This window comes from Ctenopharyngodon idella, chromosome 17 (genome assembly GCF_019924925.1).
Source record: "Ctenopharyngodon idella isolate HZGC_01 chromosome 17, HZGC01, whole genome shotgun sequence".
In the NCBI taxonomy this organism is placed as follows: domain Eukaryota; kingdom Metazoa; phylum Chordata; class Actinopteri; order Cypriniformes; family Xenocyprididae; genus Ctenopharyngodon; species Ctenopharyngodon idella.
Genome location: NC_067236.1, coordinates 17270570 through 17558927, shown reverse-complemented (window position 1 = coordinate 17558927; position 288358 = coordinate 17270570). Strand labels below are relative to the sequence as shown.

Sequence of the window (288358 nt, the reverse complement as noted above, 5' to 3'; positions counted from 1 at the left end):
GGGACTCCAGCCAAAACGTTCTCCGTGGAGCATTCTCCTCTCACTTGTACTTAGGACCCCGCTCTCAAAGGTCCTGCCTCAGCACGCGGCACAAAACCCCACTGTAGTACCTAGAGATAAGGATGCCCAGCATGGTCTGCAGTCTCTCTCCCCAGAGGCGCCAGACATATCTCCTCCATCTCCTCTCCACCACTACCAGCATTGACTGAGACACCAGCTCTGAGAACATAAAGATCTATGACATAGTAACTTAATATGCACACACACATATCTCCCCCGTGCCTGCCCTGTCTCAGCATGGATTAGCGCTGGTTTGTCTTCTGTGAGTGAGAGGCTGTTTAAAGTGGAGACAGTGTTCTGCCTCTGCTGCTCTCTTCTCATGCGTGACCCTCATAAGCTGAGTGAGGGTCAAATGGCAGCTGAGCTTTAAGTACAATATCTGCTGGAGGAGGGAAGACGAATACTGATGGAAGTGAAAGCAAGAGGTCAGTTTCTAAAAGCACATATATGCATGTACACTGACCTAGAAATGTGTTTCGATACTTAAGTCATACTTAAAATTTATGAATGGCATTGAATTAGCTAATAAATTATCACCAAGTAGCAAGGGTTCAGGAGGAGGACGTGGAGCTGAAGAGGGATGTAACCTAGCAGGGGCAGGTTGAACAGTCCATGGGGGAGTGGAGGGTGGGAGGAGCCAGGCGGGAGCCAGGAGTGGCCAGGTGGGGAACCAGAGCGCAGCCAGGATGAAAGCCTACAGCGGAGTGAATAGAGGGAGGAGCCATGGTGGAGACTTCCGACATCCGGGAGATGACTGACGGAGACAAAGTCGATGGTAATGGAGCCTTGGGCGCAGATCAGACCAGGCAACACAGATGGTTTTGGAGGCTAAAGTGGAGCCAGGGTACCTGAGGACTGAGGTGAAGCCGGAGGGAAGGCAGAGCCAGACAGAGTCGAAGGGGTAGAGAGATGGATCACAGCAGACGGCTCGTAAGTCCGTGGCGTAGGCAGGGCGAAGTCTGACCAAGGTTGAGCCGGAGGGACGTGGGAGCCCGGTGGAGCCGTAAGGACGATGGTATCTGGTGGAGCCGAGGGAGGGAGGAGCCAGGACGAAGCCGACAGGTCGACGGAGGTGGAGCCAGGGGATCCACTTGCCTGGGCAATGATGGAGAAGAGAAGACACAAGGCGCATCCACACAGTGGAGTTGTGTCAGATGGGGTGCCAAGGGGCTGAAGTGAACCAGTGGAGGCAGGGCTAACGGACTGGCTGAGTTTGGAAGAGGAAGTGGGAGAGGAAGGCTGGGCGGAAACTCAAGAGACACAGTAGACTTTGTGCTGGACGGGACCAGTGGGGATGGGAGAAGCAAGAAATTATCCTCTTCCAAATCATTATAATTTCCAGAGGCCAAGCATAACCACATCGGTGGGGGTGTGGGCAGGGCTTACCTCCATGCCCTTGAACTCTAGAAGCAACCCCACAGGGACGGACGATGTAGCCGGCTCACGCACCTGGTCAGACGTTTGACGAGGCTCGGGCTCCGGGGCAATAGTTGGATCGGTCCTCCTTTCAGGCTCTGGCTCGTACATCGTGGCAGGCTTGGTCTAACTGTTTACAGTGGGATCTAGCATCATCTCCATGCAGCTCATGAGAGTTGGTTGGCTGGGCTCTGGATGCGGAGCGTGGCTGGTAACGTCCACAGGGCTGATGGTAAATGGTGATTCATTACCCACCAGCACCCACTCTGCAAACGCTGCGAAATTTTCCTGTGGACTGTCCACTGGGAGGCGTGCTTTGGACCACTTGCTAAGGCTGGTGTAGTAGAAAACACCACCATATTGGAAAAAAAAGGGGGTGGGCACTATTAATCTTTTTTGAGGTTCGATATTCTGTAATGCATTGTATAGCACGCACGATTAAAAGGTAAATCAAGAGTCTTAAGAAAGTAGAAAAAGCAGGAGTATCACCAAAAAACTACACATTATCATAAACAATACCAGATGAAGAACTGAGGCTTATAAACATGAGGAAACATAATCAGGATGAAACAGGTGTGTGGGACTAATTAACAAATGAGGAAACTAACTAGGAAATCAGGTAAACAGGAACAGATCAAACAGGGTGAAATTGAAACAGATATTGAACATAATCGTTACAATAATGATTATTATAATTATTAGTAGTATTAGTAGCCTATAGTAGTAGTATTGCTATTATTGCTATTATTATTCATGTTTGTATTAATGTTGGAATGTTTTTCATAAATAGGCAATCATTAAGTTTTTGCGCAGTCGAGTCAAACTACATGATGTTTACAACCTGAACTAACCTTGCCTTGTTAAAGTTAACTGATATTTTAAGAGACTAAATGACCCGAGGGTCCTCTCTATGAAATCCTTTCCTGTTGAATATTTTTATTATTATTATTCTGCATGTTCAATGAATCGATGTACCTCATATTTTTAATCTGGTGGACATTTTTTTTTTGTTAGAGTTTTTGATTTTTAATAAATTAATATATGCAAATGAAAAGTCATTGACCTTTACATATCAAGCACAACATCAATTTATTCTACTGACCTGTAGCTATGCATGTTTCATAACACTTCATAACACATTTGCATGACACTGGCATGAATTTATGTGTTTATTCATGCCTTGTTTTTCACGCCTTTCTATTTTTCATTTACTGTTATGCATATCGTTTTTTTTCTTTTGGTAGTTTCTTGAAATATTTTTAATCCTTTGCCCTTCCATCTCAAGAAACTATCAGCCTCTTGGCAGGTCGTCTGTGTGAAAACAAATTTGGATGGAAATGCTATGTACTATATTCAATTTACATGCCCTCAGTTAATAGTTTATGCATTTGTAAATATGTAAGAAGATGTGTTACTGACAATCGTTCTGGTCTATTCATATACATCCTGTGACACCTCAAAGCAGGCTTCTGGAAAGTGGTAGTAAATCACACTTGCAAGAGTACCATCAGGTCTTTGTGTAAAAGACAGGAGGTCATGGACGCTTTAAAATGAAGGATTTTTATATTTCAGTCAGCATGAAACTGTAGAGGAAGCCTGCAAACCTGACTGAAGATGTTGAGAGACACTCAGCACATGGCACACTTCAACTCAAGATGTTGGGAGCTGTCAAAGCACCACTATCTTTAGCATGACAATCTCACCCTTCTGCACAGAGTCTGCACATGTGTGGATCTCTTGGAGGGCTCTGCGCTCCTCTCTTCTCTGCTCTTTTCATCTTCTTTGCCTCCTTTCATTTCTAGCACGCCTCATGTTGAGCTTTGTTTGCCAGCCAACACGGTGAGGTTCACACCCAGGGAGGTGGCAGAGGAAGAGGAACAGCAGGCAGAAGCCCTTTTTAAACATGGCACTTGCGGGTGTACAGCGGCCCACCTATGTGGAAACATCGGGGAGACGTTAGCCTGGGTCAAAACCGAAAATGAAGATGAAAGCACAGCACTGGGAAGCCTGTTCACTCTCTGCCCCATCAACCTCATGTTTGCACAAATCTGGCCACCACAGCACCTCAAGATGGCCGACATGACTGTAAAAAAAGTTTTGCTTTATGATCCTGAATATTTTTAATAAGATACACAGGTAATTCTCACAAAATCTAACTCATGTCCTGGTCATATGAAGTCAAATTGTTATTTTGTAGCCTAAATTTTCATGACAATTAAGCACAGTTTTTCTTTAAATTCTCATTGTAAAAATGCAAAAAATGCAATTTAAGAAATTATATTTAATATTTCAGTGGTAGTATTTGTTGCCGTCTTTAATTCTTGCTTATTTTAAAAAATTAAAAAATAATAATAATAAACTCACAAGTTATGATTTTACAGGGTAAATGCATTTAACTGTCATTGAAAAATCCTATTGGAAAATTGAATCCAAAAAAAAAAAAATAATAATTATAATGATTAAAGGGAAATAATTTTTCCGTGACTTGGACATGTTTTTGTGAGGTTCACCCATCACAATAATTTGACTCAAAAACTGCAGAAATAGCAACTGATTGCCATATTACCTAAATGGCATGCAGACAAAGACCCTCAAGGACTATGAAACGCTTAGTAAATGTCTGCCCTCAATTTGTATAATGGTTTCTAAACTTGACCCAATGTAAAGGCTGCATGATGAGAATTGGATTTAATTGTGTGTGTCAGTTCACCATGGGTTGCCAATTACGAGCACATTTGGAAGAAATGCTGTCAGGAACTCGTGGAGACTGAGTGACATCAGACACACGGGGCAAGTGCACCAGTGTCAGAGTAATTAGCATTCATTTAAAGTTGCTGAGCAAAGACAAATGCACCAGAATGTAAGCAAGTACAATTGATGCTAGACCTGTTTAAATTGATTACTGATTACAGACCACCCACCCCCCATCTTTTATTAGACATTGGTATCTTTTATCATATTGCCAATGTTTTATAAAATCAGTATACGCCCAAATGCATAACAGTGCTTTTACCACATGCCCAAAAACACTCAATTCCTATAAAATCACTGTAATCATGGCCTATCGTGACTTAATGTCTAAAGGTTTTTATAATAGCTTAGAATGCAAATTGCCATGCATAATATCTTTTCATGAATGTGATGAAGACTTTATTATAAGGCTAAAAGATAAGTCGACGTTATCAATAAATATTTTTGTTGTCGAATAGAATTTTGATCTCATATGACCTATTTTAAGGGTCTTTAATAACGTGGTTTGACAGTGGGGCACTGTAGCGCAATATTGCAATGCTGCCTTCACGAAAACAATCCATTAGAAGAAGACACAGCACTTTGAAACGAAACCAAACCACAGTAGAGTATGGGAAAATTTAACATAACTTAAAAAGTAAATAAATAAATAAATGCTGTCATATGCAGTGCTGCCAACTCTCACGCATTCAGACTCATGCAATTGACACTCACGCAGTAAAAAATACATCTCAGAACAAAGTGACAGTGACAATGCACTGACAGACAAGACAGAGCAGGTCACTTTTGATATGAAACAAAGTCTCAGCTTTTAAATTCTGTCAATTTTTTGTCAATGAAATTAAAGCAATAAATGTGATTTTGGCACTCTTATGTATCATGACATCGCTGTAGTGCTTCAGTTCAGGCGGCACCTGAACTGGTCATCTCTTCCTCTTTACTAGTTACAACACCAAATAAACATGAATGAACATCAGAAGGAATGTTGAAAGTTACAGTATACTTATAGAAATTAATCATGACTCATATAATGGCTCAATCAGTGTTTCAACCGCGGATAGACCTCAATAAACAGCTTGTGAACAATGTTGCGTAACATCAACTTTACCTCAGGAAAGCCATTCAATGACCATAACTAAATAACTAAAAATATGCACTATATTACTTATTCATATTTTTAACTCTTAAAATTTTACAGGTTTACTCATATATATGTACTGTGTCATATATATATATATATATATATATATATATATATATATATACTGAATATATATATATATACTGAATATATATACTGTACACACACATAAACACACAAATGAACCGATATTGAATCAAACTGAATCTATGTTGGAGCTTATTGATAGAAAATTTGTGTCAATGCCCAGCCCTAATAAAAACACAGTACCAGTCATAATTGCAATTTATTTTACAGTATATGCACCTTCAATGTACTTACAGTGTACTTACTAAGAAAGTACTGTAATATAAGGTAACTACATGGGTTAAGATTAGGATTAGGGGTAGGTTCAGGACTAGTACCTAGTTATTACCCAGTTGTTGTAATTACTACATTAAGTATAGTATGTATATGTGAAACAGAACTGTAAAATAAAGTGCTACCCATTTCATAATTGATGAACTTTACACAGTTATTAAACTGAATTGAGCTGAAAAATGACACTGTTGACTTCTGTAGAGGTGCTTTGCAGCAGAATTTGAATTTGTCTTATATTTGATTAAGTTTGCATCATTGATCATTATTTTCCTGTTTATTAATGTGAAGCTGCTTTGAAACAATCTATTTTATATAATGTGCTAAATGTTTCTTATGACTATAGATGGTAAGTGTGTATTATAAGCCATTACGAAAGCCATTTTAATCCATTTTTCATCAAGTTGCAAAACACCTTGATATTTAGTTCTTAACATCCTCATCCATGTCAGTGGCTGTTAAATGAAATATTTTTCTGATCTGCTGCCAACTACTTTCCCTACAAATCACCATCGCAGCACACGATCGGGCAGCTCTTGATATTCGTCTCATAGCCGCCTGGCTTGGTTATACATATTTGATCAAACAGCTGATATGAAGCAATAAACTCTCATGATGATAGTATTTATTCATCCCTGTAATGATCAGCCCCTGTTTAAATTGCGCTGGAAGGCCGCGATGGTACATGTTATCGGTTGCTGATGGGGACAGTGGGTGCAGATGTTGCCTCTGGAAGCCGGGAAGCATGGGCCGCCCCGGCCCTGTGGCTACGCGGAGCCCCAGCTGGGGGAGAGAGAACGAGCACATTCATCTATCCCTCTCCGGGGCATCGCGCAGGTACCCTTCCACTGCCAGGCACAGGGGATGAAAGGCTGCAAAGGCTGTTCCACAGATGTCACCTGCTGGGGTTCAGTGGCCCTCGCCAGCAAATGTCATGTTTGGCAGCTGGTCTGCAGCTCTCTCCCCCACCAGTTGTTGGCAGAGAGGCTCCTAAAGGATGCGAAAGATGCTTGCACCGGGGGCGTCCTAACGGGACAACATTAAAGAGAGTTGTTGGCTCCTGTCTGTCATAGTACATTAACCTTGTCCTGTTTTCTGCTCTCTCTAGGGCTGGAGGGGCCGTGGTCTTTCTCTTTCTCTCTCGCTACGCTTCCCACTTTTAAAATATGCCTCACGTTCCCCGGCAATCTGTCGTGCTGCATCTGTCCTGTGTGGCTGTAAGGTCAGAAAAGTTTTGCTCATTTTACACTTAACTAAATTATTTTTGCTCCTTGTTCAGTTTACTTATTTAAAATGAGCTTATGTAACACAATTCTTGAACATTCTCAATTTCTTTGCATTCTATCCACTTAAAGGGATAGTTCACCCAAAAATGAAAATCCTGTTATCATTTACTCACCCTCATGTCATTCCATACTTGAGATTCTTTCTTCTGCGGAATTTTGAGGAATGTTGGTAATCAGTTTGGATTCCCATTGAATTTCATTGTAGTTTTTTGTCCATACATTGGAAGTCGGTGGGAACTGAAAGTGTTCCTCAAAATATCAAATAAAGCAAGAAAATTTGGAATGTTGTGAAGGTGAGTAAATGATGTACCGAGCAAGTGTTTATGAAGTGAACATGCAAAGACTAAGTTAAACGGCCTTTATGAAAAAAAGGTCAAACAACGATGTCAAACGATTTTGAAGTTGGAGGAGAAAATGAGATGGAGTTTTTCGCCCTACCGCAGTACTTCCGACTTCGTTACGCGTGACCTTTCCAACATGATTACGTAATGCGTGACGCATCACAGAGCAGTGGAAGATGAGCATTTGTGGTTAAAAAGTATATACATTTTAAAAAAATTTTTAGAAAATGACCAGTCGTTTCACTAGACAAGACCCTTAATTTTCGGCTGAGATCATGTAGAGCCCTTTGAAGCTGCACTGAAACTGCAATTTGGACCTTCAACCCGTTGGTAACTGTTGAAGTCCACTATATGGAGAAAAATCCTGGAATGTTTTCCTCAAAAACCTTAATTTTTCGACTGAAGAAAGAAAGACATGAACATCTTGGATGACATGGGGGTGAGTAAATTATCAGGAAATTTTAATTCTGTGTTATGTGTTTACCATCATTATTGGTTTGTGCTTAACTGTTAAATCATGCAGAAATCTCACATTTGAATCAAGTTATTTTTTTTAAATGTAGATGCTTTATGCCCATTTTTATGCATTGTTTTATAATTGTCCAAACATTCATAACATTTCAGAAGCCAATCTAATCTACAGTATTAATGCATCTGAATTTCATTTCCAAAATGATTCACCATCCTTCCTTAATGAGGGTAAATTTTGTCATCGTCGACACAAAACTCAGCTAATTATCTTGCTTGCTGCTGAGAAGGCAGATGAAGACATCATTGATCGGAACAACAACCCACTGTACTGTCACTTTATAGAATATGCCATGATGTTTTTTTTGCATTTGTATCACTCACCTTTAGAGGCTGTGTGTGAGAAATGACAGATTTGATAGGGCTGTGCTTGTCTTTTTGTCATGCAGGGCGGACATGACTAATCTAAGCCTGCCATCTGGTTAAAGACATGGCCCCTGCTGTCGCCTGTATTTCCCATGACTCCTCACCGCTCCACTCCCCGCAGAGTCACGTCCGGAGAGGTCAGAGGTCAGCCCCGTGACCTACAGAGAGGCGTTTCTCCTGCTGCTCAGAGGTCAAGTCCCCTCTGTATCCCACCATAGCCTGAAAGATGTCAAAACACACCTCTGCACGGGTTTTAATATCTTACAAGGAAAGGTGGAGTGCATAGTGCTGATAGATAGATAGATAGATAGATAGATAGATAGATAGATAGATAGTTCTGTCAGGACCATTATCGTCAAATATAATTGATAATTGCATAGAGTTTGTATTGGCGGTATGATTCTGTTCTGGGCAAGAACTCCCTGCGCATCCATGCAGCCTAGCAACCCCCCTTAGGGTAAACAGAACAGAACCAACATGCAGATATAATTAATGTCAATAATTTAACATGTACACATTTTTCAAGAATTAGTTTGATTCTGGGGAATCATAAGGCCTAATCCTGACTGACGAGAGGAGGAGCTGGGGATGGAGGAGGGTAATCAGCTCCTGAGAAATGTGATAGCTACTGATAATACTGAGGAGCTTATATATGGATGCTGTGATAGGCGTCATATTCCTATAGGTAAACGTGAGTCACCTGGGAGTCAGCTGATGCAAGCTTGACTGACGTGACCTGCCAGAACTGATGCTAACTGATGCAAATTTGACTTTATATCTCACAATTCTGACTTTATAACTCGTAAATTTGACTTTATATCATGCAATTCTGACTTTATAACTCATAATTCTTACTTTGTATCGCACAATTTTGACTTTTATCACACAATTCTGACTTTATAACGAGTAATTCTGACTTTATAACTCATAATTCTTACTTTGTATCGCACAATTTTGACTTTTATCACACAATTCTGACTTTATGACGAGTAATTCTGACTTTATATCACGTAATTCTGACTTTATAACTTGCAAATTTGACTTTATATCATGCAATTCTGACTTTATAACTCATAATTCTTACTTTGTATCGCACAATTTTGACTTTTATCACGCAATTCTGACTTTATAACTCGCAAATTTGACTTTATATCACGCAATTCTGACTTTATAACTCGCAATTCTGACTTTATAACTCATAATTCTTACTTTATATCGCACAATTTTGACTTTTATCACGCAATTCTGACTTTATAACTCGCAAATTTGACTTTATATCTCGCAAATTTGACTTTATATCACGCAATTCTGACTATAACTCGCAAATTTGACTTTATATCATGCAATTCTGACTTTATAACTCGCAATTCTGACTTTATAACTCATAATTCTTTGTATCGCACAATTTTGACTTTTATCACACAATTCTGACTTTATAACGAGTAATTCTGACTTTATATCACGTAATTCTGACTTTATAACTTGCAAATTTGACTTTATATCTCGCAATTCTGACTTTATAACTCGCAAATTTGACTTTATATCTCGCAATTCTGACTTTATAACTCATAATTCTTACTTTATATCGCACAATTTTGACTTTTATCACGCAATTCTGACTTTATAACTCGCAAATTTGACTTTATAACTCGCAAATTTGACTTTATATCATGCAATTCTGACTTTATAACTCATAATTCTTACTTTATAGCGCACAATTTTGACTTTTATCACGCAATTCTGACTTTATAACTCGCAAATTTGACTTTATATCTCGCAAATTTGACTTTATATCACGCAATTCTGATTATAACTCGCGAATTTGACTTTATATCACGCAACTCTGACTTTATAACTCGCAATTCTGACTTTATAACTCATAATTCTTTGTATCGCACAATTTTTACTTTATAACGAGTAATTCTGACTTTATATCACGTAATTCTGACTTTATAACTTGCAAATTTGACTTTATATCTCGCAATTCTGACTTTATAACTCACAAATTTGACTTTATATCATGCAATTCTGACTTTATAACTCATAATTCTTACTTTATATCGCACAATTTTGACTTTTATCACGCAATTCTGACTTTATAACTCGCAAATTTGACTTTATATCACGCAATTCTGACTTTATAACTCGCAAATTTGACTTTATATCACGCAATTCTGACTTTATAACTCGCAATTCTGACTTTATAACTCATAATTCTTACTTTGTATCGTACAATTTTGACTTATCACACAATTCTGACTTTATAACGAGTAATTCTGACTTTATATCTCGCAATTCTGACTTTATAACTCGCAAATTTGACTTTATATCATGCAATTCTGACTTTATAACTCGCAATTCTGACTTTATAACTCATAATTCTTACTTTATATCGCACAATTTTGACTTTTATCACGCAATTCTGACTTTATAACTCGCAAATTTGACTTTATATCACGCAATTCTGACTTTATAACTCGCAAATTTGACTTTATATCACGCAATTCTGACTTTATAACTCGCAATTCTGACTTTATAACTCATAATTCTTACTTTGTATCGCACAATTTTGACTTTTATCACACAATTCTGACTTTATAACGAGTAATTCTGACTTTATATCACGTAATTCTGACTTTATAACTCGCAAATTTGACTTTATATCTCGCAATTCTGACTTTATAACTCGTAAATTTGACTTTATATCATGCAATTCTGACTTTATAACTCGCAATTCTGACTTTATATCATGCAATTCTGACTTTATAACTCACAATTGTGAGTTTATATCTCGCAGTTCTGAGAAAAAAAGTCAGAATTGTGAGATAAAAAGTTGCAATTACCTTTTTGATTTTTATTTCATGGCAGAAACAAGCTTCCATAATAGATAGATAGACTCACAGACAGATAAACAGATAGATAAACAAATAGATAGATAGAATTTACATTTAGGGTTTGAGGACAAAGATGTAGAAGTAGTTTCTGGAACATGAGGTAACTTTTGGCAATGCCCAGAATGATTACAGACAAAAGTATTTTACAATATTCATGCAACATGGCAATGACATCATTTCTTTTCCTTTTTGGCTTGGGCGCACATCAGTGTTTTGCCTCTCACATTCACTATTTACAATGAAACAGAACACAGAACACTGTAAAAGGAATGATGCATTTAAACATTCTTTCTTCAAACAAAGAATTTGTTCCAATGTTGTTTTAATGTATCACAGTACAGTCTTGAAGGTCATGTTAATGATAAATAGAGGAGTATTCATTTCGCTCCTGCACAGATTCCATTGGCATTGAGCTGTCTTTTGTTAATGTTCACCTCAGGTTCATAAGTAAGATTTTTTTTTTTATGCATTTTTCAGAGACTTCAAGTTTGGAAGGTAGCTTCAAAAGCAATTCTCTAAGGTTTCTTATGCTTTCTTTAATTGGACTTCCAATACAAGCCATTTACATAATACTTGTATAATAATAATAATTAATTCATTAATTAAAATTAATTAGGAAAAAATACAGAAAGCACAAAGCTCCAATGCCAAACATGAGCTTATTTATTATGGTGTGACTTCCAGAAATAAATGGCAACTTTAGTTTTAATGATTCAGAAAACATCTCCTACATCTTTACCATGGGGTCACCGTGTGTCAGAGCAAGTGTTTGTAAACCATTTGTTAAATGATTCAGGCATGAGCATGTTTGGGGAATATTCAGTGGATCATCTGTGCTCTCGTAAAGCACTTAAAAATGTAAATGACAATAGTGCTCTGATCCTGAAAGGTAACATTTGTACTATCTGAAGCTTTTAAACACATTATTGAACAAAAAGGAACTGTGAGAGGAATAGAACAATACCCTGGAGATTTTGTGTGCAATTATGATCATCAGTGATAGACCTCATTCTCTTTCAGTGTTTGCAATTAGGCTCCAGCTGCTGGGAGCTGCCCCGTCCCGGTAAAGAAGCCTTCTATCACCTCCCCCTGGTGCAGTTACCCATTACAGCCACCCATCACATGTTCTAGAGAATCACAAAATGATCAAATGCAAAGAGATGTGGAGACAGTCTACTCTTTATGTAACTACTTTAAGCATAAATTAGCTGTTCTTATTGGAAATTATGAGCTGAATACAGTATGTTCCCCTGGTATAACATGATTTGGCCAAGTAGGACATGTTCTTGGATCAACATCTGTTGGTGTTTGAACTTCATTTCCGTTAAATAATCAAAACCATAACTTTTCCGAACCCTAACCATGAAGGCTATTGTAGATTAAATCTGATTGGTTAATTCACTTTCCAGACAAGGAGGTCTAAAATACATGAACAAAGACATACATGAACTGTTAGCATTTCTATTTTGAAATGTTAGTGATATATACGTTTATATATGTTTTTCGTCAGAATGCACAGCTCATTTTGAATGGCTGCCAATGGAGAAACATGAGCTTGTAGTTACAATCAGGGCTAGACATTAATTTTTTTGCTCACCAGCTACTGTGGCTAGTGGTTGTAGAGTTACTAGCCACTCAGCATTTTCACCGGCCACAATTTTGCCATCGATACCATTGGGAAAAACTGCCATATAGATATTTTTAATATTATCTAATTTGGCAGCAGGTATATTAGGCTGCTGTCACTTTAAGACCTGACGCACAGATCCATTATACTGTTACACCTTAAATCAAAACTGACAGGCATTTTGACATAATTTTGTGTGTATTTGACTGTTTACGCGCAATAAGCAGCAGAGAAAGAACTCAATTTAGTACTGAGGGGAGGCTTTATGCTCGCTCACTTTGGGTGTGAGTACAAAATCTGTGGGAATGAGTAAAATTATATGAAACGCACAATCCTACACCAAAATCCAAGCCCTGTAACACCAACAATATTCATCCAGGAGCAAATGAAAGAAGTGAGTGAGGGAAGGCGGGTTTGTGTGTCAACTCGCTGTCGGAGAGATAAGACAGAGAGAGAAAGCACAGCTGGTATTGTGGATCTAAAATCAGTATTGGAAGCATTTCTGAAATTTCAGTATCAAAAAAATCTATATTTTTGACAACATTGCATTAGTTTATTATTTCAGATGCCTTTTTAAAAGACTATTAAATATAAAATTCAACCTTCCAAAGTGGCTAGTAGGAGTGACTGCGTTACACGCCACTGCTGAAATCCACCTGCAGGTCAAGACCTGGTTACAGCATATAAAAAGTTATCAGGGGCTAGCAAGCATGCTAACATGCTAACCTTGACCCCTTGGTTTGATCACAAACAATTTAGAAATTTCACACAAAGATTCTGCATTCCTTTTCTCCTAAATTATATTTTTCTAATTGGTTGTTATCTTTGAAAGATTAATGGAATGCATTCATGTGAAAAATATCTCACAAAAAGGGTTTCATCTTATTAACATTTCAAAATACTTTCTGCTTTGAAGAGCCTTACCCTTTTTTACCCCTCACAAACAGCTCTGACATGTCCTTGGTAACACGTTGTTGTTATTCTGTATTTGCGGCCCAGGCAAAGAGCCTTCACATGTCTGAAATTCCCAGGTCCGTGTGTTGCCAGGCTTCAGCTGCGTATCGAGCGGCAGGGAGGTGTTCGCTATGGTGACAGGCTCCTCTCTCCTACAGAAACCTGCTCACCGTGGTCGTCCATTAGTCATAATGGCGTGGAGGCACATCGCTCTCATGCGCTATCTTGAAGCGAAATAAAGGAAGCAGGTGTGGGCAGGAAATTAATGTAAATCCATCAGTGTTCAATTAGGCCTGCACACAAAACAAGAAGGGGGGAAGAGCATCCTGCTCCAAACCAACGGCAGCCCCTTTCTTTGTGCGAACACAGGCCGCCTTTCACTTCATCCGTCTCTTTGTGCCGGAGACAAATGGAGCTAACTTTAATTATGAAAAAATAGTTGTATGAATTTTCCAGGTGCAGCTCTTTTCGCGAGCAGCCGCGGTGGAGTTTTTCACCATTTGGCTGTCAGCGTGGTGTCATGTGTAATTCTGTATGTGTGTGTGAGCGTGAGTGTGAGTGTGTGCCTGGAGGGGCAGAGAGCATTGGCCCTCGGTGCACAGCCTGAAAAAGCACTCTAACCTAATTTGTTTCTAATTACAAAAACAGGAAGTGCACCTGCCATGTATCAGGCCTCACTGGCCCCAACTGATGCACAGAGTGCAATGGACTTTTGAATTGTTTGTTTCATTCTTGTTATTAAAGTGGGAGAATTGCTTTAAAGGAACTGTTTGAATGTGTAGCATTTTACGCTAACAAAACGTAGTACATTGATTTATACATAGGAAAAGAAGGGCTCAAAGTCTTCGCTAACGGTTGATTATGTTATAGACAAGCATATAGCTAACATATTAAGCAGCAACTGTTTTCAGCATTGATAATAACAAGAAATGTTTCTTGAGTACCAAATCAGCATATTATTTCTGAAGGATCATGTGACACTAAAGAGTAATGACTGCTGAAAATTCAGCTTTGCCATCACAGGAATAAATTAAGCTACATTTTAAAATATATTAAATAGAATATATGTGTTAAAATAATATTATATAATTAAGTATATTATAGAAAACAGTTATTTTAAATAGTAATATTTTAGAATATTACACACACACACACACACACACACACTGTATATAGGCCTATACACACACACACATATAGACAGATAGATAGATAGTGCTTAACAAGTGTCAAAAAACTGTCAAAAACTTTTGACTGTTTAATTTTACTGTCATTTATTAGTGAAACACTACGGAAACAACTAAATAGTCTTTATACACACATAATAACCAAAATTATATATTTTTTATTTTGTATGGCCTCCTTTGGCCTTGACAGCTTGCATTCTTGCTGGCATTGTTTTTATGTACTTTTACACAGTCTTGTTATTGACTTCCAAATAGTTTCTAGTTGTTCCCAAAAACTTTTGTGTGATCTATCTTTGAATCCATTAAATCCCAACAATAACTATATTTTAGCATTAGAAACACTACTGTGACTAAAGAGCTTACGCATACTGGTGTGGGTTAACCATTACAGAAACAATAAAGGTAATCACCAACACTGTTAGTTTAGGGCAGCTGTGGTACAAACCTTACATTGGGTGGTGGTCTAATAATCACATAATATTAGTTAGAGTGACATACTTTTTATGGTTATTAAAGTATGGCATTGTTAGCTTAGCAACATGCTATAATAGCAGGAATGCGATTTTTGTGGCATGCAGATTTGATACTTGCATATAGCCAATCTAAATGAGTAACCTTTGAGGTTTTATTCCAGTTAGCATGCTGTCCTTACAAGGTAACTAGCGATGTAGGCAGTAAGCAACGAGGCTAAGTTTTGGAACAGAGTCTGTGAGGTCTATTGTGTATTAATGTAATTATCACCCACCAGAAGAAAGTTCTGATTCAGTCGAATAGCTTAAAAGAAGCGTCACAGCTCATGTAGTCTTTGAGAACATTACAAAATCTGATGTAACTACACTTTGAAGAAGAGAATAGAAGTGACCTGCATCTCACCTGACGACAGAAAGCTTTTTGCCAAGTCTGAGGCAAGAACACATGAGCCAAAATCGCAGGGTTTTGTTTTGAGATGTTTTGATTGCTAATTAGCACATGACATCAGCAAAGACCAACGAATCATTTAAACAGATAAACAGACAGTGAAAGTCAACGAACATGATATATCACGTTTCAATCAGCGTGTTACAATGATATCAGTGAAAACAAACCCAGTTAGGGCTGGCGCAGCCGTACCGCTGAGGTCATTGTTTTTCGTCAGGTTATATGTATCCGTGAATGATAATTATGGCTCTACTTGCTCAAGTATTTCTCTGGCATCACCGAATGGATGCTGTTAGATTAGAACAATCACAGGGACAGCTAATAGCTCTCGCTTCACACGAAAACAGTTATTCGTCAGTTACAGTAAGGTGATATTGATGCATTAGAAGATTATTAATTCATTCAGCATTTGAAGAAGTCATCAGAGACACGCTGTTAATAGAAAACAATGTGTTATCATTCAAGGGGAAAAATCTGATCTGTTTATTCATGAAAGAGGTGTACCTCAGGGCTCACTGTTGGGTCCACTTAACAGTTAGAAGTTAACAGTTTTCACAGTATTTGAGAGAGATCTACAAATCTTTTCACTCTCCCACAAGGATCAGTTAGGGTCCTCTGGATGATGCATTATCATGTTTACTGTTATTATCTTGTCAATTCATAATAAAAGAGCCATGTTTGTAGTGTTCACTTGCTTTCTGTGTTTATTAAAACTCGTGTTTCATTGTCATTCTGCATCACGCATTTCTCTTTAGATTCAACTACACTGCACCCCTTACAAACATTAGTTTGTTGTCATTTATTGGTTGTGTTTATTAATGTTTTGCTAATCTTGTGTATTAATCTTGTATTGGTTTGTTTGTTGCTTTGAATGAGGTCATTGTTTTTCATCAGCTGATATGTATCCGTGAATGGTAGTTATGGCTCAAGTATTTCTCTGGCATCACCGAATAGGTACTGTTAGATTAGAACAGTCACAGGGACAGCTAATAGCTCTCGCTTCACACGAAAACAGTAATTCGTCAGTCACGGTAAGGTGATATTGATGCATTAGAAGATTATTAATTCATTCAGCATTTGAAGAAGTCATCAGAGACACGCTGTTAATAGAAAACAATGTGTTATCATTCAAGGGGAAAAATCTGATCTGTTTATTCAAGAAAGAGGTGTACCTCAGGGCTCACTGTTGGGTCCACTTAACAGTTAGAAATCAACAGTTTTCACAGTATTTGAGAGAGATCTACAAACCTTTTCACTCTCCCAAAAGGATCAGTTAGGGTCCTCTGGATGATGCATTATCATGTTTACTGTTATTATCTTGTCAATTCATAATAAAAGAGCCATGTTTGTAGTGTTCACTTGCTTTCTGTGTTTATTAAAACTCGTGTTTCATTGTCATTCTGCGTCACGCATTTCTCTTTAGATTCAACTACACTGCACCCCTTACAAACATTAGTTTGTTGTCATTTATTGGTTGTGTTTATTAATGTTTTGCTAATCTTGTGTATTATTTATCTTGTTAGCTGCTTTGAATGAGGTCATTGTTTTTCGTCAGTTTATATGTATCCATAGTTATGGCTCAAGTATTTCTCTGGCATCACCGAATGGACGCTGTTAGATTAGAACAGTCACAGGGACAGCTAATAGCTCTCGCTTCACACGAAAACAGTTAATCATCAGTCACGGTAAGGTGATATTGATGTATTAGAAGATTATTAATTCATTCAGCATTTGAAGAAGTCATCAGAGACACGCTGTTAATTCCCACTGTGAGGTAATAGAGTGCAATACAGTTTGTTTTCAGTGGGACCGGGTTGTGGGGACGTTGCCTGAAGGTTGTATCTGGCTTTAATTGCTTACCAAGGGCATATCTGAGCACCGAGAGAGAGAGAGAGCGAGTCAGCACTCACATCTATTATCAAAGGCCATGGGAAAAGGGTCGCCAAACAGTCGTGCCTGTCAGGCCTTATCAACAGACAAATCCCCACTGGTGTTAATGGCCAGGCTTTGTCTGCCTTTCATTACATTAACTAACAAGGCAGGAGCTTGTTCCTCTAATGTGTCACTTCCTGTTGCAAGCTTCTCTCAGGGCAGGGGGTTAGATGGCCACAGCCGGAAAAATTCCACAGATCAGAGGAAACATTATCCTGACTCTTTACTAACCCTAAGGACTGAAGGGCGTGTGCCAGGGAAACGCTTTGCCCTTCTCCGGAATGCAGTGTTCCTGAAAAGCCAAGGTTTTGGATACTGTTCCTGCTCTAATCCTTAATTAGATTATCCAACGAATAAATTGACACAATATCTTCTTATTCACGCACAAGCACTTTTCTAATTCGGAAAGAGCGGGTTTTCCCCACATGAGTTTTTGAGCGTGCACTTTCATCTTAGAGCATTAGCGCCAACACTGGCCTTATGCGATAGCAAATTTAACAGGAGCTTATGAAGGATTCTTGCATTGCAAGCAAGAGGGCTATCTAAGCGGAGACAGAAGCCACGAGAGCTGGGGTGGGTTGCAGGGGAGGTGGGGGGGGGGGGAGAAGCCTGTTTGGCAGTCTAGCTGCTCGTAGAAGGAGCAGGTCAAGTTCTTGGCGAAGAAAGTGCTGCGTTGCCATGGCGACGGGAGATTTTCTTTCCTAGTGTCCCGGGGTTAGGGCGCCATCAGCAGTGTGAATGTTGCTTAAAAAGCAGCGCAGTTCAGCCCCTAATCGCCCCCCATTTATTTTTGGGCTCTGTAAAGTCCGCCTCAGGCTGCACAACAAGAAATCAGGAAATACAGCTGTGAGGACAGCAAAACCGCCGAAGACGCAGCCAGAGTCCATAAATACGTTCCATTCAGCAGTTCCATTAATAATTTACAGGAACTGACAGCACAGAATCGGAGGGGATGTTTATCATTTTCAGATCGTTAAAAAACCATCAAGTAGTTTGTTGTTTATTGGTTCCTATTATATAATCGTATTAGCGAGTGAAATAAATTTAATACGACAGGAATGTTGATGAAATTTGGCGATCATGCGATTTCCTTCCAACCTTGATTAAATCTTTACTGTACTGAAGATAAACCTCAGTATTTCTTGTCGGACACATTGCGTTCGGCATGAAGGAGGGGGTGGAAGGGGGAGGGTCTACAGTATGGAAAGGAAAAATCCTTGGCAAGCGCAATTAGCGCATGTGGATTTATGGTGCCAAAATGACTTTATTTATGTTTGAATGGCAGTGCTCAGATCAGGTTGGCACAGATTGTCAGCCGCACTCGCTGGCTTCTTCCACCCATCACCGTGTCCTGCACGGAGTCTGGAAAGCGGGACGAGGCCTGCTAACCCCCGGTCCGTGCTCCAATAACCAATCATGAACTAATGTTTGAAATATGAAGCATGCACTCAACAAAGTCAGAGAAGGTATTCGGTCACGACGTTACACTATGAGTCATCCGATAACTTCTTTGGCTCCGTTTTTCTTCTTTCTCATGTCTGGTCTACTTTTGCCTCCTCTGTGTTGCTTGTTCAGGCGCCTGCCAGGGTGATAAACGTAGTCATTCCTGTCATACGGTGCAGGAAGGGTCAAACCGACACATCTGTTATCAGTTGAAAATAGTGTATGAGAGCATGTTCCAGTGTTACCCGTTCCAGCTTGGCATTTGATATATATACGTATAATTTATACTGGTATGTTTTTATACATCACAGGCTAAGTTTGCAGCCTTTAAAGGAAGAAAGTGCTTTTACCTTGGGCCTGTGGAGTGAGAATCTGTAGAGGCTCAACTGAAGATCATGACCGCCTGGTATCCTTCAGCATGCTGCAGCTGGTGGAGGGGTGAAGGAGGAGAGAGCGGCCCAGCCCTGGCAGACTTAGCAGGAACAGATAACAGCTGATACTGGGACTAATTTGGTAATGTGCAGTACCACTGGATGACGTGAGTTGCGGGCTGGTGGTGCTGCTGATAAAAAGCATGCCAGCAGAGATGAGTCCTCCTTGGGATGCTGGTCGTGTTTTTGTCAAGTGGATATATGTGTATGTCTGTCCACAGACAGGGCGGCCATTTATAAACCTACCTCAGGATTGGTCACTGACGAGACTTGCCAAATGTTCAGATATTTTAAGAGTAGCATTCAAAGGGGTTAAATCAGTGTTACATATTTGATATTGTACTTTTTTGATATTTGATATTTTTTGATATGTTTTATATTTTACATGTGAAATTTATTTTTGTAATTTAAAAAAAAAATACAAAAATTAAAGAAAAAAAAAAAATTATATTTCAATATTTACAATTTATTTTGCCTTTATATATATATATATATATATATATATATATATGTGTGTGTGTGTCACATGATCCTTTTGAAATCATTCTAATATTCTGATTTTAAAACTCAGTTATTATCAGTTATTATCATGTTTTATTCAAGATAGAAATCTTTTGTAACAATATAAAACTTTACTATCACTTTTTATCAATTTAACACATCCTTGCTGATTAAAAGTATTAATTTCTTTCAAAAAAGAAGTAGAAAAAAAAAATCACCCCAGACTTTTGAACAGTAGTGTATGTTGTTACAAAAGATTTCTATTTTAAATTAATGCTGTTCTTTTTTTTTTTATTCATTAAAGAATCCTGAAAAAAGTTCTAAAAAATTATTTAGCAGCACAACTGTTTCCAACATTAATAATAAATCAGCATATTAGAATGATTTCAGAAGGATCATGTGACACTGAAGACTGGAGTAATGATGCTGAAAATTCAGCTTTGCATCACAGAAATAAATTATATTTTAAAGTATATTAAAATAGAAAACCATTATTTTAAATTGTAATAATATTTCGCAATATTACCTTGTTTTTCTGTGTTTTTGATCAAATAAATGCAGGCTTGATGAGCATAAGAGACTTCTTTCAAAAACATAAAAAATAGTAATGTTTCCAAACTTATATACATTAACCTGTTATTAATTAATATATTAATACATAATTAGAAATTGCATTTTAGTGTGTGAGTCCCTAAGTAACTACAAATATATATATATATATATATAATCTCAATTGTTTTTAATATTTCAGTATTATTAATTTCAATCATTTAAATTTGGTGTGTAACTCACCTTTATGTTGCAGTTGTCATGTATTAACATTTATTTACATGCAGTCGTCCACATTTACATTATCTTTTTTAAGTATTCTATTTTATCATATGATTTCCTCCACTACTATGATCTCCGAACAATCTCATTTTCACCACTGTGAAGTTGTTCACTCACAGGACGTTCATTTTCAGAGCCATTCTAATTCGTTTCTGATGGGCACTGGCTTTGCATTCAGCCAGGAAAAGTATTATGTTAATAAATGATACCGCTGGAAGAGTGAGAGTTTGGAAATATACAGGGATAATAATAACAGCATCTGGACTCTGGACAGTGTTATTACCATTTAAATTAAGGCCCTTGAGCTGAGAGCCTCTCAAGTGAACAATCTTACAGTTAACTAAGCACACATGAAACCACGAGGCACGTTTCTCCCAATATATTTTTATTTATTATTTTTTCACATTTTAAGTTTACTCCCAACACAGCACGGCACAGAGTGCCATGATAAAGATTTATATTTTGGATTATTGTACCATATGTTCACATTGCCTGTTTAACCCACAAAAGGGGAAGGCATTATGTAAATACCACGGTTGTCAAGGGTGACAGATTGACATTACCCGACAACAATACGCAACCCCGCTCTTACGGCTGAAAGAGGCCGGCCTGTCTCGATGTAAATAAACCTAAATAAAAACTGCTCTCAGAGCAGTGTTGGAAAAGTCACCCATCACAATGACTGGGAAATGTCTGTGTCACATGTGCTATCCAAAGCAGACAGATACACAGAGCAGCAGTCAGGCTGTAGGCTTGGCCGGCGCACAACAGCAGACATTTCTTACGTTCCCTTCAGTCTGTTCAAAAATGTATTGGAAATCAAAGTGCAAGTAAGTCTTGAGTCTCAGATCTTTTGGTCATGGGTAGAGATATTATATTAGCAACGAAGTGAAGTTTCATCAAAACACATCCTGATTATTCATTTATATCATTCATGAAGAGCGGTGAGGAAAGGTACCTGCTATAACATCAGCTTCTGATTTGTGCATGAAAGGTTTGAAGTTTTAGAATTAGCCTGGTAAAGACATGTGGCGTGCACCGGCTAATCTACACACAGATCTCTGCTCGCTCTCTGCAAAGCCAACAGGCAGATCTGACAGCAGCTAACTAGCACCCCCTTTTGAAGTGATCGCATCTGGTCATAGCTGCTGAGCGTCTGAGCGCAGGGAACGAGTCCAAACATGATGTTTTTCCCGTTTGCGATTGTGATCTTTGAAATATCCATTTATTAAAAGTCAATAGTTCTGTCATTTAGCATAACAATCGAAGTTTTATTTGTTTCCGTAGACATTTTACCTCTACATTTCAAAATAACAGGCATAAAACTTCCTGTTCTTTCCTTTTGATCCACTCTGCAAGTGGAGGAAGTGAAACAACAGACAATTTCATCACCGCACACTAGTTCGGCACGTTGTGTGGTCAGATAGCGTCCCCATGGGCGTAGCTCCTCAGCGGACGGCGTGTAATTAATCCCACACAATCACTCATAACCCTTCTCTCCGAGGGTCTGGGATCAGAGTAGAAGCGCGGCAACTATCAGCCCGCTCTCCAGGAGCCGCTTTAGAGAGCGGCCTGGTGGGATGCGGATGGAGCCGGGGCCCCTGGGCCACCGGAGAGCAGTATGGGAGCGTTCAGATAAACAGCTCAGACAGGATCATGGGTGAACCGTGGGGAAAGGACTCATTTTCGTCTCTCTTTCTATCCTCTCTCCACTTGCCTGAGCACCGGAGCTCCATACTATAGGGCTCATCTCTCTCTATGTGTGTGTGTGTGTGTGTGTGTGTGTGTTTTCACAGAGTTTGGAGCTGCTGTAGGTCAAAGAGGAGACTGGCGGGCCGGGGGTGCAGACGGGCTGGGCGAGCGTTAAGCTGGTCAGGTGCAGCGCCACCAGTGATCATTAGGGTTACAGCTGCTAGGGCCAGATTGTCTGCTGCCTGTGCCGGGCGAGATGTCTCACCCTGGGAAAAAGAGTGAGCATCTGTCTGTCCTTCCCCGTAGACACGAACCTCCTACCAGCCTGTCCAACTCAGCCCGACTGGTAACAAGGTCACCTATCTTTTTTTTCCTCTTTCTCTCACTCTCTATCTCACTTTTTCTCTCTGTGTAAATGCTGTCAACCGTTGCTTCACTGCCTAGTTATCAGGTCAGAGAAGCACAGAGGCTTTAAATGTATTTCTTTGACAGAAATGGTTGCATTTAGATTAGGGAACAGAAAATTAAGTACTGGAAATAATAATAAATTAAGGCTGTCTAAAATATTTCATTGCAATTAATCTCTCTTTTTTGTAGTTAGCAGGTTGATGAGTTTAGTTTCGAGAACACCTAATGATATTCTTACAATTTTTTAGCAAAGCCCCTGCTCATAGCATAGATTTATATATGCTCATAGCATGTAAATAGAAATTATTTATCCCAAACTGTATGGGATATGTTTTTTTGGTTGTTGGTGTTTTTTTGTTGTTGTTTTTTTGCCACTGCAGTTTCACATGATCCTTCAGAAATCAATCTAATATGCTAATTTGCTACTCAAGAAACATTTCTGATTATTATCAATGTTGAAAACAGTTGCACTGCTTAATATTTTTGCGGAAACTGAGAACTTTTTCATTTTTCGTTGACAAATAGTTCAAAAGTTCAAAAGCATTTATTTAAAATAGAAATCTTTTGTAACTTTATAAATGTCTTTACTGTCACTTTTGATCTGTTTAATATGTGCTTGGTGAATAAAAGTATTAATTTCTTCTAAAAAAAAAATTCTTACTGTACCCTAAACTTATTAACTGTAGTGTAAATGTCTATTGATGATGTGTTTCAATCTTAGGTGATATTTCACTTTAATGAATGATTGAATTACATTTCATCCAAAAGCTACTTACAATTGAGGAATACAAGCAATTCATTTTAAAGTGGCAATAACATGAGAAGTGCTAGTAATACAAAGTTTTAAATATCGTTCAGAATAGTACAAGCTAGAATGGGAAGAGATTAAGAAATAGTGAATGCATACAAGCTTTTTTTTTTTTTTCAGCGAGATGCAGTTATATATGGAAGCTTGTTTCTGCCACAGAATAAAAAAAAATTGTGACTTTCTATCGCAATTCTGAGATAAACTCGCAATTCTGACTTCTTTTCTCACAATTACGAGTTTATATCGCGATTGTTTATATCATTTATATCGCAATTGCGACTTTGTATCTCAGAATTCTGAGAAAAGATTTCAGAATTGTGAGATATAAAGTCGCAGTTGCGATTTATGAAGTCCAATTCTGAGGGGAAAAAACTGTGATTCTCACAGAGATTGTTAGAATCTCACAATTCTGACTTTATAACTCACAGTTGCAACTTTATATCAAGCAATTCTGACTTTATAACTCACAATTGCAACTTTATATCAAGCAATTCTGACTTTATAACTAGCAAATTAAGTTTATATCTCGCAATTTGAGAAAAAAAAGTCAGAATTGTGAGATAAAAAGTCACAATTACCTTTTTAATTTTTTTATTCAGTGAAACTGTAAACAAGCTTTCATAGTTAAGTGCTCATGGAAGAGATGAGTTTTCAGTATTTTCAGGAATTTGGCTGTTTGGATAGGGTTGGGAAGATTCCACCAGCAAGGAACGGTGAACAAAATTGTTCTGGGAAGTGATTTTGTGCCTCTCTGTGCTGGTACCACTAGGTGCTGCAGGCTACAAGTGGATTTACTTTTGTCTGGGTTTGATTTCTAAATAAATTACCTGTTGAGTGGGTCTTTCTCCATGATAATCAGGTCCAAGATACTTTTATGTACATCACATAGAATGAAATAAAACAATTATGATTGTTTTAATGAAAAAAAAAAAAAAAGAAAAAAAAAAAGTGAACTGTTAAAAATGCTTTAAAACTTTGAAATAATTGCATGCATTAATATGTTAACTTTGACAGACCTAAAACATGGTGACACGTTTAAAAAAAAAAAAAAAAAAAAACTTTACATCAGAATGTCTCTATTAATGAAGCTTTCAAAAAGTTATTAGAAAACAGTGCTTCTGATTTAAATAAATGCCTCATGAATTCAGTCAGAGGCAACCAAACAAGCAAGGTTATAACCCTGGAAGTGAACAAACATAACCGTCACTGGGCCAAACACCAGAGAACCCTCATAACAAGTACAAGGATTTGCTCCTAATAATCCTCTCAGCATATAAACACATCTCCATTGTTGATTATTTTAAGATTAACTGAACTCATAATCTAAGCTAAAGTGCATGAATTGATGGATTTTAATCAATGTGAGTGAGTTCCACTATGTAGAGTGTTACAATGAAAATCACATCACAGCCTCAATAAGCCACAAATAGCATATGGCCAGCTATTAATCTGTCAAATGCAAGATTCTGCAAACATACTGTGGAGCGATTAATCAACATCGTAAAAAATATGGTTTTAAGTCAAATGATGATTTTAACGGACAGCAGATTAAAGGAGAGGTCAATCCTGCTGTTCTGGTGGCAAGCAGTCAAACACCAGCTCTTGAACTAATGTGAACACAAGAGTCTGAATTTATGAAGGAAAACTACTTTATTACCCAGTTTTGAACGACCCAGGCAAAGGAAAATGTACGATATAGCGAACTGTTTTAGACATTACTATATGTACACAGACTACATTATATAAAGAGACAGAAAGTGAATAAAGAGGAACTTGGAGTACAGTAAACTTTGAGTACAGTAAATACCATGGTATGGTAATTGTTTACCATGGAATATGCCAGAATACCTCCTTGTGCCATGGTACAACCAGTGCTTTTTGTAAGTGATGGAAAGCGAGTGGCAGAGAGAGGGAAAGAGAGTGAGAGGGAACACAAGACCAAACAGGTGTGACTCCAACTTTCTGCCTCACAGGAGAAAATGAAGCGCTGTCAAGGACACTGCACCTGTGCTATTGTCTGCAACAAATGGCTTTTAAGTGCAAATTTCTGCCAGGCTTAAAGGAGGGCTGTGGCCTTTGCACTTATATTCCCCATCTGAACTCATGCAATCTGCATAATGGGGTGGGAATCAAAATGAGGCTCCACAATGATTCTTCAGTGCTATGAGAAGAACACACGACACATCATCCTATCCTCAAACACTTACTGCCATACATACTGCATCTGTTTTCACACTGTTATTCCAACCATAGATGCATAACATTAGACATTTGATGGTAAATGAATTCTTCGCCCAAAAATGACTTTCTTTCACCTTACGTGATTCATACTGTGAGCATCTACTAAAAGGTCAAAAAACACACTAAAAGTACCATAAAAATAGGCAAACATCATTGATGTTGTTGCCACACATCTTGTGGACAATGGTGACAATGATTTAATGTTTTGCATTGAACGCATTAGTAAATGATGACAGAATTTTCATTTTTGGGAGTGCACTAAACCTTTAATATAATACAAAACCAATGTAATTTCTAGTGCAGTTTAGTAGAAGTGCAACAAAAAAATATGGTAGTATATGTGGATGTCTATAATTTGAAGGTACACAGGCTATTAAGTAAAATACATGTTTTTGTCCATATGTAACCCCTCCTGTTCAAACCGCCCGCTCTATGCGGGACTCAAACTCGGGTCCGCCAGCATGAGAGTCGGGCACTCTAACAAGGAGGCTAAAGACTGCAGCCTCTAGCGTAAGTCGCTAGCGCACCTCTTGAGATCAGGGGAGTGAGGTTTACACACACAACTCTTACTGGCCTACGTACGATACACTCACCTCTCTAAATCTCACTCCCATCTGGGTCACGGCACCAATGTAACCAGTTCTACATCCTTCTACTGACCCACTCCGAGCAGGATTCAAACCATGGTCTCCGGCATGGGAGGCTGGCGCTCTAACAAGGAGGCTAAAGACCGCAGCCTCTAGCGTAAGTTGCTCAAGCGCCTCTTGGGATTAGGGGAGTGAGGTTTACATGCACAGCTCTTACTTGCCTACATACGTTACACTCACCCCCCTAAATCTAACTCCCATCCGGGTCATGGCACCAATGTAACCAGTTCTACATCCTTCTACTGACCCACTCCGAGCAGGATTCAAACCGTGATCTCTGGCGTGGGAGTTGAACACTCTAACAAGGAGGCTAAAGACCGCAGCCTCTAGCGTAAGTCGCTAGAGCGCCTCTTGAGATTAGGGGAATGAGGTTTACACGCACAGCTCTTACCGGCCTACGTCCGTTACATTCACCCCCCTAAAACTCACTCCCATCCAGTTCTACATCCTTCAACTGACCCACTCCGTGCGGGATTCGAACCGTGGTGTCCGGCGCGGGAGGCTGGTGCTCTAACAATGAGGCTAAAGACCGCAGCCTCTAGCGTCATTTGAGATCAGGGGAGTGAGGTTTACATGCACAGCTCTTACCGGCCTACGTCCGTTACACATAGATAACAATACACAGGAGAACACATTAACAGAGACAGTATAAGGACAGTAACTAATAAGAATTTGCAATACACAACAAAACAGTTGTGGGAAAGGAAGTCCCACCTTTTAACTAAAAGAGGCAATTGTAGGCAAAATTTTCGCTCTTTTTGAATGAAACACTACCATACTAATCGCACTACTTCTGCAGTATGTATTGTATGTGACTTTCTATATATATGGAATCCCTTATTACATGTGCTAAAATGTGCAGTACTGTATCCCACAATGCAGTGTGCTTGACTTGACTTTTCATTTCGAGTGTAATGAATGATCCAGAGTCAATGTTAGTAGTGATTTGAAACATCTCCTTAAATTTTGATAGAGACATGGCCTGTAGTGCATGTGGTGAACAAATCTCTACACTCCCACCCCCCGTCCACCTGGAAGGCGATTGCGAATAGACCAAGGGGGGCATACCCACCCCCCACCCCCATGTTTAGGACGGTCAATATTCGATTGCAATGTTGAATTTTCCAACTGCAATGTTGTGTCATTTGTAAGGCTAAATGCATCAGCTGACAGTTGATGGCTACAAATTAACACATTACCTGAATAAACAAAGGCTGCTATATAAATAAATTGCTGCTCACCGCTGCTATCAGATTCAGTTCATAGATTAATAGTGTATGGAAGTGCTGATGCAAACTCTTGCGTAGCTTAGAAAGTTTACAGAGAAAGGCGGGGAACAAACGTATCTCTGCAATTTGAATGAACCTGTGATGCCCCAGGATATTTGAAATAACAAGGTTACGTCTTTGAGGAGGGACATGAATGGAAGAGGTTCTACTAATGGCGTGCTGTGTTCTCATTTTAATGTGTTGCTAACGTGTTGCATCAGTTGTCACTGCGCAGGTTTGTTTGCTAAACTGCAGGATTTGTACCTTGATGAAATTCTGCTGAACGAAATCATGCATGTGCCTGTGTTGTTTGTTTAGTAGTTCAGATGAAGAACAGGTTCAGCCTCAAAAACATGTTATGGTGATCCAGCCCTTTTATGAATAAGAAATAATTAGAATTGCTGTGTTGTTTTTGAGAACTGAAGTAGCTGTGTACTTAATGAAGTATTTTGTTTCTGTGTGGTCTGTATTGTATGGAAGCTTGTTTCTGCCACTGAATAAAAAATAAAAAAGGTAATTGCGTTTATATCTCGCAATTCTGACTTTTTTTTCAGAATTGCATGATATAAACTCACAATTGAGAGTTACAGTCAGAATTGTGAGATATAAAGTAGCAATTGTGTGTTATAAAGTCAGAATTGTGAGATATAAACTTGCAATTCTGAGAAAAAAAAGTTTTTATCTCACAATTCTGACTTTATTTCTATCAAGTGCGACATTATATCTCACAATTCTGACAATATAACTCACAATTGTGTTTAAATTTAGCAATTCTGAGAAAAGAAGTCAGAATTGAGAGATAAAAAGTCGCAATTTCCCTTTTTATATTTTATTTAGTGGCGGAAACAAGCGTCCATTGTATTGTTAAGTTATTGTAATGCTGAGACGTTTTTGAGGGGTCTGGAGAGAAAGAATTTTTGAGCTTTGTCCAATACTTGCTTAAAACAAAAAATAAAAAGAAGCTCTTCATAAGCAAATCAAAGGGCCTTAGAAGAGGTTTTTATCAACACAGACTCGACTTTATCTGCATCTTGTTGAATGCTGGTGTATCTAGAAGAGTCTGGCTTCACTGTATTGGGTGACTCAGTCCTAGTATGATGCTAATGGTTTTCCTGCGGCGGTCGCATCAACACCTATGTGCTGCAACCAGACTGCAACAATGACACGACGCCGAGAGCGTCACCTGAGCTCACTGTGAATTTTCTTCTTACATACCACCTATGAGTCATTTCTACCATTCCTGTGGCTTTCCATAGCAAGTGAAGCTTACATTGAAAACACCTCATAATTTCAGAGCTGGGATATTCACTTTTTCTCATTGTGTTGAATCACTTGAGATGCCAGGTGGCTGCCAAAAATATCATACACATTATATAGTCTACAGGTACACTTAGTACACTTAGATATATTATGACTTTTTTTTTCACAGTTGAAGAAAATTAGAATTTGGGTAGTTCACAAAATATATATATATATATATATATATAATATATGTATATCATCAAGATTTTAGTTTACAATTTAACTAGGGGCAGGTTGTCACACATTTTAAACATGATTATTTGTCAGGATGGGTTTATTTTTGAAAGCCAGATACCTTGAAGACTTGGCTAAAGAATAAAAATCAGATATTTTGGGGTATTTATACTATACTAAATTAAATCTGTTCATCATATAAAGTGATCGATATCTCTTCAGAAAATCTGGACTCCACTCAATTCATATAGATTAGTTTTACGATCTCTTTATGAACTTTTTGAAGCGTCAAAGTGTTAGTTGCGTGGCTGTCAATGGAGGGACAGAAAGCTCTCAGATTTCATCAAAAAGATCTTCATTTGTGTTTCAAAGATTAACGAAAGTCTTACGGGTTTGGAACGACATGAAGGTGAGTAATTAATGACAGAATTTTCATTTTTGGGTGAACTAACCCTTTAAAATACCTGGATGAACACAACATATTACACTGCAGGCCACTGCTGAACAAGCAATCAGTTCTCAACTACCATTTCTACTCAGAATGAATTCATAAAAAATCCTACAAGTTATTATATTAAGCAGTAGTGGCTCTGTAGCAATTGTCACACTGCCTAAGCCTGCATTTCTATATCATTTCAGCACTCGAGAATTAGTTAGGCTTATCTACTTGAACTTTCAAACACTATAAACATTTTCACACAAATACTTACACTGGCAAGACAAATAACGACGCAAACCCTGAAGTCTTGTTCTCAGCTAAGGTAGATTATGTGCTGCTGCTGTGTGGAGCATCTCCTGGGATACTTTGAATGCAGAGTAATAAAACTCTTAGCGTGCCTGTGCCAAGTTGGGACATCTGCTCACCTTATCACAGATAAGTGGGGGTTTGTCCCAGCATCTGTTAGAATTAATCCATTTTGCAAACACAGTTATCCTAATCTCCTAAATATGCCCCTTGCACATCAGCGACGCACAAGTATTGCTCTTTTTTTGGCATTTTCTTGTCTAATTTCATGTTAGGCTAAAAGGCTGAGCGTCACTGAAAAGCTGAAGCGACCAAAAAGGTAAGCCCGTGTTCAAAATGGCTCAAGCGCGTGGAGGCCTCTCAGCGTACCTACAATGTCTGTATGCATATTCATGAGGCGCCCTCTTCCTTTTGTTGCCTGCCTAGTCAGCAGTCACAAAACACATGGTGAGGGTTGGCAGTGCCTTGCCTAGGTAGAGAGGGGCGGTGGACGGAGGCAATGGCAGGAACCGGGACCTGTGAGGGCTGACTGACGTTTCCATCTGTGGCGAAGGCTGGTAATTATCGGGAAGAGGAGCGCCCGCAGCAGCGCGCCATCTGCTAAGGGGGAAACGGCTCAATGAGGTATGATCGGGCTCCGCAGCGCCGCCGTGCCATTGCCTGATTCTGACATGAGGGCCTCGCATCTGCTGCAGACGGGCCGCGGCCATGCCACACACACACATACATCCACGATCTGGGTGCGAGCATCTGACGGAAGGGAGGAGAGCAGCCAAATGCCCTCTGTGACCCAAAACTCTGTCTTCTTTGCTACACTCGATGCCTACTCAGCCTGTGCACCACACCACTTAAACACACTGAAGTTTCCACACAGCTGTGAGTTTTTGTTTGTTTGGCTGGTTCGTCTCCAAATGCTGTTAGCAAGTGCATTGGTAAAGCTATAAGGGATAAAAAATCAAAACAACTCTCTCAAACCTGGTGTGTTTTTAATACACTTTCGATTGCATGCAAACAAAAAAAGTTTACTTTTATGCATTTGGCAGACTCTTTTGCCTAAAACAACCATCACTGCATGCACTGAAAGGCATACATTTTATAAGTTCATGCATTCCCAGGGAATCATACTCATGACATTGGGTTTGCTAATGTTATGTTCTAGTATTTTAGCTACAGAAAATCAAGTGAATACAACAAGGTCAGTTAATGCAATAAAAGTCAGTGAGTAAGGTCTTCATTTTTGGGACATTCCTCACCAAAAACTACCAAATGTCTTTAGACACTGTGTCAAAAGTTTACACTTGGGATACTGGGGAATAGTCTACTCTGAAGGATGCACCAATACAGGTGTAACAGAGGCCAGCTAGTAAAAACTGTACAGGTAAACCTCACTCCCTTGCCTTCAAGATGTGGGTTGATGCTGGTTCGAATCCCATTCAGACCGATACGAGAACTGAACAGTTGACTGGAACTGAAATGAGGTTAAGGGGGGTGAGTGTAATGGAAGCCAGTTAGTAAGTATTGTGCAGGTAAACCTCAAGAAGCTCGCACAATAGCTACTGACTCTAGAGGTTGTGGTCATTAGCATCCTTGTTAGATCGCCTACTTCCCATATGGGTTGATGCTGGTTTGAATCTCAGTGTAAGCAGTGTGAGTAGGACCCGAGACATTGGTGTCATGACCTGGATGGGGTGAAGTTTAGGCAGTGAATGTGACAGAGGCCGGCTAGTAGGTAAACCTCACTCCCCTGGCCTCAAGATCACTAGCAATTGACACAAGTGGTGTGGTCTTTAGCATCCTTGTTAGCATGCCCGCATCTCCTGCAGAGATGGAAACTCGAGTCTGCGACCTGGACTTGAGTTGCACTTAAGTTCACCAGGTTGACACTGATTTAAATCCCGGGTGAGTAGGGCAAGTTACACAGCCTGCAAGCCTGTAACGAGAGCATTTGTGAACATCTTAAAATGACAAATGAGACACTCTGCAGTCTTCAGGACTACACTAATGTACCAAAACGACACATACATTGTTCCTTAGAAGACCTGAAATACAAAGCACAAGTCATATAGACCTAATCCTGTTCCTGGAGGCACACCAATAGTGCACATTTTAGATGTCTTCATTATCTGACCTATCCATTTCAGGTATTGGAGTCTCTACTAATGAGCTGATGAGTTGAATCAGGTGTGTTTGATAAGGAAGATTTCAAAAATGTGTACTGTTGACATTCCTTCAGGAACAGGGTTGGGAAACACTGATTTAAGATGCTTTTCCACCAAAATTACCCAGAACAATTTGTCCTAGGAGCTTTTTTCCCCCAGACTTGTTGCTATCTGCGTTTCCATCGCAGTCTAAAGTACCGTGAAGATTAAGCAAATAGTCCTATGACAAGCTTTCCAGTTCCCGCTGGATTTCGTCATCCACATATAAGCTTCATAAAGCCTATACCTCATCGTCGGTCTGTCAGTCGTATTTTTTAAACTCTATTGTTGATTCGAATAGCAAACAGCTCTTACTGCACGCACCTCAACAGACTTTTAAAAATGGTGGATGAAATTAAATGTTAAAGTCAACCAATCAAAATGCTGCATGAACTCAATGAATTAGCATGTTCAGCACCCAAGTCCCACCCCCAAAAGTTCCTGAACTTTAAAAAAGTACTACCTTGTGAGCAGGGACTTTCTGAAGGGAACATTTTTTCCCGGAACTTCATTTAGACCCTGGTTTCTGCGGTCGAAACACACCGAGTACCACCTGAAAGTCCTTAGTTCCTGGGGAAAGTTCCTGCGGTGGAAATGCACCTATAGACTACTTTTATGGTGATTTTTGTCCATTTTAGAGCTTGATGCCCTTTTACCGTATGGAAAATAGCAGTCTGGACGTTCTTCTAGCTGACTCCTTTTGAGTTCAACAGAAATAAAGAAGGTTGAATGGTTTTCAAACCACATGAGGGTGAGCAAATAAAAGTGAACAATCCCTTTATAGACTGAAACATGCATGAAACTGGTCATGGATAAGTAGAAGAGATGAAGGTGTGGATGTATGTCTGTCTTCCAGTAAAACAATGCAGATGTAACAGAGTGTTCATCTGTGGAGCACAGCATTGTGGGGCTCATGGATCCTGGTGATGGAGCTTTACAACACTTCTCCACCTGGCAGGTGCAAACTCCCCCCTTCTCTATCTGACTCTGATCGCTTTCCCCACACTGCCTGCAGACACACTAACATCCCCATTAACAATGAGCATGCTGTACCGGACTCCTCAGGGGGCCGCAAACCCACGATGAGGATCCATGATGTCCCAATGCTATTATCTATAAAAGCAGCTGCATATGTGCGTGAAACCCAGCATTTTCTATGAATTTATGGAACATGCATAACACAGTAGGTTTTCAGTGTTAAAATACAATTTAATATGCAGAGAAATTGTAAGTTATTTGAATGTTAATTTCTCCACAAAAGTATAAACACTGTGATACTATCAAAACATGCTCTTTTTATTTGATCAGACAAATATACCTTTATTAGCTCAACCAATGGTGTGATTTTGGGTGCATGGCTATCTGTTTGACTGACCAATAGTAAAAGGTATTGGGGAATCCTGTTTGATATTTTTGCAGTTCAGTTTGTTGACACTAGTGGCTCATAAATTACACACTTCAGCTTGAAAAAATGTATTTTCTTGTCACTTTGATTTTATTGTACAATGTTTCAGTGTCTTTCCTGTGAAAGTTATGGATGTTTGTGTTAACCCTTACAAAAAATACGTACTTCAAGTTAATTTTATTAAGTATAATTAATTATACTTTTAAATATATCTCGATCAAAAGATTCAATACAAGTATAGGCCAAATATACTTAGACTTTTCTGTCAGTATAGGTCAAGTATATACTTAAGTGCAATTTTAAGTATATTTCTGAGAAGTAAATAAAAAGTAGACAAAGTATACTTTCTTATTTTTTAGTTAAAAAGAAGTGTACTAATAGCACACTTGAATAAATGTCTTTTTCGTAATGGAAGTTCAGCTTCAAGTCACATAATTTTCGAAACATCTTTATCTTAATCTATATTTTTTTGTCTTGTTTTGCAGTAAGAATATCTAAACATTTTGAAAATATTTTAAACTTAAAAATTTAAAGTTAAATTTATGCTTAAAAGTAGAAAATAATGATTTGCCAATGGTGTAACAACAATAAACTTCAAATCTTATTTTAAGGATGACAACAAGATAAAAATCCTGGAAGAAAATAAGTTTTTGTGAAAATGTGAAAATACTAAAGATAACATCAAAATATGACATGCATATTTCCAGTTAAAACATGATTCGGTTTTCAAAAGCACATCTCTCTTTTTCCAGAAATGTCTTTTATTGTGCCTTGTTAAAATATAACTTTTCGAAACTTACACCATCTTTTTTTCTCTCTCTTCCAGGCTGCTACTTCCCTCTGAAATCTCTCAATATTGCAGGAGCTCTTTTCACCTTTGCGGGTCTGTGTTTTCACGCTGCACTTTAGTACTTCTGGTCCCATCTGTGGCTGAATAAAAGAGGAGGAAATAACCTAACTCTCTATCACAGGAATTTGTCAGACTGTTTGGACAGATTGGTAGAATACAAAATGCAGTGGGGAGCTCTGATGTGGTGATAAAGCGCTCCCTTTTGATCGTACTTTGCCTCCCCCCTCCACCACGCACATGTGCATGTCAAAGTCAGTTACATCATATACCGAGAGACAGGAAGCTAACCACCAAATTGACAGGATTTCTGTCCTGGTGTAGCTTTGAAATCGTTTCCCCTCGTTTTTGTCATTGTGAGAAAAGACAAGTTTTGCTTCTGATCAGTGCAGAGAGTGTTTTTTCTGTACGTCAAAGTGGAGAGAGAGAGACAAAACATGTAGTGCGGTGAGCAATAAAAAACTACCATTGAAAAACTATTTCCACATGAAACATTATTTCATAATTAACGTCTAAAACATTTGCTTACGAGAAAAAATTGGAAATGTGACTTTTCTCTTTTTGTTGGAGTGGCTTTTTAGATGTTGCCAGCACTTAGGAGAAATTCACGGCAGCATCAACAGCGGCCGTCTCCCCATTCAAAAGCATTAACTCTGTGCCATGTGTCTAACAAACAGAGGCCATTCTACAGCCCTTAATGACAAGGCAGGCGCTCCTCTTGCCTCCCTCTCCGCTGTTCAAATTGCTCTCCAAATGAAGTACAGCTGTGCCGACCAGGTGCTGCCATCCCTTTCAGAGAACAGGAAATTATCAAATCCCCAAATTCCTCAAACACAGCAAATGCCGGCTGCCTCTTCGTGTCTGTGGGCTCTTATTTGCGGCGGGTTGCGCGCCTCGTGTTGCCATGCGTGCACTATGCATAGATTACTGCAGCTCTTGTTGTGAGTGCTTTTGGTTCAGATTAGGAAGACTTTCCTTGGAAACCATAGAACGGGGGTTGGCAACCTTTTTCAACATGAAATACCGTTGTTTTATTTTTCTTGTTCATTGAACTCGTTAATTAGGTGCCAAGTAAAGAAGAATGTGCGTAGGCACCTTTTGTATCCATTAGTGTTCTTATTAGGGGCCAAGCACTGAAGGTGCATAGGCACATACTGTAATATTGTTGTTCTTGTTCTTGTTGTTCTTCTTCCGTTCTAGAAGCCTATGGCAGCCCATAGAAACAAAAGTAACAAAATTCTGATTCCTTGGTTTAAGACTATTGGTTCATAACTTTTATCATCATGAACATTTTTCCGCCATTTTGAATTTTCCGAAAAAAACTCCTCCTTGACCGTTTGTCAGATGTTCATGAAAATTGAAGCAGATCATTTTTAGACCATTCAGATAAAAAAAAAAAAAAGGAATTCAATTTGATTAGTCAAACCATTCTCAAATAACTTGAGAACAAATTCTATGAAGAACACACCAAAATGGACAATATCTCTGAAATTATTAACTGTATTCAGACCAAACTTGGTATGTATTATGACAACCATGACCTGAGGATACGTGAACAGTTTCGGCTCAGTGCCACATAATGGTCAAGAGATATGAAAAATTCAAAAATTCATAAACTACTTTTGTTTATAACTTCTGATCGGTTTTGTCAAAAATCACTAATACTGGGGCCTCATTTATCAACGCTCATATTTATAAAAACGGTCTTTGACGTGGAAAAGTGTTTAAAGCCACGTCAGGGTCTGAGCAGACGTACACACTTTTCATTGTCAGATTACTGCAGGTTTTTGGAAATCTAAGCTATTCTTGCAGCTCGCTAAGGATTCGGACGATGACTGTCGATCTTTTATATGTAAATGACATTAATTAGGTGTCATTTACAACGCAGGGAAGTGAAACCATTCAGCTGCGCGCAAGTTCAAGATCATTTGCGATTTATAGATTTCACATCTGAAAGAGAGGCGTACACTCGTTTTCTGTGTGTACGTTCATTCAATGAATCACACGTACGCACATCTGAGAAATGATCATAAGATCAAATTTAGGACAGTTTCTGTGCAACATTTTATAAATGAATTATTTGATTCATTATTATATTCATCATCTTTATTCTGCATTTTGAAACACTTATCTCCTCACTTATACAAAGTATTATTTTGAGAGCATGAAGCAGCAAAAATGAAGACCAAATTACAACAGTGGTGTGTGACTATCCTGCAGTTTACTTTTCCATTGTGTTGTGTAGATAGTTTATCTGTGCTGTGCTGCACAGTTCAGTAGAAGCATTTGGCATCCTGCACAGCTCATAACTATATATAACAGGCTGTGTTACTGAGGGAGGACTATAGCTCATCTAATATTAACTTTTAGTGCTTATGTGCCAGTAATGACCCAAAGGTTGCCAACCCCTTTCCTTCAACAGAGGTTTACAAACTAGTGTCAGGGCACATCCAGGGGTGCCACAAGGGGGTGCTATAAGGGATTCACAGTGAAAAAAATATATATTTTACACATACACAATGTATTTTTAGGTCTTTCGAAGTTAAAATGTTCACTTATTATTGTTAGTGAAATGGCTTTATTTAAAAATGATTATGAACAAATCTGATATCTCATTCTGCTTTCTTAGCTTTTCTAAAAAATCATAAGATTAATAGTGATTGTTTTCTAATGATAGCACTAGTTTTTAACAGCAAGTATCCTTTTGGGAAAATAAAAATGTTTCTAAGTATTACTCTCTGATATGTTTTCAACAGGATTTTCTAGATAATAGTTCAATTTGCTTCAGTACACTGATAATATAAAAGCAAATTATTCAATTTTTAGAAATATTTTTAAAATTCTGTTGTCTTTATAATATCACAATTAATATTTCTCTCACATAGTAGAAGTGGGTTTACATTAAAATATATAAATTTCTTTATATATCCTCATATAAGCTATCATCATATTTAGGGGGTTTTGGCATCAAAAAGACGACATTGACTGAATATGAAAAGAAAGCAAAACAAAGTTCATTAGCTATCAAATCTACACAATAACCAATTTGGCACTGATAAGTTTCATACACACTACAATAGACTATCTATTATAAACTGTGTTTTGATCATCTCATTAAGAAACACATCTGCATACATGTTAAAGTTTTTTATCCCATTATCTTGTGCTTTACCATTAGGACCAGCTTTTTCAAGTGCGCACTGCACTTTTCACTACGCCTGTGCTTGAAATATCGAGAGCAAACATCACTTCCCCCTTTTCATCCATCTGATGTGTATGCTCAGCTGTTCCAAAGGTAGAAAAAGTGCATGGCCTTGTGTGCAGGAGAAGTACAGCTGTCAGTGTCTCCATTAAAGTCCTTATTCATAATACACAAAGCATTTCCACAGCCTGGCTTCATATGTGCACCCCCAGCTGGTCTCCCACCCCAGGCAAATCCCATTCAGGCATTGTTCCAGCCAGATGTGCACTGCACACCATGGCCTCTGGGTCAACACATGTTAAAGGTATACAGGGGGACCATCGTATGCAATAGAAAGATGAAAATCAACCGTAGGGTGATACAACTGTCCTGATATCATTATGCAGAGAAAAAAAAACCCCTCATTAACTCTTTTCCCCACAATTGACGGAATTTTCCCTAATTTCTGACACAACTTTTCCCTGCTATATTGACAGAATTTTCCAAAAATCCATGTTTTTACTGTTATATGGTAGGGGGGTGCTATTACTCATCTTCTGAGTACAGAATCTCCGGGTCGAAACACAGGCGAAGAAGAAGCAGAAACAAGTGATAGAAGCATTGCTTATGCACATGTAAAATAATGCAATCATCAAACATTAAACCACATATAAATCAAAACTGCCTAACATTACTAAATGAAATGTCGACCCAGGAAGAGTTATAGGACTGTGCAAGCTTGATGGTGTTGATGGACGCAATCTACATGGTCTATGTTTTTAGTGATCTGAATCTGATCCGGACAAAGTCTTTGACAAAAATATGATTTTCTCAGCTTTTTGTTCAAAATGTTGCTTTTTTAGTGAAACTTACCCACATTCAAGTGTAGATAAAAAAAAAAGAATGTATGAAGCTTGAATAAAATGTTTTTTTGTTTGTTTGTTAAAGCAGAGGCTTTGTTCTTTATTTTGCATGTTCAGATGTTCATACAACGCCATTTTCAGAAAATTTGGGACATTTTGATAAGAAGCTGTGATTTTTTTTTTTTTGTTAATTCTCTTGAACCTTTATTTAAATGGCAAAGGTACAAAGAAAAGATTTCCAATGTTTTCACTGACAAACTTAATAGTATTTTGTTAAAAAAAATAAAAAAACAAGTTTTGATTTTGATGGCTGCAGCACACTCCAAAAAAGTTGGGATAGAGGCGCAATAAAAGTAAAAAGATTATAGAATATCCAAGTTAATCTCTTTTGAAACAGTCTGCAATTAGCAGGTGAACTGGTAATAGGTGATGGTATCATGTTTAGGTATAAACTGAAGATCCACAAAAGGCTTGGTCTTTGCAAGCAAAGATGGGTTATGGCTGACCACTTTGTGCCAAATTTCATGAGAGAATTGTCAAACAATTAAAAAAAATCACATTTCTCAGTGCAAGATTGCAAAGAATTTAGGTCTTTCACCATCTACCATACATGATATTGTGAAAAGATTAAAGGAAATTCAGAGAAATATTAGTGCAAATGGCATGGGTGACTTGCATACAGTATGTGTGAAGGTACCATTGACATAGTATATTGGAATTTTATAGAAACATACTACCATCAAGATGACATCTTTCCTGGGAAGCAAGACAATGCCAGGCCTCGTTCTGCATGTGCTACAAGAAAGTGGTTTCTAGACACTCTAGAGAGGATGTGCTTGACTGGCCTGCCTGCAGTCCAGATCTGTCTCTTATTGAAAATGTATGGCCCATCATGAAAAGGAGAATCAGACAATGATGACCACGGACTGTTGAGCAGCTGTCTTGTATCAGGCGAGATTGGGCAAAAATTCCACTTACAAAACTGAAACTGTTAGTATCCTCAATTCCCAGACAGTTGAAAAGTGTAATTAAAAGGAAAGGAGATGTGACGGTGGTAAACATGCCCCTGACCCAACTTTTTTGGAGTGTGTTGCAGCAATCAAAATCAGAAATAGTTTATATTTACAATTTTTTAAATTTACAGTAGTTTAAACTATTAAACAATAGTTTAAATTTACAATTTTTTTTTTTATTTCAGAAATCACAGATTTTTGATTTTATTGCATTTTACAAAATGTTCCAACGTTTCTGGAAATGGGGTTGTACTATCAGCAGCCATATCACCCTGCAGCCCAAGTCTAGTTGTCCACTGAAGCTAAGCAGGGCTGACCCTAGTCAGTACCTGGATGGGAGACCTCCTGGGAAAACTAGGTTGCTGCTGGAAGAGGTGTTAGTGAGGCCAGCAGGGGGTGCTCACCCTGTGGTCTGTGTGGGTCCTAATGACCCAGTATAGTGATGGGGACACTATACTGTCAAAAAGCACCGTCCTTCGGATGAGATGTTAAACTGAGGTCCTGACTCTCTGTGGTCATAAAAAATCCCAGGATGTTCTTCGAAAAAAGAGTAGGGGTTTAACCCCGGCATCCTAGCCAGTTTGGCCCATTGGCCTCTGTCCTTCATCATGGCCTCCTAATCATCCCCATATATACTGATTGGTTTCATCACTCTGTCTCCTCTCCACCAATAAGCTGGTGTGTGGTAGGCGTTCCGCAATATGGCTGTCGTCGCATCATCCAGGTGGATGCTGCACACTGATGGTGGCTGAGGAGATTCCCACCTTCCATGTAAAGCGCTTTGAGTGCTAAGAAAAACACTATATAAATATAACAAATTTTATGAAAATTAAAAGTTTTGTGAAAATGATCAAAAAAAAAAAAATGCCGGAAAGAGTTAAAAGAATTTATTTATATCTTGAAAAAAATTATCTGCCAAGTTGTGGTGACAAAACAAAACATGAAATGATATAATTTCTGAGGACCCCTGAAGACCCTCATGAGTGTGCATCAAGGTCAATGAGTCTAAAAAACATATCAGGTAATTTGACCTTTTTATAACACTCCAAGGTTAGTTCAGGATGCTAAATAATATTTATGAATTAATAATTGATGATATTTAAAAAAAAAAAAAAAAAAAAAAAAAAACATTTACTTAGGAAAATATTTGGAAAATGTAATGTTTTTAATAGCTAAGGGGCCTCATTTATAAAGCGTGCGTACGCACATTTTTGATCTTAGAGTGTGCGTACGCTTAAATCCACACTAACGCACATATTTATAAAAACGGTCTTTGACGTGGAAAAGTGTTTAAAGCCACGTCAGGGTCTGAGCAGACGTACACACTTTTCATTGTCAGATTACTGCAGGTTTTTGGAAATCTAAGCTATTCTTGCAGCTCGCTAAGGATTTGGACGATGACTGTTGATCTTTTATATGTAAATGACATTAATTAGGTGTCATTTACAACGCAGGGAACTGAAACCATTCAGCTGCGCGCAAGTTCAAGATCATTTGCGATTATAAATTTCACATCTGAAAGAGAGGCGTACGCTCGTTTTCTGTGTGTACGTTCATTCTATGAATCACACGTACGCACATCTGAGAAACGATCATAAGATCAAATTTAGGACAGTTTCTGCGCAACATTTTATAAATGAGGCCCTAGATGTGTACATTCACATTCAAAGTGTAAGGAAAATATACACCATGTGACATTTCACATGACTAGTCATTAAATTACATTTTTTCTTAATGTTATAAAAGTTTTCCAAAACCAACTTGTGCAGAGTACATTTCTATGTACTTGACACTTTTTTTTAAATATATATTTTTAAATATTTTTCCTTAATTTTATCACAGATAGTCATTTGTCAGATCTTGCACTTTCACTTACCTAAGCGCTGAGCTTGTGCACGTTTTCTCCTCATGTTTTCTTCTTTGGCATTTATATGCCTCTCTGGCACTCGTGCCAGGGTCAGACAATCCAGGTGGATGCCCGACTGATCAAGCCTTTTAACAGCCAGGATTACTGGGATCACAAGATGCGCCCATGCTGGCTTTTATGTCCCCTTGTGCAGTTGAGGACGACCTGAATCGGAGATGAGCAAACCCCTGCTGAAACCAGATAACCTCAGATGGGCAGTCTCATTCGAAGACTTGGCCTGCGCTGTGCCTCTGAAAAAGAACGCAGACTCTTTGAAATGCAGAGCTCCATAAAGAATTGAGAAGTAGGAGAAGAATCAAAGGATTGCGATTGGAAAGCAGAGAGCGAAAGTGATTCCTGAATTAAAGATGAGGAGGAAATGTGTCAGGTTCTAAATGCCAGATGAGAAAGAGGAAATCAATATGTTTTCACACACAAACAGAGACCATAATTCCTCTGGACATAATATTAGATTTATGAGCGACAGTGTATGATGCACGTAGAATCTGATATGGAGAATCTCGTATTCAAATGCGTTCGGCTGGTACACGAGTAATCAAACTTTCAGAAACGCATCTTGCTTATCGGAAGTCTTTCTCTCTTCTCTTTCATCCCAGCCAGAAGAGGACAGACAATGGCAGCAGTCCTTGTGAGATAAATAAAGGGGGGGAATATTGTAATGCGGTGCCGACAAAGCGTTCTGGTGATGGTGGCAGCTGATGGCTATTATGTCCAGGTGGCCAGGGTTGCGCCAAGGCTCACAGAAAAAGCCTCCCAGCTGCTGGGATTCTTCGCATGTCAATTAGGGGAAAAGGGAATGTGTGTTTGCAGGTTTCACAAGGACACACGGCACTCCATGTGTCACATTTGGCGAAAATGCAGAAAATTGCCATTGTGATCCTCAAACTACGGAAGGGGCTTCAAGTAATACAGGTGCTGCAAGTGATTTTTTTAATGGAATGCACTCAGAAAATATCAATATTACCTGACGGATCATTGGATTAGTGGTCAGGTTGTTTGTTGAGCGAGTCAGATGACATTGATGTACTTTCAGCCTGTCAATCATTACAGCTTGTTCACAGGACAGCCCATATATGGGAAGCAGGAAGTTTAAAGCCATAAGAAACTTCATAAGCAGGTGTCTATATAAGTTAATCATGTGAACACCGTTTTGCTAATGTTGCTTTTGTTTTGACAACTTTGACAATACTGAGAAGATGTGCTGTTGCTCTTGCTCCATCTTCTGTATCTTTTGGAAAGAGTGTTGAATTCTATAAAACGGTCAACTGAAAAATAAGAAGCCTCATTTTAAAGTAAACAGAACTGTTCCTAATGTTTCTACAACACCTGAATAATTACACGACTATAAAATTAAGCTTAAAAACAAATCCTCCATATAATTACATTAGGAAAGAGCAAAAACTGATGAGATGAGAAAATGGTGGAACAGCAACAGTTGCTAAATTAGGATTAGTCATAACTGTTTTTAAGGCAAGGCTTAGCAAAGGCTCAATTATAGTTAGATACTGTTCAATAGAGATGATCAAACTTATTTTTGTTGATGAAGGAAAACGGTCAATCCAATGTTTCTTACAGAATTCTCTTTATGTAGCAAGGGAGCAAGATGTGTTTTGGTCAATCGGATCACAAGTGAATGAGGGAGACACATTCCCGTTTACACTTGTGCTGTGTTCGAAATCGCCCCCTATACCCTCATTCACTATTCCCTACATTAGTCCACTAATATAGTCCACTTGAAGGAGTGAATGAAACGAGTGAGTGAATTCGGACACTGAGTGCGCCGAAAGGGCTGCCGATTTTGCATAGTTTGTGCTTGCTGTAACAAAACTGTCATTTAAAATGTAGCAAACTGGCAGCTCCAGTAGTAATGAATATTTATGTTAAACCCTGCCATGAAAACTAGCATGTACAAACCTTAATTAAACGATTTAATGATCAATTAAAAAGGAAATTATACCTGTATGATATTATACTGGATCAGCGCGGTTTGGAAAATGAATGGATGATTGATTCAACTGCGGGCGGCATCTCCTGGCGAGACGCGGGAATTCATTCAGCACGCGACTCTCACAGTGCATTATGGGTATTCTCTAGCCATTGAGCATGTATCAGTTGTACACTCGTTATTGCAGTGCATTGTGGGATTGAATGAGTGCACTCAACATCGTCCACTATGGTTTTGGACACCACTACAAATGGCTGTCCCCTCAAATAGTGCCCTATTTAAGGGTATAGGGGGCGATTTCAGACACAGCCCTGGTGTTTTAATCCGTCTCTTTTGTCCACTTTCAACCACTTCTGTCCTGATTTCTTCGAGGGGAGGGTCTATGGGCAGGTAAATGTATGGGCTTTTTCCAATCCGATCTCATGGCAATTTGTACGTATTTTACGAGGTGGTAAATTTGTACAAATTCGTACGACCTCACTCGTATGACCTCGCTCGTACGAATTCGAAAGTTTTTTGCTAAATCATATGTATTTTATGAGTTATGAATTCGTACAAATGACCTACCCCTAACCCCGCCCCTAAACCTACCCGTCACTGGGGTTTATCATATGAATTCGTACCAGTGAGGTCGTACGAATTCATACGAATTAGCTACCTCATAAACTACATATGAATTGGTCGTGAGATAGCGATGGCTTTTTCAGATCTTTCGATCTAATGGACAAAATAAGTGTGCGAAATTTACATATGAACACGACCAGAGATGACGGAAAAACATACGGAGAGCAGCAGCTTTCATCTCTGCTATGACAGCCGCAAGACCGGCCGAACACTGTGAGTGTGTGTTAGAAATCAGGAATAAGGAGAGAACAAATTAAAATTTCCTGATAATTTACTCACCCCCGTGTCATCCAAGATGTCCATGTCCTTCTTTCTTCAGTTGAAAAGAAATTAAGGTTTTTTGATGAAAACATTCCAGGATTATTCTGGTTGAAGGTCAAAATTACCAGACAATGAATATCTAGCGAAACGATCGGTCATTTTCTAAAAAAAAAATTAAAATGTACATGCTTTATATAAACAAATGATCGCCTTGCAAGTGCTTCCGCCAGACCGCACTTTTTGTATTCTTCAAAAAGCTTACGCTCTATGTCCTATGCCTTCCCTATGCAACCATTTGGGGCCAACTGAAGTCCACTATAAGGAGAATAATCCTGGAACGTTTTCATCAAAAGCCTTAATTTCTTTTCAACTGAAGAAAGGACATGGACATCTTGGATGACATGGGGGTGAGTAAACTATCAGGAAATTTTAGTTTGAAAGTGGACTAATCCTTTAAATGATCTGGCTCAAAAAAGTGTGATTTAAAAGTTATGTAAAGACACAATTACAAGAAAGTCACAATTTGGAGATCACAAGTCGCAGTTATTTATTTATTTATTTTCCTCACATACGGACTTTGGCAAACCAAGTAATGAAATGAATGTAATGCAGTAGGAATGTGAGCAGGAACTTGCTATGCATTTGTTTTTGCATGCGAATAAAATGAAATTTCTTTCCTTACGGCGGTGTAGATTCAACTGTAGGAAACAACAGGAAAATAACACTGGCTCACTATCTTACAGCATCAAACACATTTCAATGGCTTGCTTTCCCAAAGAGTGTACAATGCAAGTTCTCTTTCACCTTTGAATATCTGGTAAAGGTCGAAGTGTGCATGGATGTTAGCCGTTACCCTGCTATGCCTGCCATTTTAATAGCATGCACTGGGGTCAGAGGGCAGCGAGCGAGATTCAGTTTTCATACTCCGCATCGCACAGCCGGGTCTGTCGGTGTCTGTACGCGAGCTGCTCTTCGCATTCAGCCATGACAGGCCTGGTGTAATTGGCTCAGGGAGGTGAATCCATAATCGCGTGAGTGGCACGTTCCTCGCTACAATTTGACATCAAAGGTGAGGGAGAGGGTGCATGTCACAAGTTGCCATAAGGAGTAACCTTGTTAGAGGCCAGCACCGCACATGCGAGGTGTTTCTATTTTTGCCTTCAAATTGCGTAGAATATTTTGGGGGACTTAAATTTCTGGCTGCATCTGTTAATTTGTTGTATGAAAACACAAGCCGTTGACATAGGAAGCGAGCGGGTAGTTTTGCATATAGAAAAGCCCACACAGAAAGAGTATAGTTCCATATGGCCAAGCTGGACTTGTCTGTCTCCTGGCCAAGACATTTGAAAAGAAACGCGTCATTCCTCGGAAATTCAGTCTCCACTGCAGCACACAGATGGTTATTATGGAGCTCCACATAAATTGATTATGTTGGAAATTAACTGTTGCTGTCAAAGTCAGCCGCCAAACCTGTCCCAGTGTGTCCCTCTGCCCGCTGATGCATAGGATCCAGCTGATGAACCAGATGTTGCATCAAGCTCTTCATTTTAAGGTCAGCGCAGACGTGCTATGGCGGTCCTTACTCCTCATCTTGCTTTGTTTGGTGAGCTTGTTAGCCTTGTGTATTTGTCAAAAAGAGCTAATGTGAAAGAGTCAAGATTGAAGAGCAATCTGATGTCTAGTCTAGCAGATGTGAAACTATGGTGCATATTAGAGTATGCGAACATATCATCCCATCACTACTGTCTGTCGTTAATTGCTCTTGATATCATAGAAATGATTGTCACGCCTGCACATTTGAAATTCATTTACACCAATACACTCAGAAGCCTTTTTAAGTTGAGTATAGGCATGCTGTTTTTGTACTAGTCTTGCTTGTGGACCAGCTAACTATGCGGTGTACAAGCAAAGAATTCTGGTCAACCAGCATAATCTTTGTGGTGAAGCTAGTTGACCAAATATCTCTAGACTGTAAAAAAAGATGGACAACACACCTTCACTCTCTTCCATTGTAGTAACTGAAGCCGCCAGTGTGTCTATATGGCGCTGACATCTTGAGTCTCGAGTCTGCGCATAGTGAACTTCGAGCCCGAGTCTGCGTAGTAGTGAGCGCGAAGTAGAGCTGCGATATCAAGGTCCCGCCCAAACTCAGAACAACTCGTTATGTCGGCGTGAAATAAACAGTTATGGAAATGTATAAATTAAAGTTAAAGCTCCAATCACCTCGTGAAGATCCAGAAAAAAGTTAGTTAGCGCCTCAGTGACTCAGAGAAGCTGTCAATCTCAGCTGTCAATCATGACGTCACACCCTCGTTTAACTAAAACCAAACTTATTTAAAGAACGAACACTTGAACTAACACCAGCTTGATAAAAACTGCCTTAAATGACATAAATTGTCTTTGGAAAAATAATTAATATTTGAAGTGTAATTTTATTGTTTAGTTTGTCTAATGTCCCATTACATTTCATGGAGAGGGCGGGGTTTATGACCTATACTGCTTCCAGCTACCTGGGGGTGATCAAGATTATATATATATATATATATATATATATATATATATATATATACACACAGTACCGTTCAAAAGTTTGTACACATTACTATTTTAAATGTTTTTAAAAAAAAGTCTCTTATGCTCATCAAGCCTGCATTTATTTGATCAAAAACACAGAAAAAAAACAGTAATATTGTCAAATATTATTACAATTTAATAAAATGGTTTGCTATTTTAATATACTTTAAAATCAAGTTTATTTCTGTGATGCAAAGCTGAATTTTCATCAGCCAGTCTACTCCAGTCTTCAGTGTCACATGATCCTTGATCCAGAAATCATTCTAATATGCTGATTTATTATTAATGTTGGAAACAGTTGTGCTGCTTAATATCTTTTTTATAACCTGTGATTTTTTCAATATTATTTGATGAATGAATGAAGTTAAAAGAACAGCATTTATTTAAAATAGAAATATTTTGTAACAATACATTACCGTTCAAAAGTTTGGGATCAGTATTTTTTTTTCTTTCTTTCTTTTTTTGAAAGAAATTAATACTTTTATTCAGCATGGATGTGTTAAATTGATAAAAAGTGGTAGTAAAGAATTATATTGTTAGAAAAGAATAATTGCTCTTCTTTTTAACTTTTTATTCATCAATGAATCCTGAAAAAAACAGGTTCCAAAAAAAAAATATTAAGCAGTACAACTGTTTACAACATTGATAATAACTAAGTATCAAATCAGCATATTACAATGATTTCTGAAGGATCATGTGACACTGAAGACTGGAGTAATGATGCTGAAAATTCAGCTTTACCATCACAGGAATAACTTATATATTAAAGTATATTAAAATAGAAAACCATTTTAAATTGTAATAATATTTCACAATATTACTGTTTTTTTTCTGTATTTTTGATCAAATAAATGCAGGCTGAATTTAATTCTAAATCTTAACCGGGGTTTAGAATGATCCAGGGTTAACTATTTCAAGTGTGGAAAGCCCTTATACGTCAATATTGTACGTTTCAGTGTGTATGAAAACGTAAGTTCAATCATGACAACTCTCTGAAGATTGTTAGCATTGTAATGTATATGACAATGTAAATGTATTTGATCTTGGTGGAATAGATCTGCTACGCTGCTGCTGAATTGCTGCTGCTTTAGATTATTGCTGTTTTTGTAGAGCAAGTATAGGAACTTGCTACTGCCAATACATACGCTGATACGCTGCTACGAGTAAGACATAGTGCTGCTGCACAAATAGCATATATCAATAACCCATAGCAGATCTATACTGGATGGAGCTGGGGAAGGTGGAGGGTTTTAGATGAACTCTGAAGTGCGCTGCAAACTGCTATAGTGAATAATAACCAGCCGTTTAAATGTGTGAGCAACAAGCTCATTGGCTGCAGAAGAAACGTGGACCAATCAACTTGTACCAAGTAGTTAATGCTGTAATTATCATCAGCTTGCGTTAAGGACCCAGCAGCCTGTGCCATCTAGAGTTTCATGACTGAACTATGCATTAAAATGTGTGATAGAACCACACTTTACATAAAAATACATATAAATACTGAGAGATCACGTTGGGTTTGGACATACTGGCAGTCCAATTGGTTTAGCTAATAATGACATGTTGGACCACTCAAAGAAATAAGTTAATGTTGAAAGCAACACAGTGTTTAACTCATGAGTCTTTTTTACATTTAGCTAAGGCAGGAGAAAGTATTTTAGCATTGAAAAACATCCACACAGCAGCTTTAAAATGCAGTCCACCCATCTATTCATACATCAGTGGAGGAAAATACCTTCAAAACACTGAGTCTGTCATGAAAAGAAAACGTTTCTTGTCAGTGTTTCTCCTCCAAACACCTAAAATATCACAGCAAAGCAGCCATCTGCAGAACACATTCCAGCCTTTTAGTGAGCATGCCTTTATCTCTGATTGGGGAGCGCAGGCTACACTCGGGCGCATGAATATGGATGCTGTCAGGTGTAAAAGAGTGGGGCTCTGTGATGCAGTGCTGTCTGTGACACATCCTCTGCTCAGCTCCCTGCTCCAATCACACCCCAGATGTACCAGGACTGCTGCTGCTGTCACTCAATCTGCGGCCCACAGAGTCTGCCAGCAGCAGGAACCTCGGTCCATACCGCCCAGCTCTGACAGAATAAGACACAAAGAGCCGTCCTCAGTTTGGGTTTCCAAGAGCTACAGGGGTCCCCTTTTAAATGAATTAGAGGGAGATGTTGATAAAATTAAGCTTTAGTCATCATGGAAAATCATTCGGTGTTTGTTGTCACAATATTATCTAATATAAAAGATCTTTTTTCTGTAGTTTGCTGATAGGAACTTTATTTCAGGGTTAGGTTCATAAATATGAATGATGTACATATGAATGAATACAGTATATGCCTATTTCCAGTGTTGGGGAAAGTAATGCATTACAATATGATGTTACTCCCTAAAAAAGTAACTAATTGTGTTACTTAGTTACTTTTTATGGAAAGTAATGAGTTACATTACTTTTGCATTCGTTTTTCTCATCTGGGCTGGGCTGTTAAAAAGTAACCTAGGTATTTTGTTGTAAATTTAAAAGTAATGCATTACTTTACTGGTTACTTGAAAAAAGTAATCTGATTACATAACTTGTGTTACTTGTAATACGTTACCCCCAACACTGCCTGTTTCTGCCTCAAAGTAAAGAAAATAAGAAGGTAATTACAACTTTATTTATTGTAATTGCTACTTTGTTTCTCATAATTGCGATTTTATATCTCCCAATTCTGACTTTAAATAGTGCAATTGAGACTTTGTTTCCTCATAACCATGAATCACAACTGAGATTTTATACTTGCAACTGAAATTTTATACCTCACTGTGCGGCTTTATATCTTGCAGTTGTGACCTTTTCTAATAACTGCGATATCTCCCAATTGTGACTTCATATTTTGCAACGTGATTTTATATCTCACATTATGTCTTAAAATTTCACAATTGCAACTTTGTGTCTCATAATTGCGACTTTGTCTCAAAGTTGAGACCTTGTTTCCCCATAACCAGGATATCTCACATTGCGACAATTACAATTTTATATCTCAAAATGTAAATTTATATCCCAAAATGCAACTTTTTATCTCACAATATGACTTTATATCTCAAAACGCGACTTTTTATCTCACTATACGACTTTATATCTCAAAACGCAACTTTATATCTCAAAATAAGAATTTATATCTCAAAACACAAGTTCTCACAATGCGACTTTATATCTCAAAACGCAACTTTATATCTCAAAATGCCACTTTTTATCTGACAATACGACTTTATATCTCAAAACGCAACTTTATATCTCACAATATGACTTTATATCTCAAAACGCGACTTTTTATCTCACTATACGACTTTATATCTCAAAACGCAACTTTATATCTCACAATACGACTTTATATCTCAAAACGCAACTTTATATCTCACAATGACTTTATATCTCAAAACACGACTATATATATCTCACAATATGACTTTTTATCTCAAAACATGACTTTATATCTATCTCACAATATGACTTTATATCTCAAAATGCGACTTTTTATCTCACATTATGACTTTAAATTTCACAATTGCAACTTTGTGTCTCATAATTGCAACTTTGTCTCAAAGTTGAGACCTTGTTTCCCAGTAACCAGGATTTTATATCTCACATTGTGACAATTGCAATTTCTTTTCTCAAAATGTAAATTTATATCTCAAAATGCAACTTTTTATCTCACAATGTGACATAATCTTGCTGTTATGACTTTATCTCTCATTTAATCTCTGAATTGTGCCTTTTTATTTCCAAATGGGACTTTATTTCTTATTTTAAACTTTATCTCATAACCATTTTTTTTTTTTTTTTTACCCTTAGGTGGAAATGGGCTTCGATAGCAACAGTCACCAAGACATATTGAACGTACACTTTTCATTTACCGCTAACCCAACTCATCTGCTGTGACTTTTCACATTAAAAAACAATTTATGAACTCACGTTTCCTTCACTTTTGCTCACAGAGATCTGATGCCCTTCTTCGTAATATAATTTTCACTCGACATCTGCAGAAAGTCACCTTGTTGTGACATTGTCATTATTTAGTCTCTATTTGCAGTTTTTGTCTACCCAACATCTTTGAACATGTAACTGTATTTCTTATTTTAAACGTTGTCATAATAATGTTTTTTATTTTTACCACCAACCCATTAACACTTAAATACCTCTGCTGTATATCTTTTCATCTAAACCAATTTATGAACTCAAATACTTTTACTTTTGCTTACAGAGATCTCAAAAGATAAAGTAATTTTATTTTGGCTTGACAGTCACCTTGTCATGACCTTGACTATTAAGACTTATGAAAGCAGCTTCTCTTCTTGCATCCTTGACAACAATTCTGCAATAATTTAAGCGTATAATTTGTGGCTTTCTCGAAAGTTTGAAAAGCCATTTTAACACAGTTTACAGAAGTTGATCTCACCCATAATCCCTTTGGTTTTTTTTTTTTTTTTCATACTGCTTTGTGAATCACCACCGAGGATACGGACGTCTATTTATTGTGTGTATAAAAAGATTAGAAAAAGAAGCTTTCTTTTCTTTTTTTAATGCGATGTTAATGGGATGCGACACAAAATATGAAACATAAGTAGATGATGCTCTGCAAACCCAGATGGGGCCATTTAGCCTCTTTAAAATATATGAGAAATTAAACATGCTTGTAGGGGAAAGAAATGTGCTTATCTCATTTTACAAAGCACTCCTGTAGAATATCTGCTAGTATCCAGACGAATGGAAACAGAAGTGAAACAATGTCGAGATTTTGGAGCAATGTGCACTCATTGTTGCCTGAGTTAGATTAAAAATGAGAGGGGGATGAGGGGAGGGAGGTTGGGGGGGGCGTGTGTATTTTTCAGTGATTCATACCCTGCTGTAAAAGGCAAAACTCTCAATTCCACTATATCAGAACCAAACACCTTGGCTGATAGACGCTGTGAGGTGGAAAATAGCGAAATGAAATTTTCTGTGCTTAAACGGCGAGAAAAGAGGAAAAAATAGAAGAGGGGATATTCTCCAATCACTGCGCCGCCATCCCTCTTTGTCCTGAGAGGCCTGTTTGCCATTCTGCACGATTAACAATATTATCTGTACCTGCCCGCGTCTGCCGGCAGGCTGCATGCCATTGTGTTCTCGTCAGGGGTGAGCGCCTCGGGCCTGGCGTGACACTGACGCTGGCCCGTCAGGTGCCACGGGGTTGGCTTCTCCCAGGTGGGACCGCGCTGGCATTTTGACCGACTCTTCGCAGGGAGGGGGTGTAGAGACCCCCGGCAGGACACTCCTTCAGCACCTGCCCAAAAAAGGTGTATGTGTTTGGGCAGTAGTCCCAAAGGGTGTAGCATTTGTACAGTGTGTACAGAGCTCCATCTGGCTCTTCTGTCTGGAACAGAAAAGTGTGCAATGAGCCACTCCTTTTGTGTTTGATGAGCATTCGGATTCATTTATAGGTGTTTCTGTTTTACATAGTTTCAGCCTGACAGTCACTGACGGTCAGATGCATATCACACACAAACAAATCGCAAGTTCCAATCTCGGCTGCCAGCTATGCATTTTCCGCCAGGCAGGTAGATTTATATCAACGTGCCAGAAAAAAAAAAAAAAATTTAATCAGCGCTTCTGATGAGGAACATCTGTTTTCAAATTTCAACGTCAAATTTCTTAACATTGAATCTTTAAAAGAATGTTTAAGTGTTTAGTAGCCAGAATATGTGACATGCTTCATCAGATTGAGTCACTTTGAGTGATTTTGTGTTTTATGCAAAATCTCTTTTTCGAATTATATATTTATTCTGCATTGCTGAGATATCACAGCTTAAATATTGGCTGTCATAAAACATTGTTCATAAACTCTAAAGATATTATTTATTAATCTTTAGTTAATAAAAATCCAGCTGTTCATTGTTTGTTCATGTTAGTTCAGCATCATTAGGGCTACTATAGTCTCTAGTGTCACATGATCCTTCAGAAATCATTCTAATAGGCTTATTTGCTGCTCATGAAACATTTCCTATTATTACCAATGTTGAAAACTGTTTAATATTTAATATTTTTGTGAACTATTATACTTTTTACCTTCTGCAGCTCCAATGCAAAGCTGCAAGATAAAATGTGCTGTTAAAACAAATCTCAAGCTCTCTCTTTCAAAACCTGGGCAACACAGATCTCTCTAAAAGTACTTTGATCAATTTAAAAAACAATACTCTTTCTCTGTTTCTACCTTTTCTCTCTCTTTCTTTGCCCACTCTTCTATTCACACAGAATAATTGACTCAGCTGCAGTCTTTGTGATATAATAACCAGTTCACCTCACTGAATAACATTTCAGAAGCTCAGCCCCAGAATAAAGCTAATTGTTCCTGAAAGAAAAGGAGAGAGCCGTGTGTGTGTGCGTGTGTGTGTGTGTGTGTGTGAGCAGTGATAAGAGTAGACGCGACACACTCTCACTGCAGGCCTGTGTGTGTGCTGAAAATGACATTTATCTTCACAGTGAGGCCTGGCCCTCCCTGTATGCCCATATAAAAGGAATAGGCTCCAAGCCACACTGTATTTTTTCTTTTTATTATTACTTTTCAATAACTACAAGGTTTCTTTTTCTCTCCCTGCAGGCCCAGTCTGGGATCCTGCTGAGCTCAGATAGGCAGTGTAATATTCACAGAACCTCCATTTTCTTTCTTCCCCATGAGCACTAGGGTTATTTCACCATACAACTTTTCATTGTTTTTCTGAGGTTTTTTTTTTTGTTTTGTTTTAAAGCACGCTTGATGGATATAAAGTTAAAAGTCCTTTATAAGTTTTTTATCATTAAACCATTCTAGAACTTATATGTTGTAGCTACATGGTCTTCAATAACCCACCAGTAATATTTGTAACCAACATTTATTTTTTATGGGTTTAAAGGATTAGTTCACTTTCAAATTAAAATTAGCCCAAGATTTACTCACTCTCAAGCCATCCTAGGTGTATATGACTTTCTTCTTTCTGACAAACACAATCAGAGAAATATTAATAAATATCCTGATGCGTCCAAGCCTTATAATGAGTGAACAGAGTCACGAGTATGAGCTGAAGAAAGTGCATCCATCCACATCCATAAATGTACTCCAAACGGCCAAAGGCCTTCTGAAGCGAAGCAATGCGTTTGTAAAAAAATATCCTTATTTAACAAGTTATGAAGTAAAATATCTAGCTTCCGTCAGACCGCCTTCCTGTATTCAACTTACAAAAAAAAAGGAACTGGCATTGCGTCAGTTAAGCTTTTTCCATAAGTAGAATAGGGAAGGCGTAGGACGTAGCGAGATTGGGGCCATTTTCATTCGAAAGTGAACTAATCCTTTAAATGGTCTTAAAAAGGGCTTTTCACACTTGAAATATTTAACCCTGAGTCATTCTAAACCCCGGATAAATGGAATCCTGGGTTATCTTACTTACTGCTCATAATTTTCCCGGGGTTAACAATTAATCCTGGGTATTCATAAGCTGACGTTTCACATTGTACATTCCTAAACCCATGGGATGACAAATCTATTTGTACAGTCAATCACAAAGCTCTTTCACGTTTTGAATGTTTTGTATTTTCACAGCATTCACGCTGAAAACCAATGCTGCCACTCAGTGGGCGCATATACCCTCTATTGCCTACTGTATTATACAGTTTATACTGAATGGACATTTCGGACTATAAAGGTAAGAATGAAACGGTCTCTCAAATTGTTGTGTTTTCTGTCAGCATTTGGCATTTTTCCTCTTAAACGCTGAATTTACTTTTTATATATAATGTGCAGTGTTTCCGTAACTGTTCAAAGCAGGCAAAAATGAGTACGCGATTGGTTGTCTGTTGCTAAGTGTCTCGCTGTAACACTGCATCGTTTCACACTGTACAAGTTTGGCACCGCAATGCGGGGTTAGAACGACGATAACCCGGGGTTAAGCGCAGTGTGTGAAAAGCCCTAAGAGTTGAATTACTGACCATAAATGAAAGAGCAGATGCATTTGATAAATGATGTTTTACAGCCACTATATTTAGGACATTATATTATATTATATTTTTAAAAAATTATGCATTGGGTAATTTACTTCCCTTTTTTTTAATTACTGACAGGACGGTTTTTGTGTTTTTTTACACTAATACAACAAAACGAAGCTCAAAGAATATACATTCATCAATAACTAATGCTATGTCTACAATACTGTTCAAAAATTAATCTTATTTCTTATTATTATCAATGTTGAAAACTGCTTATGTTTGAGGAACAGTGATGCTTTTTTTTTTTTTTTAGAATTCTTTGATGAACAAATTCTAAAAAAAAAGCATCATTTATTTGAAATAGAACTTTTTATAACATGTTTTACTGTCACTTTTAATCACTTAAAAGCATCCTTGCTGAATAAAAGTATTAATTTCTTTAAAAAAAAGAGAAAAAAAAAAAACCCAACTGACCCCAAACTTTTGGACTGTAGGTATTTTAGACTGATTTTCATTCTCAGACAGTGATGGGAAATGTGGTTTTGGCGTACAAATCTGTAGCCTCATAAACCTGCTAAATGAGAAGAATTTTATGGCAAGTTGTATAGCTGTTCTTCATTAACAGTACCAAAGATGAGTACATACTAAATTGTAGTCAACTTTAACAATTAAAAGTTAATTATGGCCCATGCCAGCTGGCTTTTGCAATGATTTTTTTAATTGGCACGCCCCCAACTCAAAGAAAATCTGATAATTTGATAATTACGACATTGTGATGGCATTCATTTTTGCTCATCTCATATATAGCCTACTATCCTCCCAATATTATTGTGTCACAAGTTACACAAGTCCTTTATTGGGCATACATCCCAAAAAAATGAAATAACATTCACAGCTATATCACAGAATAAGGTACCTAAGAATACTGAACAAAATATAGACTTCAAAAAACAGTGATTCTTTTTAACCTGTCTTTTAATCTGCCAAATAGGAGGATCATTTTTTTGTACAGTCTCTACTTTTGTTTTCCCAATGTAATACCATCCACATGGACATTCAGTAGACCAAATGGCTAGTGTTGCAGCTTAATAATGTTGCCTGAATGAAAGTATTTGTTTGAACATTTTATAATACTACAGTTGGCTCATCCAGGTCTTCTTTTTTGTTGATGGGAAATATCTCTGGACCACTTCATCTCAGATATTGGAAGCTCTATTCATGCCTATGGGGGATTTGGGAAGATGTCCCTGGAGGTGTCATGCTTCTGTTGATTTCCTAATTTTCTTTAATTTTTTCCTTTTATTGCTTGTCTACTGTATCACACAACAAAACATGTCCAGTTGGAAGGGACCCTAAGTGTTTTTTTTTCTTCGGCAGCAGGTCTCATTTGGCTTTATGATATGCATTTCTTACTGTTCTTAGTTATTGGAGATAAATTCTTCGCTCCATTTCTTTTGCCCTCTTGTCAAAGTCAGTCTTTGTATCTCACATCCGTTTCAGTCTACGGATCTGACCTTGTGGGATGTTCCCAGTTTCAGAATGGATGAAAAAAATCCCTCTGGGAAAGGGTTTTATCTTATCCCACTTTCTGAAGTTTAAGATGTTATAGTTAGCTGTAAAGTAGGTTCTCATTGCCTGAAGGAAGATCTAATATTGGAAAAGAAATGGATTGTTCTTCAACGTCTATTCTGTCATTTACAAAATTAACTCTGCAGGGGGCGCTATTTCTGGTCTCAAGTCTAAAAAAATGTGCAAACACATCAAGTCATTTTGTATGATAAAATATTATTATTATGATGTTCTAAAGATAAAAAGCACATCCATAGATACTAAATGTGTATGTTTAATTGAGGAAATTAATTTTCTGAGGAATATTGTCTTGAATAAAGAAAAATCCATATAAAAACTTGGTAACGCTGTATTTCGATGGTCCACTTTAGACAGTCTACTAACTATAAGTAACTTTCCAACTACGTCAACTTATTCTACTAACCCAAACCCTAAAGGCCCGTTCACACCAAGAACGATAACTATAAAGATAACTATAACGATAACTATATTTGCGTTCACACCAACAAACGATAACGCTGCTGTTTTAAAGTGTGTATGTTTTTGCTTTTTTTGTTGCATTTACATGACTTTAACCAGCAGGTGTCCTCAGCATGCTATGTTTCGAGTGAATAGCTAGTGTAATCGATCTAATCTAACAGTGAACTTAGCTGACGAAGTCAATATAGTGGAATAAAAACAATGGCTTTTTCACTGCATCTTCAAAGGAAGCAACACAATGTTTTCGAAACTAGCGCTGGATAACTGTTACCTGAGGTAATTTTTATGTTACACTGTTTGCTAGCCTGGCATAATGATGATCTCATTGTTGATACTTCTAACCTTTTATTCTGAGGGTATGACCGATTGTTTTCCATATATCCATTGTCTTTAAAATATCCTTGAAAAGGGGAGTTGACTTGTCAAAAAGTGGTGGCTTTTTCTGGACCTCGGCGATTAACTTCTCCGCAATGTCGTCTGCCATTTTAAATGTGCGAGCCCTTAAATTACAACAGATTCTGATTGGCTGTCAGTGTTTTATCGTTCTACAGCTGGGGAAAAAAATCATTCTGAAAGTGATCCCAACGATATCGTTTCTCCGTGTCTTTATCGTTATAGCTGTGGTGAGGACAGTGCTAATCTTTTTTATTTACAATTATTAGAACGATTTTTAGAACTGTATCTTTATCGTTATCTTTATAGTTATCGTTCTTGTGTGAACGGGCCTTAACACCTGACCCTAACATAACAGTCTATTACAGTCTACTAATACTCTAATAAGAGTTAGTTGACATTTATTGCAAAGTTACCTATAGTTATAAAGTGAAACCAAAAACTTTTGTTCATTTTCAAAAATGTTGCCTATACACTGAATAAAGTGGACATGATAATAGCAAATAACTTACAAGGCAGATGAATTGTCGGAATTTGCTTAATATCAAATGCTGCAATTGTTTTAACTGTGCATATGGGTGCAAAACTGTATCCTTTAGATGAAATGGGATTTTTAACTGTATGGCCTTTATCATCAATTGAAAAGTGACTATTCTGGGGATTGAGTTCTTTTGGATTGTATTTGACAGCCACAACTGATACTGTACAAGTTAAAAGGTCTTCATGAGCACTGGAACAATTACCGGCAAATGTACAAGTTGCTATACAGCCTTCAACTTTTCAGAAGTTGAATATGATAACTTGAACAGACAGATGTTGTGCCCCCAGCATCCATATGCTCAAAAGTTGAGGACGATGAGCTGTCTTTCACTATTTCTGCAATGCAGATTTGTATTTGTATCCAAATAGGCTGAATGATGTTGTGCAGCTGCTTATATATATATATATAATTTTTGTTTTTTATGTTCTGAACAGAACGTTGAAACATCCCAACGCTGTATGGCCAAATGATATGCAAACTATGTTTCTCGGCTGGATAAAGCAAACCAGCTTCTTGCTATGAAAGTTTTGATGGATGAGGAATGCAATCAATGCGGTGACATACAGAAGCACGCCCGAGTCTGTTATATTGATGCGCAAACAAATCACGTAATGAGCGCTCGTGACGCGCTGGTCGCACATTGTATTTATGCACAGACACATTTCAGTACATTCACGTTGTTTTCACACACATTCAGGATAATGTTTGGATTTGTCCTGTGTATGTTGCTGTGTACTTTAGTATATATGCAGGTCAAGGCGGTTGGTTTAGGTTTTTTTTGGCATCTCCATGTGGTCCTGTTCAGTGTCGCAACTTGACTTGTCTGAAATGTAAACAAGCTCTTTGCTGTTGCACAAACATACTATACACTGTGAATTCTGAAAGTTTTTTTTTTTTTTTGCTGTGATTTTTTTATGGGTGCTTTGGTGTACATAAATGTATGAATTATATGAAATCATATCATTTGGTTATTTGGTGTCCTTTGGGAGTCTGCAAGTGTCCTTTTTTGGAAAGACTAAATTTACCTTAAAAAAAGCAGAAAAATACAGTTTTGTAAAAATCACACTTCAATCTGATGGTTTACTTTGCTGGATATAGGCAATGATGGCAAAATGGATGTGTTAAACAAGATAAATGGCTTAATTTCACGATAAGTGTGTGATTAATCGTGATTAATCGCGATTAAGGGTGCGCGATTAAAAAAAATGAATCTATTGACAGCCCTAAAATAAATACATGTATTTATAATTAGTCTTGATTTACTGTATGAAATAGCAATAAATGAAGGGTTTTAGATTTTTTTTTTAGATTTAGATAGGTTGTAGTCTACTTAAAAAATTTGTCATGCAGTAGCCCCAAACTAAATATTTTAATTAAATTCTATTAATCCAAATTAGTAATCAAGATTACAATAAAGGACAAATTGTTTAAAGTCATAATGCAGCCCTAGCTAGTAGAGGTGATTTCTGCACATATAAAGAATGAATCCATTTTACATGACCAGTTACGCCATGATATAAACACATTTGCCAAATTCCAACATCATATTACTCCCATTATCTTCCTTACATAGCCTCTTCACACATGCATCTATACAGGAGAGTATTATGCAGTCACCTTGCAGTCTGTGCTGAGATTACAGGTTTAAAGCATTTGCAAGAACATCAGTCTCTGTCTGTCTTTGAATATTTGAGGTGTGAGTTGAGCACCTGTGTGTGTGTGTGTGTGTGTGTGTGTGTGTGTGTGTGTGTGTGTGTGTGTGTGTGTGTAGACAGCTGTGAGTGGGGGAGGGGGTGCTGACACTCCTGAGCTTGCTCACAGCAGAGTGGGAGGTGTGAGCAGGAAGTACCGCCCAACCTGCTCTCCGCCCAGCAGTCCAACCCCCTCATATCCCAAACTGGATACCATGGGGGGGAGAGTTTCACCGGCAAGGTACCAGTTTTGTCTAAACTTCAGGTTCAGGTGAGGACTGCTTATAGGAGAAGCATCAAATATAATATAATGTATTGCGAAGATGAATGTTGGCAAAACCTCCCTTGATAACATTTTTTAATATCTTTGGCAGAGATGGCCTTTCTTAGACTTTATTTTAAGCGATTGTGACTTTATATCTAACAATTACGACTTTATGTCTCATTATGTAACTATTTAATAGCTGCGACTTCAGCTCAGATCCAACAGTCACTTTCCAGCTCAACCTATAGTAATAGTTTGGGGCGTGGCTACTGTAGCAGGTGGAGCCAGAGGGTGTTTAGCCAGTGTGGGACCAAAATTTTCTGCATTTAAACCTTCAAGGATTAAACAGGTCATGAACACATCAAAGCGGACGGGGTATTGAGATATTTCGCGCTACACTGGACACTTCAATACAATTCAGCATCATTGTTTTGAAAATCTACTTTTTTTTTAATTGTGTTAGATGCCACTAGTGTTGCAGAAACTACATACTTCAGTTGCAACACTATTTAACAATTGCGGTTCTTAATTTTTTCTCCCAGTTAAATCCACTAAATGTTATGCCAAAGAAAACTTTGTGGCGATATTGGATATTTTCTTTATTAGATGGGCCTAGTATGACTGCTATGTGTAAAATAGCATCACATCTTTTTTTACGTGGCATTGAATTATCTAACTTTTATAAGCTGGTTCTTGGGGTTCTTGGCCTTTACCGACATGGCATTTCTTGACCATGGAGGTCTGGTGACAGTTCAGAGCAGTGATCTTCCCCTCTGTTTTCCTCTCTTCTCTCTTCTTATCTTTCCACACGCCAGAGCTTTCAGGGGCTGCAGGAGTCTGCACGGCAGATGGGTGCCTTGCTTTTACATCTCACTTGAGGGATGGAAAAAACAGTGCAATCTGCGACCCACAATGCAGCATCAGCAGAGCCGCGCAAACGAAACAGGGAATCGATGCAAGGGCACAGCCCAGATTCTTAACAATCCCTTTGAATCCCCACTTCCCCCTGCCCGTCCCTTCAAAGTGTGCCCAATGTTTTATTTATCCGACGGAGGAAGGAAATAAAGAGCCCAGCACAACAGAGTACCCCTTCTGTTTCCTGAAAAAGTCGGCCGTTATCGAGAACGAGGGGAGGGACAGTGGGGATTCGCACATGTCTTTGAGAAAGAACTACAAATCCCAACAGGCTCGGTGGTGGAAACGGACCAGCTGTCCACGGTTTTGCAGATCAGATCCCGTTGTCTTGATTATGAAATCACAAAATAATGAGGAGTAAAGTGCAGGCATGAGTGTTTTCTCCTTTGTTCTTGCTTTTGACAGAAGTTATTTTTCTCCCGTTGCCTCCAAGCTGTGGTCTGCGGTTGCCAATGTTTGGTGCAGGACTGCATTTGTTCCCGCAGACAGAAGAGAAGACTCGTGGCCTGCCCTGTTTAAAGCTGTCATCCAACTCCCGCCTTGTGTTTTATTCAATTTTGACTGCGGCCCATACGCCTCCCATACCAACTGTCATCATCAAAATTGCAAAAGTCCAAGGCAATTAGACTTTTTGGAGACTCTCTGTTAACTTCTGTTGTGTTCTCGCATTAAATTAGATAGATAGATGCACTACTTTATGAAAAAAAACTTCTTAAAAAGGCAGTTTTTGAGTATTGTTCTTGCAAAGATTCATATTTGATACTTCCAATTCTGTCTAGTCTGAATATTGTATTTTAGTCCCACTTTGCAAAAACCCAACTGGTACTATTTCAGTCAGACTAAAGCAAATTATTGCTTCAGTTTGACAGAAGTCGAACTTTTTTCAAAGTCCTGTTTAAACGCACTTACTGGTGCACTCACAAGCACCAACCATGACTTCCAAAAAGCTTTTTCGAGTTGACTTCCATAATGACTAATTTTCTAGTTTCTAGACAAATTTGAACTTTTTACGACACAGCAAATGAGCAAATTACAGCAGGCACTGAAAGCAGGCAGCATTGTCAAAAAAGATTTAGATATGAACAAAAAAGCTGACAGTGTTAATATGGAACCAAAAAGAGGAGCGCAACCTGGCATTCACTCAAATTTTGCACCTGCACCTTAACAAATGGAGCTCTCCTGTGTGCCTCTCTGGCTTTCTCTGACTCCATCTCTCATTTCTATTCAGCAAAAACTCTCGTTCTGCCCTACACCCAGGCTCTGGGCGACATTTTTGGGGTGTTTCTTCTGCTCGGTGTACCGAGCGTGCGTTAATTTGGGCCCATCCCTGAGGTAGTGCAACAATAAAGTGGACCTGTTTGGGAATGCGGTGCCAAGATTGGGGGATGACACAGCGAGGAGTTAGAGACACCTGGTCTGCCTGAAGGGCAAGCGGAAAACTTCTTCCCCCTTTCCCTCGCTCTGAGAAAACAGCTGCTGATCAGCATCTCGCAGCCATCTTACCATACTGGCTCAACCTAGGCCATCAATCAGCCAACACCTCCTGGGTGAAAGAGAGAGAGAGTGAGCAATGAGCAATACCTCATTTACTTTGGCATAGGTGTTCAGTATACTTTCACACGAGTCTCACATCAGTTTCGATAGTCTCAGTTTGTTGACAGCTATTCAAGAACCCTTGAAATCATTTGATGAGCACAGTTCCTTGCTGCATTTCCCATCAAAACAGGACGTTTTGGCAGGACCAGTGATTATATAAATCAGTTCTATTTTGAATCGGCTTTTATTTGTGTTTTAGTTTCAGTTTTAGTAATTTTGTTATACTTTTATAATTTTTATTAGTTCTGCTATTTGGGTTTAATTTATGTTTATTTCTGTTTAGTTTTTGATTCCACTTAGTAATTTTAGTGCTTTAACTTGTTTCAGTTAAACATTTCTAATTTTATTCAGTTTAAGTTTTTCATCTAATATTTATTTTATTTTATTTCAGCTTTATTTAAATGAACAAAAATGAACAATTTTAGTTTCAGTTTAGTTTTAGTTAATGATAATAACCCTGGAAAGGACATATTAAAAGCTTAGTCAGTTAGCTACATAGTTCCTAGAAATCTATTATTAAATTTATAAAAACTTATGTACTATTAAATGTATTAAAAGTAATAAATAATACAATAAATATAATAATAAAAATAAACTAAAAATATAGCTGCGAGGAGCAATTATCGGGGTTCAAATGCTTTAAGGCCTTTAGGCACATGCATAAAAAGATATCATGTTTCAATTAGCAAGCCTGTAACCATCTTGATCATTGATGGAAAAGACAATTTACAGCCAATACAGGCAATTTACCTTAGGATATATATGGTTTATAAAGGTTTTTAACAGTTATCGAGGTTAAGCCAAAAACCTAGGACTAGTTTGCCAAAGTTGGTTTTTGAAATAATCTTTATTTATTTAACGAACGATTCAAAGAATGGCGGCGGTCCTATAGGCAAAGTTGCTCAGAGTGAGCATGTGCGAAAAATCCTTTACGCACGTGAAAAACGCGAAGCCGGGAGTCAAAAAGTTCCGTTCCGTTCTGATCGGCCTCCGTTAACCCTGTCTGATAGCTGCTCAAAATTCATTGGCCGAAGGTGTGACATGTTTTTTGAGATATGCTAGTGTCCTTGAAGACAATCATGGCACCTTGGACAAAGACACTGCATGCCAATTTTCAAGTCAATGGGACTAATGGTGAAGTAGTTATAGCCATTTTTATGATTTTTTTTTTTCCTGTTATAGTGCCACCAAGTGGCTGGTCACCGCGTCCTTTTTAACGCAACCAAAGAATGAGCTCTTACATAGATGTGCTGAGTTTGGTGAAAACATCTCATTTTGTTCACGAGTTATAGCCATTTTAGTAAAAGTGGCTCTGCCCACTTCAAACCAAAAACCTAAGACTAGTTCGCAAAAGACAAACCGAAATACCTGAAAATTTTGAGTGATGAGCAAATTCATACTTTTGACCACTGTAGTGCCCCCATCAGGCTGATTGGGGTGAGCCTTGGTGACACTGTAGACAGTGTAAGCATTACCAGCCCTCAAAGTTTCAAGTCTCTACAACTTACGGTTTGGTTTGCCCGATCACTTTTAGGACAGAATGCTGATCCTTGGAAATTTTAATAATTACAATAGGGTTTCAGAGCTATGTGCTTGAACCCCTAATAATAATAATAAAAATAAAGATTTATCAACATCATTAATAAGCACAAACACAGCAAACAAAAATATTGGGTGAAACGTCTTCCGTTCACTGAGAAGGGAACAAGATGCCATACTTCAGGTATACCTGCGCGTCTTCCTTCAGACAAATCGAAGTTGATGGCATCTAACGCAGGTGTGCTTTTACAGTCATGCCGGTGTCACATGACTGCCTCGGCCAGTGGAATTGGCATAAAAGTGCTTCATACAAACGGCGCATGCTGAAGGAGTTCCCATAGCGTCAGCAATTGATACGGCGTCGATTTCAGTCAATTGTTAATTATATTGAACTTTTTTAAAATCAAAACACTCAATGTTTAAAAGTGTGATGAACAACAAAACTCCTCTTTCCTACTAATACAGCAACTCAAACATACACAGCAGACACTTTCTGTACACTGACTGACACTTGTCAGTATCTCAATTCACATTCTGCAAAGTATGTGAGATAATAGTGCATCACAAATCACATTATGTCAAAAATCTTATGCAAAGGTCCCCGGATGGTGTAATAATTTCTGGTGGATTTTCAAAGTAAGCATGTTATTGGGCTAGTTTCAGGCTAAATGAGCTAATATATGGCACACAACCCCAAATGCGAGGCCAAAGTTGGCACAGCAGTTTTTAAATGTATCAAATCATGAAATTTGAGGTAATGAAATTAGCACGGAACGACTTATGCAAATGCAAACAGTATGTGACAAAAGTGAAGTTCATACTTCATACTTTCTGTTCTCCATGCAAGCGTGCTAAAAGAGGGAACCCTCTAAACGTCGGTCCGTCTTTCTTCTCCTCTGACGTGTTAAATAATGGAAAGTTGCAGGAGGAGCGCTCCTAGGCAGAGCCGGTGACATACGGACCCAGAAACGTACTCCGGCACACAACTTGGTCAGCACAGATGAGCTGTGGGAAAACAAGCAGCTGCGGGAGGAAGAATGGACCATAAGGCTCGACCGCTTGCCAAATTTCATCATCTATTATGGATTGCCTGAGAAGCGTACTCCACTGCGACCGGGGGCATGTCTGAATCACATGCAATCGCAAATCCACACCGAGCACATTGATATTGGAGATGTGCTCTGAGCCTGCCTGGCTTTATGGAATTTAACATGTTACTACGGAATTAAAGGATTTAGATGGTTGAAATGTCTTGTATTGAAATACCCCTGCAATTTCAAATCAGATATAACACAGATTTACTGACTTACTGAGAGATTTATTGCCTGTTTGCTCAGAATGATAAGTAGAGGATAAATCTGATCAATTTATTAAACTATGAACTATAATAAAAGGCATCAGAGCAAATCCAAATTGATCTGAGCTCTTTGAAAAGATACAACGCAGAATTTCTATGCTACACGATTTGCCATTTTTGTTTTATAATCCTGAAAGAAATATGTTTGTCTGTTGCCCTCTTAGAAAAACAAATACTGCATCCGTACCATGGTACAATGATAATGTCAGACAGTACTCAGTCATGGTACTTTCATATACATGACTGATATGATTAATGACAAATATGAGCATCCACAACAAATATAAGGTAAAATCAGTAGGTAAAGTTTACAACAAAGTTTTTTACTTCATGATTACACTATGTGACATTATACTAAACATGGTCCTTGTTATAGCATTTCCAGTTTTTTTTTTTGTTGTTTTTTTTCTGCATGTTGGTTGCACCATATGACTTTGATTTGGCCAATAAATGTTATTTATATTAATATATTAAGCAGTTTTGTTGAATTTTTCCCCCAAGCCAAGAAATAATAGAACATTATGCCAAACTATTTAATGAGGTATTCTTTCAAGAATTTCAGGATTCAGGATTCAGATTTCATCATTCAGGAAAGTTATACCATTTTACTTCACAAATTTACACAGTAAAATACTGTTTTCCATTAAAACAGTAATACCGTAAAACAATGCATTCTGGGTAATATTATTTTTGGTTTTAAGAGGCCTATAGGCTATTTTCTCGAAAATGGCAAATATTACCCAGAATGCATTGTTTTTACAGTATATTACTTCTGTATATTACAATGCATTCTGGGTAATATTATTTGTTGTTTTCGAGAAAGTAGCCTATAGGACTCTTTTTTTAAAATGACAAATATTACCCAAAATGCATTGTTTTATGGTATATTACTTTCAATAGGTGCAAAAAAAAAAAAAGGCTACTTTTTCAAAAATGACATAATATTTCCCAGAATGCATTGTAATATACAAAAGTAATATACTGGAAAAAACAATGTATTCTGGGTAATATCTGTCATTTTAAGAAAAGTCCTATAGGCCACTTTCTCGAAAATGACAAATATTACCCAGAATACATTGCTTTTATTTTACAGTATATTACTGGGTAATATTATTTGTCGTTTTCAAGAAAGTAGCCTATAGGACTCTTTTTTTAAAATGACAAATATTACCCAGAATGCATTGTTTTATCGTATATTACTTTCAATAGGTGCAAAAAAAAAAAAAAAAAAAAAAAGGCTACTTTCTCGAAAATGACAAATAATATTACCCAGAATGCATTGTAATATACAGAAGTAATATACTGGAAAAAACAATGTATTCTGGGTAATATTTGTCATTTTAAGAAAAGTCTTATAAGCTACTTTCTCGAAAATGACAAATATTAACCAGAATACATTGTTTTTTTTTACAGTATATTACTTCCGTATTTTACAATGCATTCTGGGTAATATTATTTGTTGTTTTCGAGAAAGTAGCCTATAGGACTCTTTTCTTAAAATTACAAATATTAGCCAGAATGCATTGTTTTATGGTTTATTACTTTCAATAGGTGCAAAAAAAAAAAAAGAAGGCTACTTTCTCAAAAATGACAAATAATATTACCCAGAATGCATTGTAATATACAGAATTATATACTGGGGGAAAAAAAAATGTATTTTGGTATACTGGTATATTACTTTCTATAGGATCCATTACTATTGATTCAATAATTGTATTTCAATTCGCATACTTATGCACTATTCTATGACATTTCTAAGTACAAATAGTGCGTTCACAGAAAATTCCAAAAAGAAAAAGTGCACTTTAAATACCTGGATGATGCACTAAATTAATGGAAAAAATGAAGTGTGGAATGTTCAACACTTCATGCACTCAACTGTTGCAGTTTTAATTACATTGCGGAGGGGGGATCAGACTCCGATGTTTAATGACAAAATAAACTTCATACACAACATGGATGAGTACATAGTGCATAAGTACATAGTGTATAAGTGCATAGTGTAGCTATAGTGCGTCATTTGTGACGCAACTAATGTTTCAATGGAAAACTGTATTTTACTGTGTAAATCTGTTTTTTTTTTTTTTTTTTTACAGTTATTTGTATTTAAGTCAATTATATGTATGAATTTACAATATACCATGGTGCCGAATGAATACAATCATATTCATGTTGTACCCCAAAGTAGTTCAAAGAATTATGATAGAACCATAGTACACGTTCAAAAAATAACACTTTTTTTGTTACTGCCATTCCAAAGAATATTGCATTGTTACATGAAAAGTCCATATCTCTAAAGTAAAATCCCACAGATATATCCCTACAGTTCATTATCTACGACGCGCAAGCTCTCACATAAGAACCAGAACCAAAGCAGTGTCGAGAGTTTCGATATCTTTTCTGAGGGACCACTTTGGCAGGCACCATCTCCACACAGCAGTCAATTGCCTTGTAAATTACGGGGCCGGGGTAATAAAAACTGATTTGTATATCATCAGGAGTGGAGAGTGTGTCTGTCTTGTAAATTTAATTAAACAGCAGGTGCAAAATCAGGTCATATGGCTTTGATGTGCCCCATGTGAGAATGACAACCAGACAAAGATTCTAATATGGGCAGCATTTACATATTTTTGCATGGGCGCTTCTACATTGGAACAGCCATCACCTTGTAGTGCATCGAATCCCCCCACCCCAAAAAATCAAACAGGATTCAAATGAACAGTCACCTCCAATTTTAATAGATCTGCACCAAAATAAACGTTTAAGCTCTTCACAACAGCTTTAATGTTGCATAAATGCACCTATTATGGTCGGCTCACCCTTACTGAGACGCTTTAGCTGATACAAGGCAAATTATCAGCTCATTTAATTCACAAAACTCGAAGATATTTAGGCACCCGCTATCTGCGCACATACTGCGCTTCCTCTCAGGCTTGCAAAGCAGTGAAGCTAGAAATCATCCTCTTATTGGACGATGTGACCTGTGACATCAGTCCCGCCTCTGTCCCCACAGGACCCCTGTTGATTTGATTTGACTTGCAAGAGGTGTCAGAGTCTGACCTGATGGCAACACCCATCTTGTGCTTTTACTTTCTACTTTCTTGTCTTTTTTCTAGAGGAGGTGCTGGATAATTACCACCTAGGATGTTGCCATCTGTGCCGCCTTTTCACGGTCTGTTAACTTGCCTCTCAAAAACTTTTCTGGTGGCAAGGGCCACACATGTAAGAGAGTGCACATTCAAGCATCATTAAATCCTATGCTAAAGAGGATAGACTCTACTTATGGCTCAGAGCAGTATGTCACGCCGCCCCAAAATAGGCCGTTAGAAAATCAAGTCCCAAAAATGTAATAAATTCAATGCGTTTTTGAACATCGAGGTCATGTTAGCACAATCCGGTCCAGATCGTGCTGGCACGCGCTGTCTTTCCAAAGTCAGTCTGACCTTATCCACCTTATGTCCAGTTAGGCACAAATGTGTGGAATAAATGTTGATATCCAAGAGCCGTGACTTTATTGTGAAGATCAAGTCGGACCCGACCGGCAACAATAGCGGCGTATTGTTGTGGTGGAAAGCTGTTATTAACAAGCTGTCGGGTATTTGTACTGACAGATTCTTTGTGAAAGCCTCACTTAGGAAACCACGGTGTCAAGCTGAGCAAGTTTTTAATGAGAAATGCCAAGCAAAACACGGCACGCTGCTGCAGGAGCGAGGAGGGGTACAGGTGCATGGCTGGAAGCGGTAGATGGCTCAATAGCCAAGAGAGAACATATCTGTGTTCAGGATCTCCTCTGATTATTGCCACACATCATCAGAGAAATGAAGCAACATCAACACAGGTGCGTGGCAGAGGGTTATGGGAGCCGGTTTGACACGTTCTGTGAAAGCTCGCGCTGTTTTATTGCTCGGGATGCTTGCTGCGCCACGCAAAAATCCAGCAGCGGTACATTATTTGATATGAAGCAGTTCATCAAAGCTGTGATACGAAAACGAAAATATTACACCAGAGAACTGCTGATTGTTTTAAGGGGAGGCAGCCTTTCTGCTTTGAAGGAAGTATTTAGTTATGCTTTTAGCTCAGTTGATGTAGTTGATAAAGGGAAATAATGACAATTAATCCTTTGCTAAGCTCCGCCCCCTCTGGATACTGTTTACAAAACATCCCATAGGAATGAACTTCAGGTTAAAATTGATTGGATATTATTCTTACATGGTCTGGGGTGATTTATGGCATTGCAAAGCATTTTTATCTGCTGAAGTGAAAGTTGCAATGAAATGAAAGTAGGTGAAAGTAGCGGCAGTATTGTGACTCACATCTGAAGTGAAATAGATTGCAGAAAAAGAAAAAAAATGTAGGGCAGGGTCTTGGTTCTATGCACCGGTTGTTGATTGAATGTTGAGATGTGGGCGTGGCACTCAAAAGTGGAGGCAGATGAACGCACACTTAGAGGGGCAGGGTTTTAGCCGACTTAAAGGGATAGTTCACCCAAAAATGAAAATTTGATGTTTATCCGCTTACCCTCAGGGCATCCAAGATGTAGGTGACTTTGTTTCTTCAGTAGAACACAAATGATGATCCGGTTGGTGAGGTCTGAACGCGCTCTGATGACGGAAGTGATGTCACTTCCGTTGTCAGACCGCGTTCAGACCTCACCGACCAGATGTGCAAATCAGTTGGACATAGTGGTGTTTTAGAGGTGAAAAATTATATAAATCCTGTTCGGTTTCTTGCACAAACCGATCGTTTCGTGTCTTAGGACATCAATGTGTCGTCACGAGCCACAGGGTTTAATTTGGATTTGTCTGTACATGTTTTTTTGACTCTTATAGATAGAGTTCCCATTGACAAGCATTATACGACTGACAGACCGCAATGGTTGGAGTTAAAAATCATCATTTGTGTTCTACTGAAGAAACAAAGTCACCTACATCTTGGATGCCCTGGGGGTAAGCAGATAAACATCAAATTTTCCATGAGAATGGATTACATTTACCCCCCCTCAAGTTGTTCCAAACCTGTATAAATGTATTTTTTTCTGCTGTACACAAAGGAAGATATTTGGAAGAATGTTTGTAACCAAGCAGATCTCGCCCCCCTTTGACTACTATAGTAGAAAAAAAAAAATACTATGGTAGTCAATGGGGGGCGAGATCTGCTTGGTTACAAACATTCTTCCAAATATCTTCCTTTGTGTACAGCTGAACACAGAAATTTATACAGGTTTGGAACAACTTGAGGGGGAGTAAATGATGACAGAATTTTCATTTTTGGGTGAACTATCAAGTCAAATGACAACAGAAAAAAAAACAATTAAAACAATTACAAGTGATAACATTAGTGTAAGTTAAGTAGTGAACAGAACTGTTTCTAACATTTCTATGACACATTCACTATGGTAATGTGAACACTTTAGTTACTAATTCACTACAATGACCTGAATCAATACATACATAAATTAAATTAAAGGTAGGGTAGGCAATTTCGGACAGGCTAGCAATAGCAAGCTAGCTTTGAATAAGATCCCACCTTTCCTTCAGAACGCTCTCCAAAGCCACGCCTCCTTCAAAACACATGAACGTGCACGAGCATCTGTAAGGCGTCACGAGATGATAGACGGCGTTAAATTACCTCATGTCTCAGAGCATATAACATTACAACAATAATGAACGTAAACAACTACAAAGCTGTAGTTGTACCACCTGACTGCTGCAGATTCATTTCAGCGTTGATAGTGTTGACGTGGAAACGCATAAAGCCGAGTCTGAGGACGTGAACAGCTCCGGGTTGCCAACTCGTAGTTACGGTTACGTCATTGCGTGAACGCATCATAAACTCGTTGTTTTGGTTCAGGAGAAACTATTAAAGGCGCCTGCTGTTTCTTTGTGGCGGTGTGGTGAGAAATCGATTCCCCCCAGGAATCGAGTCTCCTTTAGGACCCCAAGTGATCCCATTGGTTCAACGGGTAGTATTTTTAGCGCCTGATTATAATTTCTGCAAAATCACGTTATGATTTATTCTGTTCAAAATGGGTTATAATGACCATTAATGTCTTTTAAATTACATGGTTCATATACTGGCATATAACTGAAGCTATAGGTTGTGAAATCAAGCATTTCTCATTATTACTGTTTTTTAGTTAGCTTATGTACTAGCATAGCATACATCTACCCGATTAACCTGCTAGCTTAGCTTATATTATATTTTTATATTAGATTTCTCATGACAGCAGTCAATGTCTGTCTACAACTCTGCATAGCCTTGAGGAATGCGCTGATGACGTGTGATGTCTGTGTGTGTGAGCAGGGTGCGTGGAGGTACGGAAATACATGTTGACAAGCCGGTAAGACATCATATCATTGCATTCGGACCAAACATTTTTTGGTCCTGTGACTTCCACAGAAGATATATGTGCATGTTTAAATATTTTGACCACTTCGATTATTGACTGCTATCAGGTAAAAAGAGTTTCAACCAGTACAACAAGAAGTATTTATAAAACTGCCTACCCTACCTTTAAATAAGTCTCATTAATTGACCTCGGAACAAATGTACGAGTTCCTACAGTCATTTAGGAATGAAGGGCGACACATAGTTTACAACATGAACTTCTCAAGACTTGTTTAAAGAGAAAAGGGGAAAAAATAACTTAAATTCTCTCTGGGTACCTTTTCTAAGTGACCTGACAACTACACTTTGCAATATTTTTAGAATAGATAATTCTGTAAAACTGTATTCAAAACTATCAAAAAGAGTAAACCCTGCTAAAAGAACCTGCTTAAACCAGCTCAAAGTGTTTTACTGGTCTTAGCATGGCTAAGCTAGACGTTTAGCTGGAAAATTACCCAAACTCCTCTAAATCCAATTGCAAATCAGCTAAGAGCTGGTTTAGATGGGGTTTTTTCCAGCAGGGAAAGCTTAAAAATGGAGGAACGGCAATAGTTGCTAAGGTAGGATTGGTCCTTCACGTTTGAAGGTGTGGCTTTGTGAAGGCCCAGTTCACAAGTGTGAATGCTCAAAAATAAAGATGAGCTCACATTGATTACTTTTTCTCCATAAAAAAAGATCCTGCTCTACCACATGCAATAAATTCCTCACCTACACTCCAGTCCCAGGGTGTGTCCATTGATTTATATGGATATGTCTGAACATTTCTAACCCAAAACACCTACGAGTCCAATAGAAATGTCATGAGCGCAGCTGAGAAAGCTCATAAACTCAGGTGAAACACTCCAGGCATCTGCCGTGCAGAGCACCGGAGTCCTGGAAGCAGACCTTTACTATTGACGAACGTGACAGTTCCTCTTCATAATGAATATTATCTAGCTGCAGCTGTTGTAGATAACATACAAGAGGGCTTGATGTGTTGGCAGCTTTGTACAAACAAGTGAGTGAAAGCTACATTTGGAACGCTCGACTATAAGCAACATGAGGACAACGACTCAAACCTGGATTGTGGTTTAGCGCCGTTGAATCGGGCCAACAGCATTAGTGCTGGCAGCAGGTTTGCTTGCGTAAGCTGAAGGCTGACGGGGCAGGTCAGGGGAATGTGTTGTGTCATCTGTAGGCCTGAACGCGTCTACATTGCACTACAGACCTCAATTCATCATCAACCTCATCATCTTCTCCTAATTAACCCTACTCCCCTGTTGAGACAACCCAGCAGCAACATGCCCTCATCCAATCAATCCCGTCCTAGACAAACCCACAGCGATCTATGCACAGGTATGAATGAACGAGTCAAAGGCTTACTGAACTTATTAATCATGTTCAACATTCACAAAAGTGGTTCTGTGAAGCAGCCAACTTGGTCCTACAAAGGTTCTTCTTACTTCAAATTATTTAAAGATTAAAGTAAGATTGACTTTAATCAGAATTGACTTTACAGTATTTATGTTACGGTGTCATGCCCAGCACATCATACGTGGAAGAAAAAAATAGATATTGTTCCTATGACTTATAATTCCTTTGTCACAACTAAATGAGGGAGTGAATTAGTATAACATGACCATGATTTAAGTAAATGCGGGGACAAATTCTTAATTTGTGACAGCAATCTTGTTTTGTTTTTTCCCCCCAACACGTCATGCAGGGCTCTGTACTTTTCAGATACTTTTCACAATGAAGGGCAACTGCAGAAATGAATCAAATCTTCCAAATATTATTTTTCGGTAATTACCTTAAATTAAAATAGTATCGTTTTTCTTTGAACTTATCCAGTGGCATACTTAAAACAGCTTGATGTATAGCTTATCAGATTATTACATATTATTATACAGATTAGTCTCTAGTGACAAACAGAAAGTCACTTTACTCAGTCACAGATACTGAAAAAACTTTCAACACAGATCAAGTTAAAAGCAAAAGTGTGGAATTGAACTGTTCTGGCAACATGTCAAAAATGTAACTGTGATATTTATTACGGATTGAAATAATTTAGTTGTTTATTTACAATGTCAAATAATAAGATATTAAACATAAAATACAAAATATTAATTTAAAAGAATTGAAATATTAAGATGATTTAGTCTTTTTCATAGAAATCATCCGATAGAATCTTATTTTTATTTATTTTTTGCCATAGTATGATAGTCAAACACAAGGATTCCAAACTTGTTTCATATCAAGAACTTTTTGAGCTCATCATTTTGCAGCCAAAAACCTTCTGAAACTGCTTAAAGGCATGTCAAGAACATCTTGGAGTTTCTTTTTTTAAAACGCAAGTGTATTTATTTGTGCAATGTAGATCTGTACAATTACATATTACATGTGTATATTGTTTTGTTGAGTTTCAGGTGTAGAAACACTAACAGTACAAATAGATTAAGCAAATCCCATGGTTTCCCGTGGTTTCTGATACTTTGGTTCCCTCACTTGGTAGATTTGTGCAATTCAAACATCCCATTAACATGGAATATTATTTAGTGTGTTATGTGGGTAATGTTTATGCTTTATGTTTTTCTAATCCATCTCAAAATAAGATAACTCTTTAAAAAAAATTAGTAAAATTAATACAAACCCTGAATCACAGCAAAATGAGACAGAATCCACATTTAAAAAAAAGAGATTTCTGTCCCGCAGAGTTTAGCTCCAGCTTGTCTCAACACACCTGCCTGGAAGTTTCTAGTAATCCTGAAGACGTTGATTAGATGGTTCAGGTGTGTTTAATTAGGGTTGGAGCGAAACAATGCAGGACAGTGGCCCTCCAGGAGCAGGATTGGACACCCCTGACCTGTTTTATCATGATGAGAAGTGATAATCTTATCCACCTTATTTTTCAACACGGAAGTTTTTTGTGAATGTGTGAGACTTCCGATTTATTATAGCTGCTATAGGGAACGAGAAGAAGTTGTAAACTGTAAAACTGTTTACGCTACAAACCAGTGTGTTAATAATTAATACATTAAAATAATATGGTAAGAAATACCAGTTTGCAATATCAAGCAGCATAACGACCTGTTTTGTACAGTTAAAAATAACCAGAAGCAAATGACACCGGAAGCCAGACTCGTTGGCTGTATCCGAAAACCTAGGCAGCTGACTTGTTGCCTCGCTGCCTTATCAGGTAATGACTTGTAAGGCAGTGTTTGTGCATGAAGGCACCTCACCAAACTGATTTCAGACAGACTTCTGAGGCAGTGTAACAGTTTAAAGGGTTAGTTCACCCAAAAATGAAAATAATGTAATTTATTACTCACCCTCATGTCGTTCCACACCCGTAAGACCTTCATTCATCTTCGGAACACAAATTAAGATATTTTTGTTGAAATCCGATGGCTCAGTGAGGCCTGCATAGCCAGCAATGACATTTCCTCTCTCAAGATCCATTAATGTACTAAAAACATATTTAAATCAGTTCATGTGAGTATTGGTTCAATATTAATATTATAAAATGACGAGAATATTTTGGTGCGGCAAAAAAACAAAATAATGACATATATAGTTAGGGCTGGGTAAAAAATATTGATTTCTCGATTTTAATCGATTCTCATTTTTACGAACCGATATTGATTCTTAAATCCCAAGAATCAATTAGTCTAGTCTGTTTTCAGTTGATGAATGAACAGAACATGTAGCGCGCCTCCCATCCAATAAACCACAATAATTCTTGTGCTTTGTTACTTTTGAATATGAAGCAAAGTCTCAGATTTCAAATGACGTCCATCTTATTATGAGATTCAAAAAATAAAAAACATTTTGGCGCTGTTTAATGTAACGTAACAGATCGCTGTAGCGCCTCAGTAAAAGAGAAGTGGCAGCACGGAGCGCGTGTGAACATCCTCTCCTCGCTTTAATACCAGTTACAGCACGAAATAAACATGACTAAACATCTGAAGGTATGTTAAAACATACAGTACAACTTACTGAAATCCGTTTCATGTCTCGTGTAATAGCTGAATCAGTGTTTCAACCTCAGAAAGACGTCAATAAAACAGCTTGTAAACAATGTCACGTAACGTCACATTTACCTAAAAAAAAAAAAAAAAAAAAAAAACATATTCAGTGACCACAAAACTTGTTAGTCAGCTAGAAAAATGAACTCTAGAGAGCAGCATTCTGATAAATATAGCTATGCACCGTTACATATTTATTATAATTTTTAATGTTCTTCAATATTTAATGCATGTTTGAATAAATCAGTTATGACAGCCACGATTTAAATGTTTATATTTCAAAATAACGAATTGGAGTAGAAATATGATTATGTGGTTCTAAACTTTAGTTAATTATAAATAAGTTAATTATAAATAAGTTAATTTTAACAGTATTATAGTATTATAGAAAATTTGCCATGTACTGTATCTGATATACTACATCCAAAATAATCAATATCGAATCAAATCGCAAGCATGTGAATAGAAATCGAATAGAATCGTGAAAATTCTGTCAATACCCAGCCCTATTATATAGTGATGGCCGATTTCAAAACACTGCTTCATGAAGCTTCGGAGCGTTATGAATCTTTTGTGTCGAATCAGCGGTTCGGAGCACCAAAGTCACATGATTTCAGCAATTTGGCGGTTTGACATGCAATCCGAATCATGTTTCGACACAAAAGATTCATAACGCTCCGAAGCTTAATAAAGCAGTGTTTTGAAATCGGCCATCACTATATAAGTCGTTATTTTGTTTTTTTGGCGCACCAAAAATATTCTCGTCTCTTTATAATATTAATATTGAACCACTGTACTCACATGAACTGATTTAAATATGTTTTTAGTACATTAATGGATCTTGAGAGGCCTCACTGAGCCATCGGATTTCAACAAAAATATCTTAATTTGTGTTCCGAAGATGAATGAAGGTCTTACGGGTGTGAAACGACATGGGTGAACTAACCCTTTAATGATCTACAGCAACATAGAGCAAGTTTTGGTGAGAACTAAACAAATATTTAATTACTACAGTAGTAATTTCTGCTAGAAATTACATCAAAAGTGGAAATTGGTGGTCAAAAATGTACATTTACACACACTACACAAATGTACTTTACACAAACTGACCAGCAAACGCAACTTTCGGACACCATCTTTATTTTTCTAGCTCAAATGTCACAGAATGGAAAGCACAGGATTGTGGGATATCAAAGGCAGCGAAGGATACATCTATGCTGCCTTCAAAAATCGATCAGATGAAGGTATCTCAGGAGACAGGAAGTGAAGCTAACATTGGATTCGGACGTGCCTTGATGCCTTCCTGCCTTGAAATGTGTAGGAAGACAGCATTTTCTAGTTTTCGGACGCAGCCATTAAATTTACAAATGGCCACGCCCGTTCTGAACTGAAAAATAAGGTGGATAGAAGGGAGCAAAACCAATGGCTAATTAATATTAAAGGTGATAATGAAGGGATTCTTTTTCCAAAACTATAAGCAAATGGCTCTTAATTACAGGTGCTCTCTTTCTCTCACTTTACGCAGCCTTTGACGCAGCAGTGACAGAAATAACCCCTCATTAGCAGTTAATCATGTTAACCTGACTGAGTGTGCAGTGATGGGGAGCTAACTCGATTTCGCAACAAGAGATTGATTTCTTACAATTAAATGAACAGGTGCGACGCATGTAGAGTTTCAAAATTAAGAGTTCAGAACAATCTCTCAAGTTTATTTCAGACTTTGGTAAATAGCCATATTTTCCTTCTTTACAAAGAAGGTGTGAAAATTTCAGTGACTGTTTGAAACTTTTGAATGAGATCTTTAAGTAGAAAGTTCAACTTCCAAATAAAGTTTTTCTTTAATGTCCACATTAGAGCTTATTATACACAAAATATGAGATCATAAAAGGTAAAAGCTCTGCAACACTCCTCAAATATACTAGCTACTGTTCAAAAGTTTCATGTTTTTTTGTTGTTGATGTTTTTAAAGAAGTCTCTTATGCTCACCAAGGCTGCATTTATTTGATCAAAAATACAATAATATATTTTAAGATTCATTCATTTCTCCCTGTTTTGGTGAAGCTGAATTTTCAGCATCATTATTCCAGTCTTCAGTGTCACATGGTCCTTCAGAAAACATTCCAATATGCTGATTTACTGCTGAATAAAAATTTCTTATTGTTATCACCACTTCACATAATACCACTCCATAGATGACAGAAATTCATAAGTGTTCGTTTAGAGTCCTGCATTGGCTAAGTTAGTCAATAGGCCAGATGAAAACCACAAAAAGGTTTACTATCACCATACTGTGCAGATTCCAAATGTACAACCCTAACATCAGATGAAATATGCAGAACCAATCAAAGTTTGGACACATGTGACTGAATTTAGGTTTCTTGTGATCTTAAAAACCTTTACATCCCCTTTATACTTAAATGTAAATAAAGTTCAATACAAAATTCTACATTAAAATGTGTGATTAATTAAAAATGATTAATTAAAACGCTTCCAAAAGTGCAAAGAAAAACACTAAGCACACGTTACCGGAAAAGGAGCACATTAAATTAATGACTACACTAAAATAATCCTAAAATGCATTTAGCTTAGAGCTCTGAACAGTATCTGAGTGATTGGAGTGCAGGTTCCAGACTTACTGCCATAAGTATTCTCATGTGAGCACAAAATAAGCTGGTCTCATTTAACCAAACAAACTTTTGTACACCCACACCAATACAAAGTACAGAGTCAGGAATATTAGGACTCTCAAATGGAAATTATGGCACTAAAACAGCTTTATATTTCCATAAACAAAACTACAAATATGTAGAGCTGCAATTTTACCTTACAAACGCTCAGAGGTGCATCTGAAAATAAAACTGAAACATTTAGGCTGACCTGAGTTTATGTGGGATCATCTACATGTGCAGCTGCTCTTCCTTCAGACACAGACATGTTTGATTGTGCACCTTGTCTGACGACATCCACACAAATACACATATGTTTTGTTTTGTTTGTTTTTTCAAAAGCAACAAGCTAAATGCCTGTTTAATATTGTTGAAGACCTCTGTCTGACTATAACGATACAGGTAAGCTTTCAGCGGACCTTCTTACAGGCTAACGTGTGATACAACAGCGCCATCTTTCGGCTGGAGTTAAACAGTGAGTCTATGGTAAAGGATGAAATATTTTCTATAACAGTGACATATTCTGAGCATGACATTTACCGTGACGACCCTCAACATCACAGGTGTAGCTTACTGCTACATTAAAAAGCTGTTTCCGCTGAGTTTTTGTTGAAACGTGCTACTTTTCTCTGCATTGGGACTACGGTGAAGTAAAACCAGTATCTAGATCAAGCTTTGGCCTAATGCAAACTGGTCCTTCTTGTATACTGTATTATAACCTTGTAAAAATATAAAAATTAAAAATAAATAAATAAATAAATAAAAAGTGTGAGTGTAGAGAGGAAATATGTTTTTAATGTTAAAAATAAATGTTTGTTATTAGACTAAAAACTATGCCCTATTCATGGTAGATGTTTCACCATTTTCACTAGGCCTATTTAATTTATCTGTTCAATAAAATACCTTACTCACCTGTTCAGTAATAAAAAATAAAAAAAAAACGCCATCTCCACATGTTTTACATTTCAAATCCCTCAGTTCTCGCCTTTTTGCCAGCAGAATCTCCTTTTTTCGGCCTCTTTCCAAAACGGTTGACTCCTCGGAGGTTAAAGATAGCTGCTTTTATGTCAACCTTTCTCACTCGCTGTGACACCTAACCTGCTCCCACACCATACACTCATCAAAGTAGCCGGAGCAACTTTTCTCTACGGAAAAGTCACAAACATGCGAGTAATGTAAGAATGCGTAATTTCCCGCGAAAACCATCCCGACAGATCTAAAATATAAACGCTTACCATTGTGAATCAGGGTAAGACAAAAGTACTTTTTCAAAGAAAGATTGATGATGTATTGACTCATTTAAATTGCGAACAATTAAAGTTATAGTGTACCTTTAATAATAATAAAATGATTCACCTAAACTTTCAGAAAGTATAATTGCCATAATTGTAATAATAATAAAAAAATCCTGATCTATTTAGTATACAACATGCTACCTTTCAAAAGTATGGGGTCAGTTTGAAAAATACAGTTATAATAGCAATATTGTGAAATATTACAATTTAAAATATTTTAAAAATTTTCTATTGTAATATATTTTAAAATGTAATTTATTCTTGTAATGGCAAATCTTTTTTTTTTTTTTTTCAAATGTTAAAAAGTGGTGCTTTACCAACAGAAGGTGCAACCCAAAAATCAAAATGCAAATGAGCTGAACAAAGGCGCAACACTTACTCTTATAGAGCTCACTCTGTTACCTACAGTACTGGTCAAAAGTTTGGAAACATTACTATTTTGAATGTTTTTGAAAGAAGTCTCTTATGCTCATCAAGCCTGCATTTATTTAATAAAAAATACAGAAAAAAGTAATATTGTGAAATATTATTACAATTTAAAATAGTGGTTTTCTATTTTAATATACTTTAAAATATAATTTATTTCTGTGATGCAAAGCTGAATTTTCATCAGCCATTACTCCAGTCTTCAGAGTCACATGATCCTTCAGAAATCATTCTAATATGCTGATTTGATACTCAGTTATTATGAAAGTTGGAAACAGTTGTGTTGGTTAATATTTTTTGGATACTGTGATAGATTTTTCAGGATTCATTGATGAATAAAAAGTTAAAAAGAACGGCATTTATATAAAATAGAAATATTTTCTAACAATATAACTCTTGCTGAATAAAAGTATTAATTTCTTCCAAACAAAAAAGAAAGAAAGAAAAAAATTACTGACCCCAAACTTTTAAACAGTAGTGTATATTGTTACAAAAGATTTATTTTAAATAAATGCTGCTTTTTTTTTTTTTTTTTACTTTTTATTCAAAGAATCCTGAAAAAAGTATCACAGGTTATAAAAAAAAAATATTAAGCAACACAACTGTTTCCAACATTGATAATAAATCAGCATATTAGAATGATTTCTGGAGGGTCATGTGACACTGAAGACTGGAGTATTGGCTGATGAAAATTCAACTTTGCATCACAGAAATAAATGATATTTTAAAGTATATTATAATAGAAAACCAATATTTTAGATTGTAATAATACTTCACAATATTACTGTTTTTATTTCTGTATTTTTGATCCAATAAATGCAGGCTTGATGAGCAGAAGAGGCTTCTTTTGAAAACATTAAAAATAGTAATGTTTCTAAACCTTTGACCGGTACTATAAAAGAATTCAGAATTCTTTAATGAATAGAACATTAAAAGGAACATCATATTAAATTATATAGTAGTCAACATTTGAAGTGGATCAAAAAAATTAATAAAAGTCCTAAGAAGAAGGTTTTAGGACAACTTTGATGAAAGGTTTTGATCCACTTCAAATGTTGACTACTGTATAACATTTGAATTATTCTATGTCTTTGCTGTCACTTTTGATCAATTTAATGCATCTTTGCCAAATAAAAGTATTAATTTCTTTAAAAAAAAAATGAATCTCTTTATTAAAGTAAAATCATGGTAAAATTTAGTGAGGAGTGAGGACAGATAGCTTCTGTAAGATATCTAATGTACATATTAGATGTAGCAAGCAGCACAAAGTAACACAGGACAAACTTATAAGACAAATGCTTTGGAAACAAAAATGCTTGTTTTTATTAGTTCTGCATCCACAACAGAGGGCTCTGATAAAGAGAAGTATCTATATTTCGTCAAGAATTACAGAGGCTCTTGACCACAAACAGCATCTTTCTTGGATAAGGCTGGAGACAAAAAGGTCACTTAAAACAACCACAATGTTGAAATAGTATATCTATATTAATACACCCAAAGCAAAACTCTAGTGTTCATGGAAAGAATTCTTGCCACATGTTAAGATAAGCAAATGTCCATGAACGTAATCCACTTCCACTGCCTGCTACAAGTGGAACATAAAATTCACCCTTAATCTGCTTATGGAAGCAGTGCTTTCCATCAATGCCTTTTCAGTCCTTGTGGTATTATAAACAATTCACTCCAACTCTCAAGCCTCCTGAATGATTATGGAAATGCTGGTTTATTGTCTTTCTTCAAGCTACTCATCAGTCTTGGCCTCCATCTCCTCTGCGTCATCATCTCCGTCCACCTCGGCATTCTCCCTCTCCAGCCGCTCTAACTGCCGAGCCAGCTCTGTCTCATCTGTGTCTGTTACGACTTTTGGCTGTGGGGACACAGAAACAGGTCAAACTCAAATGCTACTTTCAAAGCCAACAAGATTTACAACAGCATTCTCAACTAAATCTTCAGTTAGCAATGTCTCCATGCCAGAAAAATGGGAAATCATGGCTTGTATAATTTCTCACCTCCATCTGAATGTTGAAGACGCCTCTCTTCTCTTCGATCTTCTCTTTAATGACAGCCATGGCTTGATTGAGCACAGAAAGGCCCTCTGTGCGCTCCAGTGTGGTTGTGGTCATAACGTAACGCGGAGGGGCGATCAAGTTGATCTGCGACAAAAGCAACGTAATAGTCAGCAAGTCTGGATCACTAAGAGGTTTCTTTTGGTTTTGAAAAAAAGTTTACATTTAATAACTTTAAAAATCAAGTAAAAATGACATATTTCCTTAAATCTTGAAGACATGTGAGCATAAATATCTTGATGTTTTTAAATATATTTTAAGTTAAAATATCATGAATTCTTAATTCATTTGAAATGTAATTCGGTATTTCTTTAAAAATAAATAAATAAAAATGACAAACTATAATTGCTGTAAGTGTAATAAAATAGATTCCCTAATAAATTTAGTATGAATCTTAATGAATTATTATTTATAATTATAATAATATAATGAATAATTAAGAATATAGTAAAGAATTATAAAAAAAATTAAAGAATCAATTCATAAATATCATTACATTTTTGGGGATTCGCATCACAACCTGAACTAACCTTGCCTTTCATAAATTGTCAAATTATTTGATATTTTTAGAGACTTATTGATTTTGACAGTACTGATGGTCTGAGGGAGACCTCTCTATGATATCACTTCCTGCTGCATGTTTCTGCAAGTTGGCTGCATGGTTGATTTGGTTAAAAAAAGTAATGATTAATATTTTAATAAATCCACTTCACTTTTTTTTAAATATAAATAATAATAAATAACAATAAAATATTATGCCAAACTTCTTATCTAGAATTTTATTATTTTAATGAGGATTTCTCTTTTTTTTATATCAGGGCATTTTTAATCACCTTTTTGTTACACACCACCCTAAAAATATCAAAATAAATGTAGAAATTAAAAACATGTTCAACATAAACAAGGTGTATTCAAGTCGCTGTATGTATGAATTGAATTTTTAATGCATTTTTGAATAAATTAATATATGACAAATTCAGATGCATAAGCCGCTAAACGCCACCTCCATCAAAAATGAGATAATCATATTGAGCGAATGCTCTCCACACATAGTATGCGTTCATCAAATCCTTTTGCTTCAAATCCGCTAACTCCCAGTGTCAGCCCATTTAGAAATACCGGTTCATTGGCAGAAACCGTTAAACGCCACTTCCCATCAGCAAGTCCACAGAAGAAGACATGAATTGAATCATATGATTTCAAGATGAATGACGGTGCACGTGTGAGCCAGCTTTCAATTGCCGAGCTGCATGTTATCATGTTTTGTCCATCGTTACAGTGGCACGGTTTGGTGAGTAGCGAGTAAACACAACAGTGTTCCGTTCGCTGCTGTAAAACTGATAGAAACGGATGTTTTACTAGGTCTTAGAGGTTTTTGCAAAAAAAAGTCTTCATATCTGTTTGTACCTTGATTGGCATGCACTCTGTTGAACACGTCAGTCCAGCCCTCAAAGCATCTTTTACTGCATCTATGCCCTCATAGCCATAGCAGGCCACCTCAATGTCTGCTCTTATCTTGACAGCCTGCGGAGTGAGTCGTCTGTTGATGTTGTCAATCAGGACAGCCCTTTCCTCCTCTGTCAATTCCAGACAATCTAAAATGGATGGGTCCCTACACAGAAAAAGAAACCACATCTTTTCAGAAACAAGGTCATTTCATTGCCAATAGTTGATAGATAGATGAATGCATACTTACGACACAGCCTGCTTAAAGATGTCATAGGCACCGTATCCAGGCCGCTTGTACTTCTCATCGAACACCCAAGCGGTTCGCTGGTACAGACTCTCGAGCTGCTCATCTTTGGTGTACTCTAGGACTTCAGCTACGTGCCTCAAAATGCTGTAAACCTACAACAAACATACATACAGCATCTATGAAAGCACTTTCTCAAGTGTTCAGCTGGACAAGGTAAGTCACCTTTGATTATGTAGCACTTTATATGATACAAGAGCAATAAACGGGAAAACAGCGATCAATGATACAAACTTCAAATATAAGACAAATTCTAATTCTGCTGAAAAGCAGAATTAAGGAAGAAGAATAGTGTCATTCAGTTCCAGTCAGTCTTGATTCAATTCAGTTCAATAACTGTAAAGTTAATCAATTATGATACGAGTTAAATTCAGCTATAAGCAGCTCTACAGAAGACAATAGTGTCATCATTATGCAGCTCAAGTCAAATCAGTGTTTATTCAATTCAGTTCAATAACAGTGTCGATGTTGCAAAATTAGTACGTTGAATCAGTTATAACAGCTCTGTGTCATTATCCAGCTCAATTCAGTTCAAGTTCAAGACAACACATCTTTTTAGTCAACACTTGATCCATTAATACTGACACTATCACTACTTTTAGGTTCTGACCAAGGCTGTATCTCAATACTAGTTTTACTTGATCTTAGTGCTGTGTTCGACACTATAGATCATAAAATACTCTTAGATTGACTACAATATTACACTGGTATTCAGGCACATGCATTAAGGTGGTGGAGATCAAACCCATCAGACCATCACTATTTTGTCTATTTAAACGGGGAAAAATCTTAGATAACATCAGTAAATTATGGAGTGCCGCAAGGCTCTGTGTTAGGCCCTATGTTGTTTCCAATATATATGCTGCCACCTGGTAATATTATAAGAAAACATGGAATTAGTTTCCACTGTTATGCCGATGATACTCAGTTATATATTTGAACACGACCAGGTCAGCCTCTTGTGAAGACTTCAGATGCATCAACACTTGTGAAGAGATGACCCAAACCCTTGTGAGGACTTCAGATGATGCAACTCTGGATCAACATGGACCAATGCAAAATTTTTTTCTATATATCCTAATAATTTGTTAACATGTATTCATTACTTCAATGAACTCATTGTTTCTGCCTTAAATTAATAGATTGTTATCTAACTGCATGATTTGTATATGTACAAAGCGCTATACAGATAAATGTGAATTGAACTTTTCTAATATATATATATATATATATATATATATATATATATATATATACACACACACACACACACACACATATACATACACATAAATATGCATATATACATATAAAACACCTTGTGACTAGTCACAGCACGCACATATTGTTGCCCTGTTGCTAGTTTGATTGCTTCTATTATTCTCATTTGTAAGCTGCTTTGGATAAAAGGGTCTGCTAAATGATTAAATGTAAGTTCAAGATTGATAATATTACTGAATATTTAGAGTCTTTAAAGGATTAGTTCACTTTCAAATTAAAATTTCCTGATAATTTACTCACCCCCATGTCATCCAAGATGTCCATGTCCTTCTTTCTTCAGTCAAAAAGAAATGAAGGTTTTTGATGAAAACATTCCAGGATTATTCTCCTAACAGTGGACTTTAATGGACTCCAAACGGTTGAAGGTCGAAATTACAGTTTCAGTGCAGCTTCAAAGGGCTTTAAATGATACCAGATGAGGGAAAAAAGCTTACGCTGTATGTCACCGTTTGGAGTCCACTGAAGTCCACTATAAGGAGAATAATCCTGGAATGTTTTCATCAAAAACCTTCATTTCTTTTCGACTGAAGAAAGAAGGACATGAACATCTTGGATGACATGGGGGTGAGTAAATTATCAGGAAATTTTAATTTGAAAGTGAACTAATCCTTTAAACCTGGTCAAGGTGGTCAAAGTGTATTCACCATTAAACAGGAATGGCATACTCACAGTTTTAGATTTCGTGAACTTGTCTTCGCATTTAATGGCCTCTTCAGGTGACACTCTTCTTTTGGATAAATCAATGTAGCCTGTGGAAATGTGGATATCACAGGTTAAAATGGAAGAATGGATGAAAAAAAAAAAAAAGCAGCTTAATTTAAAACACAGTCCCACCTTTCTCCTTATCCACACGAATGACCACCACACATTCATTGCGTCCGATCCGGATGAGTTTGTTGATGGATCTGATTCGTCTTCTGGAGAGCTCGCTGAGCAGGATCATGCCCTCGATGTTGTTGTACTCCAGCAGACTCACATAGGCGCCCATCTCCGCTATTGATCTGACATTGACCATCACCACATCTTCCACCTCTGGAAACCTGTGCTGGTAGAATCTACAGCTGAGTCCTGGCATCTTGAACCTGGCAGAAGGAAAACTCTTAATGTGAGAATGCTGTCTATGTAGAAAGCTCACTAGGTTTTGAGACACAGCCAGAGGATGTACAATGAGAAAAGCTTCTCAGTTAAACAGCTAATTATATGGAAAACTTCTCTAAAGTGTGAAACATTTTAAACGTACGCCAAACCATAAACTATAACTGAGAGACTAACTGAAATGAAAACAATTTATCACAAACCACCACATTACTTTCTGTCACAACCATCATCTCTTTCACTTACCGATATACAGGGGAAATGTGTAATAGAAATTAGTTAAAGTCCGTTATTGGATGATAAAAATTCAAGTGCATTTACACAAAATAAGAAGTAAGGGAAACGGAACAGCGCTGTCTATGCTCTCTATTTCATCAGCATGTTAAAAACAGGCGGAAGCGGAAGTCATTCTTTTGTTCGTGGCTTGTTGAGTTGCTCACTACCGCCATCCAGTGATTCGGATATATGAAAATTATTTATTTTGCTCTTTAAAATTCCCATAGTAAATATTTACATTATGTAAACACATAGTATTCATAACTCATTATGTCACACCATGGTAGCCTAATTCTATTTAATAACAATATCTCAATATTTATTGAGAGTGTATGGGTGATATTCAGGTCACATTAAGTTTGGTTTTTGAAGTTTCTTATACAGGCCGGATTTTTAATAAAAATAACAAAACAGTAATATTTTGAAATATTATTACAATTTAAAATAGCAGCAATATGTACTTTTTTATGTGATGGCAAAGCTGAATTTTCAGCGTCATTACTCCAGTCTTCAGTGTCACATGATCCTTCAGAAATCAAGAAACATGTTGAAAACAGTTGTGCTGCCTAATATTTTTGTGGAAACTGTGATAGCCTACATCTACTCAAGATTTGTCGATGAATAGAGAGTTAAACAAACAAACAAAAAAAAAAAAAAAAAAACAGCATTTGTTTGAAATAGATTTTTTTCTTTAGACATACTGTCACTTTTGATCGATTTAATGCGTCCTTTCTGAATAAATGTATTAATTTCTTTCAAAAACACTGTTTTAATGTGTCCTTGTTAGTGCCTAATCATATATTTAAGTACTGAGTAATATTAATTAACTACACGTACTTACTATAGGGTTAGGATTAGGGTTAGTTGCATGTTATGAATCATTTACTGTTATTACATAGCAAGTAACGTGTTTAGTAAGTAACAAAGACACTGTAAATATTTTTTAGGATAATTAAAATGTGTATTTTAGTTTCATGACAACTAAGCACAATTTTCTCAGCAGTCTCATAACTGTAATGCATGTGGATATTTTACTTTTGAGTTTGTAATTCTTATTACTGTAATGGAAATCATCTTGCCAGAACAGTATAAAAATGTGAAATACAGTATAAAACCTTGAAATACTAAGTACTTCACAATTAAATTTTCCCAGATTAAATAGAACAAAATATTTCTTCATCAATAAGTAATTTTTATTTAAAGGCCCTTGTGGTGAAAATCAAGTTTTTAATGTTGTTTATATGTCTATGTCGTGTTTTTAATATGCTTTAAGACAAACCATGTGACAATTCATACATCAACACCATTGCTGACTATTTTCTCCTTAAAACTGCAGTGAACCAAAGACAGTCTCAAAAACGCAGTTTGAAATCCAGTGATTCAGACGTCACAAACCACTTTGTAACCAATCACATCAACGTGTGATCATCAAAGACTGGATCTCTGAACTGGTGTAGGTGAGTGGAGGCGGGGCTAATTTGCATATTCATAGAACCGCGTATAATAAATGAGGCAAGGGTGTAGAGTTACATTCAAGCTATTTTAAGACAAGAAGATTTTGTTTTCAAGGAAAAAAACGTTTAAATGTGTCCTTTTTATGATCAAAGATGAGTTTTAAGGAATAATATTACTGACTATAGGGGGACTTAAACTCCAAAATCAGGCCCCATATTTTATAATGTATTTTAATTCATAATTTGTTTTCCAACACAGTTCTACTCTAGGAATTAACAGGTTGAGGCATAACACCATTATTATTTTTTAATATCACTTACCTGGAAAGCTGATGTTCTGAATCAAAAAGAAAATGCTTGCACTGAATCTTCATGAGCTAACACAACTACCATCACATCCATAAAAAACAAGAGACAAACACTATTAATCTGGGCTTTAATTCACTTGTATAATTCATACAAAAACAGTTGAGAAGGAAAGGTGATTCTTCTTTTACATTCATTAATTCTACTTCCAGTTGACTGGCATGTAACTAGATCACATGAGACACAGCGGGTTACCGGCTCCATCCACACTCAGAACACAAACCAAACTGTAGTGCACAAGAGTAAAAACCTCAACGGTGTGTTTTCCTAGTGGCTGAGCTATTCTGTACATTAAAAAAATATTTAGGCTGTTTTCTAAATACACATTGATTATCTTAAGGAAAAAAAAACAAAAACAAAACAAAACATAAAAACAGTTCTGCAGAACAAATCTCAGTAAAGCTGCTCCCAGTGTGTGCTTGAATCAGCTATGGAGATAATACTTGCCTGCAATAACTGACAGTCCTTCCTTTAAAAGAGTTGTTACCAATCATACATACACACAGATTTCTGTCCATCAAGATCAAGTGTTCTCTACTTCCAGCATTTGCACTCGTACACCCCAAAATCATGCATTCACAAGCATACAAATCAACACACATCTCACCTCAACACAGAGCTGATGTTTCATACTTTTGATCATTTAAAGTCATGGAAAACCAATGGGAGAATCTCATGAAACACACCCAGGTGAAATTACACCCCAAAATCACATTGAAAAAAATATATATTTTGCATAAAGAAAATGGAGCCCATTTTCGGACCATATTATTTAAAAAAAAATTAAGCATTTTTTTCTTATTACTGGTAAAATATCTGACATTTACTTTGTTTGTTTAAAAGTGATTCAGATAGTAACAGTATTTTGACTATTACAGTATAAAACCTATATAATCTATTTTATGATTTTATAAGCACAAATTAAGGGCAGTACAACAAATATTTATCTATCTATTTATCTATATCTATTTCTCATAACAGTAATTCGTATTACGTTGATGAGAATTTAGAGGAAAAAATGCTTAATTGTTAATGTCACGACGCTCATAAAGAAAATGAAGCCTAATTTTCTTTCTGATTTAGGGTGAAATATGACCAGGACATGTTCTTCTCAAGTTTCATGAGACCCTAATAATGTAGAGCATCACCACAAGTTAAAACAAGCCCTTTGCTCATGTTGAAATGGGTAAAACACAACACAGAACCTTCAAATCCAATCAAAAACAAACCACAAAGGAAACATTTTAAATTGTGCAGAAGCATTGACTAAGACTAGGCCGTGCTGATGCTCAGATGGTGAACCTCATTGTATTGCTGTCAAATACTGTTTACAATACTGGTTACACTTCTGAGTGATGGAAGTGCGTGTGAATACTGAGACAGAGAGCATAGACTTAAATGTAGCCACTTACATGTTGCAGCTGTGTTCAGAAGTGGCATTGCAAACTCTCAAAAAACCTGAAGTTTACTGTCGAACTCTGTCATAATCACAGTGTCGCTTGCCATAGGAACACTGAGGCAGCGCCACAAGGATAGAAGGCATCAGTCGCTTCAACAGTTATCCTTTTTAGTGTCTTGAAAGAGCTGTTCAGACACAATGGGCACTGAACTCAGATCAGAGATTAAGGGTGAAAAGAGGAGAGAACAGAATGTACGAACGTCATTGTCCACTAATAATGTCAGGGAGCCCAAAGTGTTCTGAAGTCTGAATATCTCATTGGACTTTTAAAACGGTGCCTTGTTGCTTTCCCACAACGCAAACCCATCTCCACATTTGTCCAAAAACTTTAAAAATACATAGAGAATATTTACAATCATAAATAGTTATCAAAAGCAGTATAGAAGCCCTAATTCTACTGCTGCACCAAGTGCTGGTAACTCTCTCACTGGAATGTGGGTAAATGGACTCAAAAACACACCATGATCAAACAAATTATGACATAAAAACTCATTCCCGACAGCGTAGTGCAGACAGACACTTCTGTCCAGGTCTGAGGGCGTGCGGTGTCCTTATCTAGTGTCGAACCTGTAGTGTAAAAACAGCGGTATTAAGTCAACTCTACGAAACCAGAGAGTGTGCGATTCAGTCTGCTCTTCATTGACATCCGTCTGTGGAGGGGTCGCTGTGAGTAGGGTTCATCTCAGCGCAGCCAGGACGAGGGGACCCACTGAGGTTCAGTGTCTAGTTTATTGATAAAACGCAGCAGCTCCTGGTAGGCCTTGTCCTGGTCTGTGTTCACAATGGCGGCATCAAACAGGTGGCCGTAGTTCTGCTCCATCTCCCGGGCCTTCTCGATAATGTCTCTCAGCTCTTCAGGCTAAAACGAAAGAACAACAACAACAACAACAAGGGTGTGAAACCATGAGAATGGGAGTGGATTTGTTGTCTAAAGGCCGGGACACACCAAGCCAATGTTGGGCCATTTTTGAGCATTGGTCGGCTTAGTTTTCCAGTGTGCTCCGCACCTTTGGCTCCAGTCGGACGCCGTTGAGGTTATTTGGGCCTATAGGCAGTCGTGGCCTAATGGTCAGAGTGTTGGACTTGTAACTCAAAGTCTCAGTGCCAGCAGGAAATGTAGGTGGGGGGAGTGAAAGAACAGCGCTCTCTTCCACTCTTATTACCCACAACTGAGGTGTCCTTGAGCAAGGCACCTATAACCCCCAATCACTCCCTGGGCACCACAGCAAAAATGGCTGCCCACTGCTCCGGGTGTGTGTTCAGTACTCACTGCTGTGTGTGTGCACTTGGATGGATGAAATGCAGAGCACAAATTCCAACTATGGGAAACCATACTTGGCCACACATCACTTTTCACTTTCACTTTAAAATGTTGAATTGCTGTTGGGCCATTGGTGAGAGAGAGGACTCTGATTAGCTGTTCAGCTTAGTAAATGAGTCAGTGCCTGAGAATAAAAGCCAAACTGATGAAAGCGAACAATGAAGTCAAGGCAGTACAGACAGAAGTCTGTTATAATTTTACGTCATTTTACCTGAGCATTGCACGAACGCAGAAATATTTTCATAACAACATTAACCAACTAGAAAGAAAGTGATCAGCGTTATTGATATTCAAAATAGTAAGCAAGCGCTGCTTTGTTTATGGTTTGTATATCTGCAGTCCTAGTTTCAGTTTCCCTTTTTGAATGACGAAAATAGACTATTGATACCTGCTGATACCTGGTGTTTTCAAGTGCAGCTTTTTTTCTTAAGATTTATTTTTGCCGTTTATTATGACAGGACAGTAAGCTGACAGGTAGCGAAGTTGGAGAGAGAGAGAGGGGGACGGGATAGGGAAAGGTCCACGAGCCAGGACTCGAACTCAGGACGCCCAAAGCGCAACTGTGCTATATATCGGCGCTGCCCACAAAAGGCTATTGGCGCAGATGCAGACTGTGTTTAAAAATGTGAGACGATGGGCAGAAAAATGAGGGGAAAAAAGGAAAAAAAAACAAAGAAAAAAAAAACAAAACAAAAACACAAGGGCTGCATCGAAAGGTTAGATGGCTGACTTGCTCCCTCTCTGCCATATCAGGCAATGACTTTGCAAGCAACGTTTGTGCATGAAGGTACCACACAATACTGGTTTCGGACAGACTTCTGAAGCAGCATAAAAGTTTAATTATGTACAACAAAATAGAGGGAGCTTCGAACGAATTATTTCATCACTACAATACTGATTTCTCAGACGACCATCTTTATTTTTTCAGCTCAACTGTCATCAAATGGATCAATCGATCAGATCTCAGTTGACAGGATGTGACACGACCATTGGATTTAGACATGCCTTGTTGCCTTCCTACCTCTGTATGCCGCCTGTGAAGGCAGCATTTTTCAACTTTTAAACACAGCCAAGGTCTCGAGATGATACGAGCACAATGGTCTAAGTCAGTGGTTCCCAACCACGTTCCTGGAGGCCCCCGAACACTGCATATTTTATATCTCTCCTTTGTCTGACACACCCATTTCAGGTGTGGAGTCTCTACTAATGAGCTGATGATCTGAATCAGGTGTGTTTGATTAAGGATACATGGAAAACATGCAGTGTTGGGGGGCCTCCAGGAATGTGGTTGGGAACCACTGGTCTAAGGCATCCGACTAGCACATGCTTACATAGAACAACAATGGAAAATCAGCATGGTGGAATGCAATAACATTAAAGTAAGAGTTGATCCTTCAGGGCCGATGTTTACCTTTGGGTTTTTGTTGTCTTTAGCTAAGAGGGCTCTCAATCTCTCCTGGGATGGAGGAGCGATGAAGATGATGTAGGGCTTGAGGTCCGAGCTGCGCAACACCTTTAAAGACTAAAAAGAGAGAATAAAATAGTGAGTAACACGATTTCTAAAAGAAATGCTTGTGGTACTTGCTTCGCAAAAATGCCAAAATGCTAGGAATGGGTGATCTTGGAGGGCCATCTTCCAGCAAAGTTTAGCTCAAATCCTCATTAAACACAACCTGAGCCAGCTAATCAAGGTCTTCAAGATCGCTAGAAACATCCAGGCAGGTGTAAGTGTGCAGGTGTGCTAAATCCTGCAGGATTGGACACTGCTGTGCAAGGGTGTTTTGGGAGGTCACCAGGTATTGCTGTGCTGTTTCTGAAGTGGTCTATCTCACCTGAGTGTGTACACACAGGAGGCAGATTTTGCCCGTGTTGATGACCTGTCGGACTGAGTCTGTGCTGGTACCGTAGAGATTCTTTTCAAACTCTCCGGACTCTATGAACTTTCCTGCCGCAGAGTCCATCTCAAAAGCCTGACGGGACACAAAGTGGTAGTCCCGGCCATTCACCTCAATATCACGGCGGCTTCGTGTGGTGTCTGTAGCAAAGAGAGTTTCTTGTTCAGGACATTACAGTAAAATAAGCTGATAAAACAACAATAAAAAATGTTTTCAGACACTTACGAGGAACAGCGCCAGCAAACCTGTCCGGCTCACTTGAGAGGAGTCTTTGTCTGAGCTCATTTTGCCCACAGTTCGGTGGGCCAATTAGAGCGATGGGCCGTTTGCGATTGGCTGGCTGGTGGTATAGTGCCATCTCTTCATATGTGAGAATCTCCTCGTTATCAAAATCTGCAGAGCAAGAGGAAACACATTAAGCCCAAAGTATATTCGGTTTTTATGCATACGCTAGGGGATGCATGAAGTGTGCAACATAAATTTCATCATCATGCACATCACGATTCTGCATACTCTGTATGCTCAGCTCGCACATACACCTTGATTTTTTTTTGCAGTAATTGCACATTTGTCAACAATGACTGTTGTTACACAGTCAAAAAGAAAAGGATGCACCAGAACAGCAACAAGAAATTACTGGAGATGGCAACATCATATTAAATTATGTAGGAGCACCAGATAAAAAGTACCTTTTAAGTACTTTTAAGACCCCTCAGCACATACACTCATTCCAATATTTGTCGGAAGAGACTCACCATCATTTTTGTTAGCATTGTATTGCATCTTCTTTCGCTTCTTCTTGTTCTTTTTAGCACACCAAAGTTTTCCTGACAACAGAAAATGAGTGTTAATGAGAATTAAGAGCTGTGCACATATGTGCTTAGGAGTGTGCATGAGTGCTGCGACGCTAACCTGACTTCTCAGGCTCTTTATCCTCCTCTATGGTTTGCTTCATTGCCTCTCTCTGCTGCTGGAAACTTTTGCCTGGACAATCAAATGAGAAAAAGACATACAAGTATTAAAGGTAATGTCAAAAAAATAGGTAGAAATATTTAAACACAGATCTAGATCCACAGAATATTATGTGAAGTAGGGTACCAGGGACCAGTCCAGCAAGAGGCTGGTTGTCTTCATCCCCATCTCTGTAGGCCTGCCACCAGTTGGGGTCATCCTGGCTGATTATGTGGAGGATGTCTCCCTTCTGAAAACACAGGCCGAGCTCTCGGCACGGCACGTAGGGGTCATCTGAGGGGTCGTAGTCAAAATGCGCCTTCACGTGCATCTGGGTGGGATATTGGTTTAATCATTGATTAGTTTTATTTTTGCACTGCTTCATTTAAGCAACAATTAATTCAGTTCTGACTGAAGGCCTCACCACAGTCTCTTTAATGGGAGGTGGTTTGATCTGCGCGCTGGGGATGAGAACAAAACTGAGTACGCCATGCATGTCCGCCTGTGAACACAGCAAAAACAACATAAACCATTCAGAAAACCTTTATTTTGTAAGCAAGGCCATAAAAAAAAAAAGTTCAGTGGCCTAAAAATGTATTTGGACACCTAAAGGGATAGGTCACCCAAAAATTAAAATTATTCCATAATTTACTTACCCTCAAGCTATCCTAGGCGTATATGAAGATTGTCTTTCAGACAAACACAATCAGAGTTATATTTAAAAAAAATCTTGGCTCCTCCGAGCTTTATAATGGGAGTGAATGGGGCTCGAGAAGCTCAAAAAAGTACATCCATCCATCATAAAAGTAATCCACACGGCTCCAGGAGGTTAATAATAAAGACCTTCTAAAGCAAAGCAATGTGTTTTTGATATCCATATTTAAAACTTTTCCGTCGAGTTCTGGTGAAAAGTGACCCCCTGACCCAGTTCAAACAAATAGGACTGGGCAACAAACTCAAGCTCCTCTTTTCTTATATCAACATCCTCATACATTTCTCTTCAAAAATGATTGTTTTAGACTTCTAATTCGTGACTGGTGTTTTGTTTTGCTCTATCTTCTGCGCTTCCGCATTCGTCAATACTGTAAATCATGCATCGGGTCAGAGATCACTCTTCCACCCGAACTAGACTTGCGTACGGTCGGAAGCCAGTTATTATAGTTTATAAAGTTTTAAATATAGATATTTCTTACAAAAGTGCATTGCTTCACTTCAGAAGGCCTTTATTACTTTTATGATGGATGGATGCACTTTTGGGCTTCAAAATCTCGAGCCACATTCACTACCATTATAAACCTTGGAAGAGCCAAGATATTTTTTTAATAATGTGTTCGTCTGAAAGAAGTTAGTCATATACACCTAGGATGGCTTGAGGGTGAGTAAACCATGGGATAATTTTCATTTTTGGGTAGACTCTCCCTTTAAGTAATTTTTAATGTTTTATAATCAAAAACCTAACAGACTTTTATGTCTTTTTCTTCTTCCTGCCATCTTTCTTTAAAGTTAATTACCAGTATATCGAATACTTCGTTGACGTCTTTGCCACGGATTTCCACACCGTTGATCTCAAGGATCTCGTCTCCTTCGTGCAGCAGGCCGCTGCGTTCTGCCGCCCCTCCTTTCACAATGCGGCTGATGACCACGCTGTCCATATCGTTTCTAACAGTCGCTCCCTGTATAAATACGCATGTTAAGCTAAACATGAGTCAAAAGTCAAGAGGTACATAATATGCTGAGGAGAGGCAGTGAAAGAACGTCCTCACCAATGGGATGTCCTTGGCTTTCTCAATCCGCACGATTTTGACAGTCTCCCCGCCCCACTGGGTGAGAGTCTCGCTTGCATTGACAGAAGAAACAAGAGGCTCCAGCTGCATCTCTTGTTCAGCCACACTGTCATGGGCCATCATAAGTGCCTGGAGGATATAGAGAGAGCCAGAGATGATGGGTTATATTTAGGATGAAAGCCACTGAGTTCTACAGAGTAGACATGAGTCTGACCTTAACGTCATGTTATAGAGTTCAAAGAGCTCAGGCTCTCGGACAAGGATTGTGATTACAGCTGTGTGCATCGGCACAGCAGCATAAAGGAAGATATGGGGGAATGTGAGGGATGTGTGTACATGTGATGGTGACAGACCTGCATGTGAGGTGTTGAGAGCAGGTTGCTTAGCTCAAGTCCATCTTTCTGTGAGCTGTTGTGCATCATGACCTCAACCTGTGAGGACAGATTCAACAATCAACAATCAGGTCATCACATAAATACAACACAACTATTTAAATACAACTTACAGCGATGTTGTTAAAGGCATAGGTTCACCCAAAAATGAAAATTATCCCATGATTTACTCACCTTCAAGCCATCCTAGGTATATATGACTATCTTTTTTCAGACAAACACAACTGGTTCAAACTAATAAGGCTGTGCAACAAACTCAAGCTCCTCTTCTCTTATATCAAAATCCTCCAACATTTCTCTCTCGTTTTAGACCTCTAATTTGTGAACGGTTTTTTGTTTTGCTCTATCCTCTGCACTTCGTCAATAGTTCATACGTCGGGTCAGAGGTCACTCTTCCCGCCGGAACTTGACTCTTGTACGGCTGTTGCCGGAAGCCAGTTAATATAGTTTATACAGTTTTAAATATGGATTTTTTTCTTACAAAAACCCATCGGCTTCACTTCAGAAGGCCTTTATTAACCCTCTGGAGCCACATGGATTACTTTTATGATGAATAGATGCACTTTTTGGGCTTCAAAATCTCGAGGCCCATTCACTACCATTATAAAACTAGGAAGAGCCAAGATATTTAACTCTGATTGTGTTCTTCTGAAAGAAGATAGTCATATACACCTAGGATGTCTTGAGGGTGAGTAAATCATGGGATAATTTTCATTTTTGGGTGAACTATCCCTTTAACAAAGTACCAGAAAGTAGGGGTTGTGATTTCAGCAGGTTTCCTTTAGGTTTTTATAAACACAGTACAGCTTTGCATCATGGGTTCTGAAACGATCTTACAGATACAAGTCATTGTACTCTACCATGTTAAAATCATTTACGGATGTAGAACATGTAGTATAAATGGACATTTTTGGAGAACTTTGAGAAAAACAGTATGAGAAGATGAGATCATATTTAAGATCTTGATGAGCTCTGGATGAGATGTGCCCACATTTGAATAGGCTGTCCACACTGCCTATTATTACTTAGAGTATTACTGTGAGAGCAAAGCACAGGTCAGTGGATCTGGGTCTTAATGAATACGGAGGACAAGGCAGCTCTCTGTCTGGTATTGTCCTGAGAGAACCAAAAACAACAACCATGAGTATATCAGGCTCTCATTAGCACTTCACACAAGAGTGACTCCAACTAAAGAGCCTTTTCACCAATCATTTGTGCACATACTCAATCATTTGGGCAGCTATAAATGTCAGATTTTCTGAACAGTCCTTTACTCAGGATTATGAATTATGTGTTGTGCCATCAGGCAATCGCACTGTCATGACGTCATTTTCCTATGATTAGTCAAATGGCATTGACACAGCTTGATTATACATATGAACAGACAAACTAAATTGTCAATGTGCATGTTTTAATTTTTTCTACCTTGGTTACAGGTATGTTGGTAATACGGAACAGAGGCGGTTAAAGGATTAGTTCACTCCAGAATTAAAATTTCCTGATAATTTACTCACCCGCATGTCATCCAAGATGTTTGTGTCTTTCTTTCTTCAGTCGAAAAGAAATTAAGGTTTTTGAGGAAAACATTCCAGGATTTTTCTCTATATAGGGTCTTGTCTAGCGAAATGATCAGTCATTTTATAAAAAAAAAAAAAACCAAATAAAAATGTATATACTTTTTAAACCACAATGCTCATCTTTCACTAGCTCTGCGATGCACCACGCATTACATAATCATGTTGGAAAGGTCATGTGTGACGTAGGCGGAAGTACGGACCCAGTGTTTAGAAAGCGAACGTGCCGTGCCTACGTTACGTGAGACCTTTCCAACGTGATTACGTAATGCATGAAGTTGTGGACGCACATCGCATAGCTAGTGCAAGATGAGCATCTGTGGTTAAAAAGTATATTTTTAGAAAATGACTGATCGTTTTGCAAGATAAGACCCTTCTTCCTCAGCTGGGATCGTGTAGAGCCCTTTGAAGCTGCACTGAAACTGCAGTTTGGACCTTCAACCCGTTAGTAACTGTTGAAGTCCACTATATGAAGAAAAATCCTGGAATGTTTTCCTCAAAAACCTTAATTTCTTTTCAACTGAAGAAAGAAAAGACAAACATCTTGGATGACATGGGGGTGAGTAAATTATCAGGAAATTTTAATTCTGGAGTGAACTAATCCCTTAACCAGGAGCCTGAGAGTGGTGTAATCACTCTATTTTTAGAGTTGGGTGGGGTGTGTTAACTAATCACTTCAGTAATGTTGCATCAGCTTTACTAACCACTTGTTGATACCCACAACATACATGCACCCACATGCAGAAATGCACTGACAGCTTGTCACTGTCAAATGACTGTATGACTATAATACTGAACTGAATCTGTGCTGTTGACAGAATCATTCAATACAAAAGGAAACAAATAGTCCCAAATTGTTCTTTGATGCTAATTGATTTCCAGGCTGTGTTACAGATTGAATCAATGTAATAGAAGCTTCAACAAATGAATAGTTAACAACAGCACACACATTTTGCAATGTGTCATTTCACCTCTCTCTTTGTAAAAGTGCTTCTAAAAAAAGTAATAAGTGGAAGCATCAAATCAGGTCTGAAGCTGTTGTGCTTCACAGCTACAGAGAGTTTCTGTCTCACAGCTCTTCATGCATCAAAATACACTACCGTTCAAAAGTTTGGGGTCGGTACAAAGTCTCTTATGCTCATCAAGGCTGCAATTATTTGATCAAAAGTACAATAAAACAGTAATATTTTAAAAATATTATTATAGTAATATAATATTAAAATATAACAATATTTTGCTGTAATAATAATTTAAAATAAAAATTTTCTATTTTAATATATTTTAAAATGTCATTTATTCCTGTGAGGCAAAGTTGAATTCCCAATTTAATGCCTCATTGCTGAATAAAAGTATTACCCCAAACTTTTGAATGATAATGTATTTCTCCATCTATATATATTTCTCCATCTGTTCATCTAATTCAACACATAAGACCTATATTAGACATTGAGTTATAGGTTTGGTTGAAGCAAAAGATATTGAGATGTCTCCAGATGACTGAAAGTCAAAGCAATGTTTTTACACATTCTCACAACTGTATTTTGCATGGGGTCAATAACTTTATGAAAAAACAAATCCACAAACACTTTTTCAAAAGGTCCTTCACCATGTGGAAGGTGGTCACAATCATGTGGCTCTCTGCACATACGACGACATTATGTCCACAGACTGCAGCATTTAACCATGAGTAGTTTGACGAAACAGATGCATGCCTTGACTTTTTATGTTTACAAGCACCTATCCTTCTTGGCCTTCAAAGAGGAAAAACCCTTGACTTTTCTTTGTCTGGCTGTTTTTTTTTTTTTCCTTTACAAGTAGTAGGCATATTCTAAAACCATACATTCTCAGAAAAAAGGTACAAAGCTGTCACTAGGGCAGTGCCCTAAGGTTCAAATCAGAAAAGGTACATCTTTGTACCTTATTTACCCCCAAATGGTACATAATAGTACCTTAAAGGTACATACTATGCCTCGTTTCCACCGAAATTACCCGGAACAATTTGTTTTCCCCTAGACCTGTTGCTGTCAGTGTTTCCATTGAGGTCTGAAGTACCATAAACATTAGTCCGGTGACGTAGGACTGTGCGTGGCTTTCCAGTTCCCGCTGGATTTCGTCCTCTGCATATAAGCTTAAAAAAGCCTGAACCTCGTCGTCGGTCCATCGATTGTATTTTTTAAACGCCATTGTAGATTCGAATAGCAAATAACCCTTACAGCACGCACTGCAACAGACTTTTAAAAATGGTGGTTGAAGTAAAATGCTGCGTGGAGTCAACCAATCAAAATGCCGCTTGAACTCAACCAATCGGCATGTTCAGCGCCCAAGTCCCACCCCCCAAAGTTCCTGAACTTTGAAAAAGTAGTACCTAGCGAACAGGGGCTTTCTGAGGGGGAAATTTTAACCTGGAAATTCATTTAGACCCTGGTCCCTACGGTCGAAACACACCCCAAAGTTCCTAGTTCCTGGGGAAAGTTCCTGTGGTGGAAATGCGGCTTTAGTACATAAGTGCATATTAGTACCTCAAGTGTACATATTTGTACCTTTTAGCTTCTGTATCTTAGGGTTCTGCCAAAGTGTCAGCTTTGTATCTTTTTAGGTTAAGGTGTGTTAGGTTAGGGTTATGTGTCAGAGCATTTCTTATGGTTGCAGCATCCGTATTAACAATTTATGGGTCAATGATGTGACAGATAATTTTTTTGTCCAAAGGACTTAATAATAATAAAAAACAAAGATATGACATCCAAAGTATGTAAGTTAGTACAACTAGATCTCTTTTATTGAATCCGAAAGGTTTCAATTATATTTTGCTACATATAAAAGGTATTTTAAAGATTTTGAAGTGTCAAAGGTCATTCGGTTTAATCGTCTAAAGTCCAATACAGCCATTTCATTTGTGATTAAAACATCTTAAAATGTAATAAATGTATATATTTTTTATTCTGGCATGATTTTATAACATCATATATCAACATAGTGCAAAATGGTATTAAAATTATCTGTAGAAGTCGTTGCTTTGTTATGAGAAAGAAAATGAATTTCATTGATGTCATTCGGTGTGATCAATATAAAGGGACCATTTTGGTTCAAGTCATGCGGTCAATATCATGTGACATCATTCAGACACCTGCAAAGGACCACAAAGTCGTGAAGCAAAGTAACTAACTCTCTCTTAACTATTTGAAAAATTCATGTTTTCACTTGCTCATACGCATGTCCCGAAACAACAGGTCATTCGGTACAACCGCTATAAAACATGGAAAATGTTGTAATATTTTAAAAACTTGTACTGAATATAAGATGTTTGATTGTCCTAGCTAGCTATCAGCCTGTTAGCATTGTTTGAAAATATCGTCATGCGGTATAACCAAAAGTGTCATTTAGTAAAACCCAAATTTTGGTTAAACCGAATGACTTTTTTGGTGACAAATTTTGCCCATCTTGTAAAACATTAGAAAAGCAGTGTTAATTGATAAAAAAAAAACACTCATTGTTAACACTTAATAAAACTTCAAAATTAATTATATCTCCATTATGTTTTTTTTAAACTTTTAAAAACCTTATTCATCAATGACCCTTATGCAGGTTTCCTGCTCATCCTAACACTTTGACTTTGTAAGGCACACCTCGATCCATGTATGTAACAAAGTGCCGCTCACCTCTTGCGCGAGGCTCTGTGCGTGGTCCGTCAGGGGGTAGGGAGGGCTGGGCCGGTTCATATAGTGGGCCACGGCGTTGTGAATGTTGAAGGCTTTCTGGAAGTCAGGCTTCTGGACCAGCTGTAGAACCAGCTCCACGTCCTCTTGACTCTGAGAGTCATTTAAATTATGCTGCACCTGCTTGAGGGACATCAACAGGTCCTCCAGCTCTGAAAGTATAAAACCAACCATAAGTTTAGTCTCAGGTGTGCTTCCAGATCACTCAACACCCTGCCTGTTAAAAAAAAAAACAAAAAAAAAAAAACAAGAAGAAACAGTGACTTGACCAAGGAACAACAGTACATACCTCTGAATCATTCACCCGGAAAACTGGTGACATGGCCTCTCACAAAGACTCCCCCCCCATTGAGCATTTTTATTGTTCGTCATCCACACCGCACAACATTTGAGTAAATCACAGATGTAATTCAGCTATTCTAGTGTTGTCCTTGACGAACCAAGTTTCAGCTATGCTGTAATTCTCCTTTATAGTGTCTAATGCCACAATGAGAGAATGGCAAGACACAATAGGAGTGAGACGTGGGTGTGTTTTCTTTGTGTGGTGTGTAATGTCTAAGTGGGTGGCTAATAGAGGTATTAGTGGGCAAATCAAATATCTTAAATGTTGCCTTTGTTTTGTCCTTGACGGGATGTATTTTACGGACAATTTAGTGCCATAAAGAGTTTTGGACTGTCCCAAAATAGCATAGGAAGAGCGTGACAAACATTGCAGAGAGATGAACTGGAACACAAACAAAAAGGAAAACCGAAGAAAACAGTACAGCAAGAGCGGTCTGTGTCAGAATGTTTCATAAAAGGCTTTTTAATTAACCTCCCCCTCTGATGGTCCTCTTCCCCCTCCCTGAGGAATTCCACTCACACACATCCCTCGGCCATGACTTTCAGCAGAAACTCCAAGTGCCCCTCTCATTTGCACAGTAACTCACTTCGTTCTTCCTTGCCATGCATGCTGGATTTCCCCTAATGAAGATCTATTCAAAACCAAGAATTCACTTCAGGAGCTGAGCATGTGTGTGTCTGTCTGATCTAAAGAATTAAACTCCAGTGAGAGGCTTCATGCAGAGAGGAGCTAAAGAGACGGAGTATGAGGTTGTCTTGTTGAGGAAAGGTGAAAAACAGATTTAAAAAAAAAAAATCAGCTAAAAAGGATATTAAAATAATGGGGCATATAAATGGACTTTTGTCCCCATTTAGTTTCAAGTCCAGTGGCTTTTTGGCTCTTGAACACTCTTAGTCATCAGAAACACGGCTCTTTGCCTCCTCTAAGAATGATTTCACTCATGCATGCTGATTTTAGCAGTCAAGTGCCCTTCAGTTGCTCGGATTCAGATTCAACCTCACATTACCATAAATGTTCCTTGCTTTTTGTCACTTTTTATTTGATGAGACTGTGGAGAGCAGTGGATGTGGTCACCTAGATATTTCAAAAAGTCTGAATGTCACTGCATATCATGCAGTTTTTTTTAGTATTATTTACAGACTATTATTGTATTTAATAATATTTTGAAATGGCTTTTATTTCTACACCTTCAATCACCTTTTCATTTCTATTTAGCCCTGTTTTTCTGTTTTAGTAATTTTTAGTAATTTATTTTTTAAATTTCTATATAGCTTTGTTTTTTTAGTAATTTAGTTTTTTTTTTGTATTTTTTTTTTATTTCTATATAGCTGTGTTTCTGTTTTAGTAATTATGTTTTTTTTGTAATTAAATTTTTTAATTCTATATAGCTTTGTTTCGGTTTTAGTAATTTTTTTAGTTTTTTTTTTTTTAATTCTATATAGCTTTGTTTCTGTTTTAGTAATTTTGTTATTTTTTTTAGTAATTTATTTTTTTTCCATTTCTATTTAGCTGTTTCTGTTTTAGTAATTTTGTTATTTTAGTCGTTTAATTTTTTCATTTCTATTTAGCTTTGTTTGTTTTAGTAATTTTGCACTTCAATATTTCTAAATTTCCTTTAAGTTTTTCATCTAATATTGGTATTTTATTTCAATTAATGAAAATAACTGATAGTTTTAGTTAAACAATAACAACATTGATATTGTCCGATTTGTCAGTCTATCACTAATGGACAGAAGATGAGAAACAATGAAGAGAAGAAAGGGGATTGAAAACTGGAAATGTTGCAAGCCAGATTCGAACTTGTATCAGCCACATAGGCACCATGACTCAATATGTAGGCTTAGTACACTAAATGCTAGGTCACGGCTATAACAACCAACAAACAACCATGGCGTGCTTGCTCTGCACGTCATAGGTGGGTTTATAGTGGCGATTTTTAGAAACAAATGCTCATTAGCAGTTTATGACACCCACCTAGTAAAGCTGGTGGTGCGGTGAGGCTCTGCAGACCACCTATGGAGCCACCAGGACCTTCCATTTGCTCAAAGGTGGGGTTATCGATGCCCACTTTGGGATTCTGGGAGAGTTTCTTGAGGCGCATGGATGAGTTGAGGTCGAGTTCCTGCCGGTTGCGACCCTCTTCCTCTCGTCTCCTGCGGTCCTCCTGCTGCTGACGAATCCTTTCCAGCTGGGCGCTGCGTCTGACGGGCAGGGTGCGAGCGCCCAGCTCACTGGGGCAGTCCACCGCCATCTCCCTGTGCCTCTGAACCACCTCCTCCAAGATGTCAGTGCCTCCGCCGCTCCCTCCCCCGGCGTCTGACTCGGTCACATATCCGTTCATGTGGGAGGTGGTCATCATGGCTGTGCGCGTGTGTGGTGAAGTGTGGTGTGAGTGTGTGTGAGGTATGAGGGTTAGGAGGGGTGCTTTCTGCATGGTGTGAGGGCTGAGGCCATGACAGCAGGGCTGAGGTCAGTAGCTCCAGACAGAGAGCCACACCTGGAAGAGAGGGAACTGCGATTAGAGGAGTCTTCCACAACCAAGGATATTTTATGTGTATTTCACAACATGTATTTATACACATTATCTATTCATTTAAAATACCACCTAATAACACATTTATATGGACGGAAAAGCTTGATGCACTCTAACCCTAACTCTAAGTTTTAAACTTAATTCATATTTTTTTTTTTCAGAACTGTTTGTGCTACAGACATGAATGATTCATCAAATCATGTGGCTTGAGGACAGAGCTGCTATTAAGGGATCAGACTTATGATTTTCTTTTGGCATACGTTTAAATAAAACAAAACAAAACAAAAATCCCATAGACTTGCACTGAAGGAGGGAATGATGCAATATCTCGAGACCAGAGACATATGGCTGAACAATTAATTGAAATAAAATAGAAATGGCAATATGGATTAAAGATAGGAGTGTGATGAGATCTCTTGCCACGAGATCTCGCAAGATTAAAATGTGACAATATTTCTCGTCGAGGTGAAAAGCTGTCTTGCCAGTTGCGATATTGCTATGACGGAGTGTGAGGGTGAAATTACTAGGATAAACTATGCCACTGCTACATTTAAATTACGCCTCCACTGTCGTTTTGCTTTTTATAGAGATAAAAAAACATTTAATTCAGTTGGATAACGGTCGCTTCAATTCCATCCAGCTCATCCAACACGAGAGTCGTACGTAGTGCAGCAGGAATCAGTTCACTGATCACATGACGAGATGGCTGACAAGATTCAGGATTCGTTGCACAACAGAGCCTAAGCGTCTGACAAATGTCTTATCTTGTAGAATGTATGCACAGCACCACCGCTCCCTATTCACGGAGTACGAGCGAAAGCGAAAGTAAAACGCGAGTGCGCATCCAAACACAATTTCACAATTCGACCTTACAGGAGAGAAGCCAGTCAGTTGAGTTTGTGGCAAAACCTTTTACAATGCTTGAGTATTGTTGTCTTTTACTGCATATGACAATTCATACTCAGAAAGTAGAACCGAAATGACATTCATTACAAGATGATTAGTTAAAACAACTCAAATGCAGCTGCAGACTATTTTTATAGTCACATATTTCATCGAGGAATTCTTAAAAATACAGTGCAAAAATCTTGTCTCATCCTCAGTCTTGTGTCTCGTCTCATTAGCTAACAGTCTCGTCACACCCCTAATTAATGTCAAAATTAGTCTGCGAGTTAATAAAATAAATATATGTGCAGTGCATTTCAGAGTGAAGCATGGCACTGTGTTCATTTACACGTGAACAGCTTGTGATACAGTGTTTTCATTATCTTAGGGCAGGTCGCAGTTAATGCTGCTTCACACAAACTTCACACTCTACGTCCGCTCTTAGTTTGGGTCATTGTACAATACAAATAATAGACATCTTTTGACGTTCTTCATCGAGGATCCCTAATATATCCGTTGATAGACGGCTGCTTTCAAACGGTCCCATGTGTATCAGTGTAAGCACTCGGTGAAGAGCGTCAAAGATGTCTATTTACAACATGTTTTTGAAGCATTGATAATTGTAGCCAATCACAGGCATATCTGTTGAGCGTGAGAACACAATGGCCAATCCGCTCAACAGCGCTCAAAATGCTAGGGGGAAATGCTGGTGTTGTCACAATTTTTAAAATTTCAGTACTGACTTCGTACCTATGTGGGTACTTTTGACGACACTAATTTGCTGCCCTAGTTGCACTGTTTAGATCAGTGACCACCCAAAAAGCACTTCAAAACCTCATGCTATAGAACACCTTAGTGACTGCATAATGCTCTGCTAAATACCCACAATGCATTAGCATCATGGTGACAAGGTTCGCCCAGGCAAGCACCATTCATTTCTTTCAGAAAATGTCAAAACCAATCAATTATTAGATCAAAGAACCAATCAATCTAGTTGATTTAGCGCCTGGTTTTTTGCTTTGTTTTGTTTTTCTGGACAGTGGTGATTTCACAGGAAGTAGATGGAGAGAAAGGGGAATGGGTTTGGGATAAGACCCAGGATGGACTCAAACACAGGTCATCATGATGATTAGGAGTATTTGACATTATCCATTAAAACAATGCATTTGCAAAACACAAAACCTCTATGTGGTCACAACAGGAAGTTCTTTTTTTATTACTAAACTTTTTTTATTATTCAACACAGCTGATTAATTACAGTGCTATTTATGGCATTCTATGAGTGTACAGTTATTTAAAGAGCTGTGTCAAAACCTGCACAATACGAGGACAAAACAAGCTGTCTTCACGGTAAAGGCTCAGAGCGATAAACAACAGCCACACAGTCCTCCTCCCCACTGCGATGGCCTTGTAGTTGTGAGTGCTGTGTCAGCTGTCTGAGACAGGCCAGATCACTGTGTTATCTGCCCCTTCATCATACCCATTTCTGACAGCTGACACTTTTCAGAAAACCCCAACTCGCTTTCTCACCCCCAACAAGACCTTGCAGATGTGAGCGGCCCTGACCCTTGACCCCTCAAGCCTTTCCTTCCATCTTCTCAGACAGTTTCCAGTAACAAACAGCCCTGAGTCACGGCTCTGTCACTCAGTGAGTCAGGTGTTGAGGTGTGCATTTGAGGGAGACGCTGGAAGAAGCTCTTGTAATGAGAGTATTCATGGAAGAATATTTAGGACTGAAGTGTTTGCCATTGACTTGAGATGCCAACGCTCTACCGTTGAATTATGCATGAGACAGTGATACCACGTAAAATGGCCGTCTTCTTCCAGGAAAACCCATCCCATAGGATAAAGGAAAGACTGCACAGTGAGGATAATGGATAACCTTTGTCCCTTCATCTACCCCTCCTCCATTCCACTTTCCTCATTCCTAACTTCTTTAACTACTCCCACTCAGGCACACAATATGCCCATGCTGTGATGAAATATCATAAATATAATAAAATGTTTCTGACACCCTGACAGGTAAGGGTCTTATATGGATATGGAAACTGAAGTAACAATTCTGACCGGCATTTCCATGATGTACATACATAATATATATTATATATGGTCAATGATGTGACGGGTCATTTTTTTTGTCCAAAGGACTTAATAAAAAACAAAGATGTGACATACGAAGTATGTAAAGTAGTACAACTAGATCTCTTTTATTGAATCCAAAAGGTTTTAATTATACTTTGCTACATATAAAGATATTTTAAAGATTTTGAAGTGTCAAAAGGTCATTCGGTTTAACCGTCCAAAGGCCAATATAGCCATTTCATTTGTGATTAAAATATCTTAAAATGTAATAAATGTATATATTTTCTATTCAGGCATGATTTTATAACATCATATATCAACATAGTGCAAAATGGTATCAAAATTAAGTGTAGAAGTCGTTGCTTTGTTATGATAAAGGATGTCTGGAAAAATTAATTTCATTGATGTCATTCGGAGTAACCAATATAAAGGGACCATTTTGGATCAAGTCATGCGGTCAGTATCATGTGACAGGATGTGCCATCATTCAGACACCTGCAAAGGACCACAAGGTCGCGAAGCAAAGTAACTAACTCTCTTTTAACTATTTCAAAAATTCATGTTTTCACTTGCTCATACGCATGTCCCGAAACATCAGGTCATTCGGTACAACCGCTATAAAACACAGAAAATGTTGTAATATTTTAAAAACTAAATATTCTAAATACTAAATATAAAATGTTTGATTGTCCTTTTGCTTTTGCTCACTATAAGTCCTACAGGTTTGGATCAACATAATAGTGAGTAAATTATGACAAATTTTAATATTTGTGTGAACTATTCTTGAAGGCCCACACACTTCACATGAGCCTGAAAAGCCGCAAGCTAATTTTGGGAGTGCTAAAGGCAATTTCAAAACATTTCAAAAGTCCAGCCTGCCTAAATGCATCATCTTAGCTCCCATCTTGTTGGAGTCAGGAAGTAAAGCAGTGCTGATTACAGAAGTTTGTAACAGCATAAGTGATGGCTGAGATGAAATCACTGTAGTTTCTTGGAAACTCTTGATTCACTCTGCCTCTCAGTCTGACCTTAGTGGAGCCCTCTGTCTGATACAGAACCTCTCTTATCTTTAGCACTATCCCTCATTTAGTCTAGCTTCACTCTTCACTAATGCACTGCTCCCCTCACTTCTGCCATGCCCTCCCTCAGTTTCCCCTCCTCCCGTTAAGACCGCTCTGAGATTTCTGTGCCGCACGACTGCCTAACGCGTTGCCATGACAACAGCTTTGTCTGTGGGCGGGAGGTCCCAAGGCCTGAGAGCCAAAAGAGGAAAACACAAAGACACACACACACACACACACACACACACACAGTGAGAAGCTACATGGGGGTCCTCACCCGTGTTTGCCAGTCAGCCCAGGATAAACCCTCCAGATTGTAGCAGGGTCTCCTCTTGTCAGTTCTGACCTGTCTTCCTCCTCTCTTCACTTGGATGCTTAAAGTCTGTTTCTGTTGACCCCTCCTGAAATAGAGAAAAATTGTGAGTGCAGGTGACAGCATGACCTCATTTGCACATGACATTAAGATCCGTATCTGTGATCAGATCAAAAGCGAATGGCACTAAATGCAGGTGACCACAGTGCATTTGTAGGAGTAAATGCTATTCTGTCCTGATTTGTCACAGACAAGAGTAAAGGACTGCACAGTCTACAATAAATGCTAATAATATACACACACAACCGGTCAAAATTTGTATAAATGTTTTTGAAAAAGTCTCTTATGCTCAGCAAGGCTGCATTTATTTGATCAAAAATACAGAAAAAAACTGAAATATTGTGAAATATTATTCCAATTTTAAATAACTGTTTTCCATTTTAATATTTTAATATGTAATTTATTCCTCTGATGCAAAGCTGAATTTTCAGCATCATCACTCCAGTCTTCAGTGTCACATGATCCTCCAGAAATCATATTAATATGCTGATTTAGTGCTCAAGAAACATTTCTTATTATCAATGTTGTTTTTGCTGCTTAATAATAAAAGAATAGAAAGTTAAATGAAGAGCATTTATTTGAAAAATAAATCTTTTGTAACATTATAAATGTCTTTACTGTCACTTTTGATCAATTTAATGCATCCTTGCTGAATAAATAATTTATTTTCTTTCTTTATTTTCAGTTTCATTTTCCACAAAAACATTAACAGCAAAAAGTGTTTTGAACACTTGATAATCATAAGAAATGTTTCTTGAGCACCAAATCAGCATTTTATAATGATTTCTGAAGGATCATGACACTGAAGACTGGAGTAATGACTGCTGAAACGCAGCTTTGCCAATATATTTTTGTTTATAGTTCCTGCATACCTCCATTATAATTCACACAGCCATCTCTGAGGTCATTGCTGTGCAGTGATGGAGCAACAATCCCATAATGCACACGGCAGGAATGCAAAACAGCCTGGGAATGAAATTCCTCAGCAGACCAGACCAATATAAGGGCTCTATTGTGAACGTCTGCATGCATACGCTTTCTCATGCAACCTCAATACCTGATTACTAGTGTAAACCGAAGTCAAGGTTACATTAAGACATAAAAGAACAAGAGCTGAAAAACAGGCCTGCTTTAAACCGAGATTTATTTCATTAAGACCTCTAAGCCACTGTTGTTTGTTTGGATGCAGCTGTGCCGATATCGACAGGAGAAAATCCAATTTATTCGCTCCTATAAAAAGGTAAGAGGATTGTAGCCTTACACCTACACACAGATGTAGCTTGAACGTAGCTAACAACCACGTGAGCACCACACACTCCCTACATTTAGGTACTCATGCTGATGTCATTAAGGTGGTTTCCACCCTGTTGGCCACAGATAAGAACAATCTTAAGGCCGCCTACTACAGAGACAATAAGCAATACTGAGCCAAATCAAACAATCCCCCTACTGACCATGCCAAAAAGCCCTCGTACATTTACATAACAGACATCTATCTTTCAGTGTGGCTTAGATGGACGACTGAGGTATAGTGCTGTACAAGGTCCAAAATTAACTCTCAACAGCCAACTGGAAGGAAAAATTGGCTTTGGCAAAGAAATTTATTGAGTTGTTAGAAAGTTGGCCACAATTTTTATTTAGGAAATGCAACATGGTTTTACATGACAATACTAAAAAAGATAGTCTGACCTTTGCTATTTTTTATTTTTTTATCTGACATCAGTGACATGAGCAAATGACGTCTGATATCAGAGAGATAATTAACACGCACAGCACAACTATGCTATCATAGACACACATTAGTAAATAACCTATTAGCCACATTTTTAGAATCTCTGTATTTTCTACGAAGTGGGCTAAATGTTCAGTTTCTTTTCATATGGCACACATGGGTATGCAAGGCGCTTTGTTTCAGGGCAAAAGACCATTTTCTCCCTTTTCTCAGAAAGCAATGACGTATTCAAAACATCCGGTAGTGTGGGTTTTCCAGGGAATGCATGTACTTGCTGGAACTCTTAAATACTACCATATATTGTGCGTGTTATTTTTTGACAGACATCGATGTTGAGATATTCAAATAATGTGGATTTGAAAACGGATGGATCATACACTCTAAAAAATGCTGGGTTGAAAACAAACCAAGTTGGGTTGAAATTGGACAAACCCAGAGATTGGGTTAAATGTTTGTCCCCCATTTGCTGGGCAGTTATTTAACCCGACCATTGTTTAAAAATTACAATATGTCTGGCTTAAAATGAACCCAAAATAGGCTGAAAATTAAAAATCAGATATATAATTACTAGAGGCAACAATAATAATCAAAAGGTGAACATTTGTTAATAAGTAGTTTAATACATTTTTATTGTTGAATTATTATTCATTAAACTTCATAAATGTTCATTTATTAAACATATTAATAAATGTTAATTTCCAACATTAATTTTCATTTCATTTTAATCAAGCAATACAGTAATTTTTAAGCAAAAGTTGATTTAAATAAAATTACCCAGCAGGCTGGGCAAACATTTAACCCAATTGCTGGGTTTGTCCATTTTCAACCCAACATGGGTTGTTTTTAACCCAGCATTTTTTAGAGTGTATGGTAATAATTTTTTCTTAGCCGGACATGATAACATGCGGAAGAGGTGAACTATGTTTTTGGGTAATTATAAAATATGCTGGAGATGTTCGAATTGCTTTATACTCATTTTACTTATTTTATGGAATGAAGTTTATTTTGTGGCTTAAATAAATTACATGTTACTTAGAGATGGACATTTTTGGCTTGTCAAAAAGCTAAACAGCTATTGCAAATTTGCTGACTTTTGAAAATCAAGTTCATTTTATTTTACAAGGAAAGGAGTCGCGAAGTGCACAAAGTTGTTTTTTACTGTCTCTTAACAAAAATATTTTATTTAAACCCATAAAAAATGCAGAAACTGTCGTAAATAAAGTAAATAATAGTGAAACATCTTTAAAACGATTGTTCCATTATTACTAGGGCTGCACAACATTTTAGCATCGACATTGCGATGTGTGCATCCCCGACAGTCACACTGCAGGATGTACGATGTCAAGTATAGGGATTGTAGTTGATCCATGATCCACAGGAACCAGGCCACACAGTTCGAAACGCACATGATTCTCAGATTCATTGTAGAGATTCACTCTACAATAGTGTTGTCACGGTACCAAAATTCCAGTAGTATGTACCAATACCATAAATATTTTTCCGGTTCTCGGTACCAATTTCGGTAACACAGCAAAATCTGTTTGAACTATTTTATATAGCCTATTTTAAAAGCATATTAAATATGGTAATCATACATATAAATATTTGGAGCGTGTGTGTATGTTTGTGTGTGTATATATACCTCAATGAAATAAATTTTGAAATATAAAAAAAATTAATAAATGCTCAAACATCCATTTTGTAACAGATGTGCATGTTTATTTTAGCTATTCTTTCAAAGAACCGACACATTATAGCCTGTAAAACTATGAAATAAATATTGGTAAATAATGGTAACCTAAATAATAAGAAAGTTAAATATATAAAAAAAAAATAATAATAATTTTTTTTATTTCTACACAAAAATGCGTCATAGCCTACTGCTCAGCTCTTTGAGAGGGATGTGGGGCACGAGCAGGAAAGAGACCTTCTCTTTAATAATATCTTCATGTTATCTCCTGATGTTACAAGGAACTGACACTTGTTGTAAAAGGTCTGAAGAGCGAGTTTTATCTTGACACATTCAGGCTATATTTTATTTTGTGCTGCCAGGGAAAGCAAAAGTAAAAATCACCAGCGTGTGAAAAGCGCTTTACAAATAAACTTGACGCGCCTTATCAAGTCTATAACAAGCACAAACTGTGTTAATAAGAAATTGACGTGCAAGCAAAAAGGTTTCTGTCCTACGGTGTTTACCACAGTAAAGAATGCGAATAGCCTATAATAGGCCTAAAAGCGAACGAAAGGAAGAAACGTTTATAATCCCCTGCGTGAGTGAAGATTTGGGAAAAGAAACAGATATTCCATGTTCAGTGGAATTACTAATGGAATATTGTTAAAATATCTGCTAATCGGGTGACCAGATCGTGATTCGCAAAACAGAATACAAAGCTTAAATTTATGGACTCACCTACCTCTCTCATTCGGCATGAACCAAAATGTTTCCATGGCTGCGATATCACATTTAATTGCTAACCTATTATTTCTTTTGTAAACAAAGCTTTGTGCTTCACTCGTGTCATATTCAAGTAAATACTGCCACAGCCCTATCAGTGGGTACCGAATATACCTGGATTCTCGGTACTACCGGTACTACAGAAATGCTGGTATCGTCACATTTTCAAAATTTCAGTACCGACTTGGTACCGAAGAACCGGTACTTTTGACAGCACTGCTCTACAATATGATACTGTTAGGTTTACCTGAAATTCATAAAGCAGTGTTTATTTAATTTGTATCTTTGTTCTATTGTATTTATCTAATTTTGTAAATGTACATTTTGTAATTTGTTTATTATTTTCTATGCGGATTCACTCCCCTAATAAATCATACCAATCATTCTAGAATGATTAATTCTTTCCAAATAGAGCTATTCAAGTCATCAGGTGTTGTTTTCATATCGCAATACATATCGAAGAAAAACAAAATATGGCAATGTCAGTTTTTTTTCTAATATCGTGCAGGCCTAATTATTACCCCTTAGCAGATTTCGACTCTTTTCTTTTACAGCACGCAGTATCTGTCTACCTTACAAAGTCAATGTACCACCCAGCCCTAACAGGTTCTTTATACTGTAAATGTGCGCTGTCAAAAGAAGGGCAGCACTCACCCATCGTTGTCCCCGCCTGTCAGCAAACCACTCTTCTTACAAGCACATATTTATTTTATTTATTTAAATGTTAAAAGTTTATTTCAAAGTTACTTAATTTGAAATGTTTTATTTAAAAGGCCAAAATACATTTAACCAACAGACACTTCGTCCAGTTTTGTCAGATCAGTGGTCGGTTCTTGTTTTTGCCAATTGAACATGTTCCATCGTCATTTGTTGGGTCGTGGAATGTCTGTGAATTGGTGTACTGTAATTTGGTGATTGTCCATGTTGGTCACCATCTGTTGGTGGACTGTAAATTGCCCTTAAAAAGTAACTTGCAAACTAAAACTAATAGAAAAACATTAATGCTTGTTTATCGCCAAACCATTTTTGCAGTTTTGATAATACCATGATAATAGCTTTAGCAATTATCAGGATATGAAAGTTCAATACTTGTACCAGGCATTTGCAGGCGAGCCAATAAGGTCATTCTGTACCCTGGTGCCGTGCAACGAGGCTTTAGTTAAGGCTTTTACAGATCGTGCACACGTATGAACACAAACAAGCTCACACCAATACGGACCATCTTAAGGATGTTTCCCCTTCCCCCCTACTTGATGACACAACATGCAGTGGAGAGCCTCAAGACTGAAAAACATATAAATAAAGCCTCGAACCATCTGCTGTTCAAGAGCTTAAGTAGCCTACTTCAAACCCTCCTGTTCCATTCAGCGACTGGCTGGCCACGACTCAACTACAGCTCGGCATCAGCACACTAAGCCTCTGGCCTCTTAAACAGGGAATAGGGACATCTGGGCTCTTACTAATAGAATTTGCACTTTACACTGATGTAGTAAACCAACCCAAATCCAAACATTAGCCTTTATCAGCTAAATCATCAGGCTGATCTCTGATAAATGCCAAAGGGAAGGCTAATATTTCTCAGCGTGGAAGACCAGGGATGAGGCGGGGTAGATTAGGAAGAGCATGTTTGTAGTGAATGCAGGTGTTTCTAGCCAGAGCAGGTGCAGCACGGCTGGCCCGAAGGCAGCCAATGAGACGTGAGCATTAGTGGGCACTGTGTCAACAACCCTGTTGTTTTTCATTCCACCTGGGAAACGGTCCTCACAGATACTGCGGCTGTGAACACACTACGCAATAAACATGACGGCCTCTCAACGGCTGCATTCCTGGCAAGATTTTGTAATAGAGTAGTTTCGCTAATGTCAAAGTGAAAAACAAACAAATTCATATTCCACTTTACACAGTTATTTAGACTAGTAGCAGGTATCTTCTGTTGGCTATAATTTGAGATCTTCAGCCACTAACCATAAAAAATTAAAAGATGTGCAATGCCCTGTTATTTCCACAAAGCATAGTTCACCCAAAAATGAAAATTCTGTCATTATTTGATCAGCTTCATGTCATTTCAAACCCACAACATCTTTGTTTTTCTATAAAACACAAATGAAGATATTTTTAATGTTCTTCCATTGAAAGCATATTCAACCAAAACCAAAACTTTGATGCTTCAAAAACTCTATATGAATTGAGTAGTCTTCTAAAGAGAGATGATCACTTTACATGATAAACAGATTTAATTCAGGCTTACTTTCACATATAAAAAATTGATCAACGTACATACATAAAGCACAACAAATATGGTAAATGGAAGCTCAAATGTGCTTGTTTGATGCATGAGAGTAGGTTTGAGCTTCCGCAAGGAAGTGTGAGGTTTGTTCGCATGTCAAGCAAGTACAGATAAGCTTATGTTTACCATATTTGATGTGATCTATGTATGTGCGTTGATCAACTCTCTTCAGAAGACTTAGATTAAACCGCTCGATTCATATGGATTTATTTTAATATATTTTTATTAACTTTTTAAAGCATTAAAGTTTTGGATGAATGGACTTTCAATGGAGGAATAGAAATCTGTCTGGTTTCATTAAATATATCCCCATTTGTGTTTTGAAGATGGATGAAAGCCTTATGGGTTTGGAACAGCATAGAGAGTAAACGATGACAGAATTTTCATTTTTGGGTGAACTATCCCCTAGGGTTGGGAATCGAATTCTGGAATCTTGGATACTTGTTATAAAATTAAAATTTCGATTCTGCTTATCAATTTCAGTGTGCACATTTTAAAGTGGTTTTAAACCATTAAAGCGCAAGAAGACCCAAAAGAGAACCTAATTCGACAAATACACACAAAATTATGTCAAAATATCCTCGTAAACAGTCAGTTATGTCTTAAGTGAAGGTGAACAGTTGAGAAGGAAAACGCATGTATAACAGTATATTGGATCAGTGCATTCACTCTTAAAAGTGACAGCAGCCTAATATACCTGCTGCCATCTGTGTCATTACTGTTAAACAACAAAAGACAAAGAAAACCACTCACTGATCTTGACTGAATAACTTTTGTAAATTTAATAAATGTAATTAATATTTTATTTATAAAAAGAAAACTGTGCAGTGTTATTTTACATTTGATTTTAATTTCTAAACTTTGTTCAGTTGTATTTATTTGTGCTATTGCTAATCTGCTTATCTGTTCTTATTGCATTACTGACTGTATACTTGTCTTTAATAATGTTTGAAATTTATATCAGTCTAGTTTATTGCAAACTCCATCTTTCAAAGCTAATTATATGTGAACCCTTCAAATTATATAATTATATAAACATAAAAAAATAGCAGTCAACCAATAGTTTCTAGTCTCAGTCAGTTTATAAAAAGGAACTCATCACAATACCGCAGCTCTTATGACCTGTTAGCTTAAACGGCAAAGAGCTCCACTTAACGCACTGAATAACATGCATTATTCACATGAAGGATGTTTTTTTCCTTGGCCTGGCAGCCTCGGCCCTGCACAGGATGAACCTGTTACTCTGACAGACATGAAACAGCTCGTCCTGAGGAGTGGCAAGTATGAATTCTGCGACCTGAATTCTGCGACAGGGAGGGACTGGAGCTCCTTACCCTTCAGTAGGTTTTATAACTATATGACAATACATGAAATCTCTGGGGTCCACCACACCTTTACACTGAAAAAAACCTAAGTTAACTGACACCTCACAGATATGAATCTTTCTCATCAGAGAACTAGAAAATGCGCAAGAGAAAAGCAGATGTCTGGAAAGACATCATGCAGGAGAGAGGAAAGCTGGACAGTCCGACACTTCCATGGCTGTCACTGCAGAGGAGAAACAGACCAGGATCGTTATCTTCCCCAAAGCTCCAGCTCAACATTCCAACACCCAGTGTTTGCGTACCAAAAAAATTCCAGATTCCAGCTCCTAAGAATCGGCCACGTACCACTTAGTACCAGGAGGGAGAGCAATGCTGGAGAGAGAGTGGAAAAGAGACAAACAGAGGGAAAATATGTGGAAACAGCATGGTGTGTAAAGGACAACACCAGCATGCAGGGATGAATCACTTTTGGCCTTTGCAGTGCAGGAACAGAAAATAAAACCTGCACATGACCTTAATAAGTAAACTATTCTACTTGCCTTCAGTTGACAACTTCCACAGAAGACATTTAAAAAGTCATGTGCATGGAAATATGTTTGGAGAATAAATTACCTACAGGTGGAAACAAGACTGCAAGGCTCCACCTCTCAAACCGTGGGAAAATCAACGTACACCCATGTTCTGAATACTGCCTTCTGAATCCTGTGCTCAACTGTCTATGCTTCCACTGTTGCTTAAGCTAGCCACACAGATATTCGGGGCTATTTTGAACCGATTTCTCCACTTTCGACAGTCCTAGATAAAGTCCCAATTATCTTGATGGTTCTCCAGATTATCTTATCAGATTTTCCTGTGGTGTGAAGTGTGTTAAGAGTGACTGAATCTGCTTGGAGGAACGTCGGAGCCGTCCCGATCTCGAATCGTAAAAAATTCAACATGTTGCTTGGTGACGACGGGGCAGGAGAAGGTGGCAAAATACATAGCGTTGCTTGCCTCACCTTTTTATTTTTTGTTTCTGAACCATTGGTTTTGTTTGCAAAGCTTCAGTATGTAATGACACTAGCATCTATCTGCCGCGAATGTACTGCAAATGCTCTAAATGAGATATAACTCTCTGCTTGCAGTGCATCAGTCATGCTCATCAGAAAAGTGAGTGAAACACAAACAAACATATTTTATCAAATCATACGTCATTAATAGCGGTTCACTTCCGCGATTTAGTATGACTGCGTTCATATCAGCAGCGAACCATACCCGAGACCACACTTTTTAAGCAGACTCGGGTACAGTTCGCGGATGCCCACTTGAGTTTGGAAGACAGCGTTCACATCATCCAAACGAACCCAACTGTGACGTCAGTCAAACACGGGTGTGCACCAAAAGTGCTAGTGTGAAAGCACCCTTATAGAGCAAATAATAATAAAAAATCTGCAACCGGCATCGGAATCAGCAATGTAAAAATCCCAATCGGTGCATCCCTAGTATTAGGAGTCGCACCACCTTTTCGCACCAAACATTTCTCCAAGCCTTAAACCTGGATTCATGCAACTTTCACAAGATTTCTTTACATGTCAACCAGACGGTGTCTTCCTGTCCAAGTAGGCTGTTCTTGACAAGAATAAGCTGTGAAAAGGTCCAGACCTTCTGCCAAGAGTCAAAGGTATGGCTACGCAATACTAACATGACACTAACAGCCTAATTATACAAAGCTTCATTAAGTTCACCAGTCTCATACTGACTTGTCCGTATTAAAATTATGTTGTTTTGCAATCTGTGGTGAGAACATAAAACGATCAACACACAACACAAAAAAGCAGCGGAAAAATATTTGCATGCTTTAAAGTGTGCTGATGTGTTGCAATTTTTAGCAGTGCAAGCCTATTAGACACAGTGCTGGTGATCTGCGGCTCATCCACTTTTGACTGGTTGCTGCACCTGGACCAGCCGGCAATGACAGAGATCTGACAGACCCCAAATGGAATCAAGAGATTAATAAGGATTCCTCACAGCTAGCATTAGCCAGGTGACAAACAGTCTAGAGAAACATTTCACACAATTGATTAGTTTTCAAGTCTGTGATTTGAGAGCCACATGCTTCCTTTCAGGGGTCATTCGTTTGAACACACATGTTGCTATTATTCTTCACAGGCCAACTGAAAACTAGTGGGAAAATCCAGGTCTAGACAGAACAGCAGCCCTGCGGCATTTTGTATGGGCTCTCTAGGAGAGTTTGTGGCTTGTTAATTCTTAACCGTGGCGGACCATCAGGACAGCAGAGCCGGTGCATATTGAGAATTCCTCAGTGGACACAGATGGGATACAGCGGTTCTGTATACTGCCACCTCTTCCTGTACCTCCGTCCATGAGATTAAAAAGGCCTGTCTACACCTTCATACCTTTTTCCCCACGTCAATGCATCACACATATCGGAGGCCCTGTTTACACCTGGTATTAAGATGTGTTTTGGTCGATCGGATCACAAGGGAGACACATTCCCATTTACACCTGATGTTTTAATCCGTCTCTTTTGTCCACTTCCGAACACTTCTGTCCTGATTTCTTCGAGGGGAGGGTCTATGGACGGGTAAATGGGTCTATAGAGGGTCTATGGACGAACACTGTGAGTGTGTGTTAGAAATCAGGAATGGTGAGAGAACATTGTGCTCAGTATGTTTTTCATCTTCAAACGAAACTTGGGTCTTCAGTCGACAAAGTCTAAATCCTGTCTTGCTAGCACGCTTCTACCTCTGGAAGTGGATAAAAACGTTTTAGAGCCTGTTTACAGCTGTATTTAGCATCGTTCACTTGTGATCCGATCGACCAAAACACATCTTAATAGAAGGGACCAACTGCATAAACTTAGCTACTATGTTAAACCTGTCTTAAGAAAAAGTTTGACCAACTAGTTGTTAGATAAGAGGTAATATCAGTCTTACTTTTCCAGTTAAAATTAGACCAATCTACCTTTTTATGTACTTGACTTTAAAAGGTCAGGACCAGTCTTGAAGAAAAAATTAGATGACTAACTTTTAAGACTAGTCTATGCAGTTTATGCAACCGGCAACAGGTGTAAACAGGGCCTGAGAATGAGGCTGAAACACTTGAGACTATCAGCCTACTTGCTAGTTTCGCATAACTATAAAATATTTGCTGATAACATTTGACGCTGGTGTTTGTCACTAGCAGTGATATGACCTAGACCAATTCAGGTATTTCAATGGTTAATGCAATGCAACAAAACATCTAGAGCAAGGAGGCTGAATACATACAATACCACTCAAAGTCAGTAAGTTTTTTTTTTTTTTTTAAAGAAATGAATACTTTTATTCACCAAGGATGCATTAAATTAAATAAAAATTACAGTAAAGACATTTATAATGATAAATTAATCTAAATTAATTAATCTAAAAAAAAAAAAAAAAATAATAATAAAAAAAAAAAACTGGGGAAAAAAAGATTACAGTGTCCAAAAAATATTAAGCAGTAAAACGTTTTTCAACTTTGATAATAATAAATGTGTTTGTTTAAGCACCAAGTCCGCATATTAAAGTGATTTGTGAAGTAATGGCCGCTGAAAGTTCACCTTTGCCATTACAGGAATAAATTATATTAAAATAATAAAATACATTATTACATATTTGGATAATTGGTCAAAAATAAATCTCTTAAATCTGATTCTGTTGCATAGTATTGAATAAAGAGTAATATATTGATATTTAATATTAATATATTTTCTGTCCAATTTTAGTGTTACTTTCAATAAAAGTGAAAAAAGATTATTTTATTTTATTGGCTTATATTTTTTTTAATTCAGTATCATTAAAATTATTTAATGTCATTAAAATTCTAATATTAATACAATTATACAAAAAAAAAAAAGCTAAATTAAAATAATAAATAATTTTTAAAAGCATTTTCAGTTTTGGTTTTTGGTCAAGTGAATCCAGTATTTTCGGTTTCAGCCCAGAATTCATTTTAGCGCATCCCTAATAACTATATTTAATAAAAATACTGTTTTACTGAATTTTTGATCAAATAAATGCAGACTTGAATTAAATATAAAAAAAAAAAAAACTGACTCCAAACTTTTGAACGGTAGTGTACACAACACAATTAAATGACAACAAATGAACAAGTTCTTTTTACACTATAATAATAAGAACAGAAATTATTACATTTAATTATTATATGGATATAAATATTTAAATCCATTGATAATAATATCTTCAAACTGTTTTTGAAGGGAGTCACGTTATTCTCTATATCCTACTAACTATATATCCAACAAGAGGCCATCAGATTTGATCAGTCTGACAGGCCAGACTCACTGAAGGAACGTGGCGGTGAGGTAATATGATTCTAGAGCGTGCTGGCATTAACACCTCTCGCTCTACTCTGAAAACAGATACCGTCTCCTTGAAAGAAAGCCCATCTGATCCACAGCCAAAATCCTCTATCATCCGTTATAACATCATTTATTTGTGCAGTAACTCCACACCTGCACCAAACAAACAAGACTGCCATAATAACCTACTATTATTTATTATCATCAACAGCACTGAATCATTTTAATGGAACAAATGATCTTTGACTTCAGTACACGCATCAAGAGCAGGGACGGTTATCTCTGTGACTGTGCTGATACAGGTCACCTACGACCACCTCTGAGCTGAATTATATCACAGAATGCAGTGAACACTTATCTTTAAACAACACAGAGCAGCCAGCTGACTCGCAGCTTGTGATCTGAGGAAATGATAAGATTGTCAGTTGTGTTCCTAATAATAGAATGAAGACATGGATCACAGCCAGCCTTGGCTGGGATTGTACTTTTGGTGACTTGGTAACATAAAAAGATACATCTACAAAACAAACAAATCCAAGCCAAATTGTGTTGACAGTGACGCACTTATACAAAGTCTATGGGTCAGCTGTCACCAATGATTTTGTATGACTTTTCAGTTGTTTAAATATATATATTTTGCTTTTTCCGTGGAAATTAACAGCAAATACTGTCACAAATACTGTCAAGAGTTTATTTAATCCAAAATATTTCTTTTAAACTCACTCCAAAAACAAGTAGGCCTAATTAAGACTATGAAATATAAACATTTAAAGTGTACAAGTTACACTTACTATAGTCATTGTGTGCAAACTTTTGCAGCTAGGAACACAACAATAGATCAATACTGAAAACTCACACTTTATTTCCTCTCATTTACTAGCTCATCAAACTGTCAAGAGTCCATTGAAGATTCAAAAAGGAGGTTGATAAAATAAACCAGAGCACTTAACACTCAATTTTATAAGCACATAAACACTTTTAATATGCCTAGTAAACACAGCCCAGTGTGTCTGAGACCACTTTCATGAATGACACAGGCTCTTCAATTCATTAATAATAACACAAATGATCAACCTAAACTGTAGCTATCTGTCTGACTGGTGAAATGCATCATTCCCCTTCACTTCCCTAAGGCAATTCATCCATAAAATAAAACGATAACGCCCTTTCCATGTCAGCTTTGATCCATGGTATCTCAGTAATCACTCCAGAGAGAATATGAAGAGTTCGTGCTATCAGATTTCTGAACCTTCCCGAAGGGAACAATGCGACATTTGTGTCCTAATGGCTGTAATGAAGGTAGATGAACAATGGCAGTCCGTGTATCGATCAAAGAAACTTCAGGCAGTTTCAACAGGTTGTTTAAATCCTTAGTTTTCTTATTTTAAACATGTAGCTTCATATTCACATTTACCTAATCCAAAACACCATAGCAACTATCTCAAAATCAAGTTAAATGCCACTTTTTGGGCGTTGAAAGTGCCTATGATGCCTAAAAATGCTGTCTAGGTAGGCAGCTCATTAGGTTTTGAGAGACAGCCGTTGTATGAGCTTGGTGTGCCCTCAAAACTAAACAAAGAGTGAAACGTAGAATTTATAAATCTTATAAACTGTCTCTTGAATGTTTACAGAGCTTTATTTGATATCAATGAGAGTGTGTTTTAGGGTTATGCTGAATATTTGCATAGCTAACACAGCTAGCTGGCCACTTCCCGAAGCGCAGCGCTGCTTTCTTTACCAGGCAACCTGTTGCAAACATTTACGCCGCGTTTTAACGGCCAAAACAACTTGAAAGTGTCGCTTAGCTTACCTTTTCAGTAAGATCTGCCGTTCTTTTAGTCCTGTTAGTGTATAAATATTCCCAGAAAAGCGGTTTTGTTCACAGAATAGCACATTAGATTGTTGTCATGCTGTGTGACGGGTCGCTGTGGCTCGAGAGTTTCGGGACTGTGTGTAAGACTGACGGAGAGCGGCTCAACAGCGCCTCCGGCAAACTAATGAAACGACGCTTCTGATTGGCCAGATCCACCATGCTTAAACTCCACCGTCCAATCAGGTGTGGTTTTCCTTGAGAATCCAGAGTAGACTACAAACCGGTCAGTTTCAATTGAACCGATTTAAATGTTTGGGATTTTTAAGGCTTGTACTCTTTTTTAGATTTTAACCACTTTTAATATTGTAGATCCAAAACGTTAATTAAAAAAATTAAGCATAGACTTATGGTATAGCAAATTGGTATTCCTAACTTGACAAGCTGCTTTTTGCATGCTCTTAGGGAAGTGTGTCGTCGACCTTCAAAGGCACAATATGTAAGATTTTTGGATTAAAATATACAAAAACCACTAAAACAATGTTATATATTTTGTTGACTTGTGTACTTACATTATCCCAAATGTTTCCAAGAATGTTTAAATCCAGAGAAATAAGCAGTTTTAACCAGGACACGGACCGTGTCCATGCGTTGCCTATCAATGACATCATATCCGCCTTACCCTCGATTTCCAATTTTATTTTGTAGAAACCATGGAAACACCAAAGACGTTTTAATATATGTGTTTTATTAGAGAGGTGAGCAACTGTTTGGATGGAGACATTCATCGACATAACTAATCATTGTTATAGCCTATAGCTCAACACAGTAAGTCTTATTGTTTAAATCTCGTTTTCTTGATTTACAGCAAGTACCATGTCCATATCGATCTAGCTTACTGCAGTGTGCAACAACTGCAGTAAGCTAATGCAGAGTAGCACTATAACAACTTTCAATGCACAGATGTATCTAATATGATAAAACAGCGTTGCGTTACCTCACATACGCTTGACCGGAAGAAGTGGAAGCGGCGACTGTGGCATAATAAAAGTTCTGCTGCTCTCGAGACGTGTGTCGCGCTCGTCTCTCCTTAGCAATCGCTCCAGCGGCCTCGTTTCTGCTTACTCAGCCCTGCTCTGCTTTATACTACAGTAACGTTAATAATCTCATCCATGAACATGATTTCTGCCCGAGTCCCATCCCGATTCTTTTCCACCGGCTGTAGACGTGAAGACAACACCTCCCATGATTCCACGAAATCAAGGCGTCATCAAGCTACACCTTTGTTTTGAATAAGTGACCTCTAGAGGCAAAAATTTACATAATGTGCCTTTAATAATGCTTAAAGTAAATAGCTTATATTTCAAGAGGGTATCAAAAAATTAAATAATATACAATGTTGGGTGTAATTAATTACTAAATATAAAATACTTCTGATGTAATTGCATTAAATAATGTATAGACTATAGAACAATTCTATGTAAAACAATAGTGGATTTAACATCAAAATGTAATGTTAAAATGTATGTTTTTAATGTAACCTTCTCCCTTTAAATAATTTGGTCAGTTCAAGAGTAATTTATGCAATTGTATATTGTTTATTTGAAAATCAAAAGTGCGGTTTTGTGTCTATCCTTGGTCGAGGTTGATATGGGTTTTAGAAAGTAATTAGTAATAAGTAATTCAATATTTTTTAGAGAGTGTAATTGGTAATATAATTACACTGTTGAAGATGTAATTAGTAGCTAGTAATTAATTACTTTTTTTTTAGAGTAACTTACCCAACATTGATAATACATAATATTGTTTAATATTTATTAAGTACATGTTTAAAAAAAATATATATTTAATAATAAACATTGATCATACATGCATGAAAATAAATGACAGATATGGAGAACTCAATCAGCTTTCAGTGTTTATTTAAAAAAAGAAACTGAACCACGTCTTTACATAATGATCAAGAATTTTAATTCTCGCATTAGATCAGTATTACAGAAAATGATATTATAGTACAGAGTTTTTCAATATCTTTTCAGTACCATAGTATATTCCTCAGGAGTGCTGGTCACTTGTCTGTACAATATCACTCTTGCATTTTTTTGACTGTACATTTTATGTAATTTGTTTAAAAAGGCTGTCAGCACTTAAATAAGCTGTGTCTTCATCTTTGAAGTTAAACAAACAAAAGTTTCCAGGGAGCTCAGCCTCTAGGATTGGGCCGGGCGAGTTTAAATGTAAGGGTAGTGGGTAAAATAGAGAGTAATAAGGGCAGAGCTATGAGGGCCAGTTTATTATGAAGTATGTTCCAGACTGAGGTAGCCTGTAGCACAGGACATGCCTCTGTGTGCGCTGAAGTAGCACAGACTTTACACAGACCCTCATCAGTCATCGTTTCCGAAAACGATCCGCACAAAGTCTGTGATACCCGGCGGCACCCGCTGCTTTTCGGCGTCATGACCACAAGACCTCCCCCCCCCACAGCCCTGGCTTTTGGCACTGCGCACATAAACACGACTCACAAGATAAACGACAAGCAAAGCGATTTTGTAAACCCTTTATGAAGCATAATGAAGTCTTTATGGAGCATATAATACTAAAGGGAAAGAAGCTGGGTCACCTTGGTGCACTTTGAGGAGAGATGAAAAGATCCAGCTCCTGTCGGGGACCCAAAGGGCTCCCCGCTGTCATTTTTAAGCGCTTTTCATTCCTCAGTGACACATTTTCTACCGATGAGAAAATAAGCTTTCTGATGTATGTGTGACAGGCGCCAACAGCTGTCTATTAAAATGCTACGGCTATCTATAAGTTCTAGCATTGAACACACAAAGCAATTGCAATGAAAGAGAACAGAGTTGCTTAATATGATAATATTCATCATTATATTAATAATCATAATAATTATAACAATATATTACAGAATAAATCTCTTATATTTCATATATATATATATATTATCACTTTAAAAGGTATAATATTTTCTGTCTTTGAAATACTATGATGTCTTCGAAGTCATATTTTCATAAATTTCACATTTTCGTCTGTTCGAAATGTTGATTATACTGGATCAACTTCTCTCAAATCAATAAAAACTAGCTGTGCCGTTGCATATTACAGAATAGTAATGATATGTGGACATGCACCACTTTCTTGCTCTGTACTTGGTCTGTCCCCTTAAGATGACATCATAGCCGTCCTATGACCATGACGTCCACGACTTCACCTTTGTGCAGCTCCACGTATTGCTCTGTTTTCGGAGGCAACATCAGAAGGCCGTTGGCACTGCGCATGCTCATTAGCCGACTACTCATTTGGTTTCCTGAGAAGCAGAGGAGGAAATTTCTATTTAGCATACAGATAAGTCTGTTATAACATGTGTATGTGTATATACACATAACTAAATATGTAGACCTGTGCTCTGTGCCCAGGGAAGTGGTTCCTGGTGGTGCCATGTCAGTATACAGCGATGATATTCTGGACGCGGGTCCAACTTTACATCACAGGACAGCTGCCATGAAAAAGACACATACTGATGACATCCCAGTCGTACAGAAACACAACAAAAACGTGAGCTTTTGTGGCTGTGCTCACCCTGGCTTTGATGATGGTGGGCCGTGGGTCCAGTATCCCCTGCATCTTTCTTAATGCAGGAATGACAAAGAGGTTACAGGTTACAACAGCTGACACTGGGTTACCTGAGAGAGAAAGGAGAGATGACTGTTGAGGTGAAGACTATGGCTGTGACAGAATTTAAACTGTGGATCATCTGTAGTAGATAGGAAATCAGTTCTGTCTCCTGATAAAGCACCACTGATGTCTATAAAGCAACAGTTCAGCCCCAAAATGAAAATTCTGTCATTATTTATTCACCCTCATGTTGTTCCAAACTTGTTTGAACTTATTGAAATGAGACGTTTCGTAGAGTGTTCTCGCCGCTCTTTTCCATACAATTCAAGTATACGATGATCAGTGGCTGTGAAGCTGCACAAACAACAAAACACCATAAAAGTACCACAAAAAGTTGTCAAAAGTCAAGCGATAGTTTTGTAAGAGGAACTGACAACAATTTAAAGGATTAGTTCACTTCAGAATTCAAATTTCCTGATAATTTACTTACCACCATGTCATCCAAGATGTTTATGTATTTCTTTCTTCAGTCGAAAAAAAATTATGGTTTTTGAGGAAAACATTGAAGGATTTTAAGGGTCTTATCTAGAGAAACAATCGGTATACTTTTTAACCACAAATGCTTGTCTCGCACTAGCGCTGCGATGCACCACGCATTACATTATCAGTTGGAAAGGTCACGCGTGACGTAGGCGGAAGTACGGATCCAGTGTTTACAAGTGTGGAGAAGGAGGACTGTTCAAAAGTTGCTGTATGTTGAATGACACATATGTATATGTCTTTGTGTTAGTTTATTGTTTAAAATGATCCTTTAGTGTGCGTATCCTGGATGTTTAAATCTTTTGAAACACTGTGTCGACACTTCCGCCTACGTCACGCGTGACCTTTCCAATGTGTTTACATGATGAGTGGTGCATCGCAGAGCTAGTGCAAGACGAGCATTTGTGGTTAAAAAGTATATACATTTTTATTTTATTTTTTTTAGAAAATAACCGATCGTTTCGCTAGATAAGACCCTTATTTCTCTGCTGGGATTGTGTAGAGCCCTTTGAAGCTGCACTGAAACTGCCACCGGTTGAACCCCATTGAAGTCCATTATATGAAGAAAAATCCTGGAAAGTTTTTCTCAAAAACCTTAATAACGGCAATTTGGACCTTCAACCTGTTGGTCCCTGTTGAAGTCCACTATATGGAGAAAAATCCTGGAATGTTTTGCTCAAAAACCTTAATTTCTTTTTGACTGAAAAAAGAAAGACATAAACATCTTGAATGACATGGGGGTGAGTAAATTATCTGGACATTTTAATTCTGAAGTGAACTAATCCTTTAAATTGCCGTCAGTTCCTCTTACAAAACTATCGCTTGACTTCAGACAAGTTTTTGTGGTACTTTTTGATGGTGTTTTGTTTGTGGAGCTTGACAGCCACTGATCATTGTATGGAAAAGACTGTTTTTCTATTTTAATACATTTTAAAATATAATTTATTCCTGTGATGGAAAACTACGTTTTCAGCAGCCCTGATTTGGTGCTCAAGTAACATTTCTCTCTATAAACAATGTTGAAAATGGTTGTGCTAAGTAATATTTTTGTGGAAACTGTAATACATTTCTTTTTCAGGATTCTTTGATTAACAGAAAGTTCAAAATAACAGCGTTTATAATATTTTGTACAACTTGTGATCAATCAATGTATCATTACTGAATAAAAGTATTTTTTCTCTCTGTATACTTTGAATAAATAATAATAATAAAAAAAAAACACAGCATAAAGATTTTACACTTCTTTTGTGTTTTTATGGAAAAATATGAATTTGTAACGTGATGAGGGTGAGCAGATGATAACAAAATCTTCATTTCTGGGTCAACTGCCCATTTAAAGAGTCTTTTTGATGTCAGAGTTCAGTTTGTCTGGTTGGTGTGAAAGCTGCACTCACGTTGATGATGCAAATGTACATTTGTGTTCATGTACATTTTGGAGCCCAAAAATACTGGGGCTAGGGGAAAGGAATTGAACTCTGGTTCAGACCAAAGCAATCAAATAAAGTATGAAAACAACCCAAGATTATCTGATAAAACAAATGTGTAGCACACTACTGAAATCAGTCAAGGAAGAAGAATGTGTCGAGTGCAGAGGTGCCCTTCACCACATCAACAAGAAGGGAAGAGGGGCATTGAAAGCAAAAGGAGGACAGGACTATTTCAGACAAATAGCAATTTCAAGACACTAAGCCACATCACGGTACACAAACGGAAGGGCTTTGAGAGGTTGCAACAGAACTAATAACTACATGGAGCGCCATGGACGCAAAAAAAAAAAAGCAAAAACACAAAGCTTCTCTCAGAAAACAGAACAGAAAGCGTCACATTGGAAAATCAGAACAAAAATATTACTTCCTATGTTTCATTTCATTGTGTTTTGGAGATTGTTAGATTAGACAAGGCTTTTTCGTGTTTTATTATCTTGTGACCGTAATAATTACATCATACTGGTCCCAAATGAGCCCAAGTGCACTAAAAGAGATTTTGTCTTAAATCCTGTTCTGATTTCGAAAACCAGTTAATTAGGGTTTTGTGTCAAAATTTCAAGTCCATTTCCGTTTTCTGAGCGCGGGCTGAAGACAGGGCTTATTTCCTGAATTAAGTGCACCTACTTCCTCGTGGGGGAGGAGGCACAGGCAGTCTGCTGGCCTCGCTGTCACTCAGGGGCACAGTCTCCAGAAGAGTCGCCCCTGTGTCTCTGTAGGTGAAATTACCTTTAAAGGGGAATATAGAAATCGCCACTGTCACCACTGCCTCGACCACCTGGTTTCTGAAGGCACAAGGTGGGAGCACAGTGGGCTCGGGGTGGGGGCAAGCCTGGGGAATCTGATCGGGCCAGTGGGCAAGCAGGGAAATGCAGGTTTGTAGAAAGGTACATAAGTGGGCAACCGTGGGCTGATTATATTTTATGGAGAATGGACCATTTAGTTTGGAGACTACTATAGAGATATGTAGGTTTATGTATAAACTTAGAATAAGGGAAATTATTCTAATAGGTACAATACATACGTGGGAAAAACAGGAAACTTGAGTCACCTGGGTTTGTGTTTGTACATGTTCTCATTTGTGTAAATTCTAAATAGCTCCAATTCTTCCTGTCAATACGTCTCTGTTCGTTCGCATGCCAAATACACAGCAAATTGTACCTGGAAGGGCGAAGATCAGTTTTCTGGCACCGTCAATGTCTAAGGTGGCAAACGTAGTAGGCAAACTGAAACAGAAACAGAATAAAGCATCAATATTCTGCATTCCAGGAACAACCAAAATCATTTTTTTAAAACAGATTCCCTAATCAAACTTAATATGTCAAGGGAAAATGTACAGTCAGTTGGTTATCATCACAAATCATTACACGGCTCTGTGAAACTCTTAATTCTGACTGGCATTCAGCAATCAGATGTTTCCTAATATTTTCTGTTGTCTGCTCATGTGGTTAACTGAACCTGCCACCACTTTCATATCTATCATTTCACACTGAAACTAACGCTCTTTTGTTTCATACTAACGGCACTGGCATCATCTTGCATCTCAGTCATCAGTTATAGTAATATCAACCTAAAATGAGCTGAATGCCATAAACGACCAATTAGAATCAAGTATTCTAGACTAGAGAGCCATGTAATAAAAAGCTAGAATGATGATGTTACACTTTATTTAATATGAACCATTGTTATTGTTAACTAAAACTGTCATTAAAGGCACAGTATGTAAGTTTCGCCGCTAGAGGTCGCTTATTCAAAACAAGCTATATAACAATGATTAGTTTTCTGTCGATGAATGTGTCCAAACAGCTGCTCACCTGTCTAATAAAACACATAATATATTAAAGCGTCTTTAGAGTTTCCATGGTTTCTATGGAAGTAAAACCGGAAATCGGGGGTAAGGCGGATATGACGTCATTGACAGGTGATGCGATGACACAGGCCGTTACACTGGTTAAAACTGCTGATTTCTCTGGATTTAAACAATGTTGGAAATATCTGGCATAATGTAAGAACACAAGTCAACAAAATACATAACATTGTTCTAGTGGTTTTTGGATATTTTAATCCAAAAATCTTACACATTGTGCTTTTAAGCTGAAATAAATAAAATAAAATAAAATAAAACTAACATTGGAGGAAAAACTTAAACAAAAATTAGAAATTGACTATTTTATTTATCTGAAATAAAATAAGTTTAAGATGAAGTACCAATATTACTAAAACTACAACTGAAACAAAAAATCCAAGCTAAATAGAAATAAAATAAAATAATAAATATATATTTGTATAAAACTAATAAAATGACAAAAGCACATATCAAAATGACTAAAACAAAGTAAAATAAAAACCGAAAAAACAAAAATAAAAGCAAATGTAACATCAATAAAAACTGTAATACTATATAAATAATACTAAAGTAACACTTGTATAACACTTGTGCCTTTTTCGGTTTACTTTGCTTTGTCTTTGAATCAGATTACATGCCTACATGTATGTTCAAAAACCATCTGGTGCATATTTCACACAAAAATGGCAAGAACTGAAGAAAAATGTTTGGCGGGATGCTTCGCAACTTTTGGGAGTCGGGATGCACTGGTTCTTATCAATATTTCAGCTTTGCCAAAATCTTGGAGGTCATGGCACTAAACCACTAAAAGAGTTTTTTTTAGAGTTAGTTTTATCCCAGAGAACAAACAAATGCCTCCCCTCACGTCAGTGCCGCCCCGTCCAGACTTTACCCAAGTCTAGCTCTGGATGACTAACACTGCTTCTCTGACTCACCCTGGCTTCATAAACACTCGACCGAAGTGGATCTGGGCATGGAGGTCTATATCCAGCACCTGCTTCAGGTAGTCCTGTAGAAAAAAAAAACAAAAAAAAACAAGAAAACAGAGACGTTAGTGGTGTGTGAGAGTGTTTGTGTTTCTCCTCGCATGTAGTACAACACATCTATCCCTGCCTGGTGAAGTGAAACATTGGGTAATTAAAGAGCTCTAATTAATAGGGTGGAAAATCAAGAGCAAGAGGCGGTCAGTGCACTGCTGCCTGGGCAAAGACCCAAAATAAAAGGTCAGATTAACAAGTGTTGCTTTGTGACAAAAAAACAAGCAGTAACACTAGATGGCAGTAAAGCACACGGTGACCTGCGGCATGAGCTCTTAAAGTGTTTTGATCCGAGATCTCATGGCCTTTGGGTAAACCAATGGAATCCTCTCTTTGACATGAAGCAGATTGATCTGTGAGGCCGCATTCCTTTATTGAGAATCTCGGACATTTCAAGCATGTGACCTTGTATACACTTCCAGACAACTCCAATCAACTGACCTTCTCACCCATGGACACGCCCCCAGAGGTGATGATGACATCAGCACGGCTAATGCCCTCATTTAGGGCGTTCAGCAGGTCGTCTGGGCTGCAGGGGGAGTTAGAAAACATGTTCATGCCAAATGACTCCCGTTTTCTCTGCGCCACATCCATTACTGGCATATTGGTGAAGATAAAGTGATAGTTCAACCAAAAATGAAAATTCTTTCATCATTTACTCACCCTTAAGTTGTTCCAAACCTGTATAAATTTCTTTGTTCTGCTGAACACAAAGATATTTGGAAGAATGTTTGTAACTAAACAGATCTCGCCCCCCCATTTACTACCATAGTATTTTTTCTACTATGATAGTCAATGGGGGTCGAGATCTGTTTGGTTACAAACATTCTTCCAAATATCTTCCTTTGTGTTCAGCAGAACAAAGAAATTCATACAGGTTTGGAACAACTTGAGGGTGAGTAAATGATGACAGAATTTTCAGTTTTGGGTGAACTTTCACTTAAAAAGTGAAAAAAGGGGAGTTAGAAAACATGTTCATGCCAAATGACTTCCATTTTCTTTTTGCCACATCCAGGTTCACACATACTCCATTTGCCTATTTTTTTTCCGTGCCCATGTTAACAGATTAGAGCATTCACACTGCACACGGATGCGGTCCGGTATTGCATTTTAGGAGCGATCGTTTACCAAGTCCATTTTTGCTGACGCGTTGAATTAAAGTGACAGTGCATTGTTCGCATAAAAGTAAACATGGATTGACACGAAAATGTAGTAATTTCATCATAAACGCATATAATTACGCTCTATTGTGTTTCACATTCAACATATGGCTTTTTGCTCAGGGTTAAGCAAGGAAAACTACACCTTACCTCATATTTAGATGAGAAAGGCACTTGTCTCTTCATGGAGGTGGAAAAACAAAGTTCTTTATGACCCGCATTTCTTGTATGAAGATTTAAATCCAAAAGAAAAGGCATGTTTTGTCAATTGTAAGTTTTAATTGAAAATGTTTGTGATTTTAATAAGAAAAGTATGTTTAAATGTTTTGCCACTTGCTTGAGCAACTTAAGATTTAAAGTAATGAATTGAATAATAGATTGTTTAAATTTAGTGCGTTTGAACGCATTGTTGGGGGTACCGCATTACAAGTAACTTGAGTTACATAATCTGATTACTTTTAAGTAACTAGTAAAATTATTTATTATTATTTTTAGATTTACAACAAAATATTTAAGTTACTTTTTCAAATAAGTAACACAAGTTTATTGACTAACAGCTCATTTATTGACTGACAGCTCTCCTTTCCCCATGTTGAGGGAAATCGGGAGTAAGTGCCGAGGCATTGTGTAAACATGATGTTTATTGTGTTTCTAGACTAAATGTGAGCATTTACTCATCTCACTTGCAAAAGTCAGTATTCCTCAAAATGAATAAAAACAGTAAAATGCAATCTAAGAATTTTGCACAAACCTGCAATACTTAAATATATTAAGGGGGCTTTCACACTGGCAGTTTAGTTCAAAACGGGGCACGGTTCGCATGAAAAATCGCTAATGTGAAAGCTGTCATGCAGACTCGGGTGCACACCAGAGTACCGAACCCGAGACTACCTGAAGGAGGTAGTCTGAGTTCGGTTGCACTCGGACTGTGCCACGGTTCACGTGAATATGAAAGCAACACGGACTAGGGTGCGCACTTGCGCAGGAAGTAAAGTAACCTGCGCATGCGTTTTAGCTGATTATAATATATTTACTTTAATAAAACACATGTAAGAGATGATAGTGCTGATGATTTACCTTGGATTCGAGCAGGAGTGAGCCTGCAGTGTATTCGCGCTTTGCGAGTGCAATCAGAGCGGCAAATTAATGGTAATCAGTTGTCTCCTCAAAATAGTCTGTTTGCAAGCAGCGGAAAACCGTCTACATCAGTGGTCTCAAACTGCCGACCCGCGGGCCATTTACGGCCCCCCTTCCCCCTCCACCCGGCCCGCAACTGATCTCAAAAATAAAACATAATCCGGTCCGCTAAATTATTATTATTCTCTACTTGTCTCATACCATATTCCATATTCAAAAGAATGACATGATTCTATAAAAAAAAAAAATAAATAAATAAAAAAAAGTGCGCAGGCAGATTTGATGAGAGCTGGTTCAGGGCTTTCGTAGTTTATTTGTTGTTTGGCTAAAAAGTGTGAATGAAATATGTTCTTTTCCAAACCGAAAAGGAAAGTGGATAAGGAACACAGACAGTTTCAAGAAAGATGGAGTAGTATTTTTTTGCAGTATTTTTTCGTGGAGTTTAATGGAAACTCTACCTGTCTGATATGCAAAGAAAAAGTAGCCGTTCTAAGGGGCCATTTACATATTGCGTCACAAAAGCGGCCAAACCGCTTTCTCCTCCTTTCCAAAGCGCTTTCGCTCCTGTGGCGTCTGTCATTGCTATGCAACCATGAACTGCGCTCTAATAACAAGATGTCTTCATCTTGATGCGGCATAGGCACGCCTGGAACGAGCGCGCCGCACCGCGCTTCTATTATAAGCGTGCCTGCCTAAATTACACTAAAAGCACTCGCGCAAGTCACGATCGTCGATTTAAACCACCGAAACACGTCCGATGCTACCAATAAACGTTACCGATGCTCAAACGGCATCTTGGACAAATGTGGCTCAGCTGTGTGAGCAGAAGCGCTGCCAGTTGTCTGGAAAGAAATAGAATAGTGTACAAATGTGTTCAGGGATTGCATTTGTTTAGTACAGTGTTGTTCAGTGCAAGATTTTGATGTTATTTAAGCTAAAATAAAGTAAGGGAAAATATTTGCACTAACTATTAAAAACGAATACTGTATGTAACAATGAGACACTGCTATTTACATTTTTTAGTATGGCAAAAATATTTTAGTAATGAAATTTGAAGTAAATGAGAAATAATGCAAAGGAAAGTAAATTTTCTGAAATTTTGCTCTTTCTAGTGCTTGAATGTTAAAATGGCCCTCCTATGAGGTGTCAATCACAGCAATGTCCCCCAGCCAATTTGAGTTTGAGACCCCTGGTCTACATGTGATGCACATACAGGAAACCCAAGTGTCATTTACGCTGCTGCACATAATAGCACCAAATTAATAAAAAAAAAAAAAAACACAATTTACTGACCGCATTCTGTTTTCTATCATGCGCCGTGCATGTCTGTGATGACGTAAGATGAATGCAAACGCACCAGGGTTCGATAGAATCAATTTGAGTGTGAAACCCAACCAACACTGCGGGGGGCACCAGGAACAATCGTGCCCAGGCTCGGCCCGCAGCAAACGAGCCCAGTGTGAAAGCCCCCTAAATTAAACAAATATACTTTATGTATTTAATCTCACTTTATTAACCAATGTCTTTGACCTTCGATGATCCAGTTCAACTATACTAATAAGCAAAAATGACTTTAAATAAACATCACATTTGTAATCAGCCTGAAGCCTATTTATTTCACTCTTGGTGTGAAAGGGTCTTTACATTTGCCAAAATTAGAACTTTTTTGTTGTTATTAAAAAAACAAACAAGCAAGCCCAGCCCAGGTGAGAAAAAGTAACGCAAAAGTAATGTAATGCATTACTTTCCATTAAAAGTAACTAATGCAATTACTTACTTTTTTTTTAGGGAGTAACGCAATATTGTAATGCATTACTTTTAAAAGTAATTTTCCCCGATACTGTTTATCCGTGAATACGTCAATGAAATATTGTATAACTGTAATGTGTACAAAGAGAATTATAATGCTGAAAAAGCATTTTCAGTAACAAACTTCTGGATTTGAAATATAAAAATAACGAATAAATGTTGTGTTTGTGGCATATAGCCGCCTATCAGTTGCATCATATGTGAAAGCACGAGTCGTGCTGCTTGCGCTGCAAATGGAGTATGTGTGAACCTGGTGTTTCACTGTTACTAGGGCAAATTGAATGCAAGAAATATCCTGAATTTAATATTTTTATTCATCAAGGACACATTTAATTGATCAAAAGTGACAGTAAAGACTTTTACATTGTTGCAAAAAATTTATTTGAATCTTTTTTACATTGTTACAAAAGATTCAAATAAATGTTGTTCTTTTGAAATTCGATTCATATAAGAATCCTGAAAAATAAAAGCATGTATCACAGTTTCCACAAAAATATTAAGCAGCACAACCATTTTCAGTATTGATAAATTAACATTAAAATGATTTCTGAGGGATCATGTGACACTGAAAATAGGAGTAATGGCTGCTTTGTCATCGCAGGAATGAATTACATTTTAAAATATATTCAAATAAAAAAATAGTTATTTTAAATGTCAATAATATTTCACAATGTTACTGTTTTTACTGTATTTTTGATCAAACAAATGCAGCCTTGGTGAGCATAAGATTTTTAAAAAATCTTACTGAATCCAACCTTTGAACTTTATAATGTTATAATATATAATTAAATCACATATCAATATTTAACCTCCAATACTTCAACTGAAAAATAAATAAATATGACACCTGTTCTTCTACTGTCCTTACTTTTCCTCTTTTTGGATAGACTTCATTGGATATGTCAGCAGAATTACATAAAGCAACAAACAATACATTTCGAAATACACAATACCTTGTTATATTCTATATTTATACTAAATGCATTAAATACTTCAGTCAAATTAAATTTTTAATCACTGTAATCACTGATACTATCAATGTAAACCTATTTGTAGTTGCTACTTATACATGTCTTTGTATACATCTTTACAGTATACGTATGTGAATACAAATAATGGTGGAAAAAATACTTCAGAGGACTGCAGGAAGTGCTGTCGTTCAGTAAATTCTGCTGAGACGTTGTATGAATCTGTATCGATTCTAATATATGAGCTGGAGTTTCAAAGGAGTGCTGAGGTTGGAAAGATTTAGACATGTGCAAAGCTGACTGTGAGTCTGTGTCTGTGTGTGTGTGTGTGTGGGCGGTAAGGGAGGGATGCTGACTTGTCTCCGACGATGCCGAGGTTGATGGTGGGATAGCCGTGCTCCTGAATGGTGGCCAACAGTGTGGATCGGTTACTGTCCCTGATCTTGCCTGGGTGGAGGTCATCCTCAGGGTTTAACAACTGCACATACAAGTTTATATAAACACGTTGAAACACGATTTAAATTACAATGAGCAAAACAGAGTATAACAAAGCAACAGACACAAGCAAGCCCTACCTCATTGCCGGTGGACATTACTGCTACAACTGGGAATTTCTGCACCTCCACCTCTGTGACTCCTACAGTGGCCAAGAGGCCGATCTCAGATGGACCCATGTGAGTGCCCTTAGCTAACACACACTCTCCACGCTTGATATCATGACCTATAGGCCTGTGTGTGACACAAGCAAGAGAACAGACTAACATCAGCCTTTATAATACCAGTTTATGTTATGAACTGGAGCCAGATTAAGAATATTTACATCAAGCTGATCCTGGAGAAAAAAAACAAAAAAACAAAACAAAACAGTTTCCACCGAAATATTAAGCTGTACAACCGTTTAAACACTGATCATAAGAAATGTTTCTTGAGCAGCAAATCAGCATATTAGAATGATTTATGAAGGGTCATGTGACACTGAAGACTGGAGTAATGATGCTGAAAATTCAGCTTTGCCATCAGACATAAATTACATTTTAAATATATATATAGACAGAAAACTGTTATTATGGGCAAAGCACCAAAGGTTAAAAGGTAAAAATGAATTTAATTAATTTTTGATGAACCCAACCACTCTCAAAAAACACACAAACGAATTTACAGTATACAGTACATGAGTATACAGAGTCGAAAAATACCCAATTTTCCCATATCAGCCATTTTGGGCGGCAGTCATTTTTTAAAAATTTTGTTGTAAAATGCTCTATTTTATGAACGCATTGTCATATTGATAGGAACTCGGAAAGTGTCATTGGTACCATGCCCTGAAGGTACTCAAAAAGTTGAGATGGCGCCACATTGTGGTCAAAAAATGCACATCTGACTCTTGATTAATTTTGCCTGTTGCCGTTCTAAAAACTCAAGTTAAAAATCAGTTCAACTTTCAAAAAAAGCTGGCGGGGAACGAGTTAAGATGGAAAAACAGTAAAAATCGAGTTTAGTTTAAAAAAAAGTCTCTTTTTTTGAGGAAGCAAACTACAGTCCCACTCACCTGATATCCTGTCCTGGACGGGCCTGAACCAGGATCCTCACCTCCAGCTCCTCTGTACCCTGTAATTCATAACCGACCAGACTAAGACACCTGTACACAATGAACATCCATTTATAATCAAAGTTCCTACACACTGTTTAGAAGGGTGTTTGTGTGTTGTGTTTTTTGTTTTATCCATATTAAAACCATAACACAAAACATACTATTGCAGTTTCCTTAAAAATACTGCTGTATAATTTATTGTAATTATATAGTTGTAGATTACTTGTGTTGTTTTCTGTATTTTAAAGGGTTAGTTCACCCAAAAATGAAATTTCTGTCATTAATTACTCACCCTCATGTCGTTCCACACCCGTAAGACCTTCGTTCATCTTCGGAACACAAATTAAGATATTTTGATGAAATCTGAGATTTTTTTTTTATCCTCTATTGAAAGCAACGAAATTACCACATTCAAGGTCCAGAAAAGTAGTAAAAACATTGCTAAAACAGTCCATGTGAGTACAGACGTTCAACCTTAATATTATGAAGCGACGAGAATACAAAAATAACGACAAGTTTGTCTCTCCCCTGTCATTCTGCTAAGCTATTTACGTTGCAGAGCTTCAGTGTTTACGTCCGAATGGCGGCTCAGTATTGGTCGGCTCTGGTCATGTGAGCAGCACGATGCATGTGTGATGCTGACGCAGGAATTTGTTGAATAAAGTCGTTATTTTGTTTTGTTTTTGCGCACAAAAAGTATTCTCGTCGCTTCATAATATTAAGGTTGAACCACTGTACTCACATGGACTATTTTAACAATTTTTACTATTTTTACTACTTTTCTGGACCTTGAATGTGGTAATTTCGTTGCTTTCAATAGAGGATAAAAAAAAAATCTCGGATTTCATCAAAAATATCTTAATTTGTGTTCCGAAGATGAACGAAGGTCTTACGGGTGTGGAACGACATGAGGGTGAGTAATTAATGACAGAAATTTCATTTTTGGGTGAACTAACCCTTTAAATATATTTGGTTGAGTTTTTTATTGTCTTTAAACACCTTGAAGTATGCATGTTTCACTTTCGGGACAAAATCCATGAAAATTGTCTTAAAGTAGTTAATACTAACAAAATGGGCAGCATCCTTTAAAGGTAGAAATTACTCATAAAAGTACTTTTACTCTTTTTAAAAAGCTATTCTTTTAGAGATATGGTTAATTTTGAGTAAGTTACAAGTTATTTATTAGAAGTTATTTGCTATTTACATTTATTTAAAATATTATATATGAATTAAAATAGTTAAAAAGAGTGTGTGGTTGAGAGTGTGACACTTACGTCTTCAGACTCTCGTAGCAGTTCTGTGTCTTCTACTTGCACTACAGCGTCTGCACCACATGGGATAGGAGCACCTGTCGTCACCCTCATCACTTGGCCTGGCATAACTGTGAGAGTGGGCTACAAACAGAAAAAGACCCTTCACCACTGTATCAAAAAAAACATACATGTGTGAAGGCTGTGGTGTGAAGGCAACACACAGATGTTTTGTATTTACTGATACTGGGATTATTCACATAAAATAACATACATTGTTATCTGTATGGCATCATAAGAAACAACAAAATGACCCATGAAACACATGCAAACACACACTCCAGACAGTGCACTGTATGGACGTCAGCCATGAGCACTGGCCTGCACTCTGCTGCACATAGCCCACGGGGATCTCCCCCCCCCCTCTCTCTCTATCTTTCTGTGTAATGCACTCATTAAACACGCTCACTGATTCTGAGTTTTCTTGCCATCTGAGCACATAAGCCTCCTGCAGACACAAGGTCCAGTGCAAAAGCAGGCATTTCCAGTGTATGTGTAAGGAAGAGAAACTCAGCATGTTCACATCAGGGTTTAATGGCACAACAGTGAAAGAAGACTAGTTTAGCTAACAAGTTGGTGTTAGCTTAACTCACCTGCTCCCCAGCCTGAGACTCCCCAATGATGAAGCGATCACCAGGGCCATCAGCAGCTGAAAAAGAGTACCTCATTGAGTTCATTTCAGAAGGTTTACAGGTTTGGTGAATGAGATTCTAATGGTAAAAAGGTTGTTATATCTTATTAAGCTTATTATAATAAAGTATTAAGGGTAAAAGGGAAATAATCGTAAATTCTAATGAATATGTCAATTGCGCCTTTTCATCGGCACAGTGCAGGTGCCAATTTGGACCCGTTCCAAAAGGTGGTGGACCGGAAAACTGGCAACAGTTTCTTGAACAGCAAACAGCAAACATCATATGTGTGAAATGATTTCTATGGATTTGATTTGTTGATGTATCTACCTTCTACATATATAAATTTAACGGTGGTATAAAATCAGTGAATTAAATTACCTTGGAACAAACTTTCTCAAAATGTTTTTTCGTGTTTGCAGGAATTTGTTTTGGTAATGTGAACTACCCTGAAGATTTAATGTGCAAATGTATGTTTATAGGCAGGTTATCTAAATGGGTAATCACCTCGAACAGCATAGCCATCTTTAACTGACGCAGGGAAAGGAGGCAGGTTGTCTTTGGCATAGACGTCCTGAGCCAGAACTCGACCCATTCCATCTACAAACAAAGAAAAAATTCTGATGAACTCATACAATCATGAATACAACACAAAGAAAGTTAACTTCCTCATAAAAGTCAGAAAGGGAAAATGTGCCTAGATTAGAGGCCAGCAAAAGCTACATGAGGACGCAAATGCAGACATGCAGCCAGACAACATGAACAGAGGGATGTAAAAACAAGGACAGTGCATATTATGATGTACACTCTAAACTAATTTAACCCTTTCAAGCGTGAGTTTAAAATATTCTAGCTGACCCCCTAGAGTGAGTTTTTTTTTTTAAGGCGACCGTTATTTTGGAAAGTTTGCCCTTATTGTTTCCTTGGCGATGCGTCATGCTTGTCACGTAACACACCGCAGCCACAATAACACTGTGTGACAGATGTTTCGCTATTATTTTGTTTTTCCTTTTTTTTTTTTTTTTTTTAATATTCACAAACTTGCTTACCATGTCATCAACTATCTGATATTCTCAAATATGTGTAAGTGTGTGTGTTTTAAAACCTTTATAAATAATCTTTATCTTGATCTATAATGCGAGATGGGCGCCACCATCTTAGTTTGCTCCGCAGTTCAGAGTCCTGTCAGTCGGATTTACAGCAGGTGAATTCATCAGTTTCTCACGAAATACATGCAAGTAAGTGGCTGGTGAACTGGAAGAATAATAGAGTAAACTTTATAGTTACTATATGTGTGTCTGATATGAATAAATGCTGGCAAATTATATTTGAATGGATTATTATTGCTGCTTCCACTGATTTATAAACTCTAAATGTATTGTTTTACTGGTGCTTATGTGTATTTACATGTCTGAAACCCTAAAAAAAACATTATGTGGCTGAAAACACTGCATAGCTGTGAAATATGACAAGCGCTGAGCGCCTCCGTCTCGCAGCCAAAGCGTGAAAGCACAGTTTGAATCTGGCAGTTATGTGACGTCATTCTAAATCCCATATGTGGGACCGTACTCTCAGGAGCACAGAAATAAAAATCCCATATGTGGGACTGTGCCGCTCAAAAGGTTAATAAGAAAAATAATGTATTTTATTAACTGTCAGTTAAACATGTTTATTCTGGTAGCCTGCAAGCTAACAGGTTAGCAAATTAGTATGGCATACTGATAATTGACAAACATACCGCTAATTGACAAGCCTGCTAACCTTGCACACACACACTGGCACAAATTATACACCATCATTTGTAGTATTTATTAGCTAGCACTGCTACAAAAAGATAACCCATAATAGTGAAACTGAACACTTTAGTGTAATAACATCCTTAACCCTTGAAAATGTGAGGGGAAAAATAATAATCTATCCTTTAAAAGTAGATATTTATTGTTTTTTATCCCTCTTCAAATCATCCTGACTAAAAAGTTCCTTTAATTGAGGAATCAGCCATCATATCAGTGAATCAAGCTAACCAGTTAGCATACTAACTTAGCATAACGCCAGTCAATGAGGATATTAACTATTCAGCTAGTCAATAAGCTGGCTAGCTTAGCATACTGCTATCTGATAAAACTGCTAGCTCTGCATATCTGTAGCTAGCATAACCCACAAAAGTTATTTTGATTATTTAAAAGAAATTTAATTTGAAAAAGTTATTTTCATTATCTAGAAGATGTTTTTTGTTTTTGAACGGGCATTACAAGAGGGGAAGGGTCTTAATTATCTCCCTAGTTCACTGATCAGGGAGTCAGCCATTTTAAGCGCTGTTTAGTAGTAGTTGTAGTAGGCTATGTACAATAATGTATTTATACTATTTATAAAGAACTTTGTCAGTGGTCGAATTTCACACATTTCATACTTTCATATGAAAGCAGAGGAATTCACATATAGCCTAAATGAAGATGTAGGAAAGGTGGATGAGAGGGTGCCCTGAAACACAGATGTGCCATTTCCTCTGAACACCAAACACACACACTTACACTCACACACAAAGCCTGAGATCTCTTGGGGGAGCAACAAGCGCCCTCCCACACATGAAAAGAAGAAGAGAAAAAAGAGATGACAGACAGAGAGAGAGAGAAAGAGGGGAAGGAATAAAGAATCGGGGAGAGCCAGAAGGAAAGCAAGAGAGAGAGAGAATAGAGAGAGAGAAAAAGAAAGAATGAGAGTGCAAAGGCGCTCTTGTAGAGATAAAGCACGAGAATGAGAGAGGGAGAGCGAGCTGATGCTAATGAGGCCTCTCCTCGGTTGGAGGCTGATTAGAAAAGACTTATTTCTCTAAAACAGCACATCTGACGAGGCTCTAAATATAGCGCGTGTCTGGATTGGGAGATCAAACAGATGGGTACGGTGTTATCTACACACAGAGATGAGTACTCAAGCGCGCATCACAGAGCCCTGACAACCCAGTCACCGTGAAACTGCAACGATTCCCTGCAGCTACAATACAACAAGCCCAGATCAACTCAACACAGCCGAGCACAGGCCCGTAAAGAGACCACATGTAAGCCTGAAGTCTATACCAAATGCTGTCGTCTTGAAGTGAACACTAAAACAGTGCTCCTAAAACTGATTTTAATGGCCATTTAATCTTTAAGTTATCTTTGACTCGATTAACTTTAAACTTATAAACATAAAAAATAACAGGTTATAATACTAATCAGCTTGTTAATGACACCTAATAAACTTTTTGTAACTTCGAACCAAATAAACAAACATTTTTGGGAAAAACTTGGTTGTTCTCTAAAGTGCTGTATTGAGGACAGTGTTTTGTAATAGATTTTAAACATAAATAACATATATTACAAATAGAATTGAAAACATTATTGTCAAAAATATATGAAAATTTGACAATTAATATATATGTTTTCCATTTCTCACAGCGCGCGATCAGTTCTCCTCGCGCCTGAATGGTCAAATGCACACAGTTGTCAAAATGTCCATCGTGTGGAGTATCTCATGTAAATACAGTCGGTTATGGCTTAAGTGGACGTAAACATTTGGGTGAAAACAGGATGTGCGTCAGTATCCATGGATTCGGTCTTAAAGGGACCGTAGCCTATATTTGTCATTAATGTTAATAAAACAACAAAATATGTTAAATAAATGTATACATGGTAAATAAACCTACTGTATCTGAAAAACAAGTTTATTTAATTTTTATCTCTATAGTATTTGTTGTATTGTTTGTAATTTGTAAATTTCTTTTTATATAACAACAATTATATATATTGGTAATTATGCCCTTTGAAGGTTATTGGACACTGTGAAATTTTTGTTCTTTAAGTTTGAGACAAGCACATAAAAATTATTACTTTTTTCATTAGAGTAATAATAAAGAAGCTGTCCTACATTCATTAGTCTCACTGTGTTGTGCTTGGAAAACTGCAACATCACCAAAAAAAAATTAAATAAATAAAAATAGAGAGAGAGAGAGAGAGAGAGAGAAATTAATAAATATATAGGCATCGGTATCGGTGAGTACTAGAAAAAAAGTATCGGTACTCGTACTCAGTCCTTGAAAAATGGTATCGGTGCATCCCTAGTCAACATAGATGTATACAGCAATATCTGCAAACCTATTGGTTATTGGTAATTTATATTGGTGCATCAGACATCAATACATCAAAATCCAGCAGAACAGACAGTCTCACCTCAGCATACTCTAAATGGCCAATCTTCTCCAAGGCTGAGACCATTTATACATTTTAAATTTATTTTATTAACCGAGGTGACAGAAAGAGGTTTTAAAACAGACAGCCGCTCATAACTTACACCCATCTTGTTGTATGAACAACGCATTTCAAAAATTTATGAGTGACATTACTTGGCTGGGTGAGGATATTTCCTCTATTTACGCTGATCTGGACTTGCCCTCCTTGTGCTCGCACTGAGCTGAAAATCAATCACTTTTATCTGTCAGGAAACAGTGAAGCTCTACACACAGTTACTGATACTGTAGATTGAAGGCACAATGTTTGAGGTGCTATAGTGGGTTTTGTGAAAAGAGGTGATGTCGGAAAAGCTTGTGTATTGAATGTTTAATTTGTTTTTATTTTTACTGTTGGTCACATCTCTAACCCTTGCGTCACGGATCACGATTGATGAGTTCACTGGCTTCCAAAGCAGCAGTCATAGGCAAATGATCTAGAATGCAAAATGACAACAAAGCTCTTCCAAACTAGGCCATTCTCTATGGATAAACCAAACAGATACAACCAAACATGGAACATGATTCCGTTGACTATTCATGACAACCATGCCATATCCAAATCAATGGAACAAGCTAAAGGAAAACAAAAAGATTCCAGTGAACCACTTGTCTCTCATGAGCTGAATCCCAATTCGATATTGTCCGTAATAGCGTCACATTTAAAAAAGTATGTCAAAAGGTACTGAAATGGCAAACTATTTCTGATAAGATGGATCATTCCATGCAATGCAAGTGGATTTGTTTGTGATGATTCACTGATGTAACATCAAGACACGATTTTTGTCACAATTTTGTAATGGCCTACTTCATACGTAAAGGGGTCATGAATTGAGAAATCAACGTTTCCTTGAGCTTTTGATACATAGGAGGTCATCGTACTATAAGAATATTCTGTAAGTTTCAGAACTGAAAACTTCCTTGTTAGTCCAATAAAAGCTTTTATTGACACCAGGCCCAGCAAACGACTTAACCCCGCCTCCACAGAAGAAATCAACGGCTACTTCATCATTGCAACATTAGCCCCGCCCACCGGCGTGTTATTGAGATGACAAGGATAGATGAGCGATACAGGACTAAAAATAACATTACCTTTCAATGGATCCTAATGCTATTTATTTTTAACAATGTGAATGTCTTAGTTGAGCATTATTTATTTGTATTCGGTACATTTCACTATGGATTCTCTGGTAAATCAATCGCATTTTGGCGCAGGCTTTGCAAACAGACTTTTACGATATGGACTCAACAGTAATACAACAACATGTAACTGTGTTAATACTAATGCCTGATCTGATATGTAATGATTCATGTACAGTCAGATGTTCTTTGTCTATGTGTCAGTGAATCAAACATGTGACTAAACAGTCAAATGGTGATTAAATTGTATATAGAAAGCGATCAAAGAACGCTCCCTTTACAATCGCTGGAGCTGTCAATCAAACAGCGCGAGTTTATCAGTGACTGAGTTCTGGAATCAAGCAAAAACTTGATTATTGATTATTCAACGAATCTCTTAGTTACATCAAGTTTGCACTGTTGGTTATGATGAAAGTGTTCGTTAGTGTGCAGAAATTGAGTTGCAATGACGAGATCACTGCTTTCATGCGCTCAACAACATGTCTGTGATCGGCTACAATGCTCATCACTGCAAACTTTCAAGCCACGATCTAAATGTAATGCTATAATCAGCACTTTACATGATGAGTTATCCTTGAGAGCTATAATAGTAAAACCGTGCTAAAAGTTTTCGAGAGAGTAATACTTAGCCATTTCATAGGCAAAGATGTTAGCCAATCACAGCAGTGGGCATTTACACTGAAGTGTCACAGCAGACACGCCCCTTAAAACAGAGCGTTCAAATAAGAGGGCTAAAATCAGGGTAGGAAATGCCTTTTATTTCTAAATTATGACAATTTATGATGTAAAAAGCATACGAACATTATAAGTGCACCCTAGGAAACATTAAAAACAATAAAACAACACAGTTCATGACCCCTTTAAAAGTATACAATCAAAGGCTAAAATTTTTGTACTATACTTTGCATACAAGTATGCAAAAGTAAGCAAATTGTGATTCAGCCACACTCAGATCAGTCCTTCACATGAGTTTCTTTTTCGACCCTCTCATCTGCGGTTGCAAATAACTCTCAATTGCCCCCTGCTGGTCTGGAGGTGAAATGGCACTGAGGAATGGATGACTATTCCACACATTACTGGGGCCGGATGAGCATCAGGCATGCTCGAAGGTGTGCGCCGGACATGAAGGTGCTGGGTAAGGTGCTCACTGACCTGTGCAAAACTTTGGGGCGTGGGCGACACTGGCCAGGGCTCTCCTCTCTGCCTTTGCTTCGTCGCCAGTGCAGAGAGGAATTTTCCGCCAACTTGAGCCACTCTGGCGCCAGATGCCTTTTCGTGCTGGAGGGGCCAAGTCACCTGCATTGGGCCCTGCCAGACGCATTGGGCACATTACACTACCACATGGGCAATCCCACTATCCCCCAACACATGGACCGAAATTATGCCCAGCTCACAGCCTGTGTCTTGGTGGCACATTTCACATCCACATGCAAGGGTGGCTGCTCTGTGTTAGTGATGGCCATGAAAAATCAAAGAAGTGCCATCAAAAAGAACAGCATGGGCTAAACTAAACAGCTTTTGGTGCACTGACCATAAAGTAAACACACAAAAAAAAACACTATGGGATGCAATCTAGCCTGTGGGACTGGACCGCTCCGGATGTTCATGTGAATTGAGTAACTTTGAGCGACTGAAAATCTTCCAGAGTTGTTCCGAAATTCAGAAAGAAGGCCTTTGCGGTTGGATTTGTGTGGAAACTGACCACTGGATCTGTCTTCAGATGATGGCATCAAAGCTTCAAAGAAGGTCAGCGAGTTAAAAAACAACAAGGACGGCGGATGGAACAAGTGACAAGATTAAAGCTGGAAAGATGGAGAGATGATGGGGTGAAAGAAAGAGGAACAGATGTGTGACAGATGAGGAGCTACAGGCAGGAAAGATGAAAAAGCAAAAGCTGAAAGCCTGCAAAGCAAAAAGCTTGGTGACTATATGCCTTCAGCACTTACTGGCCTATATACACCACAGTCCAACAGCCAATGAGAACACAGTTTGGTATCATAAGAGGGACAGTACTACATGTTAAAAGGATAGTCCACAAACAATGAAAATTCTTTCATCGTTCATTCATCCTTGCGTCTTTCAAAATCCATTTGACTTTCCTTCTTCCGTGGAGAACAATTCATAACATAAAATGTCTCTATAACAAAATGCTCTTTACCATAAGGAAAGTAGTCATATGGAGTATTTTATGATGTTTTATTCATTGTATGAAAAAAGAGTAGCAAGAACATTCTTCAAAACTTACTGTGTGTTCCATGGAAGAAAGAAAGTCATATGGATTTGTAACAACATAAGGGTGAATAAATGATGACAATAATGCTGGTTTTTGGGTGAACTATCCCTTTAAGGCTTATCCACAACAATTATTTGAATGAGTCTGAATTTTCAATACTAAAATATGCGTGACAACATTTTTTGGTAACACTTTATTTTAAGGTGACGTAGTTACACATTATTACAAGTACTTACTATAGTAATAACAGTAAATTATGCATAATTAAAAGTAACTAACCCTACACCAAACCCTACCAGTAACTCTATAGTAAGTACATGAAGTTAATTAATATATTACTCAGTACTTATTTGAGCAAGTACAATGTAACTACATCACCTTAAAATAAAGCGTAACCCATTTTTTAAATGAAACAATTCATCCTTGTGAACTCCATGCAGAGTCTGAAACACCATACTGCAATGATCCATTGTTGTTTTTTAATTCTGTTCCGTTAATTTTTACTGGTTGTTGAACAAATTATAAGACAATCAAACATTTTTTGTTTTTTTTCAGAGAACGACATAAAACACAGAAATAGTTTTGACCTTTTTTTTTTAACGATACGTTTGTAAAATGCCAGTAGTTAATAATAATACTAGTAAAATATGTGACCCTGGACCACAAAACCAGTCATAAGGGTCACAAAGGTTTATACATAAAAGCTGAATAAATAAGCTTTCCATTTATCTCTGGTTTGTTAGGATAGGACAATATTTGAAAATCTGGAATCTGAGGGTGCAAAAAAAAAAAAAAAAATCTAAATACTGAGAAAATCACCTTTAAAGTCCTTAGCAATGCATATCCACTCACAAAAATACATTTTTGATATATTTACGGTAGGAAATTTACAAAATATCTTCATGGAACATGATTCTTTACTTAATATCCTAATGATTTTTGGCATAAAAGAAAAATCGATAATTTTGACCCATACAATGTATTGTTGGCTATTGCTGCAAATATACCAGTGCGACTTATGACTGGTTTTGTGGTCCAGGGTCACATATCATGTTTCTCAATACCAATTTTAATGAAACAATAAACAAATATGGTAGAGAACATATCCCTTTATTTTATAGTAAACATAATTTAAGATATGTATACACACACACACACACACACTTATGAGTCCTCTAAATCATGTCTGATTATAGAGGACTCATAACAGCTACTAAAGTTATTCAGCCAAGAGCAGACTCTTTCTTGTTAATATTGTCGTTTGATTAATATTAATGACAGTTGCGGGTCTATTAGGCTGAATTATCACTGCAAGTCCTAATGCACAGATTTCATATTTGATTTAATCGCATTTTTGTCCCACCTGTTCGCGTTCACCAATATCTCACCAAGATTGATCACTTTATAAATACTCCTAATTTGTGAATATATTCGCTCATATGGTTTAACTTTGTGTGATCAGGAATTTGGTCTAGTTTAGGGTCGGTTTGCGCAAACAAATTGCTCACCTCTGTAGTTGATGATTTCAGTACCCAGGACAGGTGTCATCTCTAGCACAGTGATGAAGGCCTTGTCCATAGAAGTGAGGGGAAACGGGGACATGCGGTGTCTCCGAGCTACCTTCGTGATGTCCACTGCACTGTGACCTGAGACAAAGAGTGAGAATTTACTCATGCTCTCAAACGCACTTGCACAAACATCACTGATAATGCACGATCGGTCACCCACTTGCTCTCAGGATGTTCTCCTTGCTGCTGCATCGTGACTGCACCTACAGATATAGAGAGAGAGACGGAATGAGAGGGAATGAGGAAGAGAGAGAGAAAGGAATTGGGAAAAGAAAGACAGAAAGACATGAAGAGAGTTAGAGCACAAAAGGAGCCCCATCCTCCGTCCAGGAGAGTTAGCATTCCACTGACAGGATTCATAAAGATCAGAATGATCATCTACACATTCAGACAAAACAACCAAAAGAAACTAGCTTGAAAACAAACAAACTGAAAATAACATTTTCAGTCCTACTGCCATTATTATCATTATCATCATGGACTTTACATAATGCTGTGGCGAGTCTGAAAATGTATGTGTTAGGTCATGGTAGCATTCTAGTGCCCAAACCAACCCGGTTCCAGAACCGGATCTGATATTACAGACATTAAAGTCAACATGAAACATTTTAATGCTGTAATGTGATGTATTTCAGAGATTCGGTTGGAAAGAAAAATGTAGGCCTTTCATATCCAGAGGTGTAAAGTATTTGAGTAAATGTAATTAGTTACTGTACTTAAGTATCTTTTTGGCTACTTTGTAGTTGTACTGAGTATCAAAGATATTAGCAACTTTTACTCTCTACTTGACTAAATTTTTTAACAAGTAAATGTACTTTTTACTCCAATACATTTGGGGTGAGTAATGCAATTACACATTACATTTTGCATGGCAGCTAACTTTTTCTGCAGCAGTTGTTTCTGCTATAAAGAAGTGATATCACCATCAAAGGGCATTAAAGGTACTATATCTTGTGCGTTTTGCCTTTACTCATCCACATTTGTCAACAAGGCTACTTTACGTGAATATGAGTGCATTAACAGGTAGCTGTTGAATCGCAGGTCATGACTGCAAAGGGTGATGAGGCCGAAACCAGCACATCCAGTGCAACTAGACTTTGACTATTTCATTTTACTTAACATTATTATATTTACTCGCTATAATGACGGGACCTTTTTGATGGATATTGGTTTTCTTATGGCCTTTTTGTGCACTTGAGCGAGAGAGGCGAGAGTTTGTAGACGTTTAAGAGGCTGTTATGTCGACCTTGATTTATTGCAATATTAAGGTGAAAATAAACATGATTTCTCATCTTACAAATCAATTGTTTCTTATTTTCACCGGCATGTCCCTCAGGTGTCGAGGACTAGTGCATCTTTAAGCCTACATTCAGTATGAGTAAAATACTTAAGTACTGTTAAAATCAGATACTCTAAGACTTTTACTCAAATCGTATTGGAATGGAGTCATTTTTGCTGTAAGGTATCTGTACTTTTACTCAAGTATGGTTTTCAGGTACTCTTTACACCTCTGTTTATATCAAAACAGTGAAGTGAAAATTTTGATTGTGTCCTCGCAACAAAAAACAAAAAAAAACTATTGTACAGCTTCAGAAGACGTAAAATACAACTTTTATGGTACTTTTATTTTGTAATTTTACTGCTCAAGTAATGTGACGTGAACAAAAAAATGTTGAATTTGCCTTATTCCATCAGGAATCAATTGGATCATGAAAATTGGGTGTTATAAACCAAAATGGGGTTTCTGTCTGCTTTTTGACTAGAACTTGGAAGGTTGAAGGTCAAGTTCAGCCTCAAAAGCATTTCGACTTATCCCATTGGTAATTTTTCTTTTTCAAATTCATTGCTATTTGATATTGTTAAATGCAAACTTTTTGAAAGGTTTCGTCACCTACAACAGTAGCCTAGATGTGGCCTACTTGATGGCAAATAAGAAAAGTCAGTTCAAAGGCAATTAAAAAATATATATATATACATACATACAATATAGTATGATTTTTTTAAAATTTCAAGTTGACTTTAATAGCAAGAAAGCTTCATAAGATAGAACACAATTTGAACACTCCCTCCCATTCAGGTTAATTTTGACCCTTTTTAAGCTGAATTTCTCTCAAAATGAGCCATGAATGTTTTAAGATAATAATAATAATAGCAAATTTGATTATACATTCAGCTGTAACTGTGGAATCTACCAATACAAAGTATCAAAGTATGGAGTTCCCTTAGGCCAAGAGTAATGGTATGAGAGGGCAATCAAATTCCATGCAAAAAAATACACATTGACTTGAGGCTATAGTGGCAGAAGTCTATAGATATTAAGTTTTTGATTTACTGCATGAAAGCGTTAAAACAGCCCTTTTTGTGTCCTTCGTGCTAAGACGCAATGCCCCTGGCCTATAGGGGGAGACACACAAGCAAGTCCCAAATCCTTTCTACTCACGATCCAGTTACAACAGACTAGCACCAACACAACAAATCAATGATCGACACAGAGCAGAGAGAGAGAGAGAGTTAGAAAGAGACAGGAAGAGGAGGAAAACAATGAGGCGCAGCTCACATACAGCAAACAGCAATAAAACACTGCATCTAAATGGAGATAAAACTTAAAAGGAACAGAAAAACAGGAGAAAAAAGATCTAAGAAACAGAACTCAATGTCCACAAGAGACTCCAACACACCAAACGGCTAATAAAACAAAGAGAGCATTAGAAAGAGCAACGTCTACAGACAAGATAATGAGAGAGAGGAAAGAAACAAGACAAGGAGAGAGAAGAAGAGTGTAAAGCAAGGAGTTTGGACTCCTGACGCAAAGCAGAGTTTGCGGATGGAAGCAGCTCCTTTTTTTTGCGTGGGTTGGGAATAGTTACTCGCGAGTCGAAGGTCCTATGGTTCCTGCGATCATCTTTGAGCCCCTCCAGCCTAGAGTGGAGCTTTGGCAATGAACAGAAACAAAAGGGTTTACAACAGACAGAGCAAAGGAGAAGCTTTGGGAGACCAAAAAAAGAAAACCGAATGAGTTTTAAAGGCTCTCTGAGACAGCGCTCGCTCAGTTTACACACAACAAGCTGAGATGACAACGAATGAGCACTAAGAGGTGAAGAGAGATCTGACTGGACGTCATTCCGTCCTGTTGCTAATGTTTAGGTGGGCATTATGCCGGCCAGCCAGGAAGGTAGCACAGGTTAGCGAGAAAGAGGGGTGCGGTGAGGCACAATGTCACTCGGCACGCACGGTTAGCGAAATCACACGGCACATACTGCACTTTTTGTTCCAGTGAGATTCCAGAGATCACCGAAAAAAAGAAGTGTTGGTGGTGTTGAGTGTCAGTGTGCTAACGGCCACCAGATCAGTTCAGAGTTTGTATATTACATTTGGGATGGATGGATGGATGGATGGATGGAGAAAACCATACACCTAGATTTACTGCAAATGAATAAATGAAATATGAATAATTTATTTAACACAGTAAATACACAAACTGTTTCAGTTTCATTTGTTTTCTTTCTGTAAGAATTCCATTACTTAAATGAATACATTATAATTTAATTTAATGTGATGCACTAAAAAAATATAACAATAAAATAAAGTGAATGCAACTTGAAGATAGTTAAAAGTTTGAGGTTAATCATGGTAACTAAAAAATATTATAAGATTAACTGGGATTCATTTTAATCAACTAGTAGACCTGTATATACTGTATATACTTTCTGTATACACTTTATTAGATTACAAGTTATTGTTTAGGTTATTTAGATTCTAGGAGTCATAGATTTAGATTTACCATAGTAAGTAAAAGGATCATAATGAAAAATAAATAAATAAAAAACTGCTGCTAAAATGCAGATTAAAATATCAGGCCATAGCCCAAATTTAACATATTGAGATTTTAAACAGTTAATGCATTAATATAACATTAAAACTGTTTCAATCAGTCCTTTTCTTTAAAATAAAATAAAAAATGGCCAGTTTAACTGTATTCAACACAACACCACAAACATGCAGATCTAAGAGAGATCTTTCACCAAGTCCTGTATGTACAGGCAAGGAAAACTACATCCTTGGCACTTTTTATTCTTCCCCTCCTCCTATTTGTACATCTAACTTCCTTTCATCAAAAAACAGACAGCATGATCTCAGAGTGAAGATGAGAGGTAACCAATGATCACAGGACGGGTTGAAGGAATGGATGGAGGCAATGAAAGCAATGCAGAGACGTCAGGTCTCTTTAAATCAGAGTGGGACCAAAGAACTCAGTGGACTGAAAACACACGCTCACAAACAAGACACGTCCTCACACACACATAGGGTGGGGAACAGTGTGTCAGCATACGGGCAGATGAGAGTTAATCCCTGACCAGTGAAATGAAGATGGAGTAATTGGAATACAGCAATGGGGAATGAATTATTAACAAGTGAGTGTCAGGCCCAATAAGAGGAACTCCGCTCTGTGATTAACCAATCAGAAATGATTGATAAGACAGTGTGGGAACTAACAGCTGTAATGCTGGTGAGCCATTTTATTAGCTCGGAAAGAGAGATAGAGAAAGACAGAGAGAGAAAGAGAGGTAAAAAAGAGAGATGCTCTATTCCCAAACCTAGTGAGCTGCCTAACTAGACTGCATTTTAAGGCATCATAATCACACTCCTTACATAAAATCTGCTTCAAAAGGTAGGCAGAATAATTATATAGGGCTTTTAACTGATTAAAATAAATAATCACAATTAAATCTCAAACTATGAATGTGTGTAAAATATTTTATTTTAAAGTATAATTTGTATTGTATTGTATTCAGGGCTTGACATTAACTTTTTTGCTCACCAGTCACTGTGGCTAGTGGTTTTCACTGGCCACAATTTTGATGTCGCTACCCTGGGGAAAAACTGCCATATATATATTTTTAATATTATCTCATAATTTGGCAGCAGGAATATTAGGCTGCTGTCACTTTAAGACCTGAGGTAAGGATCCATTATACTGTTACACATGCATTTTCTTTCTCAACTGTTTACGTTCACTTAAAACAACTAACTATGTTTACGTGAACACAAACGGGTTTGTGTGTCAACGCAGAGAGATGAGAGATGAGAAAGAGCGAGAAAGTGCAGCTGGTAGTGTGTATTCCCCCAGTAAAAATCGTGTTCCAGGGGGTAAAATCTGCGTTTTCGGTGGGATTCCCCTGGTAAAATTCGCATTTCAGGCTCTAAATATCATGTTATTTGGGGTCGCTTCAACCCGCGGACATGAAAAACAACCCACGGCAACAGTGTTAAAGTAGCCCAATTCTGTGGGAAAAACACAGACTTGGCAACACTGGGTGTTAATGTCAAGCCCTGATCGTATTGTATTTTTATAAATATAGTTCATTCAGTTTTTTAGATTTTTTAGTTTCTTAAAGAGGACCTATTATGCTCTTTTTCAAAGTCTTGAATTTGTTTTTGGGGTCTACTAGAATAGGTTTTCATGCTTGAATGTTAAAAAAACGCATTATTTTTCAGATATTTTACATTGTTTCAGCACCTCTCTTCCCTGTCTGTCAGTAACGCCCTGTTTAGATCCTGTCTCTATGAAGCTCCGCCTTCTGAAAAGTGCAGTGTGCTGATTGGTCAGCTGGACCCATGTGTGTTGTGATTGGTCAACCGCTTCGAGCATGTTTCAGAAATGTCATGTCGACTCAACCAGGCCTGGCCCCTTCATTTCACATGTGTCAAAATTATTGAGAAAAAAAAAAAAAAAAAAATACTTGATCCAATTAAAAACTCCTGTGTTCTCCTGTGCACTTCATGTGAGGATCACTAAGATAGCCACCTCTGTAGTTGGTAAAACAAGGTAGTTCACTAGGTTTTGGAACAAAGCTAGAGAGAGAGAGAGAGAGAGAGAGAGAGATTGTTTAAGACAAGAAGTCGAAGCTATAACAAAAAGTGCCTTGATTCTACATCAGTAGGCTGTGGGCCACGTGCAACACTCTGAGGGAAGACTTTAGTGCATGTTTGTATGTGTGATTGACTGAGTGCTGACTTATGTGAAGATTAGGGGAGAAAGGGATATCTGTTTACCTGGTCCAAGGTAGAGTACCTTGACTTGAGCGTGATGACCTCATCCAGGTGAGCCCTGAACTCTCTCCGTGAGGCCTGGAGGAAGCCACAGGACAGTAACTCACCTGATACAGCCTTCCCCGTCAACAAACACACACACTTCACAATATACACTGTCACAAACACACACTCTAAGGATCATCTAACACTGATATGAAAAAATATGAGGGGGAATCAAGCGAAAAGTCATAATAGCAAAATAATCCTACTACTACGACGCAACCAAAGAGGAGCAAAGCAGCTGCAGTGTGTCTCTGTGTGTTACAACGATTTTTCATCTGATATCCAAGAACAAAGGAGGCTTCCGTGGATAATGAGCACTCATGAATGTATTAAAGCTCATTTCTATAACCCCTCCAACTTTGTGAAACTGGAAGTGTTGCAGAAAAGTACAATATTATGAGAGATTAAAGTCTTTGGTCTGGAAGGACAAGTGTGTATTTGGTGGTTGTTAGAGCTGCTGTAAGCAATTCAGAAATCATGCTAACTTTCACCACTATTCCCAACTCCTTTATACACTCTCGCCCTCCGTGGGTGAATCTCATCAAATCGTTCAAGAACATGTCTTAATCATATTTCAACCAAAAATTATATTTAAAAAAAATTACCGCAATCCAAAAAAAAACAAACGTTCACATTACTGTAATGTGAAAAAAACAATTAAATATTATTTAAATGGTATTATATTATCTCTATATGTTGTACAATTAACAGTATTAATCACCAATGAATAAAAAGGAAATACAAAAAAAATAATAATAATAATGCAATAATAATTTAATGATGATAATTTCTACTTGATTTGAGGCTGATGTGGTATTTCAAAAAATTGCTTACAGCAGCTTTAAATGTTTTTATCGATTATGAAATATTCCACATATCATGTTAAACATTTGTCTGATTAATGATCACTTTATCGTTATTTAGAACAGAAAAGTTCACACTTCATGAGAAACTGATGAATTGAAACACACACACAAACACACACTCCAACACACAAAACAAACTATGAGGCAATTTGGGGGTAAATAAATGAACCGATGAGAGAGACTTGCTTCACAGGGATGAGTTGTGCATGTGTGAGGTGTGTGAGCAATGATTGGCCGAGTCTCTGAGAGGGGCGTGGCTGTGTAAAACATGCTGTACCTCTGTGACACTATAAGTAGATGAGCAGGAGGTGAGCCGGGCCTGGTATAGGGAGAGAGGGAACAGGGAAGAGGAGGGTTAACACTGCAGCCACAAGCAGGGGAAACATATAAACAGCATTCCCGTCATTACAGCGCCTCACAGGCAAGTGCTGGCCGGAACTCTACAGGGAGAGGAGGACATTCAAGACACAGGATGCAGCAACCCCACTGCCAGTTTGACTGAACACAACTGCACATGTTTGTAAAGACCTCCAGAGAGAGATTCTCTTTAAAAACACAAATGAAACATGCAACAAACTAGTTACAATGATAGCCTAATGAAAAAAAGAAAATTCTGTCATCATTTACTCAACTTCATGTCATTTCAAACCTCAATGACTTTCTTCCTTTGAACAAAAAAGTAGAAATTCTGAACAATGTGTTGGCTACTCCACATTATATCCTGCTCTTCCGTATTATGAAAGTGAATGAGAATCCGGGTAGCGGCGCTCCAAAATGAAGAAATAAAACGATGAAATGAAACAAAATAAAACAAAAATATGGAGCGCAAAATCATGACATGCGGAAGAAAAAAATAGATATCGTGGCCACAAATTAAGAATTTGTTCTAGTGACTTATTATTTCATGAGTATACTTATTCCCCCTATTTCAGTTGCGAACCAAACAATACAAAATGAAACAAAACAAAACAAAACACAAAAAACAAAACAAAATAAAAAAACTATGGAACTCAAAATATGACATGAGGAAGGAAAAAAATAGATATCGTGGCCACAAATTAAGAATTTGTTCCCATGACTTAATTCATGGGTAAACTTATTCCCCCCACGTCATGTGCGAGCTAAACGAAATGAAACAAAACACTATGGAACTCAAAATATGACATGTGGAAGGAAAAAACAGATATCGTGGCCACAAATTAAGAATTTGCTCCAGTGACTTATTAATTCATGGGTATACTTATTCCCCCCATTTCAGTTGCAAACGAAACAATACAAAACGAAACAAAACAAAAAACTATGGAACTTAAAGTATGACATGCAGAAGAAAAAATAGATATAGTGGCCACCAATTAATTTGTTCCCATGACTTAATTCATGGGTATACTTATTCTTCCCATGTCATGTACGAACGAAACGAAACAAAAATAAACAAAAAACTATGGAGCTCAAAATATGACATGTGGAAGAAAAAAAATAGATACAGCAGCCACAAATTAAGAATTTGTTCCCATGACTTATAATTCATGGGTATATTTATTCGCCCCATGTCATGTGCAAACAAAACGAACAAAATGGGGGAAAAAAGGAAGCAAAACAAAAGAACTATGGAACTCAAAATATGACACGCAGAAGGAAAAAAACAGATATAGTGGCCACAAATTAAGAATTTGCTCCCACAAATTGATCACATTAAATCTCAGCATGTCAAATTCTAATATATTCATCACATAAAACTATTTTAATACTTGATTGGATTTGGAATATAGCACATACGTTATTTATACAACTTTTCTGGTGCTTTTGGTCATTTTGACGCGTGACAATCTGGATCCCAATTTACTTACTATCATTTTACTACATGGTAAATGGCCAGTATTTCCATTCAGCATTTCTGCTGTTGTGTCGCATCAGAAGCAGAAAGTTATGTTGGTTTTAAACAATATGAGGTTGAATGAGGATGGCAGAATTTTCATTTTTGGATGAACTATCTCTTTAATGCCTACATTTATATTTTGAAGGAGGATAAACAACTGGACAACAGAACTTTCCTTGCTCTTTTGAAATAAAATAGTGTAACCTAGCCCACTGACATACTCTAATATTCACAACACAGAGCTTCCTCTCTCCATTTAGGAAAACTAAACCGCTAAAAAAGGTAATTCTGAAATTGTCATGTTATGACATCACAACCATGAGCACATTAACATGACTGCCAACATTTACATATCAACGCCCATTCAGTATTCAGCAACTCAGCCCACTCTAATGAAATAGGCTGCAATTAACCATTTATAACACATAAGTCGATTAAATACAGAACTCTTACAGTTGTAGGTACAGTAACAAAAACAGCCTGTTTAATCTCACTGTTTTTGGTGCAAGAAACACCGACTTGCATAAGTAAACTTACAGTGCACGATTCTATAAAAATGTAGAATATAGTTGCTTTAACAAACTGCCAATGTAGTTGCATTGTCAGAAGATGTGTACGTGTATAAACAACAGAACCAAAAGAATGAGATGAATTGACGTGTGAATATGAAGAATTGAAACTATGAGAATGGACACACACAACTGAACAAACACATACTTATGATATAAAATATACCACTACGCATCCTTGATATCTTGTACCAGCTTTTAACCCCATAGGCGCGCACACACACACACACACTAATGAAAAAATTAAATGCAGAAGCACTGCCAGATACAATATGTATCTCTTCCACAACTGCCACACACATGTCAGATTCAATGACAGGGCTGTTTAGTAATCGCCAAGGCAAGCGTAAGGGCCTGTTCTCCCCTTCAGCCGACCTTCAATCTCCTCTCCATTCATCAATCGAAGAGAGATAGAGAAGGTGGGGGTGGGGTGGACTCGGGAGCAAAGGGTCATCGAACTGTCAATGTCCATTTATTACACTTCCAGAGAGGATGTACGCAGGTAACACACGCAACCTAAACATGTTACCATAGTGTACCTTGAAGTGCCTGCTTTCTGTTATCCCAGCATCCTATAGGCTATTTAACGATTTCCGTGTGACATTTCTTTAATATTCATAATGAAGGATTGCCCTGTTTACACCTAATATGATGTAAGTAACACAAAAGCATAGAATATCGGTTTCTCCCACACTTTTCAGAGCCATGTCTCTGGAACCACAGCTTGATTTTAAAACTGAAACGGGCATTGCAGAACACCTGGCCCCAACATGCTGATTGGCGAGGTTGCTCCCCTCTTGCTCCCTTTAAAAAGTAAACCCCTTCTCACTCACAAGGGATCCGATACTGCCGCATGTCCAAGAGAAATGCGGTCACTATACTGACTGCAAACGTGCCCAGCAATGCGGCCGGCAACGTATTGCTTTTAATAAAAAACCTTACATGTCAAACATCCATTTGGGCAAAGGGCATGGGAATTTTGTCTTCATGAAAAATTATATATATTAGGGTATAATTTTGTCATCATGACATATGTTGGAGTATGATTTCCAATTTGAACAGCTAGCTAGAGCATAACCTGACTCCTACTACACCTAAACAATTTCTCAATATAAAACATTATAAAACAGCCAGATAAAGGCTTTAATAAATTAGAATTACATACATAATGTCATACATCCTTTTTTAGGCATGCAAATTTATAAAGATATTTTGAGAAACTATATTAATGATCATAGAAATATTGATGCGAGTCATTATTGACGCCTAAGCAATGTGTTTACAGCTCACATCAGTAAAAAGGCACTATAGGGCACTTTCAGCATCAGCATAGGTGCAAAAATACTAGAAATTAAATTTAGCACTTTTATATATTTAAAAAAAAAAAAAAAACAGGTTGTATATAATTCATATTATTTTTTAATCAAACAAGAATCTTGTATAAAGAACATTGCTTTGTATCTGCTTATTCTATTCATTAGTGTTAGTATCAATAAAGAAGAAACCACATCTTCAATATTTCATCTCTGGTTTAAAAAAGGAAAAAGGAATGGATGCAAGAGTACAACAGCACATCTTTTCTCACTATGTCCAATGCAACAAACCAATATAAAAGTATTAAAACTCACAAGAAATTATATATTAATATATGAAGAGTTTGGTTTCAAAACGCGTTAAACGGCATTTTTTAAAAAAAATTGAGTTTCCGCCAAAATCAGTATTGAATCTGGTCGGTATTGAAAAGTCATTTATTAATTTTGCGCCATATGCGATTTCAGTCGTGTTATTCTGTCATGTTTTCTCCCTTTCTTTCCAAAACGTGATAAACGCCAGTCTCCCTTCTCTGCAGAGTGCGATATATCCGCTCAACCAATCACAGTGCACCATTCCACGCACAGTAAACAGTAATGGCGGCGCTCTGAGTACACCCAGCATCCTAGCTCCTCTTTGATCTACTTTGTACTTTGTAATCAACAAAAACAGAAAAATTAATTATTTTGACGGCATTGATGAACCTGTGGTGGTTTCTGCGGTAGGGAAGAAACGCAAGTCGTCGAAATGTAATCATTTACGTGAGGAGATTAAGAAGATGAGGCACTCGAGTCTGGAGGAGGAAAAATGACGGCTGTTGCTTGTTCCACGACAGCATCAAACTTCTGTCACGGTCCCCAAAACTGAATCATGGACAGTTTTTAAAAGCCGTTTTTTTAATACCAATGTACTCGGTAAATGTGTTTATTTTAACCGTGCGGTGGCGCCAGATACTCTTTAATCGGTAATGACAAACAGAGACATAATTCATTTATAACATTAACAAGATGACTCGTTGAATTCATTTTGGGAGCGATGACTGAATGTATTTTTTAGTCAAATGCCTGTATATAAGATTAGTATTAACAAAGTTCAGAGGCTGTCATATATGTGAATCAACTTACTTTGTTGTGTATTTTCAATATGAAAAATAACTTTTATATTGATGAATTAATTGCATTTAAAAAAAAGTGTAATGGATTTATTGCATTTTGGGAAAATCAAAATCTAGATCTGAATTTTTAATGTTTTTATAACCAAAAGATGCTATGTGAAAGTTTGAAACAGAAAAGAGTGGTTTTCATCTTGCTGCTTTCTTGGTAAAGAAAACACATTTTTACTCAAATTAGTCAAAATGGATTTATAGCGTTTTGGAACCAAACTCTTCATATTTTTATGTGCATTTATTTTTGTTATTCTTTGGGGGGTGAATTTAACGTAAATAATCCCATTGAATTGTTTAACATTCAAACAGAAAAAACGAGCCTGGTCACCCGCAGTATGATATTTCCTACTAGTGAGAAGAAGTTAAAGAGAAATACCATAAATGTAAAGAGAACTTAATTCAGTACTCACACGATGAGGTGGTTTTTTAAATATGAATCGTTCAAGTGTGAACTCATTCATTCATGTTTCATCACCCTAACATGTCATGAACTTTAAGCAGTACTGCTCACTTAAAGATGCACTGATTTATTGATGCGCTGCAATATAAACAATAACAAAATTATATCTATTCTATGGAAATTGCTGCCATTATATATACACATACATACATACAATTTGCAGTCCGCAGAATGTTTCTTTTTACTGGATGTCTTGCAAATAAATTCTGTATGATTTTCATAAGCAAAACAGAGAAACAATGTTTTATTTTAAAATCCTGCCGTTCATGTTTTTGTTGCCCTGCGTAGGGAAAAGATCGGACTGCAATTCAGTACAAAATCCCTTGTTTAATTACAGTCTCTATTTTCTGTCCGTTGCTGAAAGCCCCTCCAGGCGGTATTCTTAGCCAACCCTACCTCGTAAGCACACACCAGTGAACACACTACACACTCGCCTCAGTGAACACACAACACACACTTGCTGTCCCTCTGAGCATCCACACATCTCCAGCCAGTAAAGCACAGGGTGAGCTTCAGTCTCAATCTCTCTGTTTGTATCTCATATTGCTGTTATCTCGTCTTATTATACATCACACACATGATGGGAATCACCAGTGATCAAGAGATATGATACCATTATGATACGCATGATAATCATAAATGATTAAATGTAAAATAAAGTGCTATACTGCTGTTCTTATCATATGTGACACACTGAATGTTGCAAACTACATCTGGGCAAATAATATACTATAATAACATATATTATGTTTGTATAATAATGCATATTTGTATTATAATATAATATATTATATGGAAATGTATTCAGTAATATTAGTGAAATGCTGAATAATGAGAGTATAAAAGAATAAAAGACAAATTAGAGTTAATTCAAATTGCAAAGGTTGAGAACATCCAAGTATTGTCATTTAAATCAGTCATATTCAGCTGACATTTTTAAACCAAAATTATTCTTTTTTCCTCTCAGGCCAAATTAATTTTTTTGCTGAATAATTAATAAAACTATTATAAATAATAAAATATTTATATTATTTTATATCATAATTATATTTTTGTAGTATCTAATTTACAAAATATGTTATAAAAATCTTGAGAACATTTAATCTACATAATGAAAAATGAAAATGTGTGTTTACATGTCAGATTAAGGGGCCGTTTACAGAAATCTTTGTGTTTTGGCCATTCATTTACATGACATTTGGGCGTTTTGATTTTGAAAGCGGGTTTCAAAGTGCAAGTTTTTGAAAACAATACCATTTATTGTCTCCATGTAAACTACAGAAATGCAAATTTTTGAAAACGGTGATGTCTTGCGCATGCGTATTACATGTTCAGTCTATAGGCACGTAGTTTTTCTTTACAAAGTGACATCGCCAACTACTGGCCTGGCATGAGTAATACAGTGTTTTTTAGTTGTTTTCGCGGATCTGTGTGAATGGGGATCGTTTTGACAACGTTGTCCTCTGTACGCAAAACAAAAAACGCAAAGGGAAAATTTTACAGTTTTTAGTACATCGTTGTCATGTACAGTCAAACCAAAAATTATTCATACATTTTTTATATTTTTGATATATTTTTTACTAGTGGGTGCAGGACACTATAGTTCATTTATGTAAGTGAGGATAGCAAAATAAAGTAAACGGTGACATATTATACCCAAAAAATTTTCATACAGTGGACTACCAATAAAATTAAAAAAAAACTGGAACCAAAAATTATTCAGACACTTTGCTTATCTTATCTAACATAATTAAGATTATTTTTTTCTGACACAGTTTAACTCTGAGATCTTGTCATATTTTATTACCATTTTTTTTTAAACTATAGTGAATAAACTGTATTGATGAATGAAATGTTCAAGGTGTCTGAATACATTTTGATTTGACTGTAAATGTAGTCTAAATATTCTAGCAGATATCCTGTTTTTATTTAATTATATTATATTATATTATATTATATTATATTATATTATATTATATTATATTATATTATTACAAGTACATTGTGTTGGAACTAATTCAAGAAATGTCTGTTACAAAACTTCTGAGAACATTGTCTCTTTATAACGGAAAATTCAAAGTGTGTAAAATAACAGACTCCCCTCCACAAACAAACACACACTATGAACATGAGTGCACATGCACACACAACAAAAACACACATACGTGCACTTGCACAACTTGCAAACACATAGCAACAGAAATAAAACAAATATGCACAAGTCATAAAGGAAACAACACAATTCTCCCTGTAAGCACCTACACCTGGAAAATTTGTACAGATGTGGGACGGCACTGATACTACTGATCAGCTACACCTCCAAACAGTGGCACCTAATGGAGCCTCCATTGACAAAAGCCACAGTAACGTCCCCTGTACTTCCACATCAGACCACTGCAGCTGTTATGAAACCAAGTGGCTGCTCCATACGCCGTAGATCATGCACCCTGAAATCTTCCTGCCCCACGATCCCCCCTGGAGTCTATCTAAAGCCCTACTGACTTACACCCCACACGCACGCACATCCAAAACAGACACGTGTATAACAAAACAGAGTGACGCATCAGAGCGGAGAAAGACGGCGCTTACCATGCTTTATCCTGGTACACAGAAGAATGCCGCACGTCTCCCATGCACACAGTGACACACACACATACACACACACACACACACACACACACACACTACACGCATGAAGCCAGAGAGAGTGTAGGAGGGGAGAAAGAGGTGGAGTGAGACAGCATGCAAAGCGGAGGATGAGTAAAAAACCACTGGGATCTAAATTTGGAGGAAGTGCAACCACAGATTTGAAGGATGTACGGCATGACGGCTGTGTGTGTGGTTACTGAAATCAGATCGGCTCAGACGGAGCATGTGAGTGGGTTAAGAGAGGGAGAAAGAGAGAGTGTAAAAACTTATTATGCATTATTACCTCTGTGTTTAGTGCGCATGGAGAGCTCACAGCCAAACTGGGTCTTATGTAACAGCTGGACGTCGTGCTGAGGGAATGCAGTGAGCACATGTGTGTGTCTTTGAGTTGCCTCTGGTCGTACTGGATGATGTATGCTCGGAAGAGGTTTTTAATCACACGCTCCTTTCACACTGCACACAAATCCAATTTGGCTTCACATCTGATCTTTAGGCCTGATTGTTATTTTGATGAAATATGAATTGTTTGTTTCAGTGAATCCTCAATGTAACTTCTAAAAGTCTCTCTCCTACAACAAGCTGTCAGCTTGGAAAGAGGCGACAGGAAAACTGGAATTTAGCCTCTGCTGATGTCTACCACGCCATTTTGCTGACCAGAACGTAAGCGACATTTTATGCATTCATGCATATATTGTGTGCAAAACTGCTGATTTGTTCACTATATAAAATCCAAAAAAAAAAAAAAAAAAAAGAACGTATTCAGACAACGTGTGTGCACTATATATGATGTTTCACACATTACTGTTCAAAAGTTTGGGGATGGTTAGATTTTTTGAAAAAAGTTTAATAAAAAAAAGTCTCATAAATAAATAAATAAAACAGTTTTAAGTTTTAAACAGCAGAGTACCTGCTTGAAATCTGAATGATCAGAATGTGAACAAAATAGAGATCACGATTCTCCCACAATTCTGAATAGATAACTAAACAAAACATGTAATTGTTCTGACAAAATGTTAACTGCTGCAGTCCATTTAGAAATATTTAAATCGTTTGAATTATTTTAAAATTTTGTTTTGAATGATTCAATGAATAAAGATGTCATTTGTTTCATTAATGGATGAATCTCTTGAATGAGTGATTCAATGACAAATACATGATTCAATGTCACTTTTCGCCACCTACAGGTGTAACAATGTCATTGATACAATTTATATTTGAAGACTAGAGATTCAAAAGGTTATAGACATCAGTGTTTATATCCAAGCTATAAACTTTATCCCAGTAATTTTGTGATGATTTGAATTATTGTAAGGCAGAATTAATAATCCTGTGTGGTTGAAAGGAATGTTTGTGATGCTGTTTCATAACTATACGTGATAACCGCTCTCTCTGGGTCAGCGACAGCACAAATGCTAATGCATTTTATTATTATTACATTTCTGTATTAATTCTAACTACATGGTAAATAAACCTATTGTACCGGAAAACTTAATTTGTTTAATTCATATATTTGATATATTATATTTGTCCTATTGTTTGTAATTTGCTTCATTTTTCTTATTTTAATAACAGAAATGAGATAAAATAACACAAAATAACTATATTGTGATATATAATATGATATATACATGGGTCAATGACGTGACGGGCCTTAATAATAATAAAAAACAAAGATATGACATCCAAAGTATGTAAGATAGTACAACTAGATCTCTTTTATTGAATCCAAAAGGTTTTAATTATATTTTGCTACATTTAAAAGGTATTTTAAAGATTTTGAAGCGTCAAAAGGTAATTCGGTTTAACCGTCCAAAGGCCAATACAGCCATTTCATCTGTGATTAAAATATCTTAAAATGTAATAAATGTATGTATTGTCTATTCAGGCATGATTTTATAATATCATATATCAACATAGTGCAAAATGGTTTTAAAATTATGTGTAGAAGTCGTTGCTTTGTTATGAGAAAGAATGTCTGGAAAAATGAATTTCATTGATGTCATTCGGCGTGATCAATATAAAGGGACCATTTTGGATCAAGTCATGCAGTCAATATCATGTGACAGGATGTACCATCATTCAGACACCTGTAAAGGACCACATGGTCATGAAGCAAAGTAACTAACTCTCTCTTAACTTTTTGAAAAATTCATGTTTTCACTTGCCCATACGCATGTCCCGAAACATCAGGTCATTCGGTACAACCGCTATAAAACATGGAAAATGTTGTAATATTTTAAAAACATGTACTAAATATAAAATGTTTGATTGTCCTTTTGCTAGCTAGCTAGCTAGCAAGCTAACTAGCTAGCTAGCTATATAGATAGATAGATAGACAGATAGATAGATAGATAACTAGCTAGCTAGCTAGATATCAGCCTGTTAGCATTTTTTAAAAATATCATCATTCAGTTTAACCAAAAGTGTCATTTGTTAAAACAGAAATTTTGGTTAAACCGAATGACTTTTTTGGTGACAAATTATGTCCATCTTGTAAAAAATGACAAAAGCAGTGTTAATTGATTATAAAAACCATACAATCTCATTGTTAACACTTAATAAAACTTTAAAATTAATTATGTCTCCATTATGTTTTTTTTTACACTTTTAAAAACCTTTTTCGTCAATGACCCATATATATATTATATATCGTGAAATATTTTTTTTTTTATATCGTGAGATAAGAATTTGGTCATATCATCCACCCCTATAGCCCAAAGTATACTTCACATTTTACACATAAGCTAGGGTCACACACGCGCAGCCCGATTTATCTAACCACATACACCTCTGTACATGCAGATCACACATGATCGTTTCTAAGAAGATCAAGTTATGACATTTTGATTAAAAATTAAGGTCAAATTAAAAAAAAAATCCAAATTTAATTTGGCCCCGCTTTGAATATGGGCCCCACCACAGTGTCTCTCACATACACACACAATATTCCCTCTGCATATAAATTCTCCACACTCGTATGAATCTGCAATGACTATTTTTTCAGGTCTGTGAATTCCCAGATGCTCAAACTGATAGGTACACTGCTCAACAGCACATGTAACTGAGTATACACACACACACACACACACACTTCTCGGCACGTTCTTTACTGTACATAGCCTCTAACTGTTAAGTGCCACTTGACACCCTTGTTTAGCAACTAAAGCCAAACTGCCAGACACTTGTCAAAAAAACAACAGTCAGCAGAATTAAAACCCAGCCTGAGGTCAAAGCTGAAGCTTAGAGCACTTCATTGGAATTCTGCTTATCACAGGCATTTCACATACATCCTAAAAAACTATATAAAGATGGCAAAACGTTTCCATTATGTACTTCAAGTACTTTACGGCATCAGCTTTCCAAGGTCTGATACTTAGACAAATACTACAGGAAAACACTGTTGTAATCCACACTGTGTTCACTAGAGGGAGACAGAGAAACTAGTGGAGCACCAATTAATTACTTATTCTTAGCATGTTGACAGATTTCATGCATACATATGACCTATGTGACCCATTGTCTCATGAGCTGAATGGACACACGTACAGTAGCCCTGACCCAAATGCCGCATTTGATGTGCTTTTGTCTGTCCATGATGTCCATGAGAGCAAAGGGTTTGTCATTTTTTGTTTCAATCAGTACTATTAAACAGTCTAAGATTTATTATGTCACCACTCAAAGATAGAAAGCAAAAGCTGAGGGTGGCATTTTTGACAGGGCCAGCTTCGTCTGGTCCAAAACAGGAAACATTTATACCATGACACTAAAGAACAACTGAGAAAGAGCTGAAATCGAAGTATCATACTGTCACACACTTCACAGCAAAATCTAACTTGTTCATCTAAAAGTTGAGATGAGAGTGTATGTTTGACAATGATGTATAAAAGTGACTAAATACTAAATGGCTGACACAACGCGAGTTGTGTCAGCCAATAAATAAATAAATAACTGTTAATGCTGGAAAAAAAAAAAAAAAACACACACACCCAAAACAGCTCCTGGATATCTTAAAAAAATAATAACAAATGTTATGAATTAATAGCCACTAATAGAATTCATCTAATCACACCGTTGGATCTAAAACAACAAACTGTTAACCGCTACAGGAGGAACATCGAATTGGCCAAACTTAAAATTCAGCCAGTGAAGAAGCCCCGCTTCTCCTCTCACACGGCCCAATGAGCAAAGTCACTGCTGTCTGGAATGCAAAGCAGTGTGTCAAGCAGCCAATGAGGTGGCAGCAGATGAGGATCCAGCCATGGAGGATACGGAGTGCATGACGAAACAGAAAGCTGAGGGGAGAAGGAATGGTGTGAATAAAGGGAGAAGGGGTGGAGTCTTACTTTGGGGGTGGGGCAGGAGGCAGTGGAGAGGCGGGACTGCTGAGCACAAGGAGACTCTGAGGGCGTGGTGCTGAGAGAGGCGGTGTCCCGTGGCAACACCTGCACGCCTCGTGAAATGATGGACTCTGGTATCTGTAAATAGAAGATCGTGGCAGTCAAGTTCAGTAAAGAATTTTTAGAAATAAGCCTTTTCACTTCATACTTTATACTACCATTCAAGGTTTCATATGGAAGCCTGTTTCCACCATGAAGTAAACATAAAAAAGCTAATTGTGACTCTTTATCTCACAATTCTGACTTTTTTTCTAGAATTGTGAGATATAAAGTCAGAATTGCATGATATATATTCGCGATTGCGAGAAAAACTTAATTCTGACTTTATAACTCACAATTGCGAGTTTAAATCTCACAATTCTGAATTTTTTCCTCAGAATTGAGATATAAACTCGCAATTGCGCGTTATAATGTCAATTGTGAGGGAAAAAAGACTGACTTTTTTCTCAGAATTGTGAGATTTAAACTCACAGTTGCGAGTTATAAAGTCATAAAGTCAGAATTGCACGATATAAACTCGCAATTGTGAGAAAAAAGTCAGAATTGCGTCATTATCCTCTTGTTTCACAGAAAAGGCTTAAGCTAGTCCTAGACTAAAATGCATGTTTGAGCTGTTAAGCAACTTGTACTGACATATCTTAAAATATGTCACTGAAATATATCATGCAATTCTGACTTTATATCACGCAATTCTGACTCGCAAATGCAAGTTTAAATCTCACAATTCTGAGAAAAAAGTCAGAATTGTGAGTTAAAAAGTCGCACTTACCTTTTTTTTTTTGCGGAAACAAGCTTCCATAGTTTGGAGTCAATAGGAGTGTTTTTTTTTTATAAGAAATTAATACTTTTATGCATCAAGCACATATTAACTTGCTCAAAAGTACCAGTAAAGACATTTATAATGCTACAACTTCATAATAATGCTTTTCTTTTGAACTTTCTATTTACCAAAGAATCATGAAAGAAAGAAAGTAATCAAGGTTTCCATGAAAATATTAAGCGACACAACATTGATATTAAGCGTTTTCAACATTTATAATAATAATAATAAATGCTTCTTGAGCACAAAATAAGTATATCAAAATCATGCGAAACTGAAGACCAGAGTAATGGCTGCTTAAAATTCAGCTTTGCCATTTTAGAAACAAATTGCATTTTAAAACATATTCAAATAGAAATTGGTTCATTGAAATTGTAATAATTTTTCACAATATTTCTTTTTTTACTGTATATATTTTTAATCAAATAAATGCAGCCTTGTTTTAAACATAAGAGACTTTCAAAAACATGAAGAAATCTTAATTATTACAAACTTTTGAATGGTAATGTATGATGATATAAAATGGTTGAAAAGGACTAAGGTACTATTGTGTAACATATTTTGGTTAAACTATAAGTACTAATAAACAGCCAATATCCTTGTAATATTCATGCTAATAAGCAACTAGTTAATAGTGAGAATAGGACCCTAAACTAAAGAGTTACAAATATTTATTTTATTTATTTATTTAAAGATTTTAAACCCTGATCTTTTGCAATTATCTAAGGTTTAGTGGTTTTAGGCAATATGTGTTGGCTGGTGTGTTGCAAAGCATTAGCCAATCATGACACCGCTTATTTGCATACAGAAGGTACAATAGCATCAGAGAGGGGTGGTAAATAATAATGTAACACTACATTAAGCCTTGATTAACACAAACTTTCAAAAGCTAGAGAAGCGCATATTACGGCCCATTAAATGTATGTAGAAAGTATCAATGAACCTCCACAATGAAGACAAATATCTGTTACGCCATTATCTACACAGAGTGATATTTGTTACTGTATTCAGACAGAGACTCGCTGCCTTTGATCCAGCAGGCGAGTCTTCGTGCAGAAACAAACTGCAGCTATGCTGTCTGGGAGAACCGTGGTGGGATTAAGCAGGAGTCTGACGGGCAGAAGGGCGAAGAGCGCAGGGATCTTCCACAGGAACGCTGGGGCTTAACGGTGCGCTAATTAACACTGGGGCTAAATCAAGGCCTCACAGGAAAGAGCAGCTCCACAAGCGCTTTAATTACCCAGCGCAGAAGCTAACCCTGCGCTAATAATAGCATTCGACTCAACCTCTGCCTTCCCAGGAGACTTGTGCTACGAGCGCTCCCTGTGGAGAACACAGTAATGCCAACCTGCATGACCCCATTATAATTACTATATAAAGACAGCTAATACAGGATATACACTCAATCCTCTGCTATCAGGGAAAAAGCTTTACAAGACCTGGCAAAGCTGAACAACAAGACAAATATTGCTTACTAGAGAATAAACTGATACAAGGCACGACAGAAAGACAGCGAGACGTGCTTGCCCGTGCAAAACTAAGGTGTTGTGGGTTGTTGCCAGGGTGTTACTTACTGCCAAATTCAAAAAAGCTAGACCTCGAAGTGCCAAGTCTATGATATTTTGGCCTTTAGATATTGCTTTAATGTCTACAGTAGTAAATAAATAACAACAGTATATATTAATAACTTTTATACATTATATAAAACTTAAACTGAATTAATATTGAAAAGGTTAACTTTAAGTAATATATATAAAAAAATACAATAGAACTAAAAATAAATGTTAAAAAATAACATTGAAATTATTAATGAAATTATATTATGTTAAATACCTGATTTGCTGAAAATTAAATTATTAAATAATATTAAAAGAGATGGTACAGCTTAATACATATGTTGATATTACACAATCTACACAAAATTTAAAGTACCCATATTATGCTTTTTTGGATATTTCCTTTCATGTAGTGTGTAATGTAGCTGTTTGAGAATATAAAAAAGGTCTGCAAAGTTTTAAAGGTCAAAGTGCATGATAAAAGGGGCTATTGATTCCCAAAATAAAGAACTGATTCTGAACTGCTTGAAATGAGTCGTCAGTAATTGCAGCCTTACTTTCTGCTCCAAACTCGAAGGTTTGTAACAAATCTGCATAATGCCAGCCTTCATTGGCTGCCGGCGAACAATGTCTACTTTTACCCGAGTCCTGGAAGAAGTTTGGTTTGTGTTGTCAACATGTTGAGAAGACGCTGGAATTTATTTGGTAAAACTGACGGTATTGTTACTGTTCGTATCACTATAGCCGCGTTTCCACCGCAGGAACTTTCCCCAGGAACTAGGGACTTTTGGGTGGTCCTCGGTGTGTTTCGACCGCAGGGACCAGGGTCTAAATGAAGTTCTGGGTAAAAAATTCCCCCTCTGAAAGTACCTGCTCGCAAGGTAGTACTTTTTCAAAGTTCAGGAACTTTCGGGGGTGGGACTTGCGTGCTGAACATACTAATTGGTTGAGTTCACGCAGCATTTTGATTGGTTGACTCCACGCAGCACTTCATTTCAACCACAGTTTTTTTAAAGTCTGTTGCAGCACGTGCAGTAAGAGTTGTTTGCTATTCGAATCAACAATGGAGTTTAAAAAATACGACCGATGGACCAACAACAAGGTTCAGGCTTTAATAAGCTTATATGCGGAGGACGAAATCCAGCAGGAACTAGAAAGTTGCGCGCAGTCCTACGTCACCAGACTATCTTCACAGTACTTTAGACCGCTATGGAAACGCAGCTAGCAATAGGTCTGGGGGGGGGGAAAAAGTTCCTGGGACAAATTGTTCCGGGTAATTTCAGTGGAAACGCGGCTTAAGTATACAAGTGCTGAGGAAGACTATGAAATTTTTTTCCTGTTTTATTGTCGACCAATAGTAATAGTGACACAGCTAATCAACCAATCAGAACTCGCAATGACATTTCATTTCTATGATTGGTTTTAAACCTGGATGTTCAAATGGGCCAATGGAATAACAGGAGGATATGGATGGAAAAGTGGGTGTGGCTTACCGTGTCACTGCAGGAGCAGGTGAAATGGGAGGGAATGGAGGTGGGCGGGATGAAGCCACTCAAGGGCTGCCCACCTTTCGCCATGACAATGGCATGGCTGGGATGAGACTTCATGTTCTGATGATGAATATTAGACATATGAACATGACAAAGTACACACAAAACATGAATTAATGGAACATCAAGGGCAAGAAATGATGAAAGAAGGGGTAGAGTGTCATTTTTTCAATGTCAAAATACTTTCTACTATTTCAGTTTTCTTTCTCCTGTTCCACTGTTTGGAAAACCGGTTTGAAAACAGTTGTTGCAAATCTATTTGGTGCCACCAGTGGCACAGAAATTACACACTTTACCTTTAAAACCAATACGAAATTACTTTATTAGCCTATGTAATGCATGTTTATCTTCATAAAGTGAACAAGAATGATTTCTTTTGGCAATTTTTAATAATTAAAAAAACTATTTGATACAAACACATATCAGTGAAATAAGCCATTTAAAGATGAATTTGAGACTTATTAAATACCTTTTTAAGATTAATTAAAGAAAATTCAAGAAGTTAATCGAAGGGAAAACAATATGTAAATATGTTCTCTAAACACAATGAGCTGTATTAGCAAATAAGCGATGTTCTTTCTGAGTATTTTTAAGTTGTTTTCCAGTGCAAATGTCGAAAGATTATTCCTAAATCAAGAAGTATTTACTGGAGATACAAAATGACAAAATATGAAGTCTTTCTGTGAAATTGATCAAAATGAAGTGAGTTTATTCAAAGGGATGTTTTCATAACCAACTGACAAATAGTTCACCCAAAAATGAAAATTATCCCATAATTTACTCACCCTCAATCCATCCTAAGTGTATGTCTTTCTTTTTTGAGCCAAACACAATCTGAGTTATATTAAAAAAAACATCCTGGCTCTTCCAAGCTTTATAGTGGGAGTGAATAGTACCAGCTAGTGATTACAGTTTATAAAGTTATAATTATGGGTATTTTTCTTACAAAAACACATCGCTTCGCTTCAGAAGGCATTTATTAACTCCCTGAAGTCGTATGGATTACTTTTATGATGGATGGATGCACTTTTTTGGGCTTAAAAAAAATGGCACCATTCACTCCCATTATAAAGTCAGGATATTTTTTAATACAACTCCGACTGTGTTTGTCTGAAAGAAGATAGTCATATACACCTAGGATGGCTTGAGGGTGAGTAAATCATGGGGTAATTTTCATTTTTGGGTGAACTAACCCTTTAAGGCATTAATTTTTGTAAGGGTGAATTAAAACTTTTTAAGAGCTGCAGAAACAAACAGCCTGAGCCAGTTTGAGTGTTTGAGATTAAATAACCGTTAATAGCACTCACCTTAGCAGCAATAGCAGCTGCTGTGATGTGAGAGGAGCCGCTGTCCTCTGTGGACGCAATGCCACTGTCCTTCTTCTCCTCGTCCTCTTCCTCACACTGTACACCCTTGTCTTCTGTCTGCTTGTGTGGACTGGTGGTGGGTGGAGGGGAGAGGGGCGGCGGAGGGGATGGCAGGTCCTCTAGAGCATCGTGTACCTCCTTCACCTTTACTATGGCGTCCCGCAGCAGGTCTATGGCGTGGGGCAGAGCAGGCAGGATGAACTGGAAGCACTCCTGTGAAAAGGGAGAGAAGAAACAGGTGAAAGAATGAAACCGCAAGAAAATCTTTTACACCCAAAATGTGTTACTTCATATCAATGAGCTCAAGAGCAGCTCAATTTCATAGTGATGCCATGGGAAAGTCTAGAAAAAGCAGGCAATAATGTGACAAGACTGGACAAGCAAGAGAAATATCACTTATAAATGTATTTATAATTCATTCCACACTAAAATGTCATTAAACAATAAATGAAATTTAATAATAATATAATTTGTCCAATATTTGTGTGCGTGTTATTTATATTTATTATGAGTATCACATTGTTAAATGGCAATTACTAATAGGCAGCTTTCAAAGTTATGGAAAATTAATTTAATTTAATTTCCAAAACAAAACAAATTAAAGTAAACAGTACATATTCATTTATATATTAATTAATTAATTTATTTATAATTACAGAATATAAAACTTACATAAATAGAATCAAGGTTAAAAAGGTTTTTTAAAATAAATTCTCCCAAACTGTTATTATATTGTGTGATGGGAAATATTTTTGTCTAACATTCAGAAAAAATAAATTATGATTTTAACAGTAAAAAAAATAACATTATGGGATAACGAAATTATTGTTATTTTTAATACTATTATGGTTTGCTGAAAAACACATTATTTTAAAAAATATTACAAGAGATTAAGCTATAGTATAGCAATATACATGTTATTAAAAATATTAACACATGAGCTAAAATAAATGCCTGACTGCAGAAGATAAATGATTGACAATTAGTATTATTTTTCTTCTTTTATTTTTATCATACAATATTCGACAAATTAATATTTCTTATCATACAATATTTAACACATTAAATGTGCTTAAAAGACCTTAAATAATATTTAACCTGAGGTATTCCTGTATGATTTGAACAGTAAAACGAATTAATCTGTTGCATCTCCTTGGAGTTCAACTTTCTCCAGCTCCTAAGCTTCTAGTGTACTGTTTAGCCTGTAATGTGAGGTCTTTACGGCGTAAATCCCTCTTGTTCTCCTCCAACGTAATGGGCCACTATCTATCCGAATCCCCTAATAGGATGACATACAGGCCAACCTATTGACACTAACTTAATGGAATTTCTAATACAGTTGGACATCCTCCATTTTGAGGGGCTGAAGTCCGATAAGGACACAGCGTGTGAACTTAACACAGGTGGCCAAACTCGATTGCTCTTAAACCGCATTTCTTAAGTACTTCTGACAAGAGACATTAATAATAATGAAGGAAAGGACGGCAGCGGGGATGGAGACCGGTCCAGGGAGGGTTGATGCGGTGGAGTGTTTCCCCCCGCAGGTCTGATGTGGTTGCATCTCCCCGTTTTGGTGACTCAGGGTTAAAATGAAGATTAATGTGTGGAGACATTAGAAGTCCATAGGCTACTTCATGTCCTCTTGGTGCATGTAGGAATGGTCTATTTTTGTCTTCCTGGTGCAAGGTGAGGCACATGTGTGTGCGCTGACGCTCCAGATCAGAGCGCGCTGCTCTGTAGGAATAATGGCACCTGAGCTCAAAGAAAGAGTGATGGGCAACTCAGACACGCTGACCAGACAGGAACATGCCAATATGGATGTGTGATGTGAAGCCACATCACTGTAAAAGCAGATGGACACATTTCACATCCAGTTTCCTCGAAACAACACTAAAAACCCCAACAATGCAGCCCTTATTTAGAGCTGAGGCATTGGCATGACATTTTGTCAGTCACTTGGTTTCTATTCTGTTGTGTTCAAAAGATCAACCGTTCGCTTGTCAACTTAAAGGGTTAGCTCGACCAAAAATGAAAATTCTGTCATTAATTACTCACCCTCATGTTGTTCCAAACCTGTAAGACTTTCGTTCATCTTCAGAACACAAATGAAGATCTTTTTGATGAAATCTGAGAGCTTTCTGTCCCTCCATAGACAGTCTACGCAACTGACACTTTGACGCTTCAAAAAGTTCATAAAGAGATCGTAAAACTAATCCATATGAATTGAGCAGTTTCCAATTTTTTTGAAGAGACTTGATCATTTTTTATGAGGAAAAGATTTAATTTACACTTATATTCAGTGAACTAACCCTTTAAGAGGTACCATTGTTCTAATCCAATGCCAATCTAAAACATTTGGCTTTCTTCAACTTTTGCCAAGTTTTAAACTTGGAAACTTTACAATTTTACCATTAAACTGTGAAAATCTATCATAAAAATATTAATTACGATAATCTAAACAAAGAGCAAAATAATTGTAAACTTTTTTTTTTTTTTTTTTCTCTCCATTTAATGTGAAATTTATTTCTATCAATGTTTAAAAAAAATACTGTTGTCCCACAGTTGTGGAATTGTTTTTTTTTGTTTTTTTTAACAAACCAAAAAACATTGCACCTCATACAGTGAAGCAGTGCCTGGACATTTTTTAGTGGCCTTGATTCACAGTATTTTCCCCATTCATTTTTCCCCATCATTCAGGTATTTTAAAAAGTCAAAAACCAAACCAACCTATGAGATAAATCAACAAAATTTGCTTTGAAGCAAAACAGGATTTAAAAACAGAACAAAAGACAAAGGTAGACTGTGTACTTAATGGTTTTAATAAATGAAAGAAATATAGTAGATCTGTCTTTAAAGGTTTACAAGTTAACGTTAAAAATCATTTGATGAAATATGGAGAAAATTAATGGGATTTTTACTTCAACTACCTAACTGTTGCACTCTATGCAGTTTTTTTTTTTTTTTTTTTTTTTTTTTTTTAAGTATGAGTTTTTTACTCCATACAGTTTTATAAAAGTGTCTAAAATCTAAATTTAACCTTATATTTACATACTTATATCTAAGTATATTGTTCCAATCAAGCTATAATTTTGTCAAATTATGCAAAAAGTGGGAAAATGTTATTTAAAGGGGTACTTCACCATTGGCAAAATAGGATTTCAACAAAACTTGGCTGCCTATGCAGTAGAAAGGCAAAAATCGATGCTACATGACTAGAGAAAACAAAGAACAAATGCTGTTGTCTTCTCTTGTGCCAAAGAGGTAAGAAAACTTCAACACCCATAATACACCAGTCTGCTATGGATACACTTACCAGGACCAAATACCGCCTTGCTTTAGTAGGAAATACTTCTTAGCAAACTTTTAGTCACAATGGTGTCAACTTTGTTCAAAAGTCCAAGAATTCAAAGAGCAAACGTTTAGCGGGAGTGAGTTATTTTCAATTTCCAGTGAAGGATTCAGAGTGTTGTAGGCATTGGCTAAAGGCTGCAAAGAATCATAAATACCGAGAGAACGCTGCAGTGGAAAATCTGAAAAGCCTTCGTATTTGAAGACATCATTTCAAACTGGATGACACAGTGTTTTAGGCCAAACGGGGGAAAAACTGAAAGAAACTGCCGTTCTGTCAGTTCCGCCCAACCCCCTAAAGCAATACACTTTTTGTACAGGTAAGAAAGCTGTTGCCGTAGTGTTCCATTTTTACCATAATACTGTTTAAAGAGTAGATATAATACAATACAATTTTCAGTGATAAACCTAGTACTCTTACAATAACTGTTTTGTTAATAACCCTCAGCTGATCCGACTGTCCGTGGCCGGGGATACAAAAATGTGGAAGTATAATCTGTAGTTGTATTCATTTAGTTATTTATCACATAATAAATCTAAACACAATACAACATTTGAGATTTTGTGGAAACATTCAGGACTTTTGGAAAGTGCCCAAGGTTGAAAAAACACCCATTATGTTTATTTTACCACTTCATGGCCACTTGACGGTTATGTTTGTGCGTTTCCATCTAGTGCACACCGGGAACACGCATCCCCTGGCGTGGCCTGGGTCTGTCTCCATTTTAAAAGCAAGAAGGGCAAACTTAGTCCAGAAGCAGAGTCGCTGTCATAGAGGAGGAGCTGGGGACGTGAGGAGGCTGCTTTTATAGGTCGTAGATGTGGGATGGAGGGTGCTTTTATTTAGGAAGGGAGAGGGGGAGTGCAGTAGCTGAGCTGGACCGAGCATAAAGGGGTTCTTCAAAGTTTAATCCCCTTATCGGCTCGGCTTCTGGACTTCAAAGCAGCAGTGACAGCAGAGTTCTCCGTGGCTGGGGCTGATGGGTAATGGAGATTAATACCATGGCCCTATCAGCAGAGCTCCACGGGAAGGAGCTCTAATAGGATTGGCCACAATGTTAACATGGTAAGAGAGGGTGAACGTATATGTGAGAGGTGAAGAAAGGGGAGGGTGTATATATTGTATATATATAATTTAAAGAACTTTTTACATGGTGATTTTTTATTTAATGTATACTTTTTTTATGTAACGAGTCATATTTATGATATAGATTACCCTTAAATAAAATTTATAAACAATATAAACAAGAGCTAAAATATTAATATGCATATTTATAGATACACAGTTCAGAATAGTTGAAGACCAAGAAGTGATCAGAATACATATGCACCAAAAGACATACACACACACACACACACACACACACACACACACAAACAGCTTACCTGTGAGCCCTTCTTGCTCCCAGGTAAATTAATGATGAGGGTTTTGCCTCTGATTCCACATACGGGTCTACAGGAAGGAGATGATTAGTATTTAATCCAATTAGTATTCAAAACACATCCTTTACACTTGTGCGTTTGAGAGTGAATGGCAGAGAGGAGGAGTGAGATGAGAGGACATGTCTGTGCCTGTGCATTCACCTGGACAGCATGCCGAGTGGCGTGACATTTAGGGAGCCCATGAGCATTGCTAGAGCCATCCCTGGAGCTTCACGCTCAATCACCTCTCTGGTGGCCTGCGGACGACAGAACACACATATATAAGCAACTATATATATATATATATATATATATATATATATATATATATATACACACATATATAAGCAACTATATATATATATATATATATATATCTCTCTCGAAGTTAACTTTTAGGGATGTCACAAGCACCAGTATTTTGGAATTAAATCGGGGGTGAAAAGTCTTTCTACAGTACCAATTTATAAACGAGTGCTATCTTACTTACAGGTTCCTGTTTTATTATGGGTTTTTTTTATGCAGACATGTACACATTTTATGTTATTAATAATAAATCAAATAATTAAATAATATTTACTTACTATTTATGTATTTTATTACTGACTGTTTACTTGACTAAATGCTTAAAAAAACAGTCAATGTTTATTTTTTTATGGGAATTTTTTTTTTATATGTTGCAAGCTGGACTTGAACCTGTCACACATATGAACCCAATAGCCCCACTCCATAAAACTCCTTAAATTTTCTTTCCTGTGCTGATAAGTTGGGGCGGGACACATCGAAGGGATCTTTAAAGGGATTTTTTTAAAAATAGCCAATAGCCAGTTTAAGGCACACTTGATTTTTTGTTCCAAACCTGTATATTATTGTATGTCTCAGTGTCTTTTGTCTATACAATAAAAGTAAACGCAAAAAAAAAAAAAAAAAATAATAATAATAATAATAATATCTTCTTATATTAGCGATAGGGCCAAAAATAGTATCACTATATTTTTTTCATATCATACAGTATCAATATTTATCACGATATTGATTTACCATTAATGGGAAAGGAAATGATGTTTGTTTGACCTTGAGAATGAATGTATGTTTTATTTTTCCCTAAATTCTGTGTTTTCCATTTAATTAGATTTTTTTTGGATTCTGTGTTTTATGATTTAATACAAATGTATCATCAAAATGGTGTCTAATTAAATTAATTTAATAAAAATCAATCTTTTAAAATGTAATCAAATGAAAATATAATTAATTTACAACGAAACATTTTGTTTTTATATTTTGTCAAATAAGATGCTGCACAACAGAACTGTATGAATTAAAACATGGGTGATATCTTTGTTTTAAACAAAATATAATATTATTATAATTACTTTAAGAGGTACATTTTAGTATACAATAGCAATATATTTCTTCATGTCTATTTACATTTTAGTGCATTTAAGTGAAACTATTGAGCATCTTTTCTATCGTTATCAATGTAAAATGGTAAAAATGTAAAAGCTTTAGCTTTACATACACAAAAAAAATATATATATATACTTATATATATATAATATTTATACTTGCTAACAGGCTAAGCTAATTCATCGTTTAGAGCCAATTGTTCTTCACAGCACTGACATTAGATGCTCATGACATAAGCACAGCCTCGTCAATAAAATTTTTCATTACAAACACAATTCCAGTGGGCCTTTGATGTCTTTACTCTTCCATCTGAAATCCCCACTCACTGAACCCTTCCCAGCATCCCCTGGGACACGCATCCCTCCACCTCCGCTGTCCCATCCCAGTGGAACACACACACACACACACACCTGCACACAGTCATACTCAAACAAACACATTCAAGAACACACACAAAGTCAGAAGAAAAGTGCGCAGTAGGGAAGGGAGGAGAAGAAAACCAAAGGGATCTCAGGCTAAAGGAAGGAGAGAATTTCTCTACGACGTGACGCACTGTGCCCTTGAATTGAATGACACTTCAAACACTCACATTAGTAAAAAGGAGAAGGAGTGCAGGGTACATCAAAAAAGCTACCATAGCGTCGCTCCACCAGGCACAATCCCCACCAGATTGCATATGGATATACACTGTTTCACTCGCTGTTACACATCAATTACAACACCTTTATGTGGAGATCTACAGGTACACACACACAAATTTTCTCCTTATAGATTAACTAACTCTGCTACCGAATCAGCTCTAAACGTGTCAGTTTCCCATTCTAATGACTTTCTAAAGGAGTCGGTTCATTTTAGTAAATCAAAACCATACAGCGCAACCACAGTTGTTCAACTGCCAAACAAATGACTCTGTAACACTTTATTTTAGTGTTCAATTCTCACTTTTAACTAGTTGCTTATTAGCTTGCATAGTACTAGCATATTAGCTGTTTATTAGCACTTACAAACCACATATTAAAGTCCCTGTAAAGCCATATTAAAGTATGTTTTCTGAGTTTGTCACACCACAGAAAAATTTATTAAGTTATTAACCACCCAGCCAAATTTGAATGATTTAAAAAAAAAAAAAAAAAAAAAAAATAGTAAATGAAATAAGTTATCAAAATCGTAAAATAAAAAGTCTTCAGAGTCACATGATCCTTCAGAAATCATTCTAATATGCTGATTCAAGAAAAAAAAAAAGATCATCATCAATGTTGAAAACAGTTGCGCTGCTTAATATTTTTGTGGCAATCGTAATACCCACTTTCAGGATTCTATGATGAATAGAACATTAAAAAACAGCATTTTTTTCCTTTGTATCATAATAAAAGTCTTTACTGTAACTTTTGATTATTATTAGGGCCCGAGCACTGATGGTGTGAGGACCCTTTTGTAATTGCTCAGTCAATTCTTCTTCTTCTCCGAAATGAATCGCATTTTTGAGGGCCTAAACATGCTTGAAGACTCATGAAACTTTGCACACGTGTCAGAAGTGGTGAAAATTTACGTCTGATATGGGTTTCAGAATTAGGTGTGGCAAAATGGCTCAATAGCGCCACCCACAAAATTTCAATTAAGCGCCCTTCGCGCTACGTTTCACGTACAAGTATGAAATTCAGTAGACGCATGTAACAGCCCAATACCTACAAAAAAGTCCATTTGTGCAAAATCTGAAAACCCAACAGGAAGCAAGATATTTTAAATTTTCTCAGCAAAATTTTTGCAGTTTTTGCCATTTCCAGACGTTGTACTTTAACGAACTCCTCCTAGAGCTTTAATCAGATCAACATCATATTTGGTCAGTCTAATCTAAAGGCCTTTGCGACATTAAATTGCGAAGATCTAGAGTTTTCACTGAAGGGTGTGTCCGTGGCGGCCTGACAAATTTCGATGTTTCGCCATGAAACAGGAAGTTGTTGTAACTCGGGCATACAGTGTCCGATATGCCCGAGGGTTTCAGAATTAGGTGTGGCAAAATGGCTCAATAGCGCCACCCACAAAATTTCAATTAAGCGCCCTTCGCGCTACGTTTCACGTACAAGTATGAAATTCAGTAGACGCATGTAACAGCCCAATACCTACAAAAAAGTCCATTTGTGCAAAATCTGAAAACCCAACAGGAAGCAAGATATTTTAAATTTTCTCAGCAAAATTTTTGCAGTTTTTGCCATTTCCAGACGTTGTACTTTAACGAACTCCTCCTAGAGCTTTAATCAGATCAACATCATATTTGGTCAGTCTAATCTAAAGGCCTTTGCGACATTAAATTGCGAAGATCTAGAGTTTTCACTGAAGGGTGTGTCCGTGGCGGCCTGACAAATTTCGATGTTTCGCCATGAAACAGGAAGTTGTTGTAACTCGGGCATACAGTGTCCGATATGCCCCAAACTTCACATGTTTGATAAGAGTCCTGGCATTAACACATCTACATGCCAATATTCAGTTACAGTCATAGCGCCACCTGCTGGCAACAGGAAATGACATGTTTTACACTGTGATTAACTCCTCATAGAGATTTAACCAGATCAACATCCATATTTGGTCAGTGTAATCTAAAGGCCTTGGTGATGTTAACTTGCGAAGATCTAGAGTTTTCGCTGAAGGGCGTGTCCGTGGCGGCCTAAAAAGTCTGATGTTTCGCCATGAAAGAGGAAGCTGTTGTAACTCAGGCATACAGTGTCCGATCTGCCCCAAACTTCACGTGTGATAAGAGTCCTGGCCTAAAGTCATCTACATGCCAATATTCAGTTAGTCATAGCACCACCTGCTGGTAACAGGAAATGGCATGTTTTGCTATAATTCACTCCCAGAAACACATTTGTAAATGCCATGAAGTACCAAAAATACAAGAAACACGTTAAATCATGCAACACTTGGCTAAGTGCTAATGTATGCGATTAACGCCACAAAACAGGAAGCTGTTGTAACTCAGGCATACAATGCCTGCTTCAAACTTCACGTTTGATAATAGTCCTGGCCTGAAGACATCTACATGGCAATATTCAGTTATAGTCAAAGCGCCACCTGCTGGCAGCAGGAACTATGGTGCATCAAAATGACTTTGCCATATTTCTCCTCTATTTATCCGCTTAAATGACTATCGCCCACTGTTCACAGTTTTCCTAAGGTCACCGGGTGGCGGTGAGCCCGAGTGCGAGGGCCCTTTCATCGCTGCTTGCAGCTTTAATTTAATTTGCCCTTGCTGACTTCACCAAAATTACTGCCCTTACTGACACCAAAATTTTGAATGGCAGTGTTTATAAAACCAGCTCATTATATCAAAGTGATTGGACCACATTTAAGCAACTTCTAAAAAAAAACTGCAAAGCAGTTTAAAGTCATTAAAAATACACCTCTCACAAGAACTGTTTTTTATAAGAAAGCATCAACCAAGCAGCATGCATGTAAATGTGAAATTAAATTGTGGATAAACATACACAATGCCCAAATATACATTTCTCTCACTCTCATTCAGACTCAGAAAACAAGGACACATGGGGATGGGGCCAGAAACACACACTCACATGGACACAAACACAAACAGGTGGGCTCCCATGTACCTCAGGCGTGACATCACGGGGTGCAAAACCTGTTCCACCGGTGGTCAGAATCAAGTTGAGCTCCTTCTCGTCACACCAGTCCACCAGCGTCTCCTTTAACACACACACAGAATATCAACACAAAACATTCAGCAGTAATTCTGTATAGTGCAGAAAGATACATTTGTGCAGCATATTTCCCTCAAACTACTGGTGCAACATCATATCAGCTATTTCGGGCATATAGTCTGGCCTGATAAATAAAACATCAATTTTTATTCTGCTGTTACCAGCAAAAAAATATCATATAAAGTGGCTCTGGTATTTGCACATTTAAGCCATTGCATCATTGCAGCAATAGACTTTTAACCAACTAGTGACCCAAGGTGATTTTTAGTGGATGTCTATCACCACAGGTGTACTTCATCACATTAAGTATAAATATGATCCACTAACATTTGTTTTATCATTTAAAATCTTGATGAAATGTTTTGCTTAAAACAGGGTTTGTTTGGTTTAATACTTGTTTTTGTAATGTAATGATATTTATACTTATTAAATGTAGCTTGAGCGTCCAAAATACATCTGAGACACTTTCATTACGTACATTTTTCCATTTCTGAGCTCAGTGGTTTATGGTAGGGCTAAGAGTGTGGCACTAATACTGGCCTCTAGGGGGCAGTAATGTGCAAAGGTGTGTATGGATGTGCATGTTTGCCTCATGGCCTCTCTGAAGGGGTGAGAGGAAGCGTTACCTTGATCTCGTCAATCTCATCAGGGACTATTTTGTATGCAGAGATTATGCCTCCGAGCCTGTGGGTGAAACACACAAACGACAACAACCATTAGTGTATGTTCAGTTCCAACAGCAGGGGAGAAACGGGGAGCGAGAGAGGAAAAAAACACAATGTGACAGAGTGCAGGAAAAAGAAAGAGCAACACAATGCCAGAGGTACCAGAAAGCTGTCAAAATAGATCCCCACACACTCCACCCACAACAGGAATGACAGTTAAAGAAGAAATTTCTCTTTCACAGGGCTCTTGCTGTTTTATTCACTTCAGCATTCACAGGGGTGACGGCTCACTAAGGATTCAACTTTGACAGCGCTGTTTTAGGCCACGAAACAGGTGGATTAACACAATGGCTAGGTTTCAAGTCCAAGCCTCCTATATAAACGTAAATTTGCACTCATAACTTTTGTAACAAACCATATTCGAATACTGAAGTGCAGCACACACTAGTGGCTGCTTCTACTACTGCAACTAGCAATAAATAGAGACAGCAGCTCAGAAACAGATGTGAGCACATTTAAAATTTATGATTTTTAAGTACAATATTCAGCTTAGTGCATGATTATATACAAAATAAATAATGTCTCATGTCCATTTAACTTTAAATTATGTTATTATGTGAGAAGACAGGCGATACAAGATGCAAGCTACCACAGCTAGTTGGAAATCAGTTGCTGGTTACAACGACCAATTAAACAGTTTAAAGCTCTTTAAATATTAAACAGGAAGCTATTACGGAAACAGGGAAAATGGGATGCAAGTTGGACTCAAACTTGTATCGTCTACGTGAGCACCGCATCTTGACATGTCCGGACCGCAGAGCTATGTGTGCAACTAAAGGTGATTTAAAAACCAGGACAAGCTGAAAAGATTTAGCAAAATCTTGTTTTTTAGTTTGGCTCAGGATTGGTTTTCTGGAGCTTATTTGTATATTTGGGGCTCTCTGTGTTGATTACGTTGTTGTATTGCATCTACATTTTCTCTTGAAGTACATCTATCTGTCCATCTAACTGTGTAGTGCCCACAAAAGAGCAAGAAATCGAGAAAAAGAAAGAAAGAGAGAGGGAGAGAGACAGAGAGAGCAGAGACTAAAAGAAGAATATGCTGAACACAAAGATGCAGAGCTCTTTAATCCGGTTGCCAGGGAAACCGCTGGTGTGTGAAGATTGGGGGTTTGGGGAGAGGTGCTTTAAGACGGAGATGAGTTTGGGATTTCAACCTGGGTATTTTGTTTGTGTAAGTGAGTACACACATGCACACACATACGCGAAGAAAGGAAAGTGAAGAATGCTGAATTTAACTGAAGCGCCTTCTGAATGTGGGCAAAACTGTTCGATTGTGGCTTTATTAATGAGTGTGTACGTGGGTTGGGCAGCATAGTCTGTCAAACCAAAACAAGCATGTTAACGCGTGTCTTTGTGTACCGATTTAGTTGAGGTTTCAACCTGAATAAAGCCATCACACACTATTTTCAAATTTGAAACTCTTAGGTGCAGTGCATGTATCACTCACATAGCCACACATGCTCAACTAAAGGCTGGCCCAAACTAAAAGATTTTTAAAATCTTGTCAGAATTTTAAAACGTGAGAGTCCATAAACATGACGATAAAAAAGAATACATAGATTTAACAGTTTTGTTCCTAAAGTGTGTGGCGTGCCGCAATATGACCAAGACAGCAACACCACAAACTAACAGACTCCATTCACAAACCACCAGAGTCCCGACTGTGAACACGGGAAATCTCGCAAAATCTCTTGTGGTCAAACGTGACTTTATAGTAAACAAACATGGACGATGGGCAAGAAGAAATGACGATAATAGTGTTTGGACTGCTTTATACAGAAAATTTGCGAGGGGGAAAAAGAAAAATGTTTGGATGAAGTTATGTTATCCGTTTTCCGTCAGCTCGCTTTCTGATTTGGTATCGTTTCATTCCACGTGATGATCTACAGAGTGTGTGCGTGTTTGTCCTCGGGGTTGCCCCCACACAACAGGATTTCTGATTGTAAAAATTCAACATGTTGGATATTTGAGATTTTAGATTTTAGATCAGTGTGGCCCTGACGTTTTTTCGAGCAGATTCAATCACTCTTAACACACCTCAAACCACAAGAATATATGATAAAGATAATCTGTAGAACCATCAAGATAGTTGGGACTTTACCTAGGATTATCAAGGGGAGAATTGGGCCCAAAATCGGCCCAATTATCTTATAGTGTGTGGGTGCCTTAAGCAGACAAGGCTTTGGAATTTAAAGCGATGAATTTATTAACCAGTTGCACCTCTTTAACACAGTATTTCAGTGCATAAAACATGTAATTCAATTGCCATCTGCAATACATTTTAGTGAGGCTCTAAAGGGCTTTTCGCACTTGAAATAGTTAATCCTGGGTCAATATAAACCCCGTGTAAATGGAATCCTGGGTTATCTTGCTTCACGTTTCACACTGCTCATAATGTACCCGGGGTTAACAATTAATCCTGGGTATTCATAATCCGACACTTCACATTGTACATTCCTAAACCCAGGGTTAACATTCTTATTGGCATATTTGCGGTGTCAGTGTCATTGACTGGATAAATGTAGCACGCGACTTGTTTACATAGGCTAGCTACAGTATCTCTAGCATTGCGCATCCTCGTATTGGCGACTGTACTATAGAGTTTATACTTAATGAACATTTCGGACTATAAAGGTAAGAATGAAACGGTCTCTTCTTCACTCAAATTGTCGTGTTTTCTGTCAGCATTTGACATTTTTCCTCTCATACGCTGAATTTACTCTTTATATACAATGTGCAGTGTTTCCGTGACTGTCCAAAGCTGGCAAATATGAGTACGTGATTGGTTGTCTGTTGCTAAGTGTCTAGCTGTAACATTCTAACACTGCATAGTTTCAGACTGTACAAGTTTGGCACCGCAATGCGGGGTTAACAATGCAAAAGCGGTGCTAACCCTGCTCCGGAGCAGGGTTTCATAACCCCGGGTAAAAAGCGGTGCTAACCCCGCTTCTACTAATTACAAGTGTGAAACGTTCCTTTACCCGGGGTTTAAAGTGGTGTTTAGAACGACGATAACCTGGGGTTAAGCGAAGTGTGAAAAGCCCTTAAATGTGCTAAAACAGTGTTTCACAGTGAGTACTTGTCACTGTCACTAGTAATTGTCATTATTAAATAATATTATTAAAGGCGGGGTATGCGATTTGTTCCAGAAACATTTTTTGTTATGCTGGTTGAAAGTCTCTTCACATCCTGATAGCTATCACTAAGTTGAGTGGTCTAAATGTATTTATATGTTCATATATAATCTGTGGAAGGCGTAGGACCATTAAATGTTCATCCAATCATTGAATTCGGTCCGAATGCAATGATACGATGACCTACCTGCCTGTCAGCATATGTATTTCCATACCCCTGTGCACCCTGTTCACGCAGACATCACACGTCTTCAGCGCGTTTCATGCTATGCAGAGTTAGACAGAAGCCAGTCACCGAACACCGCAACCAAAACAACAGCCACCTTTATCAGTTCCTCCAAAACCAAAACAACAAGCTTATGCTGCGTTCACACCATAACTACTGTAATTTAGAAGAGATGAAGGCCCGTGATGTTATACTCGGAGCGGTTTGTGAAGTTCAGTGCTCTACACTTTTGTTTGCTCCTTGCTGTGCGCGTTCATGTGTTTTGGAGGAGACGTGGCTTTGTAGAGCGCTCTGAAGGGAGGGTGGGATCTTATGCTTTCAAAGCTAGCTCGCTATTGCTAGCCTCTCCGAAAATTGCCTACCCTACCTTTAAGTAATGAAATTAATTATTGTAACTGACTTATTTACGAAACTCTTTCCTTTGTCTTTCCAAGTCTTACCAAGCATTGCACTAATCACGTCTGCGGTAAACAGGAAGTTAAAAAAAGTTTTAGTAAGAAGAGACCCAGTAAAGTAGCCTTTACAATTGGGCACTAAGAATTGTGCAACTTGCGTTCAGCAGATATTCTTGACTTGTTTAAGCAGTTACCTGATTTGGATACAGTACGTCCTGTAGTGAATTAGGTGTCCTATTTGCACCCACTGAAAATACAGGAAAGGCAGACACTATCAAGACAGGTTCTTTTTCAAGTTACGCAGGTTCAAAAATGGTCCCAATCCTAGTCTCCTCTCTACTGTCATTGATCAAAAATAAATAAATAAATAAAAACAGACAACCCTGGCGAGTTAATAAATAACTGTCTGCAGGCCCACGGCAAATAAAAGCCGGTTTCATAAGGAACTATAACCTTGGTGACACTTTTCTGCTCTCGGGTGAAGACACGTCCATCTCTGTTTCTCAGGTGAGTGCTCAGCTGTCCCTCTCTCAAATGTCTGCATGTTCACCTCTCTGTAGGTGAAGACGTCGGAATCATCTCTATCCAGAGGACGATGAGCCACGCGTGTCCCCGCTATGATTAATTCAGCTCTATTTTTACCACACCTCGTTAGTAAAACTGACAGCTCTTCCGATGAATCAATTCACCTGAGCTGACAGAGCACTGGAGATGGAGCTCACCAGTCAACAGACAACACACACATTCCTTATCCATCAATAGTCTCTGAACTATCTCTACCTTCTGGCTGCGCCCCATGCCTCTCCTCCTCTCTGACATCTCTCGGAGACCTACATCCTGCTGTCTCTGTTGCTCCACTGACCTTGGTCGGGGTACAGAGACTTGCCCTGTACAAAGCTTTGGTTTTAGATGCTAAAGTAGAAACAGAGGTGGGCAGGCATTGCAGGTTCCTTTCGATTCCTGATCCATCATAGAGGCCCATGACCCTACTGCTCAATCCTCTTTACTCATAACAGCACAATATCAATAACTCCAGATATATCAATTATTAAAACAGGTCATTGTCCACTTGCTGTGTCTGAAACAAAAAGCAGCTTCCTTTAATGACATAACAGGTAGCGTTTTCTGAAATAAGGTACCTCCCAAGGAAACTAGTCTTCAAAGGCACTTCAGAAATCAACAGATTGGTGCATCTTTTTAGACAGGTTGTTAGTGAACATTGGATTTGGACGTGCCTTGAGGCCTTCCAACCTTCGAATTATGCCAAGAGAAGGCAGCAATTAAACAGAGAGGGGGAAGGACAATGAGCTCTTCTTCCTGCTGAAAGTCTGTTAAAGATGAGGAGGTTTCTCAAAGCTCGAGAGGTATACGCTGAAGTATACGAGAAGCCTGAATTAAGTGAAGAGTCCTCACTACACCTATTTGCAAGAGTGCATGCAGACATACTCTGCACTCAAGCACTCATAAGTACAGTCTCCAGCAGTTCAGTCCTGCATGTGGTCATTTTTTCATGACCTTTGACACATGACTGAAGAAAATAAATACACTACTTTAGCGTCTCATATGCACCTAGTCAAAAGTAGATATACCTTTGATGTAACTGACACTATAATACACACTTTCACTAACTGCTTACTTTCTACACAAATTACATGACATAAAATAGGTCCTGTAATTGGTTTATATAGTTAGTTTTATGGACCCAGATTTTTGACCAATTTGAAGCATATTCTGTCCAAAAGCCACCAACTAGGCCGTTCAGAAAGAACAAGATCTTGCTTATTTGGAGACCCCAGCATTCGATTTCATTCAGACAAGAGACAAGGGCCAACCAGATTTGCTTTTTTACAAACAGATTACGGACGCTCAAGAATCTTGTTTGCTTGCTGGTCTCAAACAAAACTCTTAAATATCTTTCAAAGATCTGATGCCATAAAACTAACAAACTTGGGCAAATCCAGCAATAAACTGTTACTCAGAAGTAGATCTAGTAGTCTAGATTAATAATATAATAAAATTTGATAAGAATATACCACATTTCTGACCACGGTGCAGTTCAGGGGCAGACTGGCCATCTGGAGCACCAGGAGTTTTCCCAGTGGGCTGCTGTACAATGTGGACTGGCCAGTTAGTGTTACTACATTAAACCCATGGTAAATGATGGTGATTTGTATGTTGAAAATCTTTCTAACTGGATCGTTCATGGCACAATGTTTCTCGTGTTTGTCAGTGCTGTTGAGAATGTCAGTGCTGTTTCATCTGATTTAATTTAAATCACAGAAGGGGTTTTCACGCTGCGCCTAACCCCGGGTTATCATCGTTCTAAACACCGCTTTTAACCCCGAACGTTTCACACTTGTAATTTAGAAGCAGGGTTAGCACCGCTTTTTACCCGGGGTTATGAAACCCAGCTTCACACTGACCAAACTTGGATAGTGTGAAATTATGTGGTGTTAGAATGTTACGACTAAAAAGTTAGCAACGGATAACCAATAGCTTGCCTCATATTCACATGCTTTAGACAGTCACAAAAACACGGCGCATAAACAGTAAATTCAGTGTTTGAGAGGAAAAATGTCAAATACTGACAGAAAACGCGACAATTTGAGTGAAGAAGAGACCATTCAGTATAAACTCGATAGTACAGTCGGCAATACAGGATGCTCAATGCTAGAGCTTGGAAAACAGGTCGCGTGCTGCATTTATCCAATCATTGACACTGCAAATATGCAATTAAGAATGTGAAAAGTCAGTTTATAAATACCCAGAATTAATTGTTATCCCCAGGTACATTATGAGCAGTGTGAAACGCGAAGCAAGATATTCCAGGATTCCGTTTACCTGTGGTTTAGAATGACCCAGGGTTTATTATTTCAAGTGTGAAAAGCCCTAGAGACATTTGTGTTCTTCACTGAATTCAAGTGCTTCTCACTGGATCTCACAGCGCTGTTTAGTGGTTGCGTGATCGAGACCGATCAGCAAGTAAACGCATCTTCACTAGTAAGCTTGCGCTGCCATTTGAGTTGAGTGGATAAATGGTCAGTGTGGCACCATTAATGCTGTTCTGTTCCGCTTTGGTGCATGAGCATCATATTGAACAATTATCGAACTGTTATCATTTTATCAAGAAAAATTATATCATGATAATTATCGCTATGGTTTTATCAACCAGCTCAACTCAGAAGCATTTATTATATCAGCTTGATACACTCTAAAGAAAACCTTGCTTCCTGGGAAACTGATAGTAGTCTGTGCACCTCAATTTCTGGAAGTGTATAGAAGCCTTGCTTCAAATTCTGTCAATTCACAGAATCAATGGAGTTTGCAACAATGCATGAAAGGTAATGCAGACAGACTAAGTAAGAAATTGCAGCTACTGTCCTCCTTTATCAGGGATGGACTCTTGGGCCTTGCATCAAATGCTGGCCTAAACACTTGCAGTCTTACTTCAAGTCCACACATTGGTCTGGAATGAATCATTGGGTAGTAGTCCATATCAGTGTGGGCTCGGCATAAGGCTGCATTCAAAGGCACATATGGACTAGGTTACCCTTCACACGCTCAAGTGACAGCCATCACAAGTCCACAAGTTCAAGGACATCCCATCCATTCAGCAAAGAAAGATTAGGAATGGGAAACGATGCCCATCTGGCAATGTCTTATGGTGAACAGGACCTGATGCATGGGCGGTAGGAAAGCGAATTGTGAATCACTTACAAGGATGGGTCATGGACAAGATCTTTGAGGTTGACTCCACTGCGGTCCTCGGCAAGGTTTCTGAAGCAGCTGTCACTCACTGCAGACAGGAGAGAGAGAGAGATGGAGAAAGGATGTGAGACATAGGAAAAGAAAAGAGAAAAGAGTAAAAAAGCACATTATTGCATGGAAATAATATAATGCCCTTTTGTAGACCACAAATGTCTGATTCCTTAAACGTCACGTTAGTCCTGAGGTTTGAGAGAATATGAGTTATGTCAAAACACATTACTCAACAAAAGCACGCAACGACAAGCGTGGAGAATCATACTCTCAGGCCTTCATGTATTCTATGTAATGGAGGCCACACTGTTACACACAAGAGAGCATTAACATTACTGTCAACTTGCTCTGGGATTTTACAACCTGTATGATGGTGAGCAGAATCAGCACCACTGATAACCATCAGCTCAGCACACATCCTCAAGCACCAGCACAAAGCTACCAGTAGTTACAATTACAAACAGTAGTTAAATGGTATGTATCATTGAAAACAGGATTTTTCTTGCTTTTTCCTTGTTCTTATTGAACTATGTACACATATTCAAAATGAACCACCTACTGAAACAATGCTGCAAAAATCTGTCATTCAGAAATTGTTATGGTATTGATGCCTAAACTTTAAGCTTATTAGCATATGACCGACCACGCTTACATATCAATGCCTATTTAGAATTCAGTAACATGACAAACCTTGATGAACAACAGTGAGAACTTTGAGTCACACTTTAGATTAGGGTCCAATTCTCATTATTGACAATGACTTTTGTCTCAATAAACTCCTAATTTCTGCTTATTAAAGGGGACCTATAATGCCACTTTTACAAGATGTAATATAAGTCTCTGGAGTCCCCAGAATGTGTCTGTGAAGTTTCAGCTCAAAATACCCCACAGATCATTTATTATAGCTTGTCACATTTGCCCCTATTTGGGTGTGAACAAAAACATGCCGTTTTTGTGTGTGTCCCTTTAAATGCAAATGAGCTGCTGCTCCCGACCCACTTTCTAGAAGAGGGCGGACCTTCAACAGCTCACGCTTCGGTTGCTCAACAACAACAAAGATGAAGAATCTCACGCAGCCAAAATGACAATTGTCAGTAATAATGTTCAGACTTACATTGTTCAAACCGGAGTCAGACACTGATGGAGAGACTAAAGAAGAAGTTACAACTTTTAGAATGCATCTGGACATTTCTGAATGGTTAGTGGATAAATTTATGTAGTTGCTGTGGAGTTGATTCAACTCATTGACTAGCATGTGCTGTCATGTTAATGTTTTGTGCAAATCCAAAGTTGAATTGATGCTCGTTTGTGAAGCAGTCCGGTATAAAATGACGGCATGGTCAAAACACTCTACTACAACAACTCCTCCTCTTCTCTAAAGCAGCTCAACATGGCCTCACTCCCTTTGTTGCATGTTCCCGGGGGCAGGGTTTATGTAAATGTGGGGGTTTGTGATGTCACAAACCTAGGAAGAAGTTTGTTGTAGTTTCTACCAGCCGTTTGTTGTAGTCCTTAAAAAGCAATTTCTGTAAAAGAAAATATCTCCCTTTGCATTGAACTTTGAGCGTCGTAACTTTGTAGATGTTTATGCTCAAACAGCAACATTACACACTAACTAAAGTTTAAAAAAAAAAAAAAGAGAAATTATAATCAAGGACTCCTTTAATAGTTAGTAAGGTAGTTGTTAAGTTTAGGTATTAGGTAGGATTAAGGGATGTAGAAAAGGTCATGCAGAATAAGGCATTAATATCTGCTTTATAAGTACTAATAAACAGCCAAAACCTAGTAATAGGCATGCTAATAAGCAACGAGTTAATAGTGAGAAATGGACCCTCAACTAAAGTGTAACCAAACTTTGTTATTAAAAAGTTAGCCAATCATAACAAAGGTCACTTGCATATACAAATCTTAAAGAAATAGTTCATCCAAAAATAAAAATTCAATGTTTCATGTCTTATGTTGTTTTGGACTCCACTGACTTTCACTGTATGGACAAAAACAGCTGAAGTATTCTTAAAATTATGTTACACGGAAGAAAATCATAACAGTTTAGAACGAAATACGGGTGAGTAAATAAATGACAGAATTTTCATTTTTGGGTGAACTATCCCTCTAAAGGTAGCACACAGTAGCAACAAAGCATCAAAGAACCGGTCAAAAATGATAAAGAAAAACAACCACTGTTTGTGATGCAAGATATCTTGACTAACGCTATTATTGGACTTTAGGGAAGAAAATAAAACACATAAGTATAGACTATATCAAAGTTGTAGTCGAGGCCCGCTCATTAGAGTCAGAGACCAGGCCAAGACCTGAGTAGTTTGAGTCCAAGTCAAGACCGAGACCAGAAAAGAATAGAGTACGAGTCTAAATAATTCAGACAGTGTAAATATGCTTTCCATTGAGGCGAATGAAGCCTAGTTTCACGTCAGTGTCACTCAGACCTCCGGGACAGAGGTCAACAAGTCAAGACCGAATGCTCCAAATGCTCGAGGGTCCATGACAAGACCAAGACCATGAAAATATGGTCAAGATCGAGTCTAGACTCGAGTCAACACTGAACGACAATGAAACCCTATTTAAACCTGATCTTACTGTGCATGTTATGCCAAAGAAAAATATATGCAATCAAAATGTAACTTTCTCCGCCTATGAAATTACTTTTTAGGGTCACCAAGCTCTATTTTTTCAACCACCAGCCATATAGAAACGACTATTTATGATCAAGTCCCATCCTACATTTTTTTCATTGAATATCACGCTTTACCTAGAAATATGCATATTACCGAATTAAAAAAGGTTGCAAATGCTTTAATATGCTTTTAATAGTAACAGAAATAATAGTAATTTCAACAGCATTGTGATATAAAAAGGTCCAGTCTAGCTCAAAACAGGTCAAAATCTGTGACGAGGGAAGAGAATGACCCGTGCTGTGTAAATAAATGATAAAGTGCTGCCGTTCACCGTCACATTCCCCATCACGCACAAGGGCTCGGTGCAACACTTGCTTCATAATTGCAGCATTTTCTCACCCTTCTCTCTTTTCTCCTCATCTCTTGCTCTCTCTGTTCTCTCTCTCTCTCTCCACCCTGCTAACCCTTGATCTATAAATAGGTTGGTGTTCCCTGCAGGAGGCAGGAGAAGTGAGCTCTCCTCAGAGAGGCGGCAAAAAACTTCTTGTCACAGGCACGGAAACGCAATGTCTGTATGAGTATGAATGAGGGTGAAGGAGGATTGTTCTGCCAATGCATCGTATACAAGTGACCATATGTGTGTGTGTGTGTGTGTGTGTGTGTGTGGGGGAGAGAGAGAGAGGGAGAAGGAAAGACGCAGCAGTTGGAACATTCATCAGAGATGTTAAGGCATCAGAATGTTAATATCACCAGAGCTCTGCCCTGCATGAGAGGAGAGGAGCCTTGTCATTTTTTCAGACCTGCTAAAGAGCTACACCTCTCAAGTAAAGCATTGTTAAGCATATCAATTCATTGTCAAAGTCATTGCTCCTATAAAAACTTACAAGTACCATGGTACTTTAATATTACCATGACACAGATGTCATTCACATGGTATTCCAAGGAATACTATATGACAATATATGACTTCTATATAAGGTAATAGGAATGATCCCCAACACATTGTGAACCTTCCTCATGAATATTAATTAGGTGACTTAACATTCGCCCAGAAGCTGTAACTGATTTGCTGAAAAGCAAGTAAGTGAACGCAGCCATAATAGGATAACCACTCACTGATTCATTAATTCCATCGACTATCAGTTTGCAACCATTTGACAAAAACTTCTGCTTGGTTTTAAATGGCTTTGTTTTATGTGGCTGGCAGCAATTTTTTTATTTGTACTGTAAAAAGAATATCTGAAAATATTTTATGTAAATATAAAAAAAAAAATCATGATTATAATGATTATAATGATACCTTACATAAAGTACTGTAGTGATAATAACTGATGGTTATACCATGGTATTTACATGGAATTCCAAGGTACCGAAAAATACCATGATTTCACCATGGAACAATAGCCGCTTCTCCACCGTCAGGCCGAACGGTTCTTAGAATGTAAGGAACGGTTCCAGCCGTGTTTCCACTGGAGCCTGGTACGGCACGGCACGATTACAAACCGTTCTCGGCATGGTTGTCTAACCGCGCTAAATCGTGCTAGTAGAATCCGTAAAGTGATGTCGCCACTCAGGATTGGTCACTTGTCTGTTGCCTGGCTACCAGTTTCTCCGTAGTTGGCTAAGCGCTCTATTTGAGCGACATAAACACAAATTAATAATAAAATTAACAGAAATATCTAATCATTCTCCATAACGCAGTCGTTATTTACATCTCATATCATAAGTAAACCGTACCAAGGCAACGGCTGACGCTTTTATATTACATTCCATAGAGTGGCCGTTTAATCTTTTATTTAATTCCTTTTAATAAAAAAATAAAAAAACCCAATACCCCCCGGTCCCCCCCTAATGTTCAAGACGTGGTTACGGCCTTGGTATCATATCAAATAATATAAATATAAAAGGAATTATTGAACACCGCCAATTCTCAAGTCACACAGACACGGCATCTCTCAAGCTCCGTTTGTAGGAAGGCGCATACACACACACACACACACACACACACACACACACACACACACACACACACGCTTTTTCTTTCTACCTCATGTCTGTGACTCACAGCTCTGCAGACGGAAAAGTCTGTCTGCATGGACACTTTGGTGAGGTGAGAGTTTCCCTCTCAGCGTGAGACTGTGTGTGTTTGTGTGAGTGTGTGTGTCTGTGTGAGAGTGTGTGTTGCCTGAGGCTGTGCGTAGGAGTTAGACTTGCATGAGCTGAGCTGGTGTAAAACCCTGTCTCGTTAACCCCTGCCTACATCCAGAGAAGACCTGTGGACCTCACTCTGTTCCTCAAACACCACAGGTCCAACACCTGGGAGCAGATATGCCCAGCTTTGAGCAGCAAACCTCAGTTGGAGCAGCATTCTCTGTGAAAAACCCTCCTGCTATAAAAGACTACATATAGAATCATCCGGTACTAAAGGACAAGTCTGTCTCCAATTGGATGATCGGCTAATCTAGTTGGTTCATTTACTTCCCCTCTTATTTCATCCCTCTAAGTTTTTCAAGGTTTATTCTGATGCTATGGCTGTTGTTCTCTTACCAGTAAGCAAAGTGACAGTGACCAAAGTAATATCAAAGAGGCAACCTCCATAAAACTGAAAAGTCTTATTACTTTTGATACTTTTTGTGTGTGTCCCTTTAAATTCAAATGAGCTGCTGCTCCCGGCCCCCCTTTTCAGAAGAGGGCAAAGCTTTAACAGCTTGTGCTTCTTTTGGATACCCAGAAACAACAAAACTGGAGAATCTCACGCAGCCAAAATGTCAGAAACTGTCTTTAGTACACTTTACCGACTTTACCGAAATTAAATTCAACCACGGTTTCCTCAGTGGCTCAGAGTCTTTGGAGACTTTTGCGCTCGTTGGTACATCCAATAACAGAACATCTGTAATGTTTTTTTTTGGTGCAGACATTGTATATCTCCATCTGCTACAGCGAGGAAACGCAAATGGCGGACTGCTGCGGCTCACTCAAGGCTGTATCTATGCTAATAGGGCAGATCACAAGTCATGGGCGGGGCTTCCATACTCTTACGAAAGAGTAGCGGGAAATCTGGAATCGCGCATTTCGAAAGACTGTTTATGATTTATGGGGGTTATAAAAAAAGAGTGAGTGGATTTTTTACCATTATAGGCTGGTTGTTTACACAAACTATGGACAAACATCTGTGTTCAAACACCTTATAAAAGTGAATTTTGCATAATAGGTCCCCTTTAACATAACTAAAACTAGATTCTCGCATTTTCTGAGTCATATGCGAGTGGTGCAAAATAGGGCTGCACAATTAATCACAATTAAATCCCATGCGATTTGGCAAATGCTGCGATTATTTAATGCGTAGCTTGCCAGAGCTGTACGGCTCTGTGATCAGTAGTAAATGCTTCTCCATCTGAAAGCCAGAGGGCGCTCTCGAGCAGAAACTCTAAATATGCCCTGCCGCCAAAGTAGATGACACACGTCATTCCAGGAAATCCCTATGGGCATCATACTATCTGTAGCTGAATAAACAGAAGATTGAAACGCTTTGATTGATTAAACATGATTAATAAACACACGACTGCCTTATTCTGTGTAAGAAACTACATCATCTCACAGAAGGATGCTCAACTGTCGTTATGAAGTGAGTTTGGAGTAAAAACATTTTATTAAATGTTGTATTTTGTTGGACAAGATGTTAATAAATCCTTCTCATGTCTGGAAAGATGTTTGATTCGCGTTGCTTTTTCAAATGCACATTATAAGCAACTCAAACTTGCTGTGCTTTCAGATGGATTAGCCTTTGGAGCCATACTTCACTGACAAGCCGCGCATAAAAAAATAATAATAATCGCAGCCTTTGCGATTTCATAATCGCACTAAGCCAAATCGTTCAAGCGCGATTTCATTGTTATTTTTCTAATCATCCAATTAATCATGTAGCCCTAGTGTAAAACTTTCCGCCACACTGCTAAGTTGCTGTGTGTAGTTTCCAGGACGTTCCTATGCAGTTGCTAAGGTCTCCTGGGTGGTTGCTAAGTGGTTTCTTTGGGTGTTCTGAGCGTAAAGGCCCATTCACACCAAGAACGATAACTATAACAATAACTATAATGATAACCATTAGCCCATACCAGCGGATGATAACATTCATTGTTTAAAAGCATGTCAATTAAAGTCACCATGAAATCAAAATGGACAATTCTTGGTTTTTTATGGAATAGTACTATAAACGATTTATCTGTTCACATCATTAATTTTTTTTAATTCATGTGCCCTCATAATCTTACTCAAAATATCATCCCCTCCCTCTTGCAGCGACATATCTTCTCTTCTCTGATGACATGTTTACTGGCGGGAGGGTGGGGCAACCTGTCACTCACATGAGATCACAACAACAGCAAACCACAACCATCCAATTAATTCCCCATGTACAAAATCAAGCCCCGCCCAACATTTTTTCTTGTTCGAGAAGCCGTTTCAGTCAGATATATATGTCACAATAGGAAAGAAAAGACTATCGCAACTTCCGTTTCATGCCAACTTTAAATGCTCGAGCTCTATAAAGTCAGGTGGATCCTGATTGGCTGTTTTTTATTGTTCATCACTTGAAGAAAAAAAAAAGGTCCGAAAGAGATTCAGATGATTTTGTTTTTTCTGTGTCCTTATTATAACTATGGTGTGGACTTCGCTATTCTCATAGAATTAGAGTGACTATTAAAACTTTATAGTTATAGTTATCGTCTTTTAAAGTCGCAATGAAATGGAAATAGCGACAGATCTTTTCTTCAGTATAGAAATACCTTGAATGTAAGTCACTTTGGATAGTGTCTGCCTTTATCTAAGTGTCTAAGTAGACAAATGTTCTTTGGAGGCTCATCTCTTCATTAAAAAAGTCACAATTCAAGATCATTCATGTTCATAGCATAAATGATGCAGGACCAGGTATGCACCAGAGTTCAATATCTAGTGATAGTGGGTATTCTCAAGCACCACTAGCAAAATGATTTAGAGGCTTTTGCGGTGTTCAGATGTGTGTCCAATCAGATAGAAGAATGTGTAACATCCTGCTGACCAATCAGAGAAGCCCCCTAGACTAACTCCCCAAGAGCAGCGTTATACATTACTCACTCCTTGCTCCAGATCTAATCAATGAGTATCTCTACTGCCCCCTGCCTCCACCTTCATGACTATGCAAAACTGCTCTGGAAACATGGGAGATATGGAAAGAAGATGGAAAAAGAGCAGGGCTTTCAAGAAGAGAGAGAGTCTATGTAGGTTTCAGGTGATCTCCATTAGATCAGTGACAGGAACACGGTGATCCCCAGGCACATAGTTAACCGTGCTGGACAGGACACGTTGTGTGTGTGTGTGTGTGTGTGTGTGTGTGTGTGTGTGTGTGTGTGTGTGTGTGTGTGTGTGTGTGTGAGAGAGAGAGGGGATGTGGGTTGTGAGGGGATGATGTTCAGGAGAGAAGAGAGAAAGTCACAATGGAACTCAAATCTGTGAGCTGCATTTCAAAGCACCTTTATACAAAATGTATCGTATAGAGTCTACAAAAGCTCAGTTTCTAGATAAGCGTTTCACAAAGGCAAAGGAGGGAATGGAGAAAATGAAAAATTATTTATTTAGGGGGGAGGGTGCAGAAGGGAATGTGGGAAAGTAGTGGAAGTGTTCTAGAGAGGAATGAGGAGCATGTAATTAAATCATTGAGAAAACACCATCATGTGTGCTTTAACAAAATGAGAAGCCGCACATTTCTGATTTTTCCCATAGTAAGTACATTAATGAAAATCAGTCAAGCATTTTCTACAATTGTATTAAAAAAAAAAAAAGTTCCCTAAACACCAGGCACTTCAAACAGAAGATCATCTGACCTCACTGGCATTCTGCACCAACAAAATGCGCTCTAAATATCCCATCGTGACGTTCTGCGAAGTCAGACTTAATAAGAAAACCACCCTGATCCAAGTCTGAGTGAAAAATGACTTGAAAAGTTGAAAGTTGCCCTCGTCTTCTCTCTCCTTCCAGAGCAGATTAATAAAACATCATACACAGCAGCTCCACTGCTAACTTACTTAGTCAGCAAAATACATTTTCTCTCAATACTGAACACACATACGCATGCAAACAACACCAAGATCACACAATAACAAAGCAAGCACACACAAAAAGGAAAGAAATCATACTGTGAAGAAGCGAGTCCTTTCAGTCTGTCTTTTAAAAAATTTCAAGTTCACAGTGACAATCAATGTCGAATAAATATTCACAGTATAGGCAAGACCACACTTGCATCTTAATCAATGATGGTGTTGATTATGATATGGGTGATTCCACTAAATGCGAGCCATTATCTCTTATATAAAAGGTGTAAAAAAAAAAAAAAAATGAAAAAAAGACTTTAATAATGAATAGATGACGGCAACTTGCGTTTGTTTAAACATACCAACAAAAAATCATTTCATGTTGTTTTCTTTCATTATTTTTGACCAACTTCTCCTTGCTAAAAGTTAACTGTTATTAAAAAATATATATATAAAACATCCTTTTTTTCTCTAATTTATCTTACGTCTTATAATTGTCATTATTGATGATCTTAAAATATCAAGCTTGTTACCATTATTTTCTATATTTGAAAAGGGTATAGAAATATCAGCATTAAATTGTCTTTATAAGCAGCACCTTTTAGTTTCACGACCTTGAGAGGTTTATAACATATAACAAACTAAATCATACCACCCTATATCTCTAAAGACATAATTATTCACCAACATATAAAACTAATCAGTTAAGCAACACAATTGCATTACTTGTCTGATAGAATGTATAAATATATATATTTATATTAGGGGTGCAACAGTTCAAATTGCTCACGATTCGTTTTTATCATGGTTTTAGGGTCACGGTTTCGGTACGGTTCGGTGTGTGCTATGTTCAGGGAAAACAGGACAACTGTCAAATAAAAATAAAGATAATAAGAACAAATAATCAAACTATAAGCAACATCACAAATAAATACAATAGAGCAAATATTCAAATAAAATAAACAGTGCTTTTCAGGTTTTTCAGGTATCTAACAGTAGTTTTCAGGTACAGAAAACACACACACACACACACACACATACACACACACACAAATCTCCACTACTTCTTTAGTTGTTCGTGATTTCTGGAAGTTTTTTTTTGTTTTTTTTTTACATTTGGGAGGTCAACATTTAGCTGAGGAAATATTTTAGAAACAAGCATTACTAGAAAAAAAAAAATATTCTTTATATAATTTCCCATGATTTAAGATTGTATACTTTCCATGACTTTTCCAGACCTGGAAATCACAACTATAAAAATTTAAATAAATACCCTGATAACAAGAGGAATTAGTCTTAACTGTGATTTTTTTTTTTTTTTTTTTTTCTAATTCATGTGGGTCAAATATGGACAAACCCAACTGTTGGATTTAAAATTTCATTAAAAAATTTAAACCAACAGTTTGGTTTGTCCATATTTGACCCAAACATGGGTTGAAACAACCCAGCATTTTTTAGAGTACTGTGAGATAATTCCACCTTTTTTCCCCCCAATGGTCTTTTTTATATCTGTGAAATTGTCCACCATTATTAATATTTCATTTCAATGCTAATAAATATTGAGGAGAGACTCGTTCAGGAAGCCGCCGCACACACAACAGACAGGAATCTCAGCACTCGTCTCTTTGCATCCCTCCAGCCTGCCACTCCTGTCATCTTCAGCTCTTTCACTCTCCTGCATTTCTTAAAAACCAAAAGATGGAGATAATTCATATTGTAGGCTACATAAATGGGAAAAAAAACTAAAAACCAACAGAAAAACACAGAAAGAGAGACAGAATGACAAACAGAGATGGAGAGAGACAGATGGTCAGTCAGGAAGAACAATGGGGAATGATGAAGGGATCTAAAGACTAAAGAAGAGATTGGGGGAGGTGTAGAAGGAGCAACTGAGGAAGAGTTGGATTAGGGAGGAGAGCGAGAGACTGTGGATAAGAAGACAAGGTATCCAAATAGATAAATGATAAACAAGATGAAGCATACATCCTGAGAGAGAGAGAGAAATTCAGAGAAAAGACATCAAGGAATGAGAGATTTAGATTTACAGAGGAATTATGCAAACCCTTACATCCAAAACACACACACACACACACACACACACAGCTATTCCCCTTGTGAATGCTGGTAATTATCTTAAAGCCCACTGCTGATGACCCCTGTGCTTTCATTAGCACTTTTGCCTCATTTCTGCACATACAAGCACACACATACACATAGAAACTAACCTGTTTACTCTCCTGCAAGACATTCATTAAGAGCAGAGCTGTCACTGTAACACATGTGAAAACAATATTTTGGAGTTCCTCTTAAAGGGATATTAAGGCTTTAATATGAGTTAAGGTCTATGGACGGCATCTGTTATCAATTATGACAGAAAATCATTTCAACCCTTCTCTCTTTTTGTGAAAGCAAAGAATAAAACACACTGAAAATTATGGACTTGCAATGGAAGTCTATGGGACAAATACACCAACTGACCAACATAACTCTACTGTAAGAGCATTTCTGTCACTTTTTCATTTTTTCGAGAAATAAAGAAGGGTACCAAAGTCACTGTTTTTTGCTCAAATACTTGCATTAAAACACACAAAGAAAGATTAAAACTTAACAAAAACAACCCAATGAAATCAAACACGTTTTGTGGTCCAGGCCTGTTAGCTTTAAAGCTAAATGCTAGTGTACTCATAAAAGTCTTTACACATTTGTTCTGCATTACACAAAAAAATAATATATTTTGAAGAATGCTAGTTACCAAACAGTTTTTGTGACCATTGAATTCTATTTAATGGTAGTATTGTCAAAAGCACTGAATTTATTGCCAAGTCAGTACTGAAATTGGAAAAATGTGATGATACCAGCATTTCCCCCTAGCATTTTGAGCGCTGTTGAGCGGAGTTGTAAACACCTCTGATTGGCCATTGTGTTCACGTGCTCAACAGATACATCTAGGGGGAAATGCTGGTATCGTCACTTTTTTAAAATTTCAGTACAGACTTGGTATCGAAGTCTTTAATTTTGACAACACTATTATAATGGACAACAAAACACTGAGACATTTCTCAAAAAATCTTCTTTTGTGTTCTACTGAAGTAACAAAGTCATACAGGTTTGGAACCACATGAGGGGGAGTAAATGATAAATAGTTTAAGTGAACTATCACTTTAATTATGCATCTTTAATTCATGGACATGCCAAACTTTTTGTCCAATCACATGGTCTCTAGAATGAAATTGTCCTTCCTCCTAATACCATTTGCCTTTGACTAGCAATAGCAAGTAGCAAATCATGGTTTAAGACTGACAAACTAAAAGCTCCTGGCTTATTAAAAAATAAAATAAAAAAAAACCAGCATGCGCTCTTTAATATCTTCCAACACAACTTCCTTTTTTTAATAGGAAACGACACAGAAAATAAAACTGGGCCTTTAAAACAGAGAAATGTGTTGGAGACGTGGCCTAGCCAGACGTGCTAATTCGGGATATTGCATGGCTTCCTATGCACCCTCGACTACTTCTAAAAATAAAAGTGGCAAAATCCCAAAAATATAAAGGCACCAGCCTTGAATCACCCTCAGAGTGACGGGGTGCAAAGCTTCTCATTAATTCTCAGATAAAAACCATCCTACTCCGATGTTTTCTCGATTAAAGGGATAGTTCACCCAAAAATGAAAATTCTGTCATTATTTACTCATCCTCATGTCGTTTCAAAGTCTATAAGACTTCCGTTCATCTTCAAAACACAAATTAAGATATTTTTAACGAAACCTGAGAGATTTCTGTCCCTCCATTAGAAATTTCATGCAACCAAAACTTTAACGCTTCAAGTTCAAGCAATCCATATTAACTGAGCAGTTTAATGTGTTCTATGTATGTGTGTTGATCAATGCTTATAAGCTAATAAAAGCCTAAATTAAATTGGTTTATCATTTAAAGCAATCATGTCTCTTCAGAAGACTTGGAATGGTTTGCTTAATTCATATGGATTACGTTTACTATGCATTTATGAACTTTTTGAAATGTCGAAAGCTTTGGGTGAATAGACTTTTGAGAGAAATATCTCATATTTCATTAAATATACCTGTTTCTAAGATGAATGGAAGACTTATGAGTCTGGCACGACATGAGGGTGAGTAAATGACAGAATTTTCTTTTTTGGGTGAACCAAACCTTCAAACCAGGGGTTCTCAAGTCTGTCCCTTAAGGACCACCGGTTTTGCTCCAACCCTAATTAAACACACATGAACAAGCTAATCAAGGTCTTCAGGATTACTAGAAAGTTATAGGCAGGTGAGTTTGATCAAGGTTGGAGCTAAACTCTGCAAGTAAGTGGACCTCAAGGGCCAGAGTTGAGAACCCCTGAATTAGATGCACACATAAGCCCAAGGGTGTGTTCGAAATCACTCCCATACCCTCATTCACTACTCCCTACATTAGTCCTACTAATATAATCTACTTGAAGGAGTGAATGAAAACAAGTGAGCAAATTCAGACACTGAGTGTGCCGGAAGGGCTGCCGCTTTTAAATAGTTTGTGCTTGCCGTTTGAAAATCATTTGAAACTTAGCAAACTGGCAGCTCCAGTAGTAATGAAAACTGTTATCATGAACTCTGTCATGTATAAACCTTAATTAAACAATTTAATAATCAATTAAAAAGGAATTTAGGTAACACTTTATTTTACAGTGTTATAGTTACATATGTTACATGTAGTTACTATAGTAATAACTATAAATTATGCATAATTACATGCAACTAACCCTAAACCAAACCAAACCCTAATCCTAACCCTATAGTAGGTACATGTAATTACTTAATATTACTCAGTAAGTGGATAATTACAGTGTGACAAAGACACCTTAAAAAAAAGTGTAACAGGAATTTATACCAGTATGATATTACATTGTACCCACATTGGACCAGTGGATTGGAAAATGGATGGATGGATTTGAGCTGCAAGCGCCATCTTCTGGCGACATATGGGAATTCATTCGGTGCAACCCTCACGGTGCATTATGGGTACATTATGAGTGTACATCAGTTGTTTGATATTCAACAGTGCTTTTGATCTGCCTGCATTGACACTATTCTTTAAGAGATGCTGTGCAGCCAAACAATGTACCAGTTATCAATGTAAAGCTGCTTTGACACAATCTACATTGTAAAAAGCGCTATATAAATAAAGGTGACTTGACTTGACTTGACTTCACTCGTTATTGCGATGCATTATGGGATTGAATGAGTGCACTCGATAACGTCCACTATGGTTTCGGACACCGCTACAAATGGCTGTCCCCTCAATTTAGTGCCATATTAAAGGTATGGGGCCGATTTCGAACACAGCCCAAGACAACAAGAACTTCCTGTAGGCCTCAAGTTGCAGACCAATTTGTAAAAAACATTTTTGACATCAACTGTGACAGCAGCACTGTCCTTCACTAGACTGACACTGAGGATAAAGACACAGTCTGCTCCAATATGTGAGAGCTGTAATCCCACAACCCAGCTCTGCATCCGAATCGAAAGCTTAATCTGCTGTGGAGCGACTCACCGGGTCTCACACACCACGCTGACTTAAAGATGCTCTGTTCATTCACTTTATGCATAGGTGTTTTTGTGAATCAATGAAAGTGTGACTGCATCTGATATGTCCAGGTAGTTGGGATCATTCACTGCCATGACAAAGATTAAGATCTCTCCCTGGTTTAAGCATGACTAATGATCCAAAGATGCCCTTCTACGATCACAAGAAAGACAGAAAATGAAGTAAAGCAGAGAGACAGAGGGATAGCATGAATTAAGAAGACAGAGTGGACAGAAGTTGTGTTCTTAAGACAGATGTCAGCAGACTCACCTCTGCTCCTGCAAGAGTCTGTGAGTCCCTCTCACCAAAACGCATGTGCAGCCACCGCGCTCAGATCATATCAAAGATCTCATTTTGTTATCATGTTATATTGCCAAGTTGTTTTCAAAGTGGCTCCACTTCAACCAGCAGACACAAACTGACACTTTAGACCAGTTAGACTTGTTTCATTATTAGAATGAAACCAATCGCATATATTACAATTATCTTACACTCATTTTTCATCGCAATACAGAATCGGCACTAAAACCAAGCATCAATGCTTTAAAGTCCCCATGAAATAAAAAAAATAGGTTTTTTGGCTTTTAGTGAAAGTGAAATATGAAGGCCAAGTATGGTGGTAACCGATACTCAGAATTTGTCCACTGCATTTAACCCATCCAAGTTAGTGCACACACATTAGGAGCAGTGAGTAGTGAACACACTGCAAACTGTGGACACACACACCTGGAGCTGTTTTGCTTTATTAACAGTTTCATATTAAATCTAAAATGGGAATCTATTAGACTGTGGCTGTCATAAGCTGTCAAATGTGGCTTTATGGGGTTCCACAGCTCTGGCCTGAGCTGTGATGTAAACGAAGCGTTATTGGCTATTTTTTAAAAAGGGGAGGAGCTACTCGATATGTCCCGCCCTGTCTTCCTGGTTCAGTGAAATTTATGTCAACACACTGAATAATGCTACGCATTTCAAGGCACTTCAGTGGGCCTTTATTTATCATTATAAAGGACTATTGTTAATTAAAAACAAATTGCACTGCATTCGGTTATTTGAGAGCAGTTGGAAGTTATTGTGGCACGGCTGCGCAAACTGAAGACGTCTCATTCTACAAGCGCACTGAGAGCCTGGATTAATTTCACCTTTAACAGCATTAAAGAGAAACAAAAGCCTGATATGAAAAATGCAATTTTTAAGAGATGCAGAATGAAAGCCTTATTGCAGTTTAATAATTCTTGATGTTCTAATATTATCCGTATTTCTGCATATTAAGCGGCTGCAACTGTACTGCAATATGACCCAAGAAATATGAAGATTATGACGCTATTGCGGGATCCTTGAATATTCACACCCTGATAATTAATAATACAGGGTGGTGGTAGCAAAATGGTTGCAGTTTCAGTGCCAAGTAGGTGTGACCCAGACTTCATTTACAGTGAATGGTTTTTAGAAATGTAAAAAAGAGAAACCAAATCAGCATATTAGAATGATTTTTGAAGGATCACGTGACACTGAAGACTGGAGGAATGGCTGTTGAAAATTCAACTATGCCATCACAGGAATAAATTATATTTTAAAATATATTAAAACAAAAAACAGTTATTTTACATTGTAATAATAGCACCACAGAAATAATACAAATAAAAAAAAATAATAAATAAAAGTGGTCAACAAAACACCTTGTTGTTTGTTATGTTTGAAGCTGGTTGGGACAAAAACTGAAATTTACATGGAGTGAGCTTTTATTGCATCATATCTGGTTAGTCGTTTGGATAATAGCGCTGGTAAATGACCTATTACTGAATACTCTTGTTTGGCACAGAAATTTTAGCAAAAACAACACTTCTCTTTAGATCAAATGAATTGACATCTGATGGAGACTTCAGCCACTTTGCCTCTCTCAGGACAGGCACTGCCCACCTCCAAATGTTGCACTTACTGAAATCTGAAGTAATGCCGACACAGAAAACATTAGAAACAAATCACATACGCTCTGAAACACACACTCCAACAGGTTACAAAAACGTAAAGAGCAGCATGTCCATTTGATCAGCGGTGCGAGAGCGATTCCGGGGGGTTCCTTTAGCCGTAAGTGAAGGGGGTCTGTGATTAATGTCTGTATTCTATTATCTAAGACGCTGCAGTCACACTGTGTCCAGATAAGGCTCGAGTTAAATTATTCATCCAGACACGAGCCAACAGAACACAGGCACATTCAGATGGGAAGGCATGTTTAAGAGAAGAGATCATTACTGAGACACTTTGGCAGATTCTCTCTCTCACACAGTCTGTTTCCACCATATGGGCCTCTTGTACTGTTACTGATACAGTTTCTACCTCACTGTGAGAAGTGTTCCCGGAATATAACGGAGCTGTTCAGGCATCAACAATAAGGATTTTTTTTTCTAGTGGCCTAGTCAATTTGTCACTAAGCATTCAAAAATTAATTTTTATAATTTTGATTTAAAATAAATAAATAATAAATGAGTAAATAAATTATTTTTATATTATTATTAACACTTTATTTACTTTTTATTTATTTATTTTAATATTAACTTTTTTAATATATTAATCATAATAATAATAATAATAATAATAATAACACTTTGATTTTTATTCATTTTAATAGTTTGTCAACTTTTTAAAATAAATAATATTAATAATAAATTGAGCATACATTTATGTCATTTTTAACTCTGTCCAAAATATTGAAATATATGGGCAGAGATCTTAAAAGTGAAGTATGTAGTTTCTACACTAGTGGCACCTAGCGGAATTACAAAAATGAAGACATTTTCAAAACAACCTTGCAAATGCCCGCCCCTCCCCCAACTCAAACAAGATAAATACAGTTTTTACAGGTGCTTGTGAAGGCATGTCTCAACAGGTAAAAGCAGGCTATTTTCAATAAAAGTTCCAACATATTAGGAATACTTTTAGCTATGATTCTGTGTGACTCATGAGTAAGCAATTGAGTAGGCGAACATGAGCGTCTCACTTATAATAAACTCATCCAACGTATCTACACTAGGCACATATTTTGCCACAGCTGTTTGAGGTGGTCTAGTTGAAGGTGAGTAAATGATGACAGAATTTTCAGTTTTGGGTGAGCTATCCCTTTAAGACTCTTACTTAAAGGGATAGTTCACCCAAAAATGGAAATTTGATGTTTATCTGCTTACCCCCAGGGCATCCAAGATGTAGGTGACTTTGTTTCTTCAGTAGAACACAAATGATGATTTTTAACTCCAACCGCTGCAGTCGGTCATTTTCTAAAAAAATACAAATGTATATGCTTTATAAACACAAATGATCGCCTTGCACGTGCTTCCGCTTTTCGTATTCTTCAAAAAGCTTACGCTGTATGTCCTACGCCTTCCTTATTCAACTTATGGAACGAAAGCGGCGCCAGTTCCGTTTTTTCCGTAAGTAGAATAGGGAAGGCGTAGGACATACAGCGTAAGCTTTTTGAAGAATACGGAAAGCGGAAGCACGTGCAAGGCGATCATTTGTGTTTATAAAGCATATACATTTGTATTTTTTTAGAAAATGATCGATCGTTTCGCTAGATAAGACTCTTATTCCTCATCTGGTATCGTTTAAAGCCCTTTGAAGCTGCACTGAAACTGTAATTTTGACCTTTAACCGTTTGGAGAGACCATTGAAGTCCACTATAAGGAGAATAATCCTGGAATGTTTTCATCAAAAACCTTAATTTCTTTTCGACCGAAGAAAGAAAGACATGAACATCTTGGATGACATGGGGGTGAGTAAATTATCAGGAAAATTTTATTTGAAAGTGGACTAATCCTTTAAACTACGCCAGAGCGCGTACACACCTCACGCACCGGATGCCGTGCGCAAGGCAGTTGCACATAGTGGTGTATTAGAGGTAAAAAAATGATATAAATACTGTTCGGTTTCTCGCACAAACCGATCGTTTTATGTCTTAGGACATCAATGTGTCGTCACGAGCCGCAGGGTTTAATTTGGATTTGTCTGTACATGTTTTTTTGACTGTTATAGATTGTGTTCCCATTGACATGCATTATACGACTGACAGACTGCAACATATGGAGTTAAAAATCATCGTTTGTGTTCTACTGAAGAAAAAAGTCACCTACATCTTGGATGGCCTGGGGGTAAGCAGATAAACATCAAATTTTCATTTTTGGGTGAACTATCCCTTTAAGAACTAATCTGACCAATTAGCAATAAGTTAGGGCAAATCAGTCTTTCTTTTTTGGATTCAAATTAGACCAATCAATCTTCTTTTTCATGCAACTGACTGATTTAAAAAAGTTATGACCAGTCTTGGGAAAAAAAAAAATAGACTAACTTGTAAGACTAGTTTATGCAACAGATAGGTCTAACAAATAATATGGCCATGTATGGCTGTACTATAAGATATACAAATAGAAAAGCATAATAAACAGCTTAGAGAGCTGGAGCTAAAAATTTTGATGCGCTTTTTAATGGCGATTAAACGGAAAACAATACGAACCGTGTCAGGCCTTGCTCCACGGGGCTGGTGCGGTGAGAATACCTCCCTGAATACAAACACGTGTACACGTTCACATCACCAGTAACATGCTCACAACTATGAACATATCCCCCAAAAACAGACTAAAAACACTCAAATAAAATAATCACCCAGCATTATTAAGGAATGATAAAAACTTCACAAACCATGTTTGCTCACACAATCACAAAGCCATGTTCTTGATCTATTCCGCGAACACACAGGCCTTCTCTTATGTATTCAGAGTCGTATGTGTCTAGTGTTGTACGGATGTGTGTTTAGAGTGCCGTTGACAGTGGAGGGGTGTAATAAGAGTAATGATTAAAGGCCGATTAAAACTGCATGAGGATTATCATGCTCATTTTCAGCCTCTGCTGTGCTAACTATCAGATACTGCTGTATTTTAGCCACTGCGCTAGAATATCCTTGTGCATGCATTCGTTTATACACATTCCTATACGTGGTAATTAAATCATCGACTGAAATACTCTAATACTACAATCCTACATCAAATTCAGGAATTTAACTGTAATTTTAGCATTCTCCACTCATTTTTGGATGGTGCACAACACTACTTTGTGCGTGTGTGTCTCGTGATCTGGGCTGCTCTCTGAGCATGATAAATATATGACCAGCCGTGAACCCCTTCAGAGGTCCATTTAATCAGCAGTCAGGGGGCCAGCATGAAAAATCCACAATTTCAAGGCCAGCACTCAGGGCATCATGGGACAGAGGAAGGCAAAGGTCATTTCTTGATCATTAAGGGCTGAAAAAGGCACAAGATCGCTGAGATAAAAGTCATAATCGGAAGTGAATTATATCTTGTTAGGCTGATATATTGTCATACTGAAATGGATCTCGGGAGCATTTGAGCATATAAATTTCTTATGAATAAGCAAAATCCATTTCTCATTTACATAGATGTTTATAGAAGACATACTATTTTTAGCAGATGCGCTCACAACTTTCAAAAGCATTTTCTTAAACGTGTAATTGGGCCACTCAATATTTCACTATAGCAAATACTAAAAAATATGCACAGACAATGATTCTGTCTGGCTCTATGAGGGTCATGTACACTGTGTGTGCAAAACACATAATACACCGTCTGCAATGAGTTCACACACTCTCCACACACTCTGAGTGTAAGTGGGAAGTGAAGCATAGGCTAGACGGCATGGTATAAATGTCCTGCTGGATCATATTTCCCACTGCTCCAAATCCCCAGCAGGACACAGACACAGAGCCAACACGTTCATGAGCCATTACGCATTTATGAATGGAGCTTGTGGTGTGGTAATAGAGGCAGGCCTCGGAGCCAATCCTGCTGGAACACACTGCGAGAGGACAGGAGAGCTGTCAGTCACTAGGTCAACCAATAGCAGAGTGGGAAAGTGGGAGATCTCAGCCAGGTGACCTTCTTGAGAAAAAAAGTCCGTAATAAATGTGTAATAAAACAATGATAAAGCCATGAAAATTATATGCTGTTAATTTTGTATGTAATTACTTGCAAAAAAAAAAAAAAAAAAACTATAAAAGAATAATCAGTCTTTTTGCGAAGGCATCCTTACATCCTCACAATTATTCTTTATGATGGCTTTATTTGGCACGTAGGCATGTTTTATGCAAAACAAGAGCCAAAATAAACAATTTTCATGTTAGCATGTTGGTCTTAAAGCATGTCTATGCAAAATTATTTAAATTATTTATAATAAAGAAATGCTTGCATGCAAGATTACTCTTGATTTTAGCTCTTATTTGACATAAAAACATGCTTGAGTGCAAAATTATGTAAAATAAGAGCCAAATAATTTGACATGTCAGCATGTTTTATGTAAAATAAACAAGACATGCTTATGTGCAAAATAACTTTTTGCTTTTTATTTACAAAAAACAAAATAAAGAATCATTTTCTATGCACACGTCTTTGTAATATAAAAGCCAAAACAAAAGTTAACGTCAGAATGTCTGACATTTGCAAAAATAATGAATAACTTGCAAGCATATTATAATACCTAAGCATGCAAGCATATATGTAAAATAATAACCAAAATAACTTTGCATGAAAGAATGTCTTTATGTAAAATAAAAGTCATAAAGAATCATTTTTCTTAAAACTGAGCATCCCAACGTTTAACTGTAAATCTCTGAGTAGTACTTGCATACAGAACCTCCCATTTCAATGTTGTCTGTACTAGTTGGACTAAGTGGGCCCCTTAGGCGTTTCAAAGAATACATCATTGCCATGGGGTTACACTATAACCGAGACCTAAATTAAGTATATCTCAGTACAAGCTATGGCTCTCTAAACGGCAGAGAGATGCTTCAAAGATAATCCGCTTCAAAAAGAAATTCTTGTGCCCATGCTGAGAGATCTGAACTCTAAACATATGCAGATAATAACTGCAGTGGATTTATCATGAGCATGCAATTTCATCTCGCCCACATCTGGACAGAAATCCCTCGATGGAATAGATTAATAATCCGTTAAACTGAAGATACCTTCGGCATAATGCAGTTATAGAATGAGAACTGCTTTCGACTGGTCTCTCTGGTTGCTCCGCATGACAGCTGCGTTACCAGATACACGTAAAACGTCGTCCGTGAGAATGTCGCAGCTTACTGATTTTTATGGCAAAATGCCTCAGGAATTATATAGTATTAAGTCACTGTAGGGCTGTCACTAGCGATTATTTTGGTAATCGAGTAATCGGTTGATTATTTTGATGATTAATCGATATTTGGATATTTTTGCGGTAAGCCTTTAAAATGACTTAAACTATATATATTATAATAATGAGGCAATAATATATACAAACTGTTAAAGTCTTTTAACATCCTAATTAAATGACAGTGATCTTCAAAACTATGCACAAACACAGCCATATGCTTTTATGGTGAGTAATCAATTAATCGTTTGATTATTCTGATGATTCATCGAGTATTCTATATTTTTGTGGTGATAAAAGCCTTTAAAATGACTTAAAATACATATATAATAACAATGAGGCAATAATATTTGGTTCAAATAAAGTATCAAAAGCAAGTTTTTGTATGGTTTTATAGAACAACACCTGGTGTTGTTACACTTTACAGCAGATCAAATCCTTGTTTAATATTGGCCAAGCAACATTTAATTGAAATGTTTATTTAATGTTTACTTATTTTTGCCACTTCTTCATGATAGAAATGATACAGCCACTGTAATTTCTTGAACAAGAATATATGGACATCAAAACATGCAAACTCAAAGCGAGGGTTTAAACTTTTAATTTGTTTGCATATTTAGAAACATATTGATGTATTCTCCTGTGTTGGCGCAGGTTTATAAATGATTCACCTTGCAAATCTGATGAAATGGCACACAATGGGTTCCCAGATGAACGTTATAAGCAACCCAAACTCACAGCATATGCAGAGATGGAGTTTGAGAGGCGCTCCACACATGTAAATGATAACAATTCATGCGGAGCAGCTTTTACTGTGAACGGAGTCGCTCTGAGATGCACATAACCTACACGCATAAAAATATTTAAAGCACATATATACATTTAACCCGCAGGGCATATATTTATTTAATTCAATCGCATCCTTTATGAATTCACAATAGCACTATGCTGTAGTATGGTTTTTAAATCGTTTTAATACATCATGTAGCCTTAGAAAACGGTCTAATAATGTGGTTCATTGCCGGTTACTCGACACGGGTAAATTGCAATCAAGGATTTTTTAAAATCGAGTCCTCAAATTTAATTGAGAAATTGTTACAGCCCTAGTCCAAAGTCTTTTAACGTCCTAATTAAATGACAGTAATCTTCAAAACTACGCACAAACACAGCCATCTGCTTTTATGGCGAATAATCGATTAATCGTTCGATTATTTTGATGATTAATCGAGTATTCTATATTTCTGGGGTAATAAAAATAGACCTAACCCTTTAAAATGACTTAAAATACATATATAATAACAATGAGGCAATAATATTTGGTTCAAATAAAGTATCAAAAGCAAGTAATCATATGGTTTTATAGAACAACACTGTTAAAATACATAATATAAACAATCATCTTACGTACATTATGTATAACAATAACATATAACATGCCTGCAGAGGGTGCCAACGGCATGGTGTTGTTACACTTTACAGCAGGTCAAATCCTTGGGTAAATTATCAAGGGTAAATCAAGGGTAAATTATCACAGGTAAAAATCAAGGATTTTTTTTAAAAATCCAGTACTCAAATTTAATCAAGAAATCATGACAGTCTTTCAACGTCCTAGTTAAATGACAGTAATCTTCAAAACTATGCACAAACACAGCCATATGCTTCTATGGTGCGTAATCGAGTAACCGGTCGATTATTTTGACGATTAATCGAGTATTCAATATTTTTGGGGTAATAAAAATAGACCTAAGCCTTTAAAATAATAATGAGGCAATAATATTTGGTTCAAATAAAGTATCAAAAGCAATTAATCATATGGTTTTATAGAACAACACTGATAAAATACATAATATAAACAATCCATCTTATGCACATTATATATAACAATAATGTATAACAAATCCCTATAGAGGGCGCCAATGGCATGGTGTTGTTACACTTTACAGCAGATCAAATCTTTGTTTAATATTGGCCAAACAACATTTAATTCAAATGTTTCCTTATTTGGCCACTTCGTTACGATAGAAATACTACATCCACTGTAATTTCTTGAACAAGAATATGTGAACATCAAAACTCCAATATTTTGCCAGTTACTCGACACAGGTAAATTGCAATCAAAGATTTTTTTTTTTTTTAAATCGAGTACTCGAATTTAATTGAGAAATCATGACAGTCTTAGTCTAAAGTCTTTCAACATCCTAATGAAATGACAGTGATCTTCAAAACTACACACAAACACAGTCATATGCTTCTATGGTGAAAACAAAGGGAGAACGAACCTTGAAATATCATAACTGTATACTGTATAAACACATCATGCTGAAGTCATTTGTCCTCTACATCCCCAAAGGGCAACTACAGTCAGAAAACGAGGAGCATAAATCCACAAAAATGTCATCCGTGTCGACATGGAAAGGAGTATTCGCATAAACCACTACATAAAAACCGTACACTTGCCTTTAGCTTTGTCTAGCATACATGCCGTTCTGAGAACACTGACCAGAATGCTCTGTTATCTGTGTTCTCCGGGGCTGATCTTGTCTGAATTTCCAACACCTGTGAAATTATGCCCCTGTAACTCAATACTGATGGCTTCGAAACGATACCTGGGGACTGACATCTGAACTATCTTTCATTAAGGCTTATTAATGGCAACTGTTGACGTAGAACTGAGATTAGATCTTGGCAGAGGCCCCTGTCTTTCAAATACAAGGTCCTCTATTGCCTTTAAGTCTGGCACATGACTTCCCAATTGCTATTCAAGTGTCTGCTCCCTCACCACTGGAGGGTTTCTGGAGGTGTTAAAGTGACTTGAAGTGTAAACTTTTGGAGAGCTGTTTGAGTGTTAGCACAAAGGGTGCTAACATGCTCTGACACCACAATGGCCTTGAGGAACTACATCTGAAGGTGGATCTCAAGAGGTTGGATAAGACAGGAGCAGCTTACTGGTGACTAGAGATGTAAAAATGCAACATTTTGATAAAAATTCAATTTAATTGATTGCTATGATAGATCATTATAAGTATAACAGAGTGCTGCAGGGACGACATATTTTTGTAGGCCAACCCAGAAGTTAGCATCACCCTGGTTCCCCCGACAAAAAGCCAGTAAGATTTATTCCCACTGAGTTTAAGCTCAGTGGCCAACAAAAGTTTATGATACTTGCACGTCTTCTTGATCTTCACAGATGAACATAACTTTTATCAATTTTGAAGCCTTAATGCAATCGCCAGAAGTAAAATGCTAAAGTAAGGCTATAAAGAACTACTCCACGTTCGCATGACTTCAAAACCCCCGCTAAGCTTCTGACAACTCTTTTTGTCTTTATTAAGTTGAAAAGTTTGTGTTGGTATGGTTTGCAAGAGTATGAGTATAAACACAAGGCTGTAAAAGGAGACTAGCCTGTTTGTCATGATGATGTTTAATGTCCTCAACAAGTGTTGTGCAATTAATCAAAACTGACTTTCAATTTCAATTTTAGCTTCCAACGATTACGAAAACAAGATAATCGTGGTAAAATGACTATTGTGCCGCTGCCGCATTCCACCCAGAGCACCTTAATTTCCTTTCATAGCACTTTCGCTCATCCCTAAGCCAAACTAACATCCAAATCAGCCGAATAGGTGAGTGTTGTTTTAAAATGCAGTCTACTGTTGCTAAAATGCAGGAAGTGCCTGATATTAAACAGTGTCATTATAAGCAAAAAAGCTGCAAAAGAGACGGCTTCCTGAGGCGGCTTTCTGTGCGCGCAATCCGAGACTGAGCAGAACACGCATAAGCAAAGTATACTATCACGTCTAAACACATCCTTGTAAACACAGTTGGTTATGTCTTAAGAGTAAGTATCAGTATTTTGGATCCGTGCAGCTCTTAAAGTGACAGCAGCCTAATATAACTGCTGCAGTTGAGTCGCGTGAGAACAAACCTTTACCGAAAGCTCAAACGTGCTGCGTAACCAATGAGGTTCGCTCTTGTGTGTTACGCAGCACGTTTGAGCTTCCAGAAGAGGTTTGTTCTCGCATGTCATTAGTTTTATGAACTTTTTGAAGCGTCAAAGTTTGAATTGCGTAGGCTGTCTATGGAGGGACAGAAAGCTCTCAGATTTCATCACAAAGATCTTCATTTGTGTTTGAAGATGAACAAAAGTCTTACGGGTTTGGAACGGGTGAGTAATTAGTGACAGAATTCTCTTTTTTGGATAAACTAACCCTTTAATGTTAATCAAACAACAAAAGACAAAGATACAATCACTCACTGCTCTTGAATGAATAACTTTTGTAGCTTTAAAATGGATTAATCTACATTTAAAGTATACAGTGAAGACTATGAATTGTTATTTTACATTTGATTACTTTATTCAGTTTCTGTTGTAGACTATTACTTACCTGGATACCACTGTTAGTACATCTTCCTGAAAAACTGTTTATTTTATTTGTATTTTTGTTGTATTTGTTTGTCCATTTTGTTTGCAATTAGTTTCTTTGTTCTTATTGTATTGCTGACTTGCCTTCTTTAACTGTTTTGAGGACCTTTTAAGGTTACACTTTATTTTAAGGTGTCCGTGTTACAGTGTAATTATACATTTCAGTACAAAGTAATAATAATTAACTACATGTACTTACTATAGTATTAGGGTTAGGATAAGGGTTTGTTTAGGGTTAGCTGCATTTAATTATGCATAATTTATAGTTACTACTACAATAACTACATGCAACATGTGAATTAAAGGGTTAGTTCACCCAAAAATGAAAATTACGTCATGACATTATTTTCATTTTTGGGTGAACTAACCCTTTAAGGACACAGTAAAATAAAGTGTTACCCCTTTTAGTTAGCTACATTAGTTAACTACTTTTTGATGAAGCAGCCTATCGATAATTGCGAAAGTTTACCGATATCTAAAATTACTCATATCATGAAATATCACCCACTAATAATCGTGTTAATTAACCGTGATATCTTCAGCTTGTGTTAACCACAAATCTTACATCAGGTATTCAACCAAAAAACGTTTTTTGGGTTTTAGGACTCATTCCTCAATATAACAGCAAGGTGTCAAAATCTCAGCTTTGTGGTTAAATATCTGGCCAAGTAAACCAAAGTTACATACCCCCGCACAGGACATAAGGGGAAAATCATATTAATTCATTCTCTCATTTTAGGTAAACTGCGGCCACATTGTACTAATTCAATCTTTTGTTTTAGTCAAATCATGCCCACATGTCTTGCACATGGATCCATAAAAAGATAAACCCATTTGGATACTAAACAATTCCAGAATTCAATCATATCCTGTGTTTGAGGAAATAAAGTCCATCAATGACGGGCATGTACCTGACTTCAGTTTATTCGTTGAAGCACGCCAGCTGTTCAGAAGGAGGAGCCCTGCCCACACGGGAGGATCGCTCTGAACACCTCAGAGACAAGCCCTGACAGCATCCACAGCCGTGAATGTAACTCTGATGCTGGCACCTTTGAATGGAAAGATGAGAGCTGGAGAGGAAACGATCTAAAAAGCTTCTGCTTTTTCTCTACGTGTTATTTCATGTATCAAAGAGGAACCAACGACTTACCGATAGATGTGTCTGACCCTCTATAGCTCAAGCAATCAGAATGAAAAACGCTTGGTTGAGCAAACCTGATGAATGCAGTAAATATATGGCATTTACAACACATCAAATTTGGTCCAATATCACAAACCCCTTCAGGAGGCGGTTTGTAGGATACACAAATATTTTACTATTCTATGAAAAACCAAAAGCAACACCCTTCCAAAAATGAAAGCCTCTGAGCTCAGCATTCAACCACAACCTTGAGACTCGAGAGAATTCTGCATATGTCTTTTATATTCATTCATTATTTCCACCTAAAATGTTCCAGGTTATATGTAAAACATTCATAATACCAGACAGCATTCGGAACAATGATAACGCTTTCCCAGAAACCACTCAGAAATCTGCAGAGCAAGTCTCGACTGCTACCCCAAAAATAAACACCAAAACAAATATTTTTAATGCAAAATTAATGCATAGTCTAAACAGTTTGGAGACCTATTTATAGACTAAGATTCATTTGGAAGCCCCGGTTATGTTTCTATTATACCAATTTATTACATTCTTTCCCTGTCAATACACAACTGTCTAGAAATAGCGATGTGACGCTCGTTCACTATTAAGTATGCGCGTTCCGTATTTCTTTGTGCTTGGTCCCATTTTCGTCTCACTCTAAGGCATTCATACTCGCTCTTGCTCCCTCTCCCTGCCTCCTTTACACACACACACACACACACACTTCCACACACAGAGCTCCTCATCAATAAGCGTGCGCTTCCACGAAATGCCCCTACACAGTGCGGGCATGCTAACCAATCTCCTAGAAGGGTTTGGCGTGACTGCGACTAATGATGGACTAGATCAGCTGATGTTAGTATAAGAGAAAAGGGGAAAGGGGGTGCTTATAATGTCCTCGGGAAAATCCCTCTCACCTCTTCAAATATATTTCTGTTACGGCTCCACAAAGCTGAGGAAAACGTTGCAACAAGCACAAATATGAGGCTGACAGCATTTCAGCACCAAAAAACCAGTGGACAGCACCCTCAGCCAGCAGTCATGCTTATACAGTGGTGTGTGTGTGTGTGTGGTGGGGGGAGGGTGATTCCCACACTGTTTTATGTCATTCCCCCTCGCAACAAGCATTTCGAAGACTCATGCTCACGGAATAGGCTTGCGGAAGCATGCCGAGAAGAATGTCATGAATATGTGACACACTGCAAAGTCATTGACATTTGCATTCAGTCAGTGTGTGCATTTGATCACTTGTGATCCAAGTCCAATTCATTTCATTCAGTTTGTTACAAAGAACCGGTTCAAAAAAATGATTCAGCGATTCTTTTACATCATCATGTGATCTGTGACATCCCTACGTGGTATATTACATGCTCATTAAGTTAATGTTATTAACCAGGGTGATTTTTGTTATTTACATTTACAAAAACCAATGAAAAGTTGTTGTGTGTTTAAATAAATTGATGTTTACTAAAAAAGAAAATTCTGGTGCGGTCACGTTTATTGTTGTTCGCCGAATTTTCACGACGAAATCCATTATTTTCAATTGGAATCCATGCAAACTGGAATTCCACATGAAGGCAAAAGATTTCACCACACAGATTTCACAATGGTCACAAAATTGCAGTGTTGACCAATACAGAGCTGCTTGGTTTGAAAGTAATCGCCAAACTATTGACAATAGAAAACGGCTGCAAAATTTCGACAAAATGTCGCCAATGTGACTGCACCATCATGTATGTTGACAAAAAAAGTTGTAAACACATTAACAGAACTCTGCACGTTATTTACGAGTGGACATGTTCGAAAAACTGTTCTCGAATCAATGAGTTAATAATAAGTCAGAATCGCTCTGACTGATGCTAAACCAATAAATCAATTCTACTCCTTAAAGGGTTAGTTCTCCAAAAATGACATTTCTGTCACTAAGTACTCACCCTCACGTCGTTCCAAAGTCGTTATTTTTGTTTTGTTTTTACTCACAAAAAGTATTCTCGTCGCTTCATAACATTAAGGTTGAACCACTGTAGTCATGTTGACTATTTTAACGATGTCTTTACTACTTCTCTGGACCTTGAATGTGGTAATTTTGTTGCTTTCTATGATAAAAAAAAAACCTCTCGGATTTAATCAAAAATATCTTAATTTCTGTTCCGAAGATGAACGAAGGTTTTGTGGGTTTGGAACGACATGAGGGTGAGAAATTGACAAATTTTATTTTTGGGTGAACTAACCTTTTAACGAACGAGTTCTATCTGACTCGCGAACCAATCGTGAATCATTATAAATATCTCTGACTCTAAAGAACGATTCGTTCACATCGCTATTCATCACTTATTCCCTCCTGCTCCCGAGGGGAAGCTATGGCAGCGATATTTAACAGGATGGCGGCTGCTTCATTCCCCTGATTTTAGCCAAAATTGGGGTGGCGGATCAATGCAAACGATTCACATGCATACATACTACTCAATCGCGTGCATCGTAAAAAGCCATTATCGTTAACCCTGAAAGTAGTGTTTCAGGTGCATTTCTCAGTGAATCTATCTATTGCACGAGACGCTGTATATATTTAGATATCAACGTGCATGTGTACAAATGAAGACTCGAAGCAAACCCGAAGCTGAGATGCTGCTGTGCAGAAATCCATGAGAGGGGGAAAAAAAACACACTGCGTGACAAACTCCAAATACCAACTCGTATCTACATAACAGCACTATTCAGCAGCCACACATGTTAATATGACCATGAACAGACATATGGCATCGACCGGAAGGCTCATTCACAGATATAAGAGGGTTTTCCAGCTATCTGCTTTATGTTATTTGGATGTCTTGCGTACAAGCTATGAATAATTCATCACACAAACTGTTGTCTTGACACTGAGCTGTGCTGCATGACAGACCAAAGGCAGATCTCATAGAGCCGGATATATTATCGCATATGTATATAAATTAATACCAGAATATATAGATAAATAAACGCACAGCTTTTTGCAAATGAGTCGAGGAACGCGAGCGATAGATGGGCAGAACTCGCTCAGATAGGAATCACCACCGGCACGACAATCAACAGCGGGCAACAGCATGTACGGACAGACCAGCACGAGCGACGAGGCGTAAAAAGAGCTAGTGTCATTTCGTATTTACCTGTCAATATTCCAACTCGGATTTGGTGGTCGTGGTTGGTTAAAATCATCCCGTCCGACGCCATGTTTAGCAGCGCTCTCGCCCGCACTGACAAGCCTGAGCAGAGCCGAGAGACGAGCGCATCGAACTCGGGGGGAGGAGTCAGGCGAGAGCAGCCGAACTCTGAGCACAACACTGTAGATTTGGCAAGGTTGCTGATGGTGTTGGTGGACAATAATGTACAGTTTACTCTCCAATCTCTTTTTTTTTTCAAAATGTAAGAGAAATGACAGCGTTTTAATGCCATACAACTAGTGTTTTCCTCCTTCATGAATACGTACTGGAGACCGGGTAATTAGTGATTGTAGCATACATTTTCAGTTAAACATAACGCTATTTTAAAGTCAGCAAGAAATGGAAGATGTGAAGTCTTTCTTCTCTATTTTGACTTATATACCAGAGTGAACTGGCTTCCTGAACAAGTAAAAAATGTAGGATAGGACTTCATTTTGTCCATCAAGAACTTATTACATTGTTGGATGGTTGCTATATGCTGTGATCTCATGTGAGTGACAGGTTGTCCCGCCCACCCGCCAGTAAATGCGTCATCAGAGAAGAGATGTCAATTAAAGGGATAGTTCAGCCAAAAATTAAAATTCTGTCATAATTTACTTAGCCTCAAGTTGCTCCAAACCTGTATGAATATCTTTCTTCTGCTGAACACACACACACAAAAAGATATTTAGAAGAAAATGGGTAACCAAACAGTTGATGGACCCCATTGACTTCCATAGTTTTTTTCCATAATGTGGTAGTCAATGGGGTCCATCAACTGATTGGTTACCCATGTTCTTCAAAATATGTTTTGTGCTCAGCAGAAGAAGGAAATTCATACATTCATACAGGTTTGGAGCAACTTGAGGGTCAATAAATGATGGCAGAATTTTCATTTTTGGGTGAACTATACCTTTAAAGTGTGTGTGTGTGTGTGTATATATATATATATATATATATATTAAAAATGGTAAACATATAGGGAATAAAATGGCAACGTATATGTGGATGTGTCACATTTAACATGAGATTTAGATGATACTATTCTGATATATAACATTTATTTGCTTATATTTCTTAATTTTTGTTAAGTAATATATTTCATATTATTTTAAGTAGTTTAAAAAAATTGTTGAATGTTCATTATCCTGAAAATGTTTGTAGCTTATTTAACAATAATACAGTATTTGGCAAAAAGTAATAGCTTGACATGTTTCAAATATGTGTTTCATAGTTTGGGAAAAAATGTTTGTATATAATGATTTATTAGTGTGGATTATTTGGATCGTTTTTGTATGGGTCCACATTATGTGGAAAAAGCACATTTTATTTGTCTGAGCTTGAAGGGGCAAGATGAAGAGTATCCCAACAATATGTCAGTTGCAAAGATTTACAACTGGGGAATCCATTGTTCTGTGGCCTTTTGGCATTTGAATGTTTCAGTAATGGCTCACATATTTCACCATGTGTCTCCTGTTTAGGCCTCCTATTAATTTAGGAATATTAATAGGCCTATATCATAAACAAATTCAGTGTTACTGCATATGGTCAAAGAAAAAGTTAGGGACCAGACCCACATGGAACTCCATAGAAAGCTTAGTAGATTTTCACGGAACTGATAAACTTGCCATTGAATCATACACATCCTTCTCCCGTTAGTACATATTTTGGCTGATTCGATTATGCTTTCTTCTACTAATGGGACTGTAGTAGTGAACTAGTTTGTGAGAAATGCTTAAAATTTCATGCAAGAACAGTGTGAGCATCAGTGCTATATCTGCTCAGGACGTTTAGAGTAGGACTAAGGGATCATGGATTTTAATGTTTTATTTTAATATTATGTCTTATAATGTTAATAGTTTTTAATGTGGAAAAATTTGTCCTGTTGTTGACAGACTCAAGTGCGTGGAGTATGTCAAAAAATATGAACGCACATATCCAGTGTAGACAGTGTCAGTGATTATAATGGGTTCTGTTTGCTTTTGATGCAACGATCACATCCAGTGTTGCTAAACGTCAGCCGTTAAGCGACTGACTGCCAGTGGGCGGGGCCTGTGGTGCAATGATGTGAATTATTTGTCGATGTCTTGCTCTGGAGGCAGTCATATGCAAATGTATTTGCCCGTGTGACGTCACAGATCCTGCAATATCAAAACGAGCCATTTTGAGCTTGATTAAATAAATGCTTTGTTTATAATGAGGACATTTTAAACTATGAAACTTGCAGGATGCTTTAATGGTACAAAGACTTCTTATATGTCAAAAGATTAAGGCAAATTTGATTTCTCATATCATGACCCCTTCAAATCTAAAACTGAATTATGAATCCCACTTAAAAATCCCCAAAAATTCTAACTGTTTGCATGTCATTTCTCTTTCTTTCTTCCAGCACAGAATGACATGGTGGTCACTCATCTTTATCATCCCTCTAGAGGTCATTTATTTTGTGCTATTTAAGAAAAGAAGGGATGAGTCTAAATTAATTTTTATGGTAGTATTAGTTCACAAATGCTGTCGATTGTGCTTAACTTGTACTGATCCTAGAATATTCCTTTAAGGGGTGATGTTTAGTGATGATATTATTGGAGTGTCAGTGCAGGATGGATCCAGGGGAGTTGGTACCTGTATCAAAAATTAATTACACACTTTATTGCATCACAGAATCGCAAGCTTAGATCTGGCACTAAGGTGCGCAGCTCCAGCAGAAGCACTCCAGCTTTATTAACATGTGCACAAGAGCATTGTGGGGAAAAAACAGGGAAGGCTGTGGGGAAGCTTGGGTCTTGTCCATTAATAGACATGAATGTTTGCAACGGTGTTATTAGAAGAAACCATTTTCTGCTGTTGCAAGGATCATAGGGAGATTTTCAGGCAAGCACAGCTAAATCTAGATCAGCGCTCACCATGTAACCCCATACAGGATACGTCAGACTTTACTGGAGTTGAGTGAAAAGTCAGCACGTCAGCACAGGCCTCCTAGGAGGACAACAGCTCTCTGCAGGTCATTATTTAAGCATTCTTATTAGGCAACAAGCTCAGGCCAACAAAATGAGCGGCTGTTTTCTGCTGGCAGAGCACAAAAAAAAAAACGCAGCATAGAAATCACATCTATCCTCACATCTCAAAAATATATACATTAAAGGGTTAGTTCACCCAAAAATGAAAATTCTGTCATTTGTTACTCACCCTCATGCCTTTCCACACCCGTAAGACCTTCACTAATCTTCGGAACGCCAATTCAGATATTTTTGTTGAAATCCGATGGCTCCGTGAGGCCTACATAGGGAGCAATGACATTTCCTCTCTCAAGATCCATAAAGGTACTAAAAACATATTTAAATCAGTTCATGTGAGTACAGTGGTTCAATATTAATATTATAAAGCGACGAGAATATTTTTGACAAAAACAAAACGACTTATATAGTGATGGCCGATTTCAAAACACTGCTTAGCTTCGGAGCATAATGAATCAGCGGTTCGGAGCGCCAAAGTCACGTGATTTCAGCAGTTTGGCGGTTTGACACGCGATCCGAATCATGATTCGACACGCTGATTCATAACGCTCCGAAGCTTCCTGAAGCAGTGTTTTGAAATCGGCCATCACTATATAAGTCGTTATTTTGTTTTTTTTGGCGCAGTAAAAATATTCTCGTCGCTTTATAATATTAATATTGAACCACTGTACTCACATGAACTGATTTAAATATGTTTTTAGTACCTTTATGGATCTTGAGAGAGGAAATGTCATTGCTCCCTATGTAGGCCTCATGGAGCCATCGGATTTCAACAAAAATATCTCAATTTGTGTTCCGAAGATTAACGAAGGTCTTACGGGTGTGGAACGACATGATGGTAAGTAATAAATGACATTATTTTCATTTTTGGGTGAACTAACCCTTTAAATGCTAACTACACTGGCAATTTCATAGCTAGCATGTTTTTGTTTTTCTAAAAAACACACAATTAAATAACACTTTCACACACTGTTTGAATAATCAGAAAAAAATACAGCTTGGCTGGAAATGGCACTTTTTTATATTGCACATATAATAGCACATATTTTTTATATTGATATTTACCTTGAAATTAATATTTACCTTAATTGAGGTCTTAAATTTACTCTCAAGCTCTTCGCTGACTTGTTAAATAAGTACAAGTAGATTTAAAAAAAAAAAAAAAAAAAAACTTTATTAGGGACAAAATTGTCCAGCGTGGTGGAAATTACGATGTCAATCATTTCCGCACAATAAATATTGAAATGATTTGTGTTTATTTCACTCTCTGTTTACCTAACATAGTTTTAAACATGTAATAATTATTTTTTTAGGATTGTAAGTCTAGGTAAAACAATACAAAAAAAAAAAATAATTATATATATATATATATATATATATATGTGTGTGTGTGTGTGTGTGTGTGTGTGGCATTTCAAAAGAAACATAAGTAAATGATGAAATTTAATTAAAAAGCTTCCAAGAATGTTTTAATGTGACCCTCATCAAAAAAAAAAAAAAAAAAAAAAAAGTTGAAATCTTCTAATTTATAATAAAATAAAATAAATAGCAACCCCTGTGATGTAAAACAAGTGCCAAAAGTTGAAGAAACACCAATGTAAAGATGTTTTTTGGCTCTGACATCACTCTTAGTATCTTTCAGTGTCTTCAAGCATGACCCTCCTCTGCTTTACTGAACGTGTGTGTATTGCTATAACACAGGAAGGCCTCTCACTAGAGCTGACATGTACATTTCCAGCTGTTGGCACTCTGTGAGGAAAGCCTTAGCACACTTAGATGAGACAGCTCTCCAATTCACACATACTGTATGCAGGCAGAATTTTAACCAACCTGAATTCCAAGTAGGCACTAGTCTGTGAACCCTCTTCCCAAGACTGCTCCACTCGTCCGTTCTCTCACCTCCCCCATCCTCTCAATCTCTCTTCAGTCTTCCTCACCAATGTCTTTTCAGCATCCCCCTCTCTCTTTTGCATTTCCCTGCTGGTCCAGGCTGGTTAGTGCTGGTTTAGCTGGTCCACCAGCATAGCCATGCTGTTCACCAGCCAAACCTACAGTGTATATGGAGGACAAGCAATGACATTGGCTGGTTAAGCTAATTAAGAACCCTGGTGGAGACACCAGCATCCAAAACATTTAGCTTAGACAGGGTACTTGGGTGAATCTCATGAAGAGTGAAATATTAAATTGGGTGAATCTCTTGATATATATATGTGTGTGTGTTGTATATATATATATATATATATATATATATATACAGTCAAACCAAAATGTATTCAGACACCTTGAACATTTCATTCATTAATACAGTTTATTCACTATAGTTTAAAAAAAAAATGGTAATAACATATATGACAAGATCTCAGAGTTAAACTGTGTCAGAAAAAATTAATCTTAATTATGTCAGATAACACTTAAGCAAAACATGGTCAGGTCAAAGTGTCTGAATAATTTTTGGTTCCAAATTTTTATCAATTTTACTGGTAGTCCACTGTATGAAGAATTTTTGGGTATAATATGTCACAGTTTACTTTATTTTGCTATCCTCACTTACATAAATGAAATATAGTGTCCTGCACCCACTAGTAAATTTTTTTTTTAAAAATTGTATCTAGTCGGAATAATTTTCAGTTTGACTATATATATACTGTACATACACTAACGGTCAAAAGTTTATAATAATTACTTAGGCTGCATTTATTTGATCAAAAATACAACAAAACAGTAATACTTTAAACACAAAATTTCACAATTTAAAAGTTTTTGTTTTATGTAATTTATTCCTGTAATGGAAAAGCTGAATTTTCAGAGTCACATGATGCTTCATGAACTTTTGACCATTATAGTGTATATAAATATAATGTGAATTATGTATTATACAGTACATTTTAAATTAAATTAACTAAATAAAAAAACCCCATTAAAAACAGTATTTGTACCACAATTAAGTTTTTAAAAAAATGACTATTACAGTACAGACAATCATAATAGAATAGAATAGAATAGAATAGAATGAGAAAGGCAATACTATATACATTAAAGTAGTGATTTTTTATTTTATTTTTATTTATTTTTATTTATTTCATGATAATAGAAAAAATAATATTTTCCGTTGGTTTTGGTGTTTTGACCAGGACATTTCTTGATGGCTTTCATTCTAAAATGCAGCAGTAGTATCATGATCACGTTAATGTTCATACAGAGTCAAACTCAAACTCGCCCTCGGCATAACCCGAGATGATGGACTGGATAAGGGATTGTGAAGGCTCGTTTAAGTGGGTTGTTGGAGAACACGTATATTACCACAGTCCCAATTTCTAGCAGCACTGCTCATATATTCGGGGAGGTAAATGAGGATGGCTGTGTGGTTACAGAGATTGAAATATATTCATTAACTTTTCCTTTTTTGCTAATATAAGCCTTTTAACGCCACGCATCCCTGAAATTTACATTTAAATTAAATTGACTGGGGGCCAGATGAGGAGGCACCCCAGACACGGCCCCTGGGGTGACTGTTATTTACTGATCTCCTCTTCTCGTTGGTCAGTCTCCACTGCATGTCCCCCTCCCCAACCCATCCCTCGCTTTTTTTCCCTCTTCCCATCGCCCCGTGATGGGAAGGACACCGGCTTATTCCTTTAAGACAGGCTTTCAAAAATTCCTGTCAAGAACTTGAGAAGACTCGAGCTTAGAGATGTGTTCGCTGACAGCTCGTGAAAGAACACTTCATGTCTGGAAATGGAGCGGATGACACTGTGACACAAGAGCGCACGTGTAGAGGTGAGCAGCGTGTTGAAGGGTCGTCGGGGGCAGGAGGGATCAACCTGAAAGGTCACATCTTCATTACTGTCACGCGCACACGTGCACACACCTACACAAGCTCTTCGGTCCACCCCAGATAATTCCACAGGACAGAACTGAAGGTTAACTTCAATGAGAATCGATAACCCATTTATGCTAATGTCAGCGTAATGTGCGTTTCCAGCGAGTATGACCTAACCGAGTTTGTGCTTGAGTATCGGCCTGCCACACCAAACAGCTCTAGCGAGCAAAACGCTCTCCAGATTCATTTTTCATCTTAGCGTGTTTCGGCTTAGCGTCGCTTTCTTTGTAATTGGATTTCAGGCGAATTACAGCCAGCGAGACAAACATCCATCGCTGGACATCGCTCCCTCCGACTGCAAAAAAAAAAGAAGAAAGTGAACTGTAGGTTGATCAGAATTCATTTCGCAATTGATTTGTCTGAGCAGGGGGACATAAAAGGGGGGAAGGGGTTTAGATGGAACCGGTGGCTGTCATCATCACACGTCTTGGAGTACACAATTTTCATACTTTGCCACAATGATAGTAATTTTAATCAAGCCACAAGGATAATGCAACTCAATAACTATATCACCAGATCCCAGTGAAAACGCTCGGATAAATGCCTCACGATGCAATTCAGTAGCATCCATCTATCCAAACCGCTTTATCCTCTACAGGGTCGAGGGAATTCAATAGCATTCAAATTTCCTTTTGAATTGCACAGTATCTGTATTATTTTTTTTGTAGCTTGAGTATTAAGGTTTGATAGAAACCCAGGGCTGTAACCACACTGAGTAGAAAATATTAAATGGTACCTCGACTTATGAATTTTTTATTTTTTATTTCTATTTTATTTTCAGTGTATCTTTTCAGTTTAGGTTTTGTTAGTTTATTAGTAATTTTTACACTCTAAAAAATACTGGCCTGTTTCAACCCAAATTTGGGTCAAAAATGGACAAATCTAACCGTTGGGTTAAATTTTTTAATTAATCTTTTAACCCGACGGCTGGGTTTGTCCATATTTGACCCAAATTTGGTTGAAACAACCCAGCATTTTTTACAGTGTAGTTTTGGCTCAGTTTCAGATTAGTTTCGTATTTTTAGGGCTGCCAAAGTTAATGTGTTATCTGGTGTCACTGAAAGTGTTACATTTCTCAACACACACTATAAAAAATGTGACTGGGTTGTTTTAACCCAGCGGTTGGGTTAAATGTTTGCCCAACGTGCTGGGTAGTTTTATTTAATCCGACTATTGTTTAAATATTACTATATGGCTGGCTTAAAATTAACCCAAAATAGGTTGGAAATTAAAAATCAGACATTACTAGAGGCAATAATAATATTTAATTAATTACTAACATAATTACTAGAGGCAACAATAATAATCAAAAGGTGAACTTTTATTAATAAGCAATTTAATAAATGTTTATTGTTTAATTATTATTCATTAAACTATCAATAAATGCTAATTTATTTAACATATTAATAAATGTTAATTTCCAACATATTTTGGGTTAATTTTAAGCAAGCAATACAGTCATTTTTAAACAATAGTTGAGTTAAATAAAACTACCCAGCCCAACCGCTGGGTTAAAACAACCCAATCGCTGGGCCTGTCCATTTTCAACCCAACTTGGGTTGTTTTTAACCCTGCATTTTTTAGAGTGCAGTCTAGTGTTATTGAAGTTTATTTAGTGGCATTTTCATTTTTGGTTACTTGTTATTTTTTATGTATTTTTATTTCATTTACTTATCTTTGTTCTCATATAACTGCCTCACCATGCAATCCAACAGCATTTAATTTCAAAATTCTCTTTAAATTGCACTGAATCTGTTATATAGTACTTTGAAGCATCCGTTCTGCTTGAGATCTGACAGAAACCAAGGGAAATAACGACACTGAGTGGGATGTATCCCCCCAAATATTCAGATTAATGGTCGATCAATATGGCCATTTCTAATTCTCAAATGTTGCCACCATAGTATTTCATATTACAACCATACACAACTTATCCTTGCCAGGGTTATTATAGATTTCTAAAATAATTAATTTTAAAATTCATCCGTTTTTTCATTTCTATTTTATTAATATTTTGCTAGTTTCATCAATTGTATCATTACAGTTTATTTAATAATTTCCGTTTAGCTATAGTTATTTTTTTATATTTCTAATTTTTTAAATTTCATTTCGTTTTCATCACCATGTCCATCTGGCAAACTGATATATGACTGATCATACGGTTACATTGGCAGGCTAATCAATGTCAATCCAGCTCATTAATATTCCATGTCTCCAAAGACCTGCTCATCTCTGACGCCTCCTAACCTGACAATACTGTGTGACCCGAGCGCCCTTTGAAACGATCAGCAGTTGACAGCTAAAAGGCTCCGTAATCCAATAAATAGAATAAAGGCTCATTATTTAATTCTCAACAATTAAGTGTGTCTATTCTTTATAATCAAGCGCTGAGTAAATGTTTCTCATATGAGGCCCACCTCTCACCTCCACCCAGAGCGCACTCATGCAAATGCACGAATAAACCGAGCCATTACCCTTCCAGAATGCAAAACTGTCATCCTATTATCATGACTAATTGAGGCTTTATAATATAGTGTTGAGGTCTGTTTAGACAGTGACTCTTGTCACAACAGAGAAAAATAAAACAGAACATGGCAGCAGGGTGTTATTTAAGTAAGTGCTGAGAGAGGATTCATTTTTATATACAACATCTTGTTGTTTGGACAAGTGCGATATACAATCCATAGATCAAGAGGTTTTGGAAATGCATTATAAATTAGATCCATGCAATTACAGATCCTACACTGAAAGAAATTTGGTGTAGGATTTACTTTGAAACAATTTTCACCCAGAAATTGCTTGTAAATTTCACACAGAGTCGAGTGTTGAAGGCCTAACTAATGAATATTAATCATGATTTAAAAAAAAAAAAAAAAAAAAAAAAAAACCTTTTCTTTTTACAAGAATAAAAAGTCAAGATACTGAAATACTGTTTACACAGAAGGTTCAGTGCTTACCATCACAGTCCTGCAGGCTCATTTTGCAGTGCCACACTGAAATGAACAATATAATTAGCCAGTAGATGGCAGCAGCGTGCTGATAAAAGGTGTTGGGCCTGGAAGGTTACGACTCCAGCATACCTGTTCATGCCAGCCATTTATTTCCACACTTATTTGTGTAGCTTCAGCCACCATTTTGGCATAAACTGTGCCACAATCATAAAATGAAAACTCCATGACCCCATTTTTAAAAAAGCACTGGAAAATACAAAAAAGACACTCATAATGGCAAATGGGGCATAACTAGTGTTATTTCACAGACTGTAGAAGCAGTGCCAAATAGCCTATAAGTGAGATAATCAACCATCCTTGATAAAACCAAGTACATTAAGATCAATTCAGCTCTCTGATGGTTTTGTGTCAAAATCCACAATTAAGGTCATGCTAATCTGTATGGCTTTGATCTCTAGTGCTTTATAACCTAATCAGACGTCCACAAACTTGTTGAGCTCAAGATGGGCTACATCTGCAGGGTTGCCAGGTTTGCGTAACAAAACCAGCCCAATAGAGTGGTGCAGATATGACGTCAGAACCCACAAGACTAATTCGCTGCCGGGTCCTTTAAGATTTTCCTATGGGGTTTTATTAATGAAGTTTTTCGATTTATGTGTAAATTTAGCTTGTGGCAAACATAGCTTGACTATACTTTGACGTTTTGTTCTACAATGTACACTTCACACACTCACACCCCAAACTGCCTTATCTAGATACTTATTAAAAATGTATGTTTTCAAAAATGAACTTACCTGCTTCAAAATTCGTGTGTTCCCTATGGTTGTGTGTAATTTATGTTATAGAACAAAACATCAAAGTATAGTCATGTTATGTTTACCACAGGCTTTATTTTACACATAAACTGAAAAACCCCATTATAAAAACCCATAGTAAAATCTGAAAGGAACCAGCAGCGAATTAAGCCCAAAGTATACTTCACTTTTTACGTGTAAGTGAGGGTCAGCGTGCAGTGTGCGTGACACAAATTTCGTCATCAGAAGATTTTTGTAACCGTGCATACTTATTTTGGTTTTTTTGTAGTAGTAATTAGTTTATCCACAAGATGGCAACCGTACCCTGGGGGCGTCGATTCACAAGGTAGTCAAAGAAAAACTGCATAAACAGAACAGAACGGAACGCATGCAAGCTACTGCGACAATGGAGGCCTATATATGACAGATTGTGCGAAGAGGTTAGAAAGTGCCCTCATTTGTAGGTTAGAAAGTAGGGATGCACTGATACCATTTTTTAAGGACCGAGTACTACTCATACTCGCCGATACCGATGCCTATACATTTATTAATTTCTCTCTCTCTCTCTCTCTCTCTCTCTCTTTTGGTGATGTTGCAGTTTTGTGAAAAAAGTAATAATTTTGTGCTTGTCACAAACTTAAAGCACAAATTTCACAGTGTCCAATAACCTTCAAAGGGCATAATTACCAATATATATAATTGTTGTTATATAAAAAGAAATTTACAAACAATACAACAAATACTATAGAGATACAAATTAAATAAACTTGTTTTTCAGATACAGTAGGTTTATTTACAATGTATACATTTATTTAACATATTTTGTTGTTTTATTAACATTAATGACAAATATAGGCTACGGTCCCTTTAAGACCGAATCCATGGATGTGTGGGATGTCATCATTAATTTTTAAGTATTTCCACACCTCTGAGGCTGACATTTTTCTGCTGCTGCTGCCGGTGTCTCTGTGCATGGAAAATTCTGTCAGTTAGCCTACGTCACGTGAGGTATCGGTCTTTGGTATCGGGGGTATTTTTACGAGTACGAGTACAAGTACATGAGCTTGGTATCGGGCCAATCCCTATTAGAAAGTAGGCCTACCCTCTAGCATGAAAGAATAAAAGATGTTTACATGTGTTGTAACTCGTGGCGAGAGATTGCTCAAAACTGTGCATGTGTCAAACGCCTGTGTATGCGTAGGAGTCGAATGAAGTATACTTTGTAAGGCTGTGCGTTAGACTGTGCGCGTACACTACCGTACGCATAAAAAAACAAGTATACCCAGGGGTTTAGAGTAGACTTCCAGGTTCTGACATTATACCTGCACCACTCTATTACTTTTCAAAACCCGCCCAATCACAGCCAAAACTAGCCCAATCGCGTTCCGGGGAGTAAAAATCGCATTTAGACGTAGCCCAATTTCACAGGAAAACCTCGGATTTGGCAACACTGTACATCTGACATCAGCAGTAGAATAAATTTTGAGAGAAAAAAAAAGTTGAAAAGAGAAGGAAGTTTGCATCGTTTTAGCTGAGGACAGTGCTTGTGAGGTAAAGGATATGGTTGAGGAGGGAGAAAACTAAATTCTAGTGAAGTGAACAGGGTGACAGATAGGAGTAAGAGCCATGCTGTGATCTGTGAGCTGTGAAAAGCCTAACCTCACTAGTCTGAGTGCTCACTCTTATGCCCAGATTTATAGCTGCGCCCCAATTTAAAGTGCAATATTCTTGTGCGGTCATGAGATATAGTTGGGTTACAAGTGCAGGTCTCATAACGCACAATGAGGCTCGGCCTCTGAAAACACCCCTCTGATCTTTATTATTGTATTACTGAGAAAGTGTGAGTGCAACCTGCTGTACTGAGGTAAGCACTGTGATTATGAACACTGTATCTCTGTGTGACTCCAATTATCCCTCAACATGTAATCTCTCTCTCTTTCCCTCCTTCTCACTCCCTCTTAAAAGTTATGAGTCGCAGACTTATAAGAAGGATCAGCAGCGGGAGTGGGAGAAGTAGATGAAGAAAATATGCTGCTTGCCTATGCAACTCGTCACAATGTGTTGCTAAGTTGTTTTGAGTGTTTTTGTCACATAGATAAAAACACTAAAAAATAGCATGTGGTTGCCAAGGTGTTGCTAAGATTTTTTCTATGTGGTTGCCACGGTCAGTATTTTTTGGATTTTGCAATGTGGGTACTAGTGTGGTCTTGATGGCTGCTGGGCATTGCTAAGGTGTTCTTAGTGTTTTTAGCATGTTGCTATGCAATTATTAGGGTGTTCTGGGTGGTTGCCATGGCATTACTAAGGAGATTTAAGTATAGGCAGTTGCTAGGGTGTTCGGGGTGTTTTCCAGGGCATTGTTAAGGTGTTTCTCTGTGATTCATGGTGTTTTTCAGAACTTGCTTTGCTATGCTATACTAGGGTTTTGTCTGTTGTTGCCAGAGCACTGGTATGGTGTTCTGAGATTTAGGGCGTTGATATGCAGTTGTCATGGCGTTGCTAAGGTGTTCTGTTTTTTGGCTTTTTTTAGCATTGCTGTGTGGTTGCCAGGGCATTGCTAAAGAGTTTTCTTTGTGGTTGCCAGCGTTGCTAAGTTGTTCTCAGTGTTTTTCAGACATTGCTGTGCTGTTGCTGGTGTTTTGTCATGTTGCCATGACATCTCTATGGTATTCTGAGTTTTAATGCATTCTTATGCTGTTGCTAGAGTGTTCTTGGTGGTTGCTGAGCATTGCTAAGGTGTTCTGAGTATTTTAGCACGTTGCTATGTGGTTGTTTGGATGTTTTGGGTGGTTGCAAGGGCATTGCTAAAATGTTTTCTCAATGGTTGCCAGGGTGTTGCTAAGATGTTCTCAGTGTTTTTTGACATTTCTAGTGTTCTTGGTGGCTGCTGGGCATTGCTTAAGTATTCTGAGTGTTTTAGCACATAGTTATGCGGTTGTATTCTGTGTCATTGCCAGGTAGTGTTAATTTTTTTATTTAGTCTTAGTTCTGTGTCAAATGTACTTTTTAATTTTTATCATATTTAGTCAGGTTGCAAAGACTAAGTAAAACACTGTGTAGAAAGCATGTTCTTTTAACAGAAAAGCTCTGATTGGGGGATTTAAATTATTGAAATCTGGCAACCGCAAGCATAAACACTCGTAGCGGCTTGTTAAAAACAGTCTGTAATTTTTTTTCTTCTCTTTTTCTTCCCAACAAAAACATAGAGTCAGAGTTTTTATTTTTTTTAACTACATTTTAGTCTCGTCTTTTCCTGTCAAAGATATTGCATGTTAAAGGTGCAATATGTAAGAATTTTGCAGTAAGATATCCAAAAACCACTAGGCCAGTGTTATATATTTTCTTCACTTGAGTACTCACAATATCCCAAATGTTTCTAACTATTTGTAAATCGTGAGAAAATTGCAATTTTAACCAAGGCTCCGGGACGTGTGAGGAGTCGCCTGTCAATTACCCTCGGTTTCCGGTTTTATTTTGTAGAAACCACATGTTTTTTTCCCCCAAACCAGTTCAGCGGAAATCCCGCCCTGGAGCCGATTCTAAACATTTCATTGGCCATGTCAATCACAATAACGATTACCTACACCCAACCCTGATCCCTAAACCTACCCGTCACTGTAACCTCAGCCAATGAAATTGGTTGCAGGGCGGGGATTTCCACTGAACCATTTGGGGAAAAAAATCACGCGTAGAAACCATGGAAACACCAAAGACGCTTTAATATATTACATGTTTTATTAGACAAGGGAACAACTGTTTTGATATATTTATAGACAGAAAACGAATTATTGTTATATTGCTCAACACGTTTAGTCTTATTGTTTAAATAATGTTCTTGATTTTTTGCGAGTACCATGATTTTACCATGCCTCAGAGAAAAACACTATTTTGTCAATAGCTAACATAGCATAATTAGATGCAGCTTTGCTTTTAGTAACAGTAATACAGAATTTTCTCCATCATACAATATGTTTTAAAATTAATTGCATGCCATTTATCAACACAAGCCATCCAGCATTTATTATGATATTCTAAAATCGATCTATCTTACTGCAGTGTGCAAGTGTCTCACAGCAGCCGCCCAGCGAACACACAGAGTAACGTTATAACATCATTTTCAACACACTCAAATGTATCTAATATGATAAACAGCTGTGTTACCTCATACTCATGACCGGAAAAGCGGAAGCGGCGCCGGCGACTGTGACATAATAAAAGTTCCACTGCTCACGGTGTGTGTTGCGCAATCACTCCAGCGGCCTCGTTCAGCTCCCACAACACTCGGTCCTGCTCTGCTTCATACTACAGTAACACTAATAATTGCATCCATGAACATGATTTCTTCCCGAGTCCTATCCTGATTATTTCCACCGGCTGTGATGTAAAGACCACATGTCCCAAGATTCCGCGCTCAAACTTGGCGTCATCAAGCTACGCCTTTGTTTTGAATAGGCCTCTAGCGAACAGAAAATTTACATATTGCACCTTTAATATAGTCACAGTTATCATTTAATGACTTTGGTGTCGTATCATCATCATCTTGTCTTGGAATTTGGATTTTTCCCACCTCATTCTTGGAAATATAATCTGGAACGCCACTCAAAGTCGGACATTCCGACCGGTGAATACTTTCATTTATGTTGTTTTTATTCTGTTTTTGCCATAATTGACAAAAAAAACGATATGCTGTGTCGTTGTGTTGTGGCGACATCATGTGGTCAACATGTGAGCGTGACGTCTGATTGCCTGGAACTTACTGAGGTCTGAATTGGGACATTTAATGTAGGACATTCACATCCAACCTCGTCTGGAATGCAGCATCATGGAAAGAAGGTCATCAACGAACATTTTTTGTCATAGATTTTTGTAACGAAATTACCACTATTGCCAGGGCATTATTAAGGTTTTGTTATGAGGTTGCTAGGCTGTTCTTGGTGGCTGTTGGGCATTACTAAAGTATAAGGAGAGTTTAGCATCTTGTTTTACAGTTGCTAGGGCGTTACTAGGTGATCAATAAGTGGTGGATCAATAATTAGCCATGATGCTTATGTGGGTGGCAAGTGTTTGAACTTGTGACATTACTGATTTTGGTCCCGCCTATTCTCCAAATAATTTACTGTCAGCTCTTCCCAGTCCCTATAAATAAAAGTATATCAAACAACAATCATTTAAAAAAAAAAAAGTAACCTTTTTTAATTAACCAAATGTGTTTATAACAGGGGTGTAAATGATTTAGCATGTTGACATTATATCAATTTATGATAGATTAGCACACAAGCACTGCATTTCATATTTCACAGATGGTGATACTGTATATTCCCATGTAGCACACACACACACACACACACACACACACACACACACATTCTACCTCCATGGGGAGGATGTCCATCACATCTTCTTTGATCTTCAGTCTTCTGCAGGCTTACAGAACAGCAAAGGGACCCTCAGTTGTTGCATCTGTAGCAAAGTGGCCAATTACACTTCAAAGTACAACCAGAGTTTTCTTCTTTTTTTTTTAAACACACCCCATAAGGCGTCCCCCTGGCTCTTTTCCCTCTGCTCCATGTTTTATCACATTCCCACTCTCTCGTTCTCCCACTCAGGTACATGGAATGTAGACACACATCTACTTGGCATGCAGCGGTCTTTTAATACCATCAAACATTAACAAGAAAGCTTGACAGCCCAGGTGTTTGAGTATTCTAGACAAGCCCATTGAAGCCTCATTCCTACTTCCTTTCAGGTTCACATTTCCTGGCAAACTCACTACGCTTTTAACCAACCCAGCTCTGACCCGCTGTGGCCAAGTTGCATGGAATTTTCCATACAAGTCAATATGCAAAACATGAGAAAGCCAGGAAGCATCCAAATGGAGATGGTACTCCAGAGGCCAAACCATATTTATCAGTTCATCAGAGGAGACAAATGAAAAAAGACAAGCTTTATTTTGCTCCCATTATTTGATACTTGCAAATGGAGCGCTTCCCTCCAATTCTGTCCCTGTCACAGTGAAACAAAAAGCTTTTTAGTTGGGAGGAATTATTTGAGATAATGTGTGTTCTCCCTGTGAGACTCACAACTGATTTAACCTGGCTGCGAGTTGCCGTGGAGATGCGCGAGGAGGGCGTGCGTGAGCGTGTGGTGTCTCTCTTGGTTGCTGATGGGAATAAAGTGGAGAAATAAAGAACATTGAGTTTCTAATGAATCTCTGCTGCACCTCCTCACAGCATGTGCAAATAGAAATAATGTTTCCAAAAACAGCCAAGGTGAAATTCGGCCTTGTTTGACATTGTTGCAATCATATAACATTACTTGAAAATTGGAGTGGGTTTGTAGGAGGTTTATATTCTTAAACCAAACTCTGATTTGAAGGGAAATGGTATCTAGTTCTCTTGTTTTGGGGCTCAAAAGTGGACTCGGATCTCTTTTTGGTCCATTATAGTTGTGAAGGCCTCATTGGGTTTTTTTGAAGCGTTCACATATAAACTAAAATCCTGCAAACCACTTTCAGACACAAAATATTAGGTAAGTGTGAATGCACTTAAAGGGATAGTTCTCACAAAAATGAAAATTATCCCATGATTAACTCACCCTCAAGCCATCCTAGGTGTGCATATGACTATCTTCTCTCAGGCAAACACAATCAGAGTTATATTAAAAAAATATCCTTGCTCTTCCAAGCTTTATAATGGTAGTGAATGCTGCTCACAATTTTGAAGCCCAAAAAAGTGCATCCATCCATTATAAAAGTAATCCATATGACTCCAGGGGGTTAATAAAGGCCTTCTGAAGCGAATAGATGGGTTTTTGTAAAAAAAATAGTAATTTTTACAACTTTATAAACTATAATAACCAGCTTCCGGGCAAACATCTGTATACAAGTCGACTTCTGGGGGAAGAGTAACCTCTGACGTGACGCTTGACATATTGACAAACACAGAAGTGCAGAGGATAGAGCAAAACAAAACACCGGTCACAAATTAGAAGTCTAAAATGAGAATTTAAATGTTGGAGGATTTCGATATAAGAGAAGAGGAGCTTGAGTTTGTTGCCCAGCCCTATTTGTTACTCCACTCCTACGTCTTACGTCATGCGTCGCGTCAGAGGTTACGCTTCCGCCGTAAGTCGACTTGCATACGGATGTTTGTCGAAGATGGTTATTATAGTTTATAAAGTTTTAAATATGGATACTTTTCTTACAAAAACCCATCGCTTTGCTTCAGAAGGCCTTTATTAACCCCCTGGAGTCGTGTGGATTACTTTTATGATGGATGGATGCACTTTTTTGGGCTTCAAAATCTTGAGCCCCATTCACTACCATTATAAAGCTTGGAAGAGCCAGGGTATATTTTAATATAACTCTGATTGTGTTCGTCTGAAAGAAGAAAGTCATATACACCTAGGATGGCTTGAGGGTGAGTAAATCATGTTATAATTTACATTTTTGGGTGAACTAACCCTTTAAATAATCACTTTCATTTCATCAGCAACTTCAGTCACTAGAAATACAGAAAAAAAGAAATTGCACAGAAGCTCCACATATTTTCATAAAATTCACAATTTGTTACTAACCAAAACCATTCTAGATTATTAGAAAGAATCCTAGATTATTATCAACCCTGTCACAATATGTTTGGCATTCATATACTTTCAATACCATTTGAATAGAGAAGTAATAATATTTGGATAACTAAATAAATTATACATTTTTGGTGTCTTATAAAAAAACATAACATTTATCATAATTATAATTGGAAAAAACTAAATAACCCACAATGTTCTCTTTTTGTGCTAAACCTGTTACATTCCAAATTTGTTACGTATATTAATAAGGTTTAAAAACTAGCTATAAATGGCCTAACTACATTAGTATAAAAAATTACACTATATTATTTACAATTAATATTGTTGCAAATAATCTTTTCTGTAAAAAAATGATCATTACATGGATTTATTCCCATAATAGAGTGAAACTATAATGAAATACTAATAAAGACGGTATGAATAAAATACTTTTCTTTGTCTGAACCATGAGGATAAAAAAATACTCCTTTAAATATAATGTCAGAAAAATCACAGTATAACAGAGTTGAACAGAAAATTATATATATAACAAGTACTTGAAAGTTGGTAGAAGTCATAAGGACACACAAATGCCATTGTATCCTGAGAGTGACCCTATACTGTTCTCAACACCACTAATCACGTATTTAAATCAGTTTCACAGAAAAAGCTTATTATTAGCATATATTGTTACAATATGGATTTTCCTTCTTTCTTATTCCCTCTTTCATCCATCCACCCATTCATTCAGCCGTTGAACTTCCCCAAGCTATTTTCCACTGCATTGTTGCAGGTGTTCTAGATCTTTTGCCATCTATAGTCGCAATGAGACGGGATCTGATTTGTTTCTTTTAAGCAGCATTATATCTGTCCTCGCTAACCTATTATTCCCTTCTGCATTCTCATGTCCCACTTTTCCTTTTCTTCCTCACAAACAGACCCACCCAAACACACACTCACAGGGTCCTTTCATTTCTGTCTGTGGACTCCACCCCTGTTTTGTTACATTTGTCGCTCTCTGGTTTCTTTTTAACTTTTCTGCATCTCTATATTTCATCATCCGCACACCTTATTTCCTCTCTTCCCCGCCCTCAATTCTTTTATCCCTTTCCTTGTCCTTAACTTTATCTTTTCTTTCATCCCTACTCTCTTTCTCTGGCTCTCATTCCACATCAATCCCTCTTCACTAATCACTGATGATGTGGAGTTAAATATGGAAATGAGGTACATGCAACAGGAGGGGAAACTTACTCCATTTAAAGCTCGCCCGGCCGTCCCATCCATCACTCTCTCCGGCACGGCCTCTCATCTCTGCCCCGTCTGATTAATCATCACGGTCACATTACAGAGGCAGCGTTATGTGAAATGGGCCTGAGGAATTTTTAAAAGATTCAATTTAGAGGATCACTCCTCATCCGTTCCCAATAAATGCCAACGTGAGCATCATTATGGTGGCCTTGTTAATCAAGACATAGAGAGAGGAAGGATGAATCAGAAAGGTGCAGCTTAATTTAATACTGGAGAGAATTTATGGCCAATCCACCAGATTGGCCACCTGTGCCCACCTGAAGGAGTATGTTGGATTTTGGTTAGAATTCACACTGAAAAAATTATTAAAATATAAAAACAACAATTAAATGATATAAGCTAAGGCGTTTTTCCAGTCATATTTAGCATAAAATAGCTGTTACATATCACTGTCACTTTGTTTTTTCAAGGACTGTTTGTATCTGTCTTTTGGATAGATGGATAAAAATGATAGATGGACAGGCAGGCAATTTCAGAGAGGCTAGCAAGCTAGCTTTGAAAACATAAGATCCCACCCTCCCTTCAGCACACTCTCCAAAGCCACGCCTCCTTCAAAACACATGAACAAGCAAGTCGCGCACAGCCAGAGCAGATTGAGCAAAGGGTACAGAAAAATTACCTTGTCTCAAAGCACATAACATTACAATAATAATGAACGTAAACAGCTCAAAGAGCGGTGACTTGTCCTACCTGACTGCTGCAGATTCATTTCGGCGTTGATAGTGTTGCCATAGAAACGCATAAATCCGAGTCTGAGGACGTGAACAGCTCCTAGTAGAACGCCACGGGTTGCCAACTTGCCATCTCTTAATTATAGTAATTACTAAATGGCGTGAACAGCATAAGCTCGTTGTTTTTGTTCAGGAGGAACTGTTGTTTTTGGCGATCAGTGACTGTCTGCATAGTGTCACGGAACGCGCTGATGATGTGTAATGTCTGCGCGCGCACGGTGCACGCGTGAGGAAATACATACACTATATTGGCAAAAGTATTCCAATCAATTCCATGGCCAAAGGTGTATAAAATCAAGCACCTAGGCATGCAGACTGCATCTACAAACATTTGTGAAAGAATGGGTCGCTCTCAGTGAATTCAAGCGTGGTCCCGTGATGGGTTGCCACCTGTGCATTAAGTCCATTCGTGAAATTTCCTCACTACTAAATATTCCACGGTCAACTGTTAGTAGTATCATAACAAAGTGGAAGCAATTCGGAACAACAGCAACTCAGCCACGAAGTGGTAGGCCACGTAAAATCACAGAGCGGGGTCAGCGCATGCTGAGGCACACAGTGCGCAGAAGTCGCCAACTTTCTGCAGAGTCAATAACTACAGACCTCCAAACTTTGTGTGGCCTTCAGATTAGCTCAAGAACAGTGCATGGAGAGCTTCATGGAATGGGTTTCCATGGCCGAGCAGCTGCATCCAAGCCTTACATCACCAAGTGCAATGCAAAGCGTCGGATGCAGTGGTGTAAAGCACGCCGCCACTGGACTCTAGAGCAGTGGAGACGTGTTCTCTGGAGTGACGAATCACGTTTCTCTGTCTGGCAATCCGATGGACGAGTCTGGGTTTAGTGGTTGCCAGGAGAATGGTACTTGCCTGACTGCATTGTGCCAAGTGTAAAGTTTGGTGGAGGGGGATTATGGTGTGGAGTTGTTTTGTAGGGGTTGGACTTGGCCCCTTAGTTCCAGTGAAAGGAACTCTTAATGCTTCAGCATACCAAGACATTTTGGACAATTTCATGCTCCCAACTTTGTGGGAACAGTTTGGGGATGGCCCCTTCCTGTTCCAACATGACTGCGCACCAGTGCACAAAGCAAGGACCATAAAGACATGGATGAGCGAGTTTGGTGTGGAGGAACTTGACTGGCATGCACAGAGTCCTGACCTCAACCTGACAGAACACCTTTGGGATGAATTAGAGTGGAGACTGTGAGCCAGACCTTCTCGCCAACATCACTGCCTGACCTCACAAATACGCTTCTAGAAGAATGGTCAAAAATTCCCATAAACACACTCCTAAACCTTGTGGAAAGCCTTTCCAGAAGAGTTGAGGCCGTTAAAGCTGCAAAGGGTGGGCCAACTCCATATTAAACCCTACGGATTAAGAATGGGATGTCATTAAAGTTCATGTGCATGTGAAGGCAAGCATCCTAAAATCCTGGCAATATAGTGTATGTTGACAGGCAGGTTAGACATCCTATCATTGCATTCAGAACAAATGCAATGATTGGGTAAACATTTCTTTGTCCCTGAGACTTCCACAGAAGACATGTTTTAATATTTAGACCACTATTATTGATTGCTATCAGGATGTGAAGAGTGTTTCAACCAGTATTTTCAGCCAGTATAACAAGTGTTTATGAAAAACATTGCCAACCCTAACTTTAGGCTGCAGATACATTTACCATGGCAAAATCCAGGCATTTTAATAGGAATCCACACGATCAGGAGTTTCACGAGAGGGAGAAAATGTTCCAGTTGGTCATGTAAATATGCTGTGAATGACAATGGGCATTTTCTGCATGCATAATTTCACCAACATTTTGCTAATGTGTACGCATCTTTACATTTGGACCCTTTTATGCAAAACAACAACCAATAAAATGTTTAAACGTGAATATATAGGCTATTTTTAATTACTTAATATGAACAGCCAGTCAGTAAATAGACCAATGTCTTTCAAACATTGTATACATTGCAGACACGGTTCCCGGTTAATTTCGAATCAGACATGACCAAAAACAATTTGACAAAACGGTTCAGTGAGAGAGTCAGTTGTTCAGTAATGTCTCTGAACAATAATGTCAACAACAAGCAAGTTTGAGACTGTTAAGTGAATCTTTCTGACTTCTTTAAAAGAACCAGATGTCTGTCTGATGATGTCTGACAAAATAATGGACTCATAAAATATTTTTAGTCATCAATGCAGACTACATATAAAAGAAATGTTGAAAATTGTTATTTTAATGGCAGTCTGGAGCCCTGCGACTACACTATTTTTGAAACAGTAAGCAGTACTGTACACAGAATGCAGATGTTCTTGGAATGTACATTAGTCTGTATATGTGACTTACTATATTAGTCAACATGTGCAGTATAAAACAGAACACACTACACAAAATACTATCTCCCATAATGCAGTGTACTCAGTTTGAAACTTCCATTTCCAGTGTGACGAATGAACCGGAAGCAATATCAATGTTAATTTATAATATTTCCTTCTTGACCTATGTATTTCATCAGACACATAACTCAAAACTTGATTAAAATGCAAAATAACCATATTTATTTCATGGCTCTCTGGAATAATTTGCTTCCTGTCTGGGTTCTGAACACTGTCTGGATTTAGTTCAAATGTTCACCTGATCATCCAGTCTGTAGCAGAAATAATACTATAACTATGTTCTATGTTATATATAACATAGTCAATGATGTGACAGGTCATTTTTTTGGCCTTAATAATAATAAAAAACAAAGATATGACATCCAAAGTATGTAAGGTAGTACAACTAGATCTCTTTTATTGAATCCAAAAGGTTTTAATCATATTTTGCTACATATAAAGGTATTTTAAAGATTTTGAAGTGTCAAAAGGTCATTCGGTTTAAAGGTCCAAAGTCCAATACAGCCATTTCATCTGTGATTAAAATATCTTAAAATGTAATAAATGTATATATATTTTTATTCTGGCATGATTTTATAATATCATATATCAACATAGTGTAAAATGGTATTAAAATTATGTGTAGAAGTCATTGCTTTGTTATGATAAAGAATGTCTGGAAAAATGAATTTCATTGATGTCATTTGAAGTAACCAATATAAAGGCACCATTCATGCAGTCAATATCATATGACAGGATGTGCCATCATTCAGACACCTGTAAAGGACCACATGGTCATGAAGCAAAGTAACTAACTCCCTTTTAACTATTTGACAAATTCATGTTTTCTCTTGCTCATACGCATGTCCCGAAACAACAGGCCATTCGGTACAACCGCTATAAAACATGGAAAATGCTGTAATATTTTAAAAACTTGTACTAAATAAAAAATGTATGATTTTCCTTTTACTAGCTAGCTAGCAAGCTAACTAGCTAGATATAAGTCTGTTTGCATTGTTTGAAAATATCGTCATTCGGTATAACCAAAACTGTCATTCGGTAAAACTGAAATTTTGGATAAACTGAATGACTTTTTTGGTGACAACTTTTGTCCATCTTGTAAACAATGACAAAAGCAGTGTTAATTGATTATAAAAGCCACATAATCTCATTGTTAACACTTAATAAAACTTCCAAATGAATTATATCTCCATTATGTTTTTTTTTTTTTTTTTACAATTTTAAAAACCTTATTTATCAATGACCCATATACATATATTATTAATGTCCAAAAGTGATGTCCAGAGTGAATATTTGTTTTTAATGACCCTACAAGTTTGATTAAACAATCAAAATATATAATATTTTATATATATATTTTTTAATATTTTAAATATGTAGGATGAACAAAACACTAAACTTGGTTAAGGTATTTACCTAACAGAATTATGTGGCAAAAGACAAACTAGCTACAGATTTTATTTTACTACGCAAAAACAAAAAGTTCATAGGAAAAAGCATCGACTACAACAAGTTTTTTTTTAGCACATGGTTTTATTTCAATTGCCAAGATGCTGTTAACGTACAGTACAAAACTGGGACAACCGAGAACAGGCCAAAACGGGACGTCTGGTGACGCTATTATTCCAATTGGAGATTTAGCTAGCTGAAACACTCCGTCTGTGCGTGTTTTTGTGTGGTGTAATGGAGACAGAGGGAGACAGACAGCTTCATCATCTCCTCACAGTGTCTCTCTGTCCATATGTTCACCAGCACTACTTCAGTTCACTACATCGGGAATGAGACGCTTGGAACAGCTGCTGAAATTGAGTATGTGTATGTGTGTCCTCATACATATGTCAACTCGGAGGAATTATTCATCAAAGTGAGAGCTCCTGCACGCTGAGTGTCAGCATTGGTTTGGTGATTGGATTCTGTCTCAACTTGGCGAAGAAGTTCCCCCCACGGAGGCGAGAGAGACACTTTGTTTGTCCTTTCTCTCTATCGGTTGGGGATGTGATGGATCGTGGTGTTTGTGTCAGCTGAGTAAACAAGTCCGTTTAAGCTGCTTCATCAACATTGGACAAACTACATCCAGCCCAGGCAACAACAGAAACCACACAGACAAAGAGACACTGTCTATATGACTGTGTGTCAAGGTCAGTAAGTCAAAAATATCAGATAATTTCTCCTTTTATGACAAGGCAAGGTCAGTTCAGGTTGTAAAATGTCATGTGGTGCGACTCCCTAAAACATAATAATATGATATTTATGAATTAATACTTTGTGATACTATACTAATATATATATATATATATATATATATATATATATATATATATATATATAACTCTTAAAAATAGTAGATCTTTATCATTGACACGTTCATCCAAAGTGACTTCCAGTACACTTATTACAAGGACAACCCCAATCGATCATGCTGGAGTTAAGTGCTTTGCTCATTGACACAACAGCTCATATCTTGCTCCTTTCAAGTCCAGTGACCTTCTAATTACCAGCCTTAAGCTGTATTCACTGCACCACATAACTAAAACAATAAATCATCTTAAGCAGATGACTCAGTGTCAATCTGCCACCCTTAAGCCTTAAGAAAATTTCAGAAAAGATATGTAGAAAGTCTCTGTATATAAATATGGGTAATCTGTGACCTTATTTGTGTTCTGTTAGAGTGGATGTACTCTACTAGATTCATTCTAATCAAATGAAAGTCTGTAATCTGGAAAAGGAGCGTATAGCTCCGTTAATTAGAGTTATAACCCCATTTTCTCTGGCCGTTTGCCCCAGCAGAAATGAACGGACTCAAATCGAATGATTTTATCATGGGAAATGAAGCTTTTGTGCTTGTTGAACTGCTTTGTCTAACATCACAGTTTAATTGGAGGACACTGCACCACATTACACAGCACACAGTCTGCAACTGTGTACTGAGACTAGTTTAGAGTAGTTTAATTTTTTTTTTTTTGCAAATTATTTCTTTTTTCCTGTAACGTTTTAACATTGGTCAAGGTTATATGCACCATAAAATTGTAATTTAGCTTTGACATGACCATATTTACCCTATCTCTAAGCCTTCAGACTCAACTGGCTGTTTTGCATAAACACCGTTTTTGCATGCCTTTTGGATCATATGCCATCATTTTCCAGCAAAGGTGTGTTACATCATAGCTGTATAATTTCCAAATGTTCTTTTTGTAAATAAATAAATAACAACAAAAAAGTTGTTAGTATTATATATAAAAACAATTAGTTGCATTTATTATAATCACATTTAGCAATACATTTGTTACAGTAATTATTAATCTTTGTTAAATTTACTTAATAAAATCACAACTGTTCATTGTTAGTTCCCATTTTCTCGGGTCTATTAAATAATATTAACTCTTTCCCCACCATTGATGGAATTTTCCTGCTTTCCGTGTTTTCACTGTTATACGGTAGGGGGCGATATTACCCATATTCTGAAAGAGTACTGAATCTCCTGATCAAAACACCGGCGAAGAAGCAGCAGAAACAAGCGACAGCATATATAAGCAGATGCATATTAAAACAATGCGATAATCAACATTAAACATCATATAAATCAAAACTGCCTAATGTTACTGAATGAAATATCGGCCCAGGACAAGGAACAGGATTGCGCAAGCTTTGGGGGTTTTGATAGACGCGATCTACTCCATTTATGTTTTGATCATTGTTGTGAATCTGATCTGGATGTAGCGACTTTTCTTAGCTTTTTGCTCAAAATGTTTTTTTGTTTTTTTTATGAAACTTACCAACATTCAAGTGTTGATAAAAGCAGAGGCTCTGTTCTTTTTATATTATATATATATATATATATATATATATATATAGGCTTATTTAGATATTCATGCAACATAATATTCTGAGGGCCATGAAAATTTTGTAAAAATAATAAAAAATGCTGGCGGTGGCTGGCAACTTTTTTCAAAAATTGGCGGAGAAAGAGTTAACAGAGAAAACAGAGAAAAAAGGCTGTTGTCTTCCCTTTTGCCAAATAGGTAGGAAAACTTCAACATCTATAATGCACTGGGCAGTGGGCATGTTGGCGTCCAAGGCCACTCCCACCAGTCTGCTATGGATATGCTTACCAGAGTCAAATACTGTCTTGCTTTAGTAGGAAATACTCCTTAGCAAACTTTTAGTTATAATGGTGTCGACTTGTAGCTATTGTTCCAGGGTGCAAGAGTTCAAAGAGTAAACATTTAGCGGGAATGAGTTACTCTCGGTTTACAGTGAAGGATCCAGCATGTTGTAGTCAGTGGCTAAAGGCTGCAAAGAATCAAATATGGAGAGAACGACACGTCGGAAAATCTAGTCAGTTTTGGCCCGTTTTGGCCAAAGCAAAACGCTGTTGCTTGCAGGTAAGAAAGCTGTTCCAACAGTGTTCCTATAGTGCTCCATTTTTACCATAGTTTTGTTTAAAGAGTAGATATAGTACGATTCAAATTTAGTGATAAATCTGAGTGTCCATGGGCGGGGATACAAAAATGTGGAAGTATAATCCGTAGGTTTTTTTTTTTTAATTGTTAGTGCACATTAACTAATGGGGTTTATAGTGTTAACAAATGGAAGTGTTACCAAACAACTGTAAAGAAAACTTAACATTTAATAAAATATATATTTCCAGCAAATATAATGTGGTGGGGTCTGTAAAAATCTAAAGTAAAGAACAAAAAAAGAAAAAAGAAAATCTTTATTGTTGAGTACCAAGCCATTTCTGCAGCTAAGTTTTTTTTTTTATGTCTTTTTGGATTGAGGGCTTCTGGAACATACAGTATGTATCCAAGTGCAAACTCATTCATTTTAAAATAAAATCAATAAAACACACAGAAACCACAGGGGGTCTGCAGAGATTTCCCTTATGCAGTAAAAGGGTCCCCCGGCGGATCCCGCGGGGTCTCGACACTGCAGAGTCAGCACAGCCCATCTCATTATAGCCTTCATCACAAGGGCAGGCCGCTTCTCCTTTATCACTATTTCAAAAACCCCATCACACAGGACCGCAGATGCTGACAGCTCTGCAACAGCAGCTCTCCATCCTGTCAGTCAGGAGCTATTACGGCTCCATGTTTGGCCGGGTAGATCTGGGCACTCACCCAAAGAACATCTTTATGAGTCGAGCCCAAAGAGCAAGTTTCAGCGTCCACAGTGGGCCAGCAGATTGTCAGAACACAAGCCTCATCAAATATTCATCAGAAGGAGGCCCTCTTGTCTCTGATCAGCAGGAGAAGGAGGGAGAAGAACAAGATGTCTGTCATTCCACACATGATGGCAGAAATGAAACGTGTCATTTCAAGCATCTCCCATTCTAAAAACACTCAAATCTGACCTTGTTTAATGATCTGAAAAGAAGAAATGGTCTTAACATATTCTGTCTACACATGTACACTTCTGAGTACTTTGAAACAATATTGCTAGCAAGCTATAATAATTTAAAGTAGTCAAGCTACTCTTTTGGAGCTAACTACACTGATCAATGATTTCTGAAGGATCATGTGATACTGAATACTGAAGACCAGACATGATGCGATAAGATTCCAGCGACAAGCAACTGACCCTTCGCAAAGACCCGCCCCCCCTTTGTTACTGTTGCTTTGTCCGACAAGCCATGGCGCTGTGAAAAATACATTGCGGAGCAAAGAAGACACTGACAACACGTCAACAGACAAGACAGAGCAAATTACTTATTATATTAAAGTCCCAGCTTTGAAATTGTGTATTTTTTAAAGAAATTCGAACAATTCGGTTGTTAAGTCTGACGTCACGTGGCAGTGCTTCCGGGTTCAAACGCTCTATCTCATACTACAAGAAAACAACAAACGGTGCTAATATACACACATGATGTGGTGTAATACTACCAAAAAATTATAATTATAACCTTTATCTCCATACCAAAATCCCAGATGGCCAGACAGTGATTCATCTTATAAATCGTTAAAATATTAATGTCTGTGATGCTGTGAGCACGGAGACTGTTGTGTAGACTGTAAGTATTTGAAATGTTGAACTTTTTAAAATGTTAAATGTTTAATATGAATAAATAGCGCTCATAAAAGGCCGTCGAGATGGCATTCTCAAGTGAAACGAGTCGAGGCTTGGACCCAGAAACGGCGTTCCTTACGCTACGACTTAACAAGAGGATAAAAACCGTTTTGTGGCTCTTTAATGTGTCATGACGGATCGCTGTAGCGCCTCAGCTCAAGCGGTTCGTGAACCGATCATCTCTTCCTACTAGTTAATTCATAGCATCAAATAAACTTGAATGAACATGAGAAGGAATGTTGTTTCAAACAGGGAAAGACTTCAGTACACACCATTTTTCAAGTTCAAGTCTACTGAGGTTAATCTTCTAACTCCTGACTGCTTTGACGGACAAAATGGCGGATTCGGCGTTATGATTGGTTAGATCGCTTGTCAGTCAAACAAACCAGACGCGACGCGACTATGTGATGCGACAAAATCAATCAAAAACCACAGCCAATCAGAACAGCCTGTGGGCGGGCTCTCGCGGCAAGTGCACGGCACCAGAGGTTAATCTTGATGGCACTCGCAGGGAAATGGATAAGTAAATAATCAAATTCACAAATATTACACCATTTGAACAATATTAAAAATGCATACTGCGTTACTAAAACAGTCCTTGTCATAGAATACACTTGTTTGTCCACAGTTTGAACGTTCTTGTTTCCATTTGTTTAATTTCAAGATCTGAGGTGAATTATCCATTGGTACGGCTACAATACTGGGAGCACCAAATGATATTCAAAATAACATTACACGCTTTTAACATTAAATAAAGCACATAAACATTACCTGAGATTATCATTGCCATACTTTGTGTTGTTGTTTCAGCCGCGACGTCGCAGAAAAATAGAAACCGTTTCTAAAATAGAATCGTCGCGCGTCGCCGTCGCGGCTAGTTAGGACAAAAACTCTGATTAACATAGAAAAGACACCTTTTATCTATTATTTTAAAATATATTAAAATAGAAAACAATCATGTTAAATTGTAAAAATATTTCACAGTATTACTCTTTTGGAAGGAAAAACGTTTTATATAAATTGCACCAGTGAATATAATACATCATATTGCTAGACATGCGCACATCTATTCGGCAGCAATTGCTATCGTTCATGTCATCGGAAGTCACCAGCTTTCATTAAAAATGAATAACGTCAAGGTGTTTTGTTGCTGCAAAACTCGCTTGTTAGAAAAAAACAGTATGTTATTGTAAAAGTAGCAGTATTATGCAGCTGAACTGCTTGCCACAGTACTGAAGAATGGGGTTAAGTTAGTAGTGTCTCTAGTTAGTTACTCCCAAACACTACTACACAGAGAAGCTCACAAGTTTGTGTCAGACTTCAGAGCAAACCTTTTGGAGCGAGCCTCTCTGTTCGTCTGAATTATTCAGACTCAAAGACTCCTTCAGCTTAGCTAAACTCAGCCTTGTGCTGAAAGTGTCTCCACACACACACACACACACACACACACACACACACACACACGCATGTTGGGTTTTCATGTTTTTTTGGGAATATTCCATAAACATAATGATTTTTATACTGTACAAACTGTATATTCTATGCCCTAACCCTATCACAAAAAACTTTCTGCATCTACATTAAAAAAAAAAAAAAAAAACATCACTTAGTATTATTTATAAACTGTTTTCTTCATGTGGACCAAATAATGTCAACACAAGGACAAGGATTTCAGATATTGCCATCTGGGGACATTTTGTCCCAATAATGTAGGGTTTACCAGGACCACACACACGTCGGAGCTATATACAGTATCACTGCGAAACTCTAAGACCCACATTAAAATTTTATTGCTCATAGTTTGCTCTTTCTTTGTTCATGAGACGTGGAGTTCTCAGAGATGAGAGTTTTTAACATTCAAAATTTGAAGGAGAAGGAGAAAAAAAAAATATCTCAGGGCACCATGGGCTCCCGATGCTAATATTAATATATATATATATATATATATATATATATATATATATACACACATACATTCACACACACAACAATTATAATTAAAAATAAATGTTTCTTGAGCATCAAATCTTATTAGACTGATTTCGGAAGGGTCATGTGACACTGAAGACTGGAATATATTTAAATTTATGACAATAGCTATTTTAAATTGTAATAATATTTAGTAATAATAATAATAATAATAATAGTTTTACTGTATTTTTGATCAAATAAATGCATCCAAAAAGAAAAGACAACACATAAAAAAAAAATCCTATCCCAAACATTTGAACTTTAATGCAATTAAAAATAAACATACTATTATATTCCCAAAGATTCTCCATTTGCTCTCCATATTATCTGCTGTCTAGGATAAACCATTGAGATATTAAATAAATTGTATTTATAATTTTTCTTTCCTGTGGTATGTTTACTGATTTATGCATTAACCTCACTAACCTAGACCTGCGCAAACATACACACACTGCAAAGACAGAATATCCAGTCCTTATCAACCAAAAAACCTGAGAAAAACACTAGATTTACAGTTAAAAAACATACAAATCTTCATCGGGAGCCCATGGTGCCTTGAGATATCACCAGCAGTTCAATAGTAGTACTCTGTTGAATGGCTCTTTAAGTCACAGTGCACAGAATAGCCTACTCTCCAAAACTACTACCACACGTCCCAATAGCATCATACACCTGTTCAAGAAGTCACTAACACTTAATATATTTATGGCCATAATATCCCTCACTGATTTAGATTGACTGTATTGTGACTCTTGGATCAATATTTAATTAAGGATGCAAAAATGATTGGAACGCAGTATATTTCTCCTCCATTATTTTCTTTTATTTTCAGGAGAGGATATAAAAAGAGGAATGGGAAGTTCTCGCAGGGGAGGAGAGTAAAAATGGGTTATACACTGCAAAAGGATTCTTCAAAAAGAGATGGGAAATGGAATGATAATAAAAGCCTCTCGTTTAGCGCACCTAACACCCAGCTGCCCACCGAGCCATTCACACACCATCACACAGGATCTCTCGTTTTAACAGACTCATTATTCAGCTCTAACCAGGCGGCAGTTGCAGCAGCTGAACCAGAGAGGACCCTGGGAAATCAAGCTTTCAGGGGACTATTCCCTCTCCACTGCTCCATCACTCTCTGCCACATACAACTCATTCTCACTTTTCATCCAAAGACAAAGCGTTCTCACAGGTCTCAAGCACTTATTACAGTACACACACACACACACACACACAGGTGTGCATGACTTAAGATGCGGCAGATAATGGTTCAAAATTAATATAAAATAAGGAGAGGTAAAACGTATAGAAGCTTGTTACCGCCACGGAATAAAACAATTTAAAAGATAACTGCGGCTTTTTAAATCACACAATTATCTCGCAATTCTGACTTTTGTTTTTCTCAGAATTCTGTGATATATAACTTGCAATTGTGTTATAAAGTCAGAATTGTGAGATATAAACTCGCAGTTGAGAAAAAAAGTCAGAAACAACAGTTACTTGAAGTGCCAAGGTAGTTTCAAAAGGTGGTTTATTCTCTATTTTGATCGTTGCCGTAGACATTAGTGTTTATATCCGAACTGTAAACTTTTATCTCAGTATATCTGTGATAATTTGAATATTTGTAACACAAAAATAACTATACAGTGTGGTTCAAAACTGCTTTCTCTGGGTCAGCGCAGTAGCACGAACACATATTTGAATGTTCCGGTATGATTTTGTCAAAGGTTTAATAGCCAGGTGAAGCGTTGTCATTAATAAATAAGATCGCGTGTGTGTTTGAATCGAGATCGCAATCTTTTTACGAATAATTGTGCAGCTCTAATATCACACAATTCTGACTTTATAACTCACAATTGCGATTTTATATCTCACAATTATGACACTATAACTCACAATTGCAAGTTTATATTACACAGTTCTGAGACAAAGTCAGATTTGCAAGATGTAAACTTGCAATTGAGAGAAAAAACTCTTATGAGATAATTGTGCAATTACCTTTTATTCAGTGGCAGAAACAAGCTTCCATAAAAGAGGAAAGAAAATGGACTAAAAATAGGCAAAATGGACAATATATAAAGTTTTTTGTTTTGCCACTTTAATCGAGAGGACAGTGGAGAGGCGACAACATATGGAAAAGAAAAACAAGTGTCAGTCTCATTCCCATAGTCTGTTCACTGACCGTCAGCATATTGCAGTGCATTTTCAGAGTCAGGGTGCAGGTTTTTAATCAGTCCGCCAGGAAACAAATCACTGGAGAACCTGGACACTGCCAGGTTTGTGGAATCAATTCAGTTTTAAGGCTAAATCTCAACAAGCAAAATTATATTCCACTGTGTTTTCTGTCTAATGATCAATAAACAATCTGTACTTATTAATGGACATACAGATAATCTGATCACCATAAAAGTCCAGACATATTTCATTTTCCACCAATTTTCAATTTCACTGCTTCCTGTACAACTTTTTGCCTGACGTGTTTTTATTGATTAAATCTGTATCTATATTTTATGTTAAATGTGATGGTAGTTTATCTAACATATCTGATAGTTCTCAGTACAAAAACATGGGCTATTGTGCTTTATGCAGTGTGATCCAGGCAGATGAGCAATGATTATATCAGAGATCAAATTTTGAACAAGGAATAAAATTATAAAGACAACAAATGAATCCAGTAAATATTAAAATTGTGTTAAGTTTCAAGATAAGATAGAAAAATAAATATATTTTAGTCAATAGATTATAATAAAATCCAAAGTATTGTAGGGACTAGGGAAAGTTCCTATTAAAATTCTTGGTACTTCTCTGGCAAACATTTAAGGATGCACTGAAGACAAGATGTACCTAGATCTGATTAGGTCACCATGTTCTTGTAATATAGCAAATCTTGCATTATCTTGTGTCTGCAGAGATGAAAACAGACTTACTTTGATACTATGGCACATCATGTAAATCTGAAGGAAAATACATTTTCAAAGAAATCAGTAACGTACAGGAAAAAATCATGTAACATGTAAGGCATAAAAAGGATCTAGAATTTATAAAAAAAAAAAAAAAAAATTAATAAAATTCATAACAAGGGAAAATTAATAAAAGAAATCAATAAAATTGAATAAATATGAAAGATTTCGCATAGATCAGTACTTCAAGTGCTTTAAAAAGTAACACGAAAGTAGAGTAAGAATCAAGTATTAATTTTGGTAACAGTTGCAAAAAATCGAATATATAATATTGAAAATATAACAATACAATAAACTGTAACTGTGTAAAAAACAGTCAGCTTAAGATAGCTACAAGTATTAGGTGGTTAAATGTTAAAATAACTCTAATATACACTAGAGTTGTGGGTTGGGGGTAAATTAGGCGCAATCTGCTGTGATGTTAAAATTGCATTGTGGTCTATGGATCTGCCTGATGTGTACGGCTGCGTCCGAAAACTTAAGGCAGCAAAGCAACAAGTCAGCTGCCTATCAGACGATGACTTTGTAGGCAGCGTTTGCGCACAAAGGTACCTCACAAAACTGATTTCGGACAGACTTCTGAGGCAGCGTAATGGTTTAATGATCTACAGCAAACATAGAGCGAGCTTTGGGGATAACTAAGCAAATATTTAATTACTACAGTAGTAATTTCTCGCTAGAAATGACATCAGAAGTGGAAAACGTTGGTCAAAAATGTACATTTACACACAAACTGACCACCAACTGCAACTTTCAGATGCCATCTTTTTTTTTTTTTAGCTCATCTGTCACAGAATGGAAAGCACAAGATTGTGGGATATCAAAGGCAGTGAAACATACATCTAGGTAACACTTTATTTTGAGGTGACGTAGTTACACTTTACTACATGTACTTACTATAGTAATTACAGTAAATTATACATAATTACAAGTAACCCTAAACCAAACCCTAACCCTGTCTCTATAAGTACATGTAGTTAATTAATATTACTCAGTACTTATTTGAGTAAGTACAATGTAACTATGTCACCTTAAAATAAAGTGTTACGTACATCTATGCTGCCTTCAGGTGAAGGTATCTCTGGAGACAGGAAGTGAAGCTAACATTGGATTCGGACGTGCCTTGATGCCTTCTTGTAAGGCATCCTCCGAAGGCAGCTTTTTTTAAGCTTTTGGATGCAGCCATCATATTGAGTAGACTCGCTCCTTCTGTCAAAATCGAGGGTTTGTCCAAATAAACTTCCCTCGGCCACTTGACAAAGTTGAACGCTCTTCAAAATGGCACCGGGGATTCCCCCAAGAGGAAGTGTTTAGAGAACTTCACAAGATGGCTGCATCTGAAATCACATACTTCCCTACTATATAGTAGGCGAAAAACCAAAAGTGACAAAAGAAGTATGTCTGAGTTCACAGTGTAAATAAATACTCTTCATAAAAAAAAGAGTTGGATAAAGTACCTGGATGACCTACTTCTTCTGATGAGATTCTGAAGTGTGCAAATGATGAACACTTTACTGTCCCATGAGGCCACGGGAGGAGATTTATGAATGGCAGTGACACAACGCAACTGATAGCTGGTAGGTCACATGATGAGGGCAACATGGCTGCATTCATACTACGCACATTTATACTAGAACATACTTTTTTAGCGGTCGTTACGTACTGTACTCATTCAAAATAAGCAAGAGAGTATGCAATTTTGGACGTAGCCTATGTCTAAATGTGGAGTTAAATGCAGGCAATGGCTGCGTCCAACAACTTAGGCAGCTGACTTGTTGCCTCGCTGCCTTATAGGCAATGACTTTGCAGGCAGCGTTTGTGCACGAAGGTCCTCTTATGAAAAACTGATTTGGGACAGACTTCTGAGGCAGTGTAACAGTTTAATGATCTACATCTACAAACTTGGTCCTGGAGGGCCACTGGCCTGCAAAGTTTAGCTCCAACCCCAATTAAACACACTTTTTTATTATTTTTTATTATTGAACTCTGAGTTTGACAAATGCAGGGCAAGAAGCTCAAGACCTCTAAAGTGGGACAGACAAAAAATAAATAAATAAAATCATGGTTTTTTTTGTTTTGTTTTTTTGCTAGATAATAGTAGGTTAATAGCAACAAACTTTTGTGCTTCAAATGCTTTAAAAAGAAAGTGTCAGGGACACCAAAGTATGGAGCAGGCGTAAGTATTAATGTAACAGACACTTTTGTCCAAAGCGACTAACAGATGTATTACTGGGACAGGTCTAGTGGTGTAACCTGAGGATAAGTAGTTTGCTCAAGGGCACAAGGGTAAAAGCTCAGAGATAAAGCCTGGCATGGATTTAACCTACACCTTTTCAATTACCAGCCCAGATCATTAGCCACTACAACACACACCCAGTCAAATCAGCCTTTGTGTTTCTGCTGTGCTAAACGAGTTGATGCCATATGGGCTCACCAGAACAAATTCACTTGAACTAGTAAAGCTGGACTATTACTGACAAAAAATAAACCAGCAGAATGCCTGTTCCAGAAGGACTATGGAATAAATCCCCTCAGGATCCAATAAAAAACGTCTTACATCACCTACAGTCTACAGAGGTCTTTTCTTTCACCCATCATCCTTTTCAGCTTTGTTTACGTCTTTATCAAACTCATTCTTTCTCTGCTGTCAAAAGCAGCACAGTTCTTCCATACACTTTTTCTTCCTTTGCTTTCACCACATATTTATTCAAGTGTCAGAGAGTGACACCTTAATTACAGTGGATGACCTGCAGTCCCAAAGAGAGCAGAGACTCTTTCACACTCTCCTCTTCTCTCGCTGGACAAGGTTATGGCCAGCGCTCAGCATTTTATAGGGTTGATTTTTATGTTCAGCCTAAAGCTGAAAAAAATATCTTTGACATAATCTATCGCTAAACATGCCAATTTAATTGCTTAATCTTCAGTCGAAATAAAACAATCAAGCAAATTGGAAACAACTAATTTCAGCAGTTTTACAGATAATAGTGCCTTAAAACCTTGAGTGAGAAAGATAAAGAAAACACTCCCTGAAAAGAGACAAACAAGGTTAAAACTATTCTTTGAAGCAAAGTGAAACAGTAATAATGTAAAATAAATGTTAACTTTTTTGTCCTTGTTTTTCTATGCATTTTTTTCAGACTCTAAAGTGCCCATTTGAAAACTCCTGAATTAATGTCTCATGCATAAAGCTGCATTGCTATGATGGTAAAAGACCTTATGAAGATGGAATATTGGTTGAACACTTGAATGAATGAAAAAAAAAAAAACCCAACAACATAGATCTATGTCTCCACTCATGTTGTTTCGCATACACAGTCCATTTAATGACAGCACAAATGACAGACAATTACTTCTTTTCAATGCAGAATCCTGCAAAAAGCTTTTAAAGTAAGGGATTCCATCTGCTGTCTGATGTGGTTCAGTGATTTCTCATTTACGAAGCTGACGAAGTCATTTGTCATTTCAAAGCATCCGTACGACTCGCCGGCAGTTGACTGAAAGAAAGCGTAAGGGGAAGTTTCACCGTTTAAAAGCTGCTGGGGTCACTGACATCATTTTGAGAAACGTCAGAGAATCTCTAAATTGCTTTATATCTGTAATGAAGGTCAGTTTAGGATTGGGTTTGCGTCTAAAAAATGCTTGAAAACCTCTTATCTGTGGGCATATGAAATAAGAAGCCATTGCTATATTGTTTTTAAGATTGACTGAATTATAATTCATTATAAATGCATGGCAAGTAAATATAGTGGGGTTGTTTTTTGCAACCGAAGACACTTTTTGTGTTCCAGTGCTTGATTTCTATTGAAACCAACAGACTTCAGCTTTTTTGTTTGTTTGTTTGTTATATGAAGATCACATTACACACTGTGTCAAACTATCTTAAAATGATAGTTCACCCAAAAATGAAAATTCTGTCATCATTTGAAGAGTTCATTTGCAAAAACCGATAAACGAAAAAAAAAAAAAAAAAAAAAGAACTAACTGCTGTGCGTTATTCTCCACATATAGCACGTTCTGAACCATAAATCCGTTTGGTCAGAAAAGCCGACAAGCGCCCTTGTTGTTTGTGTACAGAAACCGATAAGTCCGTTTTAGCGAATCAGCGCGCAGTATTCAGGTCAGGTGACGAGGCTTTAGTCACTTCAGAAAGATGCGCTAGCTGAGGGAAGTTTCGTCAAAGCTGACTAAAATCATCGAGGATGATCGAGGATTTATAATTTCGACTCCTGCAAGTCCTTTTACACCATACAGGTCTTACATGCTGAACCCTTGTTTGTCATTTTGCGTTTGTGTGTGTAGGCGCGCACGCACGTGCGTGCTTGCCTCTGTGTGTGTGTGTGTGTGTGTATATGTGTCTGCCGATCTGTTAGTGTGTGCGCGCGTTTGTGTGCACACGTGTGTTTGAGTGTGTTTTAAATGCATTTACAAAGCAATTATTTGGTTTTGTTTAACTGAAATGTGGAGTTATCTGCTTTTGCTAAGAAACAAACTTTTAATATGTATAAAAAAAATATACTTTCATTGAACTTTAATTTTGTAAGTTACCTGTATTTTTTGGAGTTATTATTACTTAATAAAAACAACCCAGCTGCAGTTTGATTGATATTACTTTGAATGCACAATAAAAAAATAAATAAATAAAAAAAAACATGATTTGTGAGAATTAATAAAAACAGAGTTATCTGTTTTTGCAAATAAACTCTTCATTTACTCCCCCTCAAGTTGTTCCAAACCTGTATGAATTTCTTTGTTCTGTTGAACAGAAAGAAAGATATTTGGAAGAATGTGAGAAACTGAACAGTTCTGGGGCACCATTGACTTCCATAGTATTTTTTTTCCTACTATGGAAGTCAGTGGTGCCCCAAAGCAGCCTGGTTACACACTTTCTTCAAAATATCTTCCTTTGTGTTTAGCAGAACAAAGAAATGTATACAGATTTGGAACAACTTGGGAGTGAGTAAATGACATTATTTTCATTTTTGGGTGAACTATCCCTTTAAGTAGGGAATCAAACCATAATGTTGTAATTAGTAGAGTGGAGTCTAAACAATAGAAATATGGCAAAATATAAGAGAAATACAGAAACACCTGTTTGCCATAATTTTCCAAAAGTATGCGTGACCATACGGTTGATAAAAGAGTGAAAATAGCCGGATGGTAGGACAGACTGAAGTGTGACAATAGGGGGATCTGAGAGTGAATTATGAGGATGTCCATGGGGATATTTTATTGATTTCCTCAAGCAGACATAGTAAAAAAAAAAATGGAATTTAAAATACAATTTCACAAATGTTACCAGGGCTTGACATTAACACCTGGGTGGATTTCAGCAGTTGCTTGTAACACAGTCACTTTGTCGGGTTGAATTTGATATAATATATATATTTTTTTTTCAAGTGTAGTCTTTTAAAAAGGCATCTGAAATAATAAACTAAGTGCAATGTTATCAAAAATATAGATTTTTCGATACATATCGATACTGAAATATCTGAAACGCTTCCAATACTGATTTTCTGCAGAATAGATACATGATACCAGCTGCTCTTTCTCTCTCTCTCATCTCTCCAACAGCGAGTTTACACACAAACCCGCCTCCCCTCACTCACTTGTTTCATTTGCTCTGGATAAATATTGTTGGTGTTACAGGGCTTGAATTTCAGCATGGGATTGCGTGTATTACGCATGATTTTACTCATTCCCGCAGATTTTGTGCTCATACCCAAAGTGTGTACACATAAAGCCCCCTCTCAGTACTAAATTGAGTTCTTTTTCACTGCTTATTGTGCTTAAAAAGTCAAATACACACAAAATAATGTCTTGGTGAGTATTCATGTAAACACAGTCAGTTGTTTTAAGTGAACGTAACAGTTGAGAAAGAAAATGCATGTGTAACAGTATAATGGATCCGTGCATCAGGTCTTAAAGTGACAGCAGCCTAATATTCCTGCTGCCAAATTATGAGATAATATTAAAATATATGTCATTTTTTCCCCCATGGTATCGATGTCAAAATTGAGGCCAGTGAAAATGCTGAGTGGCTAGTAACTTTGGAAAACCACTAACCACAGTGGCTGCTGAGCAAAAAAGGCTTGACGCCCTGAATGTTACTGACACATACATTTATGCAGTATTTTATTTTGTTATTGTAGTGGAAAAGGAACTGATTGGGTAATGAAAAGCCAATGGTGCCAGGCAGTCCTCGTGCCCAAATATGCCAACTTCCCTACTATTTAGCGGGCAAAAAAAACATAACAATAGGCTATATTAGGAGAGTAGTATGCCTGAATTCAGAGAATTCATAAAAAATAGTCGAAAAGTACCTGGATGACCTACTACTACCTGCGATACTTTTGAACAAAGGACACTTTACTATCCCATGAGGCCTTGACAGAGGATTTGTAAATTGCGTGGAGGCAACACAATTTACATTGCAATGCCAAAATGGCAGATGTAGCATGTCTGGATTGCATTCATTTAGAACATATACTTTTTTTATTGGTCATAAAGTTCTTCTTCAAATGTAGTACTGATTTTGCAAGTAGTAAGAGAAAACTGACATAGAAGAAGACTATTATGGCAACAGCAATAGTGTCCATTTCGCAAATATTGGTATTTCATTTCACAACGTGTGAAGTGTGGCTAGTATTTGTGTTCACACACCTACATAGTGTATGATTTAGGTCTAAGAGAGTGCTTACACGGTAACACATGTATAAAAGCACTCTGAGAAGGTTGGTTGTACCAGGTCAAAAGTAGAAAAAGTATCTCAAGTAAAATGACAAAAAAAAAAAAAAATAAAAAGAGAGAGAGAGAAAAAGCCCATAAAATAGTACTGCAAATGTAAAGCAAGATTTACCATAAACAGACATCTCAACCGTATGGTAGTTTTATATCTTTTAGATAAAAACATACATTTTTAAAATATCCATCCATCCGTCTTTTTTTAATTTGTCATCGACAATTGTGCAGCCTATATTTCCACCAAACCAAGGTAGTTGTTTTTATTATAGTTAGTGTATTTGTTTAGCAAGAAGAGAGATGAGTAAAATAGTGAATTGTGCGACAAATCTAAATTAATTTCTGCGGTAACTGACAGCATGTTACAGATGACATGACAGAGCTTACCTTGTATTTAACCCGGGACGTTCCTTTAATCTGATTAGATCAAGCCCACACTACTACAAGACAGAAAGTCGTCATCCTGCAAATGTTGCAAACTTACAGTTTCTTGTTTCCCGACTGGTTATGATCCCAAAATTCAGTTCACACATTTAGCTACATCACATGTCAACAACAGACAGGGTTTGCCATCATTTTTGCTCTTTTTGAAAGGATATTTGTTATGAGATACATAAACAATGTAAACAGCCTCAGTTTGACAGTGAAAGCTAAAGTTCTTGACAGGAAATTTCAACAGGAACAACTCTAACTGACAAATTACTACGATAAAAGTCAAACCCACTTTTTAGTCTTAAGCCTTCGGGCCTAGAAAGGCTTACCTTAAGCACACATTGACATTCAGTAACGGAGTCGTGATTGATTTAGGAAGGAATTATACTGTACCCTCGTCCCTTCAAATCTCTATTCTATAGTCCTGCATCTAGAGCGGAAAAGACAGATGGAGAGGGAGAGGCGAGGAGCGGCTGTAAAAGTAAAGACGTTTAACGTGTGAAGAGATAAGAGCCGTGCTGCAATTTCTCGACGTGTCGCGGCAGAGACGCAACCTCTTAATCACCCAAGCTATCAGATCAGCCCAGCTGCTAACAGTGCTAAAAGCCCAGACGCTAGAGGACCAGAAACACGCTGTTGCAGCCAACATGCAAACTAATGCCAACGAGAGAGAGATAGAGGGTGATGTGGGGGTCTTTGGTAGTTAATTGAGGCTGCAGGCAGACGGGACGCTAATCATTCTAGAAAACCTATTCTAGAGGCAATGATTCAATTCCTGCTTCTACAAATTGTTGCCCTTGATTGGAGCACTTCATCTCCTGCCTCCTAAAGAATTACAGCTGCTGTTTTGTAAATATCCTGTTCAGTTGAAGGGATAGTTCATGCAAAAATAAAGTTCTGCCATTTATTCACACTTATGTCATTCCAAACTGTTCTTTCAAAAGACTTTCAAATAACTAGCAGTGATGAAAGCTGATTGTGTTGTTGCATGTCGTCGGCTGCGTCACGGCCAAAAAGCTGTGCTTGAACGAACCAAAAGGACTAAAGGTGACTGTCAACTAGTGCAAGTAAATATCTGTCTATATCAGCAGGTATCAATAGAGTGGTGCAGGTATGACTTCACTTTGTAGGCCAAAACGCAGAAACGAGTTAGCATTTTAGCACTTATGGTTCCATTGTCCCAAAGTCAATGGGTTTTTTGAATGGGATTTTGGTTAAATGGCTGAAATAAGGTCCGTGGTGAACAAGCTCAAGATACTTTCACAGTTTATTCTACAACATAAAATACATCAGTATTACCCCATTACGTGTCTTGAAAAAAGCGGTTGCTAACAAGTAGCTAAATGGGACTACAGAGGCTGTCGGCGACATTAAACGGCATCACGGCGGACAGGTAAAACTCAGTCTGCTTTTACAGCCTCATTATGCTTATAATTGTGCTCTTGTAAACTATTCTATCTCAAACTTTCTGGGAAAACATTTTTAGATAAAGACTGAAAGAGTTGTCTGAAGCTTAGTGGTGATGACGCTGAAGTTGTGGGACTGTGATGTAGTTTGTTTATAGCCTACCTTTAGCTTTTTACTTCTGTCACCTGCATTAAGGCTTCAAAATTCATAAAAGTTTTGTTCATCTGTGAAAATTATCTTGATGGACAAAACATGTTAAGTATCATAAACTTGTTTTCTGCGATAATCCAAAAGCCTATGGAAAAATCCTATTGGGGTTTTGTCGAGGGAACCAGTGCGATGCTAACTGTCGGTTGGCCTACAAAGTGACGTCATACCTTCATCACTCTATTGTAGGGTTGTCAAAAGTACCGACTTCGGTACCAATCGAAAAATGTGATGCTTTGAGCGCTGTTGAGTGGATTTGTAAACACCCCTGAATGGCCATTGTGTTCACACACTCAACATATATGTCTGTGATTGGCTACAATGATCAACGCATGGCAGCGTTTGAAAGCACACGGAAGTGTTTGAATTTGAAAGCGTTTTGAAAGCAGGTGTCTATCAGCGGACTGGTTTCAAATGCTCCTGTGTGTATCTGTGTAAGCGCTCAGTGAAGAGCATCATTGATGACAACGTTTTTGAAGCACTGATCATTGTAGCCAATCACAGACATATCCGATGAGCACGTGAACACAATGCCCAATCAGAGGTGTTTACGAATCCGCTCAACAGCACTCAAAGCGTCACATTTTTTAAATTGTTGGATGCCCAGAAAGGTACTAAAGATGTATTTAAAACAGTTCATGTGACTACAGTGGTTCATCCTTAATGTTATGAAGCGACGAGAATACTTTTTGTGCGCCAAAAAAAACAAGGACTTTATTCAACAATATCTAGCGATGGGCGATTTCAAAACACTGCTTCATGAAGCTTCGAAGCTTTACAAACCTTTGGTTTCGAATCAGTGGTTTGGAGCACGTATCAAACTGCCAAAGTCACGCCCCCCAGTGGTGAACCACTGAAATTTCGAAACACTTATGATGTAACAAAGTCTTGTTTACTGAAATGACTTTACGTGACTTTGGCAGTTTGATACACGCTCTGAACCACTGATTCGAAAAGATTTGTAAAGCTTCGAAGCTAGGTTTCATTAGATATTGTTGATTAAAGTCATTTTGGTGCACAAAAAATATTCTTGTCACTTCATAACATTAAAATTAAACCACTGTAGTCACATGGACTGTTGTAAATATGTCTTTAGTAGCTTTCTGGGCATTTGTAAGAGTTAATGATCTTGTTGACAATGCAGGCCTCACTGAGCCATCGGATTTTATCAAAAATATCTTACTTTGTGTTCAGAAAATGAACGAAGGTCTTACGGGTGTGACATGAGGGTGAGTAATTAATGACTGAATTTTCGTTTTTGGGTGAACTAACCTTTTAAGTAAATAAATTAAATTTTTGTTTGTTCCTCAATCAAAGTTGGTTTCTGTAGCAGTATGGGCCAATTTTGTGATACTTTTCAGTTTTCTTTTGTCTCAGGATTTTGAAGTTTGACAGCAACTATTGTTTCATTATATGAAAAAGAGCAACATAAACATTCTGATAAACATCTTCTTTTGACTTCCACAGAAGAAAGAAATCCATATATGTATGAACTAACACGAGGATAAGAAAACACTGACAATTGTTTTTTGGGTAAACTACAGTATACCCTTAAGACATGTCATCTACAATGTTTATAGCAAGGCCCAAATTTATCTGCACTTGGAATCAGGCCATAACACTGAGGAACCCAAGAGGCACCAGACAACAGATACAGTCTCCTCCTGAGAGCCTCCAAGAACAACATCACATCCTGCTGGGAGAGAGAGAGAGAGAGAGCTTATTTTCCTATTTGTTAAATTTTCCTAAGTGTATGTGTTCATCGGTCAGTTTAATAAATAGTTGTAAATAGCAATTTCATTCAAATACCTGCTCAGAGTGCGCTGTGGTTTAATTAATGAGAGCCGTGTGTGACCTGTGTGTTCAGGAACACCTCATGTTCATTCTGTTTAGCCCACCGCTGGGAACTGAACTTGGTTTCAGAGCTGTAATTTGGGCTATGACGCACACACTCGCACGCATGCATCTGATTTGTAATTAATTGTTGACAGGACTGAAAATCTCACCTCTCTATGGTACTAAAATTTCATAAGCAGGTGGCACACGTTCACACGTTTGATTTGAGACTTTTACTGTACTTATGTGGTGCTAATATACCAGGGATAGTTCAACCCAAAATTAGATAGATAGATATTAAAATAAAGACTTAAACCCAATTTGGCTGATCAATTTATTTGATCTGCTTACCAAAGAGACAATGCCCGCAAACATAAAACAATGAACAACTCCTTCATGATTAACTAAAATTTACAATGACAGCAAATGTCATTGTTTCCATAATTATTCTTGCTCTTCTCATCATTATCATAGTCATTAATAATATTAGTATCATTATAATATCTTCATATTAAGTGTCATTTTCTTATCCGTTTTGTATTTTAAAATGTAATAACATGAAATGATCTCTTAAAAAACATGATGGACACACGGCTGTGGATAAGACACTACATGGAAAGGAGAGGAGTGTAATTCTGCGTGGGAAGGCTGGTCCGTAAGGCTGTGGAGTCAAAACTCTTTCCGTAAAAGTCAATCGCCCTCATAGGCACCATTTTCCAATCCACACACAAACGCACACACACACACTCGCACAAACACATGATAAACCTTACAGTGAAAATAAAAACAGCATAAGTCACATTTAAAAGCACAGTATGGCAGTGGAAATTAATAGCTCATGGGTGTGAAGAGGAGTGTCAGTTGGCATAGCGATGGCATGAGAGAAACGAGTTGAGTGAGGCTAGAGTAAAGGATGCCATCATTGTGCACAAGGAGGTATAAGAGCATAGGAGGACGAGAGTAACCCGGGTTTATGGTTCCTTTGTCAAGATCGGTTTGGAGTCGCAAAGTTTCTTCTTCCAGTTGTGTTTTTAAATAAACTTATTTAGTCCCCTTCATTACCCGGAGAATAATTAGAAAGTACCTACAGTACAGTGCCTTCCGTTTATGTTGTCTTGAGTTCATGCTCTTTGTTTTTTGTCTTCCTCAACCCTGATTGCCATTTCAGGGGGACTCAAAAAGTCCAAGCACCAGAGTTAGGAAGATGTCCCAAAACCCTTAGACAACACACACACACACACACGTGTACACGAACACATTCATACACACTCACACACAAAGTGCATTCCCATTTGGGTGGTCCAGGGTTTCCTCATGTCATAATCAAGAGTATTTGTACTGTCTTTTTCTACGGCTTCTTGAGAAGTTTGTCCGCCTCTGGGTACGTGGGATACTTCACTGTCTCGATCTTCTCTTTGACTTTATAGGAGGGATAGAGGCCAGTACGCCCCATTTTGCGGTTGATTCCCTTTGAGTATCCGTCCCAATGATTGCCCGCGACGCCGATCACGTCTCCAGGCTCTAGTGGGATGTCGTCGCCGTTGCGCGGTTGGTGCGGGTAGATGGCGATCTGGTTGTGGGCGTTCTGCCCGCCGAAGTAGTAGATGTCATCGAGGGAGTAGAAGAAAGAGGAAGCGTCTGGGTGGAGAGTCTGCATGATCTCGTAGGCCACTCGACACACCTGTGCACAGTGGAAAGAAAAACAAAGGCACATGTTCACAAGCTCCTTTCAAGCAGAATCTGAGTGGAGCTGAAAGGGATATGTAGGTGCACCTGACAAAGATGAATGGACTTTACAATGGTTAAGTGCTCCTCGTGAAAAGATGAAGTGAAGCTTAAGGACTATTAGAACAAAGTACCCACAGTCTGGAGCATACTGCACACAAAAACGTCAAGATTTCGGATCTCAAAATCGGAAGCTTGGAGATAACTAGCTGGCCTTTGCAGGGTTTTTAATTAGTTTGTCGGGAAACAAAGTCTTGTTTAAAATGTATTAGGGCTGCAATGATAATAGATTAAGAGAAGTCACTAGACCAAAAGTTTTCTTTCTAATGCTTGACACGCTGTGCGTTTTTTATGGATCTTTGTGATTGTTGATTGGTAAAGTCTACGATGGGGTAGCCAACCTTGCTCCTGAAGGGCTACCATACTGCAGAGTAGGGCTGGGCGATATGGCCAAAAAAATGATCACGATAAAATTTTTCCTATCAGTCGATATCGATAATTAGCACGACAGATCATTGCTCCTGAGTGAAAATTGTAGAAACCAGACCGTTAATTGTGGTATTATCTTCAGAACATGACAAACACTTGTCAAACAGGTGAACATTTCACAAATTAAAGGATTAGTTTAAAATTAAAATTTCCTGATAATTTACTCACCCCCATGTCATCCCAGATGTTTATGTCTTTCATTCTTCAGTCGAAAAGACTTGCGTATTACGTAATCACGTTGGAAAGGTCATGCGTGACGTAGGCGGAAGTACCGAGCAAGCGTTTACAAAGCAAAGACTAAGTCAAACGGCCTTTACAAAAAAAGGTAAAACAACGATGTTGGACGATTTTGAAGTTGGAGGAGAAAATGAAATTTTTGCCCTATATAAAAAATGACTGTAAAACAACGAAGCAAATTTAAACAGTAAAATACCGTTTTCCATTGAAACAGTGATATATCATAACAACAATGCATTCTTGGTAATATTTGTCATTTAAAAAAAAAAAGAGGAATATAGGCTACTTTCTCGAAAACGACAAATAATATTATCCAGAATGCATTGTAATATACAGAAGTAATATACTGTAAAAACAACAACAACAAAAAATGCATTCTGGGTAATATTTGTCATTTATGACTGATGATAATGACTAATATTACCCAGAATGCATTGTTTTTAAGATATATTACTGTTTCAATGGAAAATGGTATTTTACTGTGTGAATTTGTTCCGTTTTTTACAGTATACCGCAGTACTTCTGCTTACATCACACGTGACCTTTCCAATGTGATTACGTAATGCGTGGCGCATCGCAGAGCAGTGCGAGACGAGCATTTGTGGTTAAAAAGTATATAATTAAATTATTTTTTGGAAAATGACCAATCGTTTCACTAGATAGGACCCTTATTCCTCGTCTGGGATCGTGTAGAGCCCTTTGAAGCTGCACTGAAACTGCAATTTGGACCTTCAACCCGTTGGTAACTGTTGAAGTCCACTATATGGAGAAAAATCCTGGAATGTTTTCCTCAAAAACCTTAATTTCTTTTCGACTGAAGAAAGAAAAACATACAGTAAACATCTTGGCTGACATGGGGATGAGTAAATTTATCAGGAAACTTCAATTCTGAAGTGAACTAATCTTTTAAAATTATGTTTTGTCTCTTTGAAATTCACATTTGACAGTAGCTTGAGTTGGGAGGCAGATGTAAATTTATGTTCATTAACAGAAACAGTAAGATCTGAATTGTAACAGCCTCATTTTTGTAGGGTAAAATTTGGTCTCCCATTGTTTTTGGATCATGTTAACCACAGGTAAAACCTCACTACCATGGTAAAAAGTAACTATATTGCTTCTGTGGTATTTGTAGCCTAAAGCAGTAGCCTAAAGACAGTATAATACAAATGCAAACTGTGATAGATTAATAACAAAAAATACTCTAATTATTTTCCTCAAAATTCCACTTTTGGCGTGTTTGCCATTTATGTTTTTCATGTACAACAGAAATAACAGCCCTTATCAGTTATTGCCACAAGTGCAACGGTCGGCAACACATATGTGCAGCATTACTTGCATAGTGCATAAACATTATATCGAACAGTTATTGAACTTTTTTTTAATCATTTTATTGAAGAAAATTATAAATTATAGCTCCAACCGTAATAAGCTGAACCTAAGGTGTTCAGGTTTACTTGAAAATAATACCAGGTGTGTTGGAGCAGGATTGGAACTGAAGTCTACTGAAAGGAAGTCCCTCCAGGATTAGGGTTGGCTACCCCCTGACTCCAGTGAGATCGTGGTTAAAAGTCTTGGTACACTGTAACATCCATGGTCTTTAATGTAAGAGTGCACAATTGTAGAAAAGACTGCTCCCACTCATCCTATTGGTAGCTGGTTGGATTAATCACACTGCATGACTGTGACTTCGTCAGAGGCTAAGGTTTATCATAAAGGGAATTAATCAACTGGCAATAAATATGTCACACTAAACAATCAAATATTGGCAATTTGTAATATACAAATATTAGTTAATATCATTGATTTTGGCGGCCAAAATCTGCAGCGAAAAATTGCACAGTGTGAACCTGCCTTAAGTGGGCGAATCCTGGCCAGAATAAATGGACCAGGCTTTCTGTCGATAGTAGTTTGGATCTGCAAGACTATTCATTGCCAGACATCATGTCTGGCATGAAAACTAAAATCACAAACCAAATATAAAGTCAGCATGGCATCTCAGAGCCAACCACAAAGTCTGTATTGTACTAGAGAGTCCTTGTGGTCAATTCAAGTTTATCCATGAAAAAGCTAAAGCTCAACAAAAAGAAAAGAAATGACCCCAAACCACAAAGCAAATCCCCAAAACAATGTTTTAAGAAGAGCAACAAGAACAAATTGAGAGTTATAGAACGGTCAAGTCTTAACCCCATAGAAATGCTGTGGGAGGTTTGGGCAGTACATGCAAGAAAACCCATGCACAATTCATTTATCACAGAGCTACAGGACTTCTGCGAGAAGAAATGGGCATGTCCGTGTAGGAGACAAACAGAACAAAAACTTCTATAAGAAGTGGGCCAAACTGTACCTGTGAGGAGAAGGTGCATACTAAGAAGTTTGTCCTGGAAAGGAAGTGGATATCCAGGATGACTCCTCTCAGAGAGTTTTCAGTGTAGCGGTTGTGTAGCCCAGCCGACCATGAAATAGAATTATCACTAATAAATTCATAATCAGGGTACCTGCACACAAACACAAAACAAATGTAGATTAAAAGTCTCTCCTGATGGCACACCTCTTGCTGTTTCAAACCCTACTCAGCTGCCTACCTACAATGTTCAGCATTTTTAGGCATTATTTCAGGCATGCTTATGACGTCAAGGCTGTCCCAAACGGAGGGCAGCGAGTCTTATTAAACACCTAATTTTGGCCACATTCGATTGCATCACTGCATATATCATTTGCTGAATCCCACAATGTGCTCAAATTTTCAACAAAGATGGTGGATGGAGTCTGGGAAATGTAAATGTATTTAAAATAGGTCTATTTAATATTTGTCAGCTTCATATTAATAAGAGTATTGAGCTATTAGCATAGCAACATGCTAACGTCAGACTCTACTGGAAATGACTGAGCCTTATGGTCCGTTCACACCAAGAACAATAACTATAAAAATAATTATATTGGTAACTATATTAGCAGCCACACCAACAGATGATAACATTCTGTTTATTATAAGCACATGCCAGCCATCATGGCTGTCAATGTTTTATTATTCATCAGCTGAAAAAAATCATTTCTGACGTAAGTGATTCCAAAGATATTGTTCCTCTGTGTCGTTATCGTTATAGCAGTGGTGTGAACTTCCCTTTTCTCATAGAATTAGAATGATTATTAAATCTTTAGTTACAGTTATCGTCCTTAATGTCCCATTCACACCAATAACAATAACTATAAAGATAACTATATTAGCATCCATACCAATGCACAATATAATTTGTTATAAGCACGCTGCAGTTTTGTCGTCTGCCACTTCAAATGCTCGAGCTTTTTTAGAGGGATACATTTTGCTTGGATGTCAATGTTTTTATCGTTCATCAGCTGGAAAAAAATTGTTCTGAAAGTGATTCCGTTATCGTTACAGTTGTGGTACGGACTCTGCTGTTCTTCTATATTTAGAACGATTTTTAGAACTATATCTTTATTGTTATAGTCCTTGGTGTGAATGGGCCTTTAGGCCAAGTGTCCACCAAAGAATTTTTATCCACCTGAAAATGCTAGGTGCTCTTCTGAAAATGCCTAGCTGCGGGCGCTTGAGAGCATTTCGGTATCGCAGCACTTTTTTCAGTTGAGACACTCTGGTTGCTATTATACGGTATATCAGCGGATGTGTTCTGATTTTGCAGATAGTTTATTTCTGAATATAAAAATGTGGACACAATGTAAAGTACTCGCTCTGACCCTTGTTTTAAAGGGGACCTATTACGCCTCTTTTTACAAGATGTAAAATAAGTCTCTGATGTCCCCATAGTGTGCGTGTGAAGTTTTAACTCAAAATACCGCACAAATTATGTTTTATAGCTTGGTAAAATTGCCACTTTTTGGGGGTGAGCAAAAATGCGTCGTTTTTGTGTGTGTTCCTTTAAATGCAAATGAGCTGCTGCTCCCAGCCCCCTTTCAAGAAGAGGGTGGAGCTTCAAGAGCTCATGCTCCGGCATACCGGCAACAACAAAACAGGACAATCTCATGCACTGAAAATGTCAGAAACTGTCAGTAGCAGTGTTCAGCCTTATATGTTTCAGAATCAACCTTTGTGACAATCTAGCGTTGAAAATACCCTTGTTTATAAAGCAGTCCGACGCAAAATGATTGGTGCAAACGTATAAGACTTTACCAATATTCTTCTGAACATTCCCTTGGAAAATGAAATTTAACCACTATGTCCTCAGTGACTCAGATGGCGGGAGTCTATGGAGACTCTGCGCATTGGTACATCCCAAAACACAACACTTATAATGCCTCTTTGGTGCAGACATTGTACAACTCCAGCTGCTACAGCGAGGATACAGAAATGGCGACTCTGTGCTTCTCACTCAGGGCTGCGTAATCGTAGGGGGGGATCTGAATCAGCTCGTTTGAAGAGACTGCTTTTGATTTATGGGAATTATAAAAACAAAAAATTGAGCAAGTGGATTTTTACCATAATAGGCTGGTTGTTGTCAGTGACACAAAGCGAATTTTGCATAATAGTTCCCCTTTAAATTATTTTGTTCTGTTGTTGTCGTCTGTTGTCGTACAAGAAGTATGTGACGTTGGTCACTGTGGTATTTGTCTCGCCCCACCTCCACTGTGATTGGACGGTTGGGGAAAAAGTGACAGTGATGAGCATGGCGTTTTACCCAAAGTTGAACATTTTTCTGGAAAAAAATGGCAAGTGTTCAGTGTGAAGCGTTCACGCTGCTCGCGTTTTTAAATATGTGGCATTCCCATTGAAAACAGTTGAAAAAAAAACACCGTCCTTTGATAAAAACGCTTTGGTGGACACACAGCCCTAGTCAAGTTGACGCCCTTATAAAGTGTTTTATTACAGTCACTTAATGATGATGTTCCACGTTGGTTAGGATGGTTACAACTTCGGGTATTCTTAATGTTTCTAAGCTATTCTCTTAATCATTCTTTTTAATCTAATTTTCCAGTTAAAATATCTTTAAAACAAGATAAATTCAACTGAGAAGAAACACTGCATGGGATCCTAAGACATGCTTTCATAAACTGTATAAATTGTACTCACTTAGACTTGGCTTCTTGCAGTAGAGAGGGGTCGTCGGTGGCGAGGTAAACTCGTTTCTTGTCCACGTGCATGCGCTGGGCCAGGCTCTGGTAGTGGTTCTCCACATGCGCCATGTACTCTTCTATGGGGTGGAATGCTGCCTCCGTCCCTACCTTATCTGTCCGCCGCACATGCACCCTAGAGAGAGGAGCAATACATGGGTCAGGCTGATTGTGTGTGTCCATTTGAGAAAGGGATTCAAGGTCGACACAAAACAGGGAAAAATACAGACCAGGAGAATAAAATTTCTTCTTATTTTTTTTTTTTAAACGGATGTTTAAAGGTTTTGCACTTTAGGGTGCTGGTTTTCTGAAAATGCCAACCATTATGTGTCTATGTGTGATTGTAAGGATGGGCGCCTGAATAAAAAGATGACATAGAAAGTAAGAATGGTGTGTGTGAGAGAGATAGAGACCGAAAGATGGCTGTGAGTGGTTGCGCTCCCAGTAGAGAGCAAAGTGGGTGTAAGTGGAGATTGATTGTTGGAGCAGTGGTGGTTTGTGTGAAAGGGTCTCTCTCGTCCTTTTCTCCCTCTCCTTCCCTCTCTCACACATAAATACATTTAAAATCTGTCAATGCCTGTGTTTCCTAAACTTGGGGAAGCTTTAAACAATGGAACTACTATTGATAATAGTAATAAATTATATGTATTTTTATTAAAAATCTATTTTAAATATATTTTAATGCAATTATTTTATTATTATTATTATTATTATTATTATTAATAATAATAATAATAATAATAATAATAAGAGTACAACTCTCAAACAAAACTTTTTGCATTTTTAAACTATACTTCAGCTGATTGATTAATTTCCCAAGTGAAAAGATTATTTTAAAGTGCCCCTATTATGCCATGTTTAAGATTCATAATATTGTTTTGGGAGTCTCCTATAACAGGTTTACATGCATGCAAGGTCAAAAAAGAACTTACATTTAATATCACCTAATTTCTCAAAGATTCTTAAACGATTTGTTCGAAGCAGCTCCTCCTTTCCATGAGCCTACTCTGCTCTGATTGGTCAGATGGCCCAGTCTGTTGTGATTGGTCTATCGCGTACAGTGAGTGTCGGAAACCAAACGCCCATTGAATTACAGCTCTGGAGGCTTATGAATTCTCAAGAGATTGTATACAATGCATGGACAGAAAAGATGGCATCGATTTTACCTTATCAATTCGAGCCCGAGTCCAATGATGAAATGTCTGAAGTAGTGGATCAACTAGAAACTCAATCGCAAGCACGACTGGAGCAGGACGTTTCTCAGTGGTAAGTGTCAACTTATTTTGTGGTATGTTATAATACAGGGGTGTCCAAACTTTTTTAAAAGGGGGCCAGATTCGATGTTGTGGACACATCTATATATATATTATATGTTTTGTTTCTTGAAAACATAACAGATTCGACAAAAGCTTGAGCTGACGGTAGAGTAGCTTGAGATAGGACACAGATGTAAATTTAATACACAAACAATATCTGTAAAACTTTTAACAACCTTGTTTTTAAAGGGTGTAATTTAAATATTATTACTGAGTTAGAACTTAAATAAGAGTTATTCTTATTTAAGTTACAAAGTACTCTAATTAGATCACCGCAGGTAAAACCACACATCGCACCTCACTACATGGTAAAAAGTAAAAATATTGTTTCTATTTCTAGAATGGCTTTATGGTATTAAAACACATTTAATATAAATATGAATGCACAAAACTGCAAGTTTATGACAAAAAATAGTCCGTAATTTGACCTTTATTACTCATTTAATACATGTCTTCATTAAAAATGAAATAAAATGAGATATTAACCTACATTTTTGACATAATAACACTTAGTGTTACCACAGTAAATCCATGATAAATGTTGTTGAATTGTTGGTTGAAAAGTATTCTAACTGGACCGGCTCAATGTTTCTCCTTATTTGCACATTAGTGTTGTTGATTAAGTCAGCGCTGTTTCAACTAGCTTTAAACTGAATTAAATCACAGAGAGATTTGCAGCTTGTACCCGAGACCTCTACGCCGAACTCGAACACTTCTCACTGGCTGTTTAGTGGTCGTGTGAACGAGAAACTCAGCAAGTAAACACATTTGTGAGCTCATGAGTCGCGCAGTGCGCACAAGTAGCGTTGTTCCGCTTTGGCGCGTTAATGTTTCCCTGGCCTGAAATATAGTACTGCCACCTTGTGTTGACATTGTGAAACTGTACGATTTGTAAATTATGCATGGCGGGCCATGTATAATAAGAGTTTAATAGACAAGCTGCGGGCCGTTTGAAATTCATCCCCGGGCCGCGTTTGGCCCGCGGGTCGTAGTTTGGACAGCCCTGTTATAATACATTAATCGAAATATTTTTAGAAAATAGTGTGCCCACAGCTGATTAGCAGAACTACAAAGTGAGTTAGCCAGTTAGCCGGAGACCTACAGCTGTATTTTGAACAATTGATGGAAAATATATCAATTATTAATCATACTTACAGGATGTGATTCAGAGGAGCAAGCTGGTCCAAATAAACTGGGTATTGACCCATCTTTCAAAAGCAAGGTTTTTGCGAATCCCGCATTGAACTCCCCAAGATTTGAGAAGCAGTCGTCAGTAAAATGACGGGAACACAACAAAAGATTGGGATTGTACTGCTGTGGTATTGTTGAAAAAAAAAAAAAAAAAAAATAAAATAAAAATTAACTACTGATTCTTCGCAGCCTCATCATTCGGAAGTGAAAATAAAACAAATTTACTTTCACAGTGTAGGACACAGCGTCTTCTCGACATGATGTTAACCACATGAAAAAGCTATATAGGGGCACTTTAATAAGTATAGTAAGCATAGCACATTCTGTCTTAGAAAGCTTCATTAATAAAAACAGTGAAATATGTAGCGTCTGAGTGGATTTGATGGCATAATGTGATGTTTTGATGTGTAATGTCTCACCCTATAATGGGGTGCTTGAAGCCCAGTTTGGTGGTGGCCTCTTGCATCTCCTTCATCAGCCAGGCCTGAGGGCGGATCAGGTACTTCACAAACTGAGACACCCACCACACGGGTGGGTCTCCGTGAAGCCTCTGAAGTCGGTCCGCAAGGTCTTCAGGGATGGCCAGGGGCAGGTAAGGGGGACGAGGGTGCAGGCTGTCCACGATGGGCAACTCTATGACCTGAACATCCCGATCGTTTGCTTCACCTACAGACAAAGGCAGAAGAAAATGAGTGGAAAAGATAAAGGAATGCACTGGAGAAATTAAATATTGCAGAATGGACTGTAAATTAGCCAAACATGCTTTTCCAATATGAGATTAATTTACAATTAGCAAGTCAATAAAGCTTGACGAAGAAGCTGCTCACAAGGAATAAAGTGTGTGGGCTGAAAACACAGAAGCAGGAAAGGAAAAAAAAAAAAGACACCCTCAGGCCACAAACATACTACACGTAGGTATAAAAAAAACATATTCAACATTACATTAAATGAACAGCCTTTGGCAGGCGGTTTTATCCAAAGTGACTTACAGTGCATTCAAGGTGCACAATTTGTCAGTGTGTATATGTCACATACATCACATGCATTCTTGCATTATTAGTGTGGCGGTAACAAACCTCAAGGGGATGAGGTGATGGAGTTCCCTTCAAAAGTATGTGCCATTACACTGGATGTGTTATTATGTGTTTACATACATGCCAAGAGTATGTTTCAGGCCATGGTGATGTAGAATATATTGGAAGCCATGTTGAAATATATATAATGCGCATACAGGGCTTGACATTAACACCCGCCAACCTGCCAAATGCTGGTGGATTTTAGCAGTGGCGTGTAATGCAGTCACTGCTACTAGCCACTATGGCGGGATGAATTTTATATATAATAAATACATTTTTCATTTGTAGTCTTTTAAAATGGGATCTGAAATAAACTAAGTGCAATGTAGTGTTGTCAAAAATATCGATTTTTCTATAAATATTGAGAGTGAAATAGTGCTTCCAATACTCATTTTCTTCATAATAGATACACACAATACCGATACAGGATACTCTCATCTCTCCGACAGCGAGCTGACACACAAACCCGCCTCCCCTCACTCACTTGTTTCATTTGCTCTGAATGAATATTGTTGCTGTTACTGGGCTTGAATTTCGGTGTGGGATTGCGCATAATTTTACTCATTCCCGCAGATTTTGTTCTCACACCCAAAGTGTGCACATAAAGCTGCCTTTCAGTACTAAATTGAGTTCTTTTTTGCTGTTTATTGCACTTAAACAGTCGAATGCACACAAATCAATGTCAAAATGGCGAGTATTCACATAAACACAGTCAATTATGAAACGCAATGGATCTGTGCATCAGGTCTTAAAGTGACAGCAGCCTAATTTACCTACTGCCAAGTTATGAGATAATATTAAAAATATCTATATGGCAGTTTTCTCCCCATGGTATTGATGTTAAAATTGTGGCCAGTGAAAATGCTGAGTGGCTAGTAACTCTGGAAAACCACTAGTCACAGTGGCCGGCAAGCAAAAAATTTAATGTCAAGCCCTGCGCGCATATTTATGTGCATTACATGGTGGCTGAAACGCTCAAAAGATATCTGGATCAAAAGGCAATATCTATTGAAAAATCCATATTGTTCAACCACTAGCATGAAAAAAAACCTTTATCAGGGAAAAACGTCTTCAAAGAGACTGTGTATGCCAGGTTTAAATTATTCCTTATGCAGCATTAAATGTTAAAAAGTATTTTCACACAAAGAAGTGTTGGAGAAACTCCCTAGCCGTTCTTATATAACCTTGCTGTTAGGCTCTTTGCATGGGGATGAGGTTTTTCCAGCCCAGCACCCCTCATTGCACTGATAAACAAAATAACTCTCTCTCTCTCTCTCTCATCCTCATTAGAGCAGCGAGAGAATCTAAATTACATCTTGTCCTTGCATCCTGATGAATAAATTGAAGGGGCGGGGGGGGTGGGGGGCTTCAGGGGAGGAGGCTTCTTTATTATTTTTAATTCATGCTGTCTGTGCGTGTGTACCGCTGAAGCGACACTGATTCATTTTAATGCCGCATGTGTTTGGGTGTGCATGTTGCTGGGGGTATTTTCTCTAAACGCCAGCAGGATTATCCTGAAGGATTTCGTCTGCCCTTTGACCCTGTGCGTGTCATAACTAGAGGCATTAACGGGGTTATGTTATGTACATTATTGAGAACCATCTCTCGAAAGCTCCTCTAGAATTAGCCCGAATTCATTTGGGTATCGTCAGTATGTGCGTTTATTATGAGAAATCAAGATGTTAATGTTAATGTGTGAAAACTGATGGCATGGCACTAGCAACACCAAGGTCATGGGTTCAGTTTCCAGAGAATGTAAAAAAAAAAAAAAAAAAACACTTCGAGCTCCATCTTGAATACATTGTAAGTTGCTTTGGATATAAGTGCCTACCAAATGCATAAATGTAACGTAATGAGTTGGAATGGCATGTTTAATTTCGCTCGCTTGCTCCATCTCTGTCAATCTCCCTGCTCCGTGGAGTGCAGAAACTCAGACTTTAGGGCAAACTAAGAGAGACTGTGTCCTCTGGGAGGAAAGAGTGATGGAAAAGAGCTGCTTTGTTTTGAGGTCATTTCTTTCATGTTTTAAAGGCAGTCTCTCCTTCCCCTCTGCTTTCCTTTTAAGAGCACAGCAGGTTCACTCCAGCTGTAGAGAGATTCCCCTGAACGCTGGATTCAGCCTATTAGACAGACTCTTATCAGGGCCAGTGTATGTAAAAATGACCATTAGTGTGTTTCTTCAAAAACATCCATTAAATGTTCGCATTTATGAAAAACAATCAACTGACCAGCACTCCGACTGACATCATTAAACAGTGTGAAGCCAAAAAAAAAAACATATGTTCTAAGAACAAAAATGTAAAAATATTTAATTAAAGTATATAAAATAAAATAAAAATGCCCATCCCTAATCTCAACACAAGCAAAAATCAGATGAAGTGTATTTTTAATGTCCCTGATCACTTCAAAATTTCACCTAACCATCTGGCACATTTTTAGCATGGACTGAATGTAATTAGGGATGCACTAATGCCAAAATTCTGCCAATGCTAATAAGCTTATTTGTTTTGTGTTATGGCAGATAATCGATAAATGGCAGAAATTAACTATAAATTTGAAGCATGAACAATAATGTATCCAGTATCGACTGATATATGTACACCGATCAGGCATAACATTATGACCACCTTCCTAATATTGTGTTGCTCCCCCTTTTACTGCCAAAACAGCCTTGACTCGTTGAGACATGGACTCCACTAGACCCCTGAAGGTGGACAGGGGTCAGCATGGGCACCCTGACTGGTCTACGGCTATGCAGCTCCATACGCAACAAACTGCGATGCACTGTGTATTCAGACACCTTTCTATCAGAACCAGCATTAACTTCTTGAGCAGTTGGGCTACAGTAGCTCGCCTGTTGGATCGGACCACACGGGCCAGCCTTCACTCCCCACGTGAATCAATGAGCCTTGGCTGCCCATGACCCTGTCGCTGTTTCAGCACTGTTCCTTTCTTGGGCCACTTTAGATAGATACTGACCACTGCAGACCGGGAACACCCCACAAGAACTGCAGTTTTGGAGATAATCTGACCCAGTCGTCTAGCCATCACAATTGTCAAACTCGCTCAAATCCTTACGCTTGCCCATTTTTCCTGATTCTAACACATCAACTTTGAGGACAAAATGTTCACTTGCTGCCTAATATATCCCACCCACTAACAAGTGCCGTGATGAAGAGATAATGAGTGTTATTCACTTCACCTGTCAGTGGTCATAATGTTATGCCTGATCGTTGTGTATTATTATATTGCTGAAGTGTGAAGCCTTGTATGTGTGTTATGTGTTACTGACCAGACCAGTGTCCAGTGGAGGCCCCCGTGCGGTCAGTGCAAGTCTCGCTGACGGGTTTAAAGACAGTCTCCCAGCCGCCCGTGGCGTAGCGCCAGTTCTGTGACTCCAGTATGAGCGTACGCTGTGTGCCATAGGCGATCATGAAGCAGTAGACCACATGATGCAGCTGGCAGCCGTAACCACAACCCTTATTGATGTTACACACCAGCTTGCGTGCCTTGCTGCAGTCCTGAGGGTTCTACAGAGCAGTAAAAAGAGAGAGAGATTTGAAGAGGTTTCTACACATACAAGACACATTTAGACACTGAAATCGTACCTTAAAATGTCTGAATTGCATTGCATTACAGTGAAAAGACAGTTTGAGGTTGCTGTATATGGCATTTTTTACAGTCCAACAGGTTCCTTGATCTGCTAGATGTCAAAAACACCACATGAATTTGCATTAGGCGAGACAGATATCTCAAGTGTGTCTTCTGTACCGTGCGGTTCATGGAGACATTTGTATTATACATCTTTCAAGACCACCAGTAAGAAAGAAACATGATCGAATACACAGAGAACCAAATTTGTCAAGGTTTTTAAGTTCTCCAATCATCTCTGGTATAAAAATATTTTTAGTATGTGCTGGAGGAAATGATAAATTTGGCCCTGATGCCTGAAGAATTTAATGTCTGAATGATCTTGGCTGGATGAAAGAAGACGAAACAAACAGGACGAAAAATGGTCCCTCCATCTATCGCTGTTGCTCTCATACTGGGACAATAGAGAAGTGAATGACTGGAGTAAAGAGAAAGAAAGGCACAAGGGAGATAAGAGATGGATGACAGCAGTGTAGTGAGACAGACACAGGACTGTCATTCTTCATAAGAGACACGGCTTCTTTGTTATCAACCTGTCTGTCTCTCACACACAAAGTAAAATACACTCCATCACTTTAATCACACTCCAGCTCTCATTACCGCTCTAACCTGTCTCTCTGACGGAGAGCACTGACACAAAGCTATTAGCTAAAGTTAACGTAGTACTAGCAGCACAAAAGTTTTCCCCTGGGCCCAATGAGTAGGTTATAATACAAAGCAGTGTTTCTCCATGGTTTGAGGAGCACAACAACAAGTTTGAGGTGTTGACTTGGCCTCCAAATTCCCCAGAACTCAATCCAATCAAGCATCTGTGGGATTTGCTGAACACACAAGTCCGATCCATGGAGGCCCCACCTCGCAACTTACAGGACTTAAAGGATCTGCTGCTAACATCTTGGAGCCAGATACCACTGGTCAGGGCTGTTTTGGCAGCAAAAGTGGGACCAACACAATATTAGGAAGGTGGTCAAAATGTTATGCCTGATCGGTGTATATATATGGAAAAAAAGATAATTTTCTGTTTTAAAATGACAAATAAACTGACAATAGTAAATAAACTGACAATTTAAAGGGTTAGTTCACCCAAAAATGAAAATTCTGTCATTAATGGCTCACCTTCATGTCGTTCCACACCCGTAAGACCTTCATTCATCTTCAGAACACAAATTAAAGATATTTTTCATAAAATCCGATGGCTCAGTGAGGCCTCTATTGCCAGCAAAACAATTAACACTTTCAATGCCCAGAAAGCTACTAAAGACATATTTAAAACAGTTCATGTGACTACAGTGGTTCAACCTTAATGTTATGAAGCGACGAGAATACTTTTTGTGCGCCAAAAAAACAAAATAACAACTTTATTCAACAATATCTAGTGATGGGTGATTTCAAAACACTGAAGCTTTACGAATCTTTTGTTTCGAATCAGTGGTTCAGAGCGTGTATCAAACTACCAAAGTCACGCCCCCCAGTGGTGAACCATTAAAATTTCAAAACACTTATCACGTAACGAAGCCTCGTTTACTGAAATCATGTGACTTTGGCAGTTTGATACACGCTCCGAACCACTGATTCGAAACAAAAGATTCGTAAAGCTTCATGAAGCAGTGTTTTGAAATCGCCCATCACTAGATATTGTTGAATGAAGTCGTTATTTTGTTTTTTTGGCGCACAAAAAGTATTTTCGTTGCTTCATAACATTAAGGTTGAACCACTGTAGTCACATGAACTGTTTTAAATATGTCTTTAGTAGCTTTCTGGGCATCTGAAAGTGTTAATTGTCTTGCTGTCAATAGAGGCCTCACTGAGCCATCAGATTTTATGAAAAATATCTTAATGTGTGTTCAGAAGATGAACGAAGGTCTCACGGGTGTGGAACGACATGAGAGTGAGTAATTAATGACAGAATTTTCATATTTGGGTGAACTAACCCTTTAATTTTGATTATTTCATAATAATTGTCTACAAAAAGCACATTATTATATGTGTTATTTTATGTGTATTATAATTGCACATAAACCCATATTTAATGTTATCTGTCATATTTTACGTCAATTTGCAGACACTCTATGGTATGCATCTAAATAACAGAGTTTGATTGGACGCATGGCCTTAAGATTTAAAGCATATGATATTGAAAGCCTATAAATAACTACTAAGCCTATTTATTTTGTTCTCCTATTATTTAGCTGTATTTTATTTTTTGCACTTAGCATTGCAGACTTACGACCCATTTTTTTTTTGTTCATACCACTGCTTATAAAACTTAAAAGATAAATCTATCACAAAGAAGCAGTTACAAATATGATTATCAGGTAAAAGCATCAAATGTCTAAAGCCACAATGTTCTGTTGACATTCCAACCGTAACTTCAGCGTGTGACAGCGGTTTAAAGTCTTTCTGCGGGAGAATCAATCAAGAATCAGAATCAAGCTGAGCTCTGCTGATTACAGCCTGTGAGCTTGTGCGTGGCACTGCATTGTGTTGCAGCTGAATGTCAGTTTAGTCTCCAGTGTGGAGTCAGCGCAAAACAACCACCCCATCCCATCTCAGAGAGAGGGACAATGTACTGCTGTCCCGCCAACTGCAATATAATCACCCCTCTCACTGATAAATGGAGAGAGGGAAGGAGGAGGGTGAGTGTTTGTGATCTTGTTCAGCTAATAGACTTTATTCGAAACAGATGCCACATTTAATTTGAAAGACAAACAAAACATACAGACAAAAGAGAGGCTGTGAGAAATGGAAGCAGTGCCAGTCGCTATACAGACATGGAGGGGGACCCTAATATTCATGAGCCAAGCAATATGAGTTTAATGAAAAGTTCTCAAATTTTTACATTTGATACCTCTAATCTTCCCTGCTGCCATAGCAGTTTCAAATGATGTAAAACTAGTACGCTTGCATAACATTCTTCTTAAAATATTAACACATTTTGCCCTTTGTGACATCGTCAACACACATTTTTCTGAAATTATCAGTAGTAGTTATTTATGACAAGTTTAATGAATAAATATTCATTGACCAGTACTTTTTACTTGTAATACTTAATTAAAAATTTACTCAATTTACTCAAGAAAAATTGAAAAGGAGTACTTAAAGGGTTAGTTCACCCCAAAATGAAAATTATCACAATTTACTCACCCTCAAGCCATCCTAGGTGTATATGACTTTCTTATTTTAGTCAAACACAATCTGAGTTATATTAAAAAATATCCTGGCTCTTCCAAGCTTTACAATGGGAGTGAATAGTAACCAATATTTTGAAGCCCAAAAAAGCGGCTTCATCCATCCATCATAAAAGTAATCCATATGACGCCAGGGGGTTAATAAAGGCCTTCTGTAGTGAAGCAATGCATTTTTGTAAGAAAAATATCCATATTTATAACTTTATTAACTATACTAACTGGCTTCTGGTAATGTCCGTCCGTGCGTTTACGAGACAGCCGAGTTCTGGCGTATGACGCCTCTCGCGGTTCAAACAAATAGGGCTGGGCAACAAACTCAAGCTCCTCCGACATTTCTCTTTAAAAATTCTCGTTTTACAATTCTAATTCGTGTTTTGTTTTGCTCTATCCTCTGCGCTTCCGCGTTCATTAACACGTCACGCGTTGGTCAAAGTTCACTCTTCTGCCGGAATCGACTTGCAGACGAAAGCCAGTGATTCTAGTTTATAAAGTTATAAATATGGATATTTTTCTTACAAAAACGCATCGCTTCGCTTCAGAAGGCCTTTATTAACCCCCTGACCCCGTATGGATTACTTTTATGGTGGATGGATGCACTTTTTTGGGCTTCAAATTTAATATTCACTTCTGATTATAAAGCCTGGAAGAGCCAGGATATTTTTTAATATAACTCTGATTGTGTTTGACTGAAAGAAGAAAGACATACGCACCTTGTCATATACATGGTTGAGGGTGAGAAAATTATTGGATAATTTTCATTTTTGGGTGAACTAACCATTTAATACTTTTACTTGAGTAATATTATATCTGTACTTTTACTCAAGTGCTTGATTTGTGTACTTCATCCGCCACTGATATTACCTCATATTTTTGGTTCACTGAAGTGTCTTCCTTTCAGAGCATTTGACTGCTTTTCTGCCTTTTAAGTCATGAGCAAATCACATTTGGGGCCTCTAAGTAGCACTGTACAATACATTTCTTCTTCTTCTTTTTCTTTTTCTTCTTCTTCTTATAAATTTAAACACTCTTTCAAAAGCCTCTTATTACATTTTTAACAAGCAATTTTTAATAAAAGATGATAATACTTGTTTCGGTCTTGAGCGATTTTGGGTTTTGCAATGAATCATTTGAGTCAATGATTCAGTGATCCATTAATAACAAAAAGACTCACTTGTAGCCACCTACTTACAAAAGGCACACTGAGCGAACTGGTTCGCAAATCTGAACAAATCTTTTTGGTGTATAAGAATCAAAAAATTTGAGTTTACAGAGCTGAATCAAAATCTCAAGGGACAAATTACTGAAAATGTAATCATAAATATAATAAAGCTTTTCTAAAAAAGAAAAAAAGGAAAAGAAAAAAATCAAGGTGTGTATGTGATATACCTGGAGGTACATGATTCTGTTCTGTACTAGGTCGGACAGTTCTTCAGCTTCCTTCTCTCTCCAATCTCCAGCACCGTCTGCCTGGCTCAGATGATACAGATCTGTCATGATGGACCTAAAGATCACATAAACATTAATGTAAAAACACAACTCAAAACTCCAAACAAGCACAGCACACCATTTCTGCTAATTAAACCAATTGATTATGGCTAATTACAGAGCATTTTGTAAAGAAATAATATTAAATTAGTTTTACAGGCACAAACTAAAGTCGGCCTGGCCTATGCCTTGCTAATCATCCACAATACAATTAAGACTACTCTAGTAATGACTTCATTTTTTGCGGCTGTTCGGCATCACATGGCCGCCTTTTTTCAGAAGCATGAGCAAACGCACTGATCTAAACATACACACACCCATTAAACCTCAGTAATGGTATTACTGCCACATGAGATTACAGCTGTTTAGAATGAGATTAGAGACAGAAATTTTTTTTCCCTTTTAATAAAATGTAGTACATGATTAGGACAAGTCAAAGTGGAGCTTGTGCAAAAAAAGGGGAAAGTATTAAACAGATATTAATCGTTTCTATTATGTAATAAAATGTTTTGATGCCTGTTGATACATCAGCTATTTCAAATGTAGTGAAAAAAAGCTCATGTAGTGACATTTTTTTCTTTTTGATTTGTAGGCTTATTAAGTTAATTGTGTATGCAGATTTAATGAGAGCTGTATAGGAACCGGTCAATCATTTCAAATGTATCCTTGCAGAGTGTTTATGTCAAGATATCTCAGATTTTTTTAAGCTACTGTTGTATTTGATGTTGATTTGATTTCATAATTAACAGCAATAATTGTTCAGAGTTCAGAATGGGAAATTATTTTAATTAATTCATTCAGTTGAAGTCTTGATCGTAATTGTACAGAATGCTGTGGGGCCAGGGATTTCAGGGAGCAAATATAAACAAAAAAAAAATGTTAATTTTTCATATTTAGTTAGAACGGCACGTTTTCAACATTGATAATAATAAGAACTGTATCTTGAGCAGCAAATCAGCATATCTGAATGATTTCTGAAGAATCATGTGACACTGAAGACTGAAGTAATGATGCTGAAAATTCAGCTTTGATCACAGGAATAAATTATATTTAAAAAATATATATTTATTAAAATAGCAAACTTACCACCCCAAACATATGAAAAGTAGTGTTGATTTATAATACAGACGCATATGTGCCTTACTGGCCAAAATGTCTATATGAGTGTATTCCTGATGTATACATATATGTGTGTATAACCTCTGCTGGTGTCCCATGTCCTGCAGGAGTGTGTCGACATGTTTCTGTAGTGCTCCAGTCTCCACCAGTGCCAATTTCTTCACCTCGCTGCGTACGAAATACCACAGTTCCCTAACACCGTTCTCCACCTTCCTCCTCAGCTCCTCCTGGTCCTTTCCTGGGCCTGCACACACGCACAAACATGCATTCGTGAGACACATTAACTTCATTAAAAGTGACAGTAAAGACACTTATAATGTTTCAAAATAAATGCTGTTCTTTTGAATTTTCTATTTATCAAAGAATCCTGGAAAATGTGCCACGGTTTCCTCAAAAATATATATGAAACAGTAAGTAATATGTATTGGTAATCCAACAGTTGATGGTAGCCATTGATTTCCATAGTATTTTATTTTTTCTGTTCAACAGAAGAAAGAAACTCATACAGGTTTGGAACAAAATGAGTAAATGATGACAGAATTTGTATTTTTGAGTGAACTATCCCTTTTAGTAGCCAATTTTTTTTTACCATTGATAATAATAGGAAATGTTTCTTAAACACCAAATCAGCATATTAGAGTGATTTCTGAAGGATCATGTGACATTTAAGACAGGAGTAATGGAGTAATCACAGGAATAAATTACATTTTAATATATATTAAAATAGAAAACATTTAATTTCACATTTAATTTCATATTGTAATAATATTTCACAATATTACTGTTTTTATTGTATTTTATTTTTTATTTTTTATCAAATAAATGCTGCCATACTGCATTAGAGACTACTTTCAAACATTACAAAATTTTACAGACCCCAAATTTCATTTTAAAGATTCTGAATATGTAATTGCTAATTGTTATTAAACCAAATATAATAACATTACACATTACATACAACACTTTCTAGATGCCCTATAGATCACCTATTAAAAAAACTACGAAAGAATGTGTGTGTCCTGTGTATGTGTGTGGATGCTATAGACAGCGCAAAATTGTGTGTGGGATTAAAAAAAGCGTTGTCATTCAATAAGAGTATCAGTGGCTGTAAGACAATCCGGCACACGGCTGAGATCCTCTGTGTATAATGTTCCACTAATGCGTCCTCTCAAAAGATCATTCACTGCAATACTATAAGAGCAGGTGACCCAGAAACCAGCCACAGAAGATGTGTGTGTGTGTGAGTGTGTGTTTAGGGTTATTATACAGGACTGAGGACAGGTTCAAAGCTTAATACTGTGTCTACACCAGACACGTGTGGACCAATGTGACAAAAGGAAATAGAACCCATTATAATCAGTGATGCTGTCTACACTGGATGCGGCGTGGCGC

The 288358-nt window shown here is 37.5% G+C and overlaps 4 protein-coding genes across 16 annotated transcripts in view; all 4 read right to left on the bottom strand.

Moving 5' to 3' along the window:
* Positions 1–81485: 81485 nt before the first annotated feature.
* On the bottom strand, positions 81486–86805 carry eif2s1a (eukaryotic translation initiation factor 2, subunit 1 alpha a). Its single transcript, XM_051868772.1, has 7 exons — positions 86628–86805; positions 86121–86368; positions 85956–86035; positions 83949–84100; positions 83660–83864; positions 82196–82339; positions 81486–82053 (listed from the first exon to the last, which is right to left on the bottom strand). Exons 2-7 carry the CDS (start codon positions 86359–86361, stop codon positions 81928–81930), a joined length of 948 nt encoding a protein of 315 aa, XP_051724732.1. The 5' UTR covers positions 86362–86368; positions 86628–86805; the 3' UTR covers positions 81486–81927.
* A 1725-nt stretch (positions 86806–88530) lies between these two features.
* On the bottom strand, positions 88531–122964 carry pals1a (protein associated with LIN7 1, MAGUK p55 family member a). Its single transcript, XM_051868334.1, has 15 exons — positions 122798–122964; positions 108748–108871; positions 103884–104406; positions 101510–101718; positions 96241–96318; positions 95867–96016; positions 95615–95776; positions 94528–94605; positions 94251–94434; positions 94065–94136; positions 93908–93979; positions 93378–93545; positions 93090–93292; positions 92669–92779; positions 88531–90795 (listed from the first exon to the last, which is right to left on the bottom strand). The coding sequence occupies exons 3-15, from the start codon at positions 104341–104343 to the stop codon at positions 90619–90621; spliced, it is 2124 nt and encodes a 707-aa protein (XP_051724294.1). The 5' UTR covers positions 104344–104406; positions 108748–108871; positions 122798–122964; the 3' UTR covers positions 88531–90618.
* Positions 122965–124702: 1738 nt separating this feature from the next.
* gphna (gephyrin a) lies at positions 124703–222278 on the bottom strand. 12 transcript variants are annotated; one of them, XM_051868352.1, is made up of 27 exons: positions 222121–222278; positions 191907–191985; positions 184333–184390; positions 183599–183691; positions 178752–178846; positions 178554–178620; positions 173760–174032; positions 172396–172512; positions 168473–168604; positions 156377–156418; positions 155192–155266; positions 152005–152067; positions 149298–149340; positions 149078–149215; positions 140443–140535; positions 139900–139955; positions 139271–139390; positions 137955–138013; positions 136981–137134; positions 136762–136883; positions 131773–131860; positions 131230–131303; positions 129610–129674; positions 129076–129177; positions 126389–126492; positions 126209–126305; positions 124703–126116 (listed from the first exon to the last, which is right to left on the bottom strand). In XM_051868352.1, exons 1-27 carry the CDS (start codon positions 222182–222184, stop codon positions 125983–125985), a joined length of 2607 nt encoding a protein of 868 aa, XP_051724312.1. In that variant the 5' UTR covers positions 222185–222278; the 3' UTR covers positions 124703–125982. The 12 variants fall into 12 exon arrangements, with proteins under 12 accessions (XP_051724312.1, XP_051724315.1, XP_051724314.1 ...); XM_051868355.1 differs by lacking the exon at positions 129076–129177; XM_051868354.1 differs by lacking the exon at positions 152005–152067.
* Positions 222279–266724: 44446 nt separating this feature from the next.
* fut8a (fucosyltransferase 8a (alpha (1,6) fucosyltransferase)) overlaps positions 266725–288358 on the bottom strand; it is a 94640-nt gene continuing 73006 nt past the window's right edge. For both annotated transcript variants that reach the window (XM_051868457.1, XM_051868456.1), the window contains 7 exons: positions 287048–287210; positions 285749–285863; positions 280816–281053; positions 276867–277113; positions 273900–274076; positions 271200–271350; positions 266725–268085 (listed from right to left, as the gene is read on the bottom strand). In XM_051868457.1, coding sequence (XP_051724417.1) covers positions 267753–268085; positions 271200–271350; positions 273900–274076; positions 276867–277113; positions 280816–281053; positions 285749–285863; positions 287048–287210 — 1424 coding nt within the window. In that variant the 3' untranslated portion in view covers positions 266725–267752. The remainder of the gene's footprint in view (positions 268086–271199; positions 271351–273899; positions 274077–276866; positions 277114–280815; positions 281054–285748; positions 285864–287047; positions 287211–288358) is intronic.

Bases quoted from the DNA above. Each gene is read 5' to 3' on its own strand.
- gphna (XM_051868352.1), bottom strand. From the start codon at position 222,184: ATGGCGTCGGACGGGATGATTTTAACCAACCACGACCACCAAATCCGA. The intron at 191,986-222,120 runs GTAAATACGAAA...TCCTGTCTGCAG, and splicing joins CCGAGTTGGAATATTGACAG to TGAGTGACAGCTGCTTCAGA. The intron at 129,178-129,609 runs GTACAATTTGCT...TCCCCTTTAAAG, and splicing joins ACTGATCTTCGCCCTTCCAG to GTAATTTCACCTACAGAGAC.
- eif2s1a (XM_051868772.1), bottom strand. From the start codon at position 86,361: ATGCCAGGACTCAGCTGTAGATTCTACCAGCACAGGTTTCCAGAGGTG. The intron at 83,865-83,948 runs GTAAGTATGCAT...TTTTCTGTGTAG, and splicing joins ATCTTTAAGCAGGCTGTGTC to GGACCCATCCATTTTAGATT. The intron at 82,340-83,659 runs GTACAAACAGAT...CTTTTGTCGCAG, and splicing joins CAGAGTGCATGCCAATCAAG to ATCAACTTGATCGCCCCTCC.
- pals1a (XM_051868334.1), bottom strand. From the start codon at position 104,343: ATGCAGAAAGCACCCCTCCTAACCCTCATACCTCACACACACTCACAC. The intron at 96,319-101,509 runs GTGAGCGGCACT...CTGTCCTCACAG, and splicing joins CACAGAGCCTCGCGCAAGAG to GTTGAGGTCATGATGCACAA. The intron at 93,980-94,064 runs GTTAGCGTCGCA...TTCTGTTGTCAG, and splicing joins TAAAGAGCCTGAGAAGTCAG to GAAAACTTTGGTGTGCTAAA.